This window comes from Simochromis diagramma, unplaced genomic scaffold, assembly GCF_900408965.1.
Source record: "Simochromis diagramma unplaced genomic scaffold, fSimDia1.1 OVJJ01000557.1, whole genome shotgun sequence".
In the NCBI taxonomy this organism is placed as follows: domain Eukaryota; kingdom Metazoa; phylum Chordata; class Actinopteri; order Cichliformes; family Cichlidae; genus Simochromis; species Simochromis diagramma.
The window spans coordinates 3,581,225-3,869,582 of NW_024387156.1; the positions used below are offsets into that span (position 1 = coordinate 3,581,225).

General features: G+C 39.5%; 3 protein-coding genes and 2 long non-coding RNA genes across 13 annotated transcripts in view; 2 read left to right on the forward strand and 3 right to left on the reverse strand.

Moving 5' to 3' along the window:
• Positions 1-4,226: 4,226 nt before the first annotated feature.
• On the reverse strand, positions 4,227-193,376 carry LOC120744258 (phosphatidylinositol 3-kinase regulatory subunit gamma-like). Of its 7 annotated transcripts, XM_040048528.1 has the most exons (15): positions 192,055-193,376; positions 191,586-191,923; positions 136,543-136,617; positions 134,728-134,802; positions 113,399-113,530; positions 103,100-103,292; positions 101,466-101,551; positions 18,734-18,869; positions 17,544-17,642; positions 14,994-15,174; positions 14,390-14,515; positions 13,950-14,269; positions 13,321-13,395; positions 13,015-13,185; positions 4,227-11,710 (listed from the first exon to the last, which is right to left on the reverse strand). In XM_040048528.1, exons 2-15 carry the CDS (start codon positions 191,824-191,826, stop codon positions 11,512-11,514), a joined length of 2,109 nt encoding a protein of 702 aa, XP_039904462.1. In that variant the 5' UTR covers positions 191,827-191,923; positions 192,055-193,376; the 3' UTR covers positions 4,227-11,511. The 7 variants fall into 7 exon arrangements, with proteins under 7 accessions (XP_039904462.1, XP_039904461.1, XP_039904464.1 ...); XM_040048527.1 differs by having other exon boundaries at positions 191,586-193,376; XM_040048530.1 differs by lacking the exon at positions 191,586-191,923 and having other exon boundaries at positions 193,056-193,235.
• On the forward strand, positions 82,646-83,218 carry LOC120744260. The gene is made up of 2 exons (XR_005698329.1): positions 82,646-82,965; positions 82,996-83,218. It is a non-coding gene; the product is annotated as an uncharacterized LOC120744260 (long non-coding RNA).
• On the reverse strand, positions 92,222-94,813 carry LOC120744259. Its single transcript, XR_005698328.1, has 2 exons — positions 93,882-94,813; positions 92,222-93,723 (listed from the first exon to the last, which is right to left on the reverse strand). It is a non-coding gene; the product is annotated as an uncharacterized LOC120744259 (long non-coding RNA).
• A 74,259-nt stretch (positions 193,377-267,635) lies between the features above and the next one.
• On the forward strand, positions 267,636-285,291 carry LOC120744226 (tetraspanin-1). Its single transcript, XM_040048455.1, has 8 exons — positions 267,636-267,917; positions 268,060-268,122; positions 273,820-274,026; positions 275,087-275,161; positions 281,803-281,901; positions 283,233-283,376; positions 284,820-284,903; positions 284,988-285,291. Exons 2-8 carry the CDS (start codon positions 268,066-268,068, stop codon positions 285,045-285,047), a joined length of 726 nt encoding a protein of 241 aa, XP_039904389.1. The 5' UTR covers positions 267,636-267,917; positions 268,060-268,065; the 3' UTR covers positions 285,048-285,291.
• The window catches only part of pomgnt1 (protein O-linked mannose N-acetylglucosaminyltransferase 1 (beta 1,2-)), a 33,428-nt gene continuing 20,604 nt past the window's right edge, over positions 275,535-288,358 (reverse strand). For 2 of the 3 annotated variants that reach the window (XM_040048454.1, XM_040048453.1), the window contains one exon: positions 288,116-288,358. This exon is cut by the window's right edge and continues 2,561 nt beyond it. The gene's annotated coding sequence lies outside the window, so the exon portion shown is untranslated. Of the gene's footprint in view, positions 275,571-288,115 lie in introns of those variants that run through there. The other variant, XR_005698323.1, reaches the window with a different exon arrangement.

The window sequence follows — 288,358 nt, forward strand, 5'->3', positions numbered from 1 at the left end:
GTTGCTTGTTGTTCTGTCATAAAATAGAATTTCCAGTAGCTATAAAAGCATTTATTCTGCCTCTCGCTCATTCTGCATTTATCTCTCTCTCTCTTTGTTGTGCAATGGTGCACATCTCCCCTCTGCAGTACACTGGCGTCCATTCAGGTGTGTGTTTGTGTGTGTGGTGGTTAACAGAAGGGGCATTGTTGGTGATGACTGGGTCAGTTCTCTTTCCCAATGTTACTAAGATTTCATGAATCAGCCCGACCACACATCCTGTCATTTACTTACAACCTCTTGACCTACCTCAAGGACTATTTGCCTTAGTCAAATATAAACACACACTCTAATTAGTCACATTCTGGAAAAAGTTTGAAAATAGCGACTGTTGCCACACTTGCTATTATAAACCATAACTGATTAATTAAAAAAAAAAAGAAGTCAATGACAATGTTGTACCTGTAAAAATAAGATCAGATGTTTGTTTTGCAGTTTTATATTAGGACAATAAATACGTATTCTTGACTGTGTATGACCAAATCTGAACCTCTTATTTAACTCAGTTGGTAGCCATGTAAGGTGTACTTCCAAATAAGGCATATACAAATGTTGCTAAATATAACATACTTAATAGCAGGATAGATATAAAATTGTCACTGGCTTTTTCAGGACAACATGTACTCTGCTACTGTACTGTTCAGTATTTTTCCAGAGAAACATTCACACAAATTGAAAGGTCAACTTTGCTCAGGAAACTGCAGCTGAAATAGAAACAGACATCGGAGCCACTGCACACTTTAGAAGCACCAGTGAGTCACGTTATACTCAATCTGATGATTATTGGGGTTTTTCACTGTCTTTATATTATTTTACGGTATTTAACTTGCAATACAAATTGCCCTTCGCAACTGTTGTTGTGATTTGTTTCTATATAAATAAAATTGAAATGAAAAATGGAATTGAAATGTGTTAGTCGCCACAAGTGAAAGTGGTAACTGATTCCAGAAGTGGCTGTTGAACTATTGACTGAAAAAAAAAAAAAAATTAAAAAAAGGCTTTATGGCTCACACAGTGAAAGTGTCAAGTGAGCAAAACACTTAAGCTTAAATGGCTCCAATAAATCAAGCTACCAACCTGAGGTTACAAAGTTATGCGTTACAAAAATCTATTTCTCGTTTTTACAGTCTGTGTTACAGTCTGCACAGGGAACTCTCATTTCTCTTCCTTTACAAAACAGCAGGAAGAGCCGGACCTGTTTCACATGATCACCATGACTTTTGGAAAAAAACAGAATGTCGTCCAGGTAGACAATCACAAATTGGTTAATAAAGTCTCTTAGGACATGCTTCACCATTGCCTGAAACACTGCGGGAGTGTTGGTGTTAGGCATTACAAGACACTCGAAGTGACCCGGATGAGTATTGAATGCTGTTTTCCATTCGTTTCCCTCTTGGACGCGAACCAAGTGATAGGCATTGTGGAGGTTGAGTTTGCAATAACTCAAAGGCCGACAAAAGCAGAGGCAGGAGATACCTATTCTTAACAGTGATTGTGTTGATCCTCAGAAGTCAATGCAGGGATGGAGAGTTTTGTCCTTTTTCTCAACAAAGAAAAAACCTGCACCTAAAAGATGCTACTCCTATATGACTTTGTGCAGTGGGAGGGAAGGTAAACAGTTTTTAAAAGGTGAAATATGAAGTCAAAAATTGCCAATTATTCCTGCACTCTTCCTTTTTTGATCCTGATTGCGATTACGAAGAAATTAGATGACGTAACTGTGGAAGAAACCATATGCCTTCATCAAGAGAATATGAGCTGTTCAAGAGGAAAAGCTTCAACCTAAAAGTCAATAACATGTGCAGATGAACAGAGGAAAGTTAAAGGAGTGCAATAGGCAACTGGGAAAGTAGTGTGATATGTCTCCCCCTTCTTCTCCTCTTCACAGCCACTGGCAGCTCAGCAAGTCATAGAAACTCAATTATTTTTTTGCATTTATGGTCGATGTGGTGTCAGCTGCTTGAAATCAATCCAACAGGACAGATATAATCAAAGTAGTAGCTGATGTTGCAGAAAGATTCCTTGAGTGAATTAATCTAGGTCCAGAGCAGTTACACAAGTTCATGAAGCGAAAAGTGAAGATTCATGAGAGAAGGAGGGGAAGGAGGTTTACAGAGAGAAGTGAAGAATACACTGAAATTGCAGGCTTGGAAATCCATGAGGATGACAGATTCTGTTTTACCTGTTGCAATGGAATACAAAAGTTTGATTGCAAATTTACAGGCATTTAAAAGATTTATTGATGTATTTAAAGATCTGCTAACGAGTCATTGAAGAACCTTGGCTTAAGATTTTGAGTTCCTAGGCCATGAAAATTCAGACCTGATCAAAATAAAAAAGCTGCTGGATATTGAGCAAGTCAATAGTCTGTGTGTGTGTATGGGGGGGGGGGGGGAGTCCGGTCTGTAGTGGAACTGCAGGGGAGGAGTGGTCCACTGGGTTCAGGCCCGACTGGCAGCCACAATCTTTTCATGCCTCCCCTATTTCAGTAGCATGCTGGGAAAAGAGAGAAGGTCCACGCTGTGAGTGAGTGTGCATCTTCAGCTATGAGAGACCACTGGCAGTTACAGGCTGGAAAGGCTAAATGGTAATTAAAGAACTGGGAACCCTCAACACTGTATGCAAGTTTATTTTGCTGGGCAGAACCAACACCAGCTGGTGTCAGAGAGTCTTTGTTGCAGTCCATACACTTCCATACTTAGGGGGTACAAAACTATTTAACAATAAATTTAAATCTGCTCTCAGAGGTGGTAACATGGGTGAGGAATAACTAAGAAAAAGAAAAGAAACACTAAGAGAACACATATATAAACTATAATATCGCTAGAAGAATTGAAAAGGGCTATTTAAAAAGCAAGGAAGCCAGCCCCTGGAAAACATGGCATTAATAATTATTATCTGAAGAGATTATAATTGAACCAGTGTTGGACTAAATATTGGTTTTTATGAATAATATACGGAAAGAGAGATTTCTCCCCAGTTCATAGAAGCAAGCAATACTCATTAAAGCACTAAAATCAGAGGAGGCTGGATTGCTTGCACGGTCTTACAGGCCAAGATATACTGTGTAAAGTTATGGAAAGAACGGTAACTGATTAGTTTTTAAGCTGGAGAAGGTTTAGTCCTTTTTCAGAGTAGGTTTCCTAGGCAGAGGAGCAACATGGCATCCATCCATTTATTTTATTTAGCTTCTCTGAGGCGAGGTTGCAGGGGCAGCAGCCTTAGGAGAGAAGCGCAGACCTCCTCCCTAGACAACCTCCTCCCTAGACAACCTCCTCCAGCTTTTCTGGGGGAACACCAAGGTGTTCTCTGGCCAGCAGGGAGTTATAATTTCTCCAGCATGACCTGTGCCTCCTTCTGGTGGGACATGCCCGGACTACCTCATCCTGAAGGCATCCTGTCAGATGCCCAAACCACCTCAAGTGGCTCCTTTTGATGCGGAGGAGTAGCGGCTTTACTCTGAGCCCCTCACCCTATCTTGAAGGGAGAGGCAAGCCACCCTTCTGAGAAAGCTCATGTCTGCTGTGATCCTGTTCTTTTGATGACTACCCAGAGCTCATGACCATAGGTGAGGGAAGGGACGTAGATCACATGGTAAACTGAGAGCTTCACTTTTATGCTCAGGTCCCCTTTTACCAAAACATAAACTGTGCAAAAACATAACTGCAGCTGCAGTCCTAATCCATCTGTCAGTGTCCTGCTCCCGGGAACTCCTCCACTTGGGAGTAGCAACTTGTCCCCGACCCAGAGTGGGCACTCCACCCTTTTCCGGCTGAGACTTTGAAGTGGCAGGAATGAGAATCAGCACCTCACACTTGACTGTAAACTGTTCCAGTGCGAACTGGATGCCATGACCTGATGAAGCCAATATGAACTGTTAGGAAACCCGGCTCGGGTGGCTGCGGTATCATCTGGATGATATATTAGGAAAGGTGTCACCGTCTTAATTACTTAAAACAACTTTTACAGAGGTAGCTATTATTGAGTAAGGGTTGCAAATCCATGACTAGCAATGACACTGGCCGCATTGCACGTGTTATGTACAAGGGTCAAACTGAACTAGATATGGCATGTAGTGATCACACTAATCAAATGAATTTTGGGGTATGCGCAGGCACATTACAAACCACCTAGTGAGAGTACACCCTGAGATGGAAGCATTTACAAAAAAGACAATCACATATTTGTAAGTGAACAAAATATTTCCTTTATTCTGCAAGAGAATCAAATATGTTGTAACTCCACTGATAATCATACGTGGGTTTTGCTCATAAAACAAACGGCTCATAAACAGTCAAACTCTTCCAACGGACACAAGAAAGTAGTGTAATGGTGAAGGACCAAAAACCATTTCAAAGAGAATACCAAGAGAAGCCAAAAGCAGGTATGGCTGAGGGTAACGCTGAGAAAGAGACCAGCTTGAGTCAACCGAAAATACTGAATGGGAGAGATTTCATTCAGTCAAGGTACAAGTTTGTGGTTCTCTGATGTTATGTAAATCAGCACTTTGTCATTTTTTCTTTTATTGTTTATTGTGCAAAATTCTTATGAATGACACATACTGGATGTTTTAAATCTTTGATCATTTATTGTAAAAGAACACTGGGCTATAGTTAATGCCGTAATTTGGACTGAAAATACTCAAAGCTTATTATTTATTCATGTGATGTACCAATGGTTGGCATACATTTTTGGTTCTCTTTCTCAGTTTTGTTATACCATTAAACACCCAACACAAAAGGACTATAACTTGTTACAGCTGTAAGCAGTGATGTTAAATTTGCTATATTAAATTCAGATCTCAATACACCATAAACAGACAAATAACATTCGATTTTAAAGACATCTTTTTAAACCATTTTTCTTTTACACACAAGAGAAAACAGTCAATAGTACCAAATATGCATGCTGGATCTGTACGTATGCCAAAAAGGGGTAAAAGGCATAGAAGGGAGGAGGGGATGTTGTATAACCTTTTTTGAAAAATGATTTTTTAAAAGTTTTTTTTCAAGTTTTTTTTTTTCTTTTTAAAGAAACTGATACTCCCCAAAGCTGTGCTGGGCGCTGTGATCAGATAAGCATTCGTCAGAAGACAACACAACTCCTCTGTAAGAACAAAACATATTAAAACCTGGCTGCAAATAAAACTTTGCAGAACTGCTTAAAGGATGAGTAGTAGCAGTACTAGTGGTATTAATAATAGTAGTAGAGGAATAACAGACAGTTGCTATTTTAACAGTCCTGCAATGATAGTGAGTATAAACACTCAGAAAAAGGTAACAGTGGAGTTATTGTTCCTTTTTGTTACTGAGCCTGCACCTTTGTTAGAATCAAAATGTACCTTCATTTTCTGAGAGGTGATCTTAAAATCTGTTCCCTGGAGTTGTATAAGTTGATGCTGAGTTTTCTGAAGTAAACTCAACCAAACAGTCATTAAAAGTAAACTTGACAATATTTTGGTTTGTCCCATTAACCCTCATAACTGATGTCACTGTAACCCCAGGTGTACAGAAAGGCCTGTATTTTGGGTCTGTAACTGCACAAATACATTTTCCTCCATCGTGAACCCCTGACTGACAAAAAAGGGAATATTGCATGTAATTGTTTAGTGATACAAAAAGTGAGAACAATCCTGCAGAAATAATTTAATTATTTGTGATGTTTAAAAAAAAAAAAAGACATCTGGATGGTGGCCGGGGGAGGGGTTATAGCGAGACAAGACATCCCACTCTTAAGTTAAGTCAAATGCTTGTAGTGCTAAAAAGTAAATTTCATGAGTTCGGTCTTTTTGGGATCAATTTCTTGTGTCTGAATCTGACATCCCATTAGGAACATTTGTTCTGGATTTCTGCAGGACACTTTCCAAATAAAGAAAGAAAAAAAACTTCAAACAAGACTGAACTTCATAAACTGGCAAACACAGATTACAATAATTTTGATTCATTTACAATCGGAAGATCAATGAACACGGACTAAAGATGGATCTTTCCTGATATGCCACAAAAACAAACAAACAAACAAAAAGACACGTTTCGACTCACAAGAACTGAACTGATGGACAATCCAACAATCTCACCAAGCAGTATGGGATGGTCATTCACACTATGATTTTATTTTGTGAGTCGTGATACCATCATTTCAATGGACGTAAAAAATTGTTTCTATTACTGAAACATTCATTTTCCAATCATCAACAAACATCAAGAACTTAAATCTTTGGCGTTAATGTGTTTTGAAGGGTGGGTGGGGGTGGGGGGGAATGGTCAAACGGCGACTAAAACAACCCTTCAAACTGTAACTCCTTTAAGCTCTATATACATATAAAGATATATCATATATATGACATCTCTGTAAATGTGACTCTGGATGCATACGCAGACATCACCAGTAAATGTGTGCAATTTCAGTCAAGCCCTATGTGACAATCGAAACACATCTGAGAAAAGTTTCAAATGGCACCTTCTTCCCTCCCAAAGTAGCTCTACATTTGCCTGTAACAAATACTGTACATACACTACAAACCTCATCCCTGCTCACCAGAAAACAAAAGGGAACTATTTGCTTTTTAAATTTTTTCTTTAATAAATGTATCATTTTATATAAAGACATTCAACAGTGAGCAATGCAATACAGTTCAAGTAATAGACTTAGGGATGTTTGAGTTCCCTATGCAAAACACAAAAGTCTGGTAACAGGGAAAAAAACTAAACAAACAAAAACCTAGACCGTATGTTGACTGAGGGGAAAGAAAGACCATGACATCCATTTGGTGATGATGCTGCATCTAATTATGGGAACCGATGACGTACAAGACTGTTAAAGGTAGGACATTTTAAAAAGTCAATGTCATGGGCCTACATTAGTTGATGAGTGACTGAAGTATCCATGCACAAAAACCCTGATTTAACCTGATTTTTTTCCCCTCAAAACGCTGGCTTTGTTGTGTGGTAGCTTCTACGGTAAACTTGGAAAAAAGACCTGAGGGTTAATGACCAGAAAGTATGATCGAAAAAGTCGTCCGAATTAAATGGGCCTGCATTCCCGATAGCACCTTGAGAGTTAGCAATAGTATGTGTTGATTTTAGATAAACGTGACTGAGGTGCTTCGGATTAAGAAAACACACAAAAACACACTGGACCAACCTCGCTGTACATTCAAGATTATACTGACAAACCCCATGAAAAAGCAAAGATAACCTGTGACTTAATCCAAGAAAGCAAAGCTCTGAGGCCGTGTCCAGTTCAGAGGCTCATTTGAAAAAGGGAAGGCTAAACCTGCACCTCTGCAAAAAAGCATTTGCAGATGATTCACCACAGTGTCATTGTAAATTCTCACAATATGGCCATAATAAGATTAGAAAATTAGCTTGTGTATACTTACGGACAGTAAACAAAAACACTGATACCAAACAAAAACAATAAGATGCAAAAAAATAAAATTAAAAAAAATCTAAAATCTCATTAAATTTATACAGTTGCAAAACTGCAAAATACATAGTTTGCAATAGAACTGGAAGCCCAACAATCCAAAGATCTACAGAAACGCACATATAAGCCTGAGAAACTCCTTCCCACTGCAGCGGTGTCTTAAAACTTGTATATTACAAGAAGCCCCTGAAACAGGACACAGCTAATCTCCCTAAATTCTTCATGCTGCAAAAGTTACGTTGGGTTTCTACTTATGGCTGCTATTCTTAACTGAACTGGAAAACTCGGGCTGATAGATCAAGTAAATTTGGCACCAATTTTTTGAAGTGGTCTGTCAGACATGACATACAATTTAGCAGTTGAGCCGGTTTTTGTGTAACTTTTGAGCTACACTTCTACAGGTCTAGAGAAGTGAGTTCTATATACACTTCCATTTTATTCTATTATGACTACTTGTGAATTTGTGTGGAAACTAAACAGACTTGCAGTCTTAAGAGATTTACTGAAGCAGGTTTACACCTTCTTGATAAGCCTTAGAACAGGTCAATTTAGATTTAATACTGCCACACCGATTCATCCTGTAGTTTACAAAGAAGAAAGAGAAACTTTCACTACCCATGGCTTTCAGCTCCACAAACCTCACTTCTCCCAGTTCATCTACCTATTGTCAGCAGACTAGTGGGCAGTAATGGAGGGAGGGTTATGGTAGATAACAGTGAGCAGACTCCAATAGGTTGTAGAAGACATAGAGATGACTGGAGATAAACACACAGTGGGCACAAACAAGGCTTTATGATTTCTTCACAATGATTCCTTTGCACTTTCCAAACAATAGCACTCTTTCTAAAACTGGACACTTTCTCTCTGTGCGTTTGTGGCCAAGCTTATCAAAACTGGGAAAATCTTAAAGATGACAATAAGAGAGAGGGGTGCTTTATCTAACTTTTTTTTTTATTATTAGATGCTCTTTCCAGTTTTAAAAAAAAAGGCTAATGCCTAACCAGTGTGATTAGTTTTAAGACGAGGATTAGAGTGAGTTGAGAATCACATCTCTGCTTTTTCTTAAGCATTCTCTTAACCTTTGATTTCATTACGACCTTTTAAAAGCTCCATATTATCAGTCAGGCAGCGATAAGTCAACTTGATCACTATGAGAAGATGCTTTACTGTGCTGTGTATTCATTTTCTGGGGGGAATAGAATCTAACTTGGTCGTGTATTGTAGCTCTCAGTGTTTTATATGTGTTTCAGATATTTTTCTTTTTATCGAGTCGTTGACAGAAAATGGATCCACTGGTTAGAAAGTCACGCAGAGAGCATGTCGTTTTGGGTTCAAATAAAAGCCAAACACTATCAGCAATCAGACAGAAAGGGAATTTCACTCCAACAGCTTAACTGTGATTATCTCTAACTTTAGTGCATCTCACACTAACTGCTGAACTACATTAAACACAAAGCTAGATTGCACGTTCTTTCAAGTTTTCAGATTTTCTTCTAAAGCCTGTATCTTCAGCTCAGGACATGGACTTTGTGTGCCTGTGCTCCTTATACATAAACATTTAGTAAAAGCTTATTTTTTCTGAAGGCGTTCAAACAAAAACACCCCAGTTTTTCAGCCTGCAGTCACATTGCATTAGCTCTTTTCTTTGTTTAAACCACACATAAAATGGGTTTCAGCTTTTATGGCAACATTTTTCACCAAGCTTAGCCTTTCAAAGGCTGGAAAAGGAACCCTTTACCAGTTTACCTTAATGTGCCTTATGCTTTCTTCAGACCAAATTCAAAGTGAAATTTTCACGTCCCAATTATATAGAAAGATAAAATCAAAGAAGCAAATTGGCACAAATTTATGACAGGTAATGCAAATGAAATCATTTTTGCATAGGGCAAATTCACACTAATGTGCTGTGGATTTAGTGTCACCATTATCACAGTTTGTAAGCAGCTAGGCCGGATGATTTCGGTTAACCTTTATACTGATGCATGAAAAAAAAAAGAAAAAGAAAGAGCTTGGAGGAAACTAAGCAAAAATGTTTCCATTAATTTCAGCTATCAGTTTGTCTCAGGAGGAGAAAGAAATTTTGGGGGTTTTGAAATTAGCCAAAAGATGCCATGTAGCTTTAGCTGCTAATTACACCTCCTTTGACTCATCCACTTTGGCGTACACAGCCAAAATTTTGTAAGCGCTGAGATTACAAATGGAGGTTGTTTGAGTGCTTTGAAGGTTGTGGGGTTCATGTACCCTTTGGTTTATAAAAAAAAAAAAAGTATATTTGTCGCTAAAGCACACGGCCTGAAACTCATTTTTATGTGTGGCCTTAAACACATCATTGCTTATCTTCACCCATTTGCATTCACCAAAGATGGGAAAATTAAATAAAGAAAGAAAAACCCAACAGATGCTTTATCCTCCCCCTTCACACCAACTTTGGTCTCTGGTTGTGATTTGTTACCATTTACACATACTGTGGTGTGAAAAAGTATTCTTCCCATTCCTGATTTTTTTTCTTCTTTCAAAAACACATTTGTCACGCTTTCATGTTTCAGAGCCTCGAGTTTTAATCTTAGATAAGGACAGCCTGAGGAAATACAAAATGCAGGTTCTAAAATATTTCAATTTTTAAGGACAAAAAGCAGCTATCCAAACCTTCCTGGACTGGATCGTGCCCATAGATGCCATTTTTGCCCTGTCTTATTGGTGAATCATGCATGCTGACCTGAACTGAGGCAAGTGACGTCTGTAGTTGTTTACATGCAGTTCTTTTATGAACCCCTGAATAAGTCGTTGATGTGCTCTTGGAGTAATTTTGGCAGGATGGCTACTCATGAGGTTCACTATTCCAACCTTTCACCATGGTTCGCTGGATTCCCATAGAAATGTCTTTGTAGCCCTTTCCAGACAGACAGACAGACGTCAATGACTTTGTTTTTCATCTGTTCAAGTTTCTTTAGATTGTAGCATGAAGTTTCGCTTTTATTTTTTCTAATATACTTTAATTCACAACTTCCATATCTGGCAGTAAACTCATGAATTATCAAGGGTGGAGGGCAATTCCTTTTCTCTTTTACATAGAGACGTGTAGGTTATAATTGTTTTTTTTCCTTTAATAAATGAACTTCATTTTGCACTTACTTGGATATTTAATAATATTTGTTTGATAATCTGAAACATTTAAGTGTGACGTGTGACATGTTTTCCCCCCCCCCAAGAAAAAGGGTGGTACAAATACTTTTTCACAGGACTAGAATAAAAAGCAATGTTAAAAGAAAACAATAATAAAGACAAAATAATTAGTTTATACAAGCAAGGCTTCAGTCTTTGAGACAAAAAACTTCTGTGTCACTTGTGCACCTCCCTCCCCCCAGATCCCTCAGCAGCAGCAGTCTACTCTCTCTATAGCACCTAGTGCTTTGTCTTTTATGCTACATCGTTTTATCTTTTTGTATGGCGAGGGACAGAGAACAGACACTTGACATCATTTCAAAGTAAGTGAAAACAAAAAGGAAACCTCTTAAAAAAAAAAAAAAAAAATCTCCAAAAATATATTTCAAAGTTACACCATCTGATGAAAAGAAAAGGGAGGAAAAAATGATGAGAACACAGAAAAAGTCTGATGGGAATGTTTTGTTGTCATTCTTGTACTTTAGAGTTTCTGGTATAAAGTCTGAGCTGGAGTTTAGGTAGCAGCGGGATCAACCTGAAACTCTGACGTCTCCTACTCCATTTCCTTCCTTCGGTCACTTTTGTTTTCACATTCACAAACATTTAAAACTTCCTTGTGCAAATCAAGCAGTCTTTAGAAAGAATGCCCTCCAAAATTGTTCTTGTAAAAATATATAACTCCAAGGTGGCTGATGTGTGTGTTGCAGCAAATGTTAAAATTGTATCGATGTTCATCAGGTCTGGACACAGGGTTGTTTTGTAATTCAACCAATACCACCACCACCCATTAAGCTTCATAACACTCCCTTTTCTCCTTTATCCTGAAGACGGTAAAATGTGTTGTCCTTCTGGGGGTAGTTGTTTAGCATCGTTGGTTGGGGTTCATCTTCGTCCAGAGGGCATCTGTGCGTAGACAGGGTAGGCAAGGCGCACATTGAGTGAGTCATTGTGCTGCACCAGGGAAGTCTGGTGGTAGTGGAGCACCAGGTCCTTCAGGCTGCTGTAGAGGTTGTATGGCTCAGCAAAGCCAAAGCCACGTGGTGTACTGTAGATGACACAGTGCTTCACCTCCCCTTCCACACTTAGGAGACACACAGGAGAGGTACTTTAGTTAAGACTGTTTTAAGGTTAAAAATTTGTCATTCAATGTTTTCTTTCTGCATTTCCAGTTTCTTCCAGCTAGCTTTGTTCTACTACTAAAGTAAACTCCCAGGGATAAAAAAAGATAAAGAAATAATGGAAATCATATCAGTTTTATTATTTTGGTTACATTCAGTATTTTTTCAAATGTTAATTTAGTGTAGTGATTTAAGAGTTTTGAGTCAGTGAACTTGTTGGTTCTGTGAAAAATGACCTTTTTCATTAATTCTCTCAAACTACTACTTCCCAAGAGGAAGCATCTTATTCAATGCTGACATTAAGAAAAATATACATTTTGGAATCAAACCTTCCTGCTCTCAGGGTTCACTCAGTGTCTAACCAAAGTTTGGGTTGGGGGAAGACAACAGCTAACAACAACACTACTTTAGAAGATCAAATCTCTGCATTTTAAAACACATTTTGTACTTTAACATCCTCCTGCCTCTGGCTCTTCTATCATCTTGTTATAGCATGCTTTTAAACTGACTTTTACAAAGCTACCATGTTATTGGGTTCAGTCTAAATATATAGACATGGACACATAAGTGGCTTTATTGTAACCATCGACTATAGGTTGCCATGGAAATAGAAAGCAATCAGCATGTAAATCACTGAGTTTTTTCCCCTCCCACATGCTGTGAATGCATCATTAATCCCCTGTCTGAACTGGAAGATTTTCTACGCGGCACACTTTGCCCACAGTACCAATGGGGGTCAAGACATATCACAATGTATATCGTGTATCGCGATATAGCTAAAAAAATATTGTGCATTACATTTTCCTCATATCGCCCACCTCTACCACAGTTTTGTGTCCAAAAATGTTTTTTGGGTTCCCTCAAACGCACACTGTGAATCACAGTGTGCCGCAGACTTAAAAAAGCCCTATCATCATCTTCAATAAAATAATGAGTTTCTTTTCTGAAGCATTCAAATATTTCGTGGCTTAAAGATGTACTGCAAAAGCATGGTGCTATTGAAAAGCCTGAGAGTAAATACAATTAAAAGTTGTAGCTTTTTTGTAACTTCGATTCCATTTTAACAACTTTTTATGTATATACTACAAATGCCTAATGTTGTTGTTGGCACTGGTGTTTGTCTCAATGTGCAATATTTTGAAAGGTGTCCCAACATTTTGTCCTTGTGTACAAACAAGGAGGACAAAAATGTCACTCTTGACTTCATAAAGTATGGGTATGTAAAGTAAGACGCACATCACTTCAGTCATGTGTTGCTTGTACTCACACTACAGAGCAGGCATAGCACCCTTTTTTGCTGCTTTCTCGGATAAGAAAAGCTCCATCTGGCTTCCCCAGGAGCAGCTCCTCTGCCTGTGTCCTGTTCAGATCCCCCACAAACCAGTTCTTCTCATCATAGTGAGGCAAGTTCTCATCTTCCTCACTCACAAAGTAACCTCTGCAACCACATACATATGCAATACATTGAGAAATTGCACCAAAGAAATAATATATTCTGCTCTTTAAATTAACAGTTGCTCTAAGTAAGTAAAGTAACAGTGTTTGGGTTGCAGCAAAGCAAGTAGAGACTCACTCGTCTGTGTTCTCATTCTTGATTCCCAGCCAATCATTAATTCGTTTCTGACGAACTCCTTTATGATTGAGCCAGCTAAAGAGAAGTAGAGAGAGAGAGAGAAGCATTGTTACTGCTAGGAATCGGTTTGAAACTTTGAAATTTGTTTATGTTAGAGTGAACCGGCACAAGACTGAAATTGGCAAATGTCCTCACAGAATAATTTGGGATGTTCTGCTGAGAAACTGCTTAACTTGTTCCTGGAAATAAAGCAGGCGCTCTGATATCGAGTTGAACTGGACCTTCCCTAAACTAAAGCAAGTTTCTGATTGAGCCACTTGATGTGCTTTTGGCTCTAGAACTATGATGAGTCAGATTTTCTTTGATGTCCATATGACAATCAATAAAAAAACAATTATTTCATTGGAAATGATTCCACTGATGTTTGAGTTTTTTTGACCACATCTAATAACTCCCCATTTGACTTTCAAGTGTGTGTAGCTACCCCACAGATGTACAGCATGAACAATATAAACACATGAAAACAGGATCCTGTTCCAGGTCAGTAGGTTTTTAATGCTGACCTGCTTTGACCTGCTTTCTATACTAATGCCATTGCTCGTGTTTTTCTCTCGTCTTTGTATGCTTACACTAGATACTGATCCCTGATTTTGCGGAGCTGTATGAGATCAGGCTTTAGGCTGTTCATCTTTTTGTCTGTCTCCCGGTTGTCCATGGCTTGCGTCTTTAGGTCCTGCTCCAGCCGCACCTTGCTGTCGTGGATCTCTCCGAGGCGAGATTTAAGCTTTTCATAGTTCATCATGATGCGCTCAATCTCTTTATCATTGCTCTCACGCCTAAAACGCTCAATGTAGTCCTTGCTGTAGCGCTCCTGCGTGTGGCATTGCTCCTCGAAAATCTTGATGGTTTCATTGAAGGCTTCAATAGCTGTTCGCTTCATCTGGATCTCCTGCAGGACAAGATGAATAGTTGACACACAAAAAAAGCCCCAAAAAACAAATAAACAAACAAACAAAAAACAGACATGCAAAAAAAGCAATGCATTTGTTAGACTAGAGTATGAATATACCTGTGATGTCTTGGTGTACTCTTCATATAGTCTGTCATATTCTTTGCTTTTCTCCTGGTACTGATTGTGGTATTCCTGCAACTTCTTCCCCACTGCATCGATGTTGTCCTCCTTCACCAGCTGGTCCTGAGAGTCAGTTGGAGAAAGGAGCATTAGAGACAGAGTGACTTTCAGAAACTGACAAGGAAAAAGCTGGAGAGTAAAATCAAAAGCCATTTGTAATAAAAGGCCAAAAGGAAAAACAAAAATGCACGCACACACTCTTATTCCCATTACCCCCGTTCTCCTTACTGAGGGTGACTCCTGAACAGGCTCGTTAATAAACCACCCACAATGCCCCAGGTGTAAGCCCAGGTGGGCATTCTGGCTAATCTTGCATAGTTCTGAGTAATGACTGGCTAAACCTGCCCTTTCATCACTGGTGCGTGCAATTGAGTATGTCATAGGAGCCGGCCGAAAGGGCAACATTTCAGCGTGCAGGTATCATGTAGCTGCTGCTGCAGTTTAAAGTGGAAACACTAAGAGCAAGTCATTGGGTATAGAGGGAAGATTGTTGGTGGTGTTCAAGAGGATACTGTTTAAAGATTATGAGGAGGGAGTGTACCTGCTGGAAGCGGGAGATGGGGTACATGAGCTTGACATCCAGCTTGGTGTTGTATTGAGCCAGTGACTCATGTCTGTAATGGCTGATGAGCTCCACCACTGAGCTGAAAGTCAGGGGGTCAGAGAAGCCGTACTTCCCATCTCTGTGGTAGATCTTTATCAGCTTGTTATTGCCCCCTTTCCTGAATAACAGAATAACAAACAAAGGCTTAAAGAGACAGGCAATGCATTCTAAAACAGACAGGTTGTCAATTTATATACACGCCTTCAAACATTTGAAGATGTGGCGTACAAATATTTATACACCATAGCTTCTATAACACCTGGGCATGGTATGACTCCAAGGCGGGATCTTTGGTTTTTCCTGACCTGCCCGTGTGAGGTTAATGAAGAAGAAGAAAAAAATAAATAAATCACATCTTAGCCACCAAACACTCTTTGCTAAACTATGCATCAGAGAATGGCTTCATATTTCCTGCCACACTGCCCCTAACAAAAAAAACCCAAACAAAAACAAACAAACAAAAAAAACCAACCACACTTCAGAAGAGTCTATTTTAGAAGTCTTATTATTGACCATTACCCTGAAATGTTAAAGTTCAGCTGATGGTAAAAGCAGAAAGAAGGTGGAACTGAAACACAAGGCTAAAATATGTCACCAGGTTTGAAAAGAAATAATCAAACAAAGTCTAAACAGAGAATTATACTAAATAATTCAAGTTAAAAATGTATTTCCTAAACAAACATACTTATCCTATGCTAGTGTAATGAATTGTTCTGCTGTCAGTTGACATCATTAATAGGTTTTATTCATTTCTGTCTGAAAGTCAAAAGATGAACTAGTCATTAAGATTACATTCAGTCTGAGTTATCAAGGGACACACAGTGAAACAAAACAAAACAAAAAATACACAGAGGTAGAAGAGAATTCATTTTAAGCATGTATTCTATTCCATCAAAACACACATCAGAGCTCAGTGGGGGGGAAAAAAAAATCACGCTAATTTCTATTCTGTTATAGGCTGGGTAATCTGCTGGGAACAAAAGGATACCATGCACTTTGATGAAAATGAAAATTCTCAGCTTTCAGAGGATGAAAGTAACAAAATAACGCAGTCAGCTTTTTTGCAGCAACTAAAAATGATACCCAGTTTTTATGGCTTCCACGTGCTTGTATGCATGCCTGATAACATCGGGGCATGCTCCGAAATGAGTTGACAGATGGTGTTGGATGGGAACTCTCCTCCTAGATCTGGAGCAGGGCATCATTAAGCTCCTGGACAGTCTGAGGTGCAACCCAGCCACGCTGGATTTAGGTCAGGCAAGCATGACTATGGCATCAATTCCTTCATCCTATAAAATGACTTCAGGTGGCTACTGTTGTGGTTTCGTCCTATATAACTAAAACTGAATTGAATGATATCCTTCAGGAATTGCCACCAAGCTCTTGCCACATGAGGCTGGGCGTTGTCCAGCACCAGGAGGGTCCCAGGACCCACTGCACCAGCATAGGGTCCTGGGGGCTTGGACAAGCGGTCCGAGGATTTCATCCTGATGCCAAACGGCACTCAGTGTGCTGTTGCCCACCCAGGGAAGGTCTGTCAATCTCTCCTTAGGTTTGGCTCTTCAGACCATCACTGACCCACCACTAAACTAGTCATGCTGATGTTACAGTCACTCAGGGTGAACCTGCTCTTATCTATGAAAAGCCCAGCTCAGACTCCACAGTGCCAAGCAGTGAAGTCCATTTCTGATTGTTTGGCCAGAGACATTCACACTAATGTCCTCCATGCTCTTAAGATGTTGGGAGAGACAGCAAACCTAGCAATTGTACACAATGATGTGTCATCCTGGAGGAGTTGGACTCTAACCCTAACCCTCTATAGGGGACTTGGTATCATCTCGTGCTACCAGTAGTCACACTGACACTAGCCAAACAAAAACAATGATTAGAAAAGATGAGGTGGGAAAATATGCCTATAAAACCATTCTTCTTTTTGGGCATTTCCTCATTGTTGCCCCTCTAGTGCCCCTGTAGTTAATTTCATTCAAATCAAAGCAGCTGAAATTGACAAACAACCCCCTCTGCTACTTAAATGACCAAATCAATTTCCCAGAAGCTTAACTGCCTTGACCTTATACTCTGATTAAAGAGTGTTCCTTTCATTTTTTGAACAGTGTATGACCAACCCCCCCCCCAAAAAAAACCAAAAAAAAAAACCCCTAAAATTGTCCACTATTACTATGCAATGCTAAAAAACAACAAAAAACAAAATAATAATAACAGCAGCATGCTCCGACTATGGCAATACAAGTTTAAAATATGTCCAGAAGGCAGGCAACGCTCTATTATTCTTTATTATCTACAAAGCACTTATAGGAACCATCTCAGGTCTACATTCTTGCAGTTAACTAAAGGATAACAGCATTAAAGTGGATCAGAAGTACTGCACTCAGAAACTCTCAAGTTTGTAGAAATCCTTGTGTGGTTTAAAACACATCATTCAGATGCTCTGATATAGACATAAAGGTCTGTGTGCAGTGGCCTTACCTTAGTGTTAGCGTGTAGTCGCCTTGCATCTTAGTAGACGCGTCCCGAACCAGGAAAGTCCCATCAGGCATGTCTCTGAGCTTATCATTCACCTCCTCCCTGAAGACAAAATAGAAAAGAGAAACAGAGGAAGGAAAAAAAGGGTGTTTGACTTGGTTGAGTGATCCATGCACAGATGGTGTTCATTTGGAAAAGTCTGCCTTCAATCATCAGTGGCAGGCGAGTAGAACTTTCTTTATAACCACACACCTCAAAGTAAACAATCCGTCAATTAGCAGTGCAGGGAGGGGTGATCCTAGCCAGCAGTGTCTCAGCTGAGGATAAGTACGTGAGTGGCAGACTGACTGTCTGCACTGTAGGTGTGGTTATCACTGTTTGTGGAACAGCTAACCTGCACTTAAAGTAAAGCAGTGACCTTAACAGTAAAGACAATTTACCGAGCTGAGAAATAAACTTGTCAGTTATCTCTGGTGGTTAGAGTATATCAAAGTTTCAAAATATATTGACATATAAAACAAACAAACAAGCAAACCAAAGAAACATAGAATTATACTATATAGTTTACTAATACGATGGTGTATAACATAAAGCATATAAAAAAAACTACTCTATCCTGCAGTCTTTAACTGGTGGAGCCCTACCCCTACTGTCGCTATAGACTTTAAGCTCACTGTCAAAGTTCTCCTGCAGCATAGATGGACAGACAGTGCTGTGATATCTAACAAAGAATAATAACCTGATACTCTGAGTTAAGATTCAATTGATGCTAAACAACATGCTAAACAGGAAATGCTAATTTCAAAGCCACCAGACAACAATGACAAATATAATATTTACCCTAATGAATAATAAGTGTTACTGGTCATTTTGAGACTCTTTAACATGTTGGTAGCTTAGAACCAAACAAACATCAATGTCAGACAACTGACCAACTGTGGCCCAACTATAACTCCTATTATTTTGTGGTCTGACAACAGGTAAAGTACTGATAATACCCATATTTGCTTTTTTAAGATGTCTAAAATGTGCTGACCATGTCTGCACATAGAACATGCCTTTAGTTTCTGTCAGTGCAGGTCTTGTGTTGCTGGGGGAGGGGCCAAGCCTCCCACATCTGCATTTCATGTAACCTAACAATGTCACTGTTAAGCTCTCACTGATTTTTCTGTCAGTAACACAGTGTTTGCTACCTGGATATGTCACCCCAGTACCATTCGGCCTCTTGTAAGGAGCCTCCCGCTCCTCCATCCTTGGCGACATTGCTGCTGCCCCCTGCCATTGCGACCGAGGAGGGCTGCTGAGGCTTGGTTGGCTTTGGAGGAAGGGCTAGGAAAAAAAAACAAAACAAACAAGTATTACAATTACTGTGTGTATAACAGTTCATATGTACATGATATTTGCATACAGTATAACTTTCCCTCAGCCCTGCAGCAAAGTTCAACCATCAGTCTACAGCTGCAGACAGAGTGTTGATCACTTTATCATTTAGAAATACTACTTTGCACAACCATACACAAAAATGTATGGTACCTCGTTCACACTGCAGGCGAAATCGCATCAAATCCGACTTTTTTTGACCCTATGCGACCCATATCCGATCATGGTATGACAGTGTGAACGGCACAAATCCGATCTGGGTCACTTTCGTATGTGGTACTGAATCTGATACATATCTGATATTTTAGAAAGCGACTGCTGTTTGAACGATCATGTTGCATTAAATCCGTCTTCTATGTCACTGACACAAGACAGATGCCAATTATCAGCGCCGGAGAAGACATCATGAACCCTTCCTGGCCATCCAGTGTAGATGTTAGTGTAACGTTGGAGAAACGTGAACATTTTATTTGTACTGTATAATCTGCAGATTCTGACAGACATTTCCAACTATCCTTTGAAGCACCGCTCCTCTCTAAAACAGCAATAAGGATAATTATTAGGCCATAAGTAAATAACAAAATAACTTTATAACTTAAAGCAAAATTGGGAAACCATCAGTCAAACAATACTGTTTGCTCTGGGTCTAAACAGAGCGCGTTGTGTGTGACGTCTTCTTTTGCGCATGCGGGCCGTTTGAGCGTTCACACTAGAGCGCGTTTGCTGTCACATTTTATTTGTAGTGTGAACAAGCAGACAGAAAAATCGGATTTGATCCAAAAATCGGAATTGAGCATTAAGACCTGCAGTGTGAACGTAGCCCTAGTAGACACACCTATTGTATCAATTTCAAAATCTGACATCACTGTGTTCGAGTTATTGCATTCATAAGATTTTCCAAAAACTTGACCTGTGAGATTCAAACTCAGCTGATATTTGTAGAAGATCCACCAATGGTATCAATTTGAAATTCCTGCATCGCCACATTCAAAAGTCACCAGATTCGCATTGAATTTTTGATTAAATCCTTAATATGTACACATTCTTTTTATGCAGATGATGCACAGGAACTGTACTCATAACCACACCACATAAACACTGTAGCAGTGCAGCTGGTGACTGTATGGTTATTAATCACAAGTGAAGCACCCATATATCATAGTAATTATGCCTTATGTCAGAAACCACACACGCAGGTCAACTTTCACGTGAGTGTTCCCAGGGCTCAGCAGGAATGCTGAGGTTTGTTAAATGTGGAAATCCTCATGTTTTCATATCTTCTCCTGTCATTAAATTCATTCTCCTGTTAGGTTTGTAATGGGGAACTCTGGTCCTTCTGCTCGTTTGTTTGTAGCCATTGTCATTGCATCATCAGAGTGTTAAATTTGACTGAGAACTCTAACAGAAACTCTGACTTGCATTCTTCCCATTGTGTTTTGGTTTTCAACGGTTATGAAGATCAAGCTGTATAAACCCATAACTTAAAGGTTTTGCTATAAAAATAGGTTGTTGTCTTGTTATTAAGTGCTTCTTTATAAATGGACCGATTCTTATACATTTTTTACTTTTCTACTTTCCCAGAGCTCTCAAAGCCTTTTATACAACATGTCACAATCACCCATTCACACACATTCATACTCTGATGGATGCATTGGAGACCAACTTGGGGTTAGTGTCTTGCCCAACATATGCAGACTGGGGGAGCCAGGGATCGAATCACCAACCTTTCGATCAGTAGATGGCCTGCTCTACCTCAGGAGCTACAGCCACCCCCATAAATGTTCACTTTTACGTCACTTAAAGAGCTTAGTTCAGTTTGAGTAAAACTAACATAACAGGAGTGCCTTTGGTCAACGGGATCAATCTATAATGTTTCACAAGGTTTAGTCATTAAACAAATTTAAGTATCAAATGGAAATACAAACTGAAGAAAAGTCAATATATTTAACTGATTTTGTGAAATACTATGCAGTCTAACAAAAAAATAAACAAAGACTGAATGCATGAAATAAAGGTTAACATTACTGAGTCTGTTTCAACTTCTGTGTTGCAACTTGTGGCGCTAACATGCAACTTCTATGCAAGACTGGGATTCAAATCTATATTTGATTGCTAAGTGTGAAAAAAATGTATTATAGAGAAAACATTTCACCTTGCATGTCAAGTCAAGTAAAACAGTATGACAGTCTGCTCACACACTGACCAGTCAGTCAAACGGGATTGATGGTAGTTTCAGAGCTTTTGGTTTTTGAACACTGATGTTATAAACCAGCGCATATTGTAAAGACCTGTTTGGTGCCATGCTGCATGCTAAACAGAGTTAACCTGACTATGACACATAATACGAAAAACAAACAAACACATGCAAAAGTTTTCAAGTATCCAAGCACATCTGGACACAATTTAAGGACCAGCAGTGGGTGGCTGTAGCTCAGGTGGCAGAGCAGGTCAGCCACTAATCAGAAGGTCGGTGGTTCGATCCCAGGCTGCCTCCTGGCTGCATGCCAAATATCCTTGGGCAAGATACTAACCCCATGTTTGCCTACTGGTGGTGGTCAGAGGGCCCGGTGGCGCCAGTGTCCGGCAGCCTCGCCTCTGTCAGTGCGCCCCAGGGCAGCTGTGGCTACAATGTAGCTTGCAATCACCAGTGTGTGAATGTGTGTGTGAATGGGTGAATGACTGAATGTAGTGTAAAGCGCTTTGGGGTCCTTAGGGACTGAGTAAAGCGCTATACAAATGCAGGCCATTTACCATTTACCATTGTAATATCTCTCTCTCGCTCTCAACAGAGTACTGATGTGGGAGGTGTCATTTAAAAACAGAAAGTAACCTGATGAATGTACTGAAATGGAGTGGGCTCCTCCTGCAGAGTGCTCACGTGCCAGAGTCAGCAGCATTTGGGAACACTGTGGCCTCACAAATTACCACAAGACACGCACGCACAGACAGCAGAAACAGACGCTTGAATGTGAGGAAGGGCTGAATAAAACCTGGACTTCTGTGTGCACGTGCACATCACCACTCACTGTCTGTTGAATGCTAACACTCACAGCAGCAAATAGTCACATTGTTAAGTTATTTCTGTTATTTTTAAGCAATCTATAGTTAAAATGTTTATGCTAAATACTACATAGGTAACTTTTGTCCTTAGGTTCGACTGGTGCTGTGTCACTACTATTCCACAATAAGGTTGCTGCTGGAACATTGCAGGACTACAATCACACTTCAAATTAGGTATTACATCAATGACAGTAGCTCACTGGAAAAGAACCATTGGGTATGTTCTGAATTTACTTGGGCTTATAAATGCTGCAACAATCGTTGTTCAGCATTTTTTCAATATTATTAGAACTATTGTTCATCACAAATTTTCTTGAAATATTGTGATATCATTTTGAGGGTATATCACTCACCACTAGGTTGAGGGTGACTAATGTGTTTAATTCATATCTTCTATGGAAAAACAGAAGACATTTTTCCCAGTGCTATGAGGACTTAAACCTACAACATTTGCCCACTGGGGGGGAGCAGAGCAAGCAAAATGCACAATAATTGATTTGATGCTAATTACAGACATGCTAGTATATCTAACTGACAAGTACAAAAAAAAAAAGCCACAGCCACCAATGAAACAATGAAAACAATACTTTGGAGTTATATTTTAATTGTCACATGATAGTAGTGAGAATTCACTACAAAGTGTGTGTGTGTGGGGGGGCAAAAGAGGGGAAGTGACAGCTTGTGCTCATCTATGCAAATGCTTGGATGCCAATAAACTAACACACTACATTTCAAAGAACAAAAAAAAAGTAGGAACAGTTTACATCCTACAAACTTTTTCTTCACTCTTTATTGTAAGACCACTTAAACAGAGACTGGTAGCCTCTCTTCCTCTCCTGTTCTTTGTTCCCTTCTCACTGACTATTCAACTCTTCTCCCTCCTCTCTCTCATGTCACCATGGCAGTCGGTTAGTGTTGCCAAAACTGTCATCCTGCAGCTGCACTGTTCCCCTCAGTCAGCACTTTACAGACTAATGCTACACGTGTGCACTTCCAAGGATAGATGGGGTGGAAATTCATGTTATGTTTACATTGAAAAACACATGCACAAGTGAAATAGATTGCAAAAACAGAAAAAAGTAACTGATTTTAAAAAGCATGAAAATCAGAGTCTATGTGTGCTTGCAGTTGTGGACCACACAGAGGGTAGCGTGTAAAAAGCACAGAAGGATCACCACAGCTGCAGTTAGGCAATCTCATTACCAATAAAATGAGTCTTTTCTTGACTTCATTACGTGTGTCCACTTTGCATATGTTACTTGAACACCTCAAACACTGAAGTTACAATGAGATAATCGAATTTCTGTCTTACACCAACTACAAAATGCATTTCTACCAAATTAATGACTAAAACAATTTCTGCACCTTTAAGTCTCTCATTACTCCAATACTGTATCTGGTAGTTTCTTATGACAATGGACACAACAGAAAATAAGCAGTACACAAGCTCCAGATTGCAAAGTTCTATAAGAAAAATTAAGACCAGAGACCTGTAGAAAATCCAAACCTTCTGACAATGATCAGAATTTGTGGGAAATGTGATCTTATGTCCTAAATAAACAAGAATTATACTAATCGGAGAACAGTCTTAACCACATGGACATATTTGGAAAACGTTCAAAACTGCAAAAAACACAACTTAAAAAAATATGACCAATATAACAGAAACTGCTGAGCCCTTAGTCACAACTACTACATAGGTCCCTGAGAGGAAGCCAGAGGGACGGTGAACAAAGGGGACCGTAGGTGCAGCCTCCCCCTCACCAAACAAAGGACCAGTGCTCACACATTCACATATGCACAGACACTTCCATATCAGTTGTCATTGTACATGCTGACAGAAGCCTGCAGCTCTCCTAAACAATAACTGTCAGAGTGGACAGACACATGATAAACTCACTTGAGACAAAGAGAACTCAGAGAACATGGGTCTTGGGGCATGTTCAGGAGTGCACACGCCAGCTGATCAGGGAAACAGGGCAGCAAAATTGAGGTTTGACAGATGTGTACCGACACAGGAATTCATACACGACAATGGAATTAATGCACAGCCTACAGTTAAAAACTCAAAGCAGGAAGCATGAATGTGTTGTTCTGAAGCAATCTGCTTTATTTTCACAGCTCTACATCTGGATGAGGTAAGTGTGAGTGTACGCATCTGTTAGATGAATGGAGTCTTTCAGACTATCTAAAGAGGATCCAGATTTCTGATGTAGTAAAGCTGATTAACATTTAAGTTGACAGATTGACAGAAATTTAAATTTGATAAAGCTGTTTCTAAATATTAAAATATTATAACTTTTTAAAGAACCACAGAAAAAAAAATCTGCTTTAAGTGACATTCTGTTGTTGGAATTTCATTTGGACGACTGATTGTGACCCAGTTTTAAAATACAAATGCACACAGAGCAAAATAATGAATGAATGCCAGTGCTCGCTCACATCCTCTGCAAGTTATGGGTGCTGCAGGAGCAATAAAAGAGAAGGAGGAGCTCTGTGTGTAGGGGAAAAGCTGAAAAACACTAAAGAAAGGGCAGCATAAAAATGCAAATCAGTAGACATGGATACAAAGAAAGCTACGGTTACATTTAAAAAAGCAAAACTAAGAAGGCTGAAGAGACTAAAAAGTGAAATACATGAAAACAAGAAATCTCATTCCCTCTCTTACCGTTCTCCATCACACTCTCTGTTAGATGCATGTTTCCAGTTTTCTCTCAGCTGTTTCCCTCCTCCCTTTTTTCTGTCACTCACTCTCCTCGTCTTACTTGCACACACTCCCTCCTCTACCACCACCTCCTCCTCCTCCTCCTCCTCCTCTCCTCTCCGTCAGACTGAAGAAAAGAGGGAGCACAGCTCATTCTAAAAGACAGAAGATGCCCCAGCTAATCCCTGCACGGAGGCACGCCCCCTCATCCAATCAGAGGACAGCCCGGAGGGAAGGCGTGTAAAGCTCAAAGAAAGAAAGAAATGAGGGAGGCAGGGAGGAAGGTTGAGTAGGCTTGTGGTAGATCAAGTCCATCACACCACGCAATCACACACACAACAATGCAGCACCTCTAAATCAACAAGTTTCTACTGTGACTGCCAACTGAATTTGTATATTCATTCACTAACCCTAAACTAAGAATAAAAACAAAACTTACCCAACCTTCCAGTAAATTCAAGCCTTGTTGAAAACTGATTCTTGTTCCAGCTTCTCCTACAGGGAAAAGCTGGAACCAGAATGAGCTTCCAGCTTCTCCAACCAGAATTAGTTTCAAAAAAGGCTTAAAATGCAGACAAAACCATAGGTGCTGGACATTCTACATCTCTACACATTCTACTGGGCTATGCCTGGAAAGTTACACTGGTGGAAAATTAGCAGAAGACATCTCTGTCCTATTACAGAACAGGTCCTCATACTGACGTTTAGTTTCATGACAACGCTGCAATTTATTTACTTGAAAAACAATTTTGCATCTTTCCGCTGACTCACATTTCAACACAAAACAAATTAATTTTATTTATACAGCACCAGCTGACAGAAATCTAATTATGCTTTATATGAAGTAAAGAGGCCACGATATCAGAGTGAGAACAACAATCAGACAATCCCCCTATGTGCAGCACTTGGTAAAAGTGGGGAGGAAGAACTTGTTTTTAACACGTGCAAGGAAGCATCCAGACTGCACAAATAAAGAAAAGGAACAATATGAATGAAAAAAATGATTTGTCATCTTGGCAAAGGGGTCTTTTTCTTTTATTCTGTGTACACATGAATAAAAACTACGGAGAAGAAAGAGGAGCTGGAATGTATAACACTGCATTGTACTGCAAATGAACCTAGACATGCAAAAAGCACTCTGGTATGGTCCTTTGGCAACAATGTCCCGGTGATTTTCCATTGAAACACGAGACTCATCATTCACCCCACATCCACAGAGTGTCGCTTCACACACACCAAGTTGCCAGTGGATACGGAGGCCTTGCCCTCCCCTGGGGGTGGCAGTGACACTCCACCTGTGCTAATCACACCACAAGTACCACTGTACACACACAGGAATTCACACACTGTAGATATCAGTGAGGTGTTCACATTTCAATTCCAGTGTAATAAACATACACATGTAATGAACATCTGTGGACTTAGAGGTTTAGCTAATGACAGGATGTGCTCATTTGGACAAAAGAGCTGTAAGAATCTGAGTACTGTACAACCTAAAACCAACAGAAACAGTGAAGCTACTCGCATAGGAACAGAGGATTATTTGTCCTCTATAAACACCAAATCAGTCTACAAAAACACTCATATATACAAATGCTGTTCTGAAGGTTTCACATTGCCAACACAATGTTTGTTATGGCCCAAAACATTCTTGTTCACTACATTTTGTCAGATAGAAACAGTCTGCTGAGCAAAGCAAAAATCTGTTATTTTTTTTGTGCCATGACAAACCCCTAAAGAAATGGCACTAGGCACGATAAACGCCAAGGTCCAGTGGCCAGTTAAATGTGTGAATCACCATTAAATGGCCAGAATTTTGCATCTGCATCCCTAATGCACTGAGCAGCAGCAACAAAGGATTACCGACTGCACTTCAAAATACAAGGTCTAAAGAGAAAACGTAGCTGAAACAATACTTTTACCCAGCACAAGCTTAAAATATGTTACATATTCAAGCATCCCGTGGTAAAATGCTAGTGAGCTCTAAGCCCAAATACTCTGCAGCATGCTACAGATAGACACAACACGGCACTGTGAGGTTGCTGCGGAGTATAGTGCATCTTAATAGATACATGGAGGGAAAAGAAAGGAGACGAAAAAACAAAACAAAAACGAAAGAGCTACAAGGCAATTCAACAGCGCCTCCTGGAAACAACACAACGTCCCACATCTGCGCCATGATCCATTGAGGAGGGAAGAAAAGCAGGGAGGAAGAGGAGCGAGTCGAATGACACTGGCACAATTGCCGAGGAATGAATGAATGAAACTTATTCAATTGTGGGTGACAGTTGGCTAGAAATGGGCACAAAGACTTCTATATGTGTCCAAGTGAAGAGCGTTATTATTCGGAGATATTCAGGACGGTTTTATTCCAGGTTTTATTAATTTTCTTGGTTTCTTGCTTGTCCCATCCCCCCTCTCCCCCTTCCCCGCTCACGGCATAGCTGATTTTGGAACGATTCAGTCGGAATGGTTTTATGCACACTTCAAGTGCGGAATAATACCAAATCTCGGGATGGTACAACATTTACCCGGTGGTCTCATAAGCCAAATTCTCCAACAGTTAAATTAAAATGGGTTAAGCAGCAGATACAGTCACCTTGGCTCCTATTTTATCATCTCATAGGCCTCTTGCAAAGCCATCAGACGCAGAGAAGAAGTGGGGATGCTTCAGTGTACGGACTACACGGGACTTATTGTCTCCACAGTGAGACTGCAGCTACTGTGTCATCACGCAAATCTGTATCTTAATGTACAAAAGAACAGCTGTGGCGAGTGCACCGGACAGCGAGAAACAAAGAGTCCAAGGCGTTTAAAGCGCTGTCACTGCTGCTGTAAACTGCCATTTTATTTCCTTCGTCCCCGAATTACCTGCTTCTCAGCTACAGACAGCGCTACGTTTATGTACGCTGTCACAAATGTAGCGAGTGTGCCTAAAACATCACCGCTGCCCAGAAGCCCGCGAAGTCCTAATAAAACAAAGCCATAACTGCGTGACCGGTACGAACAGGAGCAAAACGTGAAATCTGAAAGCTTCTCTGCAAATTTCACCAGACACCAAAGCACACAGCTCCTCAACACACATCACTCCAGCTAATTAACTCCAGTCCAACTAGCCATTTCCCCGCTATCACCGGCCTGAAGCTTACCTGGTGGTTGGTCCATTTCCAGATAAAATATCAGCTCTGTGGAGTAGGGCATCATCACGTCCCTCCAGTCTCCTTCCTCGCCGGCTTTTTTGGTCGTCCAGACTGTGTTATACATTGCTTTCTTGTAGCTTAACCAGGCAGTCTTTGTATTAGAAAAACGCTATTAAACAAAGTAAAAATGACCGGCGTACTTAAAAAAGAAAAAAAGAAACAATCATCGTGTGCTCCTGTCATATGCCTCTATGTTAATCTATCTGTTTACTTCTAAGTCTTCTATCTGAATTCCTGCTTCAGGATTAAATGAATAGACGAAACGTATACAGCAAGCACCGGGCTGCGACTGCTCCCTCGGACATGTTAATATTGTTAACAACTCGGGGAACTTCATGAAGGCTCCTGTATGTATGTGTGTGCATCTATCTGTCTACATATATATGCACATAAAGACTTCCTTTAAACGGTGGGTAAGTAGATGCCAGCTCTACATACAACCCCCTCTGCCTCTCCTCCGCAGGTGCCACCGTCTCGCTAGTTTCATTTTAAGAAACGCACTGACAGGAGGAGGCTGGCGGAGGCAGAGCCGGACAACGGCTGGGAAAACCCACTCCTACACGACATGCAGGGGAGGACAAAAATATCACCAAATATTCACATAAAACTTAGTGTAAATAAACTGCTCTTTAATGTTACATATAATAATATCCCTCATTTATTCATTGCCATTATCTAATCCATGTAGGAAATCCAATTTTTCTATCGTCCCTGCCGATTTGACGAATAATTCATCGTCCCTTTATTACTCGAAGAGTGGTTAGCCCGTTTCTGTCCTCTATACGCCGCTGGCAAAGCGCTCTGCGCAAGCTCAGAAGCCGAATTTCAAAGCCAGTAGGAAAATTACCTCAGCCTATGAAGAGCAAGTTACAAATACGGTGGTTTTCCACTAAGTTTCTAACCTTCGCCTGAGTCTGTGTGACTACATGTTACCAGCTTCTGTTGCCGCTAAAACACATTCAGCACCGACAGCTGTTTGGTATGACATAACATGCTGCATGATAACTACCAGTCAAACCAGGACTGAGAGCCAGTGCTTGCTTTATTAATTTCTGCAAATTAACGAGAAACAGGAAGATTAGGATTTTTAAAAACAAATGTCATATTAGTAATCCAGTAAATATTAAATATACGCTATTACATATTTTCCTAACTGTTACCTAATACTAACAGAGCTTTAGTTTATTTGATCACTGGGCTTGTTTAACTAGCCTGTTTAACTGCTATTTGCAATGTGAAGCAAACCTCCTATGGTGAGGTAAGTACAGTTACAGATAATAATATGGAAGCTTAACCATGAATTAGAGAATGCTAGAGATATGCAAACATACATAAGGCCTGTAATAATTACATTAACACACACACACACACACACCAAAACACACACCCACCAAGAAGGATAGTATGGGTTTCCATGATTATGAGTTCAAGCACAATTTCTAGGGATCCTTTTGTTCATATTTTAAGATTCTAAAAGTGCTTGGTATTTTTATATTAACAATGAATGGCAATATGTTGTGGGAAAGGGGTCTCTGAAAGCGAAACAGAGTATTAATGTTGTGTTTAGACCAAACATTAGTGAAGTTTTACCCCTCATTATATGTGCATGTACAGGTGATACAGTGTTTCTGGAACACTTGCAGCTCAAAAATATCACCCAACATAGAAATGGAGAACTGCTTCATTCCAGTATAGTTCCAATAGCTGGAGTTAAGTAAAGTAAGTAAGTAAGTAAGTAAAATTTATTTATATAGCGCTTTTCACAGATAAAAATCACAAAGTGCTTTACAACACAGAAAATGGAAATATAAAAACAATATAACAGTAAATAAAACAATGTAAAACAATAAAACTATAAAAACAGCATAAGAAGAAATTAATCAAATGCTTTTCTAAATAAAAATGTCTTCTTGTAAAAGTTTTGATTCATTCAAATATTCACACTCTCTCTTTTTTTTCTGTCTCAATATAAAGCAAATGTGATATCAGGGAGAACCACAGAAATCCCAAAAGAGGAGGGAAAGAAGACACAAAAGAGAAGAATAGAGAGACCATATGCAGAAAACAGGACAGAAGACTTCCTTTTTTATGTCAGACAGGGTCTGCACAGATTTTGTATGACTTACTTAGCTATGTGTTGTGAGAAAACAACATTTTCTTTCGGTCTAATCACACCATTAGGCTATCACGTAATAGAGCTTTATAGCAGAACCTAAATGGACATATTCCTCGACTAGTACCATCTGATGCTGACCTACTGCCCAAAGTCCTTTCACTGAAAAAATCACATATTTTTCTTAGAACTTTGTTTCCATTTTTTTGTTTATAATTTTATTAACACCATGATGGGTGACCATTATTATGATCCAGACCCCCATCATCCCCACAGTAATCTCTGCCAGGAATGACAGCTGCTTTGTCTGGCCCAGTGTCCTATTTGACGAGGCAAGCAACTCCCATCTACTATCACTGACCCAGTCATCTATCTTTCCATAAACTTGTCTGTCTCATCTGTCCATCACAAGCGAGGTAGAAATGAAGGAGGATGAAGGGACCTTGTGTGAATTGAGGGAAGTGAATGGATTCTCCGTAATGCAGTACGTACACATATATATCATTAATGTGTGTTTGTGTGTGTGTGTATGGGTGGGTGGTTGTGTTACAGATGACTTATGCTGGATACACACAGCACAATGTTCTTCTCTGTACTGTGTGTGTGTTTACAGCCTGGCAGATGGATCACTATTAATGATACAGGAACTAAAACTGCCTCTCGCCAAACAAAGGAGAAACGAAGAGGGACGAAGGATGGGCAGACAGCACAGGAAGGGAGGACGATGATGGGAGATGTGCGCTGATGGTTGCACTGTCCCCAACCATCAGCACGCAGCTCCCCATTTAATTTCCCAACCACCGATCGCAGGGGCACCAAGTGGCCTATTTGCATAGCATACCCCATATACATAAAACATACAGTTATGTTTTCAGGCACTTGTTCAAGCACATGTGCAATCAGATGCAAAAATGAAAACAAATTCCCAAAGTAACACAAAACATTTTTAAGCTTGGCAGACAATGTAAAAACCCATTAATGGCTGATGATTGAAAGAATTGCTGATTTTGAAAAAGCTTACTTTAACCTATAGTTTTGCAGTATTTTCCTCTGCCTTTCACTATTATCTTGTTAAAAAGACAAAAAATAAAAATGAAGGAAGGACTGATATGTCAGACAATATCATATCTTCATTCGTAAGTGTTAACATGAATAGAAAGCTGCAATGGTTTACTCTTAAATCACTCTGTGTCCAGCACACACACAAAAAAGCACAGAGCAAATGATCTGCATCTGCAACAGTCCTGATTTGTTTGATCCTGTGTTATTGAATCCGTGGACTTCCCTTGTCTCTTTTCCCTCTGATTTAGTTGAGCTGTCTCTTGTTCTCCCTAGCTGTGAGAGTGAGAAACAGTTGCCACTACCAATGGGATAGTACTCATGATCCTTGGTTTGCACCCACCATTCTGCTCAGTTTTCAATTCGATAATTTTCAGTTCGACATTGTTGTAGTTTTCAGTTTGGATATACTGTTACTTAGGTTATGTTCTCATTTTGGTCTTTTGATTTTGATCTTGTTAGGTTTTTAGTTTTTCCTGTCCTCCTATATTTCCATGCCTAGCCTGTGTTTCTGTGTTACCTCCTGTGTTTAGTCAGTTCTGTCTTTGTGGTTTACTTTTGCCTGTTAAGTTCATGTGTCTTGTGTCTGTGAAGGTTCTCAGTCATCCAGGTCGCTGTAGTCTAAGGAGCTTTTCTTGAAGGTGAAACATCTTCAAGAAACTTAAAGAAGTCCAGACGCTTTTCTTTCCACGCTCTTTGGCTTTATGTGTCTTAGTTTCAGTCTCATCATATTCAGTTTTGCTTCTCCTGTCTCGTCTGTCTGTGATTATGTCCAGCTGTGCTCTCCAGACGGTGGAGGATGGTGGTGGATTCGAACTGTGTTTTCTTCTGCTTGCTTGTGCTGTAAATGTGCAGTGTTCAATCTTGTGTTTTACAGATTTAATTGGTCTTCTGTGTGAGATTGTGTGTGTACCGATTTAGAAAGAGACAGAAGAGTATTGTATATCTCCCTGACACGTTTCCTGGTGTCAGAGTGTCACTACTGTACAATCTATCACAGACTGAGCACATGGTTAGACTTTTTTTCTTTTAAAGGAAAAGGTAGCAACGTGCACATTTGCTGTCAAGATAGAAACTGTAGCAGCAACCTGAGACAAAGATGGATGAGATCTAATCTGCCAGGTTTCAGTGCAAAGCAACTGAAGCAACAAATAAAGAAATTAAGAGACAAGACAGGAGAGAAAGATTGGGGCGTTGGTCCATGTGCCTAAAATATTTTGTTGGGATTTAGGCATTGTCATATGTAGTTTATTAATGTGTGTGTGTGTGTGTCTGACAATTTGCTGACTACTTGCTCTATTTCTGTGCTTATCATCCATGGCTATTGGTGCTTTCACATTTTGTCTGACACTGTAATAACTAGAGTGGAAAGCACAATTTAACTGTAGACATGAATAGATTGCTAAACATAGATGTTGGCTGAGTGGGGTCTGTGAGAGCACACACACTTTTACACAAACACACACACACACACACGGTGGTTGCGTAATATGGCACGACACTTTTGTATATATTATGCATAAGCCTTTTCTGAGGGCGCAGGGAAGACGCACACAGTGTGTCATCCCCCACATCACTGCAACAACTATCATTAGAATGCACAATGTAACCAAGCAGTAATCCTTTTGTTCCCTTACTTTTTCAACACTGGGTTTTCTGAAAATATGGCAACATTTACAATACAGCTGTAAAGTGTCATTCTATTAGTAATTTAAGTAAAATTCTGACATTAATCGAGTCAAGTCCAGCTCTAATCCTGGTAGATCAACTGATCTCATTGGCAGTCCACATAAGCTGACGGCTCAGCTGATATCCTCTGTATACATTTGGCAAATTATGTAAGATGCTCATACAGTTTTTTTTTCTTGCTGTGCATCTGAAAACTGATTTGTAACCCATCTCCATCACAGGTCCCAAAAGGAAAGATCCTTTTGTGTCCAGCTTTTTTGTTTCATATCTTCTGTCATCGATGCCTGGTGTTATGTACTGGGTCTTACAGATGTTCTCTGTAGTTGCCATTGGTAGTGGCAACTGTTTCTGTTCTGTTATCTTCCATTTTCCATGTATGAATATGGAAGGCTGAAGATGTCAGAAGAAGAACAAATCTATGCCACCAAATATAAATGTCTGCAGATGTAAATAGCATTCTTCTTTTGAATATAGTGTCTTGGCTCAAGTATATAATGAATTCTTGACTTATGGCTCAAAAAAGTGTTGTCTGTGACGCCAATGACCTAAACCTTTGACCACCATCTGCCAAAATGTTGTCGTCTTCTCATCATCTTTACTTTCATGTGCAAATTTGCACCAGATGTGATGAAATTCCCTCTAGATGTTCCTAAGACATCACATTTACAAAAATGGAAAGGCTGTAAGATCACAATGTTGTTTACCTTTGGCTTCAACAAACATTTGTACCAAATTTAAAAAAAAAAAAAGGTCATTAAAATGTGTTCAGAATTTGCAAACTGAAGACGATTCTTTTAAATCCTCTACATAAGCTGCCTTTATAGATTTAACCTCCTAAGACCTGAACTCTTTCATGGCATGCATTCTTAATTTCTCTTTGCTATTTGGGCTGATTTGGACCTCATGAATGTAAAAACAAAGAATTACCTGATTTTTATTTTTTACCTGATTTTTGCTTTTGACTAAAATGAGATCCACATATGAGGACGTTCGTTTTAAACTTCGATAGAACAGTGGTAGTATAATATCCCTGTATAATGTCCTCATAAGTGGATATCAGGCCCTTGTAGAGCAAAATTGAGTATTTTGGTCTAGACAACCCAAAATGTGATGTCCACATATGTGGATGCCAGGTCCTAAGACATTAAAGAATCTACCTTATTATAAAAAAAAAAAATCACTTTCTAAAACTTTAATATCTATATGAATTTTCGGCCAAAATAATTCAGCTGCTTTTTAATGGCAAAAAGTCCAGTTCTATACATTTATATAATCTTGTAATGTTTAAATTCAGGCCCCATTTTGAGAAACATTCTTTTTCATCAAATCAGGTCAACCAGAAGAAAAAAACTTTTATAAAAAGTCCTGTAAAGTCTAGAATGCATTACCAGTTAACACACGAGAACTCATTTTAGAAACATTTATGCAGTTCCCAGTTGAGAAAAGCAGATTCCCAGATAAGTTATGTATCTAGAACAAAAGAAGTTCAGGAGACCCCTGCTAAGTACATTTCTTCTAAGTGAACAAGCATCTCCAGGGGTAAGACCAAGCTTAAACACCATTGACTAGACACCGTGCTGTAGTTAACATCACAGATACTGGTTTGATCAGGGCTTTGAAGGATCTTGCACATTGGATTTACATCGACTGTCTTGGTCTTAGTGCTGTGTGCTGTGAGTCATGTGAACTCCAACTCAAGCTTGGTTTCCCTGTTCCAGACTTTCCAGCTCAGTTATTTCCTGTCTGATTCACCAATGAACCAGTGAAGTCATTACTATTTGGAGAGGATTGACTCCCTTTGCCGGCATCAACTGAGCCTGTATCGCAAAATCAAAGCATTGCTCCACCTGTGTGAACTCAGTTTGTTGCACACTGCATCAGTCAAGCAGAAGTAGCAGTAGCAATTAGCCCGATTTTCATCAGTTATTGACAACACCCTACTGAGACCATGTGTCCATCATTTAAAGCAAACAACACTGAAAAAAGTATTCAGGTGCCAAATGATGTCAGAGAAGTCTGAAGGATTATGACTATAATATGGGGGGAACAAGTTTGTTTCAGTGCAGTTTTTAAAAAAGTGTGCACTTTGCTGAGCCGCTAACCCCACTTTAACATAGTTCAGTACCATTATTAGCTGAGATGAAACCTGGCAGCCTGACTCAACACACCTATCGATTTTTGTATGAATGATGAAAGTTTATTTTATTGTTTGTGGCCATTAGAGGAATGGCTGTTTTTAACACGTCTAAGGTGGCTTAAGTCTTAAACCCTTGGTAACCTTGAAATTATGTCGTTAGTTCCAAACCGTTGAAATCTTTAGCTTGTTATCCAAGTAGGGTTGAGTAACAGGTTCTGGCTACAAATCATAACAAATCAGTGGATAAATCCTCCATAGTAGTTAAACTGGAGCTGATCAGGAGAATGAATATTAGAATATTCAGAATATTAGGATAGACACAATAGAGTGAAGGTAACAGGACTATAGAAACAACAGAAATGAATAATTGCCAATTCCAGCACAGGCCAGATTTATATTGATATTAATATTTGTTCATTTGAAATTGTATTTGTGCAGTCATTACATATTCAGCAGAAATAGGGCTGTGTGTAAGCTAAATAAAAAACGATGAAATCAGTTTAGCATAAAGTTGTGTGATGTATTTAATAAGCATGGTGCACTGATAGAATTTCTGGAATATTCACATGGGAAATTAAGGGTGGGAAGCAAAACTAGTGGATTGCGTAAACAAAAGACTGGAAATGATAAATGCCATATGAGCACAGATGATGATACCTGATTATTTTCTCAATTTAAGTGGCTAAAATTATATTAACACCTATCCAGGGATTTTAAAAGCGGTGTTGAATAATTACAGGTTCATAATATCATGGGGGAGCAGTTGATTTGGAAATTTAAGGAGCCTTTCTGACTGAACATCATGTTGATTTGCTTGGCTTAAATTCAATAAATAAAACACATTTATAGCACAGAACTGAGAGGTAGAGCTGCTTTGGACAGAGGCTCTACATAATATAATGCAATGAGTGATTATAGCACTGAGTGTATCAGTAACAGGATCAGGTGAAGGCAAGATTAGAAAAGACAAAAGCCATAAGAATGTAACCACATACATAGAAATAACCAAGTTAAAAAGGACGATTGTCACCCTCTGGTGTCGATTTTGCATGTTTAAAGAATACATGACGGATGCTATTTTAGTAAAAATGGAGATGACGGTACAATACTCTTCTTGCTTGGTATCTATTTTTTGTGTAACCAGCCAGTCAGTGTGCCAAGAGAAACAGCAGATCAGAAAAGAGAAGGTAGGACATAGATGGCAGACACACACACACTAATACACACTTTTTGACTGAACTAAACCCAAATCTTTCCACCCTTCCTCCTCCCTTGTTCCTTTTTCAGATTGCTATATCATGCTGGCAGACAAGGCCGAAACTCTCCACTAGCATCTGCGTCTTTTTCCCTCTCTCCCTGTATGGCGCTCTGTTCATCTGTCGATCTGGCTCTTTGTCTTTTCACTTCCTTTGCGATGGGCGGTCAGACAGAAAAGCAGACTGTCTGATAGAGGAGAGCAAAAACTGAAAGAAGCAGCATCTTTTAGGGTAGTCAGACAGAGCCAAGCAGACGAGGTCTGACTCGGCAACGGGTGATGTCATCCCACAGTGTAAATGTCCCCATGGTCCTGATCCCATGATGCAACACTCTGGTGACAGTATGAAACAGGCTGCATCTGCTCCTGTAGGCTGCATCCAAAACTGCTGAGCTACCTTTCTTACTTGTTTCTCAGTCTTATTCTCCTTTTTCAACATTTTGTTAGTTTTTGCTTTGCAGCTCATTTTCTGGCTTTTCTTCAAATCTTTCTATTGCTTTCTCTTTCCTTGATCAGATCCCTCCAGCATATGCCCGGCCCCCGTCTCGTGCCCACACACACCGTCACCCCCCCCTCTCCCTTCTATATTTGCTCTCTACCCACACAGACCCCCTTCTTCTTGTCCTCTCCCCACTCTCCATTGGTTGTCAAGGCAGCAGGGCACCATGGCTCAGCATTATTCATGCCGTAGTCAGACAGCTCTGCCGACAGACAGACTTACAGCAGGACAGGCAGGTAAACAGCTAAGCAGAGAGTCAAGCAGGCAGGCTGCCTGACCATCAAGTGGTCCAGCAGAGGCAGGCAGACCTCGCTATAAAGATACCAGTCAGTTCAAGAAGCACCAGTCAGATGATTTAGAAAAGTATCATAACCAAATCATGACTAAAGTTACTTAAATACACTCCCAACATAGAAATTAACCTCAGCTGCTAAAATATATTTTTCCACTTTATCCATTCATCAATTTTCTTAACCTTTTAAAGCCTCAACCATGAATTAATTTGCAGAAAATTCAAAGTTATGCAAATGGAATGCCTGTTGAACCTTTTGGCAATTAAAAAAAAAATTAAATATTAATTTACATATATGAATTTTAATTTGTATCATATTTTCAACATTTTTTTTCAGTTTATTGCTTAAAATGCATTGTGCAATTTTTTTTTATGTTACTGGGGAGGAAAAATGCACTCATGATGTAGGTCTCAAAAACTCAACCCCCTTAGCCAGGTCATCACAAAGAGCAGACATGAATTTACATTCAGGAATGGAATGACCATCAGCCACCGCCAAAACATGGATGACATCAAGTTGCATGCCAGTTTCAATTCTATATGAAGACTGTATCATAATTACAACATCTGTCAGGGTCTTTTCTCAGCAGTGCACAGAGAGTAATTTTCATGTAGTTCCATACATTCCATTTTGCAATACCCATAAAACTGCAGCTACTTAAGTGAATGTATTGTCTTAGACTTTAGTATGTACCTGTGGCCACACACAGCAGAAAAAAAACAACAGCGATTACACATTTGACACAACAGTATCTTCTTTAACACACCAATGGCTCAGTATCTTCTGTGAAGTAATGTTTGGAGCTCTTCTACACATCACAAAGATGAGCTGTTAGACAATGATTTCAGGTTTACATGGTAGAATAGTTTGTAATAACAAAGTTCTCCTCTGGATAGATCCTGCGCTCCACCTGAGTCTAAGTCATTTGGACCTCACACACATCCCATCAAATTTTAATAGACAAGTTCATCGTTATAGATATTTACTTATCTTATATATTTACTTATAGGATATTTACTTAGGGTCCTTAATTCCAAGGTAAGACTCATTCAAATAAATGCCACACACTACCTAAATGTTGTTGACAGTGACTATCCTTTAATTACCACTTTGTACCAATCTTGTGATGGCTACTTCTGCTTCTGTAGCAACATGAAGTGTCACAAAGCTCAAACGACCTCAAAGTGGTTTGTTAAACACGTCTGAGTTCACTGTAGTCAAATAGCCTTCACAGTCACCAGAACTCAAACCAATAGAGCAGTCCTCGACGAGATTACAGCAGAGAGCAAATACTCCTTATCTGAGTTCTAAAACAGTCACAAGGACAACCTCCCATCTTTGGGTGCTACACCCAGACCTCTTCTGTGACTCTCACTCTCATCTGTCTCTGCCTCATTTGTGTATGGCTCTTGTTATAGCACTTGCTTTGCATGCAGAACAGATAAGACATGTCCTTTCCCAAAACATAAAGTGCAGAGACCCTTTAAAAACCAGTGTATGACAGAAGTGGCACAGTTAAATACTGTTGCTGCCGAGGTCTCATAAACTGGAGGTGTAAAAGCAAAATAGCAGGTCATTTGAACTGACAGTGAGAGAATCACCAGCAGTGACCCCCTGGAGCACTGAAAAGATGTTTGTGTGTACGCTGGGGTAATGAGGGGAAATCTGTGTCAGGTGTACAAACAGATTCACCCAGACAGCCGAAAGGAACAGGCAGCTTCTTTGTTTGCCACACTCTGCCTGCTGCTGGAGACAAAGGTGGAGGATCATAAAGCACACATGCACATTTACAGCATTTCCCTGACACCCACAGATTACATTATACTAAATGAAACACGTTAGAGCGAGCCAAGCTGACCCACGCTGCCTGACATGAGAAGAATTCCAACACCCACTGGTCAGAAATGAAGGATTTGCTGTAAACGGGGAAAGGAATAAGAGGAAGACTTGAAGAGGAGCATGTGGGGGCAAACATCAAGGCCCTGCAGTGGATTCAGTGACAATGCCAACAAGCTCAGAGCTGGAAGTGCTGAACAGTGGGTGTTGAAGATCATTAACAGGCATTATGATTGTGAATATCAACAGTGCTGATACTCTAAGAAAAGCAGGAAACATTTGTACTGTGTCCCAGTTCTATTATACGTTTCATACTTTAGTGATTTTGCACTAGTGTATGCGTAAACACTTCACGTGGAGACATGCACCAGGGAGTGCAAACATTTTCCCCACCTTTGCTGTGAGAAGCACTGCCCTGTGTTGTTACCAATCTTCACCTCCTTCTAGTTCATTTAAAGTCAGTAGTTTTGCTCTTTAAGTTGAGTGTAAGTCAGCCAAACAGCAGAAGGTGTGTTTTGTCTGCATAGTTGAATGTAGGGAATCGTTCAGTCCATTGCAGCATTTTCTACATATGGATTTCACTCACTTTTAACATTTTAATCATTCTGAATGAATGATGTCAAGTGCTAGAATTGTTTTTCTCTCCACAGTCATCGTTACCAAATAACCAAGGCCTTTGCCATCTCAAGTCTCATGTTGTGCTGTCTTACTGGCCAGGTTGATGTTGAGACAGTCCAGAATATCATTCAGAGTTTTTGAGGACACTGATATGCAATTCTTTTTGTTTTACTTTAGGTGGCAGCTTCTTGTATTTAGAGTAATTGAAATCTATATTTCTAAGATCATACATTCATTTCTTTTGAAATGCACTGCTTGCAGTTCCTGCTGTTACCTTTTAATAGAAGTTCGTATTTGAACTTTCATCATTCTCACTGAGAGAGATGACATAGTCCCAATTAATCCTGCTTGCCCAGCGATTTAAAAAGCGAACCATAAAAGGCTGTCATTAAATTGTCAAATGCTCACAAGTTCTCTGCTTTACAATCTATATAAACAGTTTGTAGTTGTTTGCATTGAATATAAAACAACAGGTAGCAACAGGCTAATAATTCATGATTCATCTATAATACTCTACCTGGGAAAAATGTAACTAATGGGTAACAATGGGTAACAGAGCCTCTAAATATCACAGTGACAGTGGTAAATGCACTGTGGTTCGAAGAAGCTTGAAAAGCTTGGAAAGAAAGAAATTCCAATTAAAATTTGAGCACCATAAAAAAGCTAAGCTATTTTTACTTAATCACAATTTGAGACTTCATGGAGCAGCATACCTGCCTGTCCAGTAGCCACTTAAGCGTTAGCAGGAGTTCGTTACAGGCAACAGCAGCTAGTGATAACAAATTTGTACAGGGCATAATGTAAAACAACATTCATGTTGTATTAAGCTTGTATTAACGAATTTTGTGTTCCCAGAAAAAAGATTGTTCCATTAAGACTCACCATAAAAACTATACTTATAGCTATATTATCACTACTTGTTATGTTAGAATATTACAGTCTTTGAACTTGAACATCATCTTCTGTCCGTCTTAACGGATAGAAGATGATGATTTCAGAACCACAAAGTTTGCTTGGTTTTTTTTCAAGAATATTGGCCAATAGTTTTCGATTTTGTGGTCATCCTTATGACATTTTCAGCTGAAAACTTTGAGTCTCAGGTGGGGATAAGTTCCCATTCTTTGACTTGAATGTGACAGCAGGCTTAGCGTGGCCATCCTCTTCATCTCTGGATCCATCCTCATCATTCATTTCGTGGCCTGGATTATATTCCTCGCAGTCTTCAGCTACTGATTCTTTCTCTTCTAATTCATCCTCACTGTCAGTTTCCTGGCTTCTCTGCTCGTCACTAATGTGGTGATCAAATGTGGATTCAAGAGCCTCATTTAGGGTATATTGTTCTGCCATGATGCAGCCGCACAGTACAAGTGAGCAAGGCCTCAAAAAAGCATTATACACTAAGGCTTACGATACACTAAGTTCAATGCTATTGAAACAATGTTGCAACTGTATATGAGAACTGCCAATACAGGAGTTGTTCTAATAGAAGACAGCATCTAGTGGGCATAGACTTCTGCAGTGGTTGCCAGGGAACCCAAGGTGTCTATATGTGTGTAAATGCACATATGTGGGTGCACATGCATCCATTCTTGCGTGTGCGCATATGTCCATCTGACCAGTGGGGATGTACCTGAATTCAGTTATTTACACTAATTGTGATTTCCTCCATTAATTTCTAACGATCCGTCATTGTTGACCGGAAACATTCGGAGTGTACAAATATTCAATAAAACCCACAACATTTACATTTTTTTGTGTGTTGAAATCCTTTTTGTAGACAAAGTCATGTAATCTTAGGTCAGTCTGGTCACATTAATTACATTTTTCAGAGATAAAACCTTTAAATCAGTGAAATTTGACTGGAACACAACATGAGGGTTATTTCTGACAACTTGTGCACTGTCAGCAGATGTGTGAGTGTGTGTTTTTGGCTCTTGATACTGAATAACTGATGATGCCTTCTAATCTGATTGTTGTGATTTTCTCTTCATTACTGTATTTACTTGTTATATAAAACACGCCTTGAAGCGACTGTAGATTTGGTGCTATATGAATAAAACTGAATTGAACTGAGTCATAGAGAACTGAGATTCCTTGTGACAATAAATTAGGATGTATGTTTTCAACTGTAATGGTGTCAAAAATAATCTATGCTCACTTAGTAGTTTTCTGAGCTTCATCTGAGGCGTTTTTAACACATAAAATATGGATTTGAGTAAAAAATACCTCAAATGAAATTGAGAGAAAATATTTTAACAACATTAAGTTAAAATACTCCTCTTAAGTTACAGAGGGTTGCAAGATATTACACAATGCCAGTAAAATAGTCAGACACACTGGACCACAATAGTCATTTTCCTTTCCTAGTCATTTATCATTAGCAAAATGCTTTATTTTGAGACCTCCATGCCTTTACATGTACATACACTATATTACCAAAAGTATTCTGCCTTCACACACACCAGAATAGGTGTTCCATTGGGTTGAGGTCAGGACTCTGTGCAGTCTAGTCAAGTTCTTCCACATCATACTTGCTCATCCATGTCTTTATGGACCTTTCTTTGTGCACTGGTGTGCAGTCATGCTGGAATAGAAAGGAGCCATCTACCGACTGTTTCCACAAAGTTGGGAGCATTATTTTTTCCAAAATGTCTTGGTATGCTGAAGCATTAAGACTTCCTTTCATTAAAACTAGGTGGTGTGCCCAACTCATGAAAAACAACCCCACACCACAATCCCCCTCCACCAGACTTTACACTTCGAACAATGCAGTCACACAAGTACCATTCTGGCAACCGCCATACCCAGACTAGTTGATTGTGGAATATTAAGTAGCAAGGAAATTTCATGACTGGACTTTTTATACCGGCGGTGTACATCCTATTACAGTACGGGTGAAATTCACTGAGTTCCTGAGAGACTCAGTTTTAGACAAGTGTTTGTAGAAGCAGTTTGCATCCCTAGGTGCTTCATTTTATACACCAGTGGTCATGAAAGTGATTGGAATGTCTGAATTTGGTGATTTGGATGGGTGAGTGAATACTTTTGGCAATATAGTGTAGATTCAGAAACATCATCCCCAGGTTGACTTAAAAACTTTACTTTTGCGTGACTGCTTAGGTTCATTGCTGATGTTAGGTTAAGTGAAGCCAGGTAAGGAAATTGTATCCTGGGTGGTGCATGAAGGAAGGTAATTTGTACCTCAGCTTACCTGATTTTCACCCTGATTCAGTCCAGACAACAGAGACAGATAAGAGTTCATCATGGGACGACAGCAGAGGTAATCAAGCTTCGGTTTAATGGACATTTAATAGGCTATCTCGTCCATTAAGCAATGAATGTGAACACCAAACACAAACAAATTCACAAACACAGTGAGTTGGAGTAATGAGAGCTCCTTCAGTGAGCATTTAAGTCTAATTGGATTTTAAGTGTCTTCTCACTCTGTCTGATTAAGACCTTTTGGTAAAGATCTCTTTTTTTCTGCAGGGTCTTCTGCGCCGTTGAATTTATTTTAACTCAGTAAAACATTATTGGCATAAAATTTAAATAAAAAAACAAAAACAAAATACAATTGGTAATACACCTCAAAAATGGTGATGGGTTTGTAAATGAATACAATAACATATGTATTGGTTAAAGGACACTGACAACAGCCACACATTTAGCATCAGTATCATGATCTTTTTCTTCTTTATTTTGTCCATATTAGGATGTTGAAGGGATAAGACAAGGCAAGTTTCTCAGCCAGGAGAAGGAGGTTTCATTTCCCATTTGTGATATTTGCAAAGCCAATGCAAAATAAACAGTTTCATTTTCTTGCTGCTTATGTTTAGACATCAAAACATAAAATACTTTTATAGTCTGGATTAAACTATTAGTCACCTGCAGCATTATTTTTGTAAATTGAAAAATGAAGTATACCCCAGTGTGTTTAAATGTGACACCAAAGAGTGTCGTTGTGTGCACATATTTGACAATTGGTCCCATCTCTAAACAGTGCATGATGCACAGGTCCCAAAGGACACACTGAGAATGACAGGCTGTGTCATCACATAGTCTGATCAGCAGGACAGTTCTCATTTACATATTAAACTCAGCATGGAGTGGTAAAGGGTAATGCCTTGTCTTGACTTTAACTTAGTTACTACTTTTATCATATACGTTACTGTAAAGGTAAAAACCTCCTGATTGCCCCATTTAATAATAATCAGGATTTTTGTTACGGCAGCAGCAAGAAGGTGAGTTTGATTCCACCACCTATCCAAGGCCTGGGCCCTATTTCAGGAAGCCGGTTTAGTGCAAACTTTGAGTAAGTATACCCTGAGTTAACGAAAACTCTGGGTTTTCGGTTTCACAAAGCGAGTTTAGATTAATTCTGAGTGAGTTACTATGACGACACACTCCGTGAAGCTAACCTGCCCCTAGCAGGTTTACTTCAACTAACCCTGACTTTCTCCGCCTCTTTGTCGGAAACCTGACTGTAGGAAGTGTCAGACATGGCGTGCTCCTTCCTTGAAGAGCCAGTAGATGTTGAAGCCCAAATTCTCCGCAGAGCTCTCCGCCGGGAGAGAGTGATTAGAGCGCGTTTGGACATTTTATCATTTCCTGATGATTTTCTGTGTGAACGTTACCGTTTTTCAGCACAATCTATAATTTATTTGAATAACATCCTCAGGCCTAATATTGCTCATGTGACACATCGCGGACATTCTCTCAGTTCTGTACATATTATTTGTATTGCACTTCGGTTTTTTGCAAACGGGAGCTTTCTGTATAATATTGGTGATGCTGAGCATGTTTCCAAGGCTACCGTCTGTCGGGCAGTCAGGAATGTTACAGTTGCACTGAAACGTCTCCTGTACTCGTCTGTGGTGTTCCCCGGTCATAGACCCACAAGATTTATCAAAGAGGGATGCCACAAAATTGCAGGTAGCAGGATGACCAAAACTTAATTCATGATGTGGTGATACTTGAACTACTACTTAAATTTTACATTTATTTCCACGGTTCCCAGGCGTGGTTGGCTGTATAGATGGCACTCACATTCCAATCATTGCTCCTTCAGTAAATGGAGGAGACTATGTGAACAGGAAGTCTTTCCACAGCATTAATGTACAGGTACATAGTTCCCTGTAGCATTTCAAACTAACAAATTATTTCATTATAGTAATGGATGCTAATTTGTGTTCTCTGCACTGTGAAGATCATATATGATGCTGCCAACATTATCACAAATGTGGAAGCCAAGTGGCCAGGCTCTGTCCATGACTCACAAATATTCCGTGAATGTACACTGAGCACAAAATTTGGACATGGTGAGTTGAGAATACCTTAAAACATATAAAGACCAATTGCTTCAGGGACATTTGAACTGAAGTGTATCCTTCTGTCTTAGGAGAGTTCACTGGCTACTTGCTTGGTGATAGGGGGTATCCATGTTTACCCTATTTGCTTACCCCTTACCCTGACCCTGAACCGGGCCCACAGCAGCGATATAATCTGGCTAATTGCAGGACAAGAGCCAGAATTGAAATGACTATCGGAATGCTTAAGGCCCGGTTCCAGTGCCTGCAAAGACTCAGGGTCACCCCAGAAAGGGCATGTGACATTATTGTGGCATGTGTGATTCTTCACAACATTGCCACAATTAGAGGAGAACACTGTCCTTCTGAACCAAACATCAGCAGTGATCCAAACCATGAACATCCTGACCCTCCCACGGACATACAAGATGGAAGCGCAGTCAGAGACACCATATGTCACAATCATTTCTTTTGACCCATCACCTCAACATGTTGAAAGACGAATTAACAGATTTTCTGTCCAACTGGCTTTATTGGTCGCCTGTATTTCCTGTACACAAAGTATTAAAAGATGTAAACCTCATAAAGTGTCTCTGTTGCTTCCTCCTCTGTAACAGCTGTCAATGTTTCTTCATTATTTTCCTGTAGTAAAGAAATAAACAACATTGCTGTTCTACTGTAAACTCATGTAATCTGTGGAGTATTACTCACAACTGCATGTTGGTCTGGCTCAACAGGAGGCTGCACCAGATGCAGTACACCATCACCATCAACTGATAGAATATGAGGTTTATACAGGTGACTTATAACTTACAAGGGACCAAATGGCAATTAACAAACATACCAATCACCTTACACTTCATTGTCATTATGCTCTCAAGGACAACCAAGACTGAGGGAAGGCAAAATCAGTAGGAAAATAACTTCACTACAAAATAATCCATTATGGTAAAGAGTTTATCAAATGAATGAGTAGCACTGCAAAGGTGACTGTGAAGACAGGATGTATGCACATCATGTATTATTTTGAATTTACCCCCTATGTAGGCACTTGTGTCTTGCGGGGTTATTGACTCAGAGGATGTCCCCGCAGAGATGCCTTCGGCCACAGGGCGCCCACTGTTTTGGCTGAGGGCCAACTGCTCAGCCTCTGTGAGTGGTGGTGGTGGAGGACCCCCACCTGTTTTTCGGGCCTCCGCTTTTTTTCTGTTTGCTATAACGGGGTCACATTTGAGCATACAGAGTAAGCAAATATGTACTTGTAATGTGCTCAGCTAATTTCAATAAGTGCTTACAGAAAGAAAATTAATGTAGCCTCTAACTGCAATTGATTTACATGGGACAAACAGACCAAGCACTATGGCTCATAATACAATTACACCTTACCTGTTTGGACTATAATTTTATATTTCATTTTTACTTGCTGCCAGGAATGTTTGGGGCCTGTTGGGTTGCACCTGCGCTCACATCACATCACAACATAAAATGTATAGAATGACAAATAAAATAACATATGATAAAATAACGTGTTAAATGGGTGGAAATCCCTAGATCAATGTTTATATTAACACTCACGCATTGACTCTGTCGGCTAGGTTTTGCCATGCATGCTCCCTTTCTTTTGCAGCTGAGGCTGTGTTACTTTTTTTCCGCAAAATTTGCATGTTATCGGCATATGCTGCCATCAGAATTTCGGCCTCAAGCGCTGTAAAATACATTGACTGCGTCTTCTTTCCCTCCGTCTCCATGGTGACTCGCTTACTCTGTGCTCCGCTTATCAGGGCTTTATGTATCCTCGTCCGCGCGCTTCACTTGGGGTTAAAGCAACTCCGCGTTGATTGAACTACTTGTTATCAGCCTTTCTGAAACCGAATATTCCGAGTTGGACAGTTCGGGGTTACTCAACCCTGAGTATCGTTTTTCACTCTAAGTTTTCTAAACCGGCTTCCTGAAATAGGGCCCTGGTGGTGGAGTTTGGATGTTCTCCATGTGTTTGTGTGGGTTCTCTCCAGGCATTCCAGCTTCTTTCTACAGTGATTAGTCTGCCTGACTGGCCACCTGTCCATGGTGTACCCTGCCTCTTGCCCTATGGTAGCTGGGATATGCCCCAGCCCCCCGCGACCCTGACAGAAGAGAATGGATGAAGGATTTTCTTACCCCTAAAAATCAGTCTAAGGTAAAGGTTTATGCTCTTGGAAATAAAACAGCTTTTGCTTTCAAAAGTTTACAGCCAATCTTCAATTAATAATGATGCTCCAACTGTGCACAAGGAGACCTGGTTTTCAGTGGAACATTGCATACTGCAGCTTAGCTGGAAAACAAATTTTATTTATGTATGGAGTAAACACCAGGTGGTCTAATTTCATTGTTTTGCATTAGAACCTTATCATGGATTTGAAATCAGTTTAACTCCAACAGAGAAATCTAATAACCACAAGAACGCACCTTGAAAAGCACCTTGTTTAATATGATGTTAGACAGCATAAAGCCTTGAACCTGTATTAAAAAATGCTAACATAATATAACTTTTGATCAACTTTAAATTTGTTTACTATGAAATATACATCTCTCTTAAGGGCCACTTTTTAAATTATAAGTTGAATGAAAACACAAATTGCACAACTTTGCAGATAAACCCGTGTTTGTAGATGAAATTCAGTGACCTAGAAGACAGTTTCTGTAAGTGTGTATCTCGCACATACAAGGAAGACACATTTTATCTTTCTACACTACGGCCTAGCTGTTACCTGAGTCTCATTATTTATTGTGACCCCCAAAACAAGTCTAAATATCAATAAAGAGACAAAGTAGACACAGAAAAATGTATAAATGTATTAATAAAAGTATAAATTAATATAGTTTAAGATGTATATTATAACTGCAAAAATATGTTAAATATTTCGTTAAAAAAATTCAAAATATTAAAAAAAATAAAATAACTATAACTATTTTATGACAAAAGCAAATTGGGTACCTCCAACTAACAGTAGCTTAAAAATTGAGCCAACTTATCACGAATGTCAACAAAGTATGCATGTATGTGTTGGTATGTATGTTAGGCTGTTTTATCTCAAGAAATTCAACAGGCTATCTGCTCTAAGGTTATTGCAGAGGGCCTGGGATCAAATCTACTCTGGCCCATTTGCTGTCTGTCCTTTCCCTGAGATCCCTCTCAGCTTTCTCTTCAACTACCCTCTCGTTAGAAAGGTTAAAAAAAACACAACAAAAAAGCAGTGCCAAACTTGGTAGTCAAGTCACCTGTACACTAAAGTGCTATGGTGGTTATACAATATACACACTCTATATAACAGTCATCAAAACAACAATAAATATACACTAAGAATCATAAAATGAAACAAAGTAATAACTCTATTTGCATAACAAAAGCCAGACCACGAACTAAAACTGAAAGCAAGTGAGAAAACGACGGTGTTTTTAACAATCTAATGACTGAGAGACTGGGCAACCTTTATGTAAAAAAGTAGGTTGTTTTAAATTTCAGTTGAGTAAGATGACAGCAAACCATTAAGACTATTAAAAACAAACTGTAGTTGTTGCATGATGTGTCACTAGCTTCCCAATATTCACAACTGGACTTCTTCAATGGCAAACTAAGATGAAAATGGCATACATGTTAGCATATATGTTATTTCAAACTGTAGCAACCTCCCATTGTTGCACTTCTGCAAGTGCAACAATGGGAACAATGGGAAAATACCCAGAAAAAACAGAAAACTTTTGAAGTCAAATAAAAGTCTTCAAGGTGGTGAGGCGCGGCTTGTGTTGCAGTCGGAGGTAAACTTCTCTTTTATTCTCATTCATTCCTGCACAAAATTAACAAAACGTGTTGTTCATTCGCTTGGTCATTTTTAGTGTTTGTGTGCTGATGATTAAAGTGGTGCTTTAGTGCTCTCTGTGAGCAGATTGTGCAAAAAAAGAGGTCAGCTGTAACATGTAATAATCAGGCTTTGCCACTCTGTGTGTCTGTGTGTAGACTGGATGGGAGGTAATTGTGGTGGTTGGGACACAAATATTCAGATTATAATTTCCTCCATGGGATTTTCTTTTTCTTTATTACGTATTTGCAATTCTTCCCCCCATAACTGTAGTTTAGCCTTTAATTTGTTACAGTAATTTCTAGTTCAGGTGGTTAGTTTGCCTACCAGTGATTTCTAAATTGGTCTTAGGTCATATCATAATGAGATAGGTTATAAATTCCAAAGCAGTTTCTTCTCTGCTTTCATAGGTTCCAGCTAAATGAGTTGGCACTTGTGCAGGATTTTTGCTCTTTGCCTTAACCTGTTACAAAGCGTGATATGCATTCATCCCACCAAAGACTTGCCTTAAAGCTCCAAATGTGTAAATGCTGACTCACATGGTGGACAACTCTTTACATGTGTGTGTGTCATATTAGGTTGAGCAGGTGTCCAGCACCACTGGACCACTGACTGGCCACAGGCCGGATTCAACACTGTTTGTTTGAAGAAGCAAATTTCAGCTTTTGTGTTTAAAAGATTGAAAGCCTTGAATGTAAGTGAATGTATAGGTAGGTGTGAGCATTTATACAGAGTACAGATATGCCCAAAATGATGGATTAGTAGCGGAGATTTGGAGCACTGATGGAAATGTAGCATTAAAGCTCTGCCCTCGGGCAGCGATGCAACTGTCAATTGGTGGGACATGCATGGTGCCATGGTGACATGTATATGGCTTATTGAGGCATCTGTGTATTCAGAAGAACTGTCCCTTTAGTATAAAATAATTTTGAAAAATCATGGAAGCTCTCAAACATACTTAAAATCAACCTTGTTTGTATTTGCACAATGATAAAATTGTTGTAATTTGACCTCTGTACAGTAGCACAGTGGATTTTATATGAAATAATCAAAAAGTGGTTAGTACAGGCTTTAATTCAAGGTTTGTAACAGGTCAATTACAACAACTTTTATATACACAGTCACTCATTTTCAGAGGTTCAAAAGTAATGATTGAACAGGACTGACCTGGCCATGAAACCTGGTCGCAGAAATCTTTCCTTGGTCCACAAAAACCTGTTCACAACTTCTAACCAAGTCAAGGACACTTTCAAGTAGGCAAAAGTCTATAATAAACTTACACCTTTGTGAATGTATATGCAAATAATTTAGAAGATGCAAACAACTGGTTGCACTGAAGAATGTGAATGCCAGATTAGATGTTACCAGAACCATCTAATAGCCCTTTTCCACTAGTGCCTACTTGGCTTGGCTTGACTCAAGTTTTTAGGGTTTTCCATTAGGTAGTAGAAACTGATACCACCCCACCCTTCCTTGAATCGCTACCATATCGTGGTGGAGGGGTTTGTGTGTCCCAGGGATCCCAGGGGCTATGTTGTCTGGGGGCTTTTGTCCCCTGGTAGGGTCTCCCATGGCAAATTGGTCCTGGGTGAGGGACCAGACAAAGAGCGATTCAGAAGACCCTTATGAAAAGGATATCGAGGGAACAGTTTACCCTGCCCGGGATAGGGTTACCGGGGCCCCGCCCTGGAGCCAGGCCCGGGGAGGGTGCCCGAGGGCGAGCGTCTGGTGGCCGGGCCTTAGTCTATGGGGCCCGGCCGGGCACAGCCCGAAGAGGAGACATGGGCCCATCCTCCCGCAGGCCCACCACCCGCAGGAGGTGCCATAGGGGTCGGGTGCATTGTGTGTCGGGTGGCGGCCAGGAGCAGAGGCCCTGGCGGACTGACCCCCGGCTGCCAAGACTGGCAATAGGGACATGGAATGTCACCTCTCTGGTGGGGAAGGAGCCTGAGTTAGTGCGTGAGGTTGAGAGGTACCGGCTAGATATAGTCGGGCTCACCTCTACGCATGGCTTGGGCTCTGGAACCAGTCTCCTGGAGAGGGGCTGGACTCTGTCTCAGTCTGGAGTTGCCCCTGGTGAGAGGCGGCGGGCTGGGGTGGGTATTCTAATATCCCCTCGGCTTGCTGCCGGTACGTTGGGGTTTTTCCCGGTGGACGAGAGGGTTTGTTCCCTGCGCCTTAGGGTCGGGGAACAGGTCCTGACTGTCATCTGTGCTTATGCGCCGAGTGGCAGTTCAGAGTACCCAGCCTTCTTAGAGTCCCTGGAGGGGGTGCTGGAAGGTGCTCCACCTGGAGACTCTGTTGTCCTGCTGGGAGACTTCAATGCTCACGTGGGTAACGACAGCGAGACCTGGAGGGGCGTGATTGGGAGGAACGGCCTCCCTGATCTGAACCCAAGCGGTGCTTTGTTATTGGACTTCTGTGCTAATCACAGTTTGGCCATAACGAACACCCTGTTCGAACATAAGAGTGCCCATAAGTGCACGTGGCACCAGGACGCTCTAGGTCGTAGGTCGATGATCGATTTTGTAATCGTATCACCAGACCTGCGACCATATGTTCTGGACACTCGGGTAAAGAGAGGGGCTGAGCTGTCAACTGATCACCACCTGGTGGTGAGTTGGATCAGGTGGAGGGGGAGGACGCTGGACAGACCTGGTGCACCTAAACGCATAGTGAGGGTGTGCTGGGAACGTCTAGTAGAGGCCCCAGTCCGCGAGATCTTCAACGCACACCTCCGGCAGAGCTTCAACAGCATTCCGAGGGAGACTGGGGACATTGAGTCCGAATGGACCATGTTCAGCGTCTCCATCGCCGAAGCTGCTGCATTGAGCTGCGGCCGCAAGGTGGTTGGTGCCTGCCGTGGTGGTAATCCCCGAACCAAATGGTGGACACCAGAGGTGAAGGGAGCCACCAGGCTGAAGAAGGAGTCCTATCGGGCTTGGTTAGCCTGTGGGACTCCGGAGGCAGCCGACAGGTATCGACAGGCCAAGCGGAATGCGGCTCGGGCAGTGGCTGAAGCAAAAACTCGGGTGTGGGAGGAGTTCGGAGAGGCCATGGAAAAAGACTTTCGGACTGCCTCGAAGAGATTCTGGCAAACCGTCAGGCGTCTCAGGAGGGGAAAGCGGTGCTCTACCTGCACTGTGTATAGTGCTGGCGGAGCGCTGCTGACGTCGACTGAGAAAATTGTCAGGCGGTGGAAGGAATACTTCGAGGACCTCCTTAATCCCACTGACACGTCTTCCGAGGAGGAAGCAGAGTCTGGGGATGAGGGGAATGACCCGCCAATTTCCGGGGGCGAGGTCACTGAGGCAGTTAAACAACTCCTTGGTGGCAGAGCCCCTGGTGTTGATGAGGTCCGCCCCGAGTTCCTGAAGGCTCTGGACGTTATAGGGCTGTCCTGGTTGACACGCCTCTACAATGTTGCGTGGAGATCAGGGGCAGTACCTGTGGACTGGCAGACCGGGGTGGTGGTCCCCATTTTTAAGAAGGGGGACCGGAGGGTGTGTTCCAACTACAGGAGGATCACACTCCTCAGCCTCCTTGGGAAAGTCTATGCCAGGGTGCTGGAAAGGAGAGTTCGTCCGCTAGTCGAACCTCAGATACAGGAGGAACAATGCGGTTTTTGTCCTGGTCGCGGAACACTGGACCAGCTCTTTATCCTCTCGAGGATACTTGAGGGTGCATGGGAGTTTGCCCAACCAGTCTACATGTGTTTTGTGGACTTGGAGAAGGCATTCGACCGTGTCCCTCGGGGTGTCCTGTGGGAGGTGTTGCGGGAGTATGGGGTGTCTGGCCCATTGCTACGGGCCATTCGATCCCTATACAACCGTTGCAAGAGCTTGGTTCGCATTGCCGGCAATAAGTCGGACTCGTTCCCGGTGGGTGATGGGCTCCGCCAGGGCTGCCCTTTGTCTCCGGTTCTGTTCATAATTTTTATGGACAGGATTTCTAGGCGCAGCCAAGTGGCGGAGGGCTTTCGCTTTGGTGGCCTCAGAATCTCATCTCTGATTTTTGCAGATGATGTGGTTCTGTTGGCTTCATCGGGTGAGGGCCTCCAGCTCGCACTGGAACGGTTCGCAGCCGAGTGTGAAGCAGCGGGAATGAGGATCAGCACCTCCAAATCTGAGGCCATGGTTCTCAGCCGGAAAAGGGTGGAGTGCCCACTCCGGGTCGGGGATGAGTTCCTGCCCCAAGTGGAGGAGTTCAAGTATCTCGGGGTCTTGTTCGCGAGTGATGGGAGAAGGGAGCTGGAGATCGACAGACGGATTGTGGCTGCAGCTGCAGTAATGCGGACGCTGCACCGGTCCGTCGTGGTGAAGAGGGAGCTGAGTGTAAAAGCGAAGCTCTCAATTTACCGGTCGATCTACGTCCCTACCCTCACCTATGGCCACGAGCTGTGGGTAGTGACCGAAAGAACGAGATCGCGGGTACAAGCGGCAGAAATGAGCTTCCTCCGAAGGGTGGCTGGCCTCTCCCTTAGAGATAGGGTGAGAAGTTCGGCCATCCGGGAGGGGCTCAGAGTAGAGCAGCTGCTGCTCCACATCGAAAGGAGCCAGCTGAGGTGGTTCAGGCATCTGACAAGGATGCCCCCTGGGCGCCTCCTGGGTGAGGTGTTCCAGGCATGTCCCATCGGGAGGAGGCCCTGGGGCAGACCCAGGACACGCTGGAGAGATTATATCTCTCGGCTGGCCTGGGAACGCCTTGGTATTCCCCCGGATAAGCTGGAGGAGGTGGCTGGGGAGAGGGAGGTCTGGGCCTCTTTGCTTAGGCTGCTGCCCCCGCGACCCGGCCTCGGATAAAGCGGATGAAGATGGATGGATGGATGGAAACTGATACCAGGTACATTTTTAGTACTCAACTGGCGTTCCAGATGATCTGAGGCGATCCAAAACCGTGACATCATCAGACTGCATTCAAGCGACTGGCTAGTCAGTGGTGTCACTTGGCATGAGAGCATCTCCTTCACAAAAATCAAAACCACCAGTTTTGAAACCTAGCAATAGGGATGGGTATTGTTTAGGTTTTATCTGATACCGGTGCCAAACCGGTACTTTTGAAACGGTGCGGGTGCTTAAACGGTGCTCAAACCGGTGCTTAAAGAATGGAGAACACAAAATTGGTCCAAAAACCTCTCATGTTCAGCTGTTTTTTTGTAAAAAGATAACAATGTTAGCCTTTTCTGCAGCTATAGGGGATTTATGGCATCACTCTTGGCTGGAAGCAGTGCTTAAACAATGGAAAAAAAACCCCCCACAAACTTTGTCCAAAAACCTCTCATGTTTAACCGTTTTCCACTTTTTCTTTGGCCATTTTAGCCCTTTTGGCCAGGGTGAAGGGAGTATCTGCCATCAAACAAGAAGACAGCCGCATGTAGCTATGATGATGTTTGCTAGTTCACCTTACATGCATTAATTTAATAACGTGGTTAGCCTACTCAACGTAAATTACACACGAACAACATTAAGCTACTCACGCAGAGAAGAATGGCTGCTGCTGCCATCATCATCCGTCATCATTTCTGCTACACTGGCAGGGCTAGGGGCCAGGACTCTCCTCTTCGTGTTTTTGGGGGATGATGCTAACTCCGGGTCGATAACAGGCACCACACCCGCAGTAGATGTGCTCGGTGTGAGGTCTCACAGCAAGCTATCAAATACGGCGCATTTCTCGGCTTTTAAAAAAAACGCTATGCGTCGCCAGGTGTTTCATCGGATTTGAGGTGTTACCTCCTTTGACAGTATCACAGTATCAGCTTAAAGCACTTGTTGCAGGCTGCTGAGTTTGCATATTTTGCTGTGAAGTACAGCCAGACTTTGACCGCTTCGCCTTGGGCATTTTTAATCTGTAGCTCTGCTCTAAAAGAACGTACGTACCTGGCCCCGCCTACCATCCTCGGAAACGTAAAATGATTGGCTAGAATCTAAAGTGTATCACAGCTCAGGAAAAAAAAAGCACCGAAATAAAGCACCGAAATGTGCGCTGCTTTTCGGTCTGGTTACTACCGTTTATGTCAGAACCGCACCGGATACCGGTACCCATCCCTACCTAGCAACAACTCACAATACAAATTGTTATGGGAGTTACTGTTAAGTAATTATTTTTCCCACGCTATACTTGATGTTAGAGTTCTCCCATCTACTAAATCCCACTTCAACCCCTGAGAATAACATGAAAAGAATGACTCAGACCATGGACTGAGCAGGAAACTGTTTCACATGATTGGAAGTCTTTTTGCAACCATAGGTATTGCTCCCTGGTGGCCTATAGACAGTGTTGGGGAGTAACGGAATACATGTACCGCCGTTAGGTATTTAAAATACAAAATATGAGTAACTGTATTCCGTTACAGTTACCGTTTAAAAAGGTGGTATTTAGAATACAGTTACTTTGTTGAAATAAATGGATTACACGGCGGTACTTTCCTGTTTCATATTGTCGCAGGTCAGGACTGTTTGGGTTTTGTTTGACAGCTATGTTCTGTTGTTCCTGGCGGCAGCGTTACAGTTGCCATGGTTACAGGGTGACACTCTCTCGCTTCGTGTTTCCTGGGTGAGAGAGCGCCTTTTTGTTGTTGTTGTTGCGCTAAGCTAATAGGCAGAATGCTACAAAGAATGTAGCATCACAGGCAGTGTAGTCCGTGCTGCAGGGAGAATGGACTGCCATACCCTTTATGTGTCTGTGAGCGAGGGAGGGAGAAAAAGGAAAAGTACGAGTTGTCATCGAGCAAAAACGGGAGCTGGAAGCATGTAAATATAATAATAACCACTGCAGCCAAGAAGAGTGCCTGACGAGCCCAGTTGTAAGTAAGCTATTAAGACTCGACTGTGTTCGTGTTTTTCTCCGAAACAATACGTTCCGTTGGAGCAGCCTTTCAACACCTCTCTCTGTCTCTGGCTAACAAAGTTGACCCAGATAACAAAGTAAAGCTAGTTTTCGGCTACGAGCCCGACACGGAACCCACCGTATTAGCCAGATGTCCCTTTACTACGGTTCAGAGCCGCGGACCGTGAGTAACAGTAAGAAATCACAGCAATAGTACATTCACGTAGTTGTAAACAGCATATATTAAGTAATCCAAAGTATTCAGAATACGTTACTCTCATCGAGTAACGTAAGGGAATACGTTACAGAATACATTTTGGGGCATGTATTCTGTAATCTGTAATGGAATACATTTTAAAAGTAACCTTCCCAACACTTCCTATAGAAGCATACAGGTTAAATGGACTGGTGCTATTGCTTCACTTTTTAGCTCTTAAAGGTACATCCATCTTTTATACGGTCTTTATTTATATTTAGTAAAACCTGAAACTAGTGAATGATCAGATCAAAGAAACTGAGGGCTATTTTCCCAGTGAATCCTATGCAACTGGACATTTTTTGTAGCCAAAGGTTTTTTTTAATGTAATTAAAAGTCTGAATCCATCTAGCTGTCTAAACTCCTCAACACATCTCAGCCCAGTCACCCATGAAGAAAACTTATTTGCTTCTATATGCAGCCTAGTTCTTTAAGTCACCAAAAGACTTTGTGACTGTAGTTGAGGGTTGGAATTTATTGAAGTGATCTGATCATGATTCCATAGGCATTAACCTGCCAGTGGAGCCAACTGCCATTTCCTCATGTTATCAGCTGTCAGCTCTGCCTAGAAAAATTTTTTTTTGCCCATTTCCGGATTTCTTTGTTTTTAAATACAGAATTGATTTTACTATATGAAAAAAGTTACTGAAACCTGTCTGGCCCTGTGTGGAAAAGTAATTGTCCTGTAAACCTAATAACTGGTTAGCGATTCTGACAAACCGTCAGAGGACAAAGTGGTGTTCTACCCACATGGTGTATAAGGTGTATAGTCTGGGTGGGAGGCTGCTGACTTCAACTGAGGATATTATCAAGTGATGGAAAGAAAAATTGGAATACCTCCATAATTTTACAGAGTGTCTTCTGTAGAGGAAGCAGAATCTGTAGATGAGGGGGACGATCTGGGCATCACCAGGGGTGAGGTCACTGTGATTAGGTAAAGGTAACAGTAAGAAAGCTTTGAGAGCTTAAACTGATTAAATAGGCACTATATAAATAGCAGTCCGTTTACCATTACCAGTGTTATTATCAATAACTTAATTGTGGACATCATGAAAAACAATATACAAATGAAGCTAAATAACCAATTGTGGTGGTGTGAGGATAATTAATGACAAAGAGGAGGAGGGGTAATAAAGAACAATGGGAACCCCTGAGCATATGCAACATCAGGTGACAGAGGAAACAGAACAAAAGAAATATAGAGAATGAGGCAAAGCGTTAGCTAAGGGGGAGTTGGGGGTCTGAGGGAGGGGGAACTGACTAAGAAGAGATGGATGAGGAAAATGGTAAGGGCTCAGGCATTAATAATTAAGAGATTGACTCAAACACACAAGCACATACACAGGGTATTATTCTTTATCTGTGTCATTGCTTACCAACTATCACCCACACATCCCACACACCCCCGTGCTGCTCTGACTATATTGGGCTTATCGCCTGGACACAGAGCACCATTCACCACCACAATATCATCATTATTTACATCCAGATGGAGAGGGTCTACTGGGTGTGTAAGTGTGTGTGTTGGAGGCAGCATGGGGGAGTGAGGTGACAATGGCGTTAGGGGGATTAGGGATGGATGGTGAGGCCACAGATTTATGTCTGTCTGTGTCTTGACCTTGTGCCCTCTTTGTCCATGGGAAGCCTCCTAAAGTCTCTGTGTGGAGGGATTGGGGGTGTATAGGGGTGAGCACCACTACTAACAATAGGCTGGTGACAGAGAGTGGTCCGAAGATCCACACTGAAGCTTTACTGGAGAGTGAGGTGAGGTTTTTAAGGTTGGCTGTGGGGCAGGCTGGGATGTACAAAGAAAATGAAGGATTGGTACTTAGCATTTTTAATTAAGGATGTGACCTCTTAAATATAAGAACCCAAGCAGACCATAGAAAATGTATTTTCCGAACAAGTGCTTAATATTGTAAAAGGGCCTTTTTTAATACTAAGTAGATTTAGATGATGACTCGAATGGAGCTGCTGAAATGGCAATTTTATTTACAAATGATTAAAAATGCAGCTTATCTGACTCATATTGTGAAAGGATTTTCTTTATGTACATTGATTTAAATTGTCTAATGTTCATGGTGCAGTGTAAAGCCTTCCAAAGTTTCACTCCATAATTGGAAAGGCACCTTGGTTTTAAAGCATTGTAATAAAACTTACATTTAAAAGACGTTTTTCATGTTTCTTATATTAAATAACTTGTCAATTTAGTTGATAATAGACATTCTTCACAAATAGTTTTTTTTATATAGTTAGTAAATCTTTCAGATTGTGGAGTTGACTTGGAAAGAAAAATTTCAATGATAGAGCATTGGGATAATTTGCCTTTCAGTGCAGTAAGTGTTGTCACATAACTCTTCCTGCATGAGGCTAAAATAGGCTGTTAAATGGTTTGCTGTGAGTCTCATAGCTGTCAAGCACATCTCAGTCTAACTTCTTAAGTTGTTTTTTTGTATTTCTTAGTCCAAGTGAAGTAAAAATATACATAAAGCAGAATATTATTTAGAGGACATGCATATTAGGGTTTAATTTTGAAATGGCCTTTTGTAATGCCTCTGATGTGTTGATTGAGATGTGAAAATAGAAATAACTACAACTTCTCTAAGGCCAGATATTGTCCTGTGGTCCACCTCAGCCAATGGAATGATTATAGCAATTCCATGGAAAAAAAACAACGGCAGTCTTTGAGAGAGAAAGAAGTACAGAGAGGCCACTGTAACATCTGCTGAAGCAGGGTGGAAGGCACAAATCTATCCTGTTGAAGTCAGATGGATGGACTTTGTTAGAGAATCCACGCCACAGCTACCGAAACCTCTCAGAGTCCCTGGGTCCGAGCAAAAAAAGACACTCAAGGATCACTCAAGAAAGGGCGCTTCTGGCTGTGACCCAGAAGAAATGATCTGAAGTGGAGAAATTAAGGATCTCAGGACAAGCCACAAACAGCAATGAACCATTGATTACTGTGACTGTGAACTGCAGTGGCATCCAGGAATGACTGGAGGACAGTCAGGGAAACCTACTAGCAGCAGGAAAGGACTGGATGCAGGCAGGCTAGTTAAGGACCTAGACTCTTTTGTTGCTAAGCCATGTTTTTGCAATAGATGCAGTATTAGTACTTAGTATTGTGCTGCTGAAATAAATAAAAGATTGTTCTGAAAAAGATGTCACCTGGATGGGAGCATGTTATGTTAGCCAATTCAAGCAAAATGCGTGCTGTAAAGAATTACATTTCCATTACTTGATCACTTGAGGCCCAGGTTAATAATGATCACCTGTTGGCTAACAGGGTGCCAGTAGAAATGATGCTACTCTTGGCGGAGGTGAGAGCAAGGACTTTAAATGTAGAAACTGTGACTGATAAAGCAAGTAATACTAGTTAAATATATGCATTTATTAAGATGTGAAGATAAAAAGGTAAAACTATCACAAAACAGTCAAATATTAGTCATTGTGAATGTTGTATTGCACGCAATAACACAAACACCTCAGGTTTTTACTACTTAACAGCATGTTGTAAACATGAGGCGAACAACTGATGCTTTAATTCTGTAATTCCTGAATGTCTTTGTGCAATAAATAAGATTGATCCTTACATTATTTTTAAATGCTCTTTTATACTGACTTTTGTTTTTCATCAGAGACAAATTCATAATATCCTTGTAAACTATTCAGTGTGGGGTTTTTTTTTTTTTACCTGTTGTAACAGATGCTATAATTAATATCAGTGTTGAAAAGGATTTATGCATGTTATATATGTACATTTTGGCATTACCAGTGGCAAGCTGAAAATGTATTGACTTCAGTTAAATAGCAGCATTGGCAGTGGTAGCCTGTGAATCTAAAGGAGTATAAATTCCAAAAATGTAGTTGTTTGAAGGTCTGTCGTGTCTTTTCTGTGTTTCTGTGCAATGTGTTTTGGTTTCTGTCTGCATATCTGTGTAGACTGATATGCACACTTGTCTACTGTCAGTATAACAGCCTCTGTAATTTCCATCAGTGCATCCTTCTGCACTCTCCCAGGGAGACATTGTGGAGGTCAATAATGTAAATCTGAACACTCCACTCTACAAGGGCACAAACACATTCAGAGCTCGGTGGGCTGCAATTCGATTACCAAGATTAGTCTTTGCAATCCTGCCTAGAAAAAACAAAGGCAGGTTTGATTTTGGTGGGCCAAAGGAGGAATGTGAGTGGGAATGCTGTGTAACAAGAGACCCTGCAGAGATCAAGAAGTGGAAATGCATTCAAAAAACAAAGGGTCAAATCCAATCATAAAGCAAACTCAAATAAAATTCAAGCATGTGTCTTTCATTTGTTTTAAAATATTTAATATATTTAACATCTGATTGATATTTTATTTGTCTGTAAAATAGTTTTGATCAGCCAGCCACACTACATCTTTAATAAGAGTTTTAATAGGATTATTGTCTCATTGTCTGACGCATGGTGAGTTTATTTGTATTGGCCTCTGCACGGTCAAAATAAACCCTACTGTACTACCTCACAGAAAGGTTTTGGGATTCAATTCACTTGGGGGGAGCTTCAGAGGAACTCTTAAACCCAAGTGTATTTTCACTTCCAGCCATACCAACAAAAATGATATCTTTTTTTCTGAATGTTTTTCAACAAACTGAGAAGATGGCTTTTCACCTTTTATCAAGATTTCAATGTTGTTTTTTGTTGCTACTTTCCCTTTTCTTGACCGTAACCTTATCCTTTTACCTTGTGACCACATTAACCTTTTTTGGGGTCTCTGATTGCCTTGGGAGAGTCTTGGGAGAACAATTAAAACAAAATGAAATGATATATTCTGATCGGTTGGAGGTCAAAAAGTAGAAAGTGTTCCCTTTCAGTGGTGCTATTGTGCACTGACGTTAAGCTTTTCCACAGGTGCTTGCTGAAATGATGGAAATTCTATAAAGATGGATGATGGACATCGTGGTGGGAGCTGCATGGTGGGTCACTGGTGACCTGGTGGATGTTAAGTGGTTAATTGCCTTACACAGGTTGGAAAACAGCATTAGAATAGAACTGATACCTCAAGTACATGTCAGAGATGATAATGTCAATTATTCTGATTTTCAGTTATAATAATAGCTAAAAAAAAATCACCAAAAACAATTAACAAAATTAATGCTGTGAATTTCATCTTTCTCCTTTACAGTATAAGCAAACTGACAAGGTTAAAGTCACCTGAAGAAACCAACCACAACATCAAAGAACACAAAGTCTTACTGATGATGACAGTTTCTGTGTGAAGATAAATTCAGAAAAGCACGACTGACTAATGACTAAAACAACAGCAACAATGAAGATGAAATTACATACTGGGTGAAGAAGGTGTTTTAGATAGATAGAATTTAAAATGTCTGTTTTACTCATTTCTTTTCGTATTTTCTTTAAAATTTTGGCCTAATTATCCCACGTAGCAGAGTAAAATTAATGTCTAAAATAAGATCGTTTATCAGTTAGCTTTTCTGCTTAGACATTTATCTCTCTTTTCTTTGTTGGTGAAATTTTCCTTTTAGGATTCTCTGACAATCCTGCTACTCAGTGCAAAATATCTAATTACTTAGACACAAAGACAGGCATACATATTATCAGGATACGTAGAAGAAGATATTTTAATTAGAGACACTTAGCTAAGATAGACAGACACACATACAGACAGACAATGCTAATATTCCCACCTTTAGGTCTTCCAGCTTGCAATCGAGCCTATAACCAACTGCATCACTACCTGATTGTCCATTTTACAAGTCTATTGATTCCCTATCACCTCCCCACACCAATACACCTCAGCTCATCTCTTCCTTCTTACCATGCATGGAGGTCAATGAGAAAAGATCTATCGGATGGAAATCCTATTAGAGAAAGACAAAGATGGTGGTAAGGACAAATTGACTCTGAGGTAGAGGAGTTTTCTATTGTCTCCAGAGAAACTGGTCAATACAAACTGAAAGGGTCAAAAGTGCCACATACATATTCTCAGTACAGAGGATGCTAGTGTGAATTCAATTTTACATTTCAAAGCTTTGGAGAACCTGGATATATGTACTTTCTTTGGTAAGAAAAATCTCCCAGCATGTTTCAGCATGTGCCCTTCATGAGGGTCATGAACCCTGTAAGACTCACCCCATCTGAAAAATAGCCCGAAAATTATGATTTTTTGGAACTGAGATGTTTATTAACCCTTATAACAAAATCCATATTTTGTTTTGTTGTTTTTTTGCTATATCATGTTGTGTATGATATAATTTTATTATATATTTTTGTGTCACATTCGATACATTGGGGGTTTTTGGTAACTTTTTGTTAACAACAATGTTAATTTTAGACAAAAAAAATATGGCAAGTATTGATCATGTTGATGAGATAGAGGTCTCAGAAACTCATGTGTCAAATATGATACAAAGGGCATTATAGGGTGACGAATTCTATTGCAGGTGACAGTTAATATATATTCGCTAACATGCATCCAGCATGTTTACCCACCAATGGAGCAAAGCGAGGTCATGTGGTCATTAATGTAACATAATACTGTAATTGAACCATGACAATAAACTGCCTAAATTATATAAATAAATATGTCCTTCATAGTGGTTGTTTGTAACACTGAATGAGGAGAAATTTAAAACACCACCCCAGATTTTATACTGTTCCTTTTTAGTAACAAAAATAGCTCAGGTTTGACTCTGATCACGTGACCTTATACCACATGACTGTATGCCCAGTCCATCCTTGTTGGTGCTCCATAAGTGGATAAATATACACGCCAAACTGAAAGAAATAAGATGTTTAAAACAAACAACAAAAACAAAAAAACCCAAGCTTGATTACGATTACGGATAAGTTTGAGCTAAGTTGTCAATAAATGTCCTGTCTGTTTAACTATGAACCCCAAGCACGTAATTTGTCATCAGAATCGTAGATATTTATATTCACTTATAGGGGAAGACGTGAGGGGGACCAAAGCCTATTACCTGTTCTCATGAAATACCTGTGGGAACCTTGGATTTTCAGTTTGTGTTGTTGTGTGTTTCAGCTGGATCTTAATCAAATGCACAGGACTCATTGCCAAAGGAGAAGCCAGAAACGTCAATAGGAGAAGTATTGATTGCAGAAGATTACCCAGTTAATGGAGGATATAAAGATAACTCTTTGCATCTAATTGCTTCAATTAGTTCTACTTCTTGGTGTTAAAACTCAACACATGAAAATACAGACATAAAATTCATATTTTAGGAATCAGGGCTATAGAAAGGTATGACATCTACTACAAATAACAAAGCATCAATGTGCAGAGAAAAAAAGGTGGTATTGGGGGGAACTCACACATGTATAGGGAGAGCCTGCAGGCTCTACTCGGAAGCGTACTGCCAGCTGGTGCAGTCAAACCAAGGATCCTCTTGATCCTCAACAGTGCTGATCACCACACCACTGTTCTACCTCATTGTAGTGTATTAATAACTAAAAAATTAGCAGACTGTTAAAAAATGAGAAGACTTAAGCTTGGTTTCTTTCTTAGAAAGCTGAAACAACTAATGACCTCCACTTAGATGACAACCATTCTTCCTCAACACTGCAGGCTCACTGGTGTTAAAATGAGAGATCAAAAACGTGATTCTGACTTTGCACGCTAACACCTGGCTGACCTCTGGCTAAAAGTGACAATTTTGATTGGCTGGATCTGTAAGGGCATTTTGAGTAGTGGCTAATTACTGCCACCATAAGTCTCTGGTATATAGGCCATTAATAACAATAAATTCATCTTAAGTTATCGTTATGCACACAAGATTATTGGCGATTTGGAATGTAGTTGTAGTTGTAAATGTGACATTAATTTCTGCATAGAAAATCACATCCCTGACCTGCTAACAGTGTTTTCAAGATATGGAGCGTACACACACATGCACACATATCATTAGAATGAGAGCTTGACCTTGTAGTATGAAGACCTAGGGCCACCATGACAAAAATAATGGGCATTCAATCCAACGACCCTCACTCCTACTTTGTCCTTTCCCTCCACACATGTATAAGATTCATGTTTCCAGACCAGATGACTACCTACTGGCTTATATTTTGCTAGCTAGTACAGTGGCTAATAAGGTAGCTAAGACAGAGTCGTATCATTACTTTTGCAGAGGTTAGTTCAGGGAAGTTCAACCCCATCATTACAGTGAAAACACTTGCTCATTGCTACACTTCTTTCCTTGCATTTCATCAACACAACTGTCCTTTCTTTCCTTCTTTATGTGGGATAGTCTTCATTTAGCATTGCAGCAAAAGGTCAAGGCCATCACCCAAAGATGCTCTCTAAAAAGGAGAAGACAAACTTTTTTTTAATTTTTCTTTGCTCCATTATTTCCTTTACCCCCTTGCTTTTATTTGTTATTCCATTGTTTTTGTTTATTCTTTTCCTTTTATTATTTATTTCCTTATTTTACATCCACTTTTTCTTCCATTAGCTGTTCTTTAATTCTCGCTTCTAAATTGTTAGCTGAGGCCCAACTAAATGTATCATTACCTCTGTAGCATTAAAGTTGAACAACAATACTGTTTCTTCTTTTCTCTTTTCTTTTTATACCTCTTCATACCCTTTTGTCCTTCTTGTCCTCTACAGCTAATTTGCTTTGCGTGTATTGGTGCATCATTACCTCTGCTCGGGGTCAATGCTGAATGGTTATTAACTGTAGCCTCTTCATCCAGATGACTTACTTCCACAGTGATGTGGATCTGTCTGACTAGATGACAGCCCCAACCCTTTGCTTGTCTCTCTCTTTTTTCCTGATATTTCTTCTTCATCTTATTCTCTCGTATTTACCCCTCAACTCCCCAGACCTTTCTCTTTGTAGGTTAACCCCTTGCTGATCGAAGCCAGGGGATCTAGCCTGGCAGTGGTGCACAGATTAGACAAAGGCCAGATGGCAATATGTGGGCAGCTGAACTAAGCCCTGTTAGAGAGAGTCATTACCCTGTCTGCCTCAAAGACAGACCAAATTATCTATAAAAAGACCAAAAGAAAAAAAAAAAATCCAACCTAAACTGAGATTGTGATCTGCAGCCAAACCAAACCAAAGGTCTGCAGCGGATGGCTCATGTGAACGCAAAGAAAAAACTAAGGTTAAAAAAAGAAGGTATAAAGGAAGAAAAAGCACGCCAGTAAGGAAACACTTAGAAAGAAAGAAAGAAAAACATTTAAAAAGTCGAGGAGGAAAAAAAACAAGAGAAGAAGAAGATAAAAACCTTGAGTCACAATGGACGAGAGGCACAGAAGGCAGGAAGGAAACAAAAAGCATTTCATCTTATCCAGGCTTGAAAATATGAAATATTGGGCCAGGACCTTTTTTCTGATAGTTTGCATATTCACATTGTGGATAAACTTTTTTACTTTGGTTTTGCCAACACTCCACCATCATTTTCATTAATTTCAACTGTAGATACACATTAACAGTTTTTCTTAATAGCTTTGACAAAATCCTTCTGTTTTTAAATAGTTTTTATTTCGAACATGTGAATATAACTAAAACAACAGGCAAAAAGAAAAACTTCAAAACATCAAGTTTTCATGAATATCTCTATGTCTACACAATGTTTATGCTCAAAAAGGAGCATAAACATCATGTAATCTTAATAGGTTACATGATAGGGTGAGGCAAGGTCTCACAATTGTTTCACCCAAAACCTCTGGTGATAATGACACATGCCTTTTTTTTTCACACCTTGGCTCATGTGATGAGTCACATGATTAATAGTGGGTCAGCAACCCTCTTAAGGGACAACCCCAGTAGAGTTTAAGGGAGTCTGCTCCATTTGGTATTCGAACTGAAAAAGCTTCTTCGATGAGAGGTGAAACATCTTCAAGAAACTTAAATAAGTCCAGTCACTTTCTTTCCGAGCTCTTTAGACTATGATGACCTAAATGACTGAGAACCTGCACAGACATACTCAACCATCTCTAGGGTTTACATTGTCTGGAATGAGAAAATATCAAGGGAGCAGCAGTTCTGTGGATGAAAATACCTTGCTAATGTCAGAGAAGAATAGCAAGATTACTTCGACCTGATATGAAGGCAACAGGGAACCAAATAACGAGTCATTACAAACAAGCGATGCAGTAGAGCATCTTTGAAACACAACACATCTGACCTTGAAGCATATGGGTTACAGCAACAGAAGACCACACTGGGATTCACACCTGTTAGCCAAACTCTGTACTTCAGTGGCCTCCACAGTCACCAGATCTCAGTTTGGTGGAGCATCCTTGGGATGTGCTTGATGAGCAGTTTAAGTTTGCAGACTTAAAGTATGCAAACCTCTGGTTTACTTGAAACAAATACTTGAAACATACTTGAAATACTTGATACACACTAAATACTTGGTATTTTAATTGGTAGTGTAGTAGAAAGATCACAAAGAATAGCAGTGTGTATAAGAACAATGAGAATGTCTAATATGGGTGAGGAAATTGAGGTGAACATATAGTTAAACATTAATAATTTCTACACTCACTGGCTGCCACTTCAATCACAGAAATCTTTTAAGTGCTGGCATATGGGGACTGTGATGGACTGTTCGATTCAACCCTTAGTGTGAATCTTTAATTGGCTTATCATGGCACACCCATACATAGTAACTATAAGGCCACACTCATCTCTCTGATCTCTTCTTGCACTCCAGCTGTTTACACTCACCCGCAATGATGAACTTTAAAACATACTGTATGCAATAAATCTAAACAGAAGCAAACACATACACACACAATTACACGCGTGCAGACAGCTGACACAGCTGAAAGCCTGCAAAACTTATAGGGCCAGAAAACATACCAGACATGCCATTGCCATCCCATTTAGCTGATGCTTTTAGTAATTTAAAGTGCATAAGAGTTCAAATAAAAGCGGGAGTACATGCAGCACTGTGGGAGCTTAGGCGACATTATGAAACTGAGCTTAGGTTAAAGTGTATTAGATCAAAGCAATTCAGAGGAAACATAAGTCCACAAAGAGAGAAGCAGGTATATTAATTCAAGTAATTGTCTGTGTGTGTGTGTGAGAGCGTGTATTATTGGATTAAAGCTCTAGGAAGCATCTGTGTGGGTACAAGAAAATGGAAAATGCCCAGAATATTCGCTTATTTGGTAATACTTCTTAAGGAGCATTTGGGGCCACAAGGTAGTCAAATAAACTCAAATCATTTTAATCAAGCAACATAATGCAATATATTAGAAAAAGCTTTAAATGTTTATTTTATGAAAGTGAAATATGAGTAATGAGTAAAATATCTGATTACAAATACACAAGATGTCCTGACAGAGAAAAACATGAATCTAGAGGCCAATGTTTTGAGGCAACAATCATACCTTTTCCTCAGTTTGTACTTACAGTAAAATTTCAGGGTCAGTGACTGAGCTTCTTTCTTGTGTCTGGCCTGGTATTTTTTCATTAAAGAAAGCATAGAAAGATGATGCCTTTAGCAGAAAGCTGAGCTTGGATTTGTTGACCTGTCTTCTTGGTTTTTTGTTTACTAGCGGTTTATGCTGCTGTGCACCCAGGCAGAGGCTATCAATTTACATCCTGTGGCATGCAAAGAGTGATGTCAAGAGCCATTGCTGCATTCGCTGATTCCTCCACCTGACATGTTGAGAAGAGGACGAGAGGGACAGTTAGCGTGACTGGGAGATGGAGAGGGCACGCAATCCCAGTCCACCCTTTGTGTGTCTGTGTGTTTGTGTTCTGTTTTTCACACAAACTGACATACACATGAACGCTAAATCAACCTCACTTTTTCTCTGTTGGAGTTCTTAAAGATTTTTCCTTCCTAGCCCCCTGGGAGCTCTGAGGGAGATTTCGGAGCATCCATTGGCCCAGATGAAGGAAGTAAGAAAAATGTGTAAGAAAAGCTACAAGAGATGCTGCATGAGGCATCGAGGATGGAAGTGGAAAGTGCGCGAGAGAGCCAGTCTATGGAGCATCAGATCCATGATGCATAAGCAACACCAAAGTGCTCTTTTATTCAGTGTTTTATTCACAAACACATACTTGCTTTTCCTGGAATAAGTGAACTACTGTAGCAAGAGAGTTGGAACTTGTCAGGTTCTATCACGCAACAGGGCTGCAATACAGGGGATTACTGTATGCGTGCGTGTGTGTGTGTTTGTGTGGATGGTGGTGGGTCGGGGGACTGTGTGACATGACCCAACACTTTGCTAGGATGGAAAATGACATGTCTATGATGGATTGCGTGCCTTAGTTTATCGCTCGAAGGAGACCCTGTTGCCTCGAGCTGGTGTGGTAGTTATTGTGTTAAATGTGTGATACTGCACTAGTTTACATACTGCATACTTTACATACAACCATATGTCACCATCTTTATCTCATATTCATGACCTATTTCATCTCAGTAAATTATGTGGAATGTTTTTGAAGAACTACTTCAACATTGGAGAATAATCAGGAATTGACCAGTTTCGTTTAGAATCAGGTCAAAGCTCTAAGATTAGCTAGAACTCCAAAGCTGTTTTATACTTTATATATATATATATATATATATATATATATATATATATATATATATATATATATATATATATATGTCAGTAAGGTAAAATACCAAAAGTTTTACCAGTGATTGTTTTTTTCATTGACAAAATAATTGATATTGTCTTATGATGAACAGTTATGCATCATCATTTGTAATCAACTTTTCATTGATGTATTTGCACTTTGTTTACTTCAGGATCGAAGGATAAACTTCATATTTAGGTTTTGGTTCAGGATAGGCTGATGACTCTTCTCTCTTTGTTATTGAATAAGATAAGTGGAAAGTAGAAAAAAAGTAGAAAAAAGCATGATATAATTTAAAAAGTCTTAATTTGCATGTTTAGATAAAGGGCCACAACAGGTAAAGTAATTTAGATACATTTAGATCCACCAGTAATATATATATGTATGTATATATATAAATAAATATATATGTGTATATGTATATATATGTGTATATATATTAGATATAGAACTTTCTATAGGGCTGAATATAACATAAGTTCAGAGCCTCTGTGCTTTATCTGAGTACTAACATTACCTAAAACAAGAGTTTGGTGGCGTTCTAACTAGTTATCAGATCTATCGATGACTATTGAAGCAATTGGTTAGTAGAGTTGCTAACAAGCTAACAAAGAGCTTCTAACACATTACATGTGCTAAATATTAGTCCAGCTAACGCATTAACAGTAGGAGTTACAGAATGATGTTTGCTATTGTATATATAATTGTATATATAATTTAATGAGCTGTCAGTTGCAGTAAAACTGTCAGCAGAGAAGTTAAAACTGTAACAGAGTAAAGATTTTAAAACAGGGACTATGACTAGTAAACGAAAAGAGTTGGCTGATATAATGAAGAGAGGGAAGTGCCTTGAGGCAATTTCTGCTGTGATTTGGCATTAAATAAATAAAATTGATCTACACCCCTACCCTCACCTATGGTCACGAGCTGTGGGTAGTGACCGAAAGAACGAGATCGCGAATACAAGCGGTGGAAATGGGCTTCCTCCGAAGGGTGGATGGCCTCTCCCTTAGAGATAGGGTGAGAAGTTGGCCAATTCGGGAGGGGCTCAGAGTAGAGCCGCTGCTCCTCCACATCAAAAGGAGCCAGTTGAGGTGGTTCGGGTATCTGACAAGGATGCCTCCTGGGCGTCTCCTAGGCGAGGTTTTCCGGGCATGTCCCACCGGGAGGAGGCTCCGGGGCAGACCCAGGACACACTGGAGAGATTATATCTCTCTGCTGGCCTGGGAACGCCTTGGTGTTCCTCCAGATAAGCTGGAGGAGGTGGCTGGGGAGGTGGAGGTCTGGGATTCTCTGCTTGGGCTGCTGCCCCCGCATCCCGGCCTCGGATAAGCGGAAGAAAATGGATGGATGGATGGATGGATGGATGGATAAATAAAATTGAATTGAATTGAATTGAACAAAGGTGATCACGTGATAGTAGTTAGACAGGTATGGCATTAAGGACAAGAGCAGATGGTAGTGCATTTTGAAAAAAGGATGAAAATGGCTGTGGTAAACACACTTCAAGAAGGTGAAAGAACATAGGGTGAGAATGGAGGAATGAGCACATATGTGGACATCTTATACAAAAGAGGCAATCTGAAAGATAGGTGCTTGCAAGGTGGCTCTAGAGAATGTAGCAAAGCAGCACTAGATGGTAGTCTTTGGGATGCTTTGGACATCAACAGGAGGAAGTGAAGGCATGTGCAAACATTAAATGGTGAAAGATAAAGAAGAAAGTAGACAGAAAAGCTAGGTGTGTAGCAAAGAGGTGGAAAAACTGAAGAAAAGGGCTGATAGTGAATTGTGTATGAGGGTGGACAGAGAAGAGGATGTGTATTGATTGAGTAGGCAAGCTGATCAAGAGAGATCAAGCTGGAAATGATGTGCAGTAAGTTGGGATAATTAAGGATCAAGATGAAAATGCACTAGCAAGTGAAGGTAGTTTGTGCAAAAGACAAAATATTTATGCAGCTGGGTATGTAAAGACAGAGATATTTTTTGTTTCTTTGTTGGCAGCATGGTTTGTATTGAGCCACACACTAATAACCAGACCAATGAAGTATGGCTTCCATATCTCACAAAGATTGTACCCCTTGCAATCCAGGAGTATACAAACAACCCCAGTCTACCCTACTCTGAGGAGCTGATGGATGAAGAAAATGAGAGAGAGGGATGGAGGACAATTAGTAGATAAGGAAATCCGGAGGATTAGTTAGGAGGAAGTGAGGACAGGATGAAGAATGGAAAGGCAGTTGGTACCTTTATGTACCATACCTCTGAAGGTATGGACATGTCTAGGAAAGAGAAGGAGACTTTTTGATAAGACTCTTTAACACAATAGTGGAGTGTGACAGGATGCCCGAGGAATGGACAAGTGTAGAGACTTTCAAGAACAAGGGTCATTTGCAAAACTGTAGTAAGTACAGAGGGATAAGCCATAAAGCCACTGTATGAGAAAGGTTGTGGAAGCTAAATAAAGAAGAGAGGTGATGATCGGTGAGCAGCATTATGGATTCATGCACATTGCATGCACTATCAATGCAATGTTTCCTTTGAGAGTGTTGATGGAGAAATATAAAGACCAGATAGAGCTGAACTGTGTCTTTGTGGATGTGGATCTAGAGAAACCATATAATAAGGTGCCAAGAGAGATACTGTGGTACTGCACGAAGAAGTCAGGAGTTGCAGAGAAGTATGTGAGGATTGCACAGAACATATACAAGGACAGTGAAACAGTGGCGAGGTTTGTGATAGGAGTGGCAGATGGGTTCATGGTAGGGGAGGGATTACACCATTGCTTGCAATAGTGATAGACAGGTTGACAGATGAGGTCAGGCAGGAGTCTTTGTGGAATATGAGTTTTGCATACAATATTGTGAGCCATAGTAAAAGTAGGGAGCAGGTGGAAGAGACTCTGGAGAGGTGGAGGATGGTAAAGTCCCAATCAAAAGACTACTTGAAAAATGGCAAAAAAATCATATTTTGCATGGTTGGGTTTTTACAAGGTTCCAAGTAGAGCTTCAAAAAATGAAAGACGAAGAAATGGTAGTGAGACAAAACATTTTTTGGAGAATGTATTATTGAAAACTAAGCTTAAACTCAAACAGGCTGTTTTACAGCTGATCAAAAGTTTTGGACTACACCTCCAGACCCCTTTTGGTCCAAAATAGTGATGTTATTCTCCTGGAAGAAGTCCCTTGTCCGGCGAGCATTGTGTACTGTAGCGTTGTCCTGTTGAAAAACCCAGACATTACCACACAGATGAGGGCCCTCAGTCATGAGTGATCCCTCTCTGCAACATCTGGACATGGCCAGTGGCCGTTTGATGCCCCTGCATCTCCTGAAGCTTCATTGTTCCATTGAAGGAAAAAGCCCCCCAGACCATTATGGCGCCCCCTCCACTGTGGCGCGTAGAAAACATCTGAGGTGGGATCTGCTTGTCATGCCAGTAACGTTGGAAACCATCAGGACCATCAAGGTGAATTTTTTTCTCATCGGAGAATAAAACTTTCTTCCACCTTTCAATGTCCCATGTTTGGTGCTCTCTTGCAAAGTCCAAACGGTCAGTTCTGTGACGTTCAAGGAGATGAAGCCTTTGAAGATGTTTGTTTGTTTTTGAAGCCCTTCAGTCTCAGATGCCGTCTGATAGTTATGGGGCTGCAGTCGGCACCAGTAACTGCCTTAATTTGGGTGGAGGATAGTCCAGTGTCTTGACAGACAGCCAAATGGATCCTCTGGATCAGTGCTGGTGAAATTTTTGGGGGTCTTCCACTTGACTTTTTTGTTCCATAATCCTCAGGATCATGTAAGAAATTCTAAAGAACTGTTATTCTGCCCCTCTGTTACTGCTTTATTGGGTTTCTTAGGCTGGCGCATTTCTCAGGTTTCCCAATAGTGGGCAATATTACCCCTTCTTTCTTTAGCTCTCGGTGAAGGCAGTCGCACTTTTCTCCTCTCGTCCTTCCCCTTATCTTCCCTGCTTAGCCTCTTGTGTCCTTGTCTTGTCTTGTGTGTATTACTTTCCCTGGAACACTCTCTCGCAGTCTGTTTCTAAACCTAAAAGAGAATTATGGATTTGATCAACTGGTCTCTGAATGCGATTGACACCCTTTTCTCAACGTGAAGCCTGGGCTCAGGAGAGCCCGAGTGCCCTGGAGGTACTTTCCCTGCCGGATACACGATGGACGGGTGGCAGACATGGAGGGTTGTGTGCCTGGCGGGACTGTCGATTGAGGACGCTGAAGATATCTACCTATTCGGAACCATGATAACAGGGTTCATGCTGATCGGAGCTGGCTTGGCCCTGGCTTATCGGAGAATTAAGAAAGCAGAACCGGCTGTTCAAATCCCCCCCAAGGCTGCCCGCTGGAATTGAATCGATGGGACGAGGCGCAACTTCTCCGAATGGGCTCATTGAGTGTAGCATGGTTAAGACCTTGGAGAAGCTAACGGCTGCCGTGAATGCTCAGGATAACACCTCTGAGCATATATTGGATTACATTGTGGAACAGCTCACTGCAGTCGTGAGTTCTCAGAATCGCCTCTCTGAGCACAAGAATGACAAGACCACAGATCGCAAGTTTGATAACATCATGGAAAAGCTCGCGGCTCTCCAACGGGAGATTGAGAGGCCAGTGTCGGAGTGTTAAAGAACAGCTCTGAAATTCTCATGAGTTGCTCGCATAAAACAAAAATCATCATTTATTGCGGCTACCCCTTCGGCGCCAGCTGTGGGCTCAAGGCTGGAGCTGAACAAAAACTCCCTGATACCGACTGTGTTTAGACTGTTCCTTCCCACTCAAGGCCACCTGGGTTGGCTGGTAGACTGTTTACTTAGCCTGGCAGGGCAAAGGACACTGTCTCAGCTGGACTCTGGACACACACACACACATACACTGATACACACTCATCCCGCCCTCCCTTTCCAAATGCCTTCGATGCTTGTCCCCTCCCAGGGAAGATGGCGGTCGACTGGTCCAGCGCAGACATGCTGCAGGACCGGATGCGCTGTCTACACCGGCTTTCTCTTACCCTTTACCCTGCCCCTGTTGCTTGTCTTGTGTTTCATGGTTTATTGATAGTCATGTGCTTTTTGTGCTGAGGTGTTTTTTTCTGTTATCAAACTGTTCTCCCACTAGGAGCTCAGTCTGGGTGGAGGTTTTTTCTCCTCCTCTCATCTTATGTTATGTATTTTCGTTGGTTTTTTTTCCTATCAGCCTACCTTTCTGACATGTCTTCCCAATGTGTTGTTTGTGTTTAGTTTGGTCAGAAGGTTCCTTTTTAAGTGCGCATGCGCCATTAGCGTGCTGCCTGCTGTAACCCTAATTTCCTTCGGGATTAATAAAGTATTCTGATTCTGATTCAGTTTGTGGCTTCTTCTTTAGTTATTTTGTGTGCACTAACTGCCCCCTTTGGTGATGTGTTGTAAGTAGCAGGAAAAGATCACGCAGGCAGTGTGAGAAAATGCCTGGAGCAGAAAACAAGCTGCACAATTTTAAGTCCAGTTTACATTGTTGGGGAGTTTGTTCAGCCATAATCTGTAAGTAATCAAGGTGTAGCTTTATTTTCTGTAAGATTTGTTACTTTCCTGTTACTTAAAAGGGTATTTGAACGTATAAGGAAAGATGTTTATGGTGAATGTAAAGCACAAGGAAAGCTATGTTGCTAACTTCTGTTTTTGTTTACAAAATATGTCGATACTGATGCTTACGTATTCATTTACTGTATGTTCACAGTCTTACAAATTAAAAGACAAAAAGACACAAAGGCAAAGCGATGCGTCCTGTCGTTCCTGGAACCATCTCCTCTTATCTTTAGCTCGCTGCATAGGTTGAATAGCCATACATTCAACTGAGGGCAGCAGAACTGTCTTACTGCATCTCACCTCAACACTGCGAGAGACCCTGCTTATGCAGTTCAACAACCCGACCACACTCAAAAAGGGAATGTTTTTTTTTGCCTTTGCCATCAGAACATCATGACAGTGTGACTACCTGACAGAAAATGACAATTAATCCACATTTTTTTACAGGTGAAAATTCCAGGGGAAATGGATTCACAGAAGAAGAAGACAATCTTTGGGGATAATCATAGATCAGCATCGGACCTCATGATCCTGATGGGAAAAAAAGCCGGGTTTCCCAATGCAGTAATGCGTTTGCGTGTGGGAAAAACTGTACTGGCAGATTTCCTTTTTACAAAAGAGACAAAGAAAGACATAAAGCAGGGAAGGAAAAGAATCAGGTTCATGAACAATTCCACTCAATAAATAATACAAATCTTGCATATTCATGGTTACAGGATGAAAGGGGACATGCTGGTGTGTGGGTGTCAGCCAGAGGGCAGCCTGAAAGAGTCTGACATCAACAATGCTGCTTCTTTGAAAGGATCTTTTTTGCCTGCTGGCCTGAGTGAAGAGGGGTTGGACATGTGTTACAGAACTGGTACTTCCATTGGTTGTGACCCATAGTGCCGCCAGTGCTCACAAAGGCAACATTCACACACAGTTGGACCAATACTGTATAATGAAAATGTTTTAAAACTTTGACTACAGCATAGCAAGTTACTATAGTTAATTTTATGAATTTAATTTTATTGTTTTGGTTGTTATTTGTTTAAACGATGTTAACTACATATTGAAGTTAAACAAAATGGTTATTCTGATAAATGATCGTGTTCGAGATGACAGAGAAAACTGAATTAAACAAACCAACCAGGATTATACAGCGTGATCACACTGGCATAGAATAAAAGAAAACTGATTGCTTAAAAATACACACATGAGGTAATCAGGGAGATGGAACACACCGGGAGAGATGGAAACAAAACTAAACAACAAACACAGGGAAAAGACTAACAAAATAAATCAGGAAGCAGCAAAACACGGAATGGTGACATAAAGGAATTAATACAAATCAACAAAAGTCAAGCACATCAACTAGATAATCATGATATTAAGAACAGAGAGAAAACACACATTGGTAATCTATGGAAAAACTAGATATATCAAATACTAATGGAAACACAATCTAAGCAAAAGTATAATATCAGATAAACTCAAAACTGAAACTGAAACTACAACAAATCGAGTCAAACAGAGAATAACAGAAGTGAAAGTTCCAAACTGAAAATGCTGGGTCCAAAACCTGACATCATGACACAAATAAAGTAAGGCAAACATTCGGATTGTAACTGTTCCCTCAGAAAACCAGAATACTGAATTAACAAAGACCAAAGTTTGACAGTCATGTATGACTCATGTGGTTTTGGTTAGACATCTTAGAATAAGACAGACAGTTTACTAGTTTACCCTAATTTTATATAATCTTTTCCAGGTAGTTATCCACCAAAAAAATATCCTACTTTCCCATACAACTCATTTAAAAAGACTGATATGGTTCAGTTAATTATGCAAGCCTTGCAGAGTTACTTAGCTGCCAAACTTCTATGGAGGAGAATAGGTTTCAAATGTGTTGGAACTTAAACTTTTTCCTTTTATAATATTTATCCATCCATCCATCCAATTCTGAGTCAATGGGTAATCATTCAAACCTACACTCACACATAATTTAGAATAATCAATAACCTAACCGCACTAACTGTAAGAAAGTACCCGGTAGGGCTGCTCAATTAATCAAATTTGAATCTCGATTACGATCTGGGCTTTCAACGATCATTAAAAATGACTGAGCCGATTATTAGCCCCTCCCTCGTGCTGCTCCGTGTGGCAAATCGAGCGCACCTCTCTGCATTTCGAACACGTGTCACAACAATTAAGAGGACCCGAGGGAAGCTCGGAAAGCTAAGCAGAAGTTATTTGGAGAGGAGAGTGACTGCCGTTGGTTGAAAACAGAGGTAAAAAAAACTTCAGTGGTGTGGAAACATTATGGGTTCGCAGAGTCAGACGTGGATCAAGTAGACATAGTGTGTAAACTTTGCTACAGTGTCGTAGCTGCACCACAGAGCAACACTGCAAAGTTCACTAAACATAGATGTTTACATTTTTCATTTATTTTTTATATTGCAAACATTTGCACTGTTATCAGTATTTGCAGACTATTTTATATTATTTTTGACAATCTTTAAAGTCATTATTCAATACATTGTTATTGTTAAATAAATATCGTCAAATAATCGAGATCTCAATTTCAGTGAAAATAATCGTGATTATCATTTTTGCCATAATCGAGCAGCCCTAGTACCCGGTGTTTATTATTAAGGGGGGAAAAAATGCAAACCTACATGGCTCCATGTGAAAAAGTGATTGCCCCCCCGGTGATAACATAAATTAACTGTGGTGTATCACATTTTTTTGAAAGCTAAGTTCAATTCCTCTAGTCACAACCAGGCCTGATTACTGCTACACCTGTTCTCAGTCGAGGAATCACTTAACAAAATGAAGCAGACCAAAAGATCCTCAAAAGCCAGACATTATTCCACGATTCAAAGAAAATTCAGGAACAAATGAGAAACAAAGTTTCTCTCAGTATGGAAAAGGTTCTAAAGGCTTTCCTAAAGATGTGGGAAACCTGCGAACCAAGGCGAGAGCTATCATCCACAAATGGTGAAAACATAGAACAGTGGTGAACCATCCCAGGAGTGGCCGGACAACCAAAATTACCCCAAGAGTGCAGCAACGACTCATCCAAGAGCTCACAAAAGATCCCAGAACAACATCTAAAGAGCTGCAGGACTCAATTGCATGAGTTAAAATCAGTGTTCATGAAACTTTTTTTTAAACAACTGTATGTTCAAAACAAAAATATATGCATTTATTTTTATGGGGATGGTTTATAAGCCAATTTGAAATATGTGGTTATGTTTAAGTGATTGCAGCACATAGTTAAGATCATCACCTAATTTCACGATCCACACTGATTTGAGACTCATTTTGTTTGTTTGTGCAATGAGGCTGTTTAGTTATTAAAATCAAATTCCTCCAGCTTCAGACCACACATTAAAGCACTGTGATTGGGGTGAAACATTTAGATGTGGACTGCATGCAAATGAAAATTTAAAATCATTCTGGCTCTTCTGGTTGCAATTACCGATAATCTGAGTTGTAGCTGCTGCACAGAGCATGGCACTGTCTTCTGCATGTCAAGCAGCTGTACTTCTCGCTCATTGATATAAGCAGCACAGACTACCAAGGCCCAGTGCAAGCACATTCAGAAAAAAAAAAGTGAAATGAAAAATCAGCTTTAATGTTCATACACATTTAGTTGCTGAGCAAGCCTGAACACAGAGCTGAAATCTGATCAAGTGTTCTTGATTATTACAGTTGAGGATATTTAGAGAAACACACTGCAAAATGCAGCTGTGAACAAATCCCGTCTGCGATGTAGTTTACCCCCCTTTTCTTCACGTCAAGGACTGGTGCATATAATTAAATTTTTGCTTGATGCAATGAAAAAATAGAATTGGGCTGAAAAGGTCTATTGCTTTATTACGTATTCAGGTTGTGTATCATGCTTTTAAAAAGTAACAAAGTAACTAAGTATTAAGGTAACTAATTACTTTTGAAAATAAGTAATCAGTAAAGTAACTGTAACTTTTTTTGGTGAGGTAACCGGTAATTAGTAATTAATTACTCTTTTCAAGTAACTTGACCAACGTTGATGGTGACACAGAGAAATCACCCCAAGTCTGGTATTAAGGGGGTATTTTCCATTTTTCTTAAATAATCAACTAAATAAATAATAAACTGCACCAAAAATCAGGAGCTGAGAGAGGAAGTGCGTAAAGCAGGTGTCTGTGAGATCAACAAGGGGACTGAGAAAACCCGTTTTCACCCCACGTTCACTAAACCAGAAGTCGTCCAGTAAGTTTATTAACAGAAAAGCCTAATTTTAAAACCCTAAGATATGAAACTTAACCTGAAAGATATAAAATACAAATTTTAGTTTAATTATTAATTTTAGTCAATTATTAATTATAACCCAGATACAGTGTGTAGAGAGCTGGTAAATGTTAAAAGGTTAATGGAATAGCTTATCCATATGCATAGTCTTTGTCCAGAGTTATTTTACCTTACTAGAACATTTGCCTTTTACTAAATCCAACAATTATTATATATCTCTTATGTAGGTTCTAAGTACTTTATGAGGTACTTGCTGTCACACACCTAGATCTCAGCAGAAAAATGCAAATTGCATTAAAAAATTCTTTAGGAGTGCAAAATGTTTTCCTTTAAGCTCATTAGTGCCAAACGAATCAGCTAATTAGTACAAAAACACAAACTTTCAGAAACATGGAGACTGTAATTGAGCACTCAAAGCACTTTATACAACATGCCTCATTCACTCATTCAAACACTTTCCCTCCCTCATGACTAAGTGGTTTCCAACAGTCACACAAATTTATACTCCAATAGAAGCATCATAGAGCAATGTGAGGTTTAGTATCTTGCCGAAGGATACTTGGGCCTGCAGACTGACAACTAGAACAGCCAGTGATTGAACCACCTGCCTTCCAATTAGTAGATGACCTGCTCTACCTCCTGAGCTACAGTCACCCCGTGTGGGTTCTTCTGCCGCCTCCTACTTCAGACAGATACAGTAATCCTGCCTCATGACGTTCAACAAAGCATAACACTTGAATGCCGTAATAATGTTATAAGAGAAGCTTTTGTTATTAGATTATGCTGCATTATACAAAATGGCAAATCGCTTATTCATTAGGCTCAATACAGTACACACACATTAGAATCTGTTGTGTGTTCTCTTAGTTACTGTGTATATCTATTAATGGGCATCCATTTAGAATAATAGATATGAGATGCCAGATGCCATTTATGATGTTGTTAAACTGCAAGCAGTCCACTTTCCTTTGAGCAAATACCTGTTTGTAGAAATCACATGATTTCAGTAAACAGTCTGCGAAGACTTTACTTTCAACAGATTCACAGAAACCCTAATATTTTAAGATCCAGGCCAATTTTTCACTGTGTATCATTAGAGTTTATTCTTTTCCCAGGAAGACTAAACATAATATCTGTTGTGATATTGTTGTGATTCCACATTTTTGAAATTTTGCACTTGATTTTTGCAGCACTGGTTAGCCACTGTAGTCACTATTTATCACTAGTATAGTGGTGGAACATACAGGACGGGGGTAAGAAGAGATAGATGGAAAGAGACATACGGAGTATTTTCCATTTAGAGCATAAAGAGAAAATTATATGTACTGTGCAGATATGTATACAGTCATGTATACATTGCATTTAGTGCATTTAGTTTTTCATATAGGGTGCACTGTACAATGTGGACTTTTTCCCTGGGTACCAGGTACTCTCACTCTCTGGGTACTCTAACTTCCACTGCCCCAAAACATAGTAATACATAGTAAAACATAAATAAGGTTATTTTTATAATTGGCAGAAGATGTGAATGTGTGCAGAAATGGTTTTCTGTCTCAGCGTTAGTCCTGCAATCTATTAGTGACCTTTCTAGATTGTACTCTACCTCTTGCCCCGACAGATAGGTCAGGCTCCAGCCAACGACCCTACTTTGGATAAGCAGAAGAAAATTGATGGATAGATGGATTTTAGCTTTCTACAATGTTGGAAGTAAAGTTGCGAAAGGCTGTAGCTTAACCCTAAACATGGCCTTTACCTAAAGTAACTAAGAAGATTAATTTTCTAAATGTAATCAAAGAATAACCAGTCCCACACAGTACACAACCCTTAGTTTCCTGGGTGAAGGTCACATCCCAGACTTGAATCCATGATGATTCTGATCTTTGTTGGAATTACATTCTTACTTACTGATGTTGTGGCAGTTGGAATTTTTGCCTTGTACATATTGCATATTGGATGTTGTATCTCATTTCGGGTATAATGTGTCTTTAGTTTTTAGCTTTTCATTAAAACTGAGGTAATATAATAAATAATAAAATAACAATAATAAAAAACTAATTTGCTATAGTGAGAAGTACACACTGCTGCTTTTGATTGTTTTTCACAGCTTTTTTTAATTATAAAGGACAGAGCAGAGCCAGGTGAGCCTTCATTTGATTATTTTAAGATATGACATTTCTTTTTTTTCTTTTTTTTTTCTTCTTTTTTTTTTGTGTCCCGTTTGGATCTTAGATATGACATTTCTAAGTGACATTTAAAAAGTCAGTCACATAATTGACATTAAGGAAAAGGTGGTGGCAGACCTCTAATAAGAAAATATGCACTTAATAGCCCACACATACAAACAGCATGGCATAGGCAGGTCATGATAATTAACCTTTTTAATCAAAACTAAGCTCTTATTTTATCACTCCATAATTGCACTCTCCTGGTCCTCATTATGAGTAATTAATCATATTTGAACACAGGACTGCTGTAAGTTATGACAAGAAATGATAATTCATTTAGAACTGAAAAAACATAGCCAACCACTAAGCTCCTCATGAGTACCTTCCTCGTTATTATCATCATTAACATTTTCTAAACTGGCATAAGCACCACTTTTGCCATCAGATTTAGAGGAATCATTATCACATCTCCATCATCTTTGGTTTTTTTCAAAATCATCACCTTCAGCATGGTTGTAATTATAGTCATCATTGTCATTATGACAGCTTTTATTATCAGCATTGTCAGCTTCATAAACATTGTCACCTTGAACAACAAAATCATAAACAGTGTCACCACAGCCACTAAATCATCATCATCATCATCATCATCATCATCACAATTACCATACTGTATTATCATCTTCAATGTAACATTATCACTGTCATCTTCACAGTTAATCTTGGTTTCTAATTTATTGTTTTGTCACATTATTATTATTGTCAACATTTTTAATTTGGTCCTCATCTCTGCTATTTTCCAGCACTATCACCCTGCACCAGAATAGCAGGTAACAATGTCAGTATAGGATTACCTTTTCAAGTAAGATACAGTACAAGTGTTCCGATCCAATATGCTATCAAAGATTGTAAAATTCATGGACTGTAACAGTACTTCTGAGTTTTTTCATGAATGGTCCAGGTGTACATAAATTACATGACGCATATTCCTGCCAGGGGGTTTCAAAATGTTCCACTGATTTACAAGTGTTGATGACGTCCCAAAATATGCTGCATGTGCTAATAAATGCAGTGAAGACTGCTGGTAAACATAAATATACATACTATCCAAACATTAAACATTCCACAACATATGATGTAACAGGTTTTACTTGGTTGTTAGTCATAATATCTCTGTGTAAGAAGGTTTTTGTACACTGGATGACTCAGACAGCTCACATTTGAAAACATTTATGGTGGAAGCAGAATATTGAATCGCTCCCTGCGGATATCTTAAACATATGCATTGAAGAGGGATGCATAAACATCCACCCTAAGCCTACAGGTGGATGCTGAGGTTGTGAATGGAGATAAAAGAGCAACTGCACTGATGAGGGAGAGATGGAGAATTCTGCAACTTAAACTAATTCAGAGGATGTGCATGAAACAGGATGTGAGGAGAGGTATGAGCTTCCCGCCCAAAGAAGATTTCAGGCTTTGCTCCATTTGGTTAAAAAGAAAAAGTCAGGATACATAGTTTGACTTTTGTTTTCAAAGTCCCGAATCCTAATAAATAGTCATGTGAGCCAGTCTGCGATCAACAGCGAGTATCCTCATTGACAGATTCACTGTCTCCTGAGAGTCAATGCCTCAGTAAGACAGCTAGCATTTCTGCTTCATTACCAACACAAAACCTGCCATTTTAATCATATGGTGAAAAATTGCATGTCGTCTCATCTTATTTTAAGCCTCTGGCATTCCATTTCACTTAATGCATTCACCACATTGTTACATATTTTTGGTCCCTAAAGTAAAGGCCACTTCTGCTGATCTCAAGATTTAACAAAAACTTGCTGAGATGTACACATGTATTCAAAAAGTTCTGCCCTAATGAACACCTTGCTGTGCATCTACAAATGAAGATGCTTATTTCTATAAGGAGACCTAGCCACAGCCAGCAGCTGCTTCATCACTTATTAAACAGTTTCACTGCTGATCTCTGAGATGAAAGCAGACAACCTCAGAGACTCAGCTGCAGCTGGCTCATTCACTGCTCATCTTGAATCAATAGAAAAGTTCTTCAACTTTTGACTCAAGTACAATTCAATAGCGGATATTGATGCTGAAAGAGTCAACAAAGCAAATGCCAAGACAAGAGAGCAAAGTTTTGGCCTGGGAGGAGCCCTGGTGCTCATGTCCTAAAGTGAGACCTGCTTCACATTCACACTCATCTTTTTATGCCTTCACTCCTCTTTCTGAATAATGAATACAGATACAGTTTGGGTACCAGGTTTAAATAATACAGAAATGCTGTCTGAACACTGAAACTAGAACGATGACCCTGTGAATCTTTACAGCTCGTCTGAAAGAGTGGAAGAAAGAAACTTAGCTTTCTTTGAGTAGTGACCTCATCAACCTCACTGTTATTGACATGCAAAAGTTGTGGCTTGGCTAAAAACTTTAGACCTTTTCCTGATATTCAAAAGCCTCTTTGGCAGTTGTCCTTTTGTTACTTTTAAACCAATAGGCACACATTTAATTGTATTATCAGATGACCTGGAGACGTGTCATACACTCAGAGTTTTTGACAGATTTACTACAGGTTCTGTTGTCAGCCAAAAAGAAACCCCTTTTCTGCAAAAGATATGACCTTGGGTCACTGCCATTTGTGTATTTTTCTGTTACACGATGTAGTCCTTATGACATTTACTTTGGCACAAATGACCACAGTTTGGAGTACTTTGGTAGGTGTCTATCTAAATGTATGTATGACCCTAGATGTAGCCATAAAACATAAAACAGGTGTGTATGTAGTTTTATACCAAAGGAAAGGTGAATTTAAACTTTACACTGTATATATAAAATAAATAAATAAATAAAAAGTTTAAGCCACATTAAGAATTCCATTGGTTTCTCGATGGCACATTATGGAGCCTCAACTTTAGCATTCTGGCATTTAGCATTCTTTTTTTTTTTTTTGAACCACAAAAGAGCATTTAAGATTTGGAAGAGCAAAAAAAAAAACCCAAAACCAAAAAACCCATCCTTCACGAGAGAGAGAGACCATTTGCCATATGACACGTCAATGAGTGTGTATATTCTAAATGCTAGAATTTAACTCATCAAAACTGTAGCCCAAACATTTGGAACAACCTGTACTGCACAGTAAGTCATATTATTATTGATTGCATTTGACATTAACTTACTCCAAAAGGCACCAAAAACAATGGAGAGATCTATTTCAGTAACTCACATTAGCAAAGGTCAGCTAATGGCTACAGTGTGTTATCAGTCAGGACACCAACACCGTTAACTTTAAGCCTCAAAACTATCCAGTTAATTCTAACATCATATACTTCTTATAAAGGGGGAAACTATCCATAGACAACTGTACCATTTTTGTACCAGGTTGTAAACATGAACTTCTGTAAGGACTGAGTCTTATGTTATTTCTAAGCCCTGAAGGTTGTTGCTTGGTTGGTTGTTGCTTGGGTCAAGCATAGGATAGAGGGGACAGTGGACGTACCCCAGTTTTCATGCTTTTCACCTACGTCTAAAATTCTTACTTTTACTTGTATTTGGTTGCTTCCCATTTAAAGTATCCTTATCAGGTGTGTAAACTTTTTTTTGAATAGGCTGGTCAAGAATTTATTAACATTACAAATGGCCTCTATCTAATCCTTGTTGTACCTTAAGACAGGAAGTCAAAATTGAAATGTTCTTTTCTTTAGTCCCTACTATAATAGGCCACAAAATACATAAATAAATACTGTGTTATGTTAATTTTAAACAATGTCAGAGGGAATAAAATAATGTTGCTCTGTCTTTGTGGTGTGTATCAAACATTGGCAACAAACATCATTGCAATTTCACTGGAAGAAACCAGTTCTTATATCTCTCATTTTGTCAGTAAGTCTTCTGCAGAATCGATTCTGCAGCCCTCTGCCTGTAAACAGCCTTGAGCTACTTTACATGCAGTATTTATTTCCACAGATTAATTGCTTGTTGTGTGTAAACCTCCAAAACTATGAAAACCTTTTAGCATAACGACATTATGCTTTTTTGCCTATTATTGCTTTGAACAATGATCTCTTTGGTAATGAAGGGTACCTTTGCATTAGTTTTTTTCTTTCTGAAAAAAAGATATATAACAACATCCAGCAGTTTTGGTGTGAAGAAAGCATTCTAGTTCAAAAAGAAACACTGCATATATTCAAAATATCATCCATCTGAACAAAATTCAGAAGGTGTTTGTCTTTTATGTTAGATTTAGTTTGAAGTTTGCCAAAATATTAATAATACCATACAAATATATCGAAAACATTAGCTAGCTGAAAAATGTGGACCATAACATGTAATTATTTGTATCTATTTTTTTTTTTTTAGCTGAACATCCATTGTATAAAATCAGTTTAAAAATACTATCACTGACTCACTCTTGTTTTGCAGAATCAACTTATTTAATATCCTTTTTACCCACATTGTTCTGTGCATAGAAGGATTCACATATTGCACCTACACCTGAATTCTCAATACAGTGGGCTCAGTGTTGACCCAAACTACAGCCTGAAGTCAGCAGTCAGAGCAAGAATGCTATACCCTCAAGGATATATACAAGGAAGAACACTACAGAATCAATACTGTTGACAGGAACCTCTCCTACTTTTTGACTATTTTAATAAAAGCGTGCAAGGGCAACTTTTATTAAAAAGCATGTCTGTGTGTTTGTGTGGACATCAGTGGGAATTTCTTTAGGTCGGGAAGCGGGTAGCTAGAATGAAGCTAATGAAATTAGTCTGGAATTAAAGTGTGCTCACTGAGCTCATTGGGAAGCTAATTTAATCAGAGGTCCTTGGAAGCAATGTTGAGCCCTGGATAAATCAGCCTGTCTCAGGTGCTTAATAAAGAAGTTGCAGTACAACTGACTGAATGCCAGGTAATGACACGTGCTGATCACATGTCAGAAAAGCAAAACAATTTCTATTAAAGCCTTTACCAGCTCAATACTTTGGTCTTTAATTGTTTCTCTCATTTAATTGTTGATTTATTACTTAACATATTATATAGTGTAGTATGAACGGCTATGGGGGAAGTCTTTATCAGTAAAACCTGTAAAACCTGTAAAAATACAGTTAAGTCTAATGATTTTTACCCTCTTTCATATTTTCCAAAGCTATCCAGCAGGCAGGATTGGAACCATTACCAGCCTGATTCTTGCCATTGCCTTTTTTGCATATTACTTAGTTTTTATTCACCTAAGTAAATACTGATTAACAACCTTCCAGACAAGGAAAACCATATTTGCATCCTCTTAATTCCACAAAGATGATCAGAGTATAATTGTATAGATAATTCCTGTAGTTTTGTTTTTAAGCACACTACTATATGTATATGCTTTGTGTTTTGAGCTTATCTTGTTGGTTTTATTGGCCATGAGTACCATTCACAGACAGTTGCAATTGCAGCATTGTAATTTGGTGAAATATATATTCTAAGGCCCCCTCCTCAGCTCACAGATGGTCGTTTCCTTTTCTCATAAATATCCTCCTTGACTCCCTGTTCACATTAATGTTCCTCCCTGTCCAGGATGTACACATCCGCATCACTGAATGAATGGACAATGGCCTGCAGGTATGACTAGACTGTGGAATCCTGACCTAACAACATTGTTTGGTTTCCATGATGTATAATTCACAAGGATTCTCTTGGCACTTAACCACATACACTATATTACTATGATTGTGCCAGGAGACCCAATCATTGGGATGGACCAATTTGTGGTGTAGTAGGTGTTGTTTTGGGGTTTGAAAGCCAGAGATACGGTGTTTTGAAAAAAATGCATCTCAGGTGATCTGATAATCCTGACACATAAGAGATCATCACAGGTTTTTGCACTGGCAGCGCTTGTCCTTCTCTCCCGGATCACCTGGAGCAGTCTTCTGGCACCTTTCCAGATTTTCAGCTTTGTCCAGCTGGGATAGCCACATTTATCCAGGTCTTCTGAGAATTTTAGTTTTAGTTGACAATTGACAGTGCTACAGAAAAGATGAAACGATGTTTCATGGTTCTGGGTCATTTATTTTACTTCCCTTGTCTCGCTACCTACCTTTAGTTCAGGTGTGTTTAGTTCCCCCAGCCGTATCATTTCCCATGAGCCTTCAGTGTGTCTATGTATTGAAAGCCTCAGTTTGCCTTATTTCTTTGTAGTGCCGTCTTCTATTCTTTGTGTTTTTGCTGGGAGTTAGATTCTGTTGTTTTATATGTTGTTGTAGTTTGTTTTTTTCTTTTCTGGATTTTTTTTGACTGCCTTTCATTAAAGGTGAGCCTTTCATTGAATGCCTGATTGAGTCTCATTTGAGCCATCATTCATCCTCACATGACAAGAAGGAATGAGAGTGACAGGAGGAATGGATAGAAGATTTGCATTTACATTTGACTGAAGATGCTGAAGTGTGCAAAAAATCAGGTAGGAGGACAAAGAGAGCGATAGAAAATAAAAGAAAGCAAGTTGGATGAAGAAAGAAAAGAAACAGAAACAGAAAGACAAAAAGAGGCGAAATAGAGGACATCTGTCATTAGCTGCAGGGTCTGAGTCAATGCCAACAATGAGGTCAGAGCAGCCTGCTGGATACAAACACTGACCATGTTACAGCAGGACGATGCATTTCAGCAGATTTAAACATTTTAACAGAGACGCATTCAGAATGGAATTGAAATAGAAATTTGTCCTAGTTCCCATATAGCTTTTGTTTCTAACAAATGATGTAAAAAAAAATTGTGCCGCAGAAAAACTGAAGACATAAACAGAAAACAGTGAAGATTTACAGACTCTCAGCTCTGCAACTGAAAACAAATTCACAGCATTATCACAGAAAAACACTCCATCGCACCCATCATACAGTACTTGACAGAACCTTTCTCTATCACATGCACACATGTACACAAATCCTGGTATTATGACTTGAGTTAATGATGCATTACATGCATTACATGCTGCATTTCCTCCATCTTAGCTGTGACTTTTAAGCTACCCACTTTTTATCTCACTTGCAAGAACCGAAGTTCCACTAAAAAGTTGAGGCTGCCGTGCAGATTCACAACAAAACTTCTTTTACCTTTGTTTGTTGTAAATGCCAGGAGTCAATTCTTGACGATTCTTGATGAATTTCTTCAGCAACAAAAACACAGTTCTGAATAATCACGTGAAAGTAAGATTCCATTTTCCTTATTTTAGAACTTTGTATCTGTAGTGGGATCAGATCCTCTTTCAGCTCAGAACTGACAAACCCTGGCTCTGGAATGTGACATTAGAGACTATTTTTCCAAGGGCACTGGAGGAGTATAGGGGTAATAAGTTGGACACAATCTGCAAACTGACCACTGTACACTGCTATACCCTGCACGCACGGTAACCTGAATGTTATCAGAGCCTTTTGTATTTGTAGTGTAAATGGCAATGGTGTGTTTTGTGGAAGAAGTCAAACTGGTGTAAGAAAAGGAATCGTTATTCCTTAGTATATCTTGCTAAAGGGATACAGAGCCTTTGCTTTTTTAAATAATTCAAACTATTCACTGACAGAGCTTCCATACCACGATGATGCTGTGAATAAGTGATCAATAAGGGAACAACATGTGGATTTTCTAGATCTAGAAATGTGTCTCTTTAAGATGTCCTTTAAATGACATTGATTTTAGGTCAGTACAATTAATTCACTTTCATTTAAGTGATAACTGAGACCATTTTCAATTAATATTAGTAGCGCAAAGCAAATCAAGTGATCCGTAAATGAGCACCTAACGACATACCTGCGTATGCCAATAACAGCTGTTCTCTGCACCATGCAGTGTGAAGTTTCATTGCACTTGACAGCAGCGATATACCACAGATAAGACTGTCAAAACAAAAATCAAACGGCACAGCAGAAGGTGAAACACTTATCTCTCAAAGTACAAGGCAAGGCAAGGCAAGGCAAGTTTATTTGTATAGCACAATTCAACAACAAGGTGATTCAAAGTGCTTTACAGAGACATTAGAAACAAGAACAAATAAAAAGCCTGATTTAAAATTGATTAAAACAAGCAAATAAACTAACTAACTAATTAACAAACAAACAAACAAAACAAAACAGTATATAAAATCAAAACAGATAAAATCAGAACAGTAGATAAAATCAGTAGTTAAATGTAAGTTTTGAAATTTAAGCTTAAAAGTGTGGATTTGGTGCTTTATTCAAATGCAGCTGAGAACAGGTGAGTCTTCAACCTGGATTTAAATAAACTGAGTGTTTCAGCTGATCTGAGGCTTTCTGGGAGTTTGTTCCAGATATAAGGAGCATAAAAGCTGAATGCAGCTTCTCCGTGTCTGGTTCTGACTCTGGGAACTGATAAAAGATGACCCGAGGGATCTGGAAGGTTCATACTGGGTCAGGAGGTCATTGAAGTATTTTGGTCCTAAACCATTCAGAGCTTTATAGACCAGCATCAGAACTTTAAAGTCTATCCTCTGACGGACAGGCAGCCAGTGTAAAGACCTCAGAGCTGGACTGATGTGGTCCACTTTTTTGGTCTTAGTGAGGACTCGAGCAGCAGAGTTCTGAATGAGCTGTAGTTGTCTGACTGATTTTTTAGGTAGACCTGTAAAGATGCTGTTACAGTAATCAAGCCTACTAAAGATGAATGCATGGACTAGTTTTTCCAGGTCCTGTTGAGACATCAGATCTTTTATCCTTGAAATATTCTTGAGGTGATAGTAAGCTGACTTTGTTATTGTCTTAATGTGTTTTTCTAAGTTTAGGTCTGCATCCATCACTACACCCAAATTTCTCGCCTGGTTTGTGGTTTTTAGATGTATAGATTGAAGTTCTCTGGTGACCTGTAATCGTTTTTCTTTGGCGCCAAAGACTATTACCTCAGTTTTGTTTTTGTTTAGCTGGAGAAAATTGTGGCACAACCAGTCATTGATTTCCTCAGTGCATTTACCAAGAGCCTGTACAGGGCCTTGGTCTCCTGGTGACATTGTGATATATATTTGTGTGTCATCTGCATAGCTGTGATAGTTTATTTTGTTGTTCTTTATAATCTGTGCCAGTGGGAGCATGTAGATGTTAAACAGAAGGGGTCCCAAGATGGAACCTTGGGGAACTCCACATGTGATACTTGTCTGCTCAGATGTGAAGTTACCTATTGATACAAAGTATTTCCTGTTTTCTAAGTATGTTTTGAACCAGTTTAGTACAGTTCCTGAAAGACCTGTCCAGTTCTCCAGTCGTTTGAGTAATATGTTGTGGTCAACTGTATCAAATGCTGCACTGAGATCCAGTAAAACTAGGACTGACATTTTTCCACTGTCTGTATTCAGACATATGTCATTAAACACTTTGGTCAGAGCGGTTTCAGTGCTGTGGTTCTGTCTAAAACCTGACTGGAAGGCATCGTAGCAATTATTCTGTTTTAAGAAGTAATTGAGCTGTTGAGAAACTGCTTTTTCAATGATCTTACTTAAAAATGGGAGATTTGAGATCGGCCTGTAGTTGTTCATTTGTGTCTTGTCAAGATTGTCCTTTTTTAGTATAGGTTTGATTACAGCAGTTTTTAGTGATTCTGGAAACACACCTGATAATAAAGAAAAGTTGACGATCTGTAACAGGTCTGACTCTAAAGTCTTTGAGACCTTTTTGAAAAAACTTAACAGCAAAGACGTTAACTTAGTCAACTACCTGAAACATATCACAAACTGCAGCATAATGAATATATAAAGATAAAGTAAAAGAATGCCGCTGTTGGTAAGGTGAATTGTTCAAAGACAACTTACACATTCACAAAAATAGTGAGTCAGCATATGTATCAATACTAAATCACAGACCAATAAGGATAATGAAGGCAGACAAATGATAAACATACTGTTCAAAACATTATTAGTTACCCTCTTGCATGATTATTTTTAAAAGCGGCAATAACACTGCAGGGGAAATATAGAGGGATCTCGAAATTGTGGAGGACTTTGCTTCAAATGAATACATGGAGATAAACAAAAACCCTATTTATCTGCAAATATGCTTTAATAAACAGGAATGCAGCACAATGCATGCGGCACAAGTCCAGTGTATTTGTAAAGGGGTTGCTACTTTAAAAGGCTGTATTTTGTTGAAAAAGGACATCTTCAACAATGGTACTGTGTCAAAGCTGATGTCTTTCTTTACATTTCTATTCTGAGGTCCAATAGCACAAGATTTTTTTTCAGTCATACATAATACTTGTTTATTATCAGAATTCCTGTTAGGATGCCTGGGTGGTTGACCCAGGGTTTTTGAGTTTATTATATTATTTATCATTTCTAGTCTTTGGTTTCTTTGTTAGAGTTCTGTCTCATGGTTTATGTCTCTGTGTTCTCTAGTTGCTCTGTCTCCCCTGTCAGCTGTATCCCCTTGTCAAGTTCGCATCTCTGTGTTTCCTGTTTTACTTTGAAAGTCAATGCGTCTGGTTTTGCTTCCTTTGTCTCGTTAGGCCTGATTTGCCCCAGCTGTGTTTCCCTCCTGTTACCCATTCCCTGATTGCTCCCTCTGTGTATTTTAGCCCTGTGTTTCTCTGTGTCCGTGTTGCGATTTACCCTCATCTTGCGGTCTGTCCGGTCTGTCCGTGTAAGTTTATTTTGGAGTCTCAGTTTTGTTACTTTTTGAGTTTAGCATTAAAGCTGTTTTGAAGTACACTCTTGCCTCTGAGCGTCTACACTTTGGGTCCTCCATACCACCACTCCTGCCTGCACACAGCCCTAACCTGACAATTCCTGCATTTGTCCAAAACCATAATCTTTGCCAAATTCCTCCCGAATTACAGTTTTGCCACCGTACACTACCACAGTAGATTTTAAATTAATCAGAATGTGATTGAAATGCAAATTTGAACCTTTTTAAAATTAATTTTACCAAATGTTTCCATTAACTAGGAATTACATGAATTACCATTTTAATACAGACACTTGAAATTAATTGGACAGTTGACTGACTGACAAGCAGTTTTGTGACAAGATGAGGGTTGTATATTTGTTATTTAATGACAAATGAAGTAGACAGAAGTTGATTTGCAGTAATAAATTTGTATTTTATGTAGCTTTTTTCTATAAATATGAATACGAGTGCCAAAAAAACCCAGTTAGAAGTTATCAACAATATCAGCAACAACACCCAAACGCCAAAAAATACAACTCAAATGGAGGATAGAATTGTTTAAACTGGTAAGGACAAAAACTCTTAAAATATCTAATCATGTCAAGAACAGGCTGGGAGGCAGGTGCTCATTGTCAAGGTCTACAATCAAACTAAACCTTCATGGATGTAAATACAGAATTTTTTAATTCTATTTAACAACAGGAAAGCCTGATTAGACTAAAGCACAAAATATTTAAAATTCTTTGGATGGATAAAACCAAGATTTACTTGTACCAGAATGGGAGGAGAGTGTGCAGCAGTAGTTCTGAAGCATCATCTAGCCAAAAACATTCAGTCAGTGTTATCGGGCATGTATGGCTCCAAGTGGAACTGGGCCACGTGTGATTACTGATGATGTGACTGCTGGTAGAAGAAGCAGAATGAAGTTGGAAGTGTACAAGACTATACAAATATACTATACACAGTGCAAATGAATAATGACCCAAAGCAAGCTGCAAAAGCAACCCAAGAGTCTCAAGGCAAAGAAATGGGATATTCTTCAGTGGTTAAATCAATCAGTGAGCTCACTCCAGCAGAGCATGCTTTTCAGACCCTAAGTGCAGAAAGACCACAAATAAACAGCAACTGGGCTGTAATGCCCCTAACAAAGCATCTAAACATAAGAAGCACAGCATTTGGTGGTCGCTTCAGGCTGTCACTCATTGCAAAGCATTTTCATCCATGTATTACAAACAATTCTCATATTTAAAATTATGTATTTACCCAGTTGTATAAGAATACATACATGTGAAGGAAAATAAAATTTTAGGAGAAATAATGACATCTGCTGTGTCCCTGCTTCACTATAACAATGTATAATGATTAAAATGCTTTATGTTTTTTTCACACACGGGTCAGTCTGAATGAAACTTCACACACATCATCACAGAAATATTAACATCTGCATGTCATCTATCTGTTAAAGAACAGATTTCCCAAGTGATTTTCATGTTTATCATCACCCTGCAAATGTGATGTTATGTTCTCTGTTTGCATTTCTTTCATGTGTCATGCTCAACGTACGTCCATATTTAACTTGACAGTCACCAAAATTTGTATCTGTGACAGAATTTAGTTTGAATCTCCACAAAATGCAGAATGAAGAATTTTAAAAAGTGCCACAGACTTGTATATGTAATGCTTGATAAACACAGCTGATCGAAGCTGTACTGGTGTTGTATGTTGGCACAAACCAGTTCCTAGAGACGATGTTCCATTTTTTTTATCACCAATGCGTAAGACTTTGTCTGAGACAAAGACAATTAGAGACATATTTTTTTAGCATTCCACTGACAATATAAAAGTCGTTACACTTAATCCCTCTAAGGCACCACAAGCACATAAAGCCATATGGTCTGGCTGTGTACATGTGAATCTCAAGTACACATGTGTGGCTTTATATGTGTGCCATGAGATCCATCAGATTATCGTCACCTGTGGTTCTGCTGCCTTAAAGCGCTGTCTGCCACCAATTACAACTCCCTGGTTACCCATAAACCTCCCAGCATAAAAGGACAAGTAGAGATTGTTTCTTTATAGGGAGCCAATGAGAGAAATGAATCTTTCTCATTCTCTCCCACTTTTATCCATCCCAGGCCTTATAATATCAGGCAGGTTTCACAGATTTCATTTAAAGTGCCCTTGACCTTCAAGTGATATAAGGGGTTTGATAGAGCGTCATAATGGGACTCTGTAACTTTTGGTGTGGTTGAACAAGTGGCGCACCGCAGGCTAGGATGGTGCCTTACAACAGATTAGGTGTTAAAGTTTCTTACCATAACTACTACCATCGCCTACTCTGTAAACCACATGAACCACAGCAGGCTAGGTGCTCGAGGCTAAAAAAGCAACCTCCAAAAAATGTCCTGTGTGGAATACTAAGAAACAAACAACAGAAAAAATGGAGAAAAAAACCTCAAGGTTGTGTTAATACATGTTTTTGAAAGTAAGTGTGGATGTTGTGGAAATTGTATAAATCAATGAATTCCATGAGACCACCATTAAAACAGCACCTACTAACAAATACCTAGAGTATTTGTTACTGCTGTTCTGTAGTTCCCAGTCTGACTGTGATGCTGAGATCAGGACTGTGGGCTCCAGATCATGTGGTGCGTGAACTCCTTGCTCACGCTGTTGTTTTAGGCTTGTATAATTTCATCTATATGATTCGATCTCTGGCTGCTCCAGTATGCATGCCAAATGTTCTTGGGCAAAATACTAACTCCAAGTTGCTCTCAGAGTGTGACTGAAGCATAGAAAGGACAAAGGACTTAGGCTGCATTTACATAGATGACAAAGGTCTTCAAGACCGAGTGAGTATAGTGCTACTGGTGATGATGATTTCTTTGCTGAAATCCTGTTAAAGACATAAGAATAAATACAGTACAATCAATATACTGCTCATAGTTGTCTCTTATGTATTGGGTTACTTAAGGGAAAGTGAGATTATTATCAGAATATTGAAATATGGATTTTTTTTTTATTGTATCCAGTATTTGGGAATTATAGACTTACTTTTAGAAAAAAATGTGTTATTCAGCAACCTGGGTCTGTAAAACAATACCATCCATCCATTCATTCTCTTCAGCATATCCTTGTCAGGGTCGCAGGCGGTGGGGGTAGCTATCCCTGCTACCATAGGGCGAGACGCAGGGTACACCCTGCGCAGGTCTACCAACAATACCATTTGATAAAAAAAACAAACACATAAAGAAACATGAAGAATGTATACAGGCAACTAGACTTTCAAGAATAAAATCTGCTGTCAAGCTGGACATGTAGAAAGCAAGTATACTACACTACCTCTGAAGAAAACATTAGCCAAACTTAGCTAACACTAAAATTAAATATGCAGTATTGAAACAATGGCCTTAGCTAATGAGTTAGCTGAAACAAATAGTTAACGAAGCATACAACCTACCTCTATGGCTCCATATTTATGGTTTTTTGGCCAAACTTATAACTGTTGGTGGCTGTGACATTTTAAAATTAAGAGGACTCGAGTGGTTATGTGAAAATATTCATATAAGATATCTAGTGGATTTATCAGTGTGGGAAAACTATAGAGTATTTGTTGGACAATTACAAGTCTTAATGCAGTTTTTTCTGTTTCTTCTATCCAAGTCTTATTTTTCCTTAATAGTATTTAAAAGAAAGGACAATAAAAACAACCTTGACCTTATTTGTACCCTGTGCAAATCTGAAGCTGAACGATCTTCCCAAAAACATAATTTGGCAAAACATTTTAGTATGACCATCAGAAGTAAAGTCATGTGAGTTTCATGTTCCTTCTTTTCTTATGTTTAAATAAAATCATTTGACTGCTGACGGGTGTACTCTACCTTTAGTTTTTTCATTAGAGGTGGAAGCGTGTTGTTACCAGATGAGCAGCTTTAATGTCTGGCATGCCTGGATTTTTAGCCACCAATGTATGGCACTGTTACCCCCCCCCACTCCACCCCTACAGAACTGTTAAAATGTTTAGACATTCAGCTGCTATTTTACAGAAAGTATTTTTCCAGCTTAATTTGACACAGAGTGATCCATCAGTGCTTGAATCGTATTTTAGAGAAGTGATAACACTGTTGCTCAATCTGCCTCGGGCTGCTTCAGGTGATGTCAGCGAGAAAGAACAGAAGGGGAACAAAGAGAGCTCGAAAGACAGTGTGGTAGTACAGGTGGTGGCAGACAGAGACATAGATGAGAAGAAGCACATTGGTATTCACGGCTGGCTTCAGCTCACCCATCCATCCCCGTCTCATATTCTTTACATCACATTTGCCCTTCAGCGCAGCAAATATGTCACACACAGCTGGTAGAATCTACATGCGTGCTTGAAGGGTAGCTGGCACAGTCCATCACATGCACATGTCTCTGAGTGAGTGCAATCACATGCCGTCTCCCCCAGCTGAGATAAAAACAAGCCTTTTTTAATTGCTACATGGGAGAATCAGATGTTTCATTTTTATTTTACCATGTAGTTATGTGCATCATTAGAACTTTAGGTCAGAAGTCCAATGCATTATTGATGGATTACGAGAAGAATAAAATAATTTGACCATAAACTGTGTCATACAATTACTGCTAATTCTTGAACATTTTTAGGGGTCTTCCATATTACTCTTTAATTCTCTACTGCAAGGGTGGGCAACTCCAGGCCTCGAGGGCCGGTGTCCCTGCAGGTTTTAGATGTGTCCTTGAACCAACACAGCTGATTTAAATGGCTAAATTAGCTCCTCAGCATGTCCTGAAGTTCTCCAGAGGCTGGTAACGAACTAATCATGTGATTCAGGTGTGTTGACCCAATGTGAGATCTAAAACCTGCAGGACACCGGCCCTCGAGGCCTGGAGTTGCCCACCCCTAGTCTCTACTGGGTAGAGTACCTTGATGTCGGAGTTCTTTTAACCAAACAATAAGATACATTGAAAAGTATCTTTAAAAATCGAAGCATTTACCCAAATAACAGAAGAACTTACATGAGAATCAGCATACAGTAACTGTACAACTAACTGTATAAATACAACATCCAGTTTCATTAGTAGTTATGATTTAATTAGTAAAGTTAGGAAACCATTAAATTAGACATTGCATTAGTAATATGTATGTTTAACTGTACTGTATAAAACTGTTTCTCACTAAACCGTCAAATATTTGTTAATGAAGAAAGGATTGTAGTGTATGTAACCTAGCACTTAATGCAAATAAAACCCTAAAGATATCTCGTGGCAAGATAATGAGGATACTTTCTAACACTTTGTCACATTAACAGTAAATAAAAATTAAGTTAAATGTTAAGTCTTAAATCTTCATTTAATAAATCAGTGGATCCAGTAAATTAAAAAAAAACATCACAAAAGACCATTGTTTCTGATGTGTAACAAAACATCATTGATTAATTTTTTCAGTTTTATTTGCATTTAACATGGAAACACAAATTTACACAATGAAAAAAAATGAGTGTGATATCATATTACAAGATGTTACAAGTATCTCATTAGTATTACCAAGTTATCTTTTTGAGAAAGAAAAGTTAACACTAGGGAAGAACCACTATGAGCTATGAGCCAACATGTTTATGAGGACGAGTGCAAAACACTGTAAAAGACGAGTGGTTACAAAACTGTGCAAAGTCACCTGATTTTTTTTTCTTTTCAAGACCAGGAATGAAACATACTATTACAAGACAATGGAAAAAGAGAGAAGAAAGTGAACAGAGTAAGTGAAGTGTGGTACATGACAGGAACTGTAATTTCCATGATCTTATGATCCTTAAAATTACATATGAAGGGATAAACATGGTAGCCAGGGGCTATTTGATGTTAATTCAAGCTTTACATGAGCACAGATCATCTGCAGAGGAATGGTTTATTTGAAGAGTTTCAGTCAGGTTTCAGAACTCAGCACAGCACAGAAACAGCTTTAGTGAAGGTTACAAATGATCTTCTTATTGCCTCTGACAGTGGACTCATCTCTGTGCTTGTCCTGCTAGACCTTAGTGCAGCGTTCGATACTGTCGACCATAATATCCTATTAGAGCGATTAGAACATGCTGTAGGTATTACAGGTACTGCACTGCAGTGGTTTGTATCATATCTATCTAATAGACTCCAATTTGTTCATGTAAATGGAGAGTCCTCTTCACACACTGAGGTTAATTATGGAGTTCCACAGGGTTCAGTGCTAGGACCAATTCTGTTTACATTATACATGCTTCCCTTAGGCAGCATCATTAGAAGACATAGCATACATTTTCACTGCTATGCAGATGACACCCAGCTCTATCTGTCCATGAAGCCAGATAACACACACCAATTAGTTAAACTGCAGGAATGTCTTAAAGACATAAAGACCTGGATGGCCGCTAACTTTTTGCTTCTTAATTCAGATAAAACTGAGGTTATTGTACTCGGCCCTGAAAAGCTTAGAAATATAGTATCTAAGCAGATTCTTACTCTGGATGGCATTACCTTGGCCTCCAGTAACGCTGTGAGGAACCTTGGAGTCATTTTTGACCAGGACATGTCCTTCAACGCACATATTAAACAAATATGTAAGACTGCGTTCTTCCATTTGCGCAACATCTCTAAAATTAGAAATATCCTGTCTCAGAGTGACGCTGAAAAACTAGTTCATGCATTTATTACTTCCAGGCTGGACGACTGTAATTTATTATTATCAGGATGTCCTAAAAACTCGCTGAAAAGCCTTCAGCTAATCCAAAATGCTGCAGCAAGAGTCCTGACAGGGACTAGAAAGAGAGCATATTTCTCCTGTTTTGGCTTCCCTTCATTGGCTTCCTGTTAAATCCAGAATTGAATTCAAAATCCTGCTCCTCACATACAAGGTCTTAAATAATCAGGCCCCATCTTATCTGAATGACCTTGTAGTACCATATCACCCTATTAGAGCACTTCGCTCTCGCTCTGCAGGCCTACTTGTTGTTCCTAGAGTATTTAAAAGTAGAATGGGAGGGAGAGCCTTCAGTTTTCAGGCCCCTCTTCTGTGGAACCAGCTTCCAGTTTGGATTCGGGAGACAGACACTATCTCTACTTTTAAGATTAGGCTTAAAACTTTCCTTTTTGCTAAAGCATATAGTTAGGGCTGGACCAGGTGACCCTGAATCCTCCCTTAGTTAGGCTGCCGGGGGATTCCCATGATGCATTGAGTTTTTCCTTTCCAGTCACCTTTCTCACTCACTATGTATTAATAGACCTCTCTGCATTGAATCATATCTGTTATTAACCTCTGTCTCTCTTCCACAGCATGTCTTTTATCCTGTCTTCCTTCTCTCACCCCAACCGGTCGCAGCAGATGGCCGCCCCTCCCTGAGCCTGGTTCTGCCGGAGGTTTCTTCCTGTTAAAAGGGAGTTTTTCCTTCCCACTGTTGCCAAAGTGCTTGCTCATAGGAGGTCATATGATTGTTGGGTTTTTCTCTGTATCTATGAAGCGCCTTGAGGCGACTTTTGTTGTGATTTGGCGCTACATAAATAAAATTGAATTGAATTGAATTACAGCAAAATATGGACATTAACCATGGGTGAGCTTCCTTCCAGAATACATCATAAAACAACTCAATCAGGGAGCAGTGTGCTGGATGATGGGCATTATAAGATAATCTTCTAATAGAGCCTAAGGATAAAACTGTACAGGGCTGAGGGAGAGTGCTGTGCTGTCGGGAAGAGGACATCCCTGAATATTAACTTTTAAATATAACTGACTATACTCTGAGGGAAGCCTGAATGAAATATTGGGGTCAAAGGTACATTTTTAATAACTCTGAAGACTGAAGAACAATTACAGAATGTTTGTTTAGAATCAGATTCGACTTTATTGACCAAGTATGTGTACACATACAAGGACCTGGGCTCCAGCTATTGCTTTGCTCTCAGTGTACATAGCAGAGTAGACAACATAAAATACTGACAACATGACATCAACACACAGACAGCATGACACAGACAATAACATGTATACCATATTTATGGTGCAATGGTGAAGAAAGCAAACATGCTGAAATAAAACAATGCAATAAATACATATAATAAACACAGTTTAGAGTAACATAATTTCTAACTACGGAGGTAAACTGTAAAAAAATGTCATCATTCATGTAATTAATAACACTGTGGCCCAATTAGCCAGGTGTATTAGCTACATTTATACTAACCTTTCGGTGATAGAAGCTAATATACTGGTTAGCTATCCAAATGGAGCCTAGAATGTTAACTAGTGATCAACTATCACCTACAAAGTGATGTACACACTGGACTTGCAGTCTATCACTGGACAAATGACCCATTAGAGTGGTAGCTGATTACACTGATTATTATTTATTTGTCACAAAGCAGTTAAAAAATAAGGCGTTATCAGCACAAATAGAAACATAATCTATGAGAAACACTAACAAGTCCTCAATGCATGCTTTAATAACTGACTGGGTTACAAAATTTTACAAATTGAGTCTCATCGTAACCTCATCATCCAAACTTCATTTTAAATAAACTTGTCATGACAGCAAAATGAAAAAAAAAAAATGGACGGACTGGATGGATGACTAACTGTCTATGTGTGTGTGTGTCATTAGTCGAGCCATGTAATCGTGTGCTACTGAGCTGGACACAGAACCACAAACAGAAACATGCAAAATACTAATAAATACAGCAGCTAAAAGCTGAGCATTCGTTTGACCTTAATCACATTATACAACCATGATGGCCTACAGAAATTCATCACACTAGCATGTGTTTGTATTTAGGTTTGTGTATCTGCAGTATGTGTGTGTCTGTGTGCCCTGCAGCTGACCCTGTACATCAGGATTATGCTGTAAAAAAAAAAACAAAAACCTCACGGTTTTAGTAACGCAGTAACGCAGCGTTCCTACGGGAAAGTAACGGTAATGTAATTACCGTTTTTGCAATAGTAATCCCTTACTTTACTCGTTACTTGAAAAAAGTAATCGGATTACAGTGACGCTAATGTTGGCCCAGCTATCTTTGCATCTGAGACTAATATAACAGGCAACACTGAACCTATGCATCACATAACGTGCACCCAACTTAAGGTGGAAACATGATGGCCAAGACCCAACATCCAATAAACCAGAATTTTCCTTTAAATGGGACCAAAGGAAGCACCATGGTAACACCAGCTATCGCTGTGATAAATTCTCCAAAGAGTCAATTTCAAACCCAGATGGGATGCATAACCAGTCAAATAAATGACCACAGACAGCCCACACAGAGAACATGTGTGTGCATTTAAAGTGTGTTTTGTGTATATTACATTCTTGCCAAGTTATGGGCATGCCTGAGAAGCAAAATGTCTCATAACAAAAGCACAGAGATGTGTATGGCTTTATATGGGTGTTTACAATTCTCCCTTTTTCCCCCCCTCACATTATTTTAGCATGCTAACCGACACACGAGCTGGACGAGACTAAGGTTTCACATGCAACTGTAGGATAAACCCACATGTACAGATACCAGTCACACTGAGCAGAGATGGTGAGCCACAGTACTCAGGTAGCAGAGAAACAGTCATGAATTCAGTGAATTCAGACTTCATTTTAAAAAATAGACTTAGAGTGCAGCTCTGCTGAGACAGGTGCCACACACACACACACACACACACACACACACACACACACACACACACACACACACACACACACACACACACACCTACACACACAGCTACATAGAGGTCTTAACACACAGCCAACAGGCACAGTGCTAACCTTTGACCTCCACTGATGCTATTTGAAGGCTACTAGTGGAGGTAATGGGTGAGAAAAATGCTCACACATGAGTTTGAGCTCCCTGTTTCAGCCTACCTCTCTCTGTCTCTCTTTTTCTTTGTACACATCAAACAAAGAGATGCTCTGTCAGATATGATATCACCTTGCCCTGCCAATGAAAAAGCAAAACATGCACCTTAACTTCAAATGACTGAAGACCTCAAAGAAAGTGCAGAGGAACACTATCAACTGGCAAAACTGAATAATTGAATGGCAGACCCCAAAGCTAATGTTCTTTATCCTTGGGCCAACAATTCAAATGTTGACTGCAATATATAAATGGACTCCAAATGGAGTGCATCAATGTGACAGCAATGGGGCATTTTTATAGGTTAGAATTTGATTGTAGTAATTCCATCTAATATGTCACTATTGAGACATAATATTTGACTGTGACTTTTTATGTAGCTGTACAGCATTAATTTTCATCACAAAGATTTGTTGATTCAGGCCTGACATCAATCAGATTTGAGTGTGGCTAGTGAAATTCAACTCGGCTTTTAAAAAATGTGGTTAATCACAATTAATTCAAGATACTTTTTTCAAATATGGGCAGGTAAACTTTTTTCTCTTGGTAAATAACAAAAATAACAAAAAAGCCTTTTCCCTGAGCAGCAAAACTGCTGATAAGCTATTATTGCTCCTTTATAATTAAATTTATTTATAATTCAATTATACATGTGTCAGAACATTTTTAAATTATTAAATAAAATATTGAAAGAATGCATCAGTGCAGTGAATGTATTGTTCAGGCAAAAGAAAAAAAAACATATTTTGTGCATCTCCATAGTTATTTTCCTACCTGGTGCTGCTTGCATCTCCATTCGACCTGCAGTTGTGATGAGCGCCTCCAAAATCCTGATGTGATGCTCTGGATTTACATCTGCACTGTAAACAAAGCACCAAAGTGAAAACAAATTGTAGTAAGGGACACCATTGAACTAAGTTTTGCATAAAAAAGTAAATATAGTTTATGATGTACTTTCAGGTACAATTTCAATTGTGCTGTGTAGAAGTCAGGTTGATACACAGCTGACAGCCCTATTTGACAACTGTTAGAATTCATATTATGACAAGAACCAACCAGCTAAGTAAAGAGAAATGACAGTCTATCATTACTTTAAGAACTGAAGGTCAGTCAGTCTGGAAAATTGCTAAAACTTTGAATTTGTCCCCAAGTGCAGTCTCAAAAACCATCAAGTGCCACGACACACCTATACATCAACTGTTCAGAGGGGACTGCGCAAATCTGGCCTTTATGGTCAAATAACTGCTAAGAAACCACTACTAAGGAAAAGCAACAAACAGAAGAGATTTGTTTGGGCCAAGATTATTTGTATTAGCCAAGCTCAAATAAAAACGTGACAAGATTACCTTCATCCAACTAAAACAGCTGATACTTTTATATTAAAAAAATGCTCTTGCTAACAGAAAACCAAGTGTGATATTTGGCTCATCTTTAAAATCAACATCCTGGAGAGAGAGAGCCAGGAGAATGGCATTTAACAAGGCTTCCGAAATTGTTTTGTTCATCTGTGACCTGCTTACGTTCGTCTGTGACGGTTTTTCCAGAATTTACCAAGGAATTTCTTCCCCTGGCACTGTGTACTGTGGAGATGTACTGGATTTGGGGAGGGCAGTCAGTGAGTCAGTGAGTCAGAAATGAGGGTTGTTTGTGTAGCATGGTCAGGCAAGTTTACCTTTGACGTGAACAACGGGTGGAAAAAGAGTGGGGTGGTATTTCACATTGTGCCATGTTATTTGCACCAGATGCCATAATAGCTCATTTCATGTGTATGGAATCTCTGATTAATCCTAAATTGTTCTGCAGTCTGTAAGCATTTAAACAATTACACATCTTTTCTTGTCTGAGCCTTACCAAAAAGTGCTAGATACTAAAGAAAATATGAGGTAAGGCATCATTTAGTATTTTTCTTGATGTGAACAAGACCAAAATAAATAAATGTTTCTCATATTTTTGTCTGAGTCTCCAAAGCCTAATATACTATCTCTTTCCTCTGTGTCAATTCAATTACCTGTTCAATAAACAGCAAAAACATTTCTTAATGGAGAATGAAAAAGAAATTCTACTTGTCTGTCTGCCTATCTATCCGTTTACTACAGTGCTTTTTAGTTTTCTTCAAAAACATAGAGTTAAGGTACAGGTCATTATTAATGATGATATAGGGCAGAGACAACAGCATTACTTTCCTGTCCTTCACGGGCTCTTATATTATAGTTAAGTTAACAGCCACAAACATAACTTGAAATCAACCAAAGGATATGTGGCTCAGTGCATCATAATCATCAAATAAATTCACAGCAGTAAAAAAAGAAAAGAAAATTCACATGAAATAAAGTGTTTCCTCCAAAAACTTTGCATGGATATTTCCAAGAGGAAAGTGTTGAAGGTCCTGATAGTTTTTATATCTGTACCTAAGAGAAAGGTGCTTGAAGATAATGTCAGTGAAGGCCTGTCCTAGCAGCCGGGGGGAGGCTTGACTCTGCTGGCTGATTCGATTCAGGTGTCCAGTGAGGTGGACCAGGAGCTGGTGGTTGACTTGAGGGATGCTGGGAGACTCAAGGATCCTTTTCAGCTTATCCCCACACTCCTCCACACTCTGACTCTCTGAAAGAAAAGACACAACACTTGAATTCTTTGGAGCATTAAACTAGGTATAACAATGATTCATCAAATGTCCTTTTTCAGCCTATGTTCATTTTGGCAGTAGACAATACATAGTATTTACACTATATTTTAACTATAACAGATATACTGTAGCATCAGGTCTTACCTTTCTTGCAAATAGACTGCAGTGCATTCTTATTTTTATAGACCACAATGTTTCATATTACAATACATATTCACCAACTGTCAAAGAAACACTACAGGGCTGAAACACTCATGTAAAGAGCTTGGCTGGGGCAATTCTGGGCTTGCCCCAAACACTGCAACATGATGACTCAAGGAGTCACCAACCTTTTGATCAGTGGATAACGAGCTCTACCTTCTGAGCCTTATAATTACCAAGAATAGATAAAAGCGACTGCTTCAGTTTTCCTGCTTTTATTTAGTTAATGACACTGAATGTTCATTGTCTGAATGGACTGTCCTGGTGTGCCTAAATCTAGTGAGGGTGCGCTGGGAATGCCTGGCAAAGGCCTAGTCCGTCAGATCTTCAACTCCCACCTCCGGCAGAGCTTTGACAGCATTCAACCATGCGCTTTGTCACTGATTCTGTTCATAACGTAACCAAATGGCAGAAGACTTCGACTTGGGTGGTCTCAAAATCTTGTCTCTGCTTTAGCTTGCACTGGAGCTATTTACAGCTAAATGTAAAGCATTGCATGAGGTCACAATGACCCCATTCAATGATCATCATTCAAAAATTAATAGTTAACTTTTTTGTTTTTGCTTCCAATTTCTTGACTTTTCCTTATGTGATGGGGGCAACTAAGTAAGCATAACATTTTTATGATGAAATTTGGGCTGTACACATTTTGCATACATTGACACTCCTCTGGGGTCAGTTTTACCCCGAGTTGTTTTAGCTTTGTAAAGCATGTCTTTCTGTGTGTGTGACCTACTATCCTCACACCTGCTGAATTACAACTGATATTTCTTGTGTGGTGGTGGGGGAATCTCCTGCAAGGACATGACAGCTCATGCAAAATAAGGGAGGAGCAAACATACAAAAGCTTTCATGACTGCCTTCTATCTAAATCATTGGTGCACTGTGTACTCTGCAATCTGTATGCTCTCTAAAAATGTCCTTTGGGAAAACGTTACTGTCAATGAGTTTTTGGCACAACTCTTTGACAGTGAAAGTGCCATGGAGGAGAATGTGTCAGAGACAGAATATTGTGTTGAGGAGGACCTTGGTTTTGAGGAATTCTCATCTGATGAGACTGAGTGTTAACCCTCCTGCTGTCTCTCAACCACCAGCAGACAGAAACCCTTCCAAAAATGGAAAGATAACATGGTCCATATGTCTGTGAAGGTTCTCAGTCATCCAGGTCATCGTAGTCAAAGGAGCTTGCAAAGAAAAGCGTCTGGACTTCTTTAAGTTACTTGAAGACGTTTCACCTCTCATCCGAGAAGCTTCTTCAGTTCTAAGGTCAAATGGTGGGAGAGTCCCAGATATAAACCTAATGGGAGTTTCCCCCCACAGAGGGACAAAAGGACCCCCTGATGATCCTCTAATCGCCTGAGCCAAGGTGTGAAACTGGGTGTGGATCCCAATCAGCCAGAGTTTCGGGTGAGTTCATTGTGAAACCTGGCCCCACCTTATCATGCGAATTCCTGAGATCAGATGGCCCAGGATGTGAGTGGGCGTTAAGGCATCTGGGAAGGGATCTCAAAACTGGATTATAGATGGCAGAGAGTTGGTGTCGTAAACCACCGCCTCTGTTCAAAGATGGTCGCTCACAGTGGACATAGATGGCTTCTTTCACTCCTCTTTCAAACCATCTGTCCTCTCTGTCCAAAATGTGAACATTGGCATCCTCGAAAGAGTGACCTTTATCCTTAAGATGCAGATGGACTGCTGAGTCTTGTCCTGTGGAGGTGGCTCTTCTGTGTTGAGCCATGCGCTTGTGAAGAGGCTGTTTGGTCTCTCCAATGTAGAGGTCTGGGCATTCCTCGCTGCACTGTACAGCATACACCACATTGTTAAGTCTGTGTTTTGGCGTTTTGTCTTTCGGGTGAACCAGTTTTTGTCTGAGCGTGTTGCTGGGTCTGAAATGCACCGGGATGTCATGCTTGGAGAAAACCCTCCTGAGTTTTTCTGATACACCGGCTACATAGGGGATGACAATGTTGTTGCGTCTGTCTTTCTTATCCTCCCTCGCTGGTGTCTCATCTTCTTTTCTGTGCCTCTTTGCTGACTTTAAGAACGCCCATTTAGGATAGCCGCACGTTTTGAGTGCTTCCTTTACATGTGTGTGTTCCTTCTTTTTTCCTTCAGGCTTAGAGGGAACATGTTCTGCCCGGTGGTGTAGGGTCCTAATTACTCCAAGTTTGTGTTCCAGAGGGTGATGGGAGTCGAACAGGAGGTACTGGTCCGTGTGTGTGGGCTTCCGGTAAACTTCGATGTTGAGGTTGCCATTCTCTTCAATGTGCACAGCGCAGTCCAGGAAAGGCAAACAGTTGTCCTTTGTGTCTTCTCTGGTGAACTTGATGTTTTTATCCACAGAGTTAATGTGCGCAGTGAAGGATTCCACTTCTTGTGTCTTGATTTTGACCCAGGTGTCGTCTACATATCTGTACCAGTGGCTGGGTACTCTTCCTTTGAAAGAGCCAAGAGCCTTCCTTTCCACTTCCTCCATGTAAAGGTTGGCTACAATAGGTGACACGGGGGAGCCCATGGCACAGCCATGTTTTTGTCTGTAAAAGCCTTCGTTGTATTTGAAATATGTAGTGGTGAGGCAGAGGTCTAACAGTGTGCAAATCTGATCGGGTGTGAAGTTGGTCCTGTCCTCCAAGGAGCTGTCTTCTTGTAGTCGTTTTCTGACAGTCTCCACGGCCTCCGTGGTGGGTATGCAAGTGAAGAGAGAGACTACATCAACGGACACCATGGTTTCATCTGGATCCAGGGTACGTTTCTGGACCTTGTCGGTGAAGTCGGTGGAGTTCTTGATGTGGTGTGGGGTGTTCCCCACGAGAGGAGCAAGGATGGTAGCAAGGTGTTTAGCAATGTTATAAGTGGCTGAGTTCAGCTTGCCTTCAAGACCTTTTCAAAGTCTTGAAGGAAAGCTATAACTTTCTTTTTGTAGCTACAAAAAGAAAGTTATAGCTTGCCTTCAAGACTTTGAAAAGGACAAAATTATTGACCGCCTTACATATCACCGCCTTTACCCAGGGGATGCCATACCCTGCATTTACGGACTTCCTAAAATCCACAAGGAAGCTGTCCCACTCAGACCCATAGTCAGTAGCATAAACTCAGCCAACTCTCTGCCATCTATAATCCAGTTTTGAGATCCCTTCCCAGATGCCTTAACGCCCACTCACATCCTGGGCCATCTGATCTCAGGAATTCGCATGATAAGGTGGGGCCAGGTTTCACAATGAACTCACCCGAAACTCTGGCTGATTGGGACCCACACCCAGTTTCACACCTTGGCTCAGGCAATTAAAGGATCATCAGGGGGTCCTTTTGTCCCTCTGTGGGGGGATACTCCCACTAGGTTTATATCTGGGACTCCCCACCATTTGACCTTAGAACTGAAGAAGCTTCTCGGATGAGAGGTGAAACGTCTTCAAGTAACTTAAAGAAGTCCAGACGCTTTTGTTTGCAAGCTCCTTTGAATAACATGGTCCCTTTCCCAACTCCAACAACAGGGTAGACTTAGTACTGATAATATTATCAAAATGGTTCCAGGCCCCACCAGATACGCAGTCAGCCATGTTGAGGACATCGAGCCATCATTTGAGCTCTTCATGACACCATCGATTGAAAATATTGTGCTTCAGATGACAAATTTAGAGGGGACATGTGTATGGGGACAGCTGGAAAGACTTGGGTGTAACTGACTTGAAAGCCGACATTGGGCTGCTCATTTTGGCAAGAGTTTACAGGTCAAACGTTGAAGCAACAGCAAGCCTTTGGAATGCTGAGACTGAAAGGTGGGTACAGTGTTTACCCCTGCTGTACAATCCAGGTCCCCATGTGACTGTTGACGAGTGCTTGGTTGCATTTTGTGGGTGCTGTCTATTTCAGCAATATATGGCAAGCAAACCTGAAGAATATGTTTGTAACGAACACACAGCAGACCTATCCACATTTCAGTGCTTTTCAGCATACTTTATTCGGTTGCTGATCTCACACACACACAGCTGCAGCTTTTCAGCTTGCAGCTGAACACTTCCACAACCACAACACTGCAGGACCTAGTTCAGCCTTAAAGCCAGCGGGGCATGATTGCGGATGCCACTCAGGTGCGTCTGCCTCCCCTGCAGCGGAACCACAGACCATGCCCCGCCACAATGCCATCAAAATATGGGCAGCATGTGATGCACAGTCCAGCTTTGCCTGGAATATGCAAGTTTACACAGGCAAGTCCACTGGTGAAGCAAACTCAGGGCAAAAGAGTGGTGGCTGACATGGCCAAAGGACTGCATGGGCATAATATCACACGTGATATTTTTTTTCATGTCTTATGCCTTGGGTGAGGAATTGCTCAATAGGGAGGTCACCATGTTGGAGACAGGGAGAAAGAACAAGCCTGAGCTTCCTTCTGAACTTCTTGCTGTCAAGAACATGAACGTACCATTTTCAGTTTTTGCCTTTACTGAAAAAGCAACTCTGGTTTCCTATTGCTCCAAGACAGGGAAAAATCTCCTGCTGCACACCACAATACACAAAGATGCTGCTCTAAGCACCAGGGAAGACAAAAAAACACAAATGGTCCTGGACTATGAGACAAAGGGAGGGGTGGACAGTGAGTGCATACAATGCATTTGTTATATATGGTATGAAATTAAAAAAGGACTGGAACAGGAGAAAGCTGAGTTGAAGGAGGATTTTCCTGGAGCATTCCCACCAAGAATGATTCAAAGGCTAGCATGACCTGTGCACAATACAAGAAAATGTCTGCAAGAAGTATGCACCAACTAGTGCAGGCGAAAACAATTTAACTGTTTTTCCCCACATACATGTTGTCTATTTAACATTCACACTCTGTTGGATGAGTCAGAGAGCAACCTTGCCCAAGGATATATTTGCTATGTAGAATAGAGCAGCTAGGGATTGAACCACCAACCTTCTGATTAGTAACTGCTCTGCTCTACAAGCCTTAGCTACACTCAGCCCTACTGATAAAATGTCACCTAGTCTGTATGGAAGTCATAATTGCAGACAAATTCAATTTGATTAATTGACCCTGTGCATGTCATGTCTTTATTTGCAGGAAGGACTCTTGCAAATAAGACCACAACCCACATTTCCAGTCTAATCTCCTTAAATAAAGGTTGGTAAAGGTCATATTAATTCAATCTATCAAAAGTCAAGAGACAATGTACACCTGAGACAGGTCGCCAGTCACAGTCACATGACTGGAAGGTTCTCAAACTGTGCTCATACTAAGCAGTGGTTCACCAGCCACTACTTTGGATGGTGAATCTGAGTTTGTAATACAGCCTTGCAAACTCGTATTTGACCGTGGCTCAGGGGATTGGGAAGCTCATCTGTAACCGGAAGGTTGCCAGTTTGATCCCCCTGCTCTCTCTGTCCTGGTCATTGTGTCCTTGGGCAAGACACTTTACCCTACTGCCTACTGGTGATGGCCAGAGGGGCCGATGGTGCGATATGGCAGCCTCGCTTCTGTCAGTCTGTCAGGGCAGCTGTGGCTACAACTGTAACTTGCCTCCAGTGTGTGAATGTGAGAGTGAATGAATAGTGGAATTGTAAAGTGCTTTGGGTGCCTAGAAAAGCACTATATAAATCCAATCCATTATTATTATGTTGACAGAAACATTCAGAGTCTTTTTGGTCACTGGATCTGCTGCAGGGACATTTGTCCAAGTTTAAGGCTAAGTTAAGACATCTGACACTTTTCCTTGTTGTTTCAGACTCAGTGATGAGTAGATGTGTCAACCACACATTTGATTTTCATTTAAAGATTACAGATAGAGGGCTGATCACTGGCCCTTTATCTAAGTCTCATAGGCAAGTGGTTTCTTCCTGTTCCAGCATCACGTTACGTTTAAACTAAATGTTTTACAGAAGCACTTCAAACCTGCTGTTACTCAATGCCAGTGGTAATCAGACAAAGTATTGTGAAAATTTATGCATTTGAGCATTCTAGGATATGCTGTGCAGTTCAGCAGACACCCTGGATGGCACATGCACAAACATTTTTCACATTAGAAACATTCCAGCTTTCCTTTTAAACAGAAGTATAGATGTGCTGCTGGGTGAGAAGCAGCACATCTATATCAATTTAAGCATGTAGCTAACTGCTTGCTGACTTTGAGGAGATGTAAAGCCTTGGCAGGATATTGTTATTTGCATTCAGTCATAGTCCAACAGCCAGTAACGTGTAAGCTAGCCTAATATATAGTAAGGAGAAAATCACATGGCCTCTATAAATGGATGGTTATAAAAATGACACCATGGGAGGCTGTGCAGGGTATATACCAATTCCTTTCTTGTACTAGCCAGGGTTCAGACAATGGGCTGTGTTCAAGAAGGACCAGACATTTTGACAAGCTCTCTCAGCACAGGCCCTTTATCATGGCTAAGAAGCTGCAAATAAAAAAAAACATCTGTGCCCGAGACTGCTGTGTGTTGGGTTTATGACTGGAGGACACAGTGGAAGAGTGCTGATCTTCCATGGACAAACAGACTCCTAACTGCACTCCACACAACGTGTCTTGTTATCTATGGCTGAGTCTATTTGTCTGCTTTTAATTTTTTTTTGTTTCATTTTGTTTGTTTTTTACTGATTCAGTTTATTTGATTCCTTTTAACAATAAAATCTCATTTTAAATTCACACCCGAGCTTGTAAAATTAACTGGAATATACTCTAAATTCATCCTAAAGTGTTATGTCTGCTTTTTTTTCCTATCAACATCTCAGAATAGTGTGACATTTTACACCTTTACACATATTTAGTAGGCCAGAAAGAGGCAGATAAAAATGTTGCAATGTGTGAAATACCTTTGTATAATTTCTAGTACATCCATGTATCATTTTCAGTGAATGTAACTATGTTGTTTTGACTCCAGTAAGGATTCTGTTACAATGAAACAATGTAAGCTACTGAGGAGAGGTTTTTATAGAATTTAATTAAATTTAAAGCCTGGTGCTGTAAAACTGAAGTTTAAAACTGAGACATTTGTATAAAATGTAAAAATACATTTAAAACATACAAACACTGAGTGTGTTTTCCTGCCCAGAGAGGTGGCTCATGGGGGTTCAGGGGACACTTGTGGTGTATATATGTGTGTTTGGTTTGTTTAAATGAAGGTCATGTTACCTAGGTCAGCCCTAGCTCTGTGTGATCTCTACTGATCACAGACAACTGGCACATTCAGCCCCCCTCCCGTCTGTCGTTATTGATTATTGTTGACCCAACTGATCAATGGAGGTCAAGGCTGAAGCGAGGACTTGGGTTGCCTGTTTGACCCCCTGGGGCTCTGAGAGACTGGACAACTGGACATTAGACTCCTTGGTGTGCCAAAGAGTGTGTGTGAGACATGCTGACATTATGGTGGTTAGGACCAGACCAGCATTATCTATAGTTGGAGATAAAAATGCCTCTTATCTCCTGGGTTTTCATGGAGATAAGATGCATTTTTATTTCAGTTGAAATTGCAGTTTTGACTGATTTAGTGTGTGTGTGTAGACAAAGGACTTGAAACACTGTACGGGTAAATAGAGTTCAAAAAGAACCTAAGGATCTGTAGAATCTCATTTAATTTTTAGAGTTCCTGGTTACGACATTGCTGCTGATTGCTTCCAGCATGGATGTAGCTTGAATCTATTTTACACCTTTAAGATGATCTGGAATGTAAATTGAGACCTATGCCTAATCAGCCAACATCAGTGGTGACCCTCATTGATGCTCTCATGTCTCAATGGGAACATAATGACGCCAGAAGGCTGGAGCCTGTTACAACAGCACATTAATGCCCTTGAATGCATCAACCCCTCCAACTGAAAAGCCGTTTCTTTTTTCCCCTCTCACACTTTTAGGTCCAGATGGACAGTGATCAGGCTGACTCAGGCAGCTGGCCTTTATCCTCATAGATAATAACCTCTGTGAGAGCATTAAGGTTAACTAATGCTGACAAAAGCAATGAATGAGTCTTGGAAGCATAAAAAATAACGCTGGGGGAAGGACTGGGAAAGGATAAGGAAGACACAAGCTGGAGGAAAACGAAGCCCTCTGATTAAAGAAGATAAGTGATTCAAAGACCACATATTTAAGTAGAATGGGAAACTTCTGAAGTAAAAAAAAAATACAAATGTTCAGATACAAATCTAATGACTTTAGCTCTGCAGACATTGTTACTTTAAGGGACTAAGGAGCATTTGTACACATGAGAAAGCAACTTCTTAGATCTTTCTGTTGCTATGAAAGAAAAGTGGCTCAGGCATGATAACAAAAGGTCAACTGTGATCAGGATGTTGCAGGAACGAATGAGAGAAGGATTACAGGATTACCATCTTCTCATGACAGGTTATTTTTCAGTATTCAAAAAAGCTTAAAAATAGGAACAATAGAAATATGATTGGACTAATATAAGGCTCAAATAAAGTTTGAGGTGATGTACAAAAGCATTATAGATTAAATTAAACAGTCATGTTACATCTTACACAGATCTTACTCAGGTAATCTCAGAGAAATTTTAATTTCTTTAATACATAGCTTTGGAAAAAAATAAAAAACACGTCCCACTGGTTGCTTCATATAGAGTACAGAAGGTTTCTGAAAAAAATCCCTTCAGTTTTCCAAACATTTTATCTTTGTTTCTAATAATGTAGGGGAATTTCCCATGATGTGCCACTGACTGGAAAAAAGGATTCAGATCAGATGAGAAAATGACTCCCGGAGAAAAGAACAGCCAGAGGAAAAGTATTTAACGAGAGGGGATTTTAAGTGTTACAACATCAACAAATTTCAAGCAACAGATGAAGACAGAACAATAAGGCTTTTTACTAATTCTATGTATGTGAGTATAAAAACCTGCAACATAAAATGCAGGGTGAATAGTTTACTGATTTACTGTTTTGTCATTATTAATTATAGATATTTTGAGGATGACATCTGGTAATGGAAAATAAGTACATTTTTATGCGCTTTACTGAGTCCCTATGAACCCCAAAGCGCTTTACACTACATTCAGTCATCCACCCATTCACACACTGGTGATGGGTGGAGCTACATTGCAGCCACAGCTGCCCTGGGGCAGACAAACAGAGGCGAGGCTGCCGGACACTGTTAATGTGAGTCTGTCTCTGACAGGTCTTTTATTTCCACCATGCACAGTGCACACATAAAGCAAAAAAACAGGAGGATATCAAGGGAGGCTTGATGACAAATGGATTAGAGTTTCAAGAGTCCCTAAAAGCCAGGGAGAAGAGGACCTGCTGGGTGGAGTGGACAGCGGGTAAAAGGGGGGGGCAAGAAGGTCAGGTGTATGGAAAATGAAAAATGAAAGAAAGAAAGAGGGACAGAGACAGAGACTGACACTAGACCATAATTCAGTACAGTTTATGCTGAAAGCTGACAGAGGATTATATTCTTCTTGTTTTTATCTATGGCAAAATTCTGGCGGGTGTGACGATACAGCAAACATGCTCAAAACCTTGACATCTTCTCTCTGGTCAAAACAAGTACCTTGGTACAGTGGCAGAAACTGAATTATAGGCAGATGGATGTCAAAATTGTTTCCATGCAGAACAGAGGTTGCATCAGAATGTGTCTTAGAAACTGAAAACCATAGACTAGATAATAGGCAAAGAATGAATTAAATCCATTTGTCTTTGATTCTTTTAGCAATGACAATATGGTTAGCAGATGTTTATGAACAGGCATCCACAGAATGTCTTTCTAAACATACAAAGACTACTACCACTGGGGTCTTGAAAGGCACAAGCAATAAAATTGCTGTCCAATTTCACAAGGCCTTAGAAACACAGTCCATAGTGCCCAAAACAGTGTAAACCCAAAAGTATCTGCGTACCTCAGAGCACCTGTTGTTTGTACTGTGTAGCACACTGTACCTTGAGCAGTATAGACCAGCTCACTGTAGATGGTGGCAGGTATGATGGGGGCAGGCAGGTCCTGCAGGAAACCTTTTAGAGCATCAGTCAGAGCAGCCACACCATATCGGTTCAAATTCACAGAGAGCAGATCTGGGAAGACAAGAAAAAACAGACATAGCCCAGAGAAGCAAGAAGCGCTACTGTGTTCATGACCTCAGATCCAAGCATGGATGGAATAAAGAACAAGGTCACTGAGGGTGCAGGACCAGAGACCAGACCATCTTTGTGAATGTGAGTGTTGTTAGCATTCGCTACTTGAGGAGAAAAAAGACACAGAAAAGTCACAAAAATGTGTGAGGGGGATCAGGGAAGGAAAACCCTCACGTTAATTGCTTGCTAAAAGACACTGGCTGGAATAAAAATCAACCTAGATGTGGGAAGTAACTCACAGATAAGGAATCATGCAAAAAAAATCCTCTTATTATTGGATTATCATAATGTCATTTCAAAATCCAAGCACCAAATTCCCCCTACATAATAAATGTCCATGGTTCACAATAGCTCACATTGTTACTCTTGTGGAATTTTAATAAAACACATGTCACGGTGATAGGTTTTGGACACTGATTTGTTCATTTTTTTATGCAAAAGTCATATTTATTTAGCATATTTATCCAGGTCATCACCATCATAGTAGATCTACTGCCATTTGAAGTAGCAGGGGACCAAGAATAAGGCAAAGGCATAAAAAATGGTGTAGAAACCTATGAGTAGGATATTCAAACTCATATGTAGTTCTGCATCCTCGTTCAGATGGATTAAATTGGAAAGTGAAACGTGGCAGAGTAATGGACTTTTAGTTCTGGTCAAAATGCCATATTAGCAAAGTGCGAGATTGGTGATCTGCTTGATCAGGGTTTATCAACTCTCATGGTCAGTTGCTTCTGGGAAAGCGAGAAAGGACTTTAGTTACCCATAGATAACAATAAAAAAACACAACTGTCCAGTCCACAAGAATTTACAAATCTATCTTCCTCTAGACAAAATAATAGATAACACCCCCGTTATGACCCTGCTTTGTGCTTACGTGAGTACTTCAGCAGATTAGCAAAGGACAAACCACATGGCGTCAGAGGACGTTTTTGCTGTCCTCCATCTTTCACCCCAACCTTCCTCCTCTTTTCTACCTCCATTCATCCTTCCCCATTTAACCCCCCTCCCCCCAGCTCCCTTTCGACTTCTTCCTTCTTGACCTTTCTTCTGTTTGTCTTTTTAAAAAATTCCTGTATCAGCCTCGTTTGCTTTTCTTTTAGTCTTTTTTCATTTCCTTTCCCTTCTTGTTTTTCTCATCCCAGTGTCACCCAAACCACCTTTTCCCCTGTATGCATCAGCCTCTCTAGGGTTAAAATGCTTGTTAAAAGCCATTGATTTCATTCCCTAAATAATGCCTGAATAAACTTAACCATTCACAGACCAGTAAACCAGCAGGCCATTAATATCTACGGATGACCTCTTCACATTGCTGTGCTGGGACTTGCGTTATTGTGCAGTGATTTGTCTAGGGAATTTGATCATCTCAGTGCCGAGACAGCTTAAATTTGGTGTCACCATGAAAGCCAAGCCCACAGGAAGATACTAACACAGTTTTTCTTGTGTGTGTGTGTGTGTGTGTGTGTGTGTGTGTGTGTGTGTGTGAGAGTGGGGGGGTGGGGGTGGCTTGTGAAAACATAAAGTATTTTATTCTAAGAAGTATTTTATTCTTAAAGCATCTTAAGGCAACTGTTGTAATTTGGTGGTATATAAGTGAAACTGTTTTGAATTGAATTATATCAGGTAAAGTATTGTTGTGTGGTCTGTACTTGAAAGTGCTTAGAGTGGTCAAGTTAGACTAAAAAAGTACTTTATAAATGCAGTTCATTAATTTCACTGGTCCAATGCTTCAAGCTCGCTATAGCATAATACTGACAACCCTCCAGGTCTGAACTGATTTAGGTGAAGCATAATCATCAATTCAATTCAACTTATGTCCACAAGGGAAATTAGTAGCAGCCAGGCAAGACAAACGAACTACTATAAAACAATAATGCAGAAAATTAGACATTATTTGCCATTGACAGACGCAGTAGGTCTAAAGGACTGATCTTTATACTCCTCGGAGTACTTAGGCGGCCGGAAGGACTAAACCACTGTAATCAGTCTGTATAAGAATGTTTTTTGTAATGAATTTGTGTCACAAACTCAAAATATGTAACAGATTTTGAACAAGGCAGATTTATATGAAACACCACAGAAGTATTAATTGATGAAATTCTAATTGAACAACTTCAAACCAGAATTTTAGTGATGCAGTTATCTGTCTGGTTGGTCACTGAAGAAATTAAATTGTTAAATCATTAAAAACGAATCAAATGTCAAGAACATTTCAGCTATTTCTGGATTTAAGCTGACACATACACACAAACACACACAAATTTCCTCTTTACACCTGATCACTCCATCAATTCATCAAGGTCTGACCCTCGCTATGGATCAGTCATCGGCTAGGCAAATGAACAAAAGGACAGATAAATGGACAGATTAATTAATGAATGACTGAAATGAGGAGAGGGGGGTTAATAGTCAAGTGCAGTGTTTAGCTATTACTACATGTTATAGAGGATCTATTTGGTAGGGTTGGTTGACTGACTTGATTGGAGTAGGTGAAATGTAAGATGTTTATGAATAATACTATATATACACACTATTTTTAGGTCAGGTGAACTGATTTTTATTAAAGCTACACAACGAGACCTGAAGTTACAACATATATTAAGGCAGAAGAAATTATATACATGCATTTACACAAAGAACAAAGCAACAGCAGATACAAACTAGAAAATGCATTTTCTGAAGAAACTGCAGTGTGGATGCTGATAGCTGAATGTTAAGTTAAAAATGTTGAATGAGATGAAAAATACAGAAATTTTCATCTGAAAACAAAAGTTCAGAACTATTGAAAGCAGAGATTCAAACAGAAGAAGTTAAACAGTAAGTGAACATGTTTAACATGTTTGTAAATTAGAAAAAGCCGAGTAATGACAAAAGAAGACATCTGCATAAAAAAAAACTTGAAACCTCATATTATTTTAATCACTGAATGACTGAAATGTGAGAAAACCCACTACAGACAGCTGAATGCCGTAAGTTTTAATCATTCAGTTAGAAAAGATGACTCTAAAAGTCATCATCTGACTCCAAATCCCCAGATCTGAACCACCTGTGTGCGGAAGAAAAAGCCACCAATGAACAATAAGCTTGAATTTAACAGGCCAATCAGAATACCCTATTTAGTTGTCCTGCACTAACTACTGGCATACTGTTATTCTGTGGCAAAACCCTGTCAAATCTGCCTTGGTGCACCTGTTGAAAGACTGCATCTAAATCCTAGACCCTAACTTCCATCAAAACAGCTTTTGAACTGTGAGGATCCCAAGGAATTGTTCTACACAACAGTGTCTCTTTTATCCTCGTGGTGTCAAAAATGTGATGACAGAAGCAATTTAAAAAGTGGGGTCTTTCCTGCTGCTTGAGACAAACTCCTGACTAAAAATACAATGTATTTCTATGGGTCAGTTAGAAGGTTATCCCTCTACTTTGAGCCACACAAATCAAAAAGTTAAAATCTCTGAGCTTTGAAAAACACAATGTTGGAAGAGAAAAACGATGGCTACGTTTTGAGGGTAAAATGATGGCTGTAGAGCAAACACTGGGGACACAGCAACAGTTGAAAGAAGTTGAATCTTGGCAGAGTGACAGACAGAGCTCATTAAGCAGGCAGGTGTGAGCGTGGTTGCCCCCCCCCATTGGACAAAAGTTATCCGATTGTTAAGTGAAGACGTGACGAATCCTACTTCCGGGTCTAAAGTAGTCTGCGTTTAATATGGCTTTTGTGTTGTTAACATGTTTAATGTCTTGTATTTTCTTCTATTTAATCTCAAAAAGCTCCTAAAACAGTCAGTGATCACTGTTGACCTCCCTCGGCTTTTATTACCGCTAATCATTTATTTAAGCTCAGTTTTTAAAACCTTAGGATGTAACTACAGCCCATCCCATGCAGCAGTATATGAATGACTAACCTCGTATTGTGGATGGATTATCTCAGTTGTTCTCCTGGCTGAAGTTTGGTCCTTTTACAGCATCCTGCCATGCGATTACATTTGTTCCTGACCACCGAGAACACTCACGTTAACTTTTATCGAGTGGAAAAAAAGTTAGCTTGTTTATATTATGCTAACACAGCTGTGTCGCTAGCGGTCACGTAACACATCATTATATACCAGCTAGCCAAACTTCAGTAACCCTACAAACATCACTGCTGTTTAGTTTTCTGTCTTCATTTATGTTGGAAGTGATAACAGAGCTGTACGTTTTAATTTGTTTCCAAAACCCAGCAGTCAGGACATGCTATGTTGTATTTAGATAGAAGCTAGTGAGCTAACTCCCTGCTAACTTCTAACTCCATTAAATGTCATAAATTTCCGTTTTCATGGATGCCTGGATGTAAAACTCAATTGTTACACCTGGTAGAGCAGAATGCTGATCATTTTATTAAAGATTATAGACTTTAGACAGTTTTTCAACTCTCAGTAATGCCATAGTGATCGTTTGATATATGGACCTGCAGCGGAGTTTAGGTCCAGACACGGCTAGTGACGTCAGACTGAACAACCGGATTGTGAAATAAATGCTTCCCAAGAAAAAACTACAAGTCGTATTGACAAAATTCTTTCACCGTGAGCACCAGCAATGTCTAGTCTACCGAGTTTTCATGCATGTGGAGTTTATTATATGGACATGATGACATTTATGAAAGAGCCCCATAATATATACTACAATAATAATAACATTGGATCAAAGAGGACAGCGATGGCTACGTTTTGAATGAGAATTTGAAGGGTCCCCCCCGCGAAATACATTATAATTTTTTGTTCAATAAAGTTGAATAATTAAAAAGATATAAAAGTTAAAAGTGAGAAAAATAGAAGCAGTAATGTCCAAAAGAAGAGGAATCGAATGGTGGTTGAATGGTTTTTCTAAGTTGAACGGTGTTGAAGGAGATAGTCGGCGAAAAATGTACGGAATAGATAATAATAAAATAGAAGAAAGAATAGAAGAACAATACTGTGGATGCTGATTAAGCATCCACACTAATTAGTCTGATGATCCAGATCTGGATCTGAATACGCAGAAATACCAGAAATAACCAGACTTTAGTTTAGTTTAATTTAATTTCCTGAGTGAGTGTTCCTGTTTCAGTTCAGTTTTTACTGTTTGAAAATCTTAAGGTTTAGTCCAGTTTTTATTAAATGGTAAATGGCCTGTATTTATATAGCGCTTTACTAGTCCCTAAGGACCCCAAAGCGCTTAATATATCCAGTCATCCACCCATTCACACACACACATTCACACACTGGTGATGGCAAGCTACATTGTAGCCACAGCCACCCTGGGGCGCACTGACAGAGGCGAGGCTGCCGGACACTGGCGCCACCGGCCCTCTGACCACCACCAGTAGGCAACGGGTGAAGTGTCTTGCCCAAGGACACAACGACCGAGAATGTCCAAGCCGGGGCTCGAACCGGCAACCTTCCGATTACAAGGCGAACTCCAAACTTTTGAACCACGATAGTTTAAAGACATTCAAAGTCTCAGGAAACACATCAATTAAAACACAAAAACAAGGGATTTTTTAAAAGAAAATTTTACTTAATTATGTTTTTATATTTTTTAGTTTAGTTTTATTTAACTATAAAACATTTCACCTTGAGAGGAGATGTGTTTGTTTGGTGGTACACAAATAAAGGTGAAGTGAACTTGCTGAGTGCTGCAGAGTCCTTTACAGAAACCAAACAGGATAAACTTCAAGGCTTGTTTAAGTTTTCCAGATTATTCTTGAGGTCAGAACAGCAAGGTGTTTGAAAACAGAACACTTAGTGAATTTTGTGTAAGCTGGAATCAGTACGTATAGGTACAGAAGCTGTATATATAGACATAAAAGAGGAACTTGATGTCCAAGGTCGTAACATTTAGAACTGACAGAGAACAAAGATACACTCTGAACTTGCAGCAGAGTCAAAGGAAATTTGAAGGCCAAAAACAATCTCAGACTCATGCAAGCTTACAGCAGTATAAGTTAATTAGGTAAAGCTTTGCTTTAATGTCATGCACAAGAAAAGTATTCATTTGGTGGCTGTAGCTCAGGAAGTACAGCAGGTCATCTACTAACTGGATACACTGATTGGAGTGTGAATGTGTCAGAATGAGAGATAGAAGGCACTGCAGAAAATATACTCTATGAAGATATCTCAGTAGTAATTGATGGTGGATAATTGGAATTTTAATCATTAGGTCAGGTAAAAAATAAACAAATAAAACAAACAAACAAAAAACAACAATAAACAGAAAAGAGGTCTACTAGAAAATGCAAATGCAGCATTATGGACAATAACTACTGGGACCAGCTGATCTATACCACAGCAGCAGTGATCACAGAGAAGCTTGGCTATAAGATGAACAGCTACAAGGACCAGTACCTTCCATGGAGAAGGGGACTACAGGCCAAGATCAAGACAGCGCGGAAGGAAGTTAGCCAACTATCAAGCTGCAGAAAGGTGTGATAAAGAAAGGGGTGCCTAAAAAGCAAAGACTTACAGCCTTGGTGAGTCGCTTATAGAGAGATAGAAGCCAGGCGAATAAACAAAATGTTCTCCAAGGTATACTCTTGGTGGCAGGTAAACAATAAGAGAGCAACCCCACCAAGCCTGGAGACAGAGAAATGCTAGAAGAGCAGTATTTGCAGAATTGTCGCTTGATACCAGTGCAGATGATTAGATGTGTCAGGACCTTCAATCTCAGTAACTCAGCTTTTTCACCACTAATCATCATCACAAATCTTAAACAATAATTAACTGAGCATAACACACATGAATAAAAGAACAGTGAGTCATCACTACTAGCCCTTGCTGTGCAGTAAAAACTGTTTCCTTATTAAGTTAAAATGCCTGGAAAACAAATCTAGCTCAATAAGCAAATAAATGAACAACAGTAATCCTAAGCTAAGAAGGCACTTACGACAAGGTAACCATAAGGGCCAATTCCACCATGTACACAACTACAGAATCTAATGAGTTTAACATTTTTTTGTTCCTAGACATTTCCTTAAACATGATCATGCAATATTTTAAAACTAAAAAAATTCAACATATAAATTATTTGTTTTCTGGTTACTAACACTTATATGGTGGAAATATATATTGTGGTTTTCTGGTATATTTTCCTTACAATATTACTTATCACTACTCACTCATCACCGTTATATTATATTATTATATGTTATATTAAATTATATTGTCTATGTGGATGCAATAACTATACATATTACACATTGTGTGTAATATATTTCTCTTTAATTTTTGTATCTGACATGAAGAAAATATGTTCTAGCTTTTATATCTGTTAATATTTTCATCTTGTAGTTTTTTGTTCATTTGACTTATTGATTTGTTGGTTTATTTATGGCAGAAAGCACCTATGTAGCCAGTTTCATTGATTACAGAAGAGTCTTGGTTTTAGATCAGTTTTAAAGTGGAGCGAAGAATAACAAAGTGTTAGTTTGACGACCAATAGTTAGGTATTCTAGTAGACTAATAGACTGTTCTGCTCCACTAAATGCTTTGGTGCACAGTGAAAAAAGAGCTTTAACATATATAGTCAGCAAATAATACACAAACATACATCTGTAAGGCACTATGTTCAGTAACCCATTAATATACACTGTATGTATCCCTGAAAGCTTTTGGCAGCAGTATATCCAGTGCGTGGTAATGAGGCATAATTTCATCCAGTGCATGTGTGACAACTAACAACTGACCTCTATAGCATAAACATATCAGGCACTGGTTTGTGGGAGCAGTTAACATTGTAGCTGGTTTGTGTCTGTTCAGTGGATTTGTTGGCTGTTGGGAAATATTAATGTTGCATTTTCTGTGACACAAAAAGTGAGAGCGATCTACACGGACCCAGATCTTATTTATGCCCCAGGATGTTCTGGAGGCCTAAACTGCCCTGATGCTTACAGTGTAACTTCCAGGAGTTAAAGAGCTATGGAATGAATTTCTTTTAGACACCAGGGCCAACAATGTTCCCAGCTTGCTGGTACTGTATGTATTACAGAAAGTAATATCTCTATATTATGAGTTGTATTTGTTATAAAGTGTATTGCATTGTATGTTTTTACAAGTTTAATTTTCAGATGACAGATTTAATGCCACTAAATACATGAAAGTACTGCAAGATCACTGCGGAAAAACTGAATATTTAAAAAAGCCATTAAAGAGACTGTAACTGCTGCTGCTGAAATATTCCTGCTTTAAACTTTATTGCTTATTTTAATGGACTTGCAGATCACTTGGGTTTATGTACATAAAAAGATCCATGACTTTTTGTTTTTTAATGTATATTTGCCTTTACAGCCTATAAACTAAATTTTTCCTCCTCAAAGTAATTTGTATTTAAGTAAAAAGTGCTTTTTATTTAGAGTACAAGTTTACCATGTGCTTCCTACCTTCCGCACATGGTACATATGCTTATATATGTACACTACACACACACACACACATATATATATATGTGCACTCATCTGGACAGAGATCTCCAATGATGCTCCTGGGATCTGCTGGAGCCACTTGCCTAGTTTGTGACTTACCACACCTACTGCTCCGATTACCTGATTTATCAATTCCTTATATACTCCAGTTATAAATGTGGCATATAAAAAATGAATATAAAATCAAAACTGATCATCAACATAAAAAAAAAAATCGCACAGTATCACAGTCTTCCTCAACTCCATTAGAATCCCCAGTTACCCTAATACCCATATCACTGACCTATAAGTGTAAACCCTCCAGGTCAATGACATAGGTCTTATATCGTGTGTAGTCTGCATGTTGCAAACAATCTGTTTGGTTGTGGTCATTGACCACAATCAACTAGAAGGTTGGAACAAAGAACCTTGTTGCTTTGAAGCCACAGTATCCGCCACAACCAGATGCAGCTACAGATGTAAACATCTGCAGTCAAAAAGCTCTGCTGCTGTTGTGAAAAACAAGACCAAATGTGAGGAAATATGTCAAGATGTTCACACTCCAAGTCTGAAGCATTAAACTCAAATGTTGGTGGAACATCCTAAAGCAGACAACTTATGTCACTGTTATTCTTACTATTGTCTCGTATTCCTCCTATATGCAACTTTTTGGCCATCCATTTTAAACAAATACAGCCAGCCGTCTACAGTTTTATGGCGTGAAATAGTGTTGATATGACACAAAATAAACATTAGTTTATTTAATAGTATATATTGGGTTGTGTTGTTCTTAAATTTGGGAAAATATATATATTTTATTCTATATAAACAGAGAACTGAAAAAAAATTTCTCATTTTCTTCTGCTCATCCAATTTAGGATTGCAGTCTGGGTGGAACCCTTTCAGTATGTTACATGGATGTGTGTTTGGTGCCTCGGGTGATAATGTTAGTCTAAACCATTTTAATTTGTGTTTTTGCTTATAATCATATAGTTCCCATGACTACCACTAGGTCCCCAAGTCTACCAATTTCCTTGAACGCATGTCTATGAACTGGCTCACCTCTGTGTCAACCCATGTGTCCTTGGAATTCTGCTCACACACACTCTGATATCACAACGTGAGCTGATGGAACAGGAGGACACAGAGAATAAAACACAGGGATGAGCTAGAAAGAGAGAAGTAGAAAAACTATCACACTGGCATACAGAACAGATGTGGTGGTTATTTTGATACCTGCCTGAACACGGCAAGAGCACTCTTGTGATCACAGAATTGTTCAGAATTGTTTAGAAAAAGATTGCAAAGAATTTAAGGTTTTAATTTGCCCCAAAACATCCGAGATCAGAAAACTGAAATCTGTATGTGTAAGTGTTTCCAACAGACGGTGGAGCCACAGGTATCTCTTTAGTCATTCATGTTACAGGGCAACATATGGTAGAGATAAGCATCTGAGAGAAGAAGTGAGCAGAAGCGAAGAGAAGAGAAGCATTACCCCATCATCATTTCAGCATACTGAGTTAAAAAAATTTGTCTTTTTACAATGGAAATAATTATCACATCCAGATCAGTTTTCTGATTACCTTATATGATGTTAAATGATGTTATATATGGTTAATAGGGTATTCCACCATGGGATAACTGGGAAAGTACTTGAAATATTCAACGTTTCGGTAAATGCTTAAGCTTTTACCACAGTTACAATGATTTGGTTCTGGACTCTACTCATCTCACTTTCAGAATTTTTTCATTAACACAGTTTACTTTGCCTATTGCACATTTTCCTTTTTCTTTGTTTTCCAAATACTAACATTAATGTGATTGCCAGTGGCAGTCTGGGGAAAAAATACAATGAGCCCTTTGCATTGGAATCTCCAGTATGAGAAGAGCAAAAAAAAAAAGTGGATCCAAGAACAAGCTCTCCCATAGGAGTACGCGATCAGAAAGCCACAGCTATGGTCAGTCTAATTTGTGCAAACTCTTTGTAGACTATTTGCTAAAATGATTTGACAGCTGCTTAACAGTCCATCGCTGAAACACAGATTGATCCAATTAACTTTTCAGAACTGTAAAAATCCCCTCATAACTGCTATGCAGCATTTTGGTTTAGGATTTATATTTGCTGAGAAGGATACATTTCAGTATGATTTTAGCTAACACTGACAAAAACATCAATCCCCTGTGAGTGTCAGCTCCCCAAAAGCCCCACTGGTTACACTGGAAAACATGAAAAGATTTCAGTACAGAGGACATGGATGCATTTTTTCGAAAATAGTAGATATTGATGTATGACACTAGTATATCAAGCCAAGCACAGTCTGCAGCACGTAGCAGAATAGCATAACAGCTGAGCAGACAGTGGAGCAGGGTCACTGTCTTTACAGTAAGTTGCTAAACAGTTTGCAAAACATATTCCTGAAATAAATATACATGTATAAAGAAAACTGGCTGCCATAGTAATATCAGAGTTTTTGGTATCAGTATCAGCCCTAAAAGTCAAAGTCTGTTCAGGTTGAATATAAACTATATCATACAGTATAACTATGAATAATATGAATTTTACCTGTCTCTGACTTTCTACCACTAAAGATTTATATTTAGAAACTAACTAATTTCTACAGTATTAGTATATGGTGCCAATAAAGGTTAAAGTTTGGGAAATCATGCTGTCATGGCTTATATCAGGGGTATGCAGACTTTTTTTCAAGTGTGCCAGATTTATTAATGGAAAATCATTCAGGGGCCAATAATCATTCATTCCTTTTTTGAAACATAAAAACTGTGGGTTTTTTTTTTTGTTTTTTTTTAAACATTTTATATTTAATAATACAACCGTTTGTATTATTATGGTGATTAGGTGTGTTCAAGCCTGAACAAAATAAATGTACTTTTCATTCACATATTTCATAACACAGTCTTTGATAAACACTCTCTGTGAAAGGTTTTTCAGCATGATTGCTCTATGATAGGAGATATGAATTAGCATGTTTTGTCTGATAGTGTCTCTTGACATTCAATTCCTTTTTTTCTTACTCTGCAAATTACGCAAACACAATTGTTTTGATTGTCTGTGAAAACGTACAGCATTGCAATTTCCATCTTTCCTGGAACACTCAAAAAGATGAAATTGGGTGGTCGTTATATTTTAGCCCCCCTGCAACTCTGATAAAGATAAGAGGATGGATGGAGTGACAGCTACGTGAAAGTTGTTATAAAGCCATTCAAGTTTTATGTTAAACAGACTCTAGATTTTATTGGACACTCCAAAAATAACTCTTCAAATGAACTTAAAATAATAATGGGAAGGATTTTCACATTAATCTATTACTTTCTATTAGCATTAAGTATTTTTGTTGGACTAACTTCATTTTGCATGGGTTGGGTCAACTCAGCTAAATTAAGTTGGACTCAACTGGAGTAAATAAGTTGATTCATCATTATTTAATTACGTTGGTCCAACTCAAGTACATTAAATTTGAATAACAGAATTGCATAATGCTAAAATAAATTTAATTTAATCACATGAAAATCCTTTTCATTATTTTTTATGTTCATTGAAATAGTTATTTTTTGAGTAAAGGTCTAGCCTTCAGTATCTCTTTTTCAGAGGTGTCATGGCATTAGCCACAGCTTGTTACAACCAATGAGTGTAAAAAACCTTTATACAGTCATTGGTTGGAACACAGAGATCAGCTCAGATGCTGCTGCCACCATGAGATGAAGTGACAAGAGAAATTACTCTATAAATTCTGTTTGTTTTGGTGGGCCAATCAATAATACCTTTTAAGATGGGAGTGAGGGGTATATTTAATGACCGAATGAAGGGTAACTAGATGTCTCTGGCAGGTTTTTCTTTCCTATAAAAGCACACCACACCTCTACGCTCTTACTTTATTTCTCAAGAACACAATATTTCTTACATTTCTTCCGCTGTAAGATAGTGTCAGTAATACACCTGCAAGAAAATATGAATGTATATTTCTACACTTTGTTTTCCCTCTTGGGTGAAAAATAATAAATATATAATGCAATTAGTGTTAGTGGAATAAAATGTTCCTCTAGCAAGTTCTTAAAAATACTTGCTGTATTTGGAGCCAAAGAACCATTTTATCAATTTTTACCAAATGCTTTGCGACAAACTGACTGACTGTTTCCACCACACATCCACTGTGAACGAATGTCTGATCAGCTGTTTATGAGTATGTGCAGCTGCTGACTGTAAAATTACTGGATTCCAATAGGTTACTGACGGACCCCAGAGGAAGATGATGACATCACTTCCAACCAATAGCAGGACAGAGACTGGGAGACAACTGGTAGCAGAGACAGAAAGAATAGAAGGATGCAGATGGAAGAAAAAGATGGAGTAGAGGAGCGATTTTAATTTCTGTTTTGCTGAACTCAGCAGCCACTGTCACTGAAGCACAAGGGAGAAGAAAAGGAATGGCGATGAATGAGTGAATAAAAAAGGACATAAAAGTTCAAAAGGGAAGACAGAGAGAGACTGAAGAGCACTAAAAAAATGCAAAAAGAAATAATATTATTTAAGAGTTCCAGTGTTGTAGATTGCTTGTTGCTGTGAGAGGCAACCAAATAATTTGATGGGAAAATGTGAGCAAAGATAACAAAGTAGTATGTCCTCATCCATCTGCAGTGTCTCTCTATGCTTCCATGCACACTGTTTTATATTCTGCGTAGCAGAATATTCTGTAACAGTTTAAGTGAACATGACTCATCATTTCCAAAACAGACACTGCCCACTCTGTGCCATTGCACAGTGTTTGTGTGTTTGCATATATCTGAGCACTTCCATGTAATCATCACAAGCAACTACTTCAAACTCAGTTAAAAGCATAAAACACACATACTCAGAGGCCTCACACCAGAGATACTAGTACACATACAAAATAAAGATGTTTCCCATTGTAATAAAATCAAAAAAACACTACTACTTTTATACTTTTCACAGAAAGAACATTCTTAAACTCTAAAGTACTTTTGCACAGCTTATAATAGCTTTTAGTGAAATCCTCAGTTGATCCACTATCTCAAACAAGTTGTTTTAGCTGCAGGAGGAAATAAACTGCAGGGTACACCAACAACCAAGCATCACTCTTGGTGTGTACCATTTGCCAGGGTGGCAATGGCAGGCTACTGGAGTGCCCCTCTCTCTCTCTCTCTCTCTCTCTCTAGATCGATAGATAGATAGATGGATGTTGTCACTCTTCAGGTGTGAAACACATGCTGGTACTCACAGATACAGAAGTTCCAGCACACACACAGTGTTACTGGGCCAACTCACTGAGCGCTGTGTGGGCACGGCAGAACCAGTCTGCTAAAAAAGGCTAGCTGTTACCATGGCAACTCTCAGGCCATGTACCAATCACAGGTCAATTTGATGAGGTAATGTTCCTAAACCCTTTCAGACTAACTCAGACACTTATAAGCTCACTTTGACTCCTCTAAGAAAATACTGTACACGTGCAACATACCAAATAAAGCACACACAGCCAATCATGTCAGTTGGCAGGATCTGAGGCTGTGGAATAATGTGAGAATTTCTGTACAATATACAACTCCCTGTTACATAATATTATTCCATAACATGCAACACAAATGCAGAACAGAGAAGGCAGAGTACTTCAGCAGCTTGGATATACTTCCTGCAGACTGATGTTTCACTGCCTCTGCAACGTACTGATCAGAACACCGTTCCAACAAAGGTTTTATTTACTATTATCAGTTATTCAATTCAGTTTAGTTTTCATAGTGCCACATCAGAACAAAAGTCTCCTAAAGCCACTTAATGTTCTAAATTAAAGACCCTAAAATAATTCAGAGAAGCCGCAACAAGAGGTAGACAAGACAAAGACACACTCTGGAAGGGAGCCAGAGATGAATAATAACTCATAATTAAATGGAGTGTATAAACACATGGTCAGTGAAAAAGGAGTGAGAGAAGGAGAAATGCTCAGTACATCATGCCAATCTAAGTCTATTGCAGTATATAAATGTACTACCATACACAGTATACAAACATGGATAGAGGATTTGGATATAACCTTCAAGACTTGCATATTTCCTGGTTAACCTTTGACTTTGTAGCAATAGGCCCACCACTTGCAGGAGGCGCCAGGCCCCACAGGCAGTAGAGGTCGGGTGCAATGTGTGCCGGGCTGCGACCAGGAGCTGAGGCCCTGGCGGACCGACCGAGACTTCAATGCTCATTGGGCAACAACAGTGAGACCTGGAGGGGCATGATTGAGAGGAACGGGTTCAAGGATCTGATCCTGAGCGGGTTTTTATTCTTGGACTTCTGTGCAAACCACAGTTTGTCCGTAAGTCAAACCTCAGATACAGGAGGAAAAATGGCTGTGGAACACTGGATTGCCATGAGAGTAAACATGACTTTGTTGCCTATTATTTGTCAATTTTTTTTTTTTTTTTAAATAGGGCAGCAGGGTGTTGCAGTGGTTAGCATTGTTGCCTCATAGTAAAAAGGTCCTGGGTTCCAATCCACTATCTGGCCAAGGCCTTTCTGTATGTAGTTTGCATGCTCTCCCCATGTCTGGATGGGTTCTCTCTGATAGCTTTCTCCACAGTCCAAAGACATGCAGTTGGTGGGTTTAGGTTTACTGGTGGGGACCTGTCCAGGGTGCACCTTACATTTTGCCCTATGACAGCTGGGCTGCTCTTGTTGACGATACAGCATTAAGGCTCAGGGGTAAAACGTATCTTTACAGCCTTTGTAGTACAAAATACAATTTGGGGCTCTATTAATAGTCACATCTTCATAACAAAGGCACTGTGGCTAATAATGAGATTTTTTCATAACTTAGCTCTTTGCTGAATGTTCAAAATGGTATTGTAGTTTCTGCTTTTTGGACCCTGCTTCACAGAACTATGTAACAAATCTTTGTTGTACAGGCCATCCAAGAAGTTTGTTCTTTAGTTTTGTTTAGTGAAATTCTAGTACTTTATTATTCTTTTAGGTAATACCAATTAGTAGGCACGTATATCTGTGCCCCCTACAGTTTTTGTTGGTGCAGCTTGTGGAACAAACTTGCATTAGCTGATAACTTAGTACTCCACTCCATCATCCAAATATTGTCAATATGGTCTGTGAAACGCTAACATGGTGGTGGCCAAAAGTTAAACATTAAGGCTTCAAAATGTGGATTCCACAAGCCAACAGGTGATATTACATCAGCCACAGTGATTGCTTATACACAGTCTATACTTAAAGAAAAACACTCATTCATTATATTTCTTTATCTTTGCCTTGTATTTCTTCTGAGTGTGTAATTCAAAACCATAATTGAAAGAGAAAAATATTCCTGTGTGTGATGCTGAGGCACGGAGGAAGACAGTGTTTCCTTTCTTGTTTCCCTCCCACTCTCTCTCCATTGTTTCTCACATATACCACCCCTACATGCCCTTCAGTATTCCATCCAAACCCTTCCTTTATGACTATTCACATGACCTCATACTCAGACGTCAACACAAATCTCCCCACAAGTTACCTTTTGATATATTTATATTCCATAAACTCTGTCCACCTCTGTTAGATCACATATCATACAGAACACAGTTATAGAGTGCATGCAATTTCTGTCATTCAGCCCCTTTATGCTTTAACATATATCTGGGTGTGCATGTCAGGGCTTTGTTATATATTTCTCTGCCTATATGTCAGCTTCTTTAATTCAATAATATGTGCATATCTTGGCCCAATGGTAATGGTCTAAAAAGGGTCAGGTTTCAGGTGTGTGCGCATGTATCTATACACATGTATCTGGCAAGCTGTGTAAAGTGTTTTGAGTGCTCGGATAAATAACAAAAGTACTATATAAGAATCAGTCCATTTACTATGTTGTGTGGCTCAGCATCCAATGTCTTCAGTCTTTTTAAAACCTTTTGAAAGTACGATGTATTACCTAAGCCTATGTTTATAGCTCTGTGTGTGTGTGTGTGTGTTTAGTATTTCTTTTAAGACTTAGAAAGACAATAACATATAACATAAATGATGAAAAATACATAATAGTGATGTAGCATCATTAGTGCTAACCTCTTAGGATTCCAGGTAGCATAACTACTGAAACACTGAAATTAGTTCTGCATCAGTCCATAAAATACATTTTTAAATAGTTTTAGTATTATCTTCATTCAAGATTTACTTTGTAAATTATATTACTAATATATAAAATTAGAGGGAGTGCACTCGATTAACCATTATCTTAATATTCTTCTTGTTATTACAATAAAAATAATATTTTAACAATAATAATTCCATGTAAATGTGCCAGAGAGTGGACATGTGTTAGGGCAAAGTTCAGCTTTATATAAGCTTTATATAACATCACACCATACTGGTAAGAACTAATGAAATATCTGTTATTGACCCACTATCATAAGCATAAATAACAAAAACTAAGAATAAATGTCTCATATCCTCCTGGCCAGCTACCTGCTTACCATGCTCCAACTGAGAGTGGAGTCTAGAGTGTAATTTTGTGAGCTCCCCTCCCCTTTCTCCCAAAATTAAAGTACAGAGCCAGAGCACTCCCTGGTGGTGCCAAAACTGAACTTCAAATACTACAATTTGGCCAAGTTTTGTCTTTAATAATAAATTACTAGAATTTCACTAAACAAAACTAAAACACAGCTGGTTTTGGAGCTGTGTTTTCTGATGATCCACTTGTTGCTTGCAGATGATTAAAAATTAACCAACACAGCAAAAGGAAGAGCCCATTTCATTTTAGCAAGAGTCACTTTGTTTGAAAAGATAAGAAACATAATTTCAGTTTCAATTGAGTGCACAAGCTAAAACAAATGTTTGATGTTGCTATTTTAGTACACAAGAAGGCTTCACTGCTAACCGAATAGCTTTTAGACAGTTACATATACAGTACAGTGAAAAAGCATTTGTGGCATATTTTAGCACATTTTGCACACACTTGCATGACATCAAACACATTTTTATGTTAGATGAAGGTAACCTCGGTAAATAAAAAATATTTTTAAAATGATGATTTCATTTATCAAAAGAATAGGATTTTGCAAACCTCCATGGCCCCTGTGTAGTATGGGATGGTTTTTATTTTGTACTCTTCTACTCTACTTAAGCAGTCAAAGCACTTTATACAACATTCCTCATTCACACAAGCACTTTTTTCTATGCTTTTTCTATCTAACATTCACACTCTGATGAACAAATAGGGCAGCTACTTGGGGTTCAGCAAGGATATGTTGGCATACAGACTACAGCAGCCAGTGATCAAACCACCAACCTTCCAACTAGTAGATGATCTGCTCTACTGAGCTATTGTTAGCAGACAATTGCCCCTAAACCTAATAAAAGCCTTTATGTTCTTTTTTTGGTCAGCATAGGTTTTTGCCACAGAAGTCAAAGATGGATCACATTTTTGCTCAGTCTCTTCCTCTCTTTTGATCTCCCAGATTAGATGTGTTTCTACTCTGGAATAATTTTGGTACACCTGCCAATGCTGGGAAGGGGGGCAGATAGATTTGGATAGCTTTTTTACCCATAATAAATTGCATTTTATATTTACTTAAGTTATATTTGTGTAACAATAAAATTTGTTTGATGACCTGAAAGTGTGACAAATATGTAAAAACCAAAGAAATCTGGAAGCGGCAAAATGCTTTTTCATGTCATTGTACGTGTACCAGTTTGAATGCATTCAGGACAATTCTGAATAGAGCAACCATGTTTGTGCAGTTATTGCTACGAGGTGTGGAACAAGAAGAGAAAAGGGACCTGTGTGAAGTCAGTGTTAAGTGAAACAAAAGAGGTGCCTGTAAGTCAATAATTCAATAATTATCTGACCTGAAAGAACTGGTAATAGTGATAGAGTTTAAAAAACAGTTTTCGCCCATGCTGTTACAATATAGAGAAATCTAACCAATAAGAATAATTACTGGAACACCAGCTATTTATGTATACAGAATGGTAGATATACAATATATTATCAAGCAGTAAAAGGCACACTATTTTAACATTATTTTATGCGATTCAAGCAAAGGTACCATCTGGAAGAAACCCATGCAAGGACATGTACTCCATTTAAAAAGGCCCCTGCTGTGATTGGAACCAGGAGCCTTCTTCCTGTGAGACAGAAGTGCTAACTACTGAACCACTGTGCCACAGTTTGTATATGCCCAGGATATTTTCTGGTTTGCACTTTGTTAGATCCCAGATACCCCTGTACAGGTGGTCTGGACTGGCTCTCCATCCTTCGGGTCAGAGTCCCTTAGTTAATTTGATTTAATTCTCCTGTTTGGCTGCCACGTTCCTGTGTGGACTTCGCATCTTCTCCCTGTATCTGGATGGATTTCCTCCCACGTTTAATAACTGAATGATGTTTACTCACACCACATGCGTGCAAGTGAGCTTTTCTGCATGACCAGAGCCTGTGAATATTACACTCACAGTGTTTGGATCACTGATCATGGACGTGTATTACTCTGTGCTCATTGAACACAGGCAAGAAACGTCTGGTCATTTTTTTCTATTAGGAACTCTTAAGAAATACCCACAATCATCAGCAATGTTAAAATGGTACTAAATGCTATCAAGTGTAAAGGGCAGATTTTCCTTCTACAAAATAAATAAATGAATAGCTCCTTTGTGTTTGATGTTATAATAGACAATACTCTAGAGCAGGTCATCAGCTAATTCGGTTGGTCAAGTATTCTTGAGCAAGATACTGAAACCCAAGTTGCTCTCTGATGTGTTCACCGATGTATGAATATAAGATAGAAACCACTGCAGTGTCGCAAAAGGTGCTAGTGTAAATGGCTGAATGAGGCACTTTTGACTTATTACAGTTTTGATTTATCAAAGGTCCTGTTTGACTTTTGCTTAATTAAAAAAGAACACAAAGGTGAGATTTGTATGCTTGGACTTTTACGTTTATTAACTTTAAATTTTAAATTTCCTCAGGTTTACAGTGTGCTGACAAGTTTCCATGACAGACAGGGAGTACAGCAGTAGTTACCATGCCGACACCAAGAGTAAAAAAATAAGTCATAGGTAGTGTTAGGATTTTATAAATACAAATACTGGTATTTATATTCTTAGTGTTCCGAACTTGCATGTTCATGTGTTTTGTTTTGTGCAGGTGATGTATCTTTTTATGTTAATTCAGCTGTGCCAGGGCCCTGCTCCGATTGGTGCGTGGATACACCGCCCCGACGTGACTGGTTCCAGCTGGAGGACCCGCCCATTAAAAGGAGGCTGGAGTGTTACGGCGGGAGAGGTCCTCGTGTTTCTCCTCATGACCCAGCAGTGTAACTGTGGCAACCACTGGCTGCTGTGTGGCTTGAAAGTTATGGAAGTGGAGTGGGTAGGGGTGAGCAGCCGTTTCTTTTGATCACCCGTTTTCTCCTGTTTTGAGTTAGTTAAGGAGGTCAGACTCTGTCTTTATTTTTGACTTTGTTTTGGTAAGGTCAGGGGTGCGGGATTTGTGTAGATTTGTTTTTATTTATTACTTTGGCCTTGGCTCACCCTGAAGTGTTGACACTCCTGTTTTTGTTGTTCCTCTTTTTCACTTTATAAATAAATGGCATTATAAAGAACGGATTTGTTTCCTGTGGCTGCTTGGGTCTTGGGGGGGGGGAGCGAGTGCCTCACTCATGTTATTGCCTGGTCCTAGACGGGTCGTAACATTATTGATACTGATACTTAGTGATACTTTTATCAAGACCACTGTCCCTTTTTAACATAATGGAAAATGTTTTAAGGGCTACCTTTGACACACTGGTTACAATAACCTTTTTCATGTCAACCTCATACTAATCAGCTGTTTGGTGACATGTTTCTGGTGCCAGCTGGTGATCACCACAAATCACATCACCAAATATGATCAGCAGTTGTCAACTTGACACTGACATACTGGTAGTCAAGCCCATTCCCAGAGACAATAGTTAATTTTGGCCAAAGATGGGAGTAAGTTAGAGGATGCAAAGAGGCAATATGAGAATCTTTGCAGGTTCTGAGTGTTAGGGGTTTTCAGTTTTACATCATTATTGAACTTTGATTTTGATATTATTTATCATTTCTAGTTTTTTGGTTTCTTAGAGTTCTCTGTCTTATAGTTTATGTCTCTGTGTTCCATAGTTGCTCTGTCTCCCCTGTCAGCTGTGTCCCCTTGTCAAGTCTGCGTCTCTGTGTTATGTTTCCTGTTTTACTTTAAAGGTCCGTGTCTCATGTTAATGTGTTTGGTTTTGCTTCCCATGTCTTAGCCATGATTTGTCCCAGCTGTGTTTCCCTCCCGTCTCCCATTCCCTGATTGCTCCCTCTGTGTATTTAAGCCCTGTGTTTTCTTTGATCTGTGTTGTGGTCTCCCTCATCCTATGTTGTCTGCCCTGCCTGCCTGCTCAAAGTGTCTGCACCTTGGGTCCACAGTTCCTGCCTGTACACAGCTCATGACACTGAGATGTAAAGAGAATGATCACTTTCATTGTGATATGATTTAAAATATTTCTATCATTTAGATATGAATGGTCAAGCAATATTTTCCTTAAATACTCAGACAAATTGGTCACATTCAGAGTCTGAGACTCAGCTCATTACCGCCTTATCTTGGACGTTTGATTGAACTGGCACCTCATAAAAAAACCTTTCAGTAAATATTTACTGAATACATTATTATACATTATTTTTGCTCTAACATTTAACTTATTTTGAAGGGGTCCGTACCTGATTCTAGAGACTGGCGGAGCTCTACAGGTCCACTGGATGCTGGTGGGGCTTGGTACAGAGAATCATTAAGATCTGGACAGCACACACAAGCGGAAGAAGAGGAACGAAGTCAGTTGAGAAATGACTGTGTCAGACAGAAAATATGATGTTCCTCTGGGCTAAGAAACAGTGATATACATTATATTATACAAATGATCAAGTCTGCTATTCAGGCTCCAGGCTAAATGTGGTGAATTGTGTTATATTTTTCATGCAGCCCTGTTGAATTATAAAATTCTTCACCTGCTGCCCTCAGAAGACAGAACCATACCACACGTATTTATTATTTCTCATGTGGGAGAAGGTGGATTTATTTTTGAATAAGTGACGGAATGAAAAGATGGAGATTAATCTCACATCTCTAACCACAGAGCAGGAGTCAGGACATGGTTAGACTCATGAAAAGTAAAACCAGCCTGGCTCTCTGCAACATTTGACAATAAGGCTCCGAGCATATTTAAAACTCACTAATCATCATGTTGGATTTGTAGCCCAGAAGCAGAAATGTACACATGCAGAAATGTACTCAGTGGTCACATGCTGAGTTATGAATTTGTGCAGCAGTGAGTCTTAGTTAGGTGTACATTTTGCAAAATGTAAACTCCTCTGTAAAAATTAGACTTATTAGACTTATTGTATTTTCTTCTTTATTTAATATATATAATTAAGAAAGAGCAATTACCATAATATATAAAAAAAAAAAACACCCAGCACGCCCCATAAAGAAACACCCAGCACGCCCCTGCGGGCGGTTTATCCTTCAAGCTCGGGTCCTCTACCAGAGGCCTGGGAGCTTGAGGGTCCTGCGCAGTATCTTAGCTGTTCCCAGGACTGCGCTCTTCTGGACAGAGATCTCCGATGTTATTTCCGGGATCTGCTGGAGCCACTCGCCTAGCTTGAGAGTCACCGCACCTAGTGCTCCGATTACCACGGGGACCACCGTTACCTTCACCCTCCACATCCTCTCGAGCTCTTCTCTGAGCCCTTGGTATTTCTCCAGCTTCTCGTGTTCCTTCTTCCTGATATTGCTGTCATTCGGAACCGCTACATCGATCACTACGGCCGTCTTCTTCTGTTTGTCTACCACCACTATGTCCGGTTGGTTAGCCACTACCATTTTGTCCGTCTGTATCTGGAAGTCCCACAGGATCTTAGCTCGGTCATTCTCCACCACCCTTGGGGGCATCTCCCATTTTGACCTCGGGACTTCCAGGTTATACTCGGCACAGATGTTCCTGTACACTATGCCGGCCACTTGGTTATGGCGTTCCATGTATGCCTTGCCTGCTAGCATCTTGCACCCTGCTGTTATGTGCTGGATTGTCTCTGGGGCATCTTTACACAGCCTGCACCTGGGGTCTTGCCTGGTGTGATAGACCCCAGCCTCTATGGATCTTGTACTCAGAGCTTGTTCTTGTGCTGCCATGATTAGTGCCTCTGTGCTGTCTTTCAGTCCAGCTTTGTCCAGCCACTGGTAGGATTTCTGGATATCAGCCACCTCCTCTATCTGCCGGTGGTACATACCGTGCAGGGGCCTGTCCTTCCATGATGGTTCCTCGTCTCCCTCCTCTTTCTTGGGTTTCTGCTGCCTGAGGTATTCACTGAGCACTCGGTCAGTTGGGGCCATCTTCCCAATGTATTCTTGGATGTTCGTTGTTATATATATATATATATATAATTACAGTGGTTTGGCTTCAAAATAATGATGCCAATGTGTGTAGTTACCTGGTAATAAATATACTTAGTACACAATGATGTTGCTTTTTCTCTCACCATGTTTCTCGATGGTCTCGATGAGTCTCCAAACAATCACAGGTGCTGCTTCAGAAAGAAGTTCTGCCTCCACACCTGAGACAGAGAAATAAAAGCCTTTATCATTGTTCTTGCCTGGAAACAATCAGACGTCAACATAAGGATAATTTTAGTTCTAATTTTTCATTTGCATAGTGATTATAATTTGGAAAATAATTTACTACTGCCAAAAAACTGAAAAAAAGAGAAAAACATTGTGATAAGACTACAACCAACATTTCTGAAGACTTGCTGAGCCCGACAACAAGAGGCATGGTTTTTCTTTTCAATTTCTGCAATCCACCCATCTAGACTGATGGATCCAAGTGCGTATGTGTGCTTTCATGTGTGTGCCCTCCAGGGAATGTGTACACACACACATACACAGAGAAACAAACACAGACAGCAGCATAAAGGCCTTGTAAATGTCAGTGATGAGTTCATACTTGGGTCAAAACTTCACATGCCACCGTGTGACACATACACACACACACACAGAAAAATAGCAGCTTCTTAAGGCACATAAATACATACATGTTAAGTTGTAGTCTTTTAGTGCTAGCATACAAAACACTAAAGAAAACTAAACACGTACACGACACATGAATATATCAATGTGTAACTACAGCATAAATAGCTACAGCAGAGCGTATGCATGCACTGTACAGACAACCTCTGAGCATTTTTAAAAGGTTGGTTTATCATGCTGCACATATGCATGAAAAAGATGACTAACATTACTGAAGAAAGAGCAAGAAAACATGGTATCGTCTATACACAGGGCTTCTTACTGAGATCTTGGTGAAGTAGAATTAAAACACTGAAAACGTGTTGATACTCTAAAGCAGAGTATGAACAAATTAGCTTTAAGGAGCTGCTCTTATACTATCCATTATTATGCAGCCAATAAATCTTTCAACTAACTGAACATTCTTTTAAAATTATTGGCAACATTTGGGGCATCCAGGGATGTGCTGGTAGAGCAGTCCACCTACAAATCAGATGATTAATGCATCAATTCTTCTGTGCATGTGCCAGAGTAGTTTTGTGCAAGATACTGAACCTCAAGTGTTCCCTAGTGCATCCACTGTGAGTGTTGAAAACACCAGTCCATTTTTTTTTCAAACACTTATTCCCACAGAGATCACCTAACTTGAAAATAAAACTATAGTTAATAATAGCAGCTTGCACAAATTTTTTGGGGAGTATGCTGTAGTATACTGTACATAGTATAGTGGTAGTATACTGGATACAATACATTTTAAAAAAATCTTAATGGCTCCAAGTTCCCTTTGTATTGTTTTTATTCACCAGTTTGGTGAGTTTTTATTGGTCATTCACCAGATCTTTGTTAATGACACGGTTTCTACAAATATTTCACCTTTACTGCACAAGAAAGGAAGCTATGGTTTCCTCCATGCTGTGTATAGAAAAGATGGAGGGAGCTTCTGGGTGTGAAAAGTGCAGCCAATGTAGACTTTCCTTAAGCCTGCAGTCTTTCTAATGGCTAGTGGTGGGCTCCTTTAATGGTTTACAGAAGTCAACGTGCATGGCCAGAAGTCTATGAACAAACCTATTTCAGCTTCTTTGATCTCAGTAAACAGATCCCTGATGAGTTGTTGGTCTTAGTCACGAGTTTTGAGACTTCCTGAGTACAACATGATGTTAGTTTTTAGGAAGCCACCAACTAATGGGTTTGGAAAGAAACCTTTTATTTATTAAGGGTAATAAAAGTGGAATTAGAACTTATAGCATACAGATATAGTCTGTTATTTCACTACTTGAAATTTAAATATAGGTCACTGAAGCATTCCAAATGACAGGATCATGCAGATTTTATAAAATGATGGTAACTTTGTGTTTTATTTTATTTTCTCTATATCTAATATTTTAATGTGTAGCTAATGAAGTCAGGGTCATCCCATGGCTCGTCTCTACCACAACACTGCTAATATTCTGTTAATGTCTTTTCTCCTTTATTCCATCTTTACTTTGTTTTTTTTGTGTGCCCTCTCACTTTCTTTTTCTCAAGCTGCTCCTCAACTTGTCCCTATCCCTCCCTCTATTTCATCCTCTTAATAAACTTTTCCTTCACCTAACAATTCATGCCTAGTTGCTCTCTTCTGCCCACATACTCTTTCTCACCATATTGTTTTAGCTTAGCAGTTCCCACCCTCCTTTGTTGTGATGGTCACACTTGTGTCCTATCATAGCACACACACAGCCAAGTATTAGTCACGCTGAATTAAATGACACCTGTAAATGACACTTGTCTTTTAATGATGTCAAACACACTTGCACAAAAAAATCATATTTAAAAACTTAACACACACTTAGTCACCATGTTTACAGGTTTACAGACCTGCTATTTCCTGCTCTGATTATGTTTATGTGAGCGGCCAGTTGAGTGTATTATTTCAGATGTGTATGCATGTGTGGCTGTCAGTGTGAGAAATGACAAAGAATGCTGAGGAATTTCCAGAGATATCGGTCGTTAAATGCACAGTGCTTTCATTAATGTCACTGTCGAAATGTATTACAAAGACAATAGCTCAGCCAGAGGACAGGAGAGGAGAGGAGAGGACAATAGAAGAGAGGAGAGAAAAGAAAAGTGATAACAGAGGTAAAAAAAAAAAAAGAGGAGATATGTAAAGAGCATGAGTAAAGAGAAAAATCAGAGCAAGATGGAAAAGAGGAGAAGAAGGGAGAAAGTAGAAGTAAGAAGAAGGTAAGAGGGGTCTCAACAGGAGGATGAGGGGAAAGTGAAAAAGAAGAGAGCATTGAAAAAACTGAATTCAACATGGATAAAAAGAGCAAAAAACAAAAGAGGGCAACCCCAAGAAGAGGAGAATGAGGGATTAAATAACAAACATAAGGACAAAAGCAAAGAGGACAAAAAGAGAGAATATATAATAAAGACAAGAGGACAGATCAGGGTGGATATTACACGGCGGGGATAGTGAGAGATGAGAGGAAAAATCAGAAGAGGACAAACAAGAAAGGAAAAAGTGAAGAACTGAAAAGTAAATGGACAAATGAAAACACAAAAGAGTAGAAAAAAGAAGAAAGGAAGAAGAACAGAAGAAAATGATGAAAGAAGAGGACAAAGAAGAAGAGACTGGTGGATGAGAATAAAGACAAAAGGAGAAGAGAGGAGAACAGTGAAGCTGACTCCATTCCTTCAGCTCTGCAGCAGATCACCCCACCCCACCCCCAGCCGCCATTAGACAGAGGGTAGGGTGCTACAAACAAAGACATACACAAACCTACAGACACACAGAGACACAGTTGGAAGTCAGATAAACAGATAGAGATGAACCCCAAGAGAAGATTAACGTGACTGTATGCACCAGTATAGTATGCACATCGTACAATGAGACAGAAAGACAGATGGAAGGACACACGCGCGCGCGGTCTGTCCACAGAGATGTTCTCTCATTAAAACATTTTCCACCGTACTATACTGTATAAATCTGATACTATGGTACACACATACAGATGTGGTCATACCCTCAGAGCTACCAACAGCTGTGGTCCCGATCAGCAGTGTCTGAAAATGATTTATTGATCGGTGAAGCTGGCATTATGAAGTAGGACCAGAATCACTATTTCGCGTTTACATTCAAATTTAGTATGCCCCCTCCCACCACCACCACCACACACACACACACACACACACACACACACAGATAGAAAATCTGATCAAGATAAGAGAGTGGAGTTATAGAGCAAGATGCTTATATATCAGAGAAGCTGTTCTGTGCCTGTGGGAGCTTCTGATAACTCATATACCAGGATTGGCTCTCTTGATGTATAATAAATCATGTTTAGGTCAAACACTTGCACGATGAGTATGAAATTCACTCATATTTGATGTTCACATGCCAATATGTTTACGTTTTCATCCTAAGTCCCTGTGCAACATCTCAGATCTTTGTCCCTCTCAGATGGAGGTGCTGTGTTCAGTTCTGCAATAATATACAGTGACACCAGGGGGCAGCTGACTCCAGACCTGACTGGACAGTCCTGTTCCTTTAATCGGAGCTACAGCAGAGGGAAGCCACATTTGGTTTGAAAAGGCTGTTTTGTTTCATCTCAGGAAGACAAGTTTAATGTAAGTCTTCAGGTAAAACTCACATGAGATGAGGCAAACTATAATGTGCAATATGTGATCTACACAGCATGTGTACAGAAATAATGACACAGCATGTGGAAAATCCAGCAGAATGCAGGAGACCATAAAAAAGGGAAACACACTGTAAAGGATAACAGATAATGCAACAAAGAAATATTTATACACACACAGCAATCCGTTTAATGAACACAGCTGGGAAAATGAGGCACAGGTGAATGCAATCAGGAAAAATGACAAATAGAAAGCAAAACTAAAGACAAGATGCAAGAAAGAAGCACTTATAGAGTGACAAATACCACAGACACATAGCATCTTGACATTAAGGAGTAGTGGGGAAGGCTATGGAATGAATTCAAAATATGAAACTCACAAATTATGACAATAGCCGCTGATAATATTCAATGCATCTCCTCACATGTGCTGAATCTTAAATAGTACACAGGAAAGGGACTTGTCACGGCGAGTGAGATGAGCCGTGTGGAAAATAAGGAGGATCCAAACGCAGGCACTTGTAAAGGTGTGATGGTGGTTTATTAAACACAAAATAAAAATGGACAAAATGCGAACCGAACAAAGACTAAACTATACTGGGAACAAACTGAGTACAGAACACGAAGCTGAACATGAACGAGAGCGAGCAGAAACAGATTGACAGCAGGGAAACACACAGATGAAGCAGGGTGGATACACAGACGGACCAGCAACTACAATGACAGAGGACACGACTTAAATACACAGAGAAACACAGGGGAATTACACACAGGTGGTGGACACAGCTGGGAATAATCAACAAGACGAGACAGAGGTAAAACTGAACACACTCACATGAGACGCAGACCTTCACAATAAAACAGGAACAAGAAACCATCACACTAAGACGCAGACTCGACATAGAGAGACAGACAGAAAATGACACATGGAACTAAACTAAACCTGCAAAAACATGACAACTCAAAATACTGGGTCAAACTGACCCAGAACCGTGACAGGACTTGTCTTTAGCAATATTAACAGCTAAGCAAAGTGAAATATTCATCCACTGTCTCCTCCTGACCAATCCACCATGGCAGCATGTTAGTCAGAGGAAACCTCCCCCCCACCCCGGGGACTCAGCTAAAAATGCTATGAGGTTAGCGTATGATGACTTATTATATGAGCATACTCAGAAAAACATTTATTCATATGCATACATTAGCATAAATGCATACAGACACACTTATCTAGCAAACATAGCCATTGCATTTGCTTAAAAATGTAACTTTCAGAGTAAAGCTGTGTAGGGATAAACCAAACATTGATTTCAATTCATACATGCACAAACAGACACAAAGCTAAATGCTAAATGATGTCTCCCACGCAAACAAAGCTATTTGCAACCCATTTGTCTTGCATTATGACCACATCCACAGGATGTTTAACATTGTCACATTTACATTAATATGTATCTTAAATGCACATTAAATCTGAATCTGTCTTCTGGTCTGCATATACAATTTTTGCCCGAGGACTTATTCATACTGTAATGTGCTGATGCTGTTTCAGTTTCCAGAACTTTGACTTACAAAATCTAATAAATGGAGGCTATAGATATCATTCTATGCTAAACGTCTGGGGAATCAGTGTCATAAATTCCAGAAAAATACTATAAAGCAGCACTTTAAGCACAAGCTTCTAGACTAGAAGAAGCCACATGGTAAAGAAATGCTAAAAGAATGCAGACAAGCCACTGTGTTTACCAGTTATTAAATCCTTCCTTCATGATGTATCTACTTCCCCTCAAGGCAGCCGTGGTTTCAATTCATTTGAACAAAATGTATTTGTAGAAACTTAAATATCAAGTCTGTATTTTTTTTTTTTTTTGTTGTTGTCATCATTGCCCACACCGAAGTGTTTATAAAAACAAACACAGTTACATTCAGTATTTCCCTCCAGGCAACATTCCCAGTCCATTTTAGTCCTCCTAAGCATAACTTACATCCACATTTGGCTGGAGACATTATCTGTTGTCTGTAAACTATTAACATGAAAGTGTACTATAGTTTCAAATATTGAATTTAATTTCAATAAAAGACATGAAATCATGATGTGATGTTTTGGAAACGGTTGGATGATCGATAAAGACACATTAACAGCTGGTCTGGAATGAATTGGAAAATGAGCACTGTGGTACTTTATACATATTTTTTTCATCAAGTGCCGACCTTTTCCTACCTAATTTAAATTAAGTTTACTGCTACCACAAGTCTTTGTGTCTTGTCTGCTGTTTCTCTTCACATAAAGTTGACATGTTCCAACCCAGTCTCATTTAAGGACATCAAATTTTGAAAATTAGTGGCGTCTCACGGACATCCACAAGGTGTGAGGCATAGTGACACACATTTTAAACTGAACTCATTTACACAGACATTTATAAAATGTGTTAAATATGTGTGTGTGAATGACCAGATGAGAGGAAGCTTCTCTTAAACTGCAAGACTGTAATTGTGCTGTATTTCCCCCGTGGATTTCCCAATCCAGCAGGCACTTGGATAAAATCATTTTAGAGTGCCATGAAAGGCAAGTTGGACATGCAGATAATTAATCAGACAAAACTGTTTTGTCACAATTAAAGCTTCTATGTAGGAAAAGATGGTCTAGGTGTCTGTGTTTAGCACATTAAAACAATATAAATGGACTGGTTCTTATATAATGCTTTTCTATTCAGACCATTAAAAGTTTGCTTACATATGCAGCAAATGGTAAATAGCAGCATTGTTTATAAATCTTTTTCCTTGTAGACTTTAGATTTTTGCATAATGAAAGTTCAAAATTCTGAGTATCCTTGAGTTGTTTTGGTATGCATAATGCTGAAAAGATCACTAATTAAATCCCTCTGCTATTTAATCTGTTTTTCCATTAATATTTCTTCTGCACAATGCAAAACTATAGAATGCTAATATTCCACTGGTAATTGGTTTGATTAAAAGTGAGCTAAAGATGATATCTTACACTGAACAGAGGACCCACAGAGAATCCCCTTTAATCCATCCTCCTCAATCTTGTCTCTCTCCTTCCTCTCATTTATCATCTTTGAAAAATCCACCACCCCCTGTTTCTCATCATCAGGTTAGTAGCATGTTGCCACCATCACACTGTGCTCGACAGGATTTCAGAAAAAAACATCCATTTTTAATGATAATTGTGTGGACATGCCACAGGTTTGCAGAAATTATCAATAGTCTGTGTTCTGTTGGGATCTTTGAAGTTGCTAATAAGATTTAGTCACACATTTCTACTATGAGGTTTAAGAAAATTGTTTTTGAATCATGGTTTGGGAAAAATCGATACTTTTGCAACAGGAAGTTTTCACACTGAAAAATCTGTCTCTCACTAATGCCTTACCGTGGAGCATCAAGCTCCATTACCAAAGGACATATTATAAATAAATTAGTTTTATTATTAGTGGCATTAACAAAACAGCATTCACTGATATCTTCTGAGTAAAAAAAAGGTTTTGATCTTCAAAAACACAAATTACAGTCACAGAACAGAAAATGGTTCAAGCGAACCAAATTCAACACTTGGAACCAAATCCAAACCTTTATTAGACCCTAGCTAACAAACACTCATGATACAACTGGCTAAAATCCTTATTGGTCACTCGTTTAGTTGTTTTAAATTCATGAAAATCGAGAGGCTAAGCAAAGATGGCTGAATGGATACTGCAATGCCTGTGAATGTGAATTTTATGTTATATTTTAACTGACCTTTAGTTCAGCTTGATGGTTTTGTTTCCAATCTATTGTGGTTGTACAAAATATTATCTTATTATTATTATTATTATTCAGTAATAAGAAGCACATTTAAAAAAGCAACAGTAAGAAGTTTAACAGATAAGTCCGAATAGTCACCATTACATTTTTATGCAAATCAGAGACAGTTGACAGCAATACATAAGACGGAACACTAGTGTGTTGTGAGAAATTATTTCATTTCACTTAACTGGTCTTGAAGAGTAACTTCAAATTGAACATGATGCTTTTAATGCAACGACCAGTAGAGTACTTTCTCTTATGTCAGTGGGTGGTAATGGTTACCACAATATGACCTGGTTAAAACATTAGAATTAGTGATAAGCGTAACAGGTAGCAGTGACTGTCATGGTCCGAGCGAGTGTCTGGTGGTTTTCCATCTGGAAACTGTGTTGTCCTGTGTCCACCCTTGTGGGTTCCTCACCTGTAATCCATAGGCGGCTAATCAACTTAGCCACTAAGACCAGTACAGACCTTCACTTTTCGCCAGTTAGTCAGCTACCTTCTGGTGGTAACTAGGCCTCCATGTTCCTCGTTCCTTGTGATTATTCCTCATGCTTAACCTTGTCTTCTTGTGCCTCTAATTCTTCGTCACTCTCCTAAATATAATAATAACCACTGCAGCCAAGAAGAGTGCCTGACGAGCCCAGTTGTAAGTAAGCTATTAAGACTCGACTGTGTTCGTGTTTTCCTCCGAAACAATAAGTTCGGTTGGAGCGGCCTTTCAACGCCTCTCTTTGTCTCTCGCAAGCAAAGTTGACCCACACAACAAAGTAAAGCTATTTTTTGGCTACGAGCCCGACACGGAACCCGCTGTATTAGTCAGAGGTCCCTTTACTATGGGTTCGGAGCCGCGGACCTTCAGTAACAGTAATAAATCACACAGCAATAGTACATTCACATAGTTGTAAAAAGCATGATAATATATTAAGTAATCCAAAGTATTCAGAAAACGTTACTGTCATTGAGTAACGTAACGGAATACGTTACAGAATACATTTTGGGGCATGTATTCTGTATTCTGTAATGGAATACATTTTAAAAGTAACCTTCCCAACACTGGCCACCATGCTGCCATCTTATGTTTTAGGTTCCTGAAAGTAGCCAACCTTTTTGCTTTTTTGACAGTGCTGCCAACCTTTTGCCTTCTCTCACCTAAAATGGTTTTCACTTCACAGGTGTGTCCTGTAAGGGTTCATTTGTGGAATTTCTTGCCTTCTTTTCTTGAATTCTAAGTAAAGAGAAACAGCAGTCCACCATCACTTTAAAATTGCTAAAACTTTGAATGTGTCGGTAGTGGTATATGAATGGTAGATGAATACCATCAGCTGCATCTGCAATATGTTTCCAGAGACAAAAGTCTTATACATTCAGCTTAGTTCCTCTGAGTGATGGTCACTGTCTTCAGATCACTCCTAAATGGCTTTCTTGTTAAGCCAACATATTGCTCCCCTCCTAGGCAGGGCCATTTCAATTAGCTAATGAGACCTGGAGTGCCAGGAGGCACTCTCAGCATATTTCTGATCTTCAAGGTTAGTGGTGGATGGAGGGAGAGGGAGCATGTGCTCTAATCTACAATGAAGGGGTAATTACATTCAGTTGCAACTACAGTGGTAAAATTACCTGGTGAAGTGATCTGCTGGGAGAAGTGACAGCTGGGAAAGATGGAGACTGATGCCCTGTGAACAGCGTTGGGTGTAAAGAGTTACAGTGTAATGTATTATATGCTGTGTGCCAAGCATTTACTGTGTTGGGACTACTGCCCATGGAAAACTCACCCTTTAGGTCCACATACCAATGGTTTCTGTCCCTCATACTGTGGCACCTGAGGTGGAGAGCAGCTTACCCCGTCTTGACTCTGCTATGCTGAAAGGTCACTTAAAGAACTCAGTCACTTTGCAGGTTTTAGGTTTTGTTGGGACATCTGTCAGAATCAAAGTGAGCCCTTGTACCCTGTGGATGTGAGCAGTGTCATTCTGTCATCTAAAGTGGCTTGCAGGTATGCATTGTGGGTAGACTAAAGCAACTTAAATAATAATGCAGTGTTCAGTAAATTTTCCAATTAGGTGTAAAAGGGCACTAGTTGAGCCATCAGCATTTTGAAGCAAGTTTTGAAATGGTTACTTTTTTGTTAATGGTATCGTTCTTGATCATACTATATGCCTGCAAGCATTTATGAATATCTAATATAAGTGATAAATATAACACTGCTTAGCTCAGTTCCTCATTTAGCCGTTTGCTGCTTCCCTACTGAGAGGACAATGACGCGTTTCCTTCGTCTACATGTTTTTCTTAATTTCATTTACTGGCCCATTGGCCAGCTAGAAGAAGCCTGAAAAAATAATCCACAGCTCAGCCTGGAGGAGTCCACAAGAACCCTGCTGAAACTCTTAACTGGTTGGAGTTGGAACTTAATGTAAGGTCTTCTTCCTTGGTGATTTGGCACTATATAAATAAAATTAAATTGAAAAATTGAATTGAAGGGAAGGTGTATATAAGGCAAGTCAGCGACAAACTGGTGACCATGAAGTTGTAATAGACTCCTGCTTCTCGGGGAAAGGAGCATTTCTTTTATAGAGAGTAGCAGTTTTCACGTATTTATTACATTTTTCACTGAACAATTTCAGTTTTACATATGTTGAATGGTACTTTAACAGAATTTCACAGATGTATAAATGATTTTGTATGTATGTATCTATGACAAACTGAATTTATCACTGAATTTCTTCCACTGACAACAGCATGACCTTTGAGCCAATCTCATGTTCTCACTATAGGAGACTGAGTGGAAATAGCATTTTCCTTCAGGGATCAATAGTCACATTATTACTCTGATATAACAAGATGTTTATGTAATCCTCCTGCACTTATGCCATAAAATCTGGACGCAAGTTTTGAAAAGGTAAATCAATAAAGGTTTAACAGGTTAGTGTTCTAAAGCACACCTGGGTGACATACTGTATGTGGTATTTATTGTGTTTTTCATTTTATACACACACAGTCCCTGTGGAAGAATGAGCTAATTAGGTGTCAGATAGGTTTAGGTCTGTGCCAATGTATGTCTGTGGTCACCGTCAACCCCCTCCTACATTATGAGCAGCACAGCTGAGTCATCATATTTAGAATTCAAATACGGCTGAAAGACTTCTGTTATCACTTCTTTTTATTTTCATCTCCTATTTTCAACTCCTAGTAACTATTGCGTTACTTTAAAAAAATGTTTAACCCTCTGGGGTCCAGGGTATAATTGGCCATTTTTAACTACTTTTGATTTTACCTCCACATTTCACCTTTAAAAACTGTTTATTTGCCTTGTTTGGTATCATCCTTTTCAGCACAACCTCACGTGTCTGGATTTAAAGTTATGTTTTCATTTTGACATACTGTATTGACACAATTGATCTAAAATCAGACAAAAATAAATAAAATCAGAGTAGAAAAAGTTATATTTTTTACTGTAACAACCACAAACATGTTTAATGAATCATATTTCATAACTTTAAATGCAAATATAAATTGTCAATTTTAAAGTCATATGCACAAGTTTTGCAAACAACAAAGTTATTTGCAGCCATTTACCTTTTACCCCTTTTTTTAAATAACCATTGCAAACTATTTACAGAACAATCAGCTGTTCTGCATTCAATAAGATGCCACACAAATTATTTGTGCCACTCCAAATATTTCTGTCCACTATAAAGGAGAACATCACAGCCTGATCCCTGCAGGTCTGACAGCGGCAGGTGTATCACTCCTGTTTCTACCTGGAGACAGCAGTCACCTCATTGTTCTGACACACAACACTGTCCACAACACTACACACTAACTACACAAGACAACACATTAACTACACACTTCAAACATGCTAAATGTCACAAATCTCTCACATCTCAAAACTCGCTCTCTCTCTCTTTCTGCTCTTTCTCTCTCTCTCTCCTAAAACGTCCCTCTCTTCTTAAACAACCAAATGTCATGTTGCCATATCATTTTTGATTCCACCAACACAAAAGGGCATTTTTTTAAGCCCTATCAATCACTCTCATAAGCAGAGACTGCTAGGTAGCGCTGTCCTTAGACAGTAAATGTGACGTAAAATGACAAGATGACCATCACTAAAGAGCACAATCATGATGTCCATCCAAACACATGATTTTTGAGAGTATTTTAATCACAATATAAATTCTTGATATAAGCAGAAAAAAAAAAAAAGATATAAGCAGACAAACTGTAAATGTAGTCATGACATAAAGCTCTGTAGTTAATACTGTTTTGCTGAGTGTCTGAGCAATCAGAGATAAAAATGCTAACCACTCCATCAAAGACACCCAGCAGCAAGACGCAATGTAGTATAAGCCAAAGGCAGATGTAGACGCAAATGTAGGCCGTTGATGCTGAAATGACTTCCAGCTCACTAATTGGCTCAGTGTGCTGAGGCTGAGAGCATAATTACTGCCAGTGATTTTCAACAGACAACACAATGGAATTCATGATTGAATGCAATTATTCCCTGGGTGCTGGAAGCTTCACACTAATTTGACTTTGTCATTTTGATTGTAGGTTTTTCATCCCCACCCTGGCTTGAAAATCAAACCTAGGATAAAGGAACACAAGAAAGAACTGTCGCTCTCGTTCATCTTTCTCGCTGCCTCTTTCTCAGTCTCTCTTCACACCTTTCAGCTGAGTGATTAATGATACATGTAACTCATTTATCATCACTAATGTCACATTCCCTAAGACCTGATTTTAATGCTGACATAGTGCAAATGACATTTAAGTGAAAGAGAGGAAGAAAGACACGGAAAAACAGATTACAGCACACCATTGAAATGTCTCTGTCTTACGAGAATGGGTGTTTGAGTGTCTGTGTCAATGGGGTGATGTCTGATAATTAAAACCATTAGCACTGATCTTTCTGTCAGACATCTGTTCAACTCTGTAGCTTCTGATACACTTCAGAGGTCTTGTACTCAAGTTTTGCTTCAGTTTTGGGAGTGTTTTTTTGTTTTTATCAGTCTATAGTTCTGTATGAATTTGTATCCATACAGTTTATGGATGCAGTTTGCTAAACAAACTTGTGTAAGCTGATAACTTAAGCCTTCATCCTCTAGTCCTGGTATGTCACGTCGCTCTCCAAAAAACTAATGGCAGCGGTTGAATTGTATTATACTCATAGTCTACTGCAATGGTCAGTTTTCAAGATCTGAGTCCAGAAACCAATGGGTGAGATCCAGGTGGCTTTGTCCCCCTAGTTATCTATCATTGGTTTTGATATTATATAATTTATCATATATTATTGCATATTCCCCATGTTATAAAATGCAATATCTTGATAATAAATTCAAAAACAAAATATCTACTTAATGCACCAATGGTCAAGTATTAGTCATCTGCAGTATCAGTCATTATTTAGTGTAAGAAAATCCTGAACCTGCATCATGTTATGCACCAAAATCACGCTATTTACAAAACTTGCAGTAAATGTAGCATATAATGGAATAAATGCAATTCATTTGAGCATTTCATGTTCATAAGTAATTCAGCCAAGTTCCATTGCCTACCTATATTGACATATATGGTAATGGAGACAAAAAGAGTAACAACAATAGTGTTGCTACCACTGTCACTCACCACTCTCCCTTCCTTTTACTTGATTTCTCTCTCCCATCAGCAACCACAGTGTCCCACTATCCTTCAGCCTACCCACTTGCCTGCCTATGTATAACTGTGTGTTTGTGACTGTGATTCTATGGTTATTAACTTGCTGTCAGCAGGAAGCATGGAAGCATGGGGGTCCATCCATTAACCCTGAGCACCTTTGGGTTCCTGGAAAGCCTCCGTATACACAGGAAGACCACAATCACACCAGCACACAGAGGCACACAACATATGGCTTTCTTATGAACTGATGGAGGGCATCCTTTGCAATTCTGGGGTCAGTGTCCATCGAACACACACACACACAATGTTGTCCACCCAATAAACAACAGAAGAAGATGAACATTTCATAAATGAATAGACTTCAATGATGATCAGTGATGGACTTTAAGAGGTTAGTCCTCTCAGCTGTCACCTATGACAGATGTTTAACATTTGCCCTTTTCACTTACGTCATCACATTTTTAACATTATGTATTATTGGAGGGTCTTTACCTTACAAAATAGAGCACCTTGGGGTGACTACTGTTGTGATTAATGCTATACAAATAAAACTGAATTGAACTGAAGTTCACATTGTTTATGTTATTATGTTGCTTTAATTTTTAGTCAGTGTTCAGTTATAAATTAAATTCAGTACTCTGTAGAGTTTAACAAAGTTTACCACATCAAGCAAATATTGACCTTAAACCTTTGACTCTAACACTAAGTAATCATAATATGTAATTCTGATGTTTATCTAACAGGCAACAAAGAATAAAATGTTGCCGTTCTTGAAAACATAGAGTTAGGGTTGCCACCTATGATGATTTAGTCATCATACTAATCATACTGCTACAACAAGGTACTGCATCTGCAAGAGGCTAGAAATAGTTAAAAACATGTGCATGATATATAAAATGCCCCATCCCATGTTTCCTCCTCACCTCCCATGTCATTTCTACAAATATATCAACTAAGGGTCCAACAACTTCAAAAACATACTCTGATGACATGAATATACAGCCACATGAAAGGGAATGTGTTCACATGAATCTATGCAATCCTGTAAAAAAATATGTGCATCGTTCCAGCTTCTATGGAAATTAAGAGAGAAAATAGCTGCTAATCAAGTGCACTTAATTAATCGATCATCAGCAAACCTATTAAAGCAGAGATTCTGGCAGTTTGCTGGTCTAGAGCATTTCCATGTATTAATGCATTTTAGTCTCCACAGGGTTCTGTTAACATATTGCTCTTCGTCACATCACAATTAGAAAATGACTGAAAAAAATATGGCTTGCTATCCTTTTCTTTATGAAAAAAGTACACTGCAGCCTGACTTTAGTTACAAAGTAGAATCTTAACAAACTACAAGACTTCTGGTCCAATGGGCCACATTTACTAATGTTCTTAACCTGCTCAAAAACTGAGTTTTTGCACAGGATTCCCATTGGATTCATGAAATGTGTGTACGAGCCTAAGCCATAAGATCTACGTTCCACACCCCCATTTTTTCTATAGGAAATGCATTTATCTCCAGCTAAAGTAGAGAAATTGGTGACAATACTGTAATAAAGAAACCTGCACTGCAAAGGCAAGCGAAAAGGAGAAAGTCTGAGTGTAGAAAAATAAATACAATTATCTGAGGTCCAACAAGGAAGAGGTGCAGCATTCCAAAGTGTTTCTAGGAGTGAGAACTATTTAAAAATAGTGGTGGAAATAAGCTTTCTCCAAAGAGTGGCTGGCCTCTCCCTTAGAAATAGGGCAAAGAGTTTGAGAGTAACTCAGAGTAGAGCCGCTACTATTCCACATCAAAAGGAGCAAGTTGAGGTTTTGCTTCCTGGGTGAGGTGATCCTGGCATGTCTTACTGAGAGGAGGCTGCAGGGCAGACCCAAGACACGCTGGAGAGATTATATCTCTCAGCTGACCTTGGAATGCCTCGGTGTTCCCCTGGATAAGATGAGGAGGTAGCTGGAGAGAGGGAGGTCTGGACTTCTCAGATTATCAGGCTGCCCCCACAACCTGGCCTCAGATAAGCGGAGGATGGATAGCGGTTAAAACCTGCACCTTTCGATTTAGTACTTTTATTTCTTTAAATGCATTTTAAATAAATATTGATAAATAACAGATTTGTGCATGACGTGTTTGTACACATGAATTACACACAGATTAAGAAACACTTGAGGCCCAGTGTCCAGTGCACGCAACCAAAGCATAGAAGTCTGAGTACAGTGCAAATCACCATGTTAGTATTCTTCTAAAGTGACACACTTACCATAGCTAATTTTAATGTTTATGTTAATTAAGTGAATTCTTCATCTCTTTGTCTGTCTCCAAACACCATAACAGTTTTTGTATTTGCATATAATTCTCACTAAAGCGCTGCTGTTTCAAATTATTTAGCTACAAAAGTTCATGACTCGGCATGTTAAGACAAATGAAGGTTCACAATATATTAGTTACAAGAAAATAGACCAGGAAGTGAATCACCTGTCAAGCTTTAAAAATTCACTAATGTATTGTTTTTCTATCTGAGTCAAAAGGTTACTTAAACAAGCCAAACACATGTTGAATTTACTTAGGCTTTAATTCATGTTAAAGAAAATCTATAACATGCTCTATATTCAACAATATGATAACTCAGACCTTCCCAAAGTGTGGGGCCCACCCCCAGGGGGGGCGCAGAGCCATTGCAGGGGGGGGCGCAGTATGAAAAGGGGGGGAAGAAAAAACAAAACGCTTGGACACTGCTAGCACAGGGCGCCCACAGAAATGCAAAGCAGGAGATGAAGCATTGCTGAATATGTTTCCAAACCCACTTCATTCTAAGCCAACGACTAGAAAATATGGTGAAGCAAATCTTCCCTTTGGCTTCACCTGCACAAGTGTGAAAGTAGGTCTCCCCTGCAGAACTGGTTTTCCCTGTGTGGGGAGCAGCGCTGGGCTGTTCAAATCACGGACAAACAGTATCCTACAGTTGTTTATGTTTTTAAACCCATTTTGCACAGAGAGACATTTTTTGAAAAATGCATTGATAGCAATGTTGAATATTATTACACATACAGTAAAATAATCACACCGTGACGCCTCTGCCTTTCTAAATGGAGGGACAGTAACTGCATGTCTATATGTAAGCGTGTAAAACCTGAAGACAGTAAGATTAACAGTATTTTGTCTCTATCTGCCATTCTGCAATTCATCTCATGTAAACAACAACGTGGCGCACAGCGTGACGTGAAAAAAGGCACATATCTTTAACGTTGCTTGACAAACTCTGTATTCCTCGTCCACACGTAAATGGAAAAAAAAGAGTTTTAAAAAATCTCAGTTTTCGGTGATTTGAAACGCCGTTTACGTGTGGACGAAACAGCTGCGTTTTCAAAAATACCCGTGTAGGTGCGGACGTAACGTAATAGAGTTAGTAGTTTACTTTCTTACTACCTGTAATTTATTGCAGGTTACTTGTATTTGCTTAATTGTTTACTACATTTTTGAGGTGTGAGAGAAACCGCAATTGAGCAAAATATGGGTGGGTGTGGTTGGAGGATGTGGTTGTGCATGCGCGATAAGGGGGGGGGCGCGAACATTTTTCTTGTAAAACAAAGGGGGGCCTAGCAAAAAAAGTTTGGGAACCACTGTGCTAACTGATTATCTTCACTCCATTTTTCCTCTGATATATGTTCAACTTAAATTGAATCACTGTATGTTGGCCCAAGTCTGGTAATGTTTCTGGAAGCACAAGACCCCAGACATCTAATATTTATAATGGTTAGCCAATGTGTCGGGAAGCATGCATGCAACATAGGCAGGAAGCGAGCAACATGAAAAATGGATGAACTTCATCAGAAAGGAGCCCGTCTTTTCCGAGACAGCAATAAGGAGGCCAGGAGTAGGTGATGGCAGGCACCTCTGACTAAGACGAGTTGCCTCTACCTTAGTGAGAACTGTTAGGGAGAGTTAGACTAAGAGTCAGAGCACAATGCTGCACAGTGAGAAGTGTTGGTGGAGGGAGAGTTTCTGTATCTATGAGGGTCAGATACAGAAGCACAGAAACTATAAAACATATTTCCTCAACCAGGCTTTCTTAAAAAAAAACTTAAATGGTGATTTTTGTTCATATTCTAATATATGTAAAATATGTGTCTACTACCATTCTTGCACTAAAAACATTATTTACTACCTATCATACTTAAAATGTGTGACATTTGTGTAGGATGGCACAGTGGTGGCTAGAAAATGCAGCAGTAATATTGCTGGTTTACATATATATGGTCTTTTCCTGCAGAGTTGACCCATCTTTACCGAGTATTTAAGTCACACAGTAACAGCGTCACATCCACAAATGCACCCGCCATTGTTTTTCTGCATTCCATCTAATGTTGGGTATTTATTCAAGTGAGTGTTATATACTGGAAGAATCAGAGACTGATCATATTTTTGAGATTCATTATTTGCATCATTTTGACAGACATTTCAAAGTTATATATTATGGATCTGAGACAAGCAGGAAATATTCGCTCACACAGACGCATATTAACTTGAGTGACATTTTCTTATTGTAACGTGAGGGTTCACTAGATGGTTTGGAATCTCTCTGAATAATTAGGAACAGCAAGACGGAGACGGATAACTTTTTAGCAGCCTCTTTACTTTTAGCCCACCGCAACAAAAACCCACACTTCCTGTGTGCCGCCCTCATGAATACTTCACTGGCCTCTCAGAAGCCAGGAAATCTTATACTCAGATCAAAACAGGGAAAACAACCAGGTAGATATAACACATACTTATTACTGGTTTGAACATGCATGTCTAAACATTCAAACATGTAAACATGTAAATATCAAAACACGTAACCACCAAATAGCTACATAACTAGCTTTATAACCTTTGTAAACACCTCTTTGTATATCAAATTAGATTTAAATTTACTTCTACACTTTACATTATTAATCCATAGGGTTTAATATGATGTCAGCTCAACCTTTGCAGCTCTAAAAGCTTCAGCTCTTCTGGGACGGCTTTTCAAATGGTTCAGGATTGTGTTTATTGGAAATTTTGATCATTCTTGCAGAAGCACATTTGTGAGGTCAGACACTGATGTTGGACGAGATGGCTTGACTTGCACTCTAATTGGCAACCCACTCTAATTCATCCCAAAGGTACTCTGACCAGTTGAGGTCAAGACTCTATGCAGGTCAGTTAAGTTCACCAAACTTGCTCATCTATGCATTTATGGAGCTTCCTTTGTGCACTGGTAGGCAGTCGTGTTGGAACAGGGAAGGGGTATCCCCAAACTGTTCCCACAAAATTGGGATCATGAAATTGTCCAAAATGTCTTGTTAAGAAGTATTTAGAGCTTCTTTCAACTGGAACTGAAGAGGCGAGCCAAACTCCTTAAAATGTCCACACTTTTGCTTTTCTTTGTCTCATACTGCCTCCTAACACGTCTGCCCCCTCTCCTCTTCCTTTCTCTTCAACCAGCACTAGCAATTTCCACTAGCACCCAGCTGGCCAATAAAACTGGAGGAGGTCATTGCTATTCCGGGACCTGGAAATTTACTGTATTATGATGACACTTGCCTTGTGATCCCCTGTGGCTGGGCGGATTAGAATAAAACCAATAATCAACTCTGCCTTGCAGTGGGATTGCTAATACTAAAACCTTTTTTGGGCAGAATTTCAAGGTTCTCCTTAAACAAAGTTAGAGGGAAAATGTAATTAGCTCTTTAATATAATTGAAGATATGCAGAGTGTGTGATCTAAACTCTTTAAAAGTTAATGGACAGAGAAGCAACCATGTGAAACTCCCTGGTGAACAGCTGTGGGCTTAAAGCTCTTTGATAATAAGATGTTTCTTTTTGATATGTAAATAGAAAACTGAGGAGTAATTTAAGAAACACAACATTGTTATGAAGATATTTCCAGATCCCAAGAATTCCAAGAAGTTTTTTCAGCCATCCAGTTAATTAATTAATTTAATTAAAACAAGCAAACAAATAAGCTCAGACAATATTTTGAATAAGTAAGGAAAAAACGTTTTTAACATTTAGCTGTTACTCCCAGCTTCATATTTTCCTCCCATGCCATACTCAATGGTGAAGGGTCAGAAGGAAGTGCACTCCTGATATTAGTCATAATTTCTGTTTAAACCTTATCAAAGCACTCAAGTTAGAGCTTTGTCTCTGGGTTGCCTCTTAAGTGGCAGCGGGGAAAGATAAATGCGCACAGACCCACCAACTAGCCTCCCCACACATAATGTCTGCATAAATATACATGCAACTACTTATGACACTTACATGGATATTTGCATGATCAAAAATGCTCAGACAGCACTGTCTATGGAGACCTGCATGTTTGAGCTTCCAAATAGTGGCTTACTGTATATGTGATTCATACATACAGTAGAATCTCATACAGATCACATGCATGTGTACGAATATCCAACCCGTTCTCACTCCCAAAGCGTAACATTTTACGCTAGGTGACAAATCGTCACCATATTACGTTTTCGGCTACCCACCACGTTCCTAAATGACGACCTCGGAAAAAGAGGAAATATGAGAACCGTCTGGACTGAACCTACACATGTTCGCTCTTTTTCTTCAAATCGCTTAGAAACACGCTATTTAACATCATTAAAGTCCTGGTTAAGGTCAGGAATAAGGTTATGGTCAGGGCTAGGGATAAGGTTAGGTTTAGGGCTGGAATACAGGGCTGGAACGTCTACTACCGCGGGAGCGTCATTGCACTGGATTCCAGCCATAACCCGCCGCGTACCATAAGAACGCCGAAGGTCTCCTTTCGCGTTCCTCAGGAACGCCGCGGGACGTGACAAAACGTCGACATGTTACGCCTCGGGAGTGAGAACGCTCTGGAATATCAATAAATGTGATTTATAAAGTAGGTGTCTTTACACCTCACAGTATTGTTTGGAAATGATGGAAACACGGGCTGATCCGTCTCCTGGCACACCGTCCACATTTCTATTAGACTGTGATTAGGGCTGCTCAATTAATCTAATTTTAATCTCTATTACGATCTGGGCTTTCAACGATCATTAAAAATGACTGAGCCGATTATTAGCCCCTCCCTCGTGCTGCTCCGTGTGGCAAATCGAGCGCACCTCTCTGCATTTCGAACACGTGTCACGACAATTAAGAGGACCCGAGGGAAGCTCGAAAAGCTAAGCAGAAGTTATTTGGAGAGGAGAGTGACTGCCGTTGGTTGAAAACAGAGGTAAAAAAAACTTCAGTGGTGTGGAAACATTATGGGTTCGCAGAGTCAGACGTGGATCAAGTAGACATAGTGTGTAAACTTTGCTACAGTGTCGTAGCTGCACCACAGAGCAACACTGCAAAGTTCACTAAACATAGATGTTTACATTTTTCATTTATTTTTTATATTGCAAACATTTGCACTGTTATCAGTATTTGCACACTATTTTATATTATTTTTTGACAATCTTTAAAGTCATTATTCAATACATTGTTATTGTTAAATAAATATTGTCAAATAATCGAGATCTCAATTTCAGTGAAAATAATCGTGATTATCATTTTTGCCATAATCGAGCAGCCCTAACTGTGATCAATGTCACCATTCTTTACAAACTCCAATTCCATAGTCTTGGACTACAGTTTATAGCAATTTTTCTGATCTAGAGATGAGTAGAAAAATGAGCTAACCAGATCCTGTGGCAAGTAGTTCGGTTCCATAACACTGAAGAGGCAGCTGATTATACTGATTAGTTATTTATTTTCACAAAGTATTAAAATAAGACAGTCTTACAAATTCCTTTATCCTTTAATCCTTTAACAAAAGTAGGCCATCTGATGGGGCAGGTTTGAATACAGAGTGCAAGGAAGCTTTAATGTCTGCTGATATCCTTGTATTTACCATCTTACTGCGAAGACAGCCTCTGTTCAGACATGTTCCCCCTATCTTTCTATGTAATGTCCTGTACAAGGTAACAATAAAAAAGTATTTGTTTATTTGTTTATTTTGTCATTGCTTTTGCTTTTTGTTTCTTAACAGTACAGCTGTTGAGAACTATATCTGTTGTAGGCCAATATCAGCCAAAAAGATCAACTAAAAACAGCCATTGTCCAGTTTTGCAATAAAGCACAACTCTCGGTAAACATAGGCATTAGTCAACCAGTAGCATCCCCAGGCTTCTACCTTTCTACCTTTAAAACCCGGAGAGCAGCCAAATGGCTGGTAGGCTTTTAGCTAAGCTTTAGTTTCAGCCAAGTGGAAGCTAAATTGGCTAGTCATTCATATGTATATTAGGTTGTTACCTGGGAATTCTGGAGGGAGGGGAGTGGGGGTTTGAGTGGATTGAGGAATTTCCCTGCGAATCTTGTTGACTGTGCCGAGGATGGTGGTTTTCCGTCTAAGAAGTTTTTGCGCAAGTGAAAGCGATGTGAAAAAATTGTCCGTGGTAACATTTCTGCCCTTGTCTAGGAATGGTTCCATCAGCCTCATTACTACATTTTCAGAAAGTCTCTCCCCAGTGGGACGATTGGGGTCCTTGCCAAGATATGGGAAGACATTGCAAATGTACTTGGATTTTAGGTCGCAAGCCACCCAAAACTTGATCCCAAACTTGTCAGGTTTACTTGCAATATACTGCAGGAAACAGCACCGAGTCTTTGATGGGAAAAGCTGTTCATCAACGGTGATATGTAGACCAGGGTTGTAGCACGTGATGCAGTTGGTGACAAATGATCCCCACACACTGGAAATTGCAGCGAACTTATCAGTCTTTGCTCGATCACTGCGGGTGGACTTGTCATCAAAGCGTAGGTGTTGCATGATGTCTTGGAAGCGGTTTCGTGCCATAGTTCCAATTATCTGTGGGTTTCCCAGGTTTGCTGACCAGCAGTCATTTAGAGATGGAACCCTGTTAACCCCCCGCAAGATGACAATTGCAATAAATGCCATTAGTTCAGGGAGGTCCATGAACCAATGAACATGCTCTATGCACCACTCAGCAGGCTATTTGTAAATATGTGTACAAATGGTTGGTTTTTTGTACTGTTTTTATCAATAAATCTCAGCAACAAAGGACATACACCCATGTGTGTTGATTTCTCCCTAAGATGGCAAACTGAAACACTCCAAGTTGGTGACTTTTGGAGATTTATTTCCCTGGATGATTGAGAATGCATCAAGATGAAACACAAAAGGAAGTTCACAGCTTTTAGCAGCTCCCCCACCCCCTCAATCACACACACCCACTCCCCTCCCTCCAGAATTCCCAGGTAACAACCTAATATACATATGAATGACTAGCCAATTTAGCTTCCACTTGGCTGAAGCTAAAGCTTAGCTAAAAGCCTACCAGCCATTTGGCTGCTCTCCGGGTTTTAAAGGTAGAAAAGCCAAATGGCTGCTCTCCGGGAGTTTAAGTGTTTTAACCCTCTCAAGGCAGGCGTTGCAGATTTGCAACAGTTATAAGCTAACAACCTGATTACCCCACATACATATTTTATGAGTTTTTTTTACTCAGAAGAACCACTGCAGGTATTCTTTTGTGCATTAGCAACAAAAACTTAATTTGAGCCTGAGAGGGTTAAATATTCCAGAGCAGTTCCTTTTGTTAAGACTGTGCTACATAACTGATAACATTAATTGGACTTGGTGAACACAAACGCATTTGCCCTGTCCTCTATCTCTGTGTAGCGTGCAGACACACACACACACACACACACACACACACACACAAATCTTTTTCCGTGACGTCAAACCCACTGAGGCATCGCATGCTAGCAGACATCTCTGCAATTAATGTGTGTGCCCACTGCAGATGCCATTCCTTATTTACATATAAATTAAATATATAGAAACACGCCCACATATTCATAAACATACATGTAATGCGGGGAACGTGAAGTGCTACCACAGGCATATAAATTTTTTCAGAAAACACTTAACAGTAATTTGACATTCATGCTCTATCCTGCATATGTGTATGCGTGTGTGTGTCTCAGACAGGGTTACCTATGTGAGATAAACCAATAGCTCAGACTGCATTGCTTATCTATTTGGAAATACTGTGAATTCCAATATATGAAAGCATGACACATACTGACTGACTGATAAGATATCAAAAAACACTGCTGCCCTTTCAGAATAAAGAAAAAAACAACCAAACAACAAACCCTCCCACCTAAAGGAAAATCACATAAACACCATATGCCGTCACATGGTCAGTATAGGGAAGGTTATTTTTAAGATGTATTCCAGTACAGATTACAGAATAAATGCCCTAAAATGTATTTTGTAACATATTCCATTACGTTACTCAATGACAGTAACGTATTCTGAATACTTTGGATTACTTAATATATTATAATGCTTTTTACAACTACATGAATGTACTATTGCTGTGTGCTTTATTACTATTACTGAAGGTTACTCGCCATACCAATAGCAACTAGATTTTTAAATCTTAATATAAAATGAGTAACAGTAGGGTGGACATTAGGTAAGGCTGCACTTTTTGCAGCAATCTCGTATAGAAAACTATTCCATGCATGTATAAAACAGGTCCGCGGCTCTGAACCGTAGTAAAGGGACCTCTGGCTAATACTTCAGGTTCCGTGTCGGGCTCGTAGCTGAAAACTAGCTTTACTTTGTTCTCTGGGTCAACTTTGCTAGCGAGAGACAGAAGAAAAGAAACTCCAAAGAACTTATTGTTTCAGAGGAAAACACAAACATAGTGTACAGTCGAGTCTTAATAGCTTACTTACAGCTGGGCTCGTCAGGCACTCTTTTCGGCTGCAGTGGTTATTATTATATTTACATGCTTCCATCTCCCGTTTCTGCTCGATGACAACTCGTACTTTTAGATTCTCCTTTTTCTCCTTCCCTCGCGCTCACAGACACATAACGTAGCAGTACGGACTGCACTGCCCATGAGGCTACATTCTTCAGGGCTATACCTGTAACACTCTGCCTATCGCCCTCATATTAAATCATTTTTTGAATAATTAAAAAAAATATTTCTTCACGTCATTATGCCCCAAGTAGAGGTGACATGGGGCGCGAGATTGAGACACAGGCATTAGAGCCTCTTAATGCATGTTTTGTTTGGGTTTCCACCGGCGTGGAATTACCAAAAATAGGGCATAGCCTAACATATGAAACTGGAAATAACCGCCATGTAATCCATTTATTTCAACAAAGTAACTGTATTCTGAATACCACCTTTTTAAACGGTAACTGTAACGGAATACAGTTACTCATACTTTGTATTTTAAATATGTAATGCTGGTACATGTATTCCGTTACTCCCCAACACAGCACATGGTATACCCTCATCACATCTTATAAATGTCAGAAAATAACATCAAAGATGAAGAATCATTTAGGAGACATACTGATTCATTCCTGAATATTAATAAGAAAGACCTGGTTTAATAACAATAAGAGAGAGAGATGTGACAACAGCAGATTTTTGTTCAATACCTTGTAGGCAGTTAAAAAATGCAGTTAACTATATACAGCTTGAGATCATGACATCACCAGTGCCATGCATTATGAGAATGCTGTTCATGCAAGTAAGAGCTGATAATTTAGAGTAATATATGGAAAAATATGGTTTGGAAGTCAAACTGACATTAAACTCATCATAATGGTGATGTGCTGTGGTGTAAAATTACACAACTCTACATATGGCTGTGATAGAAGCTTTACTCGATGAAGTAAATGGTAAATGGCCTGTATTTGTATAGCACTTTACTAGTCCCTAAGGACCCCAAAGCACTTTACATATCCAGTCATCCACCCATTCACACACACATTCACACACTGGTGATGGCAGCTACATTGTAGCCACAGCCACCCTGGGGCGCACTGACAGAGGCGAGGCTGCCAGACACTGGCGCCACCGGGCCCTCTGACCACCAACAGTAGGCAACGGGTGAAGAAAAAAAAAAGAAAAAAAAAAAAAGAAAGCAACTGAGACTGTCCAAGCTGGGGCTCGAACCGGCAACCTTCTGATTACAAGGCGAACTCCAAACTCTTGAGCTACGAAAGTAAGATTTTGGTGCTTTCCAACTTGGAAGGAGCAACAACAAGCTGAAGTCACAAATCCATGAATGCATTTTGCATTCATGGATTCACATTTCTCATGTGATGATAGACATGATTAAGTGTCACTAAGGGACAATCTTGACTATATGTTTTAATAAACTGGTGTTCTCCACCTTATGATTTTAGAACTGAAGAAGCCTCTTGGATGATACATGAAATATGTTTAAAAAACTTAAGGAAGTTCAGTTGTTTTAAACAACTGAACTTCCTTAAGAAAACAACTTGTTTTCTATTCGAGCTCTTCTGGTAAGCAGCTAAGCTGCTCGGGTCTAGGCTCAGCAAGAAAGTCCTATTCCAGGAACCAGGAATTTTCATTGTCTAAGAATAAAAAGGGAGTGGAGGCTATCCCAACAGGTATAGGGGAATAGATGGGATACACCTTGTATAGCTCACAAGTCCACCACAGGGCTAACACAGAAAGATGGACAATTACACTCCCACCTTTGGGCAATTTATGAGTTAATCTAAGCCCACTTACTGTCTCTTTGGACTGTGGGAGGAAGCCACAGTACCCACAGAGAAAATACAAACTCCACACAGAAAGGGCTGTGCCAGATGGTGGATTTGAATCAAGCATATTCTTGTTTTGAGACAACAGTGCTAACCACTGCCCCACCATGCCATCAAAATATAAATTAATTTAAAAAAAGAAAAAAATAATCACATTTTGTTAATGAAGTGCAACTATAGAACACATGGCAACATAAAAGCACATTATATTAGTTTCAGATTCCAGCAGGAGACAAAACTCTCTTTGGGGTTATATCAGGAAGGACATCTGGTGTAAAAATCAAAACATGCAGAGATATGTGTTGTGGCAAAGGACAGTCAAAAGTAGTTCTACTGCTGTTTTGAGATTATTGTGAAACCTTGGCAAATGTTCAAAACTAATTAGCCAAATAACCCTATTAAGAAGCCATCACCAAGGAATGTGCAGTTATTGTAAGGTTGTTGCCATCAAAACTAATACTAATCAACTAGACCATCAGTTCCTTAGATGCCAGGAGTGTATGAAAACTGGTGTTTAAACTTCCTGCCAAAAATACAGCATTTGTGTACTTCATTCAAGGCCAAGTCTTTTAGATTTGGCCTTTTAGACTTGGCCTTAAGGAAAGTAACTAAAAAGAGCAACAAGCTTCACAATGTGTATATTATGCAAATGTGTTCCACGCTGATGTAGATAACTCAGAATCAGGCCTGATTTTATCTACATCTGATCTACATCAACTGAAGGCAAATCACACAGTTTGATTCAGGCAGTGTGTATTGTCGAAGAGAATGCCCACTAAACAATGGATGTCGGATAGACATGCAGATCATATCTATATTGGGTCAGGTGGTCCATGACCAATTCTGGACACCTACATGATGTCCAAACTTAGTCCACAATTTGGATGTCCAACCATGACGCAACCTAGACTTCAATCCGATTTAGTAAAAAGGACTAGATGTTACGGTCCCTGATAATGCATTGCTTTAGATGGAGAGACTCTTGAGGGATGGCTGTTATGAGGAAAGGCAGCCCAGAAATATTGCCAGCAGCACACATCATTGTGTGCCTCAACTTTCGGTCTTTTACCCAGGCTAATCTGCCATTTTCCTTCCTTGTTTAGGTTTAGGGATTAGAGATCTGATCTAGATTATTATTTTAAAATTTGGGACACATCGTCAGTAGTGGACCTTGGATTCACCGGCTGTTTCGGCCATTATCACTGTGTGTGTCACTGGTTTATGTTAAATTGTTATTTAACATAAACGTCGCGGGGCGACCATGGCTCAGGGGGTTGGGAAGCGGATCTGTAACCAGAAGGTCGCCAGTTAGATCCCCGGGCTCTCTGTCCTGGTCGTTGTGTCCTTGGGCAAGACACTTTACCCTCCCGCCTACTGGTGTTGGCCAGAGGGGCCGATGGCGCGATATGGCAGCCTCGCTTCTGTCAGTCTTCCCCAGGGCAGCTGTGGCTACAACCGTAGCTTGCCTCCACCAGTATGTGAATGTGAGAGTGAATGAATAGTGGCATTGTAAAGCGCTTTGGGTGCCTTGAAAAGCGCTATATAAATCCAATCCATTATTATTATTTCTCTCATCATATTCTTCTCTTTGAATGTAATGTTCAACATTTGAAGTTTGGACTGGGTGCATTATTCTTTAACACATAACTATTTCTGTAAAGAAAACATGCGCCCTCCACCCTCTGAAGACATGGGATTACAGAGCCTATAGATGTAAAAGCATTATAAAGACAACATCTAAAATGAGTGTAAGTTTGACTTTGAAAAGACGTCCACAACAACCACATTTAGACTATAAATAGCCCATACACGGAGGTCCTATGGACGTTGACACTAGAGCAGACGTTGAAAAATAGGTGCAGCCTGGCGTTACAATTAATTAATAAATTAGTTAAAGAAATGGAATAATAATGATAATAATAATCTCCTGATTTGTCTCTGTCAGACCGATATATATTGTGGTGTATTTAAATCACCTGATAAACGTGAATTTCACTATGACTAAATTTAGCTACAAAACATCTTAAAGTTTGTCTGAACCTTAGTTGGCGTCTTTATAGCAAAACCAAAACATGGAGGTGGGTCCCAACAATATGGCTATGTGAAGACATTTAATTCCCCCATCTATCATACAAACACACACACACACATAAATAGAGGAGAAAACCTAGCATTACAGTTGGCCTGCGGTCAATAGATGTTAGCTGTAGTTACCTTAATGGTATCTAATCACCCCCACCTGCATAGGAAGCCATCAGACTGTGACATACTCCAGGGAAGGTGGGAATGTAGGATTTGAGCATTGCACTGTCAGCTCATGACCTGCATCAGCAGTTTTTATAAATAGAACTTCTTTCAATCATTAATCCAATTTAAAAATCAACAGCAGAAAGCTGATCTGAGCTAAGCTGCATTAAACAGAAAACTGGACAATAGCATGTCACCTTTGAGCTCTGTGTCTGTGTGTGTGATTAAATGCTTCTGCCATCACTAAGCAAAACTACAGACTGCAAATATTTATTGGATTAGAAAATTTAAAAAGAGGGGCAGGTAACTAATTAATTGAGGGGGGTTCAAGAAATGATAGTGAAATTATCTTCAGCTTAACGTTGTGCCTAGCTAATTAAAAACCAGATTAGTTTACTTTTGAAAAGCTTAACTCATTCATCGTCTCCTTCTGGCAATTCCCGATGAACACAAAAACACAATCCTGTGCTGACTGATTTAATGCCTCCATTGTTAGTGAACATTGCTGCAACAGCTGCTCAATGTCGAGAATGTTGAGTCTTTGCAGTAATATAATCACAATTTGGTTGTAGACTAAAATATTTTTCTGCATCATTTGCTTTTGGTGAATGGATGTATTTTCCAAGACTAAAAGTATTAGTATCGATATATAACATTTCCTGCAAAAATATTGCAAATTATAATTGTATTTTGGTTTTGAGGATATAATCCTCCTTTTTTCATTGGTATGCTTTACGTGAGAAATATCTGCCAAATATAGTAGAAGAAAATGTTTTTGTGTGTTTGTTTTGCTATTTTGATGAGTGCCGTGGTTTTTACAACAGCCTTTATTACTTTCCTTTTTTAATGTTATTTATTAGCATCCAGTATTTATTGATATCTATGTTATGTGGTTAGAAACATAAACCACTGAGCTGACTTGATCCCCCACCCCCAGATCTTACCTCCACTGAAGACAATTGCAGTGACTGCTGTGTCTGTCCAAACATCTGTGTGCACTTGAGGATAATGTGGGATGCGATAAACCAGGATTTTCTAAGGTTTAGCTCTGTGCTAATACCATACTATCACAATGAACAGATGGGAATTACCAACTTCAGGTGTTGCCTGTGTATCTATGTATGCATGTTTGTTGCTCTGTGATAATGACAACTACCACAACTGCCTGATACTCTGAATGTCTACAGGACTACGAGTCAAATGCTTTCAAAAAGTATGTCAAAAAGTGTTTGTTTTTATTGTTTACACCTGTGCTAATTCTCCCAAACCTTCACACATGGCATAAGCTCTCCATATGATAACAATAAAAAAAAAAAACTAAACTAAACTAAAAAAAACTAAAACTGACATTAAAACAAGACTGAAACTTTTTAACTGAAAACTAAATATTGTCTGGGTAACTTACAGAAAATAAACTGACAACAAACTAAAATTAGAATTAAATGAAAAATAAAAAACTATTAGAAAATAACTCTGATCACAGAGGTTTCTTCCTGTTAAAAGGGAGCTTTTCCTTCCCACTGTCTTGCTTATAGGGGGTCATCTGATTGTTGGGGTTGTCTGTTTTCTCTGTATTATTGGAGAGTTCTTACCTTTTACAATATAAATTAAAGTAATAGATTATTATTAAGAAAGGGGGGAAGTAAAACTAAATAAAAGACAGTAAAGACAAGCTTATGTATAGGTTCCCCAATTCTAAAGCCCAGCAAAGCGTATCCAAAGAAGACAAGTGGGGATAGTACTAACTGTGACAATTAAGATTCTGTGTTGCTTTGCCCTGGTTTCTCACACTTGAGTTTGTCTTTGATTTTTTTTTTCTCACTTTCATTGCTCCCAGACTTCAATAATTCTTCTTCCAACCCACCCCCAAAATCCCTGTGTTGAATTCAGCAACATGCATAGCTGTGTCTGTGATTAAATCCCTGAAACTGGGCCACAGCCCCTCTGTACCATTTTTGGAAGTTATCTGCTTTGGTTTCAGCCGAATGAAAAAACTACAAACCAGAAATCCACCAGGGAGCAGGTTCCCCATTTCTACATTTCTAAATTTAAACTGCAATCCTAATCATTGTGACATTCTCTCCTGCAGGCTTAAAGCTCAACACTGCACAGACACACATTTTTATACCAGTCTTATGCCTGGATACTACCAGGCTGTTTCGTGTCCTCCAAAACCCCCACCACACCACCACCCACCACTGGCTTCTTGCCAGCGTTGCAGGAATGAGCCAGTGTGTTTGATCTTTTGTGGCAGACACGTTCTTCTTTGAGAGGGAAAATGCGCTACTGGTGCAGCAAGATTCAGAAAAAAGCTTTCAGCCACCAAAGCTGCACTGACAAAGTGTTTGTTTGTCTGTCTGTGTGTGTGTGTGTGTGTTGGTCAAGTTACTTGAAAAAAGTAATCAGTAACTAATTACTGATTACTTCCCCAAAAAAGTAATCCCGTTACTTTACTGATTACTTATTTTCAAAAGTAATTAATTACTTAGTTACTTAGTTACTTTTTAAAAACCCGCTTTACAACCTGAATAGGTGATAAAGTGATAGATCTTTCAGCCCAATTCTACTTTTTCTGCATAATCCATCATACAAAATGTAATCAAATGGAAAAGTCTCTTTTTTAACTTGTTTTATCAGTTTTAATCTTTTAACTTTATGCATCAAGCAAAAATTTAATTATATCACATTCCAGCACATAAAATAAAATATTTTTTGTGTTAACACTCACTCTTTCAAATAGATGCAAGTAAAACACAGCAGAAAATAAATAAAGTCAAAGACTCAGGGGGTCTTGTTGCTCTATTTTCACCTGTAAAGCAGGACTAGGGTAGGCGGAGGTTTACCCTGGTGCAGGTGTGCCGCGGTCAGTTGAAGAATCTGCGAGTTTCTCTGTGAATTTCCCATTACGTCGTTGCGCACTCAGTGCTTGCTTGGAAGTTTAGGGGTTTTTTTTTTCGCTGTAAAAAGAAGTTTTCTTCTCACGCACAACGGACGCTAATGTTTTTGTCACTTTTTATGGAATCAAACTCAAAGTAAGGTCAGTACTTCCACGCTTTAAACGCTGCACGCTCATACTCTCTCCCACAATCATATGTGATCCATTGTTGATCTGCACACAGCTGTTGTCACTAACGGCGCACTCGCTTACGTCACTGTCGGGAGACATTCTCGCAAAAAATCACGGTTTTAGTAACGCAGCGTTCCTACGGGAAAGTAACGGTAATCTAATTACCGTTTTTGCAATAGTAATCCCTTACTTTACTCGTTACTTGAAAAAAGTAATCAGATTACAGTAACGCGTTACAAGTAATAAGTAGTAAAATAATATCCAAAATATAAATCTGTATTAAAAAGAAGCATCTATTATATAAAAAGAATAAAGTAAAAGAATACTAATTACTCCTAAAACACTATAATTTATTGTGGTTATTTCCACAACTTTGAGATTGTGAAGTAAAAGGCAGAAGCTAGAAAAGAAGTGAAAAAAGGCCTTTAGAAGACAAATTCTACTCTGACACTCTGTGACTGTTTAAAGACAGCAATTTTAACCCCGCATCTAGTGGGCTCTGACACTTTTATTCTTTATTCCTGACTCTCACTGTGACAGTGATTGCAGCAAGCGATAGTTCCTCTGTCCTCGTCACGCTCCTGTCATCTCCCGCTTACTTACTTTAGTATTTGATAGTGATGGGCCCTGTTGTGGAGAGCAGGAGTTGAGCATTTTTAGTCCATGAAGATCTTCTCTCATGTCAATCCCTTTCTAATATCTTTCTCATTTTCTTTGTCTCTCTGCTGTCAAGTTTTTAGAGTTTTAGCTGTGTTTCTGGACTCTTTTGAGCGAAACATCACCCTTAACTGACTCTGGATTTGAGGAGATTTGCTGTCTGCCATGAGCACGGGGCTATCGGCACTGTCATCAAGCCTCTCACTGGAATGGAAGTGTGATGGTTTCCACCCAGATCCATGAAGGTCATGATAAGAAAAAAAATCACTCAAGCATTCATTTTGGAATTACCCACAGATCAAAAACACTGAAAGACGGATTTACGGAAAGATTTACAAGTGGAATGAATGATATGTGAGTGAGGGAGACACAAAGACACTGCTCTCACGGGGTTCAAAGCGTTTTTATTTATTTATTGCTGCTGCCTTTTTCAGTTCTAAAAGCAAGTCAAGTCTGGTTATTATTTCTACAATTGAATACAGGGGAAAATGAGAAATACAATCATGAGTAACAGCAGCATTGGAAGGAAGAGAGGAAAAAGTGAGCATAGGGGGCTTTCGAAATACTCTAAAGATATAATATGTGGGATATATAATAAAATTTCCCATAGAGAAAACAACTTGGAGGTAAGATTAGATAAGAGGGCAAGGGAGAATTGAAGAAGAAAAGGATACAAAAGAGAGTGATTCCTTTAGAGGCAGTGCTATAGTGGAATGGTGTTTTATTAAACGAGAAAAGTAAGTGATGGAAGGACAGTTCAACTAGAAGGAGGTGAACCAGAGAGCTTTAAAGTGTTTATACTCTGTATGTGTGTGTGTGTGTTCTGAAACGGCATGTAATTGAATTTCTCATGTACTCAGTGAGCAGGCACACAGCCCAAGATGCATGGGTCTTCAAATGCAGGGTGACAAATTCACAAATGAATGCAACCAAATATAGAAAAGAGACCCCATGCAACAAACATGTATCTACCCCAAAAAGCATCTTGTGATTTTAAATGTTATCTATATAACAGGTGGAGAGCACTGTATGCTATTTTTTATGATTTTCCTGTGTAAAGAGAAAATGAGTAGACAGAGTGACAGAGAGGAAGGTCGAGGCTAAATGATGAAAAACAACAAAATTGGGTTAAAGACAGAAAGCACAGCAGAACTGAATAATGGAGCAGAGGAGGAAAGAATGAAAGAGACAGCTGCACAGAAAGATGGAGGTAATGAGTGAGGAAAAGTGAGAAATGGGGTCAGACTGCTCAAATAATGGACGTGTGCAACAGTGCAAGTAAGGAGCAGAAAGCTAACAAAGACAAGGCAATCGCTCTGTCAGTCAGGGGCAGAATACCACTGAATATCTCTGGACTCACAGTAGAGATCTTGATTTTTGGGGGAAATTCTAACCTAGATCTCTTGCCAGGATATGAGGCAAATGTGCACATATTAATGTTATTTAAATTTGTCAATTTAGTATTTTTTTAATATATCTGTCTAATTATTCAATCAGATTAACTGACACTCAGGAGATCCATTTTGAGATAGATGACCACTTTAACCAAATTTTGCAGCAGATGGAAAAATGGGTCATACACACAATAGCATTTTGAGTTTATTTCGTATGTCTGACTTCTTATGATGCATTAGAGTAATGGTAAGTTCTAGTGTTATTATTTGTATATCTTACTTGGGTTTTGTTTAAAGTTTCATCCATGCTCCCTTTTTATGTGTTATTTTCTGTTTCCTGTGTAAGTCGCTTGTCCTCTATGTCTGATTTTTAGTTATGTCTGTCCCTCGTTTCCATGTCCCTCTCCTTGTGTATTATTCTGTCTCCCCAGGGTCCTGGCTAGACCCTCCATGCTAAAACCAAGGCCTGGAATGGCGCAGATACGTCTGCAGCCTGTCCACAGCTCGGACACAAGCATTTCACTAAATGTTGTACTGTGTATGTGACAAATAAAATTTGAATTTGAGTTTGAATTTAGTCTTATGTGTTTCATGTCTGCGTTTTTTATGTCATATTGTAAAGCTGTTGTCACAGTCTTCGCGTCATAATGTTTCCTGTTTTATTTTGACAGTCTCGTGTTTCCATTTTCAGTGTGTTTAGTTTTGCTTCCCCTGTGGAATCATGTTCATTTGTTCAATAATAAAAAATAGGACAGTCAATGAGATTCACATCAAATTCAGTACATTCACGCTGATGCTTGTCAGTCGCAAAGATCATCATCCACGGGCACAACTGTATAAAAATGTGTATTTGCCAGATAAAAGAACTTTTCAGAAACTTTTGGACATCTCACCATAAATCAGTAAAATATACTGAGAATCTGCTCAGGCAGACGCATTTCTCTCTCCAACACAAGAAAGAATAAGTAGTAAAGATGAGGGTAAAATGGTGGAATAGAAGAGCAGTGATATGAAAGAGACAGACATCACTTGGCTACATGAGCTAAGCATTATTGTGTGTGTGTGTGTGTGTGTGTGTGTGTGTGTGTGTGTGTGTGTGTTTCAAAGCTGGCATAATGAGGCAGGGGCAGTTCAGGGGCAGTTCAGCTTTACCCTGGAGTACAACAGAACCAATGATGTTAAACCAAGTCTGTGGGGGAAAAAAAACTCCTCAGAAACACAGGAGAAGAAAGAAAGTGGAATAACTAAAACTAGTGCCTAGGCTGTAAATATGTCTCATCTGTGAGTTCTTTCATTAATAAAACATTAGACTGTCTCTACAGAATGTTACTCTCCGCTCTCTATAGAAAGCCTTTCATTTAAGATTAAATTATTATTAATAATTTGTTATCTAATAATTTGTTCATACAGATTATTTGAGGTCTTCTAATTTTTATTTCAAAAAAGCTAAAAGTATTTATAACCAGATTTGTGTGTGAAACACTAATATAGATGGTTCATAAATAAATTTGTGCATATCTACTGTTTATTTTAAGCCTACATAGAATTTTTCTGGATATGGATCATCTAATTTGTTGAATCACACAAAGTAATAAATATGAAGTTAGGATCTATCCTTGCTGTTACGACAACTCCTGCTGGTTGAAAAAAATAGAAAGAAAGAAAATATAACTGACAAAGGCGGGAAGTTAGGGTGATTAATGACAGAAATGGAAATGTGCTAACTAATGAAGGCAGTGTTTTGCAAAGGTGGAAGGAGTACTTTGAGGAGCTGATGAATAATGAAAATGAGAGAGAAAGGAAAACGGAAGAGCAGAGCATTAGTTTGGAGGAAGTGTTAAGTAATCCAGACTGCATAAATTTGGTGTTATAGAGATGTGTAGGAGAAAGGAGAATGGACTTTTTGACCAGACTGTTTAACACAATTTTGGAGCGTGAGAGGGTCTCTGAGAAATGTATAGTAAGTAAGTAGTAAGTACAGACATCTTCACCAACATGGTCCAGAAACGTACACTGGATGAAACCATAGTGTTTCATCCATAGACTGTCAGAAAATGACTATAGCTCGACAGCTTGGAAAACAGAAGCAGCTGTACACCCTGATCAGATTTGCACACTGTTGGACCTCGGCCTTACCACCACATATTTTAAATACAACGAGGGTTTTTATAGACAAAAAGGAGGAAGTGGAACGTAAAGCTTTTGACTCTTTCAAAAGGATAAAGTTGATGAGCCATACCATGAAAGTATGACAAATAGTTGTCGAAGGTAGGTTAAGAAGACAGGTGACAATCAGCTGAGAAAGAGTACTACAGATGCAATGACTGATTTGAGAGTCTTGGTGGAGAAATAGAAAAGGTCAGAAAGATTTGTATTTTTTGTGATGAATATTAGAGAAGTGTATGCTGCTGGTGCAGGGCATATATGAGGACAGTGAGGCAGTGCTGGGATAAGTAGTAGGAATGACAGATAGGTTAATGTGGTGGTAGAATGACATCAGGGATCATCTCTGAGTATGGCGTTATTTTTGTGCCACTATGCTGAGCGCACGTAAAAACAAATTGAGCCATGTAAAAAAAATTTGCAGGTGCAAGTGTTGCATTTTGAGGAGAAATTTATTTTGAGCGAAGAAAAGCTACATTTGAGTGAACAAAATTCATTGCTGCGTGCAAAAAATGTATTTCAGTGTTTGCTAATATCCACACACACACGCACAATAGCAGCCCCTCTCGCTCAGTTTTTGAATTTGCACTTGCTCGCAATGTGTTGCTTGCGCTCTCAACATTTCTGCCCTTGCGCGTTCAACTCTTTCTGTACACCGTTATATTTGTGTCACAAAACCAGCCAATCACTACGGTGGCCCCTAGAGACAAAGCACGTACAAACTCCAAAACATTTGCAAACTCCAAAACACATGCAAATTCCAAAACACATGCAAACTCCAAAAACACTTGCAAACTAAAGAACACATGCAAATTCCAAAACACTTGCAAACTCCAAAACACTTGCAAATTCCAAAACACGTACAAACTCCAAAACACTTGCAAAACCCAAAACACTTGCAAACTAAAAAACACATGCAAATTCCAAAACACGTACAAATTCCAAAACACTTGCAAACTAAAAAACACTTGCAAATTCCAAAACACGTACAAACTCCAAAACACTTGCAAAACCCAAAACACTTGCAAACTAAAAAACACATGCAAATTCCAAAACACGTACAAATTCCAAAACACTTGCAAAATCCAAAACACTTGCAAACTAAAAAACACATGCAAATTCCAAAACACGTACAAATTCCAAAACACGTACAAATTCCAAAACACTTGCAAAATCCAAAACACTTGCAAACTAAAAAACACATGCAAATTCCAAAACACGTACAAATTCCAAAACACTTGCAAACTAAAAAACACATGCAAATTCCAAAACACGTACAAATTCCAAAACACGTACAAATTCCAAAACACGTACAAATTCCAAAACACGTACAAATTCCAAAACACTTGCAAAATCCAAAACACTTGCAAACTCAAAAACACATGCAAATTCCAAAACACAACGGAAGTGCTCCAGGACGCTAGGGGCAGTGTTGAGCTTTTGTTACCTAGTAACTACACAAACCAGGAAGTACCAATGACCGGATTTGGGGTTTGCAGCCTTAAAGGCCGCATTTTAAGGCCGATTACGTCACAGCGACAAGAGAAGGCTTTCCCAATTCAAAGGCTGCTCTACATACGGCCCTCAAATGCGTCCATAATTTCCCTGAATTTTAAGGATGGGTCGGTGTAGCCTTCATGGCCCAACATATCCCAGACTTCATAGTGCGGTGGTGGTGTGGATAATTTTGCCGAAAAAAAACGGTGAAAGCAGAGCGGAGGAAGAGTAAACTTTCAGAAGTAAGTACTGAATATTATGTCACTTATTTATGCGCAAATATTTTTTTAATGAAGAACATTAAACCATTATTGTTGGCCACATGTCGGGAAAGTTATGTGACATTAGTCATGTCTGTACTTTCAGAATTAACTTGGTTTTAAAGCCTTTACTTTAAAAAATATATATATAGTCGACCTTAATCTTACAGAGATTGTGATGATTTTGTGGATAATTAAAGTCAGTCATATATCCACAAACACAACAAGCTGAAAGTCAGTGATGCTGCTCGGTTTGCAGTCCTGCATATCACAGCACAAGGAGGATTCACTGCACTGTTAATGTTAGCTATGTTATATTGCTGCCTCTGTTCGGTGGTGTCGAGCCAAACGGACTTTAACGTGTGTTTGAACGAGCTGACGGTTCACTCATTAAGCTGAAAGAAAGATGCTTTAATCGCAGGAGTCACACATGTGTCCACTGTACCATCTGGGAACTCCTCTTGTTTCGTAATAACACAAACACTAAATCCTCCTTCTTTTGTGCTGTTTTGTAGCAGTGTATACACCTGAGACTGTCACCTGTCTGTCCTGCACTCTCTCTCTTTTTCTTTCTCTCTGATTGTGTAATAAAAGTATGAACATGTGTTTATAAGTCACACTTGTGTTTGAATCCTGCAGCTTATCACACATTTGATTTCCATGTGTGACAACTGCAAGTGTCCAGAGTGAGGACAGACTGAGGGACTTACTGCTGCACATCATCTGTGAGGCTTTGCACCCCTGATGATCCACCAGGACAAACTCAGCAGTGTGTGAGGAAGAGGAGGAGGAAGAGCCAGCAGCAGCTGACAGATGGAGAGAATAGACAGACTGTTCCCTGTTTGTGAAGGACTGCTAGAAAAGTTTAGAATAACTAATTGTCTGTCCTGAATCAGTCTCATTAGGTAATGTTCAAATAATGCTATCATTCCAGTGTTTTCAGTGTGGGAGAAAGTACTCAGGGCCTTCAAGTTACACACTATGAAAGGCAGCAACAAGTTTAATATTCAGAAACCTAAAGTATGTATCAGCAGCAGAATGGACCTAAAAATAAATGTTTGTTCCAGTTCTATGAAGCTTTGAGTATTTTGGATCAGTAGCACTGCTGTGTTTGTTGCATCATATTGCTGTAATTGTTTATATGCTTTATATATTCTGAGGTAAGTTGATCTATAGTGTTACATCATATTCTATAAGGATGTTATGTGTTTGTAGACTTTCTGCCCAGTTTGACCCATTTAGCAGAAGCCAGCCTGTTTAAGGCTCTGATATCTATTCTGTATGACTTAAAGCAGTTATGACATGGTCTGATTTTCTCACCCAATAAAGGAATATTTCATATATCAGTCTACTCTTCATTTTATCAGAAACAGTTATCACAGCTTGTACATTTTCTTTTTATAAATATATGTAAGCAATGAGCCAAATTTAGTAATGCCAACATACTGAAGGAACAACATTTGTCTCTTATATATAATACACCTATATATGCACTGTCAAAGATACTTGTCTTTGAGTGAAGATTTAAGGTGATAAGACATATAAATAACTGCAACTTGAATCTGTACTGAAGCTCAGTATTTGACACCGAGTTCATGTTCACTGCTGTAATAGCTAATAATGATTAATATAATAACTATAATATTGGCCATATTATATTTACATTACCAAAGTGATATGACTTTAGTCTCATGAACAACATCAGCTAATTCTTATTTACTAATTAATCTTGAAATAACTGTTCAGTACAGAAATGAAGCCCAAAAATCATGTTTTACTGTCCTGTGGTCTCAGCCTCAGATACTTATCAAATCACACAAAGCTCTTGTAGAAACAAACAAACAAATGAACAAAATATGTTCTCCCTCATTTCTGTCAAACCAAGTTGTATGACACGTTTCCAGCGGTTAGTATCATGGTTGCTAGGCAACCTGGGAAGCGCGACGGAGACTAGACTGTCCCATACAGACAAACTTGCCGTTTATTTTGCAAATCGAGCTCAACACTGCCCCTAGCGTCCTGGAGCACTTCCGTTGTGTTTTGGAATTTGCAAGTGTTTTGGAATTTGTACGTGTTTTGGAATTTGTACGTGTTTTGGAATTTGCATGTGTTTTTTAGTTTGCAAGTGTTTTGGATTTTGCAAGTGTTTTGGATTTTGCAAGTGTTTTGGAATTTGTACGTGTTTTGGAATTTGTACGTGTTTTGGAATTTGCATGTGTTTTTTAGTTTGCAAGTGTTTTGGATTTTGCAAGTGTTTTGGAATTTGTACGTGTTTTGGAATTTGTACGTGTTTTGGAATTTGCAAGTGTTTTTTAGTTTGCAAGTGTTTTGGATTTTGCAAGTGTTTTGGAATTTGTACGTGTTTTGGATTTTGCAAGTGTTTTGGAATTTGTACGTGTTTTGGAATTTGTACGTGTTTTGGAATTTGCATGTGTTTTTTAGTTTGCAAGTGTTTTGGATTTTGCAAGTGTTTTGGAATTTGTACGTGTTTTGGAATTTGCATGTGTTTTTTAGTTTGCAAGTGTTTTGGATTTTGCAAGTGTTTTGGAATTTGTACGTGTTTTGGAATTTGCATGTGTTTTTTAGTTTGCAAGTGTTTTGGATTTTGCAAGTGTTTTGGAATTTGTACGTGTTTTGGAATTTGCATGTGTTTTTTAGTTTGCAAGTGTTTTGGGTTTTGCAAGTGTTTTGGAGTTTGTACGTGTTTTGGAATTTGCATGTGTTTTTTAGTTTGCAAGTGTTTTGGATTTTGCAAGTGTTTTGGAGTTTGTACGTGTTTTGGAGTTTGCATGTGTTCTTTAGTTTGCAAGTGTTTTTTATTTTGCAAGTGTTTTGGAGTTTGTACGTGTTTTGGAGTTTGCATGTGTTTTGGAATTTGCATGTGTTTTGGAGTTTGCAAGTGTTTTGGAGTTTGTACGTGCTTTGTCTCTAGGGGCCACCGTAAATCACAGACTTGGATGCAAAAAAATCTGATTGGCTGCTTTGGTCTCCAATCAGCTCGAAATGACAAAATGCAATATCCCAGAATCCATTTTGTCCAAAACTCAAACGAGGCAGTGGCGGAGGAACACAGAGTGGCGGAGTTTGAAATATTATTCTTTCTGGGTCACAAAATAAACTTTTAAGATATTTTCATGCGAGAATGGTGCTGTGTAAACTTCAAATATCTGCTCGATTTGTCAAGACATCACATATTTGCATAAGTGCTCTAATGTTTTCGGCCACCACACCAGCCTTTTATGGCTAAGGGGTAAAAAGACAAGATACCAAACTGGAAGTGATAGAATTAAAGATGCTCAGATTTTCACTGAAAGTGACCAGAATGGGCAGGATTAGAAATTAGTATATCAGAGGGACAGCTTAGATTAAGGTCCTTGGAGATAAGTTAGAGAGATAAGCTTTGGATGGTTTGGACCTATACAGAGGGAGGATAGTAGACAATAAAGGACGCTGAGTGTGAGAAAAAGAAGGTTCATGAATGTAGCCAAAGAGGACATACAGTGTTGATGCGACAGTGGAAGATACTAGGGATAAGGTGAGATAGAGGCAGATGATGCCGACCACTAAAGGGACTGGCTAAAAGAAGAAGAAGACATTTCAAGCAGGAAGAAATCAGCCTCAGGCATGTAATATATCTCCATGAACTGGCTGTCAGTTTTAGCCATGAAATGAAGTCTCCTTCCTCTCCACCCTGAAGAAAGAACTGTCCACTCTACACTTGGACACTGTGTAAACTCAGACCTGTGTCCTTAAACTCATCTAACTCCACAGACACACACATTTGCTCTGTCTAATCAAACACCCTCACTTAGTGTTTTCTCATGTATTAGATGCTGGAAGGACTTTAAACACTTGGCGAGCATGGTAAGAGGTAACAAACACACAACACATCCACCTTACAGAGACCTAAGGTTGTTCTGTGTATACATATTGTGCTGAAATATAATTTGCATTTCCGCTAAGGGCATGGAGAAATGTCCCTCTTTTGAATGTAAACACAGTTACTTTAAAAGATGTGCCTGACACTTGAAAAGCTTCAAAAATATTTGTCAAACTTTGTCAACACGTCATCAGATGTATCAGGCTTATCTTTTAGCAGGGCAAGAATGCCGTGAACTGCTGCAGGTGAAGGAGAGCTGTGTGTTTTATCCCAACCTCTACAGTGACACTATTCAGCATGCAGTCAGGGAGTTAGCTTTTTCAGAAAGCAATACCACAGTTACCACAGACATTCAGTACAAGGGCACTGCATATAAGAAGGGACAGTTTCTTGTGTACAGAAATGACGAGTGTATGGAGTTTGGTGAACTTCTACTCATCTTGATTCAAAATGACACATCTGTGTATGTTCTAATGGATATCCACAAAGGCATCTTCCTCTCAGAATACCATCTGTATTCTGTGACAAAGGACAGTCTTGGGTTACAGTGTATCAACATTAATGACCTGCCTGATTTCTATCCTTTGGTATCATACATTCTTGAAGGATACTGAGTCATTTCACTAAAGCATAGTATTGTGGCAAAATAATGTCCAACTAATAGCCCACTTCTCACTGTAAATAGTTTAACATTAATATAAGTGTTACCTGATCCATACCCTGCTCCATCAAGTGTATGAACTGTATGTGATTTTCTGTGAAAGGGCCTCGCCCAAAACTGAGGAGGCAAATGGTCCGGATTGTTGTGACTGAGATGATGGAAAAATGCCCTCATGTAGGTAGAAAACATTCAATTGACATTGCAAAAAAATGGTGGCAAAATATCCCAATTCTCTGCAAGATTTAATAGAGGGTGATATTGTTGGCGCAGGCTACCTTTCACTTGTCAAACAGTTGCAGAACAGAATTGAAAATGTAAGGCGCACTTCAACACCCAAAATAAGAAAAAGAAAACATCAGACTGACTCAGACCACACAGACGAGATCCCTTTAGAAGAAAGAGCAGCCATGCAGGATTTTGTTTTGTTTTCTTTGTGTGTGTGTGTGTGTGTGTTTTTAAATAAAATAACAGTCTGAATCCGGGTCCAAGCCTGGCCGAGACTCAGGGCTAGACCAAGCGTCAGCTGACGTCTGACTACCTGTAACCTTTGTTTTGGATTTTAAAAATGCTAAAGTGTGACATATCACTGCAAAAGACACTCGTGAAGGGTGCCAATACTTTTGACCATGCATTGTTCACTTCCCCACAGCATTTTGGTTATACTTCGTCTTGAACGTGGTCATGGCCATGACTGTGTGTATATATACGTGTATATACTTAATTTTTACTTTGTACTTGTATTTTAACTGATCAATTATAAGAATGCTTAATAAACCTTTATATGATTTTTATTCTACAGGTGTTTCTTCTCCATAAACCCAGAAAAAGGAACCAAAGTAGAGAACAAAAACTCAAAGCGTCGTCTCAGTGTGAACCCTCGAGTCCTCACCCTGATTCAGGATCTCGCCGACCACGAGTGGCGCTAAGCCTAAATCTTGACTCTCTGTTAGTGGACTGTTAGTTTTACTTTGTTAATTTTGTTCCACAATGTGTACTGAAACCTTTTACTGGTCGAATGCATGAAGCCAATTCATGAAGATGTTCTTGCTTTGAAGGAATGTTCTTTATAAAAATTTAAAAAAACAAAACATGCTGATACTGCAGTGTTTCTAGACCACATGTGTAGGTTTGTTTCGCCACGTGGTTTTCCTGATGTGTTTTCTGACCAGGGCCATGGTTGTGGTGACAGCAGGGTGCGTGTTGCGTTGCATGGTGATTATGATCATTTTTGGCACAATATGTGATTTTTGTTTTAAAGTCTTAACAGGTTATTTAACTTTTTCTGGTAGAGGGTCTAACAAATGCTTGTTTCATGAACATGGTTCTTGCTTTGCAGGAATGTTCCACAGCTTTTATAGCCTATATTTTGATTGAATTGTGTAGTTGCTGTGTGCCTTGCATATTGTGTTAGTTGGAAAAAATGCATCCAATTGCTGTCATTTGGCTAATCTGGCTGCAAAATAAATTTCCCAAAAGTGATATTTTCCTCTCTTGTGTTTTCTCAAGATTTTTGCATGTTTGGGTGTGGGCGTAGCAGTAATAAATTTGCTGGTTTATGGTTAAAATTTTACATTAAAACATAAAATATACAGCATAGTAATAGATTTTATGTATAATATACAGAGCAGCTCCATTTAATATGCACAGTTTCACCGTTGTTCTACCATTTTAAATTAGTTTTTTGTTCGATATTTCCCTGTTAATTTTACAATTTATGGATCCACAATAAGCATTTATTACTTGTAAAAGATACAGGAAATAGTCTATTTATATATAACATTAATGTGTGAAATTAACTTCTTTTTTCTGTAGACTTAACAGTTTTAATGTGAGTTTCATTCACTGTAAATCAATTTACATATTGCATCTGTAAAGCGATATACTGTGCTGCTGTATTTTTTACAGGAAGTCCCTGGTAACCCCAGCTGCCAGCGTTTTCCTGTAAAGACAGCACTTTTTTTTTACAGTGTACTGCCAGGTTGAAGCCAGCAATGAAAGTACAGCTACATGTATTTTTCAATCTGAATGGTGTGGGAGATGGAGAACAAGACATATTTTCTCTTTAAAGCAAAGGTAAATATTGGATTTTGTTAACTTGCGCATTCATAGGATGGACTGCAGAAAGTAGAGTAGATAGTGCAGTACTGTTTGGCTGCCCATGTGGGCATGTCCCAGTACCTCTCAAGTCACATGAAAACTATGAATAAAGAATTAGATCTAAGAGGTTTCATATCCAACTTTTTCTAGAATTTTATCTGTTTAGAATACCCAAAGGTACAAAAAAAAGTGTAATTCCAAAATGTACAAGACTCAGTTTCAAAAGTAACATCTCACTGCTTCTGAAAATTGCCCTATTTATCATGTAGCTTAAACAGAACAACTCAAACTCCTTTGTTTGCTGTGACTCAGTAATTGTTAGAAGTTTAATCCCAAAAGTGTTGGTTCTGTTCATCTGGATGGAACATTTTGAGTGGGAGAAACATTTCATGACTCAGGTGTCCCCAACCTTATAAAAAGTACACTTACTGTTGTATGTACTGTTGTATCCCTATGGGTTAAGAATGGGATGTCACTTAAGTTCATATTCATGTGAAGGCAGATAAGTGAATACTTTTGAAAGTATAGTGTATGTCACTATTTGTGGAAAGAAAATTCCCTACTTTTGTTGACTTTCACAGTTAATCACTGTGTTATCACAAAACAGATGCATGTAACTGGCAGCTTGACAACATTCAGTTAGAAAATTACTGATAGCAGACTGACTCCATGTTGTTGCCACTTTATGTCCATCTTAATGGGCATAAAGTGACTTTGAAGATGGCAGCTGACTGCTAGTGGTTGTAGACCGAGTCCCCATCTTTGGAGCAACTATTTCAAAGGCAACCAAATCTCAGGTTCATTGTAGGTCATATAGTAATTTTGGTCATGAGTGGAGGTGATTGGTCTCCAACTGCAGTTTTTCCTAGTGTGACTGTCATTTGAAAACAAAAAACAAAACAAGCCTAGATCTGATTAACTGTCTGATATGAACCACTGAATGCGTGACTCATTAACTTTATTGCATTACAGTTGAGTTTGGATGCTGCAAAGTGAACTGATATAGTATGAAGGTCATGCTAGTATTTTGCTGTTTAAGGCTTTTTGTTGTACTGTCCATTTAACTCTGTATCTCACTAATGGGAGTGAAGTGTGAGGAGGGAGTGAAGTATTCACTTTGCTCATTAACCTTTAAGATCAGGGAGCAGTTTTTGGTGTCCTGCTGTTGCCTGCTGACTAATGACTGCTAAGAAATCATTTTCAGCGTTGCCAGTTAAGTTCCTATTTGATTATCAGAGTCGTAATGGGGGGACTGGAGGCTATCTCAGCTACATAGGGCGAGAGGCAGGGTTCACAATGGACAGATTGCCAATCTGATGCAGGGCTAACACAGAGACAGACAAGCATTCACACTCATATTCACTTTTTTCACTGTTAAAGTTTCAAGAAAAATAAAGGACAAAATAAACAATACACACTGACAAATGTAGAAAAACAGATATTAGTCACAGACTGCTCTAAAATATTCTGTTGCTGAATGTTAATAAAATTCTAACATTGAGTATCAATAATAAATGAAGAAAAGATGCACTGTGTGAATAATGCATTGTAATAGCCTTTGGAAGTTGCTCATTAATATTACTGCTGTAACTTTGAGCTGTTTTAATGCCATGCATCAAATGCTGAAATGCATTACTGCCCCAGCTTAAATTATTTTTTACAACACCCCCAGTTACTGAAATTGAAGCAGTCAAATGAGCTGTTCCCCATTTTATCAAGACATTTTAGGGGGTATTCAAATGCAGAGAGGAGGAGAAGGCCATAAAATTGTGTGTGATTTTATAGGCTTCCATAAACATGCTGAGAATGGGGAGGATATAAGAGAGAAAGCAGGTCAGAACAATTTGCATGCCTTCATTAGGTTTTAAACATAAAAGCTGGTCATGAGTCACTGCACATGGTTCAGGGAGGAGCAAGATTTACAGGTGAAGGTTTGGCTCATGACAGCATGGAATACACTCTCTAATACTGACCCTGTATAGAAAACTGGAAGGGCATTTTTTTCTTTATAAAAATGTAATTAAAGCTATTAACCCCAAAATGACAGCAAAACTAAAGAAGTTGATACATTTTCATTAGACGATGTATATGCAAGTCATTGAATTCAGCATTTAAAGAAAGCACTATTACTTAAATTTAAGAGATTAATTAAAACACTAGAAGCACCAAGGGGCTCATTTTTATTTATTTGATTTTAATTTTCATATGCATTTTAAAAATCCTGCAGCTCTGTAAATTAAAACCATATACATTTAGGGGCTTATTAATCAAATACTAAATTTGGGGATGTGTGGGATCAAAAGAAAAAAACAGTTGACCACTTTTACGTAAAACCACAGAGGACGTCATTCTGACCCACAGAAATGTATGAATGTAAACTCAATACAGGGGCCCACTGGATTGTTTAACATTTTATTATTTTCAATTTTATTTTATTTGTACAGTGCCTCATCACAACAACAGTTGCCTCAAGTTGCTTTATATTGTAAGGTAGAGCCTACAATAATACAACAGAGAAAACCCCAACAATTATATGACTCCCTATGTAAAAGCGCTTTGGCGACTGTGGGAAGGAAAAACTCCCCTTTAACAGGAAGAAACCTCCAGAAAAACTAGGCTCAGGAAGGGGTGGTCATCTGCTATGACCAGTTCGAGTGAAGGGACGAAGGGAGAACAAAAGACATCGTGTGGAAGAGAGCCAAAAATTAACATTAACATGAAGGCTGCTGTAGCATATGCCATAGCTAGCTGATAAATAAACATTGAAGACTGTAGTTAGATAACAGATGAATAATTGCTGCCTGGACGAAATGGGATTTTGAACCAGAGCACAGCAGGTCAGACTGATGATTTTTTAACATGTTTAAAATAAAGATTCAATTCAATTCAATTCAATTGGCGACTGAATACATGGAAAACCAGCAAGATTTCTGCTTTGTCTGAGCAGCAACGGAAACCTAGCTGGCAGAGTCCAGATTATCATCCAGAAATGCATATACTATTATATATTGTACATATATTTATTAGTTTCAGATATAGCCATTCTTGTATTTTGCTTGTTTACATTATTGTATTTTGCACAACTCTGTTGCTTGTGAAGCTCGCACACAAGAATTTCACTCACATGTGCTGTACCAATGTACCTGCACATGTGATGTGACAATAAAAGTGATTTGATTTGATTTGATTATGGAGAACCAATCAGGGCCAATAAAGAGTGAAATCCAGAGTAGAAAAGGCCAGTTGAACAGTTTAAGGCCTGAAAAGCAGAGCTGAGGAGGTGAAGCTATGGACTTAATTGAAGCAGTGTGGCGCTGTGAAACAGGCTTTGACTGTTCTACTTTCACAATAATTATTTCAAATGTATTTCTTCCCAGCTTCTCAGCAGCATTCGATACTGTTGACCATAATATCCTATTAGAGCGATTAGAACATGCTGTAGGTATTACAGGTACTGCACTGCAGTGGTTTGTATCATATCTATCTAATAGACTCCAATTTGTGCATGTAAATGGAGAGTCCTCTTCACACACTGAGGTTAATTATGGAGTTCCACAGGGTTCAGTGCTAGGACCAATTCTGTTTACATTATACATGCTTCCCTTAGGCAGCATCATTAGAAGACATACCATACATTTTCACTGCTATGCTGATGACACCCAGCTCTATCTGTCCATGAAGCCAGATAACACACACCAATTAGTTAAACTGCAGGAATGTCTTAAAGACATAAAGACCTGGATGGCCGCTAACTTTCTGCTTCTTAATTCAGATAAAACTGAGATTATTGTACTCGGCCCTGAAAATCTTAGAAATATGGTATCTAACCAGATTCTTACTCTGGATGGCATTACCTTGGCCTCCAGTAACACTGTGAGGAACCTTGGAGTAATTTTTGACCAGGACATGTCCTTCAGCGCACATATTAAACAAATATGTAGGACTGCTTTCTTCCATTTGCGCAACATCTCTAAAATTAGAAATATCCTGTCTCAGAGTGACGCTGAAAAACTAGTTCATGCATTTATTACTTCCAGACTGGATGACTGTAATTCATTATTATCAGGATGTCCAAAAAACTCACTGAAAAGCCTTCAGCTAATCCAAAATGCTGCAGCAAGAGTCCTGACAGGGACTAGAAAGAGAGAGCATATTTCTCCTGTTTTGGCTTCCCTTCATTGGCTTCCTGTTAAATCCAGAATTGAATTCAAAATCCTGCTCCTCACATACAAGGTCTTAAATAATCAGGCCCCATCTTATCTTAATGACCTTGTAGTACCATATCACCCTATTAGAGCACTTCGCTCTCGCTCTGCAGGCCTACTTGTTGTTCCTAGAGTATTTAAAAGTAGAATGGGAGGGAGAGCCTTCAGTTTTCAGGCCCCTCTTCTGTGGAACCAGCTTCCAGTTTGGATTCGGGAGACAGACACTATCTCTACTTTCAAGATTAGGCTTAAAACTTTCCTTTTTGCTAAAGCATATAGTTAGGGCTGGACCAGGTGACCCTGAATCCTCCCTTAGTTATGCTGCAATAGACATAGGCTGCCGGGGGATTCCCATGATGCATTGAGTTTTTCCTTTCCAGTTACCTTTCTCACTCACTATGTATTAATAGACCTCTCTGTATTGAATCATATCTGTTATTAACCTCTGTCTCTCTTCCACAGCGTGTCTTTTATCCTGTCTTCCTTCTCTCACCCCAACCGGTCGCAGCAGATGGCCGCCCCTCCCTGAGCCTGGTTCTGCCGGAGGTTTCTTCCTGTTAAAAGGGAGTTTTTCCTTCCCACTGTCGCCAAAGTGCTTGTTCATAGGGGGTCATATGATTGTTGGGTTTTTCTCTGTATCTATGAAGCGCCTTGAGGCGACTTTTGTTTTGATTTGGCGCTACATAAATAAAATTGAATTGAATTGAATTGAATTGAACTGTGAGGTCAAGCTCTGCTTCATCTTTATTTTAGCCTGACTAATATCAAATACTACCCAAGAACGTACAACTTTCCACACAACCACTCATAAAGCTATGGATGAGTAAAAAACAATTATTAGTATTATTAGATTATCAAAAAAAATCATTAACAATTTCAGAAATACCTCTTTAATGAACTGATCGAATGTAATTCACATTAGCAAATGACCACTGGATACATAAATATCTGCATGTTTGAATTTGACTGCTTTTTATTCCTAGCAGTTTGGAAAACACCATTTAGATTTTATCTACAGAATTAATTAAAATGTTTTCAGCCTCTGGTCTATCATGGTTCTTTGCTTGGGGAAGAGAAGATTATTGAGCAAACAAAGTAATTCTAAGCCCAATTAGATACCGAGTAAAATAAAAGCTTATTGACAACAGTTTTCCTGGGACACCGTTTTCCTAGCCTCACTGAGCCATGAGCAGCTCCATCTCTGTGATTGTAGGGCTTTGCAGACTGCTTCTGTGTAGCTTCATGAAGCTTATGTGTAAGTTGTAGGAAGAAGATCTGCAATCACTCAACTGTTTGCTTTTCCTGTATGATCAGGCTGTTAGTTTTTATTCTTTATATCACTTCCTCTTTCTCACACTATCAAAATCAATGACATCATCATTCCACTCCAATCATTTCCTTGCCAGCTTTTTATGAGCCAGCCTGCTCCTGTTCTGTGTGCTTTAAATTTTAGTACTGTTCTGTCATTCAGTAAAATACCCACAGTTAAAGTACTCACAGTACTTCTGTTCTAAAAAAAGAAAAGAAATATTGGTTGAACAATTTCAGGAGCTGCACATATAATAATCAACCTACCTCCTGGAAGACTGGACTCTCGTGCTGATTGTCTATTTGCACAATATCAGAAGATCAAATGATCTCAGTCCCAGCCCACATTAGCTGATGGCTCACCTGATGCCTTCTACATATCTACTTGGAAAATCAAAAGACAAGATGAAAAGGAAGCCAAACCCTGTGAATAAAACCTTTTATGAGACCCACATCTGAATCGATGGTCGCAGTTGAGTGAGGCTGACTAGATACACACCGACATTACACATTCTGACATACTGACCAAGGGCCAAAGGAGAAGACAATAGTAACTTTCAAACTGTCTACTCCTCAAAGAGTTAAGATGCTGATCATTTCAGCACAACTCTCATGCAGCACTACATCATATCCCATTCAATGGGTAGATGGAGATGGAGCTAACTAATGCACTACAACAAATTAAAAATTCAAACAAAGCATCACTGTGTTGCCTAAAAGGTGTATTTTTTTTCTCAAACTAAAGAGTTACAGGCTGAGATAAATTCGCTCCCTCGCCAGTAAAAATAAATACTTCTTAAAAAGATTTGTTGAAATGTGTTTCCTGAAACCAGTTTTGTGAACAACAGCCAGCTTCAGCATACAAAACTTCAATTCAATAGGAATCAACTTGCTTTATATAACCAAATCACAACAACTGACTCAAGGCACTTTATATTCTAAGGTAAACACCCTACAGTAATACAGAGAGACTCCAACAATAAATACACTAGGAACCACAAGTAAACCAGTAATTTGAGAATGCAGTGCTCTACAACAAATGATAATGAACTATGAAAATACAGTCCCACATAGGAAAATTGGTATGGTCCGGATCTGGCCCACACAGTGTGATTACACATGGCCACATACCGCAAAAAATGACGGCCCTTTGGTGGCCCAGATCTGGTTTGCCAGATGTGCGAAGGACCACCGGTGTGTCTGCAACTGGCCTTGTGCTGGCCCATGTGTGGTCCACATCTGGCAAACCAGATCTGGGCCACCAAAGGGCCGTCATTGTTTGTGGTATGTGGGCCATGTGTAAGGTGTGTGCAGCCACGGGCCAGTTGCAGACACACTGCTGGCCCTGAGCTGGCCCAGAACAGTTTCAGCTCTGGCCCCAGATGTCAGCCTAAAGAGTACCTTAATCAAGCCATGTAATAAGAACATGTGCATAATAGTGCAAAAGTAAGATGACAAAACTCTGCTCAGACAGAGAATTAACTGATTCTTGCATAGGGCTTTTGTACTCTCCCAGATTACTCAATACAATATGCCACATTCCCCCAATCACACACTTTCTCTAAACTGAGTGCTTCCTAATTACATTCATACTTGACATGCAGACAGGTGGAGCCAGGGATCACACCACTAACCTTCTGATCAGCAGGTGACCTGCTCTACCTCCTGAGCCACAGCCACTTAATGGTAAACTTGAGTAAACCCTCACTAGGTTTTGAATAAAGTGTACACTCACAAACCTGTCAAACCTGCATTTGAAACATTGGCCACCATAGCAGTATAGTATTGTAACATGGCATTTGGGTCTTCTAACTAAAGTAGGAAAATAGGAACATAAATAGTGCCATCATTGCCAGACCTGGCCCACATCTGGTTGACATACACCCTGCCATGACACCAGTCAGTCAGAAGTGTCAGCTTGATGCCAGATCTGGGCCAGACTTGTTTTCTATGCGCCTGGTTCACATAAACCAAACCACAATTGGGCCAGATATGCCATGTCATCGCATGGACAGTGCCATCTATGCCAGGCCTGGCCCATATCTGGATGTCATACGTCTTATCGTGCCAGAAGTCAGCCAGCAGTGCCGGCTTGATACCAGAACCGGGCCAGACCTGCTTGCTATGCGGGGGTGTTTCTCTCTATGAACCTTCAAAGTTTTTCTTAGATCTTGCTGTGGTGATGAAACTGAGGGTGTGAGGGTGTTGTGTCAAATTTGCTCTACTTGACCAAATTCTTCTGATCAAAGCCTCTGAACAAACTGACGATGTCTAATCTTCTAGTTTGCATCTAACTGCATCCCTCATTTACATAAGAGAGGAACAGAGCATAGGATGCTATAGGGCTCATCTACAGATAAGACATGAGCTGCCTTATCACAGCAGAGGAGAGTGCAGCATGTGATTACGTCTGTGAGCTCCAGAGTGAACTCTGATGACCTCAACGTTTTTTTCTTATCTCTTGTCTCTATTTGTCATAATAATGTTCCCATCCCTCACCTCCAGGAAAAATGGAAAATGTACACCTCTTAAAAAGACATCAGTTCTTAATGGGAAAAAAATCATGCTGGAGATCTATACTCATAAGGGACTGGGTAATATGTTATGAACAAAAGGATGTTTGATGGGAATGAGAATGATCAACATACAGAGCGATGAATTCAGAAACACCCCAAAAATCAAAGTGAAGAAACATAAAGCAGCAGATTAGTCTCTTTTGCCGAAAATTCATTGCATCAAATCAAAACTGTATATTTGTATAGCCACTCCCCCCAAACTGCTTGTGTTCTAAACATAATGTCCTAGAGGTGTTCTATTGGATTTAGGTCAGGCAATTGTGTCTGCGTGTGTGTGTGTGTGTGTGTGTGTGTGTGTGTGTGTGTGTGTGTGTGTGTGTGTGTGTGTGTGTGTGTGAAGGGGTGGTGGGCAATCAATGGTATCAATTCCTTCATCCTCCGGGATGTGTCTCCTTACTCTCACAACTGTCGCACACCACCGTGCACTAGTGTAGGGTCTAACAGTGAGTCCAAGAATTTCATCCCAATTCCTAAGGGTCAGGGTGCCACTGTCTAGCCTGTAAAGGTCTGTGCTCATGGATATTCCTCCCCAGACCTTCACTAACCCACCACTATTCTGGTAATGCTGAAGGATGTTACAGGCACCATATCATCATCATTAATCATTGTAAAGACCAGGGGTAGATGGACATGACCAACACATTTACAGGTACTCAAGACGAGAACAACATGAATGTTACTTTTGTAAGACTAAGACTCATAAAAGAATCAGCAAGCAGACAATTAAAAGCAGCCAGGAGTCAGCAGAGGAAGGCAAGGAGAAACCATTGTTTTGCATCTGACCTGTTTAGCAAATAAAAAGCCATAAACACAGCAGATCTGAACAAACTATGCATCAGACAGCCAAGACTAAAATGGAGCTAACCACCCAACCCTCTATAAAACAAAGCCTGCAGGGCTCATAATAGCTTTTTTATGTAGGGCAGGTCTGTTTCCCAGTGCTTTTCAGATTTTTAGGCTCAAGTCCCTGTAGTCCTCATTATTGCATGTTTGTGCTCAATCCTAAATAAACCATAAAAAAAAATCCACTTATACTGGATACACAGTAGTGCATGTATGCAATGATGAATGTAGGATGGAGAAGTAATCATAATTAATCATAGGTAGCATAACATAGCATGACCATTAAAATAAGGCCTCAACTAATGGAAAACTAAAAACAGTTATAACTGTCCAAAATATGTTCATAGGAATTAATCAGTTATCTAACAAAATAAAAGATGCAGAAAACTTCAATGAAATCATATTAGCTTCCAGAAAATGCATTCCATCACGACTAACATACTTTATCAAGTATTCACATAGCTGACAGAGAAAGAGAAGCTACTTGGGTCTGGTAGAATTTACACAGAACAGGTTTAAGACAAGTCTAGCTGGACTACAGCTGAAGGATCAAGCTCAGCAAAAAATCTGAACAAATGCAACCCAGTCTAATGGAATGAATATATAGAATTAGTTGAAAATGAGGTTACTGCTAACAAAAATACAAAATATATTTTCCTGCTCATATGCAATGCATTGTGAAATAATAGAGGTTATTAACACCACTGCACTATGCAGTCTGGACCTACACTTGCTCAATGCTTTTTTTACAGTTCATTACAAACAAATGATTTGCAAGCTTACACACAGTAGCACTTAACAAATGACTGTTTTTTGCAAACTGCTGATAAATGTTTAGGTCTTACACGATTCTTATATGTGCATGCATGCAGGACGCATGCTTGCAGTAGTAACAAATAACATCAGTAACATCATGCAACTATAATTATCTGGACGAAAGTTTTAGTGTTTTGTAAAACTGTTCAAGAATCATATATGACCCACTAGCAACCTCTCACCCTGAGCCTTAGAAACACAAGATGTGAAAACTGAAAGTAACCTTCCCGTTTGATGGTTGCTTTTCTGGCCTTAAATTGAACCAGCAGGAACCTAAAACTACCCAGTTTTCCCTACTCAAGGGATTATCAAGAACATGAGTCCAAACAAAGGATAGGCATTTTAATCAACATTACTTTCAGATCATTCCCAACTGTAAATTGTCTTCCAATCTATGCAGAGTTTTAAATAGATGTTCTTTTGGTTTATTTTTTTGAAAGACTTTAACACAAGACTTTGATGGCTGCAGTAGTATTTGATTTTGTATATTTTGTCTTTGTTTGTACTGTGGCATCTAATTTCACTATGCCAAACATACTTTACCAGTCCAACATCTACTATTTCGTACCACATTTTTCTTCTTTATCTGTTCTTTAAAAATGTTTGCCAAAACCTCATTGCCAATTTAGCGCTACAGGTTAAAGTGGGATTTGGTGTGGTGCAGTGATGCAGAGGGTTGAAATGACTCACTCAAAAACAAGACAGGCTATAATCAGCTGGCCTGTACTGTTCCTGTGGCTTTGAGTTTGACTTCTCTTTATCAATTTAGCCAGTTGAATTCTACAAAAAAGCAGATTCTACTTAGGCTATAACTGGACAAGAATGAGCAGGATAAACGATATCTGTAGAGTTTTAAAGTATACGTTGGTTTTCTCCTAAAGCAATACCAAGCTGCAGCAAACAAAAACCCTCTTGATGTTTTTCTATAAATGATCACTCTCTCCACTTTCACCCCTGGTTAGAACCTTTTGGGTCTTGTAGTGTCAACCAAATCCAAACACTACCCATGTGTGGTGGTATCATTGGCAACCTTGTTAATAAAACCGAGAAAGTGGTCTGGTTTTCTTCTGTTGCTTGAGCTCTGTTATATTACGTTCGAACTGATAAGCCAATAAAAAGATTTCAACAGAAAACCCAAGGATCAAGTTGATCTCATCGATGCAAACTCAAACTGAACTTACCAAAAGCAGCAGCTCCTCCAGGAGGCTGAGGTCCCACCATTGTCTGTTGCCCCCCTGGAGTTGGGGGTACAGGTCGGGACCAGGATTTATCCACAGCAGGGCCAACTGTGACCACCCCAACATACTCTACAAATGTCCCTGGAAAGTTTCCCTTCTCCTTGGTCCTCTCATTAATCCCATGCAACCAACCTTTGGGACTCTGCTCATCCCCCTCCTGGTACTCCAGCCCCACTGCTGTCATCAGTGTGGCCTTCAGAACAGTGAGCAGGTCGCCTGGCTGGAGACTGATATCATCCCCATGCTCACGCTCATATTCAAAAAGCGCCCGGTACTGGAAGCTGTGAGATGCCATAGCAACAAGAGTTCACAGGAAGGTACAAAGCTAAACCTATTGATGTCACCTGAGACTTTTTTGTATTAAAAGTGAAATTAAATAGTACTAAATGAAAACTCAGTTAATTCAGAATACCTGAGGTGAAAATGGGTCTCGCTCTAAACCTGGGATTCATGGGATGCCACCTGAGATTTGCTCTGCCATGCTCACTGAGATAAACCAATTGAAATACATTTGTTAAAAATCCTATCCCTGAGGTGCAATTGGACCCATAACCCCTTAAAGAAAATGTCCAAAGTTCTTTATCCAAAACTTCCTCAATTGTGGTGAACTGAACAGTCGGCTGGTCTTTCCTGATTTGGATATCCACACAGTTCCTTAAAAATCCACAGTAATTCACCTGTCAGTCACAGGGATCCAGTCTGAGGCTTGCGTGCTTTCACAATCCAAATATTCAGAAAGGCAGATTACCCAACACACAGTGTCTGTGATTTGAAAAGACAAAAGACAAGATTGTTTCGGGACACCAGGCAGTCTGGAAACTGAAGAGTGTCCAACTTTTGCCGGACCTTTAGATGAAATCCCAGAGTGTAGATATTTTCTCCTGGTGGTAATCAGCCTACGTGGAAGCCACACACATATACACACTCACACACATACACACACACCTGAGGAAATCCACTGCACTGCAGAATTTGGCTTTCTTTACAGAGTGCCTCTGTGTGCACTCTTCTATATGAGATCCTGCTGCCTCTACTTTCTTGTCTGCGTAACCATCTGACGCAGACTGACACTCCTACAAACTTAAAATGGAGTTAGATTGTCAACAAATGTACTGTCTTTAATCCAGCCTGTTAGAATTTTAAACCAAGAATATATTGACACATGTTTTTTGCACTAGAGAAATAATAATAAAAAAAAATTACAATATCTGCCTGAGGGTCAGTTTGAATAAATAAAAAATAATCAAAATGTAATAATATTTTAAATAAAACGCATATCTCACACCATTCTGTTTGCAGGCTGATGAACCCTAAATATTACCAGTTACAAGAAGCATGACTAGGCGAATATGAAGTTCGCCATGCTCTAGTCTGCCCTGCTGTCGGCTTCCCACAAACACGCCCCAAACTCACCACTGAAACTGCACAGAGGAACTCTCCCCTTCCACTGATGGCTCGGTGCGCGAACTGTTAAGCTTCGCCAGTACCTGAAAACCCACAGAGCGACCCAAATAATCAAAGCCCCGACTGGAGGATAAGTTGATGGCGTTGGCTGGTCAGAAGACAGGCAGCCTGCTCTGTGTCGTAGAGAGCGGCAGTGCTGATGTCAGTAAAGCCCTCCTCCGCCTTGTAAAATATGCCAGTGAGCGGCCGAGACGGGACGGGTCGGTGCGGCGCACAGACGCAGCAGCTGCAGCAAAATAACGAATCCCATATAGGTTTTGTTTTGTTTTTGTTTTGGGTTGGGTTTTTTTTGCGTCTGTCATTATAATGTTACTGAGAGTTAAGATTAGATGGGAATTGTGGAGATGCCAAAAAGCATGAATTATGTAACAACTGTGGGACGTCCAGTGCGAGTCTGCAGGTGTCCGAATGCCGAGTTCGCATTTTAGGAATGAATGAATAAGTAAAACAGAAGATAGAGGCATGCGTGATGGAGAACGGCAGCGCAGCTTTGTTTGTAGTCTGATACACAAATGACGCAGCAACAGAGAGCCAGAGATTGCTGCGTCATCAGGTGCGCACATTTCCAGGGTAGAGATGGAGAGCACTCCATACTGCAAGAGGACAGATTATTCCTGCAGAGGTCAGCAAAATAGGACGATAGAAAAGTGCGTGTGTGTGTATGTGTATGTTATGCACACATGCAAACACACGTGCAGATATGTATGGTTGATTTTAAAAACTGGTTTAGTTTTGCCATTTTACCTGCTTTGTTCTTGGGGTTTGGTTTTGGATGGGATAGTGCATTTGATATATTCTACTTGCCTCTATCCCGTTCTGAGACGATGTTTAAAAGGAGATATAAAGTAAATCTATTCTTTAACCATGAGAACGGTTTAACCATGAGGCGGAACACGCCCCTCTCCCCTAATATTTAGAGTGCAAACGAACAAAATTACTTGTATTGAGAGTTCTATGCTTTTACCTTATACCATAGGTGGACCTTTTTCTTCAGCAGTGGCTCCCTTTTACCCCAAACACACAAACACACACACGCACACACAGACAGACACACACACACATACACAGTGTGACACATTGTCACTTATCAGCTTGATAAGTCAACTCAGAATTTATCAGTCTAGCTAATTTATCAAACTGATTTACATGAAATGGGTAGTGTTGGCCCCATATGACCAGCTACTGGTATGCTACCAGCAGGAGTTTAAATACATAACACAGTCTGAAAGCAGCACAGCTTCTGCAGAGAAATCAGTGGCATAAGTGCCTGTAACAACACAAGCACTGCACAATAAATAAGGGTTTAAAATTATTTAGCAATGTGTGTGTGTGTGTGTGTGTGTGTGCTTTATTTAGTTTCATCAGTAATACTGGAAAAGCCCCACTGTAATAAAGAAGGAAGGAAACATGCCAAAATATTGGCTGTGTGAGGCATGTGTGATGGAGAATGTAAATGTAAGTTAATAAACATATTAGTATTACAACTCTATCATTAACCCTGATGGGTTTCAACTGTTACTCCATTAAATGAATACTTTGAGATGTTCAGGGGCAATGGGATATATTCAAATGCTTTATGAGATTCTTATCTGGGCTTCAAGATTTAAAAAAAAATCATTTTCTTACTATGTCACATTCTGTTTAACTACTAACAACTTTCACTAAACAAATGTGCTGTACAAACAGACCAATCAATCTCAAAGAGTTTTGAAAACTATATTTAAATACATTTAGAGGAAAACAAACATTAGGAACACAAAAACAAAATGGAAAAGATGTGGCAGCCATGGTTTGTTGCATGATCATTTAATTATATTCATCATTCAGAGAAAACCATGCTTTTTTAATGGCAGTTCTCATGATTTGGAAATTCAGTTTAACTCACATATGGATTATTTATATGGATTATTTATATGGATTATTTATATAACCATATAGGTAAATGATAACAGCAGTTGCCTCAAGTTGCTTTATGTTGCTTTATGTTGTAAGGTCTTCTGTGTCCTGTCTCAACGACTACCGTCCTGTTGCACTTACACCCACCATCATGAAGTGCTTCGAGCGGCTCGTCATGAGACACATCAAGACCCTGCTGCCCCCCTCACTGGACCCACTTCAATTTGCATACCGCCATAACCGCTCAACGGACGACGCCATCTCCACTGCACTCCATCTTGCCCTGACACACTTGGACAAGAAGGACTCACACGTCCGAATGCTGTACATAGATTTCAGCTCAGCATTCAACACGATCATCCCCCAACAACTGATCGGAAAGCTGAGCCTGTTGGGCCTGAACACCTCCCTCTGCAACTGGATCCTGGACTTTCTGACCGGAAGGCCTCAGTCAGTACGGATCGGGAACTGCACCTCCAGCACCACCACACTGAGCACTGGGGCCCCCCAAGGCTGTGTGCTCAGTCCTCTGCTGTTCACACTGCTGACTCATGACTGTGTAGCAACACACAGTTCAAATCACATCATTAAGTTCGCTGATGACATGACCGTGGTGGGTCTCATTAGCAAGAACGACGAGTCAGCGTACAGAGAGGAAGTGCAGAGACTAACGGACTGGTGTAAAGACAACAACCTGTCTCTGAATGTTGACAAGACAAAAGAGATGGTTGTTGACTTTAGGAGGACACGAGGCGACCACTCACCGCTGAGCATCAACGGCTCCTCTGTGGAGATCGTCGACAGCACCAAATTCCTGGGCGTCCACCTGGAGAAGGACCTCGGCTGGTCCCTCAACACCAGCTCCCTGCACAAGAAAGCCCAACAGCGTCTCTTCTTTCTGAGAAGACTGAGAAAGGCCCGGCTTCCACCACCGATCCTGACCACCTTCTATAGAGGAACTATCGAGAGCATCCTGAGTGGCTGCATCACTGTCTGGTTTGGGAACTGTGCCACAAGACCCTACAGCGGATAGTGGGAACAGCAGAGAAGATCATCGGGGTCTCTCTCCCCTCTATTGAGGACATCTACACCACACGCTGCATTCGCAAAGCCACCAGCATTGTGGCTGATTGGACACACCCCTCTCACACACTCTTCACACTCCTGCCATCTGGAAAAAGGTACCGAAGCATTCGGGCACACACATCCAGACTGTGCAACAGCTTTTTTCCACAAGCCATCCGTCTCCTCAGCAAAAAGGGACTGACTGATAAACACACACACACACACTACACACACTACACACACACGCACACACACACACACACACACACACACACACACACACACACACACAAACATTATCACTCAGGTTAACTCAACTACCTCAAAACATTGAGACTGGACTGACTAATCAACACAAGCGCAAACACACTGACCTACACCACCAAACCATCGTACACACCAACCTGTAAATGCTCTTTTGGACAATATTATTACTGGACTTTTTGCACTAACTTCTTTACTTCCTAATTTTTGCTGCTACACTAAGGAATGTTTACTGTTCCTCCACTACCTCAACTCATCATCAAAAAACCTTATTATTATGTTACGTTGTGTTTTTGTATCATTCTGTCACTTTGCTGCTCTTGTTTGCACATTTGCACGTGCACTTTGTTGTCTGCTGTCTGATAACAACAAAAAAAAGTCTTCCTTAGATAGTTAGATAGTTAGTTTTTTTTTTTTTTTTTTGTTAATTTATGTTGTAATTTATGTTAGGTCAGTCTGTCTTGTCTCTGCTAGCCAGCTAACTAGGCCTCTTAGTTAGCTAGTTTAGTGTTTTCTGTTAATTTATGTTGTAAATTTATGTTGCATGTAGCACCTTGGTTCCTGGAGGAACGTTGTTTCACCTCACTGTGTACTGTTAAAGTGTATATGGTTGAAGTGACAATAAAGCCAACTTGACTTGACTTGACTTGAGGTAAAGACCCTACAATAATACAGAGAAAATCCCAACGATCAGATGACTCCATATGTGAAAGCGCTTTGATGACAATGGGAAGGAAAAACTCCCTTTTAACAAGAAGAAGCATTTGGCCTCAGAGAGGGGCGGCCAATTGGGGATGAGGAATACAGGTCAAGGATATGCTTGTCAGTGGGGTAAAGGGGATCCTTGAAGTATTCCTTCCACTACCAAGTATGTCCTCACCGTGTCCAACCTGATAGTTTTCCAGATTCAGAACAAGAATGAGAATGAGAGGCAGTCCAAAAGTCTTGTTCCATGGCATAGCCAAACTACATATTTATTTAATATGCACATTGAAGTTCACATCCTGGTCAAAAATGACTCTATATAAATACAATATAAAAATATATATAAACAAATCTTGAGTAAGCATCCGGTTAGACCATACTGCTAAGATTTTTAGGGCTGAAAATAATAACCACAGTTTTATCTAAATTTAGACGCAGGAAATCAGGGGTTATCCAGGTCTTTATATCTATAACCTTCTGGAGTCGTCAGACAGGCCAGCGTGTCCGTGACAGATTTAAGATGATGTAGCAGCAAGATGCAGCCTTCATGAGTCTTCACTTCAACTCTAAAGTGCGGACTTGAAACTATGCCAAGTAAAACTAGAGAAATGATATATAATTTGCGCCATGGTTTTTCCTGCATACTGTTGTCTAAAGTGGATGAAGCGTTCCAAGCAGAAAGTGCTGGCGAGCAAACAAAAAAAAGCCCCAGGACAAACAATCAAAGAATTATATGGCAAAAACAGTCTATGAAAAACCCTGGAGGTGGCTTTTGTTTTATTGCCATGTAGAAAGATGGAATGAAATGTTGCTGCATAGGTATATGCTAATTAAGTGACCACTCCTATACCATAACATCTCCTCCTCTATGCTTCCTTTCCTCTGTGATTACAATTTAAATGAGCTTTGGCCAATAGAAGATGGCTCATGTTCACTAGGAATGGGAATCTACCGGACTACTGGACTACCAAGTAATCCAATTTCTTGGAATTGTTAGCCTGCCTGCCTCTTATCAGTTTTTGCACTCGCATTACAACCTGCTGATTTCAGTTCGCGTGTCAGAGGACAAAATAGTAACGCAGTCTAGAGTTTGGATATGGACAGTTATCTGTATTACACAAAAGGACGAGATAAATGGTAAAGTGGAAAACTGCTTCCAGGACAGAAACAATCACATTATGCTGCTAACACAACTTCGGTTCTTTGCAAGCATCTGCCCAAACAGCATGCTAACACTAAGCTAGCCAAGAACCCAGAGTGAACGCAGAGTAAATGCCGAGTGGCTGAGTTGCCGCCCAGCAGCCAGACTCTGAACTTCAACAGGTAACAAGCAGATTCTACCTGTTCAAGTAGAATTACTGTGGCAATCGGGGGTTTTTTTTGTGTGTGCGGAGTGTAATTTTTTAACTTTACTTTGCATGGTCAGCTTTGTATTCTACTAAGAGAAAGATTTTAGAAATGCATGCCCTCACTAGAGATTTGTGTTGGTGTGTGGAGTAGTAGCCTTAGGTTATATTGTTAAAATGTGGTTATGAGACAGTGTTTCAGCTATTTTACAGAGTAACATAAAAGTAATTTAACGAGTAGTGTAACAAATTACTTTTCCTGTGAGTAATTAAGTAATGTACTGCATTACTTTTGAGAAAAGTGCTCTCTGTAATATGTTTAATAATGACTTTTTGAGTAACAACTCCAACACTGATCACAAATAAGAGGGTAAATATCAACAAATATCAACAAACATGCAAAAACATTTGACCCACAGCATGCAATTAATTTGCATGAATGTAATTTATTTATTGCTGCTTGGCAATAAATTCTCTCAAAACGGAGCCAATGAGAACCCAATGACAATCAATAAGAGAATCGATAAGGAATTGAAATGATAAGCATTATTGTTAATGGAATTCCAATCCCTAATGTTCACACATGGTTTCTTTTGTCATGGTCCTTCTGTCCTTGAAGTATCTCCAGCAAAATCTCTGCTGACAAACTCCAGGTGGGCCGTTTCGCCTTTTACTGAGGAGTGTCTTCTCTCTGGTCACTCTAATATACAGGCCTGATCGGTGGAGGGCTACAGAAGTGGTTGTCTATCTTGACAGTTCTCGTCTCTCCATATACACACACACTCAATGTATACATAAATGTGTCTGTTATACCTTCAGATGGGTTACATGCATCATATCGACAGATGACTATCAAGACTAAATTCAAAACTCATAAAAACATGAAAACTCATTTCATGGCATCATCTCATTCATATTTGTGAAATTTATTCAGACCTAAAAATGGAAAACGACAGAACTGATTAATACCCTCACAGAGAAAAACCCAAGATTATACAAGCATTTAATCTCTTATATCTCAGTGCTTGGATGAGGGTCTTTTTGTGGCTGTTAAGCGTATCCCTTCTTCTTTTTCTTCTTTCTCATACACACAAGCCAATCAGTAGGAAGATAATCTTTATGAGAACAAAGCCAGATTCCCCGAGTGAAGATAGTGGCTAGTTGCCCTGGATTAAATTTGACAGATTATATAAGCATGATATTACATGTTTATGTAATAAGAAAGGTTTTTTTGCCCATTGGCGGCTGAGCTTTACTGAGTGAAGGATGATTATTTTAACTGGTCTGGTGATTAATTTGTTTTTGAGTCTGTGTAAAGACAGGGAAAGTGTAATTGCAGTCAAAGGTCTTGAAAAATGGAGTTAAACCCATGATCTCTCACCCTTGATAAACATGTTTCTAGGGTTAAGAACTTATTCAGTGGGCAGGCTGGAGGGTAATGCATTGCTTGTTTAGCAAGGTTGACAATGTAATGAGAGAACTGGAAAATATCTTGTTTCATTTCATTTGTGATGTGAAGACTTGCCTTCTGCCATGTGTAGGCCGGAAATCATTAAACACTCTGACTACTGAGTGGAGAGATAGACAACAGCATGCTTCAAAAATTGTGGGTGTATGGTTCATTTTGCAATCAGGGCAGATGGAATACTTAGCTTTATTTCCTCCCAAGCCCGCCTCTCTGGCACTGTTATTCGAGACTCCACCTCCATGTGATTTACAGGATGCACCCAGACCTGCAGAAGTGAATTATGCTGAAGAGCTCTTTGAGGAAACTGTAAACAACATCAAAATCACCACTATCCATCTGCTGAGGATTGCTTGGCAGAAGTATCCTAAGGCATTATGTTATGGCTTTTAAAACAAATCATCCAAATGAGTTACAAAATAACTGCAGTTTGAGCTCCCCTAAATTTTTCTAAGCAGATCAGGGTGATGAGCTAATGACAATACTAGACCGATCAATTTATCCTTACCATCTGGCTCTTTCTGTGGTCATACAACATCTGGATGGTGGACGCCAGACTCAGTAGTATTGTAAAATTCTTTGATTTGAAACAATAAATAAACATTAGAGAAAAACCACAGCACCACCTTCGCCCTGAGGCATTTTTAGAAGGGTTATGAACAAACCAACACAAATGATTTATTTGCTGAAGAAAACCAGAGCTACAACATTTAATTATTGAGTAAAAGAAAACCAAACCCTGTCAAGTGGGAATTGTTGAATTCCAGTATCTAGTGGTTATTTTGTTCTTCCTTACATAAAAAAAACAGATACTGGTCCAGATACCAGGACCAATATCTGCTTTTGAATCTACTAAAGCCCTGTCCAACTCTCCTAGTCGTACTGTCTATCTCTTAGAATCTCCTCCATACTCTTGAAACTGTACTGGGAGACACAGAAAATCTTCTGGCCATGGTGTTAATGTACCATTCAGGAGGCGTTGGACTAGCTTTGCAACCTTTGTGTGGTCTGGGTATCACCTCATGCTACGAGTAGTGACGTGGACCCTTGCCAAATGCAAAACTAGTGGGAACAAGTATTTTGAAAAGATGAGGAGGAGAAAAAAATATCTATGGCCTCCAAATATAAAAACCTATTTTGGGGTTGTCTTGTTGTTGCCCCTTTAGTGCACCTAGTGTTAATTTCTTTAACACTAAAGCAGATAAAATTGATTAACAACCCCCTCTGCTGCTTAACTGACCAGATCAAAATCACAGCACAGTCAACTCCAACGTAGCTCCAACGTTATTGTGGATCACTTCAAAAATTTGTTGCAGCATGCTTGATGCAAGCATTTCCATGAGGTGGGTGGGAACATTTCTCCAAGTGGTGAAGCCGGCCACACGAAGGGCATCTACTGTCTGGAACTGTTGTCCATTTTTGTAAACTTCCCCTGCCATCCATCCCCAAAGGTTCTCAATTGGATTCAGATCAGGGGAACACGCAGGATGGTCCAGACAAGTGATGTTATTCTCCTGGAAGAAGTCCCTTGTCCTGTGGGCATTATGTGTTGTAGCGTTGTTCTATTGAAAAACCCAGTCGTTACCACATGGACGAGGGCCCTCAGTCGTGAGTGATGCTCTCTGCTACATCTGGACATAGCCAGTGGCCGTTTGATGCCCCTGCACCTCCTGAAGCTCCATTGTTCCATTGAAGGAAAAAGCACCCTAGACAACTATGGCGCCCCCTCCACTGTGGCGAGTAGAAAACATAAAAAAAAATTGCATGCTCAAAAAATGTTTTCTCTCACTCCCATTTCCTCTTGTTGCATGTTGAAGCTCTATTTAGGACCTTCTTAAGATCCAACCATGCAAAATAGGATTTTTTTTTTTGCCATTTTTCAAGTGGTGTTAAACTTTTGATTGGAAGTGTATATAGTATATAGTGTACTGACATTCAGTAATTCTCACATTGCATGGCTTGTTCAGAACAATAGTCTTTGCTGAATTTGTGACATAATTCCAGAAATCGTATTTAACTGAACATGTGTTGAAGAAGGCAATCTGACATAAAAATAAAATAAGAATTCTTCTGCTGGTCTATTGTAAATTAACTGGCACTACCCACACCCTATGACATATATTTATATAATCTTTGATAGGGATCCACAATTTAAATTGGGAAGGCCAGCCTAAGCATACTACTATTTTCCATCCCACTTTTTTTTCTGGAAAATGTTTTTAAAATTTTAAAGGTACTGTTTTTGTCAGTAATGTTGTAATTCTGGCTCATAAAATATGAGTTTTACTGCCTTGCCTCTGAGATCAACCAGTCTGTATGAGGTAGGTGCTGGGTCTCTTGCAAAGAACTCATCTATGTAGGTCTGTTCATAATCCATTCTAAACACGCCTGGGTGTGGGTGATAGAGCACACCCATCCCTATATTCTAACTGAAATCCAGTCTCTCTGGATGTCACATCTCTTTTTGCGAGCAGAATAACTGAGGCATTTATGAGATCCTGACTGGATGTCAGAGTCACTTTTTTTCAGTGCTCCAGAAACAGTGAATATAAGTATCTCTCCTGCCCAAAAAGTACTGTAAAAATTTGTTAGTTTTTTGCATATTTGTCACTGTCACGTATGATGCTGTGGCAGTGCCAGTTAAATTAATTATTGTGTAATTACCTTTTCACACAGGGACAGGTAGATCGAGACAGCTCTTGGATATAAAATGGCATTTAGTATTTATTTGGGTTATCTTTGTCTAATATAAAAAATTTGGTAAATGATCTAAAACTTGTGTGACAAATGTTTTTGATTAGTCTTGTAAGAGAATTTCTAGACTCATTTTTTGATGTCGACAAAATATTGCAAAAGGACAGAAAAAAGAAAAAATGACATGTTATATAAAGGGACACTATATTGCAGCACATGATGTTTGATATTGGTTAAAGAAACTCTAATATACTGAGATATACTCTGTCAAACAGAAAATGATAAAGAATGAAAAACAGTTTTCACAACTGCATGGCAGAAAAAGACATCATGCTAATTTTAGTGAAAGGTTGTTGTGACTCACATCACTTCGCTGCTCCATTGCTTCCTTCATCAACACTCCCTCAAAAACCTAATGAGTACCTCAACAATTAGCTTAGTAAAAACTGCAGCAGGGTTCAAACCTTTGTTGCCAAAGCAATGTGACAGGGTCAGAGTTCACTCACACAGACTCATTGTGTGTGTGACAACTGATGTGTTAGGTGGCCTTTGCTTCTTAGCCGTGACCCTTGCAGTGATTCCTGTGATCTGAATTTGGAATTGTGTCCTCACAAGTGAATGTTAACGCACATTGTGACTTTGCCATAGCACACGTTTGTAAATGTAATGAGATGCCTTAACAGGCACTGCAATTCCAGGCAGACCCTTCAAGCCACATGCACACATATCTAATTTAAACAAGTCCTTTCTGTGCCATATGTTAGGATATGCTTCTGTGAGCAATACAGGTCAAGAGCTCATTGGCAGGCCAGGAACATTTACCACACATATTTACTCGGCACATCCATCCTCTGCTACGCTCGGAGTCTCCTTTGTCAATCCAATTATTCCTCATATTGCTGCAGGGAACGTTTGGTTTTCTTATCACAAGCAAACACGTGCATTGAATTTGCAGAAAGTTAAAGGCAGGAGCAGGAAGAATGTAAATATATAGAAACAATGGGCTTAGTAGCAAACCTCAGGCTAAGCTTTGGTTCAATTTGAGATGAACCACCGAGGATTACATAGTTTAATTTGTGGGATTGTGTGTGAGTTTTGCTGAAGGCTGTGAGTGCAGACCAAGTGGTCCAGCTTAATCCAAGGTTTCTTAACACACAGACTCACATAAATATTGTGAAATAATTTATGATCTAGATCCTGAGTATATTATTTTTTCAGTGCCTCTGAGTTTGTTAGTTAGTTTGTTAGTCTCATCTCTATGTTCTGTCTTCAGCATCTTTGTGTCTGTTTACCTTCAGTCTCCCAAGTCCATCCATGTCTGTTTCACCAGTTGTGTACCCGTGTCTGGTTTGTTTGTGTTTCTGTATTTTCAGTCTTTGTCTCTGTCATGGCCTGGGTCTAGGGACCCAGGGCTCATATATTTTAGTGTATGTTTATGTTTATATTTTCCGTGTGGTGTTTTGGTTTGCTCTCCTTTTTTCTCCTGGTTTCTCCGTGTGAGCTTCTGGATGTTTTGGTTCGCTGGCTGTTTCTGCTCTAGAGACAGCTGCCGCTCGTCCTCCTCTGCCAGCTGCAGCAGATGACGCTCGTCAAGGGAGCGGTATTAAAGACTGCAGCTGAGCTGAGGCCGACGCTGGACTTTTGTATAAACCTTCGAGATAATAGATTTCCTGCTAACCTTAATGTGTTTTTGTTACCAGGAATCTGGAGCGGAGTGTGTTTTGAAGTCACGGGGTGGGAATAGGAGTTTTTTGGAGTCGCCACTTTTCACCTTTCACGGACATCTGCACTGTGTGGGATTCAGGGAGAATCGCCACAGGACCACAGTGCCTGGATTTTGTATATAGTTGTGTGTTTTCCACCCCCTGTCAATAAATCCACTGTCCTTCACTAAAAGTCTCGCGTTTGGGCCCTATACTTTCACTGCAACTCCACAGTCTGCCATCGCAGCCCGTGATAGTCTCAGTGTCGGCTTACCTTTAGTTTATAGTTTATAGTTTCATCTTAAGTTTGTAGTCAGTAATCTGTTTATATCTTGATCTATATTCCTAGTTTTTAACATTTTGTAGTAACACATTTGTTTGTAACACATCCCCCCCCCACCCCCCTCTTTTTTTTACCATCCAATTTTCAACCATCCAATTTATTCAACTTATCCCTGCAGCCTATCAAAGGGATCATGGGATGAAAGGGAAATCTTGGACAGCTCCACTAAACTAGGATTTTTTTTAAAATCAAATTTGTATTTTTATAGAACAAAACAATAACTGACACAAGAGGAGAAAAGAAGAAACACACATACACAAATTCTTGTACGTATGCTCATTATGACCAATTTTTGAGACTCTCGTCACTGGTGACTGCATGACAAATACTCCTCCAGTATTCCTCATCTTAGGCTCTGACTTCCTCGACACCACAGTCCTAACTGCTTTATAATTATATACATATATAGATACGAGAAAGGAAATGCACTGCATAATGCCAGAAGGTTTGCTGTTTTAAGATGCTTTTCAGAACAGGAAAGACCACTTTGCTTCTTTGTTAAAAAAACAACAAAACAAAAACCAAAACAAAAAACATTAACCAGTAAATTATTAACATAGTGCAAAACTAATGAGCCCAGTTCCTTCATTTGAGTGAGAGAGTGGTGGTTTGAGAACAGACTCACATGGATACTGAGAGAAGCTTTTTTAAATGTAAAAAAGCTGCTTTGTTACCTTGTCTCTGTTTTAACTCATCTCTCGTTCCCATCTGTCTTTCTTTATTTAAGCTTTCCTCAGTTCTTCTTCACTCAGTTTTTGTTTCTTTATTTTTTATCTTATTTTTTTTTATCATTTAGCATTTTCAAATTAACGAGACAGCTACTCTTCCTATCGCACACACATACACAGACACAAAATATATCCTCCTATGGAGAAGAATTTGGATGTGAGGAATATTTCACAGTAATAGCAAAAGATATTTTCCATTCAAGACACATGCGATGCACAATAAACGCATACACACGTACATATGGAACAGACTGATAACAAGGATGCATGCAGTGAAGCGGCAATGCTGATGCTCTTATCTCTGACAGGAAAATGCTGAAGGAACTTGAAAAGTGCTTGTGGGCTTGGTGAAGAAAGCCATGTATTCCATGCAATTAGTGGAAGGAATGCACATGTAGTACATAAACACCATCCACATTTCACAATGTTCTTTCTTTTTAATGGCACCAACCTTGATTTAAAATACGAAATGAGCGGTGACACTGGAATGCCTACATGTACTACATGTTCACCATGCTTTTAGGATGTGAGAGTCATGGGAAATTAATGACAGGCAAGCCAGGAGAGGAGAGGGAGGTCGATGTCATAGAGCACAGGTGTAGTGCTGGCACAGTGTTGCTGCGTACAGAGGCTGGCCTAATATTTTCCAGAATATTTTTTTCTCTCTTTATCCTTTACTCTCCCCCATTTATCATTCAAGCACTTTCCCCAGTCTGTGCCACAAACCTCCCTAACAAAAGAAAAATTAAACCTGCAGACGAAAGAAAGAGATGAGGAGTGACATCACTATGGATCAGTGGATCACTGCACTGTGATGCTGCAGTCATCACAGAGGTACATTATTGCAAGAAAACACTCTACTTCATTCAATATCTGCATGCTGTGCTTTATTGTTTCATTTGCATTAGAAGTATCACCTCAGAAAGCTCTTAAATCACATTACACTGCACAGAAATTAAATCAGAAGCCACATGTTGCTGTTTGCCCCTTTTGTGTTATTGTGTGAGGAAGCTGAGCGATAACTTCAGTGAATACAGCCATAAATAAAGTGAAGATGGCCTTAGGTACACTAAATTGAGATAAATGGAAAGATTAGAATGACACTAAATTTGAGAAGAGGAAAAATATGAAGGAAAGACGAAGTTTGTTGAATGTTTAGGCTTTTGGTTTATGTATTCAATAAAGGTCTCCATATATTTACCAACCAATTTATCAACACGCTTCCAAAAGCCTTTTTACTTTGAAGGCAAACTTTCTCTGCTTTCAGCTCTCAGTGTTCTTTTTAACTTTTACTTTAGTTGTTGATGAACAAGATACTGATTTGCAGTGTTGAATTTCATTACATATCTTCATTCAATATGGCAAAGAACACAGCAGCTGCATAGATCCTTCTAGACAGTTGTGTGATTATATATTTTGTTTAGTACTGTGAATCAGTTAATATTGTATAGTTATAATGCAAGGATGTGTTTACATATACAGATGTATATCCAGTACATGTAGTGGGGGGTGTTAGTGCATCTCAGTTTCAGGGGGAGAGCTAATCTGGCCAACAACTGTAAAGTTACAGCATACAGTAAAAAAAAATAACAGAACCACTCAAGCCTGTATAAAATATGACATTCCTGATACAGCATTAAAAGCATCCACATCAATATCATGTTAAGTACATCTATATCGCTCACTGAACATCCATCTATTTTCTTACTTGCTTCCAACTTAGGACATAGACAGACATGGGACAGGGAACACCCTGGAAAGGTTTCTAGTCCATCACAGGGCTAATATGGAAAGATAGACAATGACTTCTTAGAGATGGCATTAGTGTGTCCTACACACAACAACAACATCAACCTCAGGACCCAGCATGTTTAATATAGGGGAGGTGTGATGAGCTGATCGAGCTCAGGTGTGTCAGCCTCCCCCGCAGCCTCGCTACAAACCACGCCCCGCCACGGTTATTAAAGAATCTACCAGTTTTAAATACTTTCTTATAAAATACCCTTAATGGCTTTAAAAGAAACTTTATAACCGATGCCTCTCAAGTCAGCATGAATTGAAGCTCGAAGTTGCCCACAGTTTACCCATTGTTAGTCAGGCAAGCACTCTACCAGCAGCGCAGTGTGGCACACCACTCTGCAAAAACTGCTCATGACCAGTTTAAGCAACATGACAAAGAGCTACAGCTCAGAGCGTTTTGGAGATTAAGTATTGGAATTTCAGGAGCGGGACCACGCCTCCATACATGCTCCTTCTGGTTCTCATCTATACAGGTTCCCCCAGCCCTACAAGCTGTTCATTCTCGTTTACGTGCCCCACCTTACCTCCCCTTTTCAATTCTTTAACTTCTTCACTTCTATTTAGTACATGGGGATCTGCCAGGCCTGGGAGCCGCCGCCAGTCCCATTCGAGGCCTTCCTCAAACCGCAGCTCAATTCATGTCCAAGCCATTCACCTTTACCTACTAAAACGCTGTCAAACATAAAATTAGGGTGTGGGCCCAGCTAGTGGATTAGTACATAAAGGTGAAAGGCTTGGACGTGAATCGAGCTGTGGTTTGAGGAAGGCCTCGAAGGGGACTGGTGGCAGCACCCGGGCCTAGCAGATGCCCTTGTACCAAACAGAAGTGAAGAAGTTAAGTGTTTGGAGGCGTGTTCCCGCTCCTGAAATTCCAATACTTTATCTCCAGTTATACTTGGAAAACCTCAGAGCTCACAATTAAACCTGGTGGTGGAAACAGTCTGTTAGGTGAGTTGCACATCACTCAAGGAAACCTGAAAACTGAAAGAACACCTTTCTGACCAGGTGAACATGGAACATGGAAAAATAATGTAGGGAATTAAATAGTAGAATATATCAAGATTTGCAACATTCTCACACTGCATCATCAAGTTGTAGTTCATAACATGCCAAAAGAGTGCAGTGTTAAAAGTTGAGTGCTTTTGAAATTTCATAGCAATTCCCTGATTAACTTCTACCCTGAACTTAAAATATTATCCTCATGATTTATTAAAATCAACAGCTTTCATTTCGTGGGACCACGCATGCTTGAAGTAAAATCTGCAATCATTAAGCATCAAGAAAGTACTGAAAAGTTTCACTGGATGAGTGTGAATTCAGCTGATGGCCCTAGACAAAAGAGCTCCAGAGTCCACCAGAGTAATCTTGGGCTCTCTTCTACAGGATGTCTTTTATCCTGTCCTCCTAACCCAGTATGAACCTTCCAGACCCCTCAGGTCATCTGGATCCGGTTTTTTATCAGTTCCCAGAGTCAGAACCAGACACGGAGAAGCTGCATTCAGCTTTTATGCTCCTTATATCTGGAACAAACTCCCAGAAAGCCTCAGATCAGCTGAAACACTCAGTTTATTTAAATCCAGGTTGAAGACTCACCTATTCTCAGCTGCATTTGAATAAAGCACCAAATCCACACTTTTAAGCTTAAATTTCAAAACTTACACTAACTACTGATCTTATCTATTTCTGATTTTATCTGTTTTGATTTTATATACTGTTTTGTTTGTTTGTTTGTTTGTTTGTTTGTTAAGTGGGATTAGAGCTCTGGGTAGCTCCCCAGCTGGGTCTAGACTGGGTCTAGAGAGTACTTTAAATTCAGGGAATTTAAAATAGAAAGTAGCTCGTCCACAGAAGGACTGGTAGCTCCCCTTACGATAAGGGTTCAGATCGCGCGAACAGGTGTGAAATGTGTGTGTTTAGTTAGTTTGTTTGTTTGCTTGTTTTAATCAATTTTAAATCATGCTTTTTATTTGTTTTTGTTTCTAATGTCTCTGTAAAGCACTTTGAATCACCTTGTTGTTGAATTGTGCTATACAAATAAATTTGCCTTGCCTTGCCTTGCCTGTCTTCCTTCTCTCACCCCAACCGGCCGCCCGTCCTTGAGCTTGGTTCTGCTGGAGGTTTCTTCCTGTTAAAAGGGAGTTTTTCCTTTGCACTGTCGCCAAAGTGCTTGCTCATAGGGGGCCATATGATTGTTGTCTTTTTTCCTCTGTGTGTATTATTGTAGGGTCTACCTTACAATATAAAGAGCCTTGAGGTGACTGTTGTTGTGATTTGGTGCTGTATAAATAAAACTGAAATGATTTGAAAGGTATTGATCATCAAGAAAACACATGTTTCTTAAAACAAACTAGTAAGGCAGTCAGTCCAGTTGTTGTGGAAATATTCAGTCTGGAACAAAGTGGTAAACATATTTCTATGAGGCCATGCTGCTACTGTTTAAACACAGAAACATGTTCAGGTTCACAAAACCACTGAGAAAACAAGCATGCCTAAGAAAATAAAGCTGCCTGTGAACAGGAGATTGAAGAAGAGGCTTTGGTAACAGACTGATCCTGTACCAGGATGGTAGTCATGTGACTGAGAGACTGAAGTCTTTGTGTGTATTTCTCTCTCCCTCTCTCTGAGCATGTGTCTGTGTCAGTTGTGATGAATAGCTGTGTCCTGCAGGGTGTTTCAGGGACAGACACTGTGATGATGGCAGAGCAGAGGTTATTCAAAGGAAAACTGACTGTGAGCCTAAAGTTCAGCAGCAGCACTGACTTCACAATGTATTTAGAATAGAATAGAATAGAATTCAACTTTATTGTCATTGCACATGCACAGGTACAGGGCAACGAAATGCAATTTCACTTCAACATACTTCACTGTCACATTTATAAAAATGTCAGTCAGTTATCTTCCGTTTAAAAAAAAAAATCCATCTCTTGAACTAGACTCACCATTTAAGAAAATGCTTTTTCCCTTTGCTGTCCATGTGGATTGTCTCTTGCTTACATGGTTTTCTGGGAAAAGATTTGAAATTATTATTTTATATTTACAAATAGTCCGCAACGACCTCATGAAACTTAGATACTGTCATGAATTGTTAGGTGCAGGACTCAATCACAGGACTCCAAAACTGGTGAAAAGTGAAGGGGTTTTCAGTTAATATCTCATCACTTTCCCCCCTGCCTTTTTCCCTCTCCCTTCAAATGTGGAGCGTGTCAATTCAAATCAAGGCCGGCCCAGATCTTAGTCTAAAAATGCATACATCAGTAGATGTTAAGAAATAGTGATTCATGAGTTTCCAGCCTAGCGGATGGCAGTGTAAAATGTGAGCTTGACATTTAGATTACAAGTCAAGCATGAATTAAATCTCATTTGAAACACACAAGTCTCTATAGACCTACATGGTAATACCCATAAATATGAAGTTTTTGACCTTTCATGCTGCCATTTAGAGTACCTTATCATTAGTTAACAAAATCCATGTCTACATTCCCCCCAGTGGGATTGCTTTATACTATTGTATTCTACATATTAAGGCTTTTTAATATAATATGCAAGAGATTGATGGAACAAAATGTTCATTGAGCACCATTTTGAAAATGAAATCAGTAACTCGAACAGCTGCTTTCTAGTAGGTTTCTTTTGTAGGCATCTCCTGAGCTTGAAGTCAAATGTTAAGAGGAGATTGTGCTCATTTCAGCCATGTGATCTCCATGAATTCATTAAAGTTTGAATGAAATCTTTGTGAACTGTGTGACAAAGGGCTCACATTTTCAGTGTGGCTGGACAATCCTCTAGTGCTGCAATCTATGTACTGCATGTTACCAAATTATGTGGCTACAAACAAACAAAAACAAACAAACAAGCTTTATTCGTCACATACACAATCACGACAATGGATTAGTATTCATAAAAGAAGAGAAAAAATGTATTTATTTTTACCAGGCTGTGCTGGTAGTGCTTGTCTAGTGAACATAAAGGGACATCTGCAGTTTTGCCTGGAACACTATAGTCAAAAGAAGATAATAAAAAAAAAGATCATGTTTATATTTTCAGTCATTTATATTTGGCAGTTTGGCTCGGTTCCTAACGTTTTCAAGTGAATACACAAATGGAAAATGGGCGGCTGGGAGAGCAGTGATAAAACAGCTGATATTGGTTTAGTCAGACACAGCATGAAAGGCTGCGTGGCTGGCAGATGTTCAGCAACTGTTTCGCAACTGGATGCATGTAAAGGTACGAGCTGACTGATAGTTCAGCCAGGTCTGTGTGACCTGACTGAACTTTTAAACATGATATATATAGAGAAATAATATATTTGGCAATTAGACTCTGATGACCCATCATGGCAGAATGGAATCCCAGCATTGGGGGATTTAGGACAGAGTCATGTGGAGTCCAGACATTTGTGTTGGTGAAGATGAAGACCCAGGGTTAGAGGGAGCTCTGACTCAGGTGGCTATGAAGGGGAGGAGGGGGTATCACGAATGAGAGTCTAAAAGGCAGAATGACACAGAGCACAGATTTAAACCAAGTAAAGTGGAGGCTTATTGGCTCAAAGGAGGCTTGCAGGAAGCTGATTGTACTATGGTGATGATGTCAGTACTGAAACTGGAAAGTGGTAGTGATGTAAAGAAGGAAAAAGTTGCCTAGCATTCAGGAAAACAGGCAGATGAGTGATGACATTTCTTCCTCACTGAACCTGTGCATAAGTTATAAGTAATATACTGATGGTTCTTTTGTTTGGCAAGGTGGTCCTTGACCTGATAAAGGACCACAATTTTGGATTTTAAGCCTTTCACACTTCTGAAATAGCACCATAGCTTTTGCATCAAATTCTTCTCTTGCACAACTGGACGGTCACCTCTTCCTGGTGATGAATGTCATGGTTTTTGAGATAGTGGGATGAAGTTCTGGCTGTGTTCTTGGTGTTTATCTGTCACGAATGCAGTCTGAGTGTATGGTATAGTGAACACATCATAACATATCATAATTGTTAGTCTCAGAATATGTCTTTTAATAAAGTCCTGGAAAACCTCAGGGATGCTACTCCCACTTTAGCTGGTTGTCTTCATCTGGCATCTCTTCTTGTTTTGACAGCTGGTTTATATTTCTTATAGATGCTGGTGTGACGCATACATCCTAGAGGTTGTCCATATTAAGTACTCACCATAATAAAACCAGATTTTGTAGTCTTTTAAAGCAAATTAATTTTAGATTTGGACACCAGTGTGTTCAAAGTATTCATAGAAATGCCTGCTTTGGTTTTAAGACACCTTATGCATGAGACACAATTGGCTAGGCTGTAAGTGTTAACACTTCTGATTATGAACAGGGGCTCCTGTAATACAATGTCTGTTGTCTGTAAAAGAAAGACCTCATCTTTTCATTTTAAAATATACTCTCTCACACACTCTCTCGCTCTCTCACGCACACACGGACGCACGCACACACGGACACACACACACACACACACCAAGCCAACTAATGTTTACTACTACTGCTGTTGTGGGTTTGCGTATATGTGTATATGGTCACTACTTATCTCAGCTATTTTATGTGACAGACAAGTCACTCAACTGAGAAACATTCTCCATCGCGTCTCTCATTCCCCTTTACCCCCTCCATCTTCACCCAGTTAGATGGTATAGAGCAACTATAGAAAGATGAGGCAATGAAAGGCTGAATAGATGGAGAGAGGAGGGAGGAGAGGCAAGGCACAGTAGGAGGTCAAGGGAAAACGATCAAATGAAAGTGGAGCTCAGTATGGAGGGATTGATTAAAGAAGAGTAGGCTGCACATCAAAAAACATGTCATAAAACTGGACTGCATGGTCCTTTCACCAGCCTCCCATTTCAGCTGCCCCCTCCCTGCCTTTAAGCCTAAAATGATGCAACATGCAATCAATAATGAATGTGTAAATTTTACATTATTCATGCACCATCAGACTTATACATTCAGTTCTTTATATGAATCCTATATGGATGAATAACACACTCCTTTACACCCAACAAAGAGATAACATCATCTGAACATTAGGGTGAGAGGGTGAAAATAACTAAACATTGACCGAAATCGGCTCATATAGTAATTTACAAAGAGTAACAGAGAAGAGGAGAGAGACAGAGATTAATCTTGAAATAAAAAGAAATATGATAGAGTTGATGTAAACAACAATAAACCTCGTTAGAACACACAAAAAGCTGGTAACATTGACCTAAATGTTTATTTTCATGTTGTTGTTTTTCTCTAGTTGAAAGCAGAGCCCCCTTATTCATTAAAAAATAGAGATCACGGGTGGAACCCCAGAGGTGAAACGCTGAGAGAAAATGCATCAGATTTTTTTTCCAAACAATAAATTAACAATTTGATTCAGCCACTGGAGCATGTTTTCTTCCTTTTTGTTTGTTTGTTTTGTTATATGCAGTGAACAAGACTAGCGCCAAGATCAAGGTAGCACAGAGGGAGGTTAGCCAACTATCACAGCTGCAGAAAGGGGCGACAAAGAAGGTGCAAGAATGCTAGAGACGCAAAACACCAGCTACTGGTAGACCGAGCAGTCAGTCAAGACTGCAAGACTAGGTTGCATATATGTGAATCCTCCTGATTTTTCCGTGAGAATCCTGAATTTCAGTGCCCCTCCCGAAAATCTTCCAGAGCCAACATTCTCCAGAATTTCTCCTGATTTTCCACCTGAACAACAAAATTGAAAAACAATATCCCAGAACTCATAGCGTGGCCCAGCCAATTCCAGTTTCCAACATTGGCCGCAGCTACTTAGTTTTAATATTGCTCTAAAATAAACGTTTAACATATTTTCAGGCAAGAATGTAGCTGTGTAAACTTCAAATATCTGAGCCGACGAGAACAGCAAATTCCCGGCACATCGTTCTCAAACCCCCGCTGTCTTTCGCTACTCAGGTTAAACATAATAATAATAATAATAATAATAATAATAGTAATAATAATAATAATAATAATAATACATTTTATTTTAAAGCACCTTTCAGAACACTCAAGGACACTGTACAAGGTAGAATAATAAAAGCAACATAAAAGTAAACAGTTTACACAATCATAAAAGCATAAGACAAATTTAAAATAGCAGAGTGGAGAGGTTATGTGGGATAAGCACTTAGATAACCTAAAAATGTTATTGTTTGGCTTTTTTCAGCGTTTTATTTGTTCGTGAGTACATCGGTTTGGCTGAGATTAAAGTTATTAGATTATCTTAGATTAAATAAAACTTTATTAATCCCTCGGGAGGGTTCCTCCGGGGTTTTCACACAGCTGAATAAACGTAAAACAGAGAACTGATTTAACAGAAGTGTGAGATGGTCAAGAATTTACGCCAGCGTCCGGTTATACTTTAGATCACAAGGAGCAGACGGCAGAGTTTCACTCCACCAAGAGAGCTCATGACGTAATTCTGAAGGCTAGACCGTCCAATTTCACAGTCGCTCACTTCCGGTCTACCCGGCTTTCGGAGGACCCGGCCCACTTAGATCGCAAAGGCCGGGTCCTCATGTGGATGCAGCCTCTGAATTTGGACACCCGGTGAAATAATAATGGTAAAATCTGATTTACTTTATCCAAGAAAAAGCGTTCGACTTATCCGCCTAGGCTGCACTGTCGAGTGCAGATCCACTGAGCACAGCACAAGCTAGCGAGACAGAAGCTAAGCTCGTTGCAACATGGCAACTGCCTCAACGCTACCCAAAATTGAACCTCCCCCACCCTCATTCAGATCTGGCGTTTGGAACTATTTTGGTCTTCATGTGACGTATGACCCTGAAGGTAAGCGCGTCATGGACAAAAGTAAAACAGTATGTCGGATGTGCCACGCAATGCTCAATTACATTGGTGGGAACTAGTGCGTTAGCGCAGTTAGCTCGTTAACATGTTGACGCTGTCCAGCCCCATGCACGGGGCAATCCACGGTAGCTCGTTAACAGAGATTTGCCGTGTTGTGGTGTTAAAGTTATTTCAACGAGATTAACGCTGACAGCACTAGTGGGAACACAACAAATATGACTGCACATTTACGCCGACATCATCTTAGTACAAAGACAAGTGGAAGCAGACAAAAACAACAAGCACGCATGCAACAAACTTTACCCGAGTCATTTAGACAGCCGTTAGCACATGATTCTCCTTATGTGGACCTGATATGTTTAATATGCTGCTGAGAATATAGCCCAGAAGAAGCGTATAGTATAGCTTTTATTTTGGAAAGAGACATTTCTCTGTAATAAACTCTCTTTTTCCAAAGATGAGTGATTTCTCGATCAGATAGATTTATTTTTTTATGACTTTGTTGTTTCAGCAACATTAAATTTAAAAACTGTACTTTTGAGTTAAAATATATATTTATAATTTTAATAAATGACAAATTAAAAAGGCATGAACATTTTTTGTATCGAAAAAACATCGAACCGTGACACCAAAGTATCGAACCGAACCGTGAATTTTGTGTATCGTTGCACCCCTAATATATATATATATATATATATATACACACACATATAGATACATACATACATATATATGTGTGTGTGTGTGTGTGTATAGATAGATAGATGAGCAAGAACTTTCCTCTAACCCTCTGAGATAAAGATCATCATTAGTTAAGGCTCTAATTCTAACTCAGCCCATGCTATACAATTGTTGTTTTTAACAAGTTTTATTCCAAGTCTGAATAACTAGAGAACAAAAAAAGAATTAAAGGAACACTTTGAAAACACATCAGATCTCAATAGGAAAAATCATGCAGGCTATCTGTACTGATATGGACAGGGTAATGTGTGAACAAAAGGATGTCATATTGTTTGATGGAAATGAAAATGATCAACCTACAAAAGTTGAATTCAAAGACACTTTGAAAATAAAAGTGAAAGAATTATGTGGTGGACTAGTCCATTTTTCTGACGTTTGCAGCAACTCAGAATTGTACTGAGTAGTCTGTATGCCCCCCAAGTAACTGTATGCATCGCTGACAACAATGGATGGAACATGTTTTCCACCTTCTAGCGTACCTGAATAGATAAACCTGCTTTGTGTGTATCAAAAAATAATTCCACTACACATCAGTACATTTCTTCCTCATACTCTAATCCATCATTGCAACCATGGCAGTGTTCCCAACTAATCCTGATTACTAAGTGCTAATTTTTGTGTTTATTTTGAAAATTAAACGACTAAAGCACTAAATGTTACAAAGGTATTAATTTATATAAATAGGATGTGTGTGTGTGTGTGTGTGTGTGTGTGTGTACTTAAACAGTGGCATTTAAAACTCATCTAATCCATCATGATATATACCATACTGTAATCCAAGGTGTCTTTTGAACAAATTGTAAGATGTAATGGTGCTATGATCTCCTAAACTGAGCAACAAATGTATTTGGTTCCTGCCCACACTAATAATTCCAAGTCTACCAAATACAAGCCAATTACACCTAAAACATCTCATATCTTCCAACAGACTGTATCTGCCATCACATTTGTGATTTATGGGAGGACAATCCACAGCAGAATTCCAGCGAGATTCCAGTCATGACCAAAAGACAGTGGCATGAGTTTGTGTTTCATGCTCTTTGTGTTTCTTTGATATAGCAACAAATAATCACAAGTATTTCATATGTTTCAAAAACCTTTAGTGGCACAGAAATGAAAATTCAATTTTGGCATTCATGCCACAGGGAAACATTTTGGCTATGGCTGTACATCAACCAGAGTGAATAGGAGAGGGAAAAGTGGTTGAAAAACTGGTGTGTGTATTGATTGTGCTCAACGAGAAGCGCAAGACCGTCTGACCTGACAGAGGAGGAGGAGGAGAAGTCAAAGGCATCTCCTTTGCCATCAGAACTCAATTCATGTCCTATCAACCTTAACCTGATATCATCAGCTACCTTCCTCAGTGGTGATTAAACATAGACATGATTGAGTATTTCCTCAAACAGCAACACATGCTGTACAACTCTTCTGGAAATTTGCTGCAGTATCAATCACAATACGATCTAAATATTAAATATAAGCCACTAAATAAATAAATAAAGATGAGCACACACCAAATCTCATAGAAAGCACTTGTTTAGGAAAAGCATTGAAAAAGTGCTTGTGTGAATGGGGCAAGTTGTATACAGCACTTTGAGAGCTCAGTTATTGCAGTCAATTTACCATTTACCATGACAGCTGCTTGAAATACAGTTTGAAGAAACATTAGATCATAACTTTTTTTTCCAGCTGCATCCTCTGTCATCTAATCCCAGAAAAAGAAAATCTTTACTATCATCAAAGAATATGATGAGAAACATCCTAATATAACTACAAACCCTAATATTGAGTCTCGGCAGCAGACAACATATCAGCAACATATCAGCAACATATTAGCAATAGCTCGACACAAAGATCTACACAATGTAACAATTATATAAATATGTCTCTAACAAAAATATTTCTCCTATATTGTTCTCACACCGTTGCATATTTCCTTTTTTTTCTTTTTTCTTTTTAAATCTTGTCCTTTCTGTCAGTTTTAGCAATTACAATTGTCATCTGAATGCATTGTGGTGCCAAACACACTTTGCTTTTCCAAGAACAAATATATAAAATCTCTATAGGCTCCTCTTGTTCATGTGAATCTTTTATCTGTTTATTTCTTACACTACTTCCAAACACTTTGTTCTCCAATTTGTGCCTTTTCTATTGTGTGCCTTTCTCTTCCTTCATATATATTCTTCTAGTTTGTATGTATTCCACTTGACTGCACATATTTTTTATTTATTCCTGCTGTCTGACTATTTATATTTTATTCCTGCAGAGCTGGTGTGGAGCAACCATAATTTCATTATACATGTACAATAACAATAAACTGATATTCTATTCTATTAATCATTTAAATTTGTTTTATTTCAGTTATTACATTATATGTGGTAAATGGCTAATGCAGGACAGACGGGGGGAAAAAGAAAAAATAGTGGAAAATTGTCATGATCCTGGCTCGTTGACCCAGCGTTTTGTGTTCATTTTTGGTATCATCTTATGTTTTGTGTTAATTCTTATTTTGTATTAGTTCTTAGGATTTGGTTCTTGTGTTTAGTGCTTTAGTGTTTTATCAGCCCTACCTGTGTCTTTCCTCTGTGCTCTGTTTGTGTCCCCGAGTTTGTGTTGTAAAATAATAGTCTGGGTGTTTCCTGTTTTACTGTTCCTCGCCACGTCGTCTGCATTACTCTGTGTTTCTCTGCCCTGCTTTCTCTGTGTCTTTCCTGTGTACCTTCGTGAGTTATGGTTTTGTGTTTTGTTATTATTAGTTTTTCCCAGTTTAGGTTTATGTTCAGTTCTGCCATCACCTTGGTTATTTTTCACTGTAAATAAACTCACTCACCTCCGCCACTGTCTGCTATTTGGATCCTCATTCTCACCTCCACACGACTGCTGCCCCAGCCGTGACAAAAATATAATAAAATGATAATTCAGTTCAATTGAATTTAATTTATATAGTGCCAAATCACAACAACAGTCGCCTCAAGGTGCATTACATTGTAAGGTAGACCCTATAATAATACATACAAATGAGCACAACTAGAAAAGCAAACTGTGTTGCCAACTTCTGCACCTGTCAGAAAAAGCAAACATAAAACACCAGGAACACAAAAATTAATAAATGCAAATCTGGTGATAATGACCCATGCCTTTATTCACAACTTGGCTCATGTCACATAATTAATTAATTAATCTGCAGGATTTTCAAGCTATAATCAGCACAGATGTTTCTGTGTACACTGCAAGCCACTTGATTATGACTTTCTATAAGCCCTGCCTGCTAGCATTTTATACCCTGCTGTTATGTGCTGGGTTTTATCAGGGGCAGCTTTGCAAAGGCTGCACCTGAGAACTTTCCTCGTCTGGTAGACCCCAGCCATGTAGAGGACGTGGCTCCATATCTGTAGCCAATCAAGTCAATTATCTCAATGAGAGGCTTTAGGCCTATGCTGCTTTATTCTCCTGCATTCTGTCTCTCCGGTATACATTTCAAGGGACTGGCCAAGGCTGTGAGTCATAAAAGCAATCGTATGATGGTGATTGGTAATATATCTCTCATGTGAGCCCCTCCATGATTGACCACCTTATTACAGAATGCCCATATTTAGCTTGATTCAGTTATATTAGTGCTGTCAGCGTTAATCTCGTTAAAATGATGTTAACGCCATAACCGCATTAACACGGCAAATCTCCGTTAGCGACTCAGCACTAGATTTGCCGCATTACTGCAGCCAAAGCTGACAGTACCAGTCTAGTGGTCCTAGTTTCAGTAATTATGCAAATGTAGTGCTTATTAGGTTGGAGAAACCTGCAGTCAGGTGAGACTGAAGAAGTCATTTGGATGAGTGACGAAATGTTTCTCCCACTGAAAATGCTAGGTTCAGGTGAACAAATTCAACTGACTTACTTAATTCAACTGAATTAAAAAAAGACAATAACTAAATAAAAACTAATGAAAGAGGGGGAAAAAATGATGAAATGTATCAACATGTCAACAAATAAAAACATTCTGAAGACATGAGAGCCGGTCAGAATGTCTTAAGTTGTGTAGAAAGGCAGACAAATTTGAAATTAAGACTGACAGAAGCAAGGCTGCCATATCGCGCCATCGGCCCCTCTGGCCAGCACCAGTAGGTGGTAGGGTAAAGTGTCTTGCCCAAGGACACAACAACCAGGACAGAGAGCCTAGGGATCAAACCGGCAACCTTCCAGTTACAGATGCACTTCACAACCCCCAGCGCCACGGTCGCCCACGCGACTACTCTCAACAAACAGGGTGGGAAGGGTGAGCCTCGTGTGGTTGCTGTTTCTAATAAAATGCCAACTCTTGGGAGGAAAAGAAGATTAACAATATGAACACACGTAGCACTTGATGTCAAGAAAGCAACTCTCAACTGAATCAACTAAAAGAACTTATATGCCTAAATTATGACTTAAACTAAAGTTTGATGTGTGCCATCTGGCTTCATAGATAGATAAAGTTAGGTATTTTCTGCACAGGAATGAAAATGCATATCCCTTTTAATGATACTGCCTTAGGGAAGCATGCACATAGAATTGGCCCCAGGACAGAACCCTGTGCAACTCCATAATTAACCTTGTAATTAACTCACACCGTGTGTGAAGAAGACGTTTTGGCATTTTTGTAACTGAACATTCCTAAAGGCATACATGCAACAAGTACTGTTTTGTCACTATCAGCTTGGGCAAAGACAATTGCCATTACAGCAATAAAAGGGGAAGACAACTCAGCAGAGATTTACTTGACATACGGCAAGGCAGATGGACTGCACAGGTGAACACTGAAAGACAAAAGCACAAATGGAGACATGATAGACAGATCAGAAGATAGACATACAAAAGAGATCTAACTAAAGAAAACCCACCAGCCCCAGTAACTGAAATTAACAATAACTGAAGACTTAACAATGGAATATACAAATGAAGATCAGACTTGAATAATGAGGGTAGAAAATAAATGATAACAACATATATATACAACATTAGATAAAATGTGTTTAGAGGTTTTATTTTTCTCATGTTGTGTATAGGGTCACCAACACCAAGAAAATGTATTTGCTTCAGGGAATTCTCTTCATTCATTCTGATCGGGATCTACATTCCACCTCAAGCCTGGGTGTCAAAGGATATAACACAGCTCGCTGATCAGATAACAAACACGGAGAGAGAAAAAACACCCAGCCTCACTCATCATTATTCTAGCACAAATCTCTACAGCACAAACCTGTAGAGACAATACCAAACAGTACGATACAATTCTTTACTAATGCTTAATAGAGTGACATTCTTATAAAGTGTGACCAGTGAAAATATTAACTTTCCATAGGAATAAAGCATGGAACAAAACTTAAACATAAAACATTTCTCAAATCTAAAAACATTGTGAGATCTGAACATACATGTGATTGTCGAGTATTAGCAGAGTAATGCTTAAGAAATGCATTAGATTTGTCAAATGATTTAGTAATAAAGAAAATCCTTTATGAACATTCACTTGTTCATAGTACTCTCACCTTGAGAAATTACCTCTTTTTAGCCTCTTGATTTAGATGAATTTTAAAGGGTTTAGGTGAGTCTGTGGCCATTTTAACTCATTAATGTTTTAGAACCAGTTAGAATGAAATGGCTGAAAAGATGTATGGGTCAGGGATTCATTAAATGTGTTCCTTGGTAGCTCTAATAGCATACCGTGGAACTGTAGAGAAGCTAACAATAACAACAGAGGAAAATGACGTGACATGGCAGATGGTTACTAAGCTGGGAAAGCTCCGGTTTAAATTTCGAAACATTCCACACAAATCTTGCATGTGTGGTTATGTAAAACACTGTCCTCTCCGGGAATTAAATCAAACAGAAAGTACTCCCTTTGAGTTTCACTCTTCTCCGATTATGAATGAAGAGCAACTGCGGGAGATTTTTATGTGAACTACGCTCACACATTTTCAGATCAAATGAACTCATCAAGCCCACATAACTAAACTCTAAGTAGAGATGGTATTCTGAGCCTTCTCATGCGCATCCATGCATATGTTACACACCAAGCAATCTCCAAGCTTTTATTCATGCAGCTATTCATGCATCTACATATCTTTCGGCGATTACTTATTTTTGTTTATATAGCCATATCTTTCATTTATTGCAATTTTTAAGTGTTAAAATGAACAAAAAGGTCTTGAAATGCACACTCTCTAATTTATAAATCATCTTCAAACTCAGCTGCCACACCTCATGAATAAAAATGTGATGTTAGGATGGATGACAGAGACAGCTTGACAATGTTGTTTAACTCACTGCATTTTTAATGCAGAAATTTCTGGTTTGAGCCTATACATAAATTATAAGATTCATCTATCATACATAAAGGAAATGATTGAGCAAAGGAAACTATAATTGCATCTTGTGTGACTGGGCAAAGGCTGAAACTGATATGATGTATGTGTTTAAAGTGAGCCAGGGGAGGAGATGAGAACTCCAAAGGCCATCCCCAAAATGTCAACCAGCTTGGCTCACTGATGAAAGATAATGAGGAGATGGAATTAGTAAACTGCAGTTGTGGAGAGAAGAAAAGGGAAAGTGTGGTTGGGTTGATGGCTAAATCGATATGTATTTTTCACTTGCATAAATGAGATAAAGAAATGATATGGCGATATATAGCTACATTTACTATGGAATACCACTTGTCAAATCAACGTGCATGGTACAGCAAAGATGATCATCCAGTTCTGAGCTTTATAAAATATGGCTTAAATCGCTTTTCGAATAAGGTCCTTATGTGTTTTTGTAGTGAGAAAGACAAAGAAGCAGGAGACAGTCAGACTGAGGAAACTGAAACAATAGTGAGGAAGCCAAACGTAATACAGCTTGAGTGACGACACTGATGCCAGAACATTTCATTTATGAACACACACACACACACACACACACACACACACACACACACACACACACACACACACACACACACGATATATCAACCCAGTGTATTGCAACTATCACTGCTACTACTACTACTAATAATGATAATAGCAGTAAAACTAGTATTCAGTTTACACGTGTGTATTTAGGTTTTCCTAAGCACCCAGGCCTTTTTCAATTGTTTGCACAGATGAAATGAAACAGAGTAAAAAAAATTTCTTCAAAGTCTTCAAATAAAACATTCCTCTGCAGATGATCTGTTAGCTGTTTTACAACTACTCTTTCAAGAATTTTTGCAATAAGGTTGGAGATTGGGCTATAATTAGGTAAGACAGCCGTGTCAAGTGATGGATAAGTAGTAGATTACTTACCGTCACCTTAAAGGCCTGTTTTACATAGCTTATTAATAGAGATTGATTGATCACATTTAAGATTAAGCATTAATTAATCGTAGGACTTCTTTTAGTATCCTTGCAGAATGCGGTCTAAGAGACACACTGATGGTTTGGAGGAAGTTATTATTTAAGTTAACTCAAAAAGATCAATTGGAGAGAAAGAATATGTCATGGTCCTGGGTCATTTGACCCAGCATTTTGTGTTCATTATTATTGTTATGTATTCTGGTTGTGGTTTTCTAGTTCTTTGGTTTCGGGTTCTGTTCTTCCTCGGTCAAGGGTTTAGTCATCCCTGCCTGTGTGTTCCCTCTGTTCTTTTTCTGTACCGTGTCTCTGAGTCCAGTCTGTGTATTTCCTGTTTTACTTTAAAGGTCCGTGTCTGATGTCAGTGTGTTCAGTTTCATATCCTCCCTGTTTCATCATGTTAATTAGGTTCAGTCGTGTCTCCCTCCTGTGTGTAGTTTCCTCGTTTCCCTCTGTGTATTTATAGTGTGCGTCCTCTCGTGCTCATCACTGTGTTGTCTCCCTGAGTCTCTCTGTTTCCTCTGGTTTAAGGTTTCCAGTCTGTTTTAGTAGCTTCCCCAGTTTAGGTTTCCTTTAGGTTCTGCACATGTCGTCACCACTTCTGTTTGTATCCTCACCATGTAAATAAAGCTCACTCGCATCCAAGGCAGTGCCAGCATTTGGGTCCACTCTCACACACTCTACAAGTCTGCTGCTGCAGCTGTGACAGTGTATAAATAAATACATTTTTATCCTTGTCACCCACTTTGTCACGGTCCAGTGTCCCTGAGCAGTTATAAATTATATTGTGATATGTATATGTGATTCTATGCTACCGTTCGGTGTTCCACTTATTATATGTATAGGGAGGTGTGTGTGTGTGTGTGTGTGTTTGTGGTTGTGGCTGTAGCCAGGAGGCCGGGCTACAGGCACCGTCAGGCCTGTGGATGACTGGCCACGCCCGAGGAGGATCGACGACGCGGGATCATTGCATGAGACTCCACATTAGCCTTCAGCTCAGTTAAGTTAGTGTGTGTGTGCCCGCAGTTGTAAAGTGTCCTAACGGCTGCTTCTATGGTTTCCCCAGGAGAAGTGTGTAACGCCAGACAGCAGCCAGCACGGGGAGTGCTGAGACACAGGAGCAGAGAGCACAAAGACACGGACTTTTCAGAGAAGACACGACACGGGAGTGAAGGGAGAGGACGGGGATTTATTGTCTGTTGTCTGTGGAAGGCAAATGCTTTCCACAGCACTATATGATTTCTATGAAATTATTAAAAATCGTAAATGCTGGGTGCCGTTTTAGCTCAGTGAAATGAGCAGGCACCCATATGCCATACACCTGAGAGTGGACTGCCCAGGTTTGAGTCAGCCCTGCGGCCCTTTGCTTCCCTTTCCTGTCACTCTTCACCTGTACACCTGTCCAATAAAGCCAGAAAAGGCCAATAATTGCTTTTTAATTATTTTTTTTTAGAACTAAATGTTGACGATAAACTATATAAAAAAAATCAGGTATACAATTCTGAGAAGTGTCTCTGGTTTTGTATTTATGTTAAAATTTCACAGTTAGAGTCTTAAGGAAAACTGTCAAATTCAACAATGAATTTATAACAGATTATTAAATATGCTCTTGAAAAGGCTAACTGGAGCAAGGTCAAGACAAACCTGGAAAAGGGTTTCATATTGGAAGCATTTTTGCATCGGTAATTCTCTGGGAGTCTGTCAAAGATAGACATAATATTTAGTGGAGGACAGGTGGTTGAAAACGGTGGTCGAGAAAAGGCAATTTCCTTGCATTTAGCATAGGATATAAGTTGTGAATTTAAAATGCTTTGTGTGTGTGTGTGTGTGTGTGTGTGTGTGTGTGTGTGTGTGTGTGTGTGTGTGTGTCTGGGTGAAGACGGAAGACAACTAACTTAGGATGTATTTAAGGCCATGAGGCACTGTCTCTGTGTCAAGCAAGTGTCTATAGGACTGCGCAAAGAAAACTCCTCACAACTGATCAGAGACATTTGTATCCACACAATGAATATAAAGAAGCTTGTGTATACACACACACACACACACACACACACACACACACACACACACACACACACACACACACACACACACACACACACACACACAATTAAAATGAGATCAAGACTCTTTTCTACCCCTCAAGCCAAGGTCAAGACTTAATCATTTTTACCTCAGCACTCCAATTTCCTGTTTTTGCCCTCTGAGGCTACACTAATTTCTTGTTACTTATTACGTATCACTTGTTCCTGAACCCTCAACCCATCCCACTCTCTTTCTGTCTCACACATTCTGAAAGCAGAGCTTAGTCTGACTGACAGTATCACTGTGGTGTGTCTATTTAAAGTACCTGAAGTGAGTGAGTTATCTCTGCTGGGGCATTGGTGCTAATGAGCATTTGGTGATTTCTGAAAATACTCATTCACCTCCACACAGGAACACCAACACACATGCACACAAAGAAAAAACCCCATACAGCATGTAAGGCTGTCAGTCAGGAGTTAGTTGTGGTCAGAGGGCTTTCAGGATACAGTTCAATTAAATTGTTGCTAAATGATGGTAGTGCTTATCACATGTACTATCATCCATGTTGATATGAAATTGTACTTGGTGCTGGTGGAGGTTCGGCTATCAGAATGGCTTTGCATGTGACTGACTCAAATTTAAAACTGTAGCCCTTTATTTGTAATGAAATGGTGCTTATCAAATATGCTATCATCCATGCAAGTACAAATATGTGCTTTTTAAGCACTGAGATCTACCAAAGACATTTTGGAAGAACAGAGGAAAAGAGCATTATCTAATTGAAGTTATTTGTATGCTTGAACAAATGCTTCTTATTTATCCAATTTAATGATCTTAATCATGGTTTTATTCTATAGTTTAAAAGGTGCACTTCATTTGGAAATTGGCCATTTCTCCCATTAGATCACAAAGTTAAATCTGCAAGGAAAATTAATTCCGTTCAGTTTTATTGAGATATTATTGCTATTATTGAGAAGTTTTTGGCAGTTTTCAATCGAAAAGTCTACAAAATCTGGAGGGGAGTGACAGGAGGAGATTTTATTTTTTTATGACATTAATAGAGCTGTGGACTGTGAATTGGTTCAACATCAAGATAAGACTGTCAAAGCAGAAGTCTGACCTATGATGACAATGATGAGTTGTCAAAGGAAGAACATTCAACCGTAAGTTCTTTTTGGTTTTGTTTAGTTTTTTGCAACATTTGAGTGACCTAAAATCGATAATAATAACACCAACAAAATCAAAACAAAACAAAGGAAATAAATTTTAAAAACTGGATATGCCGATTAAACCAGCATTAATTGTTTTATGTAGTCTTGTCTATTAGTAGGAAAGGGGAGTGAAAAGAGAGAAGCAGAAAGAAGCGTTTGTGTAGCTATAGGGTGGTGTTTCCTGCCTGTTGACTTATAGTTTATCAACTGCGATGACAGCTCAGGGGTCATCGCGGACAAAAAAATATTATGGTTTGATTGGGCTTTGTGAGCTCCTGAACATTTGAAGTAATGATAAAACGTAGAAATTTCTGAAATTACTGTCTTAAAACATTGCAGACAAAATATAACAGCTGCTTGGCTATTTGTAGTTTCTGTGGAAAAGTTACATCTAAAAATGATATTACAGTTGATATAATCAAAAATGTGAGTTGTAATTACAAAACCAGTTTTACAATTGTATTTTGACTCCTGGTTTATATCAAAAATGGTATCTAAAGGATGGATGTAGCCAAATCCTTTTGGCCATTACCGTCTATTGGTGTTGGTGAAACTGGAGGTAATGGCTGAATAGGGCTCTGACAGAGAAACCTGGGGACACTGCTTAACTGGGACCATATATACTTTACTAAATGAACATCATGTTATGTCAAAGAGCTTGCCAATTCTTGGCCATTAGAAGATGCAAGGTTAAGGCACTTTAACATTGGCTTCATTTTCCAGGCCCAGAAACTTTGTCAGTTTTAATTTTAGTCGAGGATTTAGATGTATGTGAGCCATTTTGACTTTATTGTTTTGATTGGCGACTAGTCACTCAAAAATGCACATAAACTAAGAGGAATTAAATAGATTTGTACTAAAATTCAATTCAGTTTTAATTATAGAGAGACAGAGAGGGAAGACAGGATAAAAGATATGCTGTAGAACCAGAGATTGACCAGAGAGCCAGAGATTAATAACAAGTATGACTCACTGCAGAGAGGTCTATTAACACATAGTGAGCGAGAAAGGTGACTGAAGCAAAAATACTCAATGCATCAGTGGGAATCCCCCAGCAGCCTATACGTATTGCAGCATAAGTAAGGGAGGACTCAGGGTCACCTGATTTAAGCCTAATCTTAAAAGTAGGGACGGTGTCTGTCTCCCAAATCCAAACTGGGAAGTCTCTGCCTCCCGGTCTACTTTTAAATACTCTAGGACCAAAAGTAAGCCTGCAGTGCCAGAGAGAAGTGCTCTAATGGGGTGATATGGTACTATAAGGTCATTAAGATAAGATGGGGCCTGATTATGTAAGACCTTGTATGTGTCAAGCAGGATTTTGAATTCAATTCTGGATTTAACAGGGAGCCAATGAAAAGAAGCAATATAGGAGGAATGTGCTTTCTCTTTCTAGTCCCTGTCAGTACTCTTGCTGCTGCATTTCGATTTAACTGAAGGCTTTTCAGGGAGTTTTTAGAACACCCTGATAATAATAAATTACAGTAGTCCTGCCTAGAAGTAATTGTGAGGCCTTGTGAGTTTAGATACAACCATGAAACCATTATCAAGAGAAATAATGCACATTTACAGACACACAAAGCATCAAAGTTTATTTGAGAGCCAGTGAAGGCAAGTGAAATAAAACCTTGCCACAGGGCATGACTGTATTAAAATACACATATATATAAAGTGTGCATATACATACACAAACAGTAAAGATGGAGGAAGCCAGCCCAAATGTGCGTTATACTCGCACACCCACATAGTGAAACACATACAACAGAGAATGGATTCTGTCAGAATGTACAATCTATTCTGCAGCCGTGGCCTGAGGCAAGGCCGTTAAGAAGACAAATGGAGGGAAAGAGTAAAAAAAAAAGTAAGTAAAAAAAGCATCACCCTCACACCCTTTATAACACACACAGAGCAATCTTCTACACATTAGTTGGGTCCATGGTCCAGTGCCTCCCTCCACCGCATCCAGAAGCTGTTGTTTATCTTGTCGAGACATAATCCCTCCTTTTTAAGGGCCAGGTAAAAAACATGGTTTTGGATCCTTCGGATAGTTTCTTCCATCATAAGAAATCTATAGTGGGTGAATTTTTTATTACTCATCCATATGGATACTAGTGAGGCTTATAACTTGAGGCATCTCTGCTTTTTACTGACAAGTGTACCAACACAGGCACACTTCTCATCTGTATCCTGCAACCTCATTTTACCTCAGCCACTCCTGGCAAAATCTGGCCAAGAAGTAGGTTTTATTAAAGACCGCTCTTTTACTCACATAACTTTCTCTTTGTTTTGTACAAGGAGCAAAAGGGTGTAACTATTGCAGCGTGTACTGTGCATTAGATTGAGGAGTTGAACAGAGAGATAGCCAGAGGCAGGAATGATTTCCTGTGTCGTTCAGTGGTGCATTTTGGTTTTCTTCTGTACTATTGCCATACATGATTGCCAGTATGTAGAAGTAATAGTAATCCATAACGCTTTAATATTTCAGTGCAGCAGTTGATTAAATCTGCTTGTTGTTTGTGAAATAATAATACCATTTCCCATACACAGCCTAACAGTCTTTTGTCTCTCCAGCATTCTCTTCATATTCTTTTGTTCTGCGCATTGTGGAATGTAGCGAGAGAAGAAAACAGAAAGAAAGAAAATCTTTTGTGGTGGCATTTTTTTTCTCTCATTCCTTCCAGGCATATTTATAACAGAGTGGAGCTTTGAAAGCAAATTAGGCTCTTTTTAAGAATAACGGGGCACAAGTCTTTTGTATTGCAAGGTCACATCTAATTTGATATGGGAGCAGTTTTAAATATTCATCTATGACCCCAGGTCTTCTTCTCTCTAGCAGTGGGTACCAACAGCCACTATCAATGACAGCAGCTAACAATGCTGGCTTCAGGCAGTCAGACTGGGAAACGGAGGAATAAACGCGCCATTTGACTTGTGTTCCGTTGAGGAGAAAAATCCCCTTCGCATTTGAACAGGTGATATTTATCAACTCACTGAATATTTTTTTCGCCTCACTGAAGTAGTAATTTGCATGTAAATTTGAGGAGCTGCTTCACAGCCAATTAAAAACTTGCCCAAGGAGTGTGTTCTTTTATTAATAGTTTACTATTAGCAAGAGGATTTTACAGGTCCTGGCTGGCTCTTGGTGGATGCATAAACATCACAAAGAACATCCAATGTGGATCTCAGAAGTAACATCATCTTGCTATAAGCCCTGCTGAATTATTGGAATTGCTCCTTCATTAGCTTAAGCTTTTCTATCTGTTCTATCAGTCTATCTCTATCCTAGTATATGGTGAATTTGGGTACAACTTTACTCAACTCAAATTCAAGTTTGAATTTCTTTTCTTCTTTAGTTTATTAATTCTCCATCTGTTGATCAATCAATCAGTCTAAAGTACTGAGATTTATAGGCCTACAGCACTTTTCCAGACATACTGAGAGCTCAAAGTGCTTTAGACTACATGTCATATTTTAGCCATCACTTTATTAGAAAAAGAAGTGAAGTCCAGATCTCAGCTGGTTTAAAATGCTGTGGTGAGACCTTAAGAGAGCTGTGCATAAATTAATGCTTATAATTCTCACTGAACTGAAGCAAAGTTGTAACACTCCTCTAAAACTGTGAGACATACAGAAACTAAGTGTGGTTCTACAAGCTTTTCAGACGTATGCAAGGCATGGCTGGTAATCTGGTATACCAGGTATTTATTTACATTGGATCACCCAATCAAATCTCTTAATGCTACTGCCCCATTCTCTACTTTCGTGCACCTTCACGCAGCTGTAGAAAAAAAGTATATATACTGTGCAAACTTTTTAGGCAGGTGAGAACAAATCCTGTAAAGAAAGAATGCTTTCAAGAATGGAAGTGTTAATCATTTATTTTCATCAGTCAACAAAATGCAGTGAATGAACAAAAAGGAAATCTAAATCAAATCAATATTTGGTGTGACCACCCTTTGCCTTCAAAACAGCATCAACTCAGCTGGTAGGTTGTTCCAAACAGATCTTCTGTGGATGTAGGCTTCCTCACATCCATCTCTTCATTAATCCCAGACACACTCGATGATGATTAGATCAGGGCTCTGTGGGGGCCATTCCATCACTTCCAGTACTTCTTGTTCTTCTTCATGCTGAAGATGGTTCTTAATGACTTTGGCTGTATGTTTGGAGTTGTTGTCCTGCTGCAGAATACATTTTACAACAAATTGCATGTCTTTGGATTGTGGGAGGAAGCTGGAGTACTTAGTGAGAAACCCATGCAAACACTGGGAGAACATGCAAACTCCACAACATAAGTCCTCAAGCCAGGTGCTGGATTTGAACTCAGGACCTTCTTGCTGGAACATCTGAATGTTTTCATTTTAACCTTTATTAATGTTGCTGTTGTTTTGTTGTTTCTCTGTTGAGTCTGGTTATTTGTTGTTTTTCATTGCTGTTTCTTTGATGACCCATTTCAGTCCAGTTTCGATTTAATTTTATGTACATGGTGCCAAATTACAAGATCATTTGCCTCAAGATTTATGATGTGAAGTGACTACTAAAATACAACAGAGAAAATCTTAACAATGAAAAAAATCCCAATGAGCAAACACTTGGAGACAGTGGGAGGAAAAACTCCATTTTAACAGAAACCTCCAGCACAACCATGTCTCAACCTTTCTCTTCATATTCTTCAACCTGTCTCATTATCAGGCTGTGCACAAAAATCCATTACAGTGTCTCCTGGCTTAGAAACACCACACTTTGGTTTATTATAAATGGACTCCAACACACCAGGCATAATTTTGCCCATGACTTGCTCTGAAACAGAACTCTCCATCTCATTTACAGCGAGGTCAGGTAAACAACAACATACAGTCTTGAAATCAGCTGAAAGGGAAGCACTAACATTCACAAAGTGAAAAAAATGGAAGTTAGACTCTAATTTACCTAGTAGACCTCGTGATGACACCCCCACTCTGTCCTGCTGCAGGGTGTAACAGTCACAATGGTGTGGTGTCTCTTTAATGTAACATAAGTCAAGGGGTTATGAGGTCATTAGTGTGCACCACTCCCCTCTCTGTGATTTATGGGACCAACGTGCTTGCACGTGAGTACATGGAGAAAGACGGACTTTATATGTTTTACCCCTCCAGAACCCTTTGCAACGTTACAGGTTGTATGAACACTGTCTGTCATGTTTGATAAGCAGCTGCCGTTCAACCGGGCTTTGTATGGTTGATGAAGAAAATGTGCATTAAAGGATACGCAGTGGAATTCCCAGTACCAGTGTGATCGTGTATTCTTCCTACTATCCAGCTAAGGTTTCTACCGCCTCCCCTCAACCACTGAACACAACCCGACGTTACAAGGGGAGGGGGGGACACAGGGAGCTGTGAGGGCGATGCGAAGGTGTGCCAAGAGAGGCAGGTGCGTGTGCTCAGCCTAATGATCTTTTTCCTCTCTCTGTGCTTTTAGTGACAGCGGAGTTGAAGGAGCAGTTGGTTGCAGCAGCTAAGGAGTGCCTGTTTCCTGAGTGCTCTGTACCAAAGCAACAGAATCAGCTGCTGAGTGTTAAATAAAGCCTGCTTGAGCATGGAAAGACTGTTTGTGTTGGGTCCATTCTTCACAGTGACATGTGAATCTGAATGTTATGTTGATACAGTGGGTAAATAGTTAAAAAGAAAAAGAAAAAGCCCACCAAACTATTCTATTTCAGTGCTAATTGCACTTTTATGAGAATGTTTTACTCCTGTTTTATTGAAACTTTTATCAGCCGGTATTGCTTCCTTTACATTAAAAACCTAAGGGTATTGCAAAGGTGTGATGCAAAGTGGCAGGCACCACTTAAGGTGAACACTCTAGAATTTGAGGGTTTTAAGCAAGGCTCGGTCAATTCTTGATGAGTTATAATAATAATAATAATAATAATAATAATAATAATAATAGATTGCATTTATATAGCGCTTTTCAAGGCACCCAAAACGCTTTACAATTCCACTATTCATTCACTCTCTCATTCACACACTAGTGGAGGCAAGCTACAGTTTTAGCCACAGCTGCCCTGGGGCAGACTGACAGAAGCGAGGCTGCCATGTCGCGCCATTGGCCCCTCTGGCCATCACCAGGTAGGTGAAGCGTCTTGCCCAAGAATACAACGACCGAGACTGTCCGAGCCGGGACTCAAACTGGCAACCTTCCAGTTACAGCTGCCAACTCATGAGCCACGATCGCCCAATAGACGAAACCATATATTAGTGATCATTGTAGAAAAATAGAATTGTAATTTTACAGTCAAAATTGTTCAAAGTATGAAAGTATCAAAGACACTCAAGTCTCTCAATGTTACAGAGAATCAGAAAGGTAGAAAAAGCTGGAGGGAGTTGATTCAACTTGTTTCTGTGGAAGTGAAATCATAGAAGCTTATGAATATGGAACTATGTAATTAATCATTCTAGTTTTTGGTTGGACTTTAGAGGGAAGACATAAGTTATGTGATTTATTTTTTCAGAAAAAATATATTTTTTCTACCTTTTGCTCTCACCTTGTTCAGAAAATTTCCGATTAGATTTTTTTCTTTAAAGTTTCTGAGTTTTGTCTTTGCCGTCTCTTACATTACTCCTCAGATTCTGCCACATGCCAGAAATCCTTCCAGGTCTCCATTTTTTAATATGAACAGTGACCCTAATATAGCAACATATGATCCAATAGCAGAAATACAAAAATGCAATGTAAATCCACATCAGAAACACATTTGCACATATATGATGGAATAGTAGGCACTAAGAGGCTGTGTTTATGCAGATTTCACAGCACAAGGTAATTTTAGTTTTCATTTTGGCATGAAATTGCACTGTTCGCATTTATCACAAACATACAGGAGTTTCTTTGCCTCTTAATGGCTTAGATTAACAATGTCAAAGGAAATCTAAGTGCTATATTTTGTTCTGTGTGTTGCTAGACATCTTGTTGTCAGTCCAGCTATGTAGAAACTCCTTGAATATATAGTGCTATCATTAAAGATACGGAACAATTTACTGTCTGAAAATAAAAGCGCTGGATGACATCCCTGTGTACTCAGCAGTGTGTCAGCTCCACAGAGTTTGACAGATCAACTGGATTTGAGATCATAAAAATATTTAACTGCTACACTTGGATGTATTATTCAAAATGAAAGCATAAATATGCAAACATAAATTCTGTATATACATGCATTTATACATGCATCCGAGAGTTTACACTGATGCAGTGTTATCTTCTCATGCATCTGGCAGCAGACCCAGGGCTGATTTGTGAGCTTCACAACTTTATCTGGCACATGCAAACAGTTTTTTCAACCTTTTGGTCTGCCATAATATACACACACATTCATAATGTATGTGACAAAAACTAGTCACCAATCAACTGTGGAATACAATCACAACATAGTGCATGGTTAAGACCTTGCTTTGGTTGAAAAGGACAGATGAGGAGGAAAGTGACTAATGCTGCACTCTCTGATAAGCAGGATCTCAGGATCCTGCTTATTATACAGTCTTATAGGCTTCAGCTGAAGTCAATGACAGACATGTAAAGGAACTGTTCGTGTGTGATTGCAGCTTCTGCTGTGGTATGATTTTTTCTTTTTTTGAATCCAAAGTTGTTGCAGTGCAAGAACTTATGACAATAATACTGCATGATTTAACCTTGTCCAGTACAATGCTGGCCTTGGCTGTACACAAAGCCAGGTCCATGAAGAAAAAGTCCTAAACCTAAACCATATTGAAGTACCCAATAATGCATGAATTGATATATATATATATATATATATATATATATATATATATATATATATATATATATATATATATATATATATATATATATATATATACAGCACCACCAAGGCTGGAGACGGAGCAATACTGGAAGAGCATATGGGAGAAGGACGCAACCCATAACGGCAATGCTCAGTGGCTAGTGGATCTGAGGGCAGACCACAGCGACCTCCCTGAACAGGGTCCAGTAACCATCACAGTGGCAGATATCTAAGAAAGGGTCTCCAGTATGAAGAGTTGGACAGCACCAGGGCCCGACATGGTTCACGCCTATTGGCTAAAGAAGCTGACTGCACTCCACGAGCGTCTGGCAGCACAAATGAACCAGCTGCTAGTTAACGAGAGACACCCGGAATGGCTAACCGAAGGTCGGACGGTCCTGATCCCCAAGGACCCCAAGAAGGGACCGGTCCCCTCCAACTACCGACCAATAACCTGCCTCAGTACTACATGGAAGCTCCTGTCAGGCATCATATCGGCTAAGATGAACAGGCACATGGGTCAATACATGAGCGGGACACAGAAAGGAATTGGCAAGAATACCGGAGGCGCAAAACACCAGCTACTGGTAGACAGAACAGTCAGCCGAGACTGCAAGACCAGACTGACCAACCTGTGCACTGCCTGGATTGATTACAAGAAGGCCTATGACTCAATGCCCCACAGCTGGATACTGGAATGCTTAGAATTGTACAAGATCAATGGGACCCTAAGAGCCTTCATCAGGAACTCAATGGGGATGTGGCGTACAACACTAGAGGCCAACTCCAAGCCCATAGCACAAGTCACCATCAAGTGCGGGATCTACCAAGGAGATGCTCTGTCCCCACTGCTGTTCTGCATAGGCCTGAACCCCCTCAGTGAGATCATTAACAAGACTGGCTACGGATACCGACTACGGAACGGAGCAGTTGTCAGCCACCTCCTGTACATGGATGACATCAAGCTGTATGCCAAGAGTGAACGAGACATCGATTCACTGATCCACACTACCAGGCTATACAGCAATGACATTGGAATGTCGTTCGGACTGGAGAAGGGTAGTCGGATGGTAACAAAGAGAGGGAAGGTAGTCAGAACTGAGGGGATTGAACTACCAGAAGGCAACATTGCAGACATAGAGGACAGTTACAAGTACCTGGGGATCCCGCAGGCAAATGGGAACCATGAAGAGGCCGCTAGAAAAGCTGCAACCACCAAGTACCTGCAGAGGGTCAGGCAAGTCCTGAGGAGTCAGCTGAATGGTAAGAACAAGATCCGGGCCATCAACACGTACGCCCTGCCCGTGATCAGGTACCCTGCTGGGGTAATAGGCTGGCCAAAGGAGGAGATAGAAGCCACTGACATAAAGACAAGAAAGCTCCTTACCATGCATGGAGGGTTTCACCCCAAGTCCAGCACCCTGAGGCTGTACGCTAAGTGGAAGGAAGGGGGCCGGGGACTGGTGAGTGTCAGCACCACAGTCCAGGATGAGACAACGAACATCCAAGAATACATTGGGAGGATGGCCCCAACTGACCGAGTGCTCAGTGAATACCTCAGGCAGCAGAAACCCAAGAAACAGGAGGGAGACGAGGAACCATCATGGAAGGACAGGCCCCTTCACGGTATGTACCACCGGCAGATAGAGGGGGTGGCTGATATCCAGAAATCCTACCAGTGGCTGGACAAAGCTGGACTGAAAGACACCACAGAGGCACTAATCATGGCAGCACAAGAACGAGCTCTGAGCACAAGATCCATAGAGGCTGGGGTCTATCACACCAGGCAAGACCCCAGGTGCAGGCTGTGTAAAGATGCCCCAGAGACAATCCAGCACATAACAGCAGGGTGCAAGATGCCAGCAGGCAAGGCATACATGGAACACCATAACCAAGTGGCCGGCATAGTGTACAGGAACATCTGTGCCGAGTATAACCTGGAAGTCCCGAGGTCAAAATGGGAGATGCCCCCAAGGGTGGTGGAGAATGACCGAGCTAAGATCCTGTGGGACTTCCAGATACAGACGGACAAAATGGTGGTGGCTAACCAACCGGACATAGTGGTGGTAGATAAACAGAAGAAGACGGCCGTAGTGATCGATGTAGCGGTTCCGAATGACAGCAATATCAGGAAGAAGGAACACGAGAAGCTGGAGAAATACCAAGGGCTCAGAGAAGAGCTCGAGAGGATGTGGAGGGTGAAGGTAACGGTGGTCCCCGTGGTAATCGGAGCACTAGGTGCGGTGACTCCCAAGCTAGGCGAGTGGCTCCAGCAGATCCTGGGAATAACATCGGAGATCTCTGTCCAGAAGAGCGCAGTCCTGGGAACAGCTAAGATACTGCGCAGGACCCTCAAGCTCCCAGGCCTCTGGTAAAGGACCCGAGCTTGAAGGATAAACCGCCCGCAGGGGCGTGCTGGGTGTTTTTTTTTTTATATATTATTTAATTATTTAATAATTACATTTAATTCTTTTCATTTGACTTAAAATGCATTGACATATAAGACTAAAACATTGCCTCCTGATAGTATACCTTAAAATGTAGGAAAAACTGTGAAAATATGTACATATAACAATTTGGTACCATGCATGTAGCTTTATGGACCCTGAAAAATTACACATAGTTACCTTGTGGTGCAACAATTGTCCCTCGAGGTACATTTGTGTAGATTGTAAGGAATACTGTATAGTTATAACTGCAAGTGTACCTAAATAACATATTGGAGTAGATTTCTAGGGTATAGTATGTTGCACAAACACTATTTTAGGCTGAAACAAGAGATTTAATCATTTTCCTTTTCATCCAATTGTAATCACCACTTAATAAGAAAATCCATGTATGCACTGGGAGAACATGCACAGACACAACTGCATAGAAAAAAAACCTTCTTGTAATAAAACCATAAAAATAGCTACCTTCTGAAACATTTTTGAAGGAATTGTCTGATACATAACATGACCTCATGTAGTATGAGCTTGTTTAGGCTCATACTTGTGTCAAACAGGTGTGAGGACAACTATATATCAGTGCTGCCATGCTCCCATTCAAGAAGCCAGGTGGCTTTTTTCTTTAAAGAATTGTTAAGAAGGCATGAACATTACTTATATCCATATAATTAAAGAGTGTATTGATCCAGTCTATACTTTTTAATGCTGTGAATTTTTTTACATTGGTGTCTGGGGATAATGACTTTCATTGGTCCTTAGTAAATTTAGCAGTTTTAACCACCTACCTGTTGAGTCTGGGTTAGCACTTAGGTGGGTATGTGACAAGAAAGTGTTGCCAAAGAATTAAATAGCACAGTCACACCAAATGCAATAGAGTTGTAGTGGTGTTTCAGAACACTGCAGTGCTCTTTATCCTGCTACCACAAGCACTCAAATACATGCTGCAAGAAGATCCTGTTTCTTTAAATGTATGCTTTTTTCCTCTTCTTTTACCGTCAAGGTAGGTTCTCTTCTTGTGTTTTCCCACAGATTTATTTCTGAAACACCATAAAAATAATATTTCAAGAAAAAGTGGAATTCAACCTATTACTGTCTCCAAAGTGAACCACCCACAATATTCACATCAAGAGCAGAGAAATTCCAAAAGACCAAAGAAGAAGCCGAGAATGGTAGAAGTATGTCGATATATATTTTGAAAGCATTTATGCTATTTCTGTACATAAAGCACAGGGACAAGGTTGTTCTTTTGTGTGACAACCCTTGCAAACTGATAGCAGATAATGAACTTTGAGGTCTAACAGAAGTTCAACAAAAACATGCTGTGGATTGAGAGGAAAGAAAAGAATATGAGTGCCTCTGCTCTGCTTTTCTTTTGTTCTCTCGCTGCATCCTATAGATGCTATACTATACCTCTCTGAGCTTTTAATCCTTTGTGTGCGGAAAAATATGACTAATAGTGCCCCCTAGAGACAATTTGGAGAAATATACCCCCATTCAAATCTGCTCAAGGGAACCTGTCTATGTGTTTGAGCTGCTGCACTGCAGTTAAACCTGCTTTTAAGCATCAGATAAATATTTTCCATCAGAACAAGACCAAAAGAAGCAAAAGGACTCTGGAGAGGGCAAGTCATTCACAGTATTTTCTTCCCTGCTTCAGGCTCTTAAAATATCCCAAATGTCTCTGCATGAAACATTAACACACAACAACAAAGCCATACCCACACACAAAGCTCCATCTGTCACCTATTGAAGGTCTTTCTCTCTTTGTGTCTCATAATAACATAAATGCACATAAACATAAATACACACTTTACTTCCTCCTAAAGCCCCAGTACCCTAAACTAAACTGTGCAGAAGATGAAAAGGGCCCCAACACTCAGATGCTAATATGAAGTCATTAGATGTGTTTGGTTAAGAGTTTATTCAGTAGGATTTGGCAATTTTACAGTCAGTGAGCATGCAAATAGGCAGGTTGTATTTCTGAGAAAGGACAGAGAGGCAGGAGGGGGTGTCTCTGGTGGTATGCATTAACAGTGACTAACACACACACACACACACACACACACACGCACATACACTCATGCACAGCAGTATAACTGGTACATCCTCTTGATAGGTCAACCATCCAGAACTCAATCAGCAAACACACTTGCACACACCCTGGGGCTCCTTACATCTCACACTCATATTCAAATTGTTTACGCTCACAATCTATCCATGTTAATGAGTGTGTGGTGAAACATACTGATTGTTTCACCAGCATGCAGATGAGAAGAGGTATGCTATATGTACCCATGTGTCCATCTGTGCCTTTGTGGGGACTAATTTGAGAATCTGAATGAGTGAATTTTGGAAAGTGAGAACAATTTTTGATAAATGGGGATATGTTTTTGAAGAAAACTTTGAAAAGTAGGGAATCAACATTTTTATAAAATGAGCACTTGAACTCAAAGTTAGAAAGGAGTTTACTTTAATCTGATAGAAATCTTTGAGAGGGGAAAACAGGATGAGTTTGAAAATTAACCTTGTGTAATCCACCAGGTCATTGGCAACCTATTTAGGGTTACAGGTAGTGGTAAGGTTCAGTTAACTTCAAACCCTTTTAAAATAATTTTTGCCTATTTTGGGGACTTGGGTAGAAAAGCTTAGAAAAGAAATTGCAATGCCCAAATACTGCCTCAGTTCATCGCCACAGTAAAAAAAGAAATGTAACTAAATCAATCAAGAAAAAACTGAACTTCAGACTGAGAGTTATAGAAGTAAATTGTATTTGGGTGAATGAAGATCTGGTTATAATCACAGATCTGATTTATCAGCCCAGCTATGAATGCACTCTTGGATGCTGTTCATTATTCTGCCCTTCGCTGGTGATGTTTAAAACCATCTTGTATGAAAACGTTGGGTGGTTGTTCCGGTTCTGAAAGACATAAAAGGCCTTTAACAAGACATGTGGAACACATGGGAGACAGGATAAGATGAAAACTCACTCACTCAAATACAACCAACAGAGAAACAAACAAACAAACAAAAAATACCCTCAAACACAATCTAAAAACACAACTACACATAATAATAAAAAATAAATCATAAATATAAATCCAAAGGGAAGTGACTGTAAATAAGGTCTTCATTTTTCTGTTATTGAATCCACATTTTCACCTTTTCCTTCTGAACAAACAGCATCCAGAGGTCTGTGTTTTCCATTTCTGCACAGCAGGTCCACTTTAAATTAAGTGTTTTTGCCTTTGTGGCAGTGACGTCATATGATGTGGGTATTTTATCTATATGATCAGTTTAGATTTGTTTGCATGGCAATATCAGCTGAAACAAAGAACAATATGAAGGCTTACATTTATTATCCATGTCACATGTTTCTTTCTCAGGAGACAAGCCACGTCCACCTGCCAAACAGATGCTACCTTTCTCTATTTCTACTCTCCTTTCATCTCTGTCTGCCTGATTTACTCCCTCTGCAGTTTAGTGGCATTTTCTATCTCCACTGAGGTTTCTGCATCAAATGAAATCCCCCATTTAATCTGGCACCCACTGAATAAACAAGAGATACACAACACAGGTGGGCAGTAAAAATTGTTGTCTTTGCAGGATAATGACAGAAAACTGGACTGGGGTCCACATGCCTGTGAAGGAAACAATACTATACCTGATGCAATTTTATGACCAAACAACAATGGTAATTTCTGAGTCAAAATTGGGCTGAAGTTGTGCATCTGTGAGCGCAGAAGCCTGGAGGCAAAGCTGAGCGAGGTGGGAGTCCTGCTGCAGATCAGACAACTGGGAGAAGACACCAGTGAAGGCGTTTAATATCTGCCTGTGTGTGCACAGGGGAGGCAGATATGATCTTATATTACATTTAAAATATGATATAATACAATACAAGAAATTACACAGGCTTATCTGGTTACACGGGTGTAATTTCTTCCAACACCAATCATCCAATTTATGAACTGTGAGGGTTGCCAGTGGATATTTTTACTATTGACTATTCTCTTGATTTTTATTCATCTTTCTATGTCACTGTTTGGATGAAAATATCAATACTGTAATGGGACCCACTACTTTGGTGGCTTAAACTATATAACTATAGAATATTATGAAAAGAAACTGCAGCAATGTTCCCTCTAAGCTGTGCGAGTGCGCAATTGCGCACTGCTGGCACGGTTTCTGCGCACAGAAAATCTGTGTTGCACACAGAAAAAAAATCTAACCTGAATTGAAATTAAAATTAAAACTTTAACAATTCTGTTTTGCAGTGCTAGTCAGTAAGTGACTGGCTGCTCCCATATGGGATTAGAATGATGCCACCTTATCCCATAGTCCAGCCAATGATGCGATTCACATTCGTATGTACTCAGCTAATCAACGTCGTTGACAGGCTATGACAGCGTCCTTATGTGCCGACACCGGTGTTTTAGCTAACAAAGCAGCGTGGCTGATGTGGAGTGAAGCCACGTTAATGACAACATGGACAACCTTTGGAGATGTGAGCAGGACAGACGGAACAATTGACGGAAAAAGTGTGGACTTTATACCAGTTTTTAAATTGTGGCCATGTAAAACCACTGTTATGATGAAAATATTTGCAATGTTTGTTTTTTTTCCTGAATACTATCGTTGTTTATATTTACTGCGGGAAGAAACGGGAAAAACGGCGTTTTATCAGGAAAATGCTCAAAAGCACTCTCCGCCTGTGAGCAAAAACGACGCCAAAAAAAAAACAACCCACCCTTATTGGTCGAAAATGTACCATGACGACCAATCAAAACATGGCATTTAGTTGTTTAGGAAGGGAGGAGTTTCAGGAGTGACGGCGGTGTTTTGAGATGTGAGAGATTTGCCACGTTTAGCGCAAATCTTGTGTAGTTAGTGTGAAGTGTAGTCAATAGTTTTGTTGTGTGTGTCAGAACAATGAGGCGACTGCTGAATGTTACAGGTGTTACAGGAGTGATACATCTCCTGTTGTCAGGCCTGCAGGTATCAGGCTGTTGTTCTCCTTTATCTCATAGTAGACAGAAATTTTTTTTTTGGAGTGGCACAAATAATTTGTGTGGCATCAAATTTGATGCATAACAGCTGATTGTTCTGTAAATAGTTTGAAATGTTTATTTAAAAAACCACCTTGGCAGCATTTTTGGTAAATAGCTGAAAAAAACTTTGTTGTTTGCAAAACTCACTTACTTTTTTGAAGAAGTAACTATGTAAATAATTGCCGAACATTGGTCATTATATACTGTATATTGCAGACAAAGAGTTACAGACTCTCTCCCAGACCACAGACTCATACTCACAATACAAGTCAGAGCTTTATTTAAAAAGAAAAAAAAGTTGTTTTCAAAATTGGAGTTCAAGTTATTTTTACTTCCAATAGTGTTAACATACTACACAGGTCATGAACAAGATTTATTTAAATTTTCATTGTAAGTGGGCTAAAGCAGTTAATTAAAAGTAGTCTAACATAAATATAAATGCTGTAATTTGCTTATTTTAATAAACCATGTAACTTGGATGGATTCGATGCTGGCGTGACCACAGTGCACACGCCTGCTGTTGCTCACAGTGGTCCAAGGGACCGCTCAGGGAGTTTGTGTGTTTGCTCAGACACATGAAAAATTAGAGGGAACATTGAACTGCACCATATATAATATTGTCTTCAGAAAAAAATAACTTAATAGGTGTTCTCTGATTTAGTTAAATGTTTCTGCATCTCATTATTTATAAACCTTTGTGGTTTAGAGAAGATGTATCCTATTCTTTAATATTTAACGAATCTGGTTATCATTAAAATTATTGTTTATTAACTTAATTTCTTGGGAATGCAGGTCATTGCTGATGAGCAACTGCCGTGAAGTTTTGTAAAGATGCTCTTGCCTCCCAGTGGAAGTCGTTAGAGGAACTCAATTTAAATAGCCCCATCCACCTGGGATAGACTCAGCCTCACTGTGACCTGAATCAGATATGTGGAAGATAATGGCAAAATAATTAAGACAAATTAACTCACCAGACTGGTTTGAAGCCAATCAGGGGCCTTTCTGTGTGAAGTTTACATATTTTCCCCAGGGTTGAGGAGAGTTTCTGAGCACTCCGGCTTCCTCACACAGCCTAAAGACATGTATGGGCATGGGGTTAGGTAATTGGTGATTCTAAATTGACCACAGGTGTGAGGCTGTTTATATGTGTGTTTTAGCCCTGCAACAGATTGGCAACCTGTCCAGGGTGTACCCTGCTGTGTTGAGCTATCACAGCTGGGATATGCTGCAGCTCTACCACAATCAACATGATGAATGGACAGAGTTTTTCACTCTAGGGCAAGGTTCTTCAACAGTTCTCAAGAGCTCCGTCCTGCAGCTTTTAGATGCATCCCTATTCCTACACAGCTGAATCAAATGGTTGAATTACCTCTTCAGCATGCCCTCATGTTTGGCCTGGTAACAAGCCATTCGAGTAGGAGGCGGTAATGCTCCTTTACGTTGGTTGCCAACCACGGTTAAACACGAAGAAGAAGAAGAACAAGCCATTCATTTGATTCTGGTGTGTTGGAACAGGGACGCATCTAAAAGCTGCAGGACAGTAGCTCTCGAAGACTGGAGTTGGAGACCCCTGTTCTGGGGAATGGCAGCGCACAAGAAGGGGGAGACACTATTATTGTCATGATAATCAAATGTGCTCGATAGCTCTGCTTGTGATTTCTTTCACCACAAACTAAACATGGAGCAAGTCTTCTTTTTTAACACAGGGGGCCTTACAAGGTAGTCGAGAGTATGACAGTAAATTAATATAAAATTTCAGATTTTTCAGATTTGTTGGCTGCATATCTATGATGCAACTCTCCCATTCTTTGACAATAGATTCCCTATTGGATTGATAATCTGGTGACTGTGGAGGTCCTGTAAGTACAGTGAACTTGTATTCAAGAAAGCCGTTTGACATGATTTGAATATTGTAACTTGGCATGCTATCATGTTGAAAGCAGCCCCGAGAACATGGTTGCACTGTCCTTATAAAAGGATAAACATGGTTATTCATTTTATGTAAAAAATAAATTCTGACCCTAGCATTTGATTGTCTCAGCAGAAATTGAAACTCATCAGACCAGAAAAGGATTTTTACAGTCTTCTATTGTCTAATTTTGATGAGCCTTAGTTTCTGTTTATAGCTGATAGTAGGTGCACTGAGTGTGGTCTTCTGCTGTTGTTGGCCATCAGCTTTAAGGTTCAATATGATGTGTTATCAGTGATGCTCTTCTACATGCCTCAGATGTAACAATTGATTTGGACGCTCCACTGTGACATGGCATTTTTTCTTTACCCCAAAATTGACAGGGCTCTGGGCTAGGACCAATTCTATTTACAATATACATGCTTTCCCTAGACAGTATCATTGGAAGGCATAGCATATATTTTTATTACAATGCAGATGATGTTTTACCTGTCCATGAAGCCAGATAACTCATACCAATTTGATTAAACTGCATAAATGTCTTAAAGACATTACAACCTGGCAGACCTCTATTTTCCTTCTTCTAACTTCAGATAAAACTGTCGTTACTGTACCTGGTATCTAATCAGATGGTATAACAGCTGTGTACCTCTGGGCTATTGAAATTGTACTTTAGAATCGGTTGTAGTAATAAGGAAGAAAATAATTTCTTCCTTGTTACTAAAAAAAAAAAAAGAGCTGAGAGGATTTGTACAAAAGGAAATGGTTGGTACAATGGACGGATACAAGGTTTTTCGAACAGCATGCATCATTCATAATGCACGGCACATTTTCAGATGTTAATTTTAGTAATATTTATTTGAAGAGTTTCAGTCAGGTTTCAGAGCTCATCACAGCACAGAAACAGCTTTAGTGAAGGTTACAAATGATCTTCTTATGGCCTCTGACAGTGGACTCATCTCTGTGCTTGTCCTGCTAGACCTTAGTGCAGCGTTCGATACTGTTGACCATAATATCCTATTAGAGCGATTAGAACATGCTGTAGGTATTACAGGTACTGCACTGCAGTGGTTTGTATCATATCTATCTAATAGACTCCAATTTGTGCATGTAAATGGAGAGTCCTCTTCACACACTGAGGTTAATTATGGAGTTCCACAGGGTTCAGTGCTAGGACCAATTCTGTTTACATTATACATGCTTCCCTTAGGCAGTATCATTAGAAGACATAGCATACATTTTCACTGCTATGCTGATGACACCCAGCTCTATCTGTCCATGAAGCCAGATAACACACACCAATTAGTTAAACTGCAGGAATGTCTTAAAGACATAAAGACCTGGATGGCCGCTAACTTTCTGCTTCTTAATTCAGATAAAACTGAGGTTATTGTACTCGGCCCTGAAAAGCCTAGAAATATGGTATCTAACCAGATTCTTACTCTGGATGGCATTACCTTGGCCTCCAGTAACACTGTGAGGAACCTTGGAGTAATTTTTGACCAGGACATGTCCTTCAGCGCACATATTAAACAAATATGTAAGACTGCTTTCTTCCATTTGCGCAACATCTCTAAAATTAGAAATATCCTGTCTCAGAGTGACGCTGAAAAACTAGTTCATGCATTTATTACTTCCAGGCTGGACGACTGTAATTCATTATTATCAGGATGTCCAAAAAACTCACTGAAAAGCCTTCAGTTGATCCAAAATGCTGCAGCAAGAGTCCTGACAGGGACTAGAAAGAGAGAGCATATTTCTCCTGTTTTGGCTTCCCTTCATTGGCTTCCTGTTAAATCCAGAATTGAATTCAAAATCCTGCTCCTCACATACAAGGTCTTAAATAATCAGGCCCCATCTTATCTTAATGACCTTGTAGTACCATATCACCCTATTAGAGCACTTCGCTCTCGCTCTGCAGGCCTACTTGTTGTTCCTAGAGTATTTAAAAGTAGAATGGGAGGGAGAGCCTTCAGTTTTCAGGCCCCTCTTCTGTGGAACCAGCTTCCAGTTTGGATTCGGGAGACAGACACTATCTCTACTTTTAAGATTAGGCTTAAAACTTTCCTTTTTGCTAAAGCATATAGTTAGGGCTGGACCAGGTGACCCTGAATCCTCCCTTAGTTATGCTGCAATAGACATAGGCTGCCGGGGGATTCCCATGATGCATTGAGTTTTTCCTTTCCAGTCACCTTTCTCACTCACTATGTGTTAATAGACCTCTCTGCATTGAATCATATCTATTATTAACCTCTGTCTCTCTTCCACAGCATGTCTTTTATCGTGTCTTCCTTCTCTCACCCCAACCGGTCGCAGCAGATGGCCGCCCCTCCCTGAGCCTGGTTCTGCCGGAGGTTTCTTCCTGTTAAAAGGGAGTTTTTCCTTCCCACTGTTGCCAAAGTGCTTGCTCATAGGGGGTCATATGATTGTTGGGTTTTTCTCTGTATCTATGAAGCGCCTTGAGGCGACTTATGTTGTGATTTGGCGCTACATAAATAAAATTGAATTGAATTGAATTAATATGCATCTTTTGTTAAAAACATGTTTTCATATTATTCTAAGTGTTTTTCTTCTTGTTGTCTGAAGTGTAATGTTGATAATTCATGAAGCGAGGCGTCACACATTTAAGCGGCATTATTCATTATTAAGAATGTGATTAATGGTTTTAAATGCCTATGTTATTAGTTTTTGACATTTTCCATTAAACGGTTCTCAAATTTAACTTAATATCTGAGTGTTTCTTAGCCTTAGATCAGTCAGTTAGTCTAATTTTTCTAAGGTCAGTACTTCCACGCTTTAAATGCTGCACGCTCATACTCTCTCCCGCACTCGATATATTATCCATTGTTGATCTGCACACAGCTGTTGCCAGGAACATTGCACTCGTTTACGTCATTGTCATGAGACACTCTCGCAAAAAAATCACGGTTTTACTAACGCAGCGTGCTTATGGGAAAGTAACAGTAATCTAATTACCGTTTTAGCAACAGTAATCCCTTACTTTACTCGTTACTTGAAAAAAGTAATCGGATTACAGTAACGCATTACTTGTAACACATTACTGCCTATCTCTGGTTATGACACCATGATAATGGATTGCCAAATTTTAAGAGTAATCATCTTTTGTCTTTGTTGCATTTTAGGCTCGGGAATATTTTAAACAGATTTCATGGACTCTGATGAATGAGAGAACTTACCCATAACCTAGCAGTTATGGAAGCTTCTGTAATAGGAGCTACAGTAATGTAGGCAGGCAGAGCTTCTACTATTCTACTGTCCATAGGAGCCATTAAAGTTTATTGAACAAACATAGCGACTCCTGCCACCTTGATTCCATTTCAAGCTGCCTAATAAAATCAGGGTGACCCTGGGTAGTCCCTTGTTAGTGCTTATCATCTCCAGTCCTTCTCTTCTCCTTCTCAACCTCATGCTCAGTTAACATAACCCCTCATATTATCCTCATGTTCACTAGTCTAGAGGGACCAACCCTGATATCTACATAAAGACAAGAAGACGCATCTCACCTGCTGCACCAGCTGCACTCTCAGGAAACAAAGGTATATCTGTGGCAAGACTTTAAAGACAGATGAGAGGTTACTGAGATTCAGAGCAGGTTATAGGACCCAACGGAAGGCTTAGGAAAATCCTCTGTCTCTGAGCAAATGACCCCCCCCCCCCACACACACACACACACACCACCACCACCACCCCACATGTGCAGGCTTCAACTGAAAACAGCATGTGGTTTTATCAAAGGGACTTTGATCAAATGCAAAATCACTTTGAGTTTTTCCAGCACAGACAACATCATAAACTTTAAAAGTTTTTTTTTCTGCAGTTGAATAGAAATTTACATGAAGAAATTATTTCTAAAACTAAGCTTTTCACTTTTATCTGCAGCTGACAATAACATGGCTGCGAGCCCTCTTTCAGTTTTTGTTTTTTGTTTTTAATCTGAGACAGTTTTCTGGATCTGGTTTATATCATTCATTCCAGAAATGTCATTACTTGCGTAATTTAGAAGCATCTACAAACAATGTAATTGTTTGTTATTCAGTTTGACGGGTGACACTATACTGCAAACCCAAAGATGTTTATGAAAAATTGCCTTTGCGATTCATCATCTTCATCAAAAAGGTGGTTTACACTAGTTGGTAGATTCTGCAAGTCATCATACTTTTATGTTTTTAAGCATCACCCATCAACTTTTGATGTGTTGGAGTTACGTTTAGAAGCTATTATTTTAGTTACAACTCTGTATTTTTGTATTGTTTTGAGAACTACATATGGAAAAAACAGATGATCTGTGTTCTAGAGAGTAATCAGCTCTGAGGCCACCAAACCCAAGTGGCCAATAGAGTGGGAAGGCCTCAGATTTTCCACTATACCCACTATCCCTCCCTGTACACAGATTCAAACCAAGGATGCTGAAGATTAACCTGAAAGGCAGGAGTAAAAAAAAAATTACAAAAAACATCAGGAAAAAATTGAGCCAAGAAATCACAACCCTCCAATTGTCTGCAGTATAATTGAAATAAATTCATGATACTTAAATAGTATTTTTTTTAAGTAGAAGGTATGTTACATATAATATGCAAAATACTTGAAGTTCATCAAAAATAATAAGTTGAACTCAAATGGAAGAAAATGGTAGATAAACTTTAGCTATCTGACTTATTAGGAATGTTTTTTTTTTTAAAATTAGGAAAAATTAAGTTTACATTACTTAATTTATTTAAGTAATTTTAGCCTTTCAGTTTATAGTGTACTTAGAATTCATCATTTAGCATTTATTAGCAGATATGTGTTTTTACATTACAGCAGCAAGATTCATGAATGCAGTAAGCCTTAAAAGGATCAAAAGGTAACATTGAAAATGCAGCCCAAAGGGGAGACATGACTTCAGGTATTCATTTTACAGATGTCTGGTGTAACCTGGGAGTAAAAGAGATAATAATTGTGAGGAAATTAACCTGTGCTGACTACACTGTGCTCAGCTGCTGTTATAAATAATTCAGGGCCATGTAATTAAAAATAACCCTGCATGAAGTGTATTCTGAGAAAACCCTGCTTAAATAAATTCAGTTCCCTGCTTAAAATTTCAAGATGTATTTAATACACAGTGTTCGAAAGACAAAAGGACAGAATGAAGATGAGTGCATAAAATGTATTTTTATGATTAGAATTTTAATGATATCAACTTCCTGGAACAGTGGTTTTGATTGTGTGTCGAGGTGGTCTGAGGGGTTATGCCTAAAATGTGACAACACCACCTAGGAGAATGTCACCCCTAGGAAATATAAGGAGTCTTTTTAAACCAACCAGAAAAGATTACACAGGTTTGAGTATACACTACTGAGGGAGATTGGCTCCAGTATTAATATACCTTTAATAATTGCATTTGTTAAAAAAAAAAAAAAAAAAAAAGAATAATGCATGATAAAAGTTGACTGTGGCACAGTCTATTCTGTAACAGTGTCCTAAATTAAATAAAGCTACCATATATTGAACTGGACTTACCAGTAACTGAGGACCATAAGAGAAGAAAATCACACATATGTTACACCGCTGAAATGATGGGCCAACTCATCTCCTGTGCAACATACTGTATTTATTTTTACAGAAAACTGTAAAAACAGAAAAATATGATAATCAGTTCTCTTTGGCACTATACAATTATATAGTAACCTTCAAAATAAAGCAGCAGGGGAGTAAGATACACTGGAAACACACCTCACAAATATCAGATATGAACACAAACACATGAAGAGAACTCCGCCGCCTCTTCACCACTGACACTACTTCTTCCAGTGTAGAAAACATTACTTTATACAAGTAACTTATACAGTTTCATATTCATATGCACCACTTTGATAAACTGCTTAAATCACAAAAATACATTTTACTATACACATGAATAACATAGTGAACTCTGATTACAGTTTTATATTGTTTTTACTACTGTTTTAATCTATTTATGAACCTGTCTTCTTAACTGTATTTATTAAACTAGATTTCTTTCAAATAAACGTTTTTCTTAACATATTCCTATAGCATTCACTCTTCATGAACTAAACATGAAGCAATTCACATTTTCTCTTATTGTGCAAAAACATATATCTTGTGACTTTAACCCAAAAATACCTGCACCGAGCTCACAGAGTTTCGGTACAGTCTAACACTTGGATCGGCACAGGCTAACAACAGGATCAACTTGGAAATTAGCTCTGTTTTATATTATCAACCACCTGTAAAAACAGAAAAATATGACAATCATATCACAATCAACGGAACAGAGGCTATAGCTGGTAGCAGCACCAGAATTAAGAATACTGTATCCAACTGCCAGTTATAGTGTAGCAGCCTTCTCCACAATGGCTGGAAATAAGTGAATCGGCCACTCTGTTCTCACTTCCATCTTGTAATCCTTTCCTTTCACAAATCACCCATGACACTTGTCTCCACCTACTCCACTCTGCCTGCACTTATTTCCACCTCTCTTGCGCTACTTTTGAATAGTTGAACCCCGTTTTTTTAAACTCGTCAATCTTCACTATCTCTAGGCTTTGCATATTCACCTTTCCCTCTTACTCACACACGTATTCTGTCGTGCTTTGCCTTGCCGACTTTCATTCCTCTTCACTTCAGAGAATACCTCCATCCCTGCAGGCTCTCTTCCACCTGCTCCCTGCTCTCACTAGGATGTAGTGCAAAACAATATAGTCTGTAAACATTATGGTTCACAGAGACTCCTGCCTGACCTCGTCAGTCAACCTGTCTATCACCACCACAAACAGGAAGAGGTTCACTTTGAACCCATCTGTCAATCCTACTGCACATCTTACAACTGTCACACTGTCATTATATATGTCCTCCACCACCCTCACATACTTCTCTGCTACTCCTTCCTTATGCAGCATCACAGTTTCTCTCATCCTATCATATGCTTTCACTAGATCCACAAAAACACAGCGTAACTCCTAACCTGTAGTGCTCTTTCTCAGCATGTAGGAGTACTTCTACTCACTGATACTCAGCTCTCTTCTTAACCTAGCTTTAACAGCTCTTTCCCATATCTTGATGGTATGACTCAAGATTGTGTTAAACAATCTGGTCTTCTATCCTCTCTCTTAGACATCTTCATTCCTTCACAGGTATGTGATCTGGACAAACCACCTTCCCACTCATCATCCTCTTCAAAGCACATCCTTTCCAGCTTGATCTCTTTGCCTAGCCAGTCAGTATAACTCCTATTCTCATTTTGTAGTGTCCATCCTCACATAAAACTCACTGGAAGCATTTCCCTTTTTCTATATCATCTCTTTCTTTTCTTGGCTTCCCAGTACTCCTGTTTACTTTTTCATCTCCTTGACTATCCCACCTTTTCTGCAGCAAGAGTACTGACAGAGAATAGAAAGAGAGAGCATATTTCTCCTATATTCCCTTCTCTTCATCGGCTCCCTGTTAATTCCAGAATTGAATTTAAATTCCTGCTTCTTACAAACAAGTTCTTGAATAATCAGGCCCCATCTTATCTTAATGACCTTATAATACCATATAATCCCATTAGAGGACATTGCTCTCAGACTGCAGGCTTACTTGTGGTTCCTAGAGTATTTAGAAGTAAGTGGGAGGCAGAGCCTTCAGCTTTCAGGCAACTGTTGTTGTGATTTGGTGCTAAATAAATAAAATTGAACTGAATGGAACTCAACCCTGGTCTCAACGAATGGAAATGTCATTCTGTATGATCTACATGTCTGACTTGGCCCAGATTATACACTGGATGCCCTTCCAGATACAAGCCTCTAAATTTATTCAGCCTTGACAACAGCACTAGGAGTACACTCAAAGCCAGTGTTGACTTCAGGTATTGCATGGGCTTGAATCCTGTGACGAGGGGATGACTTTTTCTACTTTTAATTAGCTCAAACAATTTAGGGTTCTTTTCTCACAGAGCCAATAGAAATCTAGTTCATTCTCTCACTACAGCAGCTCAGCAGATGTGCTTTGTTCTGCAAACCAACTAATTCTGTGGACTTGATGATGAAACCCACAGAGCTGAGATCAGCTGCTGCCATATGATACACTTGATTTAGCTCCTTACCTTGGGACTAGTTGGGCTCCAAACTGGAGCAGTTATAATGAGGCATATGTTTTGTTGGCATTTAAATTTAACATGCAATTTTTCTGCATTTATGTCCTACCCTGGCAGGTTGGCAGATGCATCTGCTTCTTGGAGAAAACACATAGTATCGATTAGCTGAATCAGCAGACACCTGTGACAGTTAAACGGAAGGCTTTCCACAGTTAATATTTGCCTGACTGGGGACAAAACTGAATTAACCCACCTTTTTCTTTTTTTTAATGTTTCAAGATGATTTCTAAACTTTGTTGATGTTATTATACGCTGCACTCACCTGGTTCAAATTGCCTTGTATAAAATCTTGTGATCCATGAAATACCACAATTAAAACGTTAAAAAGGATTTTGACTAAAAGTTCAACAAAAACATTGTTTTTGTGAAAAGATTTGAGATAACTTTGCAGTAAAAACCTGATTGTGACATAGTGAGAACTGAAGCAGAAATGGTGACAAATTACAGAGAAAACCAGAGAATGGAAAAAAAAATAGAAGTAGCCACTCTAATGTCACCCATATGTTTCTGGACTCTCCCCTGTTTAGTCTGTAATTCATGATCTCTAAAACAAGCGTGGAGGAAGGCTTGTTAGCTAGCTGAATCTGGAAACACTATGGCTGCAACACACAGACACACATAATGCTGCAGCAGGCTAACAAAGGAAAATCATCAGCAGTGTAATGTACTAGTGAAATATTTGTGTTTCACCTTTCAAACTCTATGACTTTCTTCTAAAAAGTTATTCCCTTGTATGAAAAGAGTGTGTGTGCTAACATAGAAGTCAACTAATTGTAAGCTGTGTTCAAGGTCATGGCGCACTTTGTGTGTCTTTGCTATCAGACGGGTGACTGTGGCAGTGGGAAGAAATCTCCCCACAGTGTGAATAGACAAAGATTTTATTCACCAATAAGTATGAATGAGCTATTATTTTTCCTTTCGGTATCAATGCTGGTGCAAAGACTGTTAAGCTATTGATCCTGGTGCAAAGGTTTCTTTCAATAAATCTCAGAAAATCTGTTTGGTTTTGAAATGTATTTTTCAAAATAATGGTGGTGTTCATTGGGCACATAATACAAGCCGATAAATAACCACTAAACCACTAAAACTACTGCCTAATAATTGACTTGATGCATGCCAAGTATCCAACCTGTAAATGCTGTTAAAAATGTTCTGTGTAGAGTTCATGATGTGCATGATTGATTTATAATTAGTTAAACAATTTCATGAATATATATAGATTGTGTTAAAATGTCTTTATTTGAAATGTACATGTGTAAAGTGTAAGAGTGTCTCGTGAGAATACCCTTAACGAGAGTACACGAGACTTTTCATGGACTGCGAGGGAGCAGATGTCTCTCATGAAGCGTGTTAAGCAAAAGATTTACTAAAAGAAAACTTTTTAGTAACACAAGGACTTAAGGACTTATTTTCAGGACAAGCAGTCAACGAGGTATTTGTCATTTGAGAAATTTTTTTATTTGTGTTTGGACTTAATATGTGTACTGTAACTTTGCTAATTGGATTGTACTGTTCACTCGTAACCAGTTCTCACAGCGTATCGGCGTATTGGCGTACTGGCAATGGTGAAGCTAAGGAGGAGAGAAAGCCCAAGTAATAAACGGCCATTTCAAAGAACCGACCTCTGTCTGTGTTATCGTGAAGAGAGCTACAAACAAATAAAAAAAAAACCCAAAATGGCTCCCAATTGTTCCCCATTCTTTTAGTGTAAAGAAGTTATCTCAGTTATTTCAGTTACGTATTTGTTAATTCACAGTGAACGCAATGTAACACAGTGCCCTGGGCTGCAAAATACCTACTTTTTGCAGTTCCTATTATTTGCATATGCATTCAGTGGGTTGTATTGGACTCCAGTGGGCCAGTCCTGACTTTATGTTTGACATCCATGCACTAGGCAAAAAAGGAATCCCCAACAGTCAAGTTAGCATCATGTCAGTTAACATTAAGACCAGAGGAAAAAAACACTACATACTGGCCAGCAAGCATCACTCATACCACAAATTAAAGTTTTATCTCCATTTCAAAGAAGTCTGCAAAGTATATGTATTTAATATTCATTGGGCATATTGGGTCAGTTGAGGGTCATTAATCAAATGCCATATACATACATATATGTATATATATATGTACAGTGGGGCAAAAAAGTATTTAGTCAGCCACCAATTGTGCAAGTTCCCCCACCTAAAATGATGACAGAGGTCAGTAATTTGCACCAGAGGTACACTTCAACTGTGAGAGACAGAATGTGAAAAAAAAATCCATGAATCCACATGGTAGGATTTGTAAAGAATTTATTCGTAAATCAGGGTGGAAAATAAGTATTTGGTCAATAACAAAAATACAACTCAATACTTTGTAACATAACCTTTGTTGGCAATAACAGAGGTCAAACGTTTACTATAGGTCTTTACCAGGTTTGCACACACAGTAGCTGGTATTTTGGCCCATTCCTCCATGCAGATCTTCTCGAGAGCAGTGATGTTTTGGGGCTGTCGCCGAGCAACATGGACTTTCAACTCCCGCCACAGATTTTCTATGGGGTTGAGGTCTGGAGACTGGCTAGGCCACTCCAGGACTTTCAAATGCTTCTTACGGAGCCACTCCTTTGTTGCCCGGGCGGTGTGTTTTGGATCATTGTCATGTTGGAAGACCCAGCCTCGTTTCATCTTCAAAGTTCTCACTGATGGAAGGAGGTTTTGGCTCAAAATCTCACGATACATGGCCCCATTCATTCTGTCCTTAACACGGATCAGTCGTCCTGTCCCCTTGGCAGAAAAACAGCCCCATAGCATGATGTTTCCACCCCCATGCTTCACAGTAGGTATGGTGTTCTTGGGATGCAACTCAGTATTCTTCTTCCTCCAAACACGACGAGTTGAGTTTATACCAAAAAGTTCTACTTTGGTTTCATCTGACCACATGACATTCTCCCAATCCTCTGCTGTATCATCCATGTGCTCTCTGGCAAACTTCAGACGGGCCTGGACATGCACTGGCTTCAGCAGCGGAACACGTCTGGCACTGCGGGATTTGATTCCCTGCCGTTGTAGTGTGTTACTGATGGTGACCTTTGTTACTTTGGTCCCAGCTCTCTGCAGGTCATTCACCAGGTCCCCCCGTGTGGTTCTGGGATCTTTGCTCACCGTTCTCATGATCATTTTGACCCCACGGGATGAGATCTTGCGTGGAGCCCCAGATCGAGGGAGATTATCAGTGGTCTTGTATGTCTTCCATTTTCTGATGATCGCTCCCACAGTTGATTTTTTCACACCAAGCTGCTTGCCTATTGTAGATTCACTCTTCCCAGTCTGGTGCAGGTCTACAATACTTTTCCTGGTGTCCTTCGAAAGCTCTTTGGTCTTGGCCATGGCGGAGTTTGGAGTCTGACTGTTTGAGGCTGTGGACAGGTGTCTTTTATACAGATGATGAGTTCAAACAGGTGCCATTCACCAAGCTAATACTCCTGTGTGCTACACACTACAGTGTACGCTGTACACCCACTTACTGGTTTTGTCGCATCAGTCTGTGTCTCTGAGTTAATTTGTGTTTCTCCTACAGTTCCGGACCGCAAAAAATGCGCGTGCTCTTTGTGAGCTCGTTCCCGGCTCGTAACCAGCGCGTTCTGCCGTCAAGGGCGATCATTGGTTAATAGTGATCGTGTGACTGATGCAAGCCAGATCCTTTTATTTAGCAAAACTGTGATTAATAGTTAAATATTATTGTTGAGGGGCACAGACAGGACTCCGCATGCACGCACACACACATAAAAAAAATATTTTTTTTTAAAAAGTTGCCTCAACAAAAGGGCACTTTGGGCACCCATCAGGAAAGGGGCGGGTGCTCAAGCCCCTCTAGCCCCCCCCCCCTTGCACGTGCCTGCTCCGCGATAGCCACCACACGAAGTAACGAATAACGAGCCTATCTAAATCCCAGTAACGAGTAACGCGTTCCTGGTTTTGGCATAATAACTAGTTACCGTGCTCGTTACCACAATAATAATGTAGTTACTGTAACGCGTTACTTAATAACGCGTTAGTCCCAACACTGGTTGTCATTCAGCCTGGTTCAATGTGCCCCTTTTTAACTTTGAGCACCCGCCCCTTTAAACCTCTTTTGCATTCTTTCAGAAATGTAGCTGGGTAATTATGTCATTGGCATCAGTGAGCCACTGTCAATATGTGACATATTGAAATCACGTTTGAATTTGCGCTTGTTTTTTGCTTTCACTTTGCAATCGCGCGAACTGTGTATAGAGAGCGACAGCACTGACTGGTGAGTGTTGATAATTTGCGCACCAATTACTCTGACATCGTCTTATCAATCGTTAGCTTACTATGCAAACATGACAAGTGAAATCTCCCGCAGCAAGCTTAAACATGTGAGAGGTTGATCGCGCAGGGAATCGCTGAGCGTTATGTGAGTGCGTGTGTAAAAGCAGCAGGATATATATTTTAGTTCTGCTGAGCCAAATAAGACAGGTCAGCATGAAGAAATGACAGCCAAAGAAAAGCTTACCACAAAACGGAAAAGTTATGACAAATCAGACTATAAGGCAAAAAGAAAGTGCAGCTTTATGGTTTCATGGACAAAAGAATTTCTGTGGCTGCAATATGACGAGCTAAATAACCAGGGCTGCACATAAGTGGTCCGCAGGTGCGCATTCGCTGTCAAAATAAAAAACGCGCACAAGATAAGAAGTTGCAACGCGTGTTTGCGTACAAGATTGCATATAAGATTTTCAGGAGGAGGACAGACATTTGTTTAGAACTCTTAAAGATGTCGAAGAAGCTCCTTTAAGCAATTACTGTGATGTTCCTCCACCTCCAAAGAAATGTCAGAAGGAGTCCGAACCACAAAAGAAGCGCGTATTCTCGGAAAAGTAGTTGCAGGAGGTGAGCTGGCTTCAAACAAATGATGAACGCACAGAGATGTGGTGCGGAATGTGCCGTGAAAATTTTATAAATGACAAATTAAAAAGGCATGAACATTTTTTTTGTATCGAAAAAATATCGAACCGTGACACCAAAGTATCGAACCGAACCGTGAATTTTGTGTATCGTTGCACCCCTAATATATATATACTGGATATATAGAGAGCCATATAGTTGAAATATGAATCCCATAAAACGGATGCAAGACATATGGGAGTATGGAAAAAACAGAGACTGATGTGAGAGCTTGTCTTTGATTACAGGACAGGAGAGGAAGGGGAGGAGGGAGGAGCTGGCAGTGAAGCTCTTTGTCTGTCTCCACTCAGTTTTCTCTCCTTCCCCATGTGAACCAGATCTGCCCTTGTAGCTTTTCCATCATCTGTCTTCTGCCCTCACATTGCCAATCGTCCCTCGTGCTGTCTCAGCTGCTCAACAGATGGCCAGTTGGCTCATTAACTTTAATAAATCTAACATCAATTAGACTGGAGGTAATGGGAATGCCGTGGAGGTGATTGCAAGGTAGTGGCACCCCATATGAAAAGCCCCCCTCCTCTTAATGAATAGCTCTCATCAGACCCGATATATGTATTCAAGTGCCAAAAGTGTGGTATTAAAACATTGCAGTGCCATCACAGATTGAGGGATGGACATATGAGTGAAGGACATAGGAGGCAATTTCTTTCTGATACGTCATATCACATGAGCCGACCTTGATGGATTCATTATCTCCATCTGTGCTCGCACACCTTCTCTTTGTCCTCCTCTTTGTTCTTCTTTTCTTTGCCTTCTCCTGTCATTTACCCATGAAATGTCTCACTCCCAGCCCTCACTGACACACATCTGTCTATTGCTGGTAACAAGCTCCTTTCCTAACTTCTCTCATAGTACATCTTTCAGGCAGCCTATCTTCTGCTGCTTGTTGTCTCTCTCCTTGAACTTTTTACTTCATTACTCCTTCCTGACCTTTGGTGCTGCTTGAACAAATGAGACTCTGCCTTTATGAATAACTCTGCTTTTCTATCCCTTTCAAAGATGGGTGATATGGGAAGAGTGAAAAGGGGGAGGCTTGACCCCTTGACCCCTACAAGCAGGTGACCAAATCCTGTTATTGTATTTGTGGTTTATAATGGGTCCCATTAGTGAGGGTTGGGGTTGTTACTGTATCTTTCCCTTGTAATGGAACGTTTCCGTCCTGATAAAATTTGTCTTTATCACCGACTGAAAGGTTTAACAAAGAGGTAACTGGTGGAAATCACATGCTATGGACTTCCAATTATGACATCTCAAGTTACCTATGGGAAATTTTGACTAACATGTTGATGATAGTGCTGTCCACCACTATCACCAAAACACCTAATCAGTGAAAGACTGATGATTGTCACTCCTGTTCCAATAGTGGAAATTCATTCAATTCAGTTCAGTTCACCTGAGCCCTGAGCTGTAGCTCAGGTGGCAGAGCGGATCAGCCACCAACCAGAAGGTTGGGGGTTCAATCCCAGGCTGCTCCAGTCTGCATGCCAAATATCCTTGGGCAAGATACTAACCCCATGTTGCTCTCCGATGCATCCATCGGAGTATGAATGTTAGATACTTAGCACTTAAGCTTAGAAGTGCTTGTGTGAATGGATTGTGATTGGGTGAATGAATTAGCTGTATAAAGCGCTTTGAGTGCTCAGACAGAGTAGAAAAGCGCTATATAAGAACCAGTCCATTTACCATTTATATAACAGCAGTCACCTCAAGGCGCTTAATATTGTAAATGGTAAATCACCACTCAAAGCATTTTTATACAACTTGCCTCATTCAGTCATTCATATAAGCACTTTTTTCTATGCTGCATTAAGGTGAGCCCAACCCGACGCCTACGGGTCTTTGTGTGGGTGGTGGTTCCTTCCTGAGTCCATGTCACCTCTTTGGGCTGCGACTGACTGCTGTCCATGGCCTAAACCCTGACCACCAAGTGTTCTCCCATTAGCCCCTCATACCAGGCAGGATAAACTAGTCTTTTGACTTCTTTTTTTTCTTTTTTTGAAGACACACACCAGGGAGTTAAATAAAGCAGGTTATTTCAACTGACAAAGCTAAAAAATAATTCATATTTTTTTTCTGAAAAAGTCTGTGGGTAGAGTACGGGTAGGATTAGAGTTACTATCTATATGATAAAATAAAAAAGAACACATCGACTCTTGTGATTTCACTGAATATAACATTAGAGATGTTTATCTAACAAGGGACGGATTTTCTATTAATCTTGACATGTATAGAGAAATAGTCTTTCCTTCTTTCTTTCTTTCTTTCTTTCTTAGCTGATGTTTAACTTTGGAAATCACAACTGTTGTCTTCACAAAAAACACAGCATCTGAAAATGTCCCGCATTTTGAGAGGACAAGTTGAATGACCAGGTTTGTTGTTTAAGTTGCCTCCATATGTGATGGAAAATCAAAACATGCCTCTAGACCCTAGACGCCAGCATTTGTTGTTCAAAGAATTGAGAGGTCACTGTTTCATGCAGCAAGGTATATTGAAGCTGAGACTAATCACATCCATGCGAGGACATGCGAGTCATTCTTCTCTGCTTAGACCAACCAAAGTGATTTCAAATTGTTGTCCCTTGATGTAAAAGGGATGTTGATGAAAGTATAGAGCGGCAGTTTTCATTAAATCCTACCCTTATATGGGACAAAGTCACAGCAAATGCCAAATTGAATGAGAAAATGTGTGTGTGGAGAGAGAAAATAAGGGCACCAAAGATCGAGAGATGAAGGAAAATTAGAACGACTGAAGGATGTGACGGGTGCTGCAGATGAGAGTTGGAGGACGAAGAGAGGGAAAGCAGCAGATCAAATTCTATGGTTGAGTTATTCATTTTCACAGCTCTTTAAAATAGTCCAAACAGTTTACATTCACACACCCCAAAGCATTAACCTTTCACGAGCCACGGGGACTCATTGTCCATGGTGCTGCCAAGAAACAGTTTGTATGCCTGATGAAATGATGCAGGGAAATAATGCATTCAGGAGACAAGACAAAGAAATGGAGAGGAAGGAGTTCAAAGAAGGCAGATTAAATGAGGTAGAGGAGGAGGAAAAAAGAGTGATTTGGTGGAAAATCCTTTGCTTGGGATAACAGATTGGCTGATGCATGAGATTGAGGGAGGGTAGGGAGGCTTGGTGATGCTGCCCTCCATGGTCTGTACTTTTAGGTGAGGAGGCAGTGTGCGAGGAAAAGGAGAGGAACACTGGAAGCTTATAGTAAAGGGAAGGTGTTAAGAGGAGACGAAGAGGGCTTTATTACAATTTTATGGCGGGGTGCCGATGTCCATGCTATTTACTGCATGACAGCCTCCCATATCTCCATCAATCTCCTTCTAAAGGTGGGAAATGACAGAAGAGGGAATGAAGCAGAGACACTGTGTGTATTGGTACATCTTAGCAAGAAAAAAGGAGAAAGGAAAGGAAGAACATCCCAGAAACAGCTCCAGAAAATAAGCACAAACCACAGTTCACATGGAGAGACCCACAGAGGGGCGTGAGGTTAGTGAGTTATCGTCAGAAACTGACCGGAGGATAATGAGGTCTGATACAATATGCATCTGACGAAATAGAGCAAAACAAAGAGTTAGTCCCATTTTTACTGAGGCTCATGAGACATCAACAAGGCTAAAGAATTTTAGAATTCCTGAGCCTGTTCCCTCCTTTAACAGTAGAACTACCAAACTGTTCGACGGCACCTTTCCCTTTATAAAATCTTTAGCTCCCAGTGTTTGACTTGTTCTACAAGTGTAGCATGTTGTGGCCCCTTTGGTTAAAAATGTCAGGATAATGCCATCTTGGGACCTTCTACCTATAATAATAATAATAGATTGCATTTATATAGCGCTTTTCGAGACCCTCAAAGCGCTTTACAGTTCCACTATTCATTCATACACTGGTGGAGGCAAGCTACAGTTATAGCCACAGCTGACCTGGGGAAGAATGACAGAAGCAAGGCTGCCATATCACACCATCAGCCCCTCTGGCAAAAACCAGTAGGTGAAGTGTCAACCGAGCCTGACCTCGAACCGGCAACCTTCCGATTAGAAGACGAACTGCCAACTCTTGAGCCACGATCATCCCTATGCCACCAATTGTTAAAATATTCCCCTATAGAGAAGACTCATTTTCAAGCTATTAATCTTGCAGGTTTAGATAAACAGACTCTGTTGCTATGGCAACTCCTTTTGCAATTCTCATGCGTGATAGAGCTATGTCATTAGTCAACGAGCTACATGCTCAAAATCCCAGAAATGGCTTCATGCATCGATTGGCCCAGGACGTGTGCACTGAGTAGAGACGAGTGTGCAGATGTGACCTTCGCAGAGTGCAGCAGAATGACCTGCGCGGTGCAGGCACAATGCAAACGGATACAAAAGATCTCTAAAACATCTGGCATGCTGTTTAACTGTGTTAGCTTCATCTGTGCCACGTGGTCATCTGTTTTTGTTTTCTTCTTTGAAGCATCTTGTAGCCTCAATAAGAAGACCTGTATCTCTCTCAAACTTATCTGATTAGCATTGTTTCACTTCCCAAACGCCTTCGATGCTTGTTCCCTCCTGGAGAACACGGCGGGTCTGGGCCCAGCGCTGGAAAAATAGCTGCAGGGCAGGATGGCTGCTGTGTTTGCTTGGGATTACTCCTCACCCCCTACCCACCCCAGTTGCTTGTCACGTGCTCCATAATGTTGTGCTGTGGACATTTATGTGCTTCTGTGCAGAGGAGTTTTTCTGTATTATCCTTTTGTGTTACACATTTCGATGTTTTTTTTTCCCCCCTTGCTACCTAGCCTCCCCAATGTGATGTTTGTGTATTGTATGTACGGTTGGCAAGGTCTGTCATCTCGGTTGTGGGCAACTGCAACTGACAAATAAAGGCTATCTCATCATCTCTCATCATCATCACTTGTTGAGTGGCATAAAGAGACCACAAAGCAAATCTGGGGCTGACACACTGTCTGACACATACTCGTGATTTCAGTGTCTTTATACAAATGATTTACAAATGAAAGCATAACATTTATGATTCAATTAGTTACCTGAAATCAAAACTTAGGGAAATACTTAATCTGGTAATATTTTTTTGAAAATTACCAAGATGCTTCATTTTCACTAATTAGCAATGTTCATTCATACAGTTTTAAGTGGAGCTTGTTTGTGTTAGCTGATAACTAAGCACTAAACCTAAAGTAACCATATTTAAATAAAAGTTACTTCTTGTTTCAAAAAAACCGACATGACAGCAGTCCAGCCTTCTTATACAGGCTACAGTTCTGACTAAAAGATTCAAGGCTGGACTAGTTTAATATTTAGATAAAATTGAGGAAATGTGGAACAATAAATCTTTATATGCTGCGCTAAGGTTTTTGTCAAGCCTAGTGACAAACTTCTGGATTTGAAACGCTCAACTCTGCTTTTAGAAAAGGAAAATAGAAAAACTTGTAGCAAAGTGAACAAAAATGGAGGATTTGAAAAGTTGTGAAAATATGTTACTGTGTAACTTGATTGCAATATAGAAGTGCAGTCAATAACCCTGTTGTGTACCTTTAATAAATTTTATTAAAGGTACACTATAAGAGCACCAGGTCAGATGCTACAGAGCATGTGGAAGTATTGATCAAAGGTTGTGAATACTTATGTACACTTTGTTTTTTATTTTTAATAAATACACAAAAATGTTCTCTTCTTTATCTTCATAGCATATTGTGTGCTGAATTTTGTGGAGAAAAATGATATTGGACATTTCTGGAAAAAGGCTGTAATATGATAAAATGTGAAAGAAATGAAGCGCTGTGAATACTTTCTGTATGCACTGTACATATTAGGCCTGAATGTCTATAGAACACCACCATGAATAATATTATTAAAGATCACAAATCACTAACATTTCAAAATTTTACAGAGAAATATGATCTCTGGGACAGTAGATTTCTCCAACTATAGTCAGATATAATTATAATTCTGCCCAGCTCAAGTCCTGGATTAGTCATCAGACCCCGGTGACCTGTAACTCACTGGGCCTTCTCAATCTCCATTCATTAATTATAGAGTTCTTAACTTGTAGAAAGAATAATGTCACTCTGGTTCCTATATTCAACAGATTAGTCTAAAGCAGTGAGGGGCGGAAGTTAAAGTTTCTAAACTTAAATCAAGAGCTAACGACCAGCATGTTAGACCCAAGTCACACTGGTTATTAGACCAGATACAATTATAGTGGCAGTGACAAAGTGCAAGAGGGGTGTGAGGGAAATGGAGTGATAGCTGAGAGAAATATAGAGGGAGGCAGAGAGAGTATGAGAGTTGAAGATAAAGAGACAGAGAGACTGCATAAAAATGACCCCTTTTAACTAATTAGCAGTGCTGCTAAGGGCCCTCTGAGAATTGCCCCTGCTGCACCATGGCCCTATAGGTGTTGAGATCAACTCTGTGGCCACGGGGGCTCATAAGCAATGTGTGTCATTGGCGAACACCATCAGTCATAGAACAAAGGAGGCACCCAGGTCAAAGGCAGCAATACACTCCTGCATTTTGCTGCTCCACTCCTCTTCATTTCTGTCCCTGCCCCCCCCCATACATTTCCTTTTCTATTAACCCTTTCCTCCTCATCCCTTCGTCTTCATCCCTTCTCCCCCTTCGTATATCTCCCGATCTAGCGATCCTGTTCCTTTGTGTGTGAGTCAATTAGCTGGCCCTTTAGTTTTGATTTATAGAGCATGGGCCGCCTATGGCCTAATGGATGGCTGTGAATTTAATATGCAATGCTTTTGTGTGTGTGCATGTGTGTGTAAGACAGGGAGATAAATTAAGGACCAGGAGACACAATAGAGGTCACAGAGGTATCACTGGCTATACTGACTGTGTTTAAATTGGTGCTGGTCGGTCCCTCTCTTGAAAAAAAAAAATCTGCCTGTAATCCTGACATAATAGATTATGAACAATAATGGAGTGACTGGAGTGCTTGTTTAAAGTCTCTCAATATCATTAGCATGTGGAAATAATTAGTCCTTTCATAATGAGTGAAACCTGCAATTGTTATTTGTGCGAACAAAGGGCATCACCGGGCTGCAGAGATGATTCATCGGCTCATATTTTCATCCTCTTTGTTGCTGAGTTCAGAGATTAGCAGCACAGCCTGCCTTGGGGTAGCAGGAAGGAGAGGTCAGGATAGGTGCTAGCATACATCACAATCATCACCCTTATCATCATCGTCATCTGATTTTTGTAATTCACACGCTATGACCGGAGGCTATTTGCTCCAATACAAATCAAGAGGCCCTGTGTTGGTGGTTTACAGCAGGGTCATGAACTCTGAAGGCCAGATTTCACACTGTCTGAAAGGGGGCCTGTTAGTCCCTTTCTGCCCACACACACTGACAGCATATCATCACTGTCAGGTGGAAACATTTCATCTTCACAATGCCAATGCTCGCTTTTTTGGAACAAACATTTTCCTCCTTTTAGAAAGGGGAAAAGATCTTGGAGATTTTTCTACACAGCACAGAGACATTTGATGATTTATCACTCATTCAGTGTCAGATTAAATTCATTTATATTTTAGCTTGACATATCTCACCCAATATAACTGCAGAAGACAAGCACACACACACACACACACACACCCATCCCATGGCAATAGTGCTTTCCAACAGTAGGGGCCTTTCACAGAAGAACAGCTCGAGTAACATGACAAAAAGCCCAAGGCATTGACCCAGCCAGGGAAATTCCCCAGATCCCAATTCGATCAAGCATCTGTGGCATGTGCTTGAACAAGCCCAATCCACTGAGGCTCCACCCTAGAATTTAATGGATCTGCTTCCAATTTCTCTGTTTCAGACACTACAGGAGCTGCTCAGAGATCCCATCTTCATGTCCTAACAGTCCTAACAGCTGTTTTGGGGGGCATAACATTAGGTGCAAGATTTTAATCCTGTGGATGGTCAGTGTGCATATCAAAAGTGTACTAAAATGGTAATATAATAATGCAGTAACATAGTAACAGTCAAAAGTTGGAGCACGCTCATGGTAGTTCTAAAAAATAGCATGTGCCAAGAAATGTATAATAATAACAGGAATATGCTTTGAGAAAGGTTTATTTGTAGGAGGCCAAAATTTCTAACAATATTCCATCAAAATTGTTCTTTTCTTTTGTTTTCATCTTTTAGGTGAGTCATCCATGCATCCATCCAACTTTCTTTCTTCTAGAGAAGCAGAGATGTGCAGACCCCAGTCACCTCATTCAGTGGTGTAGCAATGCATGCTCAAGGCAGCTAAGAGACAACAGCTAGTTATTCTGTAGGTGTTCAAGGGGTTATAGTATTTGCCCATATCAGCTCACCTAGCTCATTTCCATGTGAGGAACTAAGCGCCTCTACTTTCCGTATGACCAAGCCTCTCCTGAATGGCTGAGATCAACCTCAGGGGAAGACATGCTTTCAGGCTGAGGGTGGTTTTCAGGGCATTAAAATGTAATACTGTAACAATAATGGTTTGATAAACAAACAGTGCTGCTTTTTAGACTGAATGGTACACTGTCATTATTCGACTGACGTAATGTTGCTGATGTGGTCAGGATGCCTATGGGTGTTCAGTCAGGTGTGCAGTCAGTGTTTTGCATTTTAGCTTGAGAATTTTCATACTGTCTTTGTGATAGCCTTTGCTGAGCTGTTATGGATTTTTTTTCCCACAATGATGATCACTTTTTAACACAAAGTGACTCCTGTAAAAGACACCAACCATAAATACTTCTCCCAGTATTTCCATGGTTAATATTAAAGTTATTAACTAATCTTTGTAGTCAAACATGTTGTTTTGCAACGTACAGCGAAACCGTCAGGGCCAAAAAATACATTTCCCTAAAACTTACAGGTAAAGGATATTTTTATGTCTCGCCAACAAATTATAGGTATGGCTCTGCAATTTAGTGTAATAATTTATTTCTAGACTGAAACTCCATTGAGGATTCTGAGAACTTTTAATGATCATAAGATCACATACTGGCTGATATTACATCAATTTTAAAATCAAGGTAAAAGATGAGTCGATGCTCACATGGGATTTATAAGGTACACATGTTATGGAAACAGCCCAGCAACAGCAGATGTATAACTGTGGTGGCTGCCCTGGAGGGCCACTGATAATACTCAGTCTAAATGACCTCATTAAGAGACCTTTGTTTTTTACCTTTTTCATCTCAGTGAGACATCTACAAAGCTGCCACTTCTTTCATCAGAGGTGATGAAAAATCACCATTTCTTTTTCCACACACAGTGGCTGCAGAGTACGTGCGTTCTTGGACGTGAGCAGAGATTATTAACAGTTTAATGGCTAACAAAGCCTGACAGGTGCTTCACTCACTGAGATTAAGGACCAGTGGGTTAACGACCCTGTGGGTGAGATTGTCATAACTCACAATAAGACCATTAAAGTGATATTACTGAGAAAGACTTTGGCTGATATGGACTCAACTTCCCAACAAGGTGGCACTAGATGGAGGGTTCCTGTCATTTTTCTTCCCCCCCCCCCCCTTCGCTGTAGCGCTGTAGAAATGTGTTTCAAATAAAGACTATCAGAAAGACACAAAGGGAGACAAGGAAGCTTTTGTTCTTTAAACATAAAAGACAATATGGGAAAACTGTCAACATACAACACTCCTAATTATATACTAGGTTTTATTTTGGAGAAGTATTATTTAGACAGTTACATTTGATTGGCTGCTAAAGGTGCACACAGCTAGTTAAAATGAAGAACAAAGAAAAAGGGAGGCACATTCTTGCACTCAGAGAAAGACCGGTTAGCCAGTAAAAGTTGCAGGACAATAGAGACAAAGCTCTGACAGGTACCTCTGTAGTTCACTGCTCCCCTCTGGTGGTCAGGACGGGATGCTGCAGTGCTTAGTAAGAAACAGAACAAAGAAAGCAGAGATGAACAATAGAGTTGACAGCAGGCAGCAGTAACAGAGATCAGATACTGCTGATCTGTGGCTCTGATAGTAACCATTAAACAGCAAAGACAAGGAGAGTGCCAACAAGTGTGAGCAACGTTTTAATGTGGTGACAGTAACTGAACATATGCAGAGTGTGGTTCATCATATAAAATAAGTGTACTTTGTTAAGTCTTGTAACAATATTTCCAAAAGATGCGAGAGAGAGGCTGTGTACAATGTAATGCTGAACAGGGCAGTTTGCAAATCTATGAATGTTGAAAACATCAAAAACAGAAGTAATAAAATAATGGAACAATTGTATCGTTTATTTGTTCATTTATTAGGATTTACTGATTTCTTAACCCTCCTGCTTTCCTTTAAGACTCTGACCTATTTAGCTGTAGTAATGTAGGATGATGTATGCAACATATGTTGAGGTTGAGAAAACTTCTTTTACAGGGCAGGTCTTGCTTATACAGATGGACTCAAAAATGATGGATGTGGCTGAGGAGATGGAGCAAGTCATCTTGAAGGATCCTGGGGCGAGATAGTGAGCCCTAAGCTGGCCTGATGCATCTGTGCGTGTGTGTCAGCAGATTCACCTTGCTTATTATGCTCTGATTTCAAACACCAAGATGGGAACGGTAAAAGTGTTCAGCTCGAGTACAAATGGGACCTCAGAGTTGGATGGTAAAGTATATGAACAGCTCAAACATCAACAAGTTTCACACAGCCTGACACAGCTGCAAGTTTTGACGAGCTAGAATTGAAAGGTTCTGTCTTCCTAAGTCGAATACTGCGCTACCTACAGCACCTTTCGGTCTTCACTTTAATCTGTTGTCCTAGGATTTGTGGGTTGTTTTAATCTTGTCACAGGTTTAAAGGTCTATTGCAAATTCATTTTTCAATGCTGTGAAAAACCACAGACACATACGTCAAGCCACAATCTAAAAAAAAACAAAACTCAATAACAAATGAGTAAACAAGTTAATGACCTCTATCAGTCTGGAAAGGGTTCAAAAACACATTTCTAAGGATTTGGGACTCTAGCAAACCACATGGACAGCCATATCCACAAATGAAGGAAATGTAAATGATATATGTAAGTGTGATGAATATGTAAAAATGTACAAAAGGAAAAAAAGAAAATCCACTGCTTTGAATGTGTCCCTGTCCCTGCAGGGTTCACAGCTGCCACCTAAGCAGCACCACACCTTCACCTGCAGTCACCTGTATCCTCCAAGACACACCCAGCACTCCTCTTGCTCCACCAAGAGGAAACAAATTTCAGATTTGTGATCTCAGACATGCACTTTTTACCTGCATCTCTGGAAGTTCCTGGAAAGAGATAAACTAAAGAGACAGATGATCATTTGTGTTTAAGTTTCTGCTGCATTTTTAGTCGCTATTTAATTCAGAAAGCCAACTGGTTTAATTTTTCTCTACTTTGGTTTTACAGAAAGAGGTAAGATCGCTGCCACTTTTGAACTTTATCTTTTCTCTAATTTTCCTTTTCATAACCTTCCAATAACATTTGCGTGTGTGTTAGATAAGAGTCCTCAGTAATGTAAGTACAAAACCCTAAAATTAATTTTCTCCTTTTGCAGATTAAAATGTGCTCCTTCATGTTTCTCAAATTCATGATGGTGTTATTCAACTTCTTTATCTTTGTAAGTATGTTTCCACTCTGATTACACATACAGCATGACTAGGAAGATGTTGAGGCATGGTTGTGAGACACTCATTTACTGAGTGACATTCGTAGAAAAAAAGTTAAAAAAAAAAAACAAACAACCTGGAAAATAATTTCCCTTTCCCATTCAGTGCAAAAAGAGATGTTACATAATCATCTCTGACCACTCTGAAGGCCTAAATAATACTTTTTCTATACCAAAGATTTTACCTGGTTGTTGCAATTTTTACCTGATTAACTTTAAAGGCTGTACATTAATTATGCCACGTACATCTTCACCTCAGTCTTACCAATGTTAAGCTAAGTTTGCTTGGGGTCTGGGCTCACTTGGGTTCTTGCTCTCCCAGGTGAGCTATAGATGAGATATAGCATGAGCCATTTTCCTCAAAATGGAAATCATCGGCTGAGTGCTGCTTGATAAATTTGGTGCAGCAGCTCTCAAGGTGCGGCGATTGTGATGTCCCTCTGAAATCTAAGACAGCACAGGAGAATGATGTAACAGTTATTTATTGGTCATGAAGATCTTGCTTTAATGTGAACGCTCAAACATATTTTTGCAACTGCAGCTCCCTTCAAAACATATCTAAAGCAGACGTTTTTTCAAGAACTAAACCCTGTTGTTCATAGTGGCAGGAGAAAACTAAATAAGTGAGCACGTATAGGAACATTAAAGGATAGCAACTAAGACTGTGTTTCCTTATCTTCAGGGATAAATAAATAGTGTGAGTACATATGCATAAGTAATAAATGTAGTAAAAGCGAGAGCTATGAGCACACAAGCCCCTTCCTGCTGTTCAGGTGCATACAAGGTCCAGGTAATCAAATGCTAGTTAAAGAGAGATAAGTCTCATAGGGAACAGGGAAGCAGCTAAAATATGTCACATCGGACAGAGAAGTGAAATGAGGGGCAGCTCAAAAGCCCAGTTATTTCAAAATGCTAATCATGCAAAACTACTATAGTAGAGTCCAAAAAAAATCTGAATCTCACACTTAATAATCAAAGTGTTTAACTGTTCAAGATTATCTTAACATATGATTTGTACTTCTCCACTGAATCTTCTAATCTGTGAATGTGTTGCTCATGATCAAAACACTAGTAAGTGGCTTGAGAGTGTGCTAGGACAGCGGTCCCCAACACCCGGGCCTCGGACCGGTCCGTGAGTCGTTTGGTACCGGGCCGCGAGAGTTGAGGCTCAGGTGTGAAATGTATGGTTTTCAGGGTTTTTTCGGTTTTGAGCGTTATTTTGTCATCGTTTTTATCGTTGGGTCTTTTCACGTGTGTTATGAATAAATCTTCTTTTTTCGGTACCGGTACTAGTTTTATTTTGTTGTATTTATCCGCGACACCTTAAAGGCCGGTCCGTGAAAATATTGTCGGGCATAAACCGGTCCGTGGCGCAAAAAAAGTTGGGGACCGCTGTGCTAGGAGAAACAGCAAGCCTCCAGGATGGCACATCAATATGTTGCATTGCCAGGAGTTGGACTACCTGCCCAATGTCTGTAGGTTCCACGTAACACCTCATGCTACCAGTAGTTACACCGGCCCTAAAAGGAAAACTGGTGAACTAGTGGGGATATCTCATTGTGGCCCCTCTAGTGAACCCGTTGTTAATTTTATAAACACCAATGGAGCTGAAATGTATTAACAACCTTCTCTGCAACAGTACTGACTGATGGTATAATTGTTTAATGTGCGCATTGAAGAAGATATCCTGGTTAAAAATGACTCCAAGATTCCTCACAGTGTTACTGGAAGCCCAGGTAATGCCATCCACCATGTGTACACCATGTTTTTATACACCAAGACTTTAGGGAAGAGTAGAATACTCATGGTTTTATCTGAATTTTGAAACAGGAAATTAAAGCATCTAGGTCTTTATGTCTTTAGGACATTCCTGTAGTTTAAGTATTTGATGTGTGTCATTTGGCTTTCTTGATAGATAAAGGTATGCATCATCTGCATAGCAATGAAAATGTATGCTACATCCTCTAATGATATGGCCTAAGCGTCCTAGCACAGATACCTGTTAACCTCAGTGTGTGAAGAAAACTCTCCATTTACATGAAAAAAACTGGAGTCTATAGATGGATATGATTCAAAACACTGCAGTGCAGCAACTTCATTACCTATGGCATGTTGTAATCTCTGGAATAAAATATTATGGTCAACAGTGGTGAAAGCTGCACTGAGCTCTAGCAGGGCAAGCATAGAGACAAGTCCACTGTCAGAAGCCATAAGCAGACCATTTTTGATCTTCACTATTGCACTTTTTGTATGTGATGAGTTCGATCAAACCAGTTAGCTGTTTTACAACTACTCTATAATTTACCCTATAATTAGGCCAATATCCAAAATTATAACTCCTGGGTCAAGTGATGGCTTTTTAATACTGCCACCTTAAAGGCCTGTGGTACATAGCCCATTAATAAAGATAAATCTATCTGTCTATCCTTCTATCACTTTCCAAGCTTTTCAAAGTGAACTAATTCCCCTGAGGTTCTCTTTTTCATTCCCACTGTAGCTTTACTCTCCCCTTATTGGAGCCTTTGTTTCTCATTCTGCAGCCTGTTATTCAGTCATAGTCCACTAACTGTAAGACTCTTTCTGTTTCTATAGATGACAAAGACATTGTTTCTCCACCACTAGCACCAATTCTCAGTCTCATAAAACCTGGTTTACTCCCAGTCCCTTTGCAATGTAGCTCCTGAAAAAGACATCCAAATGCATATAACACACCGTCAAAGGTCTCAAAAAAGGTGAAAACTGTGCCAGCTGTGATAAGTGTATTTATAGCTGGCACACTTTTCACTTTTTTGTAGATGGGGCATGATGGTGACAGAAATGGGGTTTGAGGGGAAATATGCTTCTTGCATTACATTTAGTCGACAATGCTATGATGTACTGAACAGGCTGAAGAGACACCCCAGAGTAAGAGGTGGAGAGTGAAAACAAGAATAAATGAGAGAGTCAAAAACAAAGAGAATGTGTAGGAAAGACAAAGACAGGAAGCAGGAGATTTTTCCCATAAGGGACATGTCAGTGTCTGAAAGAGTGCTGGAAGAGTGCTGGAGTGTGGAGTGCTGGTTCCTGATGTGGAGCAGAAGGGGGTCCCATGACTGAAACCAGTCTGATAGAGCCTGACTGCTCATATGAGGCTTCAAAGTAGGGTGAGTGGAGGGTGAAATACACAGAGGGGATGGAGAAGGTTAAAAGGGTATAAAAGAAAGTGAAGAGAAAGTCAAAGATGGAGACATGAAGGAGGAGCCGGAGAGATCATGGCAATTACATTTTATTTATAGAGCACATTTTTATCATACATACATATAGTTAGAGTTCTGCAAAGATAGCATTACAGTAGTTTGTTAGCAAATGCAAGTAGAATCAAAGTACAACAGCTATCTGGTGAACAGAAATTCACCAGAAAGTATCACGCAGCAGTGAAATCAGCAATTGAATAGACTACTGACTTATGACAGCAAGACATGATATAAAATGTGATCCAATTTTAAATTTGCCATAACTCTTTGTCATGTTAATGAAAATGTATTAAATATTTTTTACATGATTAATACAGCAGCAGGACAACGTCACATTTAGCCCTTATCATATTGACCTTTTTTCAATTGTTATCCATATTTATCTCGCTCACCAAACCTAGAGACTAATATTCACTGGGCTTCACTTTGATGTTGTGTTGTAAAGCACCTGGAGATAACAGTTTCTGTGAAACAGTGCTGTTAACTACTAAGCTATTCGGTGAATGCCCATGGGGATACTGGACACATACGTAGTGTCCAGTTTTTGTAAAGCTGGAGATGGAAAAATTACACTGCAGTCCATAAAATTAATGGAGGATAGTAACATTCTCTCTTTGTTACGGGCAAAGCGGTAATCCTGGAGCCTTCCTCCAGAAACCTGAAGGCTGGCTTTCTCAAACAGCATTGGATGGTTATTGAATCGGTTCCTGGTCAATGAGCCTGTGCGAATTAAAGGTAGTGACATAAAGATGCTGTCATTTTGCAGATGCCTTCACACAGGTCAGAGAAACTATATTAATCCCAGAGGGAAACTGAGTTGTCATAGCAGCAAATATACACCAAACATCAAGCACTCACATAAAATGAGTGTAGAAACAGAGATATTGATAGAATAAATATTAAGAAATGTTAAGAATAATAAATATTAAGATAAATACATAAATAGAGATAGGTATAAACATAAATATACATATAAATAATAGCAGCAGGAAGGAAAGACCTACTGTAACGTTCCCTCAACAGCGAGGTTGAAGGAACCTGTTCCTGAAACTGCTCTTCAGATTGTCCAGTGTGTTATGTGGGGGGGGGGGGCTGCATCATTGCCTGCGGTCTTGCCAGCATTCTGTCACTGATCACCTCCTCCAGGGTGGCGAGCTTCATGGCAACAACAGACTCTGCCTTCTTGATGAGTTTGTTCAGTCTGTTTGTGTCCTTTGCTTTGATGCCTGCAACCCAGCACGCTACAGCAAAGAAGATGGTGCTTGCAACAACAGACTGATAAAACATATAGAGCAGCCTGCTGCAGACATTGAAGTTAATTGGGATTTTTATAAGATGGAAAGAGGAAAAGAACTTTTATTTTTACCCCCAGGGGCTGCTGGCATGAAATCTAGACACAAAGACTACTACACTGTCTGGTGACACCTCTGTTTGGATTCATAACACATCATTAAATAGTCGGAAATTGTGGTTGAAAGAATTTATCTGTTGTCTGTAATGCTCATGCATCAATCTAATTGGTGCAGCATGTAATGTTTTGTAATGTGGTTTCTTAAGTAACGGCAATGGCTATATCCATAGGGAGGCTTACTTGATTGTGGACCAGTGTGAGACACTACAGGTTGAAGACTTCATGAACCAAGCAGTTTTTTTTTTTTATATTTTAAGCTGGTTTCCTTCTATTAGGCTACATAGCCATTTTTCTCATTAGTGCAAAGAAATATCCAAGATACACATTTGGGTACTTATTTGACTACACTCTGTGTATTGGAAATATATGCAAATTAGTGCATAATAATGATGATGACCCTATTTGTCTTTTCAAACATAAAAAATGCAGGAAACATAAGGAATGCTACAAGTAAGTGTCATTGTAGTAGTTATTCCATAATTTCTTTTTACCTGTAAATACTACTTTACAGTTAACATTACAATGCAAAGCTTAAGCTATCTCCAGTGTTAAATTAACACTGGAGATTTTGCTGTGTACAGTCACCCTGGGGAAAGCAGTAATCTGATATAACAAGATCAGCGTGAGGCTGTCTGTCTGAGATTATAACTTGTTGATTTGTCAGCTCTGTTAAAAAAACAATGTAACCAATTAATGTATCCAATAATACAATTTAAATGATTCTCTACTAGTAGAATACATTGAAAATAACATTGAGAGTGAGGGAAACAGAAACGGACATACTATGTTAAAATTGATGCACTGCTCTTGACGCATGGCAAAGTAAATGCAGAAGTCAATAAAGAAATAAAAAAGTGAACTGAACACATCATCCCATTTTCAATTAAACAATTTAATTTACTTATTTTTGTCAAATGGGAATTACTTGCACATACTTAACAGAAATTTGCAATGGACACAATTTTTTCTGAAGTGTACAGTATATGGATCTTGTTTCTCCTACAGATGGGTGGCCTCACTCTGCTGACATTGGGGATCTGGGTGAGCAGTGATGGGGCTTCCTTGCTACAGATCTTGAGACCTTTCTCCAAACAAAGTACCCAGGTGGTCAATGTTGGCTTCTTTTGCATTGTCATCGGGGCTGTGCTGGTGCTGCTGGGAATCTTGGGCTGTTATGCAGCCCATAAGAAGAGCAAGTGTCTACTCCTTACAGTAAGTGGACAACTCCTGCTTTAGACCATGGCTAATAAAGTACCTGAACACTGGCGTAACAAATAAGTGTGTAGTAAACAGTAACAAATAGGAAAAGAACAAAGACTGGAAGGAAAACCATAGGGTGCACGCAGAGTCACTCTCTGTGTGCATTCAGATGGAGAAACTCACTTGGTGTGCAGAACTTTGAAGCTGACAATGAGTCACTAACAGATTTTCCAGGCTCCGGAGGCCTAGACAATCTTCTAATATTTTTACTACCCTGTCACGTCAGTCACTGATATCATGCACAATTTCGGGTAGTCATTTCAGTCTGTCTTCCGAGTCAATAAAAGTTTGTCACCTGTAATTGCTTAAATATTATTTCAGTGGAATCATATCTCAATCACATCTCAATGGAAAGTTTGAGCAACTAAAGAAATAAGACTAAATGTTAAACTTCAATTCATTAGATGGAATAAAACAGCAATCATGGATTAATAATCCATATATGTATTGCTTCACTGCTTTTAAATGAGGACACTGATATTAAGATCAAAAACACTAAAAATGATACTGTGTGGTTTCATGAAGTGGCCCACATTTTTTTGGTATCCCACCCATCCTTGCTTTTACACTGGGTTCATCAGCCACCCTCCTTCCTCATCCATATCAGCAACACCACCAACCCTTGTACAACACATTGTACATTATTACACTCATTAGCGAAGACGTTAACTACCTCTTAGCCCACTGCAGTGAGTAATGAGGAGCACAGGCAGCACATTTTGCCCCTGCAGCGCCCCCATCATGTCTACAGCTCCTGGTGAGTTGAATGACAGCAGAGGAGTATATTCTACAACTGGCATCACAGTTAACAGCAGATATTTGGCCTACCTGAGAAACTGCTGTAATGAACTAAACATAATAAATGAAGATGGATCATCAGCTCTGTCCTTTCAGCATAGACCCGTGCACTCACTGTCCATTGATTTTACAACAATGCGACTATAGATAAGCTTTTTTTTATCAGTATATTTGAAAAACCTTGACACATTCCCCTCTTCTTCTCTCCCTGCAGTTTGCCTCCATCATGCTCATCATATTCATTTCTGAAGTGGCTACTGGAGTCATAGCTTTGACCTACACCTCGTTTGTAAGTTTTCATTTCCTGCATCCATCCTTTTTCTCTTTGTCCATTGCTCTCATTCCTTTTTCTTTTGTCTTTTTTTATTTTTCTCATCTAGTTCTGCTTTTTCTCCCACCCTTTCACCTCATTGTGCTATTGTCTGGATTTTATCTCAATATAAATTTTCTATCTTAGCAGTGGACTATTATTGAATTATGGGCTTTATGTCCACCTCACTACATTTCTGCTACTTAATGACTCTGGGATAGCCTGGGGCTGTGTGCACTGTCTCTCACTTTGAACAATATATTACTCTGAAATATAAAACCTAAAGCATTTTATATGCAAAACAGCCTATTTAGATATGTGTTCCCCTCTGTCTGCCTTCTCTCTCTCTCTCTTTCACTCACATACACACACACTCACACACACACACCTGCATACATGCATACTCCATTTTCATTTAGTGCCACACCAAGTAAAAATTAAAAGGAATTCAAAGGCGCTGTGAAAAGGGAGGTTAGTGAAGACTGGGGTCCTAAGAGAAAATCGGTTGTGCCTGAAATTCCAGAGGCAAGAATGGTAATCTAATACTTGGCTTTCTGCAGCTGGGAAATGGGGAATAGAGCAGAGGGAACTCTGCAGTGCTTGGAAATTTCATTTAATTTGTTTGAACTTCTGCTGTTGATAAACCAGTTTAAGCTGCAGGTACACACTGCAAAAAGTATCACAAAAAAGGACAAAAACAAGCAAAAACAAACAAAAGAAGCAAAAGAAAGTCCTGTAGATTATAACTGCTAAAATATTTCCCAAAACCAAAAACTGGAGGACGTTTTTGGTTTTGGGAAAAGGCGATGGAAAAAGGTGCTTCGACTTACGAACATTTTGACTTACCCTCTGGAACGAATTAATTTCGTAAGTCGGGGTTCCACTGTACAGTTTGACTGGCTCATTATTATTTGCCAAGTGGCTGCTGCATTTTTTTCTTTAACTTACTCTAAATTTCTACTGATTCTTCTCTACTAATTTACTCAGTCACATACACATTCATACAGCATTTACTACTCTATGACATAACATTCTCATACTCTCATACTCACACACACTGACTCCAATGAATGTGGTTGTAACTCAGAGGGCAACTCATTATTTTGCCCAAGGATACTTCAACATACAGACTGATCCATCCACTATGCTCCAATTAGTTGATGACCTATTGTACCTCCTGAGACAGAGCTGCCCCATATCATTTGTATGATAATCCAGTGAAAACAACAATCTCATGTATAGGCCTACTGATGATGTCAAATGGTGTGCCACCTGGCTAACCTTTAGAATTGGTGACAAAGGGCATCTGCGGTGGAAACCAAACAGACTTATTGTTGGCCATTATAATTTACCATTTGCCCACCAGCAGGCCCATTTTACAAGCAGTTTTTAAATGTCAATAACTCTGTTACCGTTTGTGCTAGAGACAAAATGCTTTGGAAAGAAGAAAAAGTGAGCTTTACAGGGATATTGTGTTATCATGGTAGCAGAAGACATCCACAAGGTAGTACTGTCTGAACATGGATGTAAAAAAAAATCAGGTCTGATTAGATTATTTCACATGCGCTTCACATTTTCATATTCCTCAACCATTTTGGGCTAGAGAGAAAATTCAAATGGTTCCTAAAAGATGTTAATTATTTTTTCATTTTGCACCCAAAATAACAAAATAATCCATTGGGCCTGTACAAATCTTGGCCAATAAAGGATAAACTACCTCAGTGATCTCGTCCCCAGACTCTGCTTCCTCTACAGAAGATGTGTCAGTGAGATTAAGGAGGTCCTCAAAGTATTCCTTCCACTGGTTGACTATATCCTCAGTTGAGGTCAGGAACACCCTCTGCACACCAGATTTTTTGGCTTCAGCTACTGCTGAGCCACATTCTGTTTGGCTTGCCTGTACCCATGAGCTACCTCTAAAGTTCCACAGGGTAACCCGCTGTTCCGACCAGTTACACCCCTCTAGGTCTCACTGTTGTTGCCCACAGTGTTAAAGTCTCCCAGTAGGAGAAGGTTCGGTATTCTGAACTGCCATTCTGTGCATAAGCACAAATGACAGAACCCATTCTCTGACCCAAAAGGCAAAGGGAAGCGACCTTCTTGTTCATTGGTGTATGTGTGTGCAAATACTTTAAAACTGAGGCTTTTGAATCAGCGGTTTTTGAACTAAATTGACATACATACATATATATATATCATTTTTTTGTTGAGCGATTTAAATTTTTTATGCAGTTGCCCTGATGTTCTGTTAAAGATTATTTTTTGCAGTGTCCAGGTTTGCATTTAACTTCTTTCTCTGGGTGGAATGTAATATATTATGTTCCTGTTCAATCCTGAGTGTGCCACCTATCAAACAAAGAAGCTATAGGCAAGTGTGTTGGTGGTTGTCCTTGGAGACTGAACATTGAGCTGCTCTCCTGCTGTCGTTCTCTGAGTTTGTTAAATTCAATCTCTCCACTCTCATTTCCAAAAGCTGAGCAAACCAAAGCCAACCATGTAAACGGCAACTGGTGAAAGACGTTTTGACAACAGAGAGCATGCTTGTCTAGAGAAAGTGAGGAGTGGGTCCAAGCTATTGCCTGAACCCCCATTAAATGTAAGATATAACTCAGCTTTGTTTTCATTAAAACAATTTAATGTGCTCTTTGTTATCTTTAGCATCATTTGTTCATTGCAGACATGGTAAGTTCCATCGTGGATATTAATGTGTGAGACCAGCTTTCCATCTCCTGCTTTTCATAAGACACAATAAACACTATACCAGTAGAATAATGAAAATGGACAATATACATCTAATATGCATATATATAGCTGCCTGTGTAAATATGTAAAAGACAGAGGAGGGTACAAATAAAGGAGGATATAAATAAAGACCTGATCTATCCTGTATTACTTATCTGCAGCATAAATCTGCCTTTTGGTTTCTGGGTCTCTGCTGCTCATCTAACCAGGAAGTCAATAACCTTCAGGTAGTCAGAGTAACTGAGATTTCCAGCATGTATTATGAGAAGCTGTCAGTGGTCGTTGTCATGGTTCTGTTTGTACAAAGTGACCAAAGTGGAGATATATTACAGGGCTGATATGATATGAGTTTTGAGTACATTAGTGAAACAGCTGTGATGTTTAGTGACACAACAGTTGCGCCACTTTAATTCTTAATTCTTATCCTTACTTAGAAAATGTTTAAAAACCAAATGCCTTAAAAAACAAACAAACCCCCCCCCAAAAAAACAAGAAGAATATAAATGTATGTTGTACTGATACATGTACAACAGATTTTTAAAAAAAGTATTGAACATGCCACCAATTTTCTAAGTAAATATATTTCTAAATGTGCCATTAACATGAAATTCTGATTAGATATTGGTAACATCCATTCTAACCCACACATGCAATAAACCAAAACATACATGTCCATGTTACTAAACAGTATTGAACGCATTAGAAAGGGTAATTTCACCATAAACCAGCCATGGTCAGGCAGGGCTCTAGACTAACTTTTGCCATGGGCATACCGGTACGCCTAACTTTTTAAAGTTAGGCGTACCGGCACAAAAGTGAGGCGCACACAAATTTTATAATAATTGATATAATATAATGTGTTTTTCTGGATACACTGTGCTTTTTCAGCATTCAAAGATTGATGACACCGTGTCAGAGCACTGGCTATGAATTTCAGAAGGATCAGGCCTTAACTTAACAGAAAAGTTAGCAATAGTTCTTTTCCTATTACAGCTACATCCACTTCTGTCGTGCCTAGGCTGCTCACTAGGGCTGGGTATCATCACTGATTTCTATAATCCATTCGATTCTGGTTTTCAAAGTCCCGATTCGATTCAACTTAGCCTCAGACAGTCAGAAATATTATAATTCTGATCATTTATCAGTACTGACTTCATCAGAATTGTGAACATCACAGCAGATGCCTTTGTGTGAAAGTAACTGAGAATAAAACACAGAAAAACATGAAGGAGATTTTCCTGGTCTGGCTTTTTATAGCAGATAACCTTAAAAATATTCTACAATGTTCTGCATATAAAGTTAAAATTTCTTCAGTATTGAACAACAGAAAAAATAGGCTTTCTTGTCCGAGGTCATTTAAGTGAAAGAAAGAAAAGAAAAAGACAGCAGCCGACAGCGCTGTAAACAACAGTAGACTGGTGGGTAATAAGCAAATGAATAATACAGAAAACAGAGATTGGAGACGGGAAACTGTTCTTGAAGTACAGAGAGAGATAGAGAGAGCTAGCTGTGCATGGAGTGTGATTTTAATAGTCGTGGAAGCAAAACAGCAAAATTCATGATGACATTGACCAAATGTGAAGCGCAGTTTGCTGCTTCTTTTGCTGCTGGCTCGGTGAATTTTGGTTGGAGAGAGACAAAACCTGCAGCTCAGAATCAGCGCAAAAAGACGTAAACACAGCGCGGACCGGACGCATCAGGATCGCTAAGCTCCGACAGCGTGTCCGTCTACGGGCCGTCGGGTGAGAAAGCTGAGAAAGACAAAGCTGATTCTGATGCGTCGGTCCGTTCTGTGTTTACGTCTTTGTGTGGAATCCGTGTACCTGCTCTCGTTTGCTGTTTGGTTGTTGTTGAAATGGTTTTGTGAGCTTTAATCTGAGAATTTGGCGTTTCTGGCAAAACACAGTTATATTTAAAAGTCGATTCAGGATTTAATGAATTGATATCGCTTTATTCAAGCTACTCACCTCTCTCTTCCACCTGCACTTTCAACTGGACCACGGCCAATCAGAGAGGTCCCGCCCCTTACTATCTCTGATTGGTTTAGTCCACGATAGGGGCAAAATGTGTGTCTGTTGTTGCCCACAGGGAAGGTTGCAGATTTTTTTTTTTTTTTTTTTTTGCTACCCGAACATTTGGTCGCACAGGTGCAACCAAATATTTTTTTTTAGTCGCACCACTGAAAAATTTGGTCGCATTTGCGACCAAATTGGTCGCACTCAAGAGCCCTGTCAGGTGTTCCCCACAAGATTTCACACAGAGCAGTGAACAGAATTCTCAGAAGGGTTAGAAGAGTCAGAGTTTTCCAAGAATTAAGGACCACTTCTGGAAAGCTACTTCTTGCTGGCACGTATGGACGTATCCAGTGGCACAGTGCTCCCAACTACTGTCTTATTGCATCTTCCAGCAATGCACTGATCATTTTTAGACATCAACCTCAGACAGAACCCGCACTTTACTTTGGATTGGACGGACAGTATCCCACCTGAGTTTGTGAGACCACCGAGTGCTCTGTTGCTTTTTTTAGGAACAGAAGGCGACACATAGGTGGTGAAGCCACGTAGGTGAAGCCAAAGGCAAGATATGCTTCATCATATTTTCTAATCTTTGGCTTGGAAAGAAGTTGGTTTGGAAACATATTTGGCGATGCTTCATCTTCTGCTTTGTGTTTGTGTGGAAGCCCCCCAAAAAACTCTGTCCATTATGCTAGCAGTGTCCAAGCATTCTTTTTTTTTATTATTATATTTTTTATTTATTGCTTTCTTCTTAACATGTATGCCATACAAGAAAAGATACTGTTAATTATTTGAAAAACAGCAACATACTATAAAGCAAGAGATCAATAATTTAATAAAAGATGAAGGTGGAGATTTTGATCATGTGTAAATGTGTTCATACCACTCTACATTGATAGATGTACAGTGCTAACATCTCCTGCATCACTGAACTGTGTATTACTTCAAGCTCTTTGTTGCTTATCCGCTGTGTGTGTGTGTGTGTGTGTGTGTGTGTGTGTGTGTGTGTGTGTGTGTGTGGGCGAATGCACGTGTATGCATCCAACAGAAAGTGACAAGGCGCAGGGCAATTGACAGTGTTGAATTAGCCTCCTAGTAATATATCTTTCTGATCTTAGCCTCACTTGGGGGGCACATTTAATCGTGACTTGTATCGCAGCATCCCCTTGGGATACCCCATGTATCCCATTCACTGTGCACGCATTCAAACATGTCCACCCACACAGAGAAGCTAAAAAGAAAAGAAAATAGGGCTGTACATGGCTACATGCATTTAGAGTACATTTCTGACCCTCCCTACCCATCAATTAGGTCTTTGTGACAGTACGTGATAGGTTTATTTATCAAAACAGAAATAGCAATCTGCAAAGGAAAGGAAACAAAGAAGGGAGGACATGAGGGCAAGCTATCCTTGTCATGATGCGGCTCTGTGCAGGCAGGAAAGGCAGGCAGCACCCAATTGCAGACTACACGGAGGCAAGAAAGTGAACTCAAAAGGCAGCTTTATTGCTGACACAAGGGGAAAACGGTACAAAAGTAAACTGGGAAAATATAACCTAAACACACGGAGAGGCACACAAGTAAACACACAGCCATGGATCGTGACACGGAGCAAAGGAAGACACAGACACTAAATACAAGAGGGATAATGTGGGAAGTGAGGACACATCTGACACAGTTTACCTAGACATCACAAGACACTAAAACTAAACATAACAACCTCGCGAGTATAGATAGAAAGGATTGTCACTGGGTAATTTTGACCCAGTGACTTTAGAAACAAAATATAAAATTCAGACTAGATGTGTCCAGTGAGGATATATTTGTTTATATATGATGTCAGTAAATCTGTTTTTTCCACAGGCTGAGGGGATCTTGAGAGCGTGGGCGACTCCTGCTCTACAGAAGCAATATGGTAATGATCCTGCTGTCACTAAGCTCTGGAACAGCACCATGACACAGGTACAGGATATTGTGTTTTCCTATTCTTGTTATATGTGTTTAGAACTTTATATATAAACTGTATATACATTCACCATTGATTTATGTATACCTGCTTAACTGCATATTAACTTAAATATCTGTTCTGCCAATCACATGACAGAAACAAATGCATTTAGTCATGTACAAAAGTGGTTTAAGGGACTTGAACATGGCATAGGTGCTGATGCTAGACAGGCTGGTCTGAATATTTCAGAAATCGCTGATCTACCTGTATTTTAGAACATAGTCATCCTACAAACAATGATCTTCAAAAGAGAAAATATCAAGGGAGTGAAATTCCTTGAATGTTGGAAGTCAGACAAGGTTGGCTGGGATGCTTTCAGCTGGTAGGAAAGCAACACTAACTCAAATAACAGACAATTGCAAACACATTGTCTTGTCGGATGAGTCTGGATTTCTGCTGCCTGAACAGGATCTAGTAACCATTACAAACATCCAACAAAGAGTGTCAAGCATGAACAGCACCAGTTGGACAGTACCAGGCCCCAACATGATTCACATCTGCTTGCTGAAGAACTAACTGCACTCCATGAGCACCTGGCAGCAGAAATGAACCGGTTGATAATGGACAACACGTAGCTGGAATGGATAATTGAAGGCTGGACAGTGCTGATCCCCAATGTTCACAGATCCTTGGGGATCAGAGGGGCAAAACATCAGCTACTGGTAAACAGAGCAGTTGTTCAAGATGCTCTCCCCCCCACTGTTCTTTGTAGGCCTGAACTCTTTAATCCCAGGTGATTGACAAGACTGATTACACACACTGCTTACAGAATAGAGCAATTGTTAGCCACCTCCTCTACATGGATGATATCAAGCTGTATGCCAGGAGTAAACAGGACATCGATTCACTTATCCATCCCACCAAGATCTACACCAGTGACAGTGGAATGCTATTCGAACTGGAGAGGGAACAAACAAAGAGAGTGATGGTAGTCAGAACTGAGGGGATTGCAAAACCAAAAGGGAACATTGCAGACACTAAGAATAGCGAGAATTACCGGGCAATCTCACAGGGATGTGGGAATCATGAAGCGGCTGCCTGGAAAGTTGCAACCACCAAATACCTGCAGAGACTAAGGCAAGTCCAGAAGAGTTAGCTGAAAGAGAAGAATGAGATTTAGGCAAGTAACACCTACACCCTGCTGGAATATATGTCCGAAAGAGGAGATAGAAACCACTAACATCAAGACAAGACAGTGCCTTTAAGAAAGGACCATTATGTAGATAACCCTCTTCACATATTTTCCTGCGGCATGAATAACACAAGAATGTCATCCTTCTTTCAGCTACGTTGCTGTGGTTTCTCCAACTACACTGATTTCATGGGCTCTAACTTCCAAAATGCAACTGGAGGCAGCCTGCCTTCCATCTGCTGCAGGACCAACAACAACACTTGCACCCCAGCCCAGGCAGAGTACAGCAATGTGCAGGTAAAATTACCACATTATACATTGTGCAGCTTTGGCATGAAAACAATGACAATTCAAACAAGCTAGTGTTTAGCAGGAATACTGTTTGCCATGCTCTGTGGCGTTCCAGGTCCAGTTCACTGATATGTAGCAGACAACTGCCAGCTACATATGTAGCTGTTAGTGACCACTAATTAGAATCAAAATAGAATCAAAAGAAGTGAAAACAAATATTCTGTCATGCTATGAAGTTGTCTGGGGACTGTGGGCCTGGAAGTAAAGCAGGTTGCCTACTAATTTGAAAGTTGGTAGTTTGATTGTCGGTTCCTCCGGTTTACATGTTGAAATATCCTCGGCCAAGATTCTGATGCCTTTATATTAGAGTATGTGTGCTAGACAAGATGGTATGGCATAGAATAAAGCACTGTATGAATGTGTGAGTGATTGGGAGTGTGAGACTTGTATTATTAAACTGCATTTTGAGGGTTTAATTCTAGTAGAAAAGTGCTATTTAAGTATGGTTGTTAGATAAGAACTAACTATAGAGACCAAAACCTGTAAAAGACCTTTTTAATGCTGTAATATTAAATATTTTTACATAGACATAAATGGTGCTAAGCATAAATAAAGTGTATATTCCTGGTATTGAAACCATGCCACCCACATTGTTGTTCATTATTGACACATGTAGTGGTGTGAAAATGTGTGGAACATCCTGCCCAATGACAACAATGTCCAGTAAAAACAATGGAAACTGTCTACTGCAACTATTTTTTTGTTTTTTGCCATGCGTTTTTAAGCTTTAACATTTTTTCAGGTTAACTTATCTTCAACTGAAGTCTCATTGTAGCTCCTGCATGGATTGAAATTCCACAGTCATTCTTTTTGCATAACCTCAGAGCTATGCAAACAAATGAAAAACACCAAAACGTCACTAAGATTTTAACAGTGGGGGACCATGTATGTCTAAATTCTATGACGGTAGCAACAGTTAAAATATTTGATTCTGGACCAAGTGTTGACTGCCCCAAGCATCTTGATTCTGGCCTAGAAATGTAGTGGATTTTGAGCCAACCATTATTTTGCAGTTTTGCAAATGTTATTTTTGCATTAGTGCAGTCGTAGCGCCTAAGCTGTGGAATAATTTACCCCTACACATCAGACAGGCTCCTACTGTCAATCTTTTTAAATCTTATCTTAAAACACATTTTTATTTACTGGCTTTTAATACAGCATGAGAGTTATTTGTTATTTGTTAATTCATATTTGGTGTTTGCTTTTAATACTCTAAGTTGTTTTATTATGTATGTTGTATTCTTGTACAGCACTTTGGTCAACGCTCCTGTTGTAATTAAATGTGCTATATAAATAATTAAACTATTAAACTATTAGTGTCTGCATGAGTGTCAGCCATGCGTGTTATGTTGATGCATTAGGAATTAACCAGAGCCCATTTCCTATCAGGGCTGTTTTCAGCAGATCCTGATGATCATCAAAGAGAATGCTAGCACCATGGGAGGCACTGCTGCAGGAATTGGATTACTGGAGGTAAAAACTCATGCAAAGCTTAAGGATGCATTCAAAACCTGTTTATGTCATTCTGTTTGGACTCTTACACTTTTGTTTCTCCAGATTGCTGCCATATTGGTATCCATTAATTTGTACTGCCACCTGGATAACGAAGATAGCTGAGAGGTCTTCACAGAGAACATTTTGGGAGTGACAGATAATTTAATTAAAAATCAAATCTATATTAACATCACTCTTATTCTTTTTATGCAATAATTAGCTATAAAGTCATATTTATTATGTAAAAAAAAACATCATATATAAGTTTCTGTTAGAAGTAGTACACTTTTACCAATATCATCCTTGGCTTTCAATGTTGCCTTTTCAAAAAAGAATGTATATATAAAATAAAATATTTCAACATTTATTGAATGTGTTTCAGTGTTGGGTTATTTTTTTCAACACCTTTTGGGTTTTGCTTTTTTTTTAATATCCACATTTAGTGGCCACAGTTTCAGATCTGCAACAAAAGTCAGAAAGTCAACTCAGTATAAGGACCTAAAGGTAGAAGCAAACGAAAAACTGTGAGCTGAAGAGGTTCAGTCAGCGAGCACCCAGAACAAAATGATTTAGTTTAACTAACAAAAACCTTTACCCATATTTACCCATATTTAGTGGAGAGTTGAACAAAAGTCTGCGGTGGAAACAAATTGCTTCAGGTGACATATGCTAAATGTGATGTGAAAGAAACGTAAATGGTGGACATAACATCATATTGATGATGAAAATGAAAATCTAAAGTACTGGAATTTACAATAAATGTTTGTTTTTTTAAAAAAAAAAAAACATATAGATGCTAATTGCTGCATGGGTAATCGTGTTTGTGGAAGGTTTCATGCAGATCGCCTCTGTCAGTGCGCCCTAGGGTGGCTGTGGCTACAATGTAGCTGCCACCACCAGTGTGTGAATGTGTGTGTGAATGGGTGAATGACTGGATGTGTAAAGCGCTTTGGGGTCCTTAGGGACTAGTAAAGCGCTATACAAATACAGGCCATTTACCATTTTACCATTAGTCAACCTGTTAAGGAGTTCCAAGGGTACATACATAAATATGCTACAATCATATATAGTAAGACAATTAAGAAGTGTTCTGTTTGGAGAAGGGGAAGTACTGGATTCCTGCATAAAAACCTGATCCCATCTGTGACATAGAGTGGTGGAAGAATGATAGCTTGAGCCTGTTTTGCTGTACAACACCAAGGACAGGTCAGTATGCTTGCTGGAATTGAAAAATATGTTGTTAATTGATCTTAAGAGCATATTTTAAGCAATGAATTCAGGGAAAAGTTTTTTACATGTGCTTTTAGATTTAACAGCTGCTTTTGACACAGTGGACCACAAAATTCTTATTACCAGACAGGAAGAGTGGGTGGGCATAACTGCCTCAGCTCTGCAATGGTTTAGGCCCTAGTTCTCTGATAGGAGTTTCTGTGTCATGATGGATGATTTTCTTCCGCTGCTTCTGACTTCAACACAGCGTTTAATAATGCTGATCACAACAATTACATACATCTAGTAGAACATGATGTAGGTATTAAGGATACTGTGCTGCAGTGGTTTAAATAAAATCTATCTAAAAAGGATTTTTAGATAGGACCAATACCATTTGCATTATATATGATTCCTCTATGGAGTATAATTAGAAGGCCTTGCATAACAATGCCACAACACAAGAATGTGGATGACATATGCAGCTTGAATTGTTCATGAAACCACATAACACGCACCAATTATTTAAACTACAGGAATGTCTTAAGGACAAAGATGATCATTAATGTCCTGCTTCTAAATTCAAGCCTTCAGCTGATCCAAAATGCTGCAGAGTACTGATGTAACTTTTTGGCTTCTTCTCACTGGGTCCCTGTTAAATCCAGAATCAAATTTCTAGATGACGGCGTAGTCTGAATGTTTATGTTTTCTCTGTATTATTGTAACATTGCAACTTAATATTTTTAGCTTTTTTTAAGACATTTTTCCTCTATTTTAATTCCAACTGTTTATTCACTGCTCTTGAATTAATGCTTTCAAACATTATCCATTAGCCTTGTTCAAACAGTCATTTATAACAGAAAAATAACAGCAAGAAGTACAGACATGGCTGACTTTCAAATGAAAAAGAAACAGCATGTAAGATATTTGATCAAATGAGATCATGTTATATTTATTACACAGTTATACTACAAGTTGTAGAGTTCTGTATAAATTGATTGAGTTCCTTCTGTCATGGCTGCAGTTGTGTAGTGAAGTGAGAGTGAGGAGACCCTTAAATTTTCAGCAGGCACACTAATCTATAATTTAGATGATGCATGAACAAAATGTCTTTGTATGCTATGAAACATGTCACTCATAATGATGAATGCACAGAGAATTTCCATTCATCTCTGCAACTGCTCTTGTTCCCACAGAACCCCCTCATCTGCACCATTTCAAAGTTTAACAACCAACTGATCCGAGACCACGGGTGAAGATCCTTTTCTTTTGCTTTTGTTACAAAGTCATTTGAAAATAATAATAATAATAATAATAATAATAATACATGAAAAATTAAATACTATCACTGACATGCAATTCAATCCAGATCCCCCTTGTCATGCCCAAATAATCTCAGTGTTTCAAAAAAAATTTCACAACGTTGATCAATGGTCCTTTAAAGAGATGCATGTTCTCTGCAGCATCTACAAGCCAAACTCTGATGAGTGTAAAGCCTCAGATCTGTTTCATTTTGATTGCTGGCTTAAATATAAAGTAGAATTTAAAACACCTCTAGAAGTCTGCCTCCACACACATACATGCATCACAACATGTGGCTCTCCTTGAACAAAAGAAAAGACTGAGGTCAGTGGGGTTAATCACCAAAAACAAACAGTTTAGCTGCAAAAGTTGGACCTCAAAGGATAGGAAGCCGCACTCATCCTTGGTCAGCCACAATGAATACAGAAATCCACCGAGTCCTGAGGATTTGCATACATTTCCCTATGTGGTTTTTGCCTCCCAGTTCCTTTGCATGCCTCTCATGGGAAATCTGGAGGCAGCTCTCTTCTCTCCCACACACACTCTCAGAACAAGAGCTTCTGGTTTATTCCATGAATATTATACACACAATAAATCTTTATTTATGAATTATTAAAATATTGTACAGTACAGCCTTGAGGGGGGGGGGGGGGGGAAAGAAAAGCAAAAAAGCATGAGAGTGAGTTTAAAAAAAATCTTTATTCATCTCCAAGATAAAAGAAACTCATACATGTCAAACTGCATTCAAGTCCACAAATCCTCCTCTGTCACTCATACGAAGCACTTTCTAGTATTTTCAGAATCCTGCCACAGTATTAAATCAACTGTATTGCTATTGAAACAATGATTCAATTTAATTTAACCTTTGAAACCCAGAAAAGCAGGAACACCACAAAGTGAAATGAAAGAACAAACCAGAGGGG

What these genes read in the sequence shown, in the direction of transcription:
- LOC120744258 (XM_040048527.1), bottom strand. Translation starts at nt 191,937, where the DNA reads ATGGCATCTCACAGCTTCCAGTACCGGGCGCTTTTTGAATATGAGCGT. An exon ending in TTCAAGCACCTTTCTCTTAG is followed by an intron (nt 101,552 to 103,099) that starts GTACAGATATAA and finishes CTTTGTTTACAG; the next exon opens with TGCAGATGTAAATCCAGAGC. An exon ending in CCATCTCCCGCTTCCAGCAG is followed by an intron (nt 14,516 to 14,993) that starts GTACACTCCCTC and finishes ACTGACTCTCAG; the next exon opens with GACCAGCTGGTGAAGGAGGA.
- LOC120744226 (XM_040048455.1), top strand. Translation starts at nt 268,066, where the DNA reads ATGTGCTCCTTCATGTTTCTCAAATTCATGATGGTGTTATTCAACTTC. An exon ending in CTTTGACCTACACCTCGTTT is followed by an intron (nt 275,162 to 281,802) that starts GTAAGTTTTCAT and finishes TTTTTTCCACAG; the next exon opens with GCTGAGGGGATCTTGAGAGC. An exon ending in CAGGAATTGGATTACTGGAG is followed by an intron (nt 284,904 to 284,987) that starts GTAAAAACTCAT and finishes TTGTTTCTCCAG; the next exon opens with ATTGCTGCCATATTGGTATC.